This window comes from Andrena cerasifolii, chromosome 4 (genome assembly GCF_050908995.1).
Source record: "Andrena cerasifolii isolate SP2316 chromosome 4, iyAndCera1_principal, whole genome shotgun sequence".
Classification (NCBI taxonomy): domain Eukaryota; kingdom Metazoa; phylum Arthropoda; class Insecta; order Hymenoptera; family Andrenidae; genus Andrena; species Andrena cerasifolii.
In genome coordinates, this window is record NC_135121.1 from 14,004,150 (window position 1) to 14,217,254 (window position 213,105).

A 213,105-nucleotide genomic window follows, 5' to 3' on the forward strand; every position below is an offset into this window, starting at 1 on the left:
ACCATCTGATTTGTCGTTTCAGCTGCAGGGGTTCGGCCAAGTTGGAAAAGCCGGAAATCCGGGCGAAAAACTCGTTGGTACGAAATAGATGGAGGCTTGGAACAGGTATAGTGGAGAGTAATGGAAGGGAAGATTAGGGAAGCGGGAACTGGAGGCTGAGGAGCGAGCGCAGCGTGCCAGCCGCTCCGCGAACCACGCCGACGCGACGCGACGGCCGCGGCCGCTATTAATAGCGTTACTGCGCCTTATTATCGTTTGACGCACAGCGCTCGGGGCTCATCGCTAGATCGCTCGCGAGAGGAGAGGCTGTACGACTGGAGGGAACTCGGAAAATTCGCACCTTAACCGCGTGGAGGGTGGAAGCGGCAAGGCGGGAAAGTCGACGGAGGTCACTGAAAAATCTCTTCCTTCCCTTTTAAATATTTTTTAATAAGGTCGATAAAAAAATTATATAAATCGAATACTTGATAACAAGGTAATAATAAAGTACTATAAACAAAGGTCTAGATACAAATGTACAGTCGTTACGTGTATAAAGTTGAGTGTTAGCGCAACTAATTTCACTATCGTGTATAATGAAAAAACTTAAAGCTACGAGATAGAGCTCGGGACACGTAAACGTTCCGTTTCGAAGCGGTAAACATTAAACACGCTCGGTCTTTCGATTCCCCGTGGACGTCGACGCGCGCGTGTGATCCACGCTTGGCGATAAAATACGTCTCCTTTCGCTTTGAAATGAAGAAACACATACGTACCGAGAAACAGAATGCGAGACGAGTGAATATCTAACTCACACTCTCTCTCTCTCTCTCTCTTGGCGCTCTGTTCGCTTTCGTTTTCATTCGCGACGAGAACCGAGGCGGCGCTGCTCAATGTATAACGTAAAGTATGTACCTAAACGATCGAAAGCAAAATCAACGAAAGAACACGGTTAAATGCAAAGCTGCTCGCCGCCACCCCTCGCGGTGCCAACCCCCCTCTCCCACCGTTGTCTTTTTCAGGCGATTCCGAGCGATTCGTCGACAAACGCATCCTTCCCCGCCAGCTACATATTCGTGGAAAAATATTGCCTAATGCTCGTTGGCAGTCTCTACAAAATTCTTTCGAGCCGCATGTATATGTATACGTATAATATAATACATAAATGTAGGCAGCAACCGTCGATCGTGTTTGAAAAAATATGATAGCTTCTGCTCGAGATCGGCTGTTTACCTTAACGTCCTTCCTTCTCGCCCTCTCTTTCTTTACACGCGCTTACGCTTGGGTAGAGACCGCTGGCCAGTTTTTTCTTCGGTCGCCGCGCGGACATTTGCAGACATATGTATACATGTATACGTGGAATATTGCACTTTGGTGTGTTGGTTTATTTCTACTTAGCGATAACTTTCGAGCGCATGATTCGTCCGGAGCGTGGCTTCTCGCGCTGCGTGGCGTTTGCTCGCGACGCAAGCCAAGCCTCCCGCCACGTGCCAGACTCTTTGTTCGGATGATACTTGAGCGGCAGCAATTTTCAAGGAAACATCACCATCGGATACCAGAATCCGTTCAATTCAGTTTTCATTCCGCCACGAATGCGACTCACTCGCCTCTTCTTCTTTTTTTCTTTACAATTTGCCCGCAACTCTTTTCAATTAACCCACCCCAAGTTGTCGGATCATCGGATTTTCTCGCGTCAGAAGAATTATTCACAGCCTACAAGTCGTAAAGGGAGTAGTCCGCCTACTTTGGTTCCTCGGCATTTATTCGCTTTTGTCGACAGACTCGAGTTGCACCGTGGGAATTAATATCCTGCGAGCGCGACGCAACGCGTCTACTATCTCTACGGGAGGAAAGCGGAATCGCCGAGGCATCGAGCGATAGTTTTTTAGATCCGCGCCGGTCCCGACGTTTCGCTGCTAAACAAAATCACCAAACGAATACGTGCCCGAGATTCCGTTGCCGATCGTTACGCGACTTGCGATCGCGTCTGCGATCGAGAAAATACAAGCTGCGGTAAGATGGACCCGGTGGTAATCGGTACGTACTAACAAACACGGTAGAAACGGTTAGAATTATTGTGGTAGGTACCGAGTCGAACCGCGCGGTAAGAAAACGTTTCGGGGAAATTGGGAACGAAGCCGGAAGCTTGGGGACAGCGGTGGTCTCTCCATCGAACATTATTTTGGCAATTCAATTTATCCGAGTTAAGCAAGAGGTGACTGGACGCAGAGAGGGCAGCGCAACTTTCAGTGCCCTGCCATGCATCAGCGAGCGTCAGCGTTGCGACGATAACGTTGCTTGCCTCGCACCAGGCTTGCGAGAATGATTCGGGATCGTGGGAAACGAAATCGTTGCGTGGTGAAACGTAGGTACATAAACGCTAAATTTAAACGTAAGGGGAACATGAGATCAAACGTATGACGCAGAATAGGTATATTCGAAAGGGTTCGTTTCGGCGCGGCGTTCGTCGCGTGAAACAAGAAGAGATCATCGGCCGTGGCTACCCTACTAATTGTAAGTAATCTATAACCTGCGAGAGACCAGTGAAAACGGAAACGGGGCACAGTGGCGCGTCGCGTATATACCATGTGCGCGCATAATTGTTTCTCGATACTAATTGACTTGGATGGTTCGTATATCTACTTAGTAATGTATCGCGGCGCACGTAACTCGCGCGGGGATTATGCGACCGTATTCGGACGAGACCGATCCTCATTCCTCCACCACAATTTCATTTCGTTTTCTTTTTTCATCGCCCACCAAGGTACCGCGATTCGCGGGATTTCCATAGCTTCCGCCGTTATATTCACTGTATCTGTACGCTGTGCGACAGGGTAGGGTAGACACGCGTGTTGCTCGTTAGCTGCAGCAACGACAGAAGTAAAAAATTTGCAGTTTTTGAGTTATTAGTACAAGAAAGAGTGGTTTGTTGTCTAACAAAACTTTTAAACCGGTTCTCCCTAAAGTCGTGAATTTTCAGTCACGTTATTGCAGCAAATGAGCGATGCAATGAACTCGTAGAGTCAGCCAGGCGTTGCAGTGGAAATATTTCGGGTGCCTAGGTGTTTACACTTTTGTAGTGGTTCAATTAACGACTCTTGAACGACAGCTTTAACGCCCGCCAGTGAGAGCTACGAATACAGATATTTGTAACAATGTTTCGCGCTTCCGTACCGCTAGTGCGGAACACGTGTCGCGTCTCTAGCTTCAGGCTTCCGTGCATCCGGGGCACAAATGAGAAATTAAACACCTTGCCACCCTAGGCGACGCTCGCCTATTTATTTTCCCACGTTTTCCTTCCAACGTGTTTACTTTAACGCCTCGCTGACGGGACGCCTACTTCTCTACCTCGCTGGCCACGGATTTAGAGTCCGTGGAAAGAGAAATTGGGAAGAGAGTCGGTGCGATCCACGCGCCAAGGTGGACACGTGTCGAGTGTCGGTGTCCAATAATTCCAGAGCGGCGCGGCGCACGGTATTCCCAAGTGGGTACAACGCGGTAGCTTATTGTCTCTCTGCCTGAATCGGTGCCGCCGCGCCACTTAAACCTTACCATCCCCCACTGTATCACATCGAGGAGCGTATCGCCGCGAACAGTATCGGCGTTCCCAACTCCGATACCGTTCACCGTAAATGCAACGCTCCATTACCCACTGCCCATTATTCCCTCGTCACGGACACGATCGTCAGAATCCTCTCCGGTTAACACCGCCGTGGAGTACAAAATATCTTAAACCTAATATGCTACAGTAGATGTACAACAAAAAAAAAAAAAGAAGAAAATAGAAAAAGAAAAAAGACACGCGCCATTCGCCACCGTCGACCTCCGTCAACGCCGTTACAGGGCTCAGCAAAGATTCGAATAAGGTGCGAGAACCTGCAGCAGGTTCGTCGGAAGGAGTCGTCGACGGGGCGAACGCACGCGCTGCATTGCGTACGTATCGTACGCAGCGTACAGCAGGGGGGGTGGGTGTGTGCAAGGTTTCATCGCGAGATCGAGACTCGGGAACGAGTATGCAAAGTAGCTGTACCGCAAAATATACAGGCTCCGTTTTTTCTTAAAAGCTGACCCAGTCGTTGCCGACGCCGATAGTGGACAGCATGTCCGTGACATCGGGAGTGCAGGAGAACTCGAAGTGCGAGCCGCTGCTCGAGCTAGCGGTCTCGAAGGTGTCCAGGTCGGTGGTTATCGTCTCCATGTCCAGATCGATCTTGAAGTCGGACGGCTGTATCTGCAGTAGGTCCGTCAACGAGTACAGGTCCGCCAGGCTGGGATTGTTCGTCGGCTCCTCCAGCTTAACGACCATGGCAGTGGTTGCGATAGCCGTGGAATCGTCGATGGATACACCGTTCGGCAACGTGTTGCCTATCGCGGTGGCAGTGGTCGACGACGGCGGTGGCAGTGTCGATGACGCCGCGGTGAAAACCGAGGACGCGGCAGGTGGTATCGTAGTGGTGGCCGTGGACAAGGGCGCAGGTTCAGCGTCAGCCTCCATGTCGGCGTCTACTTCTACCGGCTCCTCCTTCACCAGGAAATGTGATCGACGCTCGGCGTGGCAGGTCGCTCGCCCGCGAAAGCTCCTCTTCGCGGGCAGGCCCATAGCCTCGATAGAGGCTGCGGGGAAGGAGGCGACGACGGCAGCAGCAGCAGCAGCATTTGGGGCATGGCTGGAGCCAACGGGGCCGACCGAGGACAGCAGTCGGTCCTTTGATCGTCGCTCGAACGTCGCCGTCGTCTCGTAGTCCATTTCGAGGCTGACTTCTCGCTTGATCTTGCCGCTCTTGGCGCCAGAGGCGACGGTCGCGGCCGAGGGTAGATGGGTGGACGACGATCCGCAGTCGAGGAAATTGTCATCGTAGAAGCTGGCCGACTCCGGCGAGTCGGGCGTGACGCAGGATGGACTGCTCGGTATCTTGGCGGTAACGATCGGCGCGGTAGGAGTGTAATCGAACGGCGGTCGCTTATCCAGCGCCAATCTGACCTTGAGCCGCGACACCGACTTGCTACCGCTAGAATGTGCTTGCAACCTCTTGATGGTGACACCCACCGAGCCGCTGACGTTACTGCTCGCCTGCATGTTGTTGTTGGTATCGTTTCGCGCCTGACCCTTCGCCGCTACCGGCCCAACGACCGCGACGCTACTTCCCGCCGACGTCGATGATTTCCTCGGCTTTTTCCCCCCCTCCTTCGACTTCGAGCTGGCCGACACTACCGGTTTCGAGGTTTTTTTCCTCGGCCGATACTTGTAGTCCGGATATTCCATCATGTGCAGCTGCCTGAGCCTCTCGGCCTCCTCGATAAACGGCCGCCTCTCCGGCTCGTCCAACGTTTTCCATCGCCTTCCCAGACGCTTGCTAATCTCCGCGTTGTGCATATCCGGCTGAACCTCGCATATTTTTCTCCGCTCTATCTGCGACCACACCATGAACGCATTCATTGGCCTCTTTATGTGATTCGGATTGTTCTTCTTCGTCTGAAACAGAGCAACGAAACCATCGTACAGTTAAAGCCATTTCGACGACGATTCCGCGGGGTCTCCCCCCCCAGTAATTCCTCCCGGCGCATTGGCGAGAACGAGATAGAGCGAGAGGGAGCGCGGAGGGACGGTGGAGGCGCGCGTAATTATCGGGAGCGGCCGCGAGAACAGGCAACGGTCGCTACTTACTTACCGGGACCGATTGCGATTTGCGTTGCTCATTTAAACGACGCGGCGGTGCGCGTTCAGACGCAAAACATCGGACGGACTGCGCGAGCGGCCTGCCCCCCCCCCCCCCCATTACACTTTTAGATATACCCGCCCGATTACTCGACACGCACGCACCGCGCACACACGAGTGGGAATCGAAAGGCTGCATGTAGGTTAGGAAGGTGCGACGATGTGACGGCGACGGCAACGGCCCGGAATGCTCGCGCAACGCTCGATCGACGACAACATCGAACCGAGTCTGTTACAGCAATCCATTCGATCTGCGGAGTCTTCAGGACGACAGTCTTTTCGGCCTGACTTCATTATTGCCTTATCGCGCAGAACGAGCGAGACTGAGTGCCCCTTTCGCTCGTACACAGTCTGTCTCATTCACCGCGGCAATAACAGAACAAGTGGAAGGGATAACGATCGCCTTATTTCAAGGCAAACCCCCCCTCCCCTCCCCTCCCGCCGTGCTTCTTTCGAGACACTTCTGTACATTCTCTTTCGAACGAAACAATTCTGTCTTATCGCTGCACAGCGATACTGTTATGATGATAACGCATACGCGGGCTGATTGTTCGACAGTGCCTAATCGACGTGCATAGGTCGGAAGAAGAGCGGCAGAGTCGATGGTTTAACAATTTAATTTCCCTTCGACTCAGTCCGTATGAAGTAACCGCCAGCGTCTACTTTCTCGAGGCGGTATAATCCTGGACGTAGTGGCACGGAATACAAACGTAGAACCCTTGCGTCACTTCACTCTCCTGCCCGACCTGCCGTTGCAAATTAGTAGGAAGAGTTTTCTGCGCCTATCGCGCAAGCAGGCGCACTGTGTACAGTGCTTAGGACACACGTGCGCGTTCGCGCGCAGAGAAAGAGAGCCTCTCGTCCGTTTCCAGTTTCCACGGCCGCGCGATCAGCTGACGGATCGCAGAACATCGCGCATCCAACCGACACAACTCGAGACAGATATTCCCGTTCGAAAACGCTGCGGCACCGAAGGAGAAAACGGCGACGATGTTTTCTGTCGTGGATTGCTCTTTTCGACATTTATACTGTCTTCACTTTCATCCTTCGCGCTGTCGCCTCGAGCTTTTATCGAATAGAAGAAGAGAATAACGTTTCGTTAAACGTTACCGAGCTACGACGAATTACTACGCGGAGGAACTGACGCGTCTAAACATAACTCTGCACTCTATAGCGTTCTTCAACGCGCTCCCTACTTCTGCTAACGGAAGAACAGCGTCGAAACAAGTTCGTCGGGAGACAACAGGCGAGTAGCTTCGCCGTGGAAAATTTAACGAGCAAATAGGAAGCCGTCGTTGAGACGGAAAGTGGTAGAAGTCGAAAGTAAAAGTTGCTCGGGATGCCCCATCGGTCAGCGGAAGAGCGACGAAACAGAGAGAAAAAAACGTCGAGCGAGACCTCGCGCCACGAGGGGCGTAAACAACAGAAGTCGGGACAGCCAAGAATAACGAACGAAGGACAAAAATAATCTCTTCTTTCGTTCGACGGCGTTTCATCTCGTTACCAAAATAAACAGATGGACGAAAGAAGGCACGGCGGTTCGCGGTAAGCGTTTATCATGGACGCGTGCGTCCAACCGAGGAGACGGACGCCTGTCGCGAAGATTATCATCGAAACGCGAGCTATAGCGAACGGTGCCGAGGAAGCGCAGCCTGCGAGACAGCCCGTGATCCGCGACATAATGAACACGTCGCGCGCGCAACTCTCCGCGACAGCGGAGTAGGTACCCGTGAGGTTTGTTTACGGTTCGCAGCAACCGCGTCTTGCCCGTCAATCTCGGCGATCCAACGTTGGGAAGTAAATTCAGAAGCATTTTCGAGAATATGTACGCGCGTGCTACCAATACAGGCGCGTTAGCGCGTTTACGGAAAAAACTGGGGGAAAAAACCGTGACCCGATTGGCGCGCGATAACGTTTCAACAGCCTAGAAAATAAACAGGAGAAGGCGGGTCCAAGATATCGCGGTGTTCGGGGCTTTTTTCAACGCGTTCTCGTACCTGGGTAGCATCCGAGTACGGTGTTGCTGAATTTTTATCCACAAGCAGCGATCCAAACATAGGTATCCCCGAACTGGACGGGCTGTCCTGCTGCTGTGGCACCATTTTTGGGCCCGGGGTTCACTAAAAATTCCTCGTCACTTCACCTTTTAACGATCCAACGCACTGCACTCGCGAACCAATCGTCGACTCTATTAACCTCTCCCTCTCTTAACGAAATCAATTTCTCAACCGAACATTTCTCGGCGCAATTTTCCAGAGCAACCTTCCTAACCGCGAGCACAGTATTTCCCTTTCTTTTTCTTCCTCCTCTTCTTCTCCTTCGTCCGCTGCTACTCCGCCTCCTCCGCCGCCTCCTCCTCCTTCACCTCCTCCTCCTCCTCCTCCTCCTCTCCCTTTTATTACTGCTTCTCTGAATTCAAGTGATCTGCTCTCCCTTGTTTCATTGAGAAGGGGAAATGTATCGAGGGACTCGACGAAGGCAGTAACGCGAATGGCAGTGATAGCAGATGATCGACCGCGATAGGAAAAGCAACGGGCTGGCATTGACAGTCGCGACGTACCAGGCGAGACGCGGGTACGCGTCGCGATGCTTCTACAGAGTGGCGTAAATCTTCCGGCAAATGCATCCGCAGGGGCACGTTTCCTTCTCGATCCAGACAGAACGAAAGCGAGAACTACACCAACTTGTACAATTCAGAGGCACGCACTATTGTTGGCCTGCGCAGCGAAACACGCGCCAGCGTACGCGTGCGTTATCTCGCGCGGTCTGTAACGACTCTCAAAATCCGACGGGCGATCGTGGATCACGAGACGACATTCTCGAGCTCGACTGAGAACGCAACGACGAAACGACGAAACGACCGTAAACACCACGCAGCCACGCTCGCCCGTCGAGCGCTCCTTTGCAACTAGCTCACCCTCTCGTCACACTTCTACCTCTATACTGCGCTCAGCTGAGACATCGCGTATCCCCACTATCTCGCCGCGTAAACACGCTGCTTTTCCAGCCAATCGCTGCGCGCTCATTCTTTCGTCCCTCTTTAACCCTGAAACCTTCTACGCTCCTCTCTTTTCTCCCTCTTCTATCGTCGCCTCCGGTCGCCGCCAGTCGCCTCTACCCCTCTGCACGGACAGTGTGTATACGTGCACACAAGCGTTTACTCTTTTCTCTCCTTCCTCCACCTTCTTTTCACCATTCGTCATCACTCTCCTTTCCTTGCTTCTTCCTCTTCCTCTTCACCTCCTCCCGTCGTCCTCCTCCTCTCCCTTAGTCACTGGATTCTCGGTCGCGTCGCATCGCGTACGGCGAAAGCTTTAAAGCGCGTTGCTAATTAGCCACCGCCGGTATTAAACGCACCAGAACGCTTTCCCTCAGCGAATCGTTCAAGGTCGTATTTAGCTCGCCCTTAGCATAAGGTTATAAAACCTTACGCTCCTCCAAATGCACACGTCTGTCACTCGATTCCACCTTGGCGTGTCCGTCGAGTCGCGAGTAAACAATGTAGTGAACAGTTCAGCAGCCGCTCACGTTTTTTTCTCGCCGAACGCTACCGCTAGGTTGCTCACTTGTCAACATGTTTAGTGATCGGTCGTTACTTTTTTTTAAGCGGAAATAAAGTCCGCTACTTTTGCGGAACGTGTTGCGTTGCTGCTAATATCGTTACCCTCTCCACAAGTGTCGTTCAACGATCGCTGATCAGGAATGATCACCGTTGAGTCCGCTGAACGCACCCAACGATAATGTCTGGATCTCTCCGAGGATTGTATCGTTCGCGATCGTCTCTGCGATAATCCCTATTGCAATTCGTTGTCCGAGCGGCTTGTTTTTCCACGAATAATCGCGAGCGTTGCTAATCGGTCGGATCGTTGCGCTGGAACCAACCGAGTGTCAAGTCACTAGTAGTGTTCCTTCCCGAGAATGCTTTCTCGAGAATTTCTCGAGAAATTTTAGAATTGCTTGTTTCTTGTTTCTCGAGAAATACTATAATTTCTCGTGAAACTTAAGGCTGGGAAAAATATTATAAATCTCATTTATTTTCGTAAATGAATGTATTGCTAGTTAACCGCGAACGTATAAATATATCTACAATTTATAATACATCTTATTAATAACATTAGGAGCTATATGAATTCTAATAAAAAATCACAGTACAGAAGATTCGATATTATTTACTGCTGAAGGTGCTCTTAAATTCTTATTTCAAAATTTAGAAAAATTGTATACTGAATTAAGTACCTAATGAGTTTCTTGTGGTTATTAAAGAAAACATATAGAAAACAGGAGATAAGACTATTGTATCCCGTATAAAATTTTTGCGTGATCCAGAATTTCTTCCAAAAGGGTCAAAAGACGCATTTTTTCATTTAACAGCCAATATATATAATATTTTATATATATAATAAAACGTCAAAATATAACAGTAATAGATTTTGCCACAAAAAGAAATAGATTCGCTGACGCTACATTAGACGCATGGTGCTATTTAAAAATAAATTTTAAAACCAAAAAGTAATGTTTCGCTTTGTACAAATTTTATAGTAAATAAATAAATTTACCAATTATATTTAATATTTATTTCTTCATTTACACAAGTTTTGTATAAATTAGACAGGAATAATCATTTAGCTAAAGTTTTTTTGTGCGTTTTGATAAATATTATCAACATTATTCCAAAAATATAATTTTTGCAATATTTCTTTCAATTTCTCGAGAATTCTCAAGAAATATGATCTCATTTCTGACTTCTCGGGAAACAAAAAATATGGAGAAATCAGGAACACTAGTCACTAGGGCACAGCGGGCTAACAATAAGCCGCGCCGGAAGAAAAGGTTTCGTTCGGTTTTTACCTCCGACGATGTCTCCGACGTCGCGAGTCCTCTTTTCAAGGACTACTCTCGTACGTGTGTATCTCAAAGGAGTAATATGGAATCGAGCCAACGTCGACTCTGGAATAAGCGTTGTATACACGCGCTGCTCGGTGGGAGCGGCTGTCGCCACTTAACCGGATGCAACCTGCAACTCGAGAATACTAAACGCTCGTCGTCGATGTACATTTACAAGAAGTGTATTTCCGACGACGCAATCGTTGCACGGACCCCGTCCAACTATCTATTGGCTAGGCTGGACTGGTGTCCGTTAGTTCCCGGACAGATGAAGCAAATCGATTGTTTACGGCGTTTAGGCTCAGACAGACCTCGTCTTCGGTCACCCGATGCTATCAGAAAGATGATAATGATAAGTTTACTTTGCGCATAACCGAAACCGATTCGCTTTGGCTATCCTCGAGTTGTCAACTAAATACACCGCTCCTAAGGAAGCTTAGAGGAATACTATTAATAATTTAAGTAGGGGAGATCGGGGTAAAGTGAGCCGAAAAAAATTTGAAGTCGAATAAAATTTTTCCCTTTCAATAAAAATGCGTGGAAATAGATTCACAATATAATTTAAACGTTACTATTGATAAATGACGAACAGTAATACATGTATATGAGGTAAAGTGGTCGTTCTCGCTTTTTTTGTTCAAGTTGAATTTTAATATACCCTAAGTTTATTTTAAGTATTGCTGTTCGTCATATATATGGGGTAAAGTGAGCTGAGATAAAGTACGAGTTTTAATGAAGGATATAATTATAAAATCACCATTATTAGAAATTTTAAACTATTTAAACTATTTTTAAAAAAATATATTTCATTAATACAAGGTTAACGTGAATAATTTGTACTTTGTAACTTTGTACTTTGTATAAACACATTTTCCTCTGAAAACGAGTTTTTAAATCAGCTTTGTTTACACGAACAGTCTGACATATTATTGCTAAAACAAATACACTAATGCACAGCTTCGCTTCGGTGGACACCGAAGCTGTACAACGTTTATAGGAGAGCCCAGCCTAGCTTAGCTTTCCAGTGGATCCCCGGGCTTTCTTCCGCAGGTACATGCGCCGAACCAGGGTGCCCGCTCGCTAGCGCACCACGGTGAACCGTTTCTACATACAAATATGTTCCGTGGGCGCGCCTTTCTCCTTTTTCGTTGCTCGATTTTCCAGCAACGGATCGGACCCGAGAAATCGAGCAACTGTCGACCGTAAATCGTAAAGTATTCCGAAATTCGTTGTAAACTCCCATGGAATAGTTCGAATGGGTTAATGAGACGTGGTAAGTGAAGAAAAGGGCGAAACGTAAGAAATGCTGTCGTCGTGAAAAATAATTTGATTGGAAAAGTGAAAAAATCGTAAAGTATTCCGAAATTCGTTGTAAATTCCCATGGAATAGTTCGAATGGGTTAATGAGACGTGGTAAGCGAAGAAAAGGGCGAAACGTAAGAAATGCTGTCGTCGTGAAAAATAATTTGATTGGAAAAGTGAAAATAGCGTCGAGACGGTTGCTGGTGTCGAGACCCGTCTCACCTCGTCTCGTCGCGTCGCGCGTCTGTGAGAATTTCGCTAGGACCAACGATAAGTAGGCAGAGAATCTCGGTAAGCGTCTGCGCGACCTCCTGTTGGTTCCGGAGAGCGCAGGAGAATTGCGCAACGAGTCGTGCGACTCGCGCGATTCGCTGAGACGCTGACTCAGATGGGTGAAATGCAGCGCGGGTGTTCCGCGGCGGTGTCGAGCGATAGTTGTACGTTGTACCTAGGCCGAGTGCGCACTCGTTCGTGCTAACGCGCGTATACGCTCGAGGACCAGTCGTTTCGCAACGTATCGACTAAATATAGGTGCATAGGGGAGACCGGGGCGAAGTGAACCTCCGGGTAAAATGAGCTTTCTTAATTTATTCTTTAACAATAGAATATATTCGCAAATTTTGCTGACGTAATAAATGCGCGTAATACCACAATGGTAATTATGCGCATTCAGATATCGAAAAGTGGAAATTCATTTAAATAATTAAAAATTAAGTTTTAGAGACTTCCAATTGGTTTTCTTTTCAATTTCGCTTTTTGGATAAATGAGTCTTAAATGTGTTGTTTTAACTCCAAATTTTTTCCGCGTGTTTGAGAAAACATTGATCCTACCATTATTAAATAATTAATTTTCCACTGAGTAGATATTCGGGGCAAAGTGACCGGGGTAAACTGAGCTGCAAAGAACAGATGCGCGAGTGACGCGCGCAATAACCTAACCTGTCAGCCAGCTGGGAAACCACGCGGCGTGATGGAACAGAATCTAACTTAAAAAAAAATGAAAAATCTGCCACAGTTTTTGACAACCACGGTTAAAAAAAACAGAAACTGACGTGCCACACGCGTCATCCCAGCGGAAGGGGTTAATAATTACCTAAATCCTTAATTAAAACTCGTATTTTATTTCAGCTCGCTTTACCCCAGATAGTAACTCACTTTACCCCATATATGGTCGTTTCGGCATTTTCTTTTCAAGTTGAATTTTAATATACTTTAAGTTTACTTTAAGTATTGCTATTCGTCGTTCATCAATAGTAATGTTCAAATTACATTATAAATCTATTTCCACACATTTTTATTGAAAGGGAAAAATTTTATTCGACTTCAAAGTTTTTTCGCGTCACTTTGCCCTGGTCTCCCCTACGTAAGTAGATAAGTACGTTAGTACTTATGGTTAGTCGTGCACACCAAGTTTAAACTGGCAAGCGAGGCTGTACCAGCTGAAAGCTACGTCTCCGAAAAATCGCTCACTCGGGAATGTCGCGTTGCCTCTAGCTAACCCACTAACTTACAATTAGCTTTTGACAAAACCGTAGGGCAACAATTAGCTAAGCTTCTGGTGGAAACGGTTCCGTATATGTAGAAATATTTTTAAACCTGGCGTGGCATCGGATAGCTTAGCTTGACTTTCTGCTTGATCCCCCGGCTTAAGAGCAAGTAATTCGATCGATGTTGCGTCTGGTCTGTCACGTTTACTCTGTATCCCCGCGATAAATGTTATCTTCGCAACGAATTAGGCTCGCTAATACCGCGATTCAGTTTCTGTCTTGGAAATCTTGTTTTGTTTGTATCGATACCTACAGCTATTTGCGACACATCCGATACGTCTTATCGAGCCGAGCCAGGCCGATATCTTGGCAAGCCTGAAGCCTGCCCCTCGTCCGTTTCAGCTTTCAATCGTCTTCTCTTCGGGCGGACGAGAATAGGCGCGTGTACCTGCATAGGTACCTGAGCAGACGCACGTGAAAAGGCGGCCTTTTCTGCGCGATATAATGTTTCCCAAGCAATGGGAATTGAAATTGTGACGGTCTCACAGCGCCGGCGAGACACGGTCGAAATATCTGACGGATGATGTTTGGCGTTCCGTGAGAACCGCCCGAAAACCGATACGATCTCGAAGGTTCAACAAGAGGACGCGGGTGCTCCTCTATATAGCATGTACGTGGGTAGACTCTCGGCTACGTATACGTATGGCCTCCCGAATGGCGAATACCGGCCAGTGCCAGTACACGCACAGGTATGTACGCAGGTATCAGTTAGCGCGTACCGATGAAGGCCTTTTCACGGGCCAGGCAATGCGAGACTCTGCCCCGAGGAAGGATGTGGTTGAACGGAGAAACAGAAGCAGGTGTTCTCTTCCGTTCTCCTCTTCCTTTCCTTTACCTTCTTTTCCCCCTTTTCTTTTCTTCTTTCTTTTTTTTTTCTGCAAAAAAAAAGTAAACGTCAGACCTGTGCTGAAGACGCCACATTACGTATGTACTTGCGAGGATGTAGAGGCAGAATCGACCACATCGCTTTCGAGTCTGAGCCTAAATAGGCTGCTTCGTTACTTCTCGCAGGTTCTATAAAGCGCGGGGCGGCTGTTGTCCAAGTCCTCGGACTATTTCATAGATGTTTAGCTTCCCTCTACGAGATCCAGAGAGCGCAAGCGCAAGGCTTGCTCCACCTTGATCGCGCGGGGCGAAGTTGGCCAACGTTACAAATTCCATAATCGTAAACTTATCATTTATCGCCGATGGAATGTACCTGGACACGGATATCGGTCCAGCTGTCCAGCTGTCCAGCAGCTGTGTACTTCACCTGCCGTTGTATCGCACTGGCCGCTGTGTACAGGTATACCTATAGGTAGGTACACGCGTGCACCAGTTAAACGTATCGCATTGGAGGTTGTGCCCGAAAGGTGCCAGTACCGCTCGTATCCTACAACGGAAGCCTCTCTCGTCCCATCCTCCCTTTCGATTCTCCTTCTGCGTTTGTTGTTTCCTGTTTTCCACAAATCCTCTATGCGAGAATGTATTTTCTTTCGGCTCTTCTCGTTTGTACATTCGATTCGTCGCTAGTTGTCGGTGTAGAACCACGGAGTTCAGTCGAAGATATTGCTGGGAACACGTTTGCTTTATTGCTCGACAGGTTGTTGTGTCTAATGGTAAGACCAGTCGGGGAGATTCATATAAAAATATAAATGCACATTATTTAAATAAAAGTAAAGTAGTTTTTGTAAGGTAGTTTATCTACCTGATTATTGTCTTAGATTAAATTTAGCTACCTGATCAATTACATTTTTTATTCGCGTTTTTGCACATTATTTAAATAAAAGTAAAGTAGTTTTTGTAAGGTAGTTTATCTACCTGATTATTGTCTTAGATTAAATTTAGCTACCTGATCAATTACATTTTTTATTCGCGTTTTTGCGAAGGCATATTAAAGGATCATTTTGTACACCTATGTGTATAAAAAAGATCCCCACGAGTGATCTTTAAGAAAATAACCCCTGTGATCATTCTGTATTTACTGATAATATTTATTTTATAAGCTTAGATTATATAAACTGAATCTGCTAAAATTGAACTGAGTCAAAAATATGCGACCATGATAAATTAAAATGATTTTTTAAAAAAAATCAAATCTTCGATAATTTTTGGCACATAATCAGTGAGTAGAAATACTTAAAGTCAACTAACAAACGTAAGAAAATGAGATCAGGCTTTATAGATTGAAATTTTTTCTCGCACCCCCTGGGATTCCTGGGATCGTTTTACTCTACTAGAGAGGGATCATATGACTCCACACATCCAACTCACATTCAGTGGTTGAATATAACGTCAAATTATTACATTCGGTAACGAAACATGCATTAAATTACAGTCGAATTGTCATTAAATCCGTGAAAAAATCAGCTGTCACACTAACAAGGGAACATCCCGAACCCGGTAATTCAAAAAATTCTAAAACTTTGTGAATATGTAGGGAATTACCTCCTGATTACAACAGATTTTTTTTTTGCTGCCCAAATTCACTCTAAGGGGGTGTAAATTGACCCCCGAAAATCCGGTTAGTCTCCGATTTTGTGTTATAACTCGTGAACTGTAAAATAATTTTTTCCCCCAAATGATAGATCTAATTAAAAGAAGTAACTTTTGTCTTGAAACTTTTTTTCTATCTCTTACAGTTGGCGAGTTATAACACAAAATCGGAAAACAGCCGAATTTCCAGGGGTTAATTTCACCCCCATCTAGTGAATTTGGGCAGCAAACAAAAATTGCGTTGTAATCAGGAAGAAATCCCGTACGTATTCACAAAGTTTCATAATATTTTGAATTTTCGGGTTCGGGATCTTCCCTTGTAAGCCGTTCGTGACAAAAGTTACACGACATTGAAAAAGACCTTACCTTAGATAAGAGGCACTAATTCTGATTTCTTCTTGTTTATAACACACGCAGCGCTGATATTTACATGGCACTTCGCGCGACACTCGATGACGTACGGGCTGAACTTTTGAGCATCAATATCACGAAATCGCACCACTAATAGCCGCAGAACAGCTATTTTACCCTGAGGGGTCGTTTTAGACACACTTCCCCTACATTGTCGGAATGGAGGTGGGTAACGAAGCAGATTTAGTAGATGGATACAAATTGGCAGGTAAGCGAGTAAAGAAGCAAAAGCAATGAACCGATATAGGTAGAAAATGTTCAAGTACTCGCATGGATAGGCCTGAATGACAAGCGAACGGATCAACGACACACCTGCCAGCTCTCATATATATATGTACTTTATCGTTCGCACCTTTCTTGTCCCGCCGCGCCGCGCCGGGTAAAGGATGAACGCACGTTGGCTAATATCGAAAGCAAGACGAATATCCTCGCGACAAGGAATTACAACGGAACCGGACGGAAAGTCCATTTTATTGGTTTGCTCGAGAGATCGGACAGGTGCAGAGTGAACGATGGTACACACCTGCGTGAATAACCGTACATCAACTCTAACAGTTACGCCTCGGTCTACCTTGAGTCGTCTTTGACACGCGCGCCTTAAATCAGTCGAATCCAACAGCCGATCCAACAACTCGGCGAGAAGAGACTCGAGGCGAAATGCCGTGCTCTCTAAACCCACCGGCCACCCGCAGGCGCACTCCGCGTTACCCACAAATGTTATGTGCATTTCTCCATTTTCAAACTAACCTCACTCCTCTTGCGAATCGGACATCGTCGCGCAGAACTTCGCGACGCAATAGGAAGCCACCATGTACATATGTATTTACGTTACATACCGAAAGGTCTGGGTTAGCAAAAAGTATCCTTCTGCCATATCGGAAGAGCGCAGCTGGCGCGATTAAAAGTATGTTTTCAGCTACCTTCAGTCGCCAGTTTGCCCGATCCCTAATTATTCACGGTCCAGACTACATTTCGCGGAAAACAGCAGCTGTCCGACGATCCGTTGCGATCGATCGCTGATAATAGGCGAAAGGATGCCTTCTGTACCTGCTCTGTAACCACATGCCAGTCGTGCTTTACAACAGTCGGTAAAATAGGTCACGTTGCTCGTCGCGGAAGGAACACTCGCGTTATTGCTCGTTCGTAACTTGTTGCGAAGAAAACGCCAATCTTTCCACACGCTTGTGTTGTTCGGAGGTGTAATGAGATTACGCGATAGCTGACATTCACCATTTACCATTTCCATTATGTTACAGCTTTTTTTTCTGCACAGAAACGGTAATACCGATAGAGCGACGATTACCCGGTGAACGCGAGAGGGAGCTGTTTGCTATTTCTGTATTCTATTCTGAATAAGGAAAGAAATTCTCAGCTGTTCCGTTGTACTTATAAAAATTTCAACGGAAAGTCGGCTGGTACTGTAAGCGTAGAAAATTCATTGTACGTTTTAATTACTTGAAATGTGCTTATGCTACAATATTCTACGTTAGCAGTAAGGAATTCTAAGTGAAAAGGGAAAATAGATGAGGGAATGTCCCCAGAAAATGAAATTTGTTAGGTTAGACATTTTTTTATTAGCAAAGCACCGAAACAGAACATGAAATACACTTATTACACGTCCTCTGCAGAAAGCAGTTATCAACAAACATTATACATACAAAATTGTATTGAATGTTGAATTTGGCTAGTGAAAATGCGCAGACTGGATACGCGTGATTATTATGTGGTCGGCTCCTCGAAGTGACAGAAAATATAACCTAAATATACGCTATATGACAACAAATGTTTAGTGGCTATTTCAGCTTCAAAGGCATCGCCTTAAAGTTGCAAATAAGAGGCGCAGGCCTTTCAAGAGGCGTTCGAAAATTCTGCGTCTCTTCGTTAAACAGTCACTGTCTCGAAACATCTGCGCCACTTCTCGCTCTTTGATTTGCTCTCCGAAGACGTTACTTTGTGCCATCTCTTTCGACGCCATGTTCTCCTGTTACAAAGCCCAATTTTGTGCATTCTGAAAATTTTCGCCAGATTTTGGCCCAGGTATCAGGAGAACACGAAGCGAAAAGAGGTATTCTGAATTTCAGCTTCGAAGGCATCCTCGGATTCTCTCTCCGAAGACGTTACTCACTTTTATTCCAAGTAAGTGTACGTATGCACGGTTGCACACTTAATCGCAACTATTTGAATTTACAATGTATATTAACTTTCCATGTATTAAGTTAAAAATTATTTCACGAAGCACTCCATATGCACTTTTTGTCAGTGAATATTTAGTTTAGATGTATGCATTTCTGTAATACAATAAAAACACGAAATTATACCTGCAGTTAATATTACAATGACTTATTCTAGACTACCCGATGCAAAATACCAACGATGCAAAATTATCTTTGCACTCTCCACTAATTATAAGCCCAGCTTTACAGCTGTATTTCCCAAACTTTATTGTATCATTCCTCTCAATAATTATTGATATTTCGCGAGGACTTCCTTTCAATAAATTGGACGTTTGCAGGCGAAACGCGGTTAATTCATATTGTGCATCAGTTTCTGTAGGTATTCCGCAACAAATTAAATGGCGTGCATTAATTAATTATTCGGCTTCTATAAAGCTGCGACCATTTGATGTCAGATTTGTGAAATTTGACGGACTATTTTTAACAACAGAAGGATTATTGCACTTTTTCAAAGCTTATATAACACCAGCCCTGCCCCGTCCTGCTCTAACCCGATAACAGATCTTTCTAGACGGCGTTCTCACAGTATTTACCAATACGTGAAATTTTATTATGGTAAAAGGGGGTGTTTAGCAGGTTCTGGTAGACTTCTTCGCAACGAAACATTAATTTTCACCCACGTCGCCTCGCCGGCAACGTGTACTCTATAATACATAACGTACACCGTATAACAGATAATCGATTTTCCTTGGTGCGGAATAGATCGAGTTGGAATTTTGTTAAAACGTTAACGCTCTTCGAGGCGGAAGGGTCGTAATTTTTAAAAAGCGTACGGACCGTCGCGCTCGCATATATGTACCGAAGTACGTAAGTAGATGAACGTATACGAAACAGCGAACAGGAGGTATGCATGTACACGTAGATAAGACGATATTACGTACTATTTAGGTGAACGCATATTATTCCGTGGGTCCGAATGGCGACGGTTTATCGTCGACTTGTTGGGACCGCGACGAGTTGGCGGGGGCTCGGGGGATGCGACGCGAGTCGGGTAATCAGGATTCAGCTGACTGAACTGGTTGCAGGTCGGTGTCGATCGGTAGGTTTTACATTAGTTACGAGATAGGTACGCGCACCTACTCGATTTCCCTTCCCTTCGACCGCGCACGATCTTCCACGCTCGATCGGCCACAAAAACGATAAATTCTAATTACAAGAGGAGAACGCGACGCGGATGCACCCTGCGCGTTCCTTGAAAGTTGAACGCAACGTCTGGGGCGTTGTTGTCCAGGGGCGGTGGGATAGGTGGGTATAGCCGAGCGGGAATCGAAGCTGCAGTTTACCAAAGTTCCAACTGGTCGAGAAGCGTTTACGGTACTCGACTCTGGTATCTCGAGGGAGGGCCACCTTCTCGGGAATGTAACTAAAGGGGAAAGCTACTTTGTCGGTGGTGCACGAGTTAATCGATTTCGCAAGGAATCGATTTCGATGGATCTCGTCTCCTCTCCTCCAACTGTTCTCGCATGGGAACGCAAAACTTTGCCTAATCTACGATACGTTCCGGTACCTACCTATTTAGGTAGTAGTGTGCGGAGTAACGTATTCCGCAATCGGTAGCTACCCCTAAACAACTCCCCCTCTCTCTCTTTCTCTTTCATCCGATCGCGTGTTGGTCGAAAAATCTTTGGCCGATATAATATAGCTTACACCCTCCCTCTCCCTCGTCCGTTCGAGTTCCAGGCTCGCGAAAGCACCATTTCGATAGTCTAAATAAATGAACGTTTGCACCGTCCGTACTAGATTGATTTCTTAGTTTATGACTCGACAAATAACCCATAAAACCGAGGGCGGTATATTTCGTTTTAGCGCCTAACGATACACGCTTCCCTCGGCATTGCGAGCCGATCGACAGGCTCTGCTTGGCGAAAACGTGCGCAGAGAGATAACAACCGAGGAGAAATTAAAATGGAAAGAAAGGAGAAATGACGGACGCCAACTCTGACTCGCGCGTACCTCGTCTATCCTATTTCCTCGCCCCTTTCCGCCCCGTTGCTAGCCAGCAAATTGATAACCGATAAATCGGCCGATTTCTCCAAGTTAAAGGCGACACCAACGCGTGCAGCACCAGCATTTAAACCTATTTACGGAATCGGAAGCGATTGAACTGATTAAAGTTTCGTTGCGCCTGCGAACAAGATTCTTTCCTCGCTTCTTCGCCTCTACCTCCGATCCATCTGCAGCCACCTCAAGCTCTAGTCCAGTGAAATTAGACGGAAGTATGCCCAATCTACGGAATAAATCCCGACAAGTTAAATTTCGCTATGCGCCTTTATTTGGTCGTCGTAAACAATATGTCAAAAGTCCCCATCGATCTGACCGCCGCTGAAAACTTTACAGAGGGTTGAAAAAACAGTTTTTCGCGAATATCTCGTTATCTAGCAGTTTTACGACGGAAATAGTTATTATGAAATTTATACCTTAGGAAATTCTCTGCAAAAAAGGTGTTATGAGTTTTTTTCGTAGGAACCACCATTTTCATGTACGTCGGGTTACCAAGTTTCAACCCCCACACTTTTAACAAGGGAATATCTTGAGCCCGGAAATTCAAAAAATTATGAGACTTTGTAAATATGTAGGGGGTGTCCTCCTGAGTACAACGCAAATTTTCTTTGCCGCCCAAATTCACTCCAAGGGGGTGCGATTGACCCCTGAAAATTTTTCCCATACCAAAATTTAGCTCGCTGGGATTTATTCCGGAGAGGGATCTTAATTTCTATATATCGAAGCATTTCCAGACTTTGATCTTCCCGACTAATGGCCAAGTGGACGTAACGAAACAGTGGGTAAGTAGCTAGGTACGCGGAACGCGACACGCGGCACATGCACACGCCTACGGCGTAGGTACTTGCCTCGTGCTTGCCCGTCGAACGCGCACACGTCCATCTCGTATTCCAACCACTTGGACCGCTACTTTACTCGGCCGTTTATAACGCATTATGCTTGAGACGGGGCTATTTGTTTCCTGCGACCACCACCGTTTCAGGGGCATTATTAAAATGAACTATTAGGTGATTTGCATGCCGACAATGGTAGACGTTACCGGCGTGGCGCCCGGAAAAAGGGACGGCATGGGCGCCACGATAAACGGCAATAAGGCGATTCTTGAGTTCCTGCTGACGATATGGGTGAAAGATGGGGAAGGGAGGGACGCGAAAGAATCAACTAAACCGGGGCTTTGCTGCGTATCATCCCCTCGCATAATTCGCTTTCTGCGTCGTCCTATTTAAGCACCAAAAACGCAACAGTGGGGTAAAGGACCCAATTACTGTCACCTTAAGCTATTTTACTTGAAATAACGAATAAATAAACTGTAGTATAGATTACAGGTTGATTTGCATAATTATTTTTGTGTACGACTTTACAAAGTTTATTTATTCGTTATTTTAAGTAAAATAGCTTATGGTGACAGTAATTGGGTCCTTTACTCTAGGTTGGTACATGTATATCTATAACACTTCTCCTTAGCAGTCGACTTCGTCGATTTCGTCGATTTCGTCAAAGCATCAAGCTCCTTTTCGACCGAGACAAGCTCGAGGGTTAACAGCATTTGCCGTAACAATATATTTGTATTTATATTGCGACGAAGAAGAAGGGTTCGTACCCCAGCCGAGCCAAGGATGATCGAAAAATAATAACTAGGTTAACACCTTTCTCCTCTTGTGAATGTTTTTCAAACTGGCCGTGGCGGCACAAGTTAATCCATCTGTACCTAGCCAACGTGACGTCGAATTCACCACTTGTAGGTAGGGGAGACCGGGGCTAGTTGACTAGCTCTTAACATCTCTAATTTTTGTAAATGGACCGTTGGTATTTCGTTGACTTGTTGCATACCAAAAGTTTAGAAATTTCGTTAGGAATGCAGGCTTAATTTTTTAAATTGTTTTAATTGAGGCTAGGTCGTAGTTTTTATTATATATTTAGAGTAGTGAGACGAATAATTCAACAAACCCCTGCTGTGGGGTTAGTTGGCAAATATGATGGGGTTGGTTGACTTGGCATTTACTTTTCAGTTTTATCAATATATACGAAAGGCGTACATTTTTTCTTTTCACCCCTTCACACTGTTATTTTTTTTTTATTAATTATCATGGTGCTAGATACTGAAATTATTTTCTACTTGTTTGTTATGGTCTATTTGGATGGCTTGAGAGTTCGAAGGGAGGATAGGGTGTAAAACTGGTAGGGGTGAGTTTGGAGGGAATTATGGTGGAGGAAGTGGACTTGAGCAGCTAAACTCTTTGCCTCGACTGCAGCTTGAGGGTAAAAAGTGCAATTTTTAATGGTGCTCCTATGCTTAGTCAAGTAACCCCGTCCGACATTGTTAATATGTTAAGACCCGTACATACAAAACCTCCACGCACCGGGTAAAATAAAATACCGTAAATTATAGTCAATGTATCACGTTTCCACAAAATATTCATGAAAAAACATCAAGCAGTACTTAGTGGACAAAAATTCATAAATATTCGAAACAAAAATATTTACTACCCGCCGACCTTTTTAGATGTTTCATTCTCACTGATAGAACCCGCAAGTTTTTGTCACGGCGACACATTAAACGCCAAGCTGGCCACTCATATGCTTCAACCGTTAATTTGAATTCTAATTTTAATTTTATTAGTTCGTCAGTTCTACTATCTTCTTGTATTATCGTTTGTTTATTTATGCACTGACTATTCTTCTCTTTTCTTTTCTTTCGCATTGTCTGTTTGTTAACTATGATTTGTTCACTGTAAACTAAAGGCTCTTTACCCGTGGATAAATAATAATAATAATAAAGCAGGGGGTAGGTACTTGTAAGAAATAAGAATCGCGCGACTGTTTGTTTCATTTTCCATCGAAGTTTCCAGCGCCTGCAAAAATTCCTATCGCGACAAATAAGCGCAAGTGCACGTGTCGCGGCGAGCAAGCGAGGAGGTGCTCGCGAGTGACTTGGAAAAAGGAAAATCGGTCGTTGCCGTGAGAAGGCAAACACGAGCAACGCTTGTAAGCTTAATGGACCCGCAGTGTCGTTCAATCGTATCTGTACACGTCCAAGAAATTATCGACGAATCAAACGTGACTAACGACCCACGAGTTTGTATTTTCTCTCGAGCTTGCTCCTTCGTTTCTCCACCCGACCCCCGTTTAGACGCGGGAAAACGTTTGTCCAGCGGTACGGTTAATTTTATTAGCCCGTCTCGTCCCCGGATGTGTATTGTGTGCGGGACACGTCGATATTATTACTGGGCATGGCTTTCGTCGCGTCGCTTCGTACCGATAAGCGATACCCACGATTTACGCAGAAATTTCCCATAAAATCATTTAATCACGCTGTCCTCCAACCACCACAGAGACCAATCTACAAAGCCACCCCCGCACGATCGGAAGTTCGGTAATCATCTTCCTTCGTCCCTTGCATCTCTAAAAATCTTATTCGTTAACCGGGCTAGCTGATGCGTGTGCAGGTTTTGCTCCATTTCACAGAGTCTTGCTCTCGGGGAACGCTTCTGGAACGGCGGACGTTAGCGTACTCGACAAACAGACATGCCTGGACCGTAAGATCACCAGCGTAGGTGGGTACTCGAGAAAATCCCCCGGGAGGGTTGGAGAGAAATAAAGCCGAAAAGGAGGGAAAGATGGTTAGATTGACCGTTGCGATTCGGCGACGGCGGAGGTGGCGTTCACGTCCCGCGACCGCGGGCGCGCGGTCGCGGGCGCGCCCGTGCCCGTTGGGGTGGTTACCAGGACGATACAGGGGGATGGTGGTAGGAAGCTCGGATGGGGTAGAACACAGGTCCGTTTGATTGGACGAGAATGTTTAGTTATACAGGGGTGGGGATAGGCATGAAGCGAATGCCGCAAACTCGCGGGCTTATATAAACCGGCGGCGAAGGATTCCGATTCGCAGAGCTGTACACTCCGTTGCCGAAGGAACAAGCCCGTCGCAGAATCACCTCACCGGTTGCCGATATCAATACTTACTACCACAGCCGATTCGCGAGTCGAGGTGAGTCGCAGCTTTTTCAAATGTCCTCGCGCAGTTTCGCAGTGTCCGATGAAACTCGTCGGCCGCGTTCCATTACGCTACTTTACTATTCGACGTCAGCTGGGAGGCAGTATGCCGATATCCGATCGCCGGCATTCGAGTTTTAATTAACCGCTCAGGGTAACTTCACGCCAAGAGATACCGATGCTTGTGTTAGGGGCGCGCTGTATCTGTAAATTTCGAGGATGACTTGTAAATAGGGTTTGTCGAGTTTTAAAAACCGTTTTGTTTTTTTTTTATAAATTTGTTAGATTCGTAAACCGGGTTTTAAATTTAAAAAATCAGGGTTTATGTAGTAGAATTAATATGTGAAAATGAATTAATTATTTAATTAAAAACGTTAATATTTGAGCTTAAAATCGCTTCGGACTCAAGCATATTGTGGTAGATAACAGTCCACTGTAAAACTAATCTTCACGAGTTCATATTTTCGGAAGAAAAATACTAAGTGAAACAAAGATTTATAATTTACATTTTGTACGGATTTTAGTTATTTTAGTTCTTTTTTCATTTAGTTTTGTATGCGATGTATTTTATTGCGTTATATTCTTGTAGATCCATAAATATTAAATGAACTAAAAAATTGTAGGGACTTCTACGGATTTAAGTTATCCTAATTTTTTTATTTATTTGGTTTTGTACAGATGGAGTATATTTTATTTCCTTATATTTCTGTAACCCCAAACCGGTGTTTCCAAAAGTCGGTTTTTGTATAAACCCTACTTGTAAACCTCCGTCAGATCGCCTATTAAATGGTAAACCGATTTTGTGTTTAACGGATGTCCAGTATTTCTCCACGTGCCACCACCCTGTAGAGACGAGTTCCGGGGTGAAAGAAATCGGCATAAATACGTACCCACGCCTGTCGGTTATCCGCTGCGGTTTCGATTTTCCAGACATGTATTAGACGTTAGATTGAATTAAACGCAAAACTGAACCCTGCCGAATTCTGAGCACGAGAATTTCCGACACGTCCGCGTCCACGTACGTTCCATCTGTTTCGCCACAGAACGATTAAACGCTGTACCGAGACACGGTTTCGCTCGATAGGCAGCATTGCGCTCCGATGAGCGATCAAAACTGGACGCTCGTTCAAATGCATCCCCCGAATCGAAAACCACGAGTACTTGACAAACTCGAGTTTCAAACGCTCGATAAGATTCCGTTCGAGACGCGAAGACGATGTTACCTACCTACTTGGGGAAACGGATGAACGTGGTCGTCGAAAGGCTTTCCTTCAAACTTGCCCGCGAATGTGCTTGTATAAGTATGTATGCAGACCAGGTCTGAATTATTAAGTCTATTCGTGCCACGTTAGTTAGCTAGATTCGCTTGCAACCAAAATTTATAATAATAACAATAATAATAATAATAAAATGCCACTGTGTACAGTAGGTAGGGACCAAGGGCAAAGGACGAAAGCTATTAATGCAAGTTCGAGCCCGATTTAACAAAGTCATCTGTTTGCGCGCGTTCTGTTCGCATCAGCCGCGATGCTTCCAACTCGGGAAGCGGGGAGCGGAAATGAAAAACGGGGAACGGAGAACGCGAATGCGGAAAACAGGATACGCAATATGGGGCACGGAATAGACTATAGAGAATACCAAACACGGAAAGCGATAGGAAATGGCGAACGGAAGAAAAGGAAGTGACGGTGCTGGAAATGCTAACTCTCAAGATGAGGTTTCTGCCCGGTCGGGCGTGCTTCGTCTTCCTCGTCTTCCCGATAACACCGTTCCGACGATTTTACTCCCGCCTGAGGGACGCGTTTAACCACCACGATACCGCCACGCCACGCCGCGCCAATTTCAATGTAAATTCGAATTCGACTCGGGTCGGCCGCCGCCCTGCTATTCCACCTACGTACATATGTACGTACATATCTACTTATCGTTTCGTACAGTTAGTGTACTGCGAACTGTAACAATCATCCTCGGAGTATCGTTTTTGTCGACGCTGTCGCCTTCCAAGTGAATACCTATTGTGCATAGGCACTTGCATATTCGGAGCTGTGGTAAGTGCGGACTGATACCAAACGCTTCTTTCAAGATAGCGGGAATAACTTACAAGGGAACATCCCGAACCCGGAAATTCAAAAAAATTCTGAAACTTTGTGAATATATAGGGGAATTCCTCCTGATTGCAACGGAATTTTTGTTTGCTGCCCAAATTCACTCTGAGGGGGTGTAATTGACCCCTGAAAATCCGGTAATTTTCCGATTTTCTGTTAGAACTTGTGAATTGTAAAATATTTTTTTACCAAATGATAGATCTAATTAAAAGAAGTAACTTTTGTCTGGAAACTTTTTTTCTATCTCTTACAGTTCGCGAGTTATAACATAAAATCGGAAAATAGCCGAATTTTCAGGGGTTAATTTCGCCCTCTCTGAGTGAATTTGGGCAGCGAACAAAAATTGCGTTGTAATCAGGAGGAAATCCTCTACGTATTTACAAAGTTTCAGAATTTTTTTGAATTTTCGGGTTCGGGATCTTCCCTTGTTAGTTGTCTGCGCGCGCGTGTGCGTTCGCAGGGGAAAAAGGTGCAAGGTCGGTAGACGATAGAGCACAGAGCGCGCACAGCGTGTCCCTACTGAACCCTGCTCCCTCGTTAGGGGGAGAAGACCGTATGAATTGAACGAAAGTAGAAACAATTTTTTTTTCACAAATCGCTTCTAAAACTTTTCAAAAATATATTCTCAATGTTATAGGCTGAAATTCAACTCCGTATCGATACTATAGCCTGCTGAGTCAGCGCGCCTCCGACCACCGAGCATACCTAACACGCAATTTAAACGCGTCTTTCCCGAAACCACGTTTTCAAAATCGACGCCGGGGATAACTCAAAAACTATTTGACCAATCAACTTCAAATTTTGCACAATTTTATTTTATAATATTCCTCAGAATATGAACCACAATGTTTAACCAAATTGTTAATTTTAACTACCGTTTTTAAACAAATAAAACGCGATTTTTGTGGGAAAATCACACCTAATTGTTTGAAGTTCCGCCATTTTTAAAATATGCAATTTGTTTACACCATTTGCGATTCATATTCTTACAATTGACACTTAAATTGAAAAAAAAATTGTTGGTCTGTTTCACATAACTACCAGAGACGCTACAACCGGCGCCGTTTTGCAGCTCGGGGAAAAAAACATATTTCAGATACTGCCCTATTTCTTTTGTATTTGTTATAATTTTGCTGCTATAGAAATTTTTGTTGCTCGTTATAATGTTAAATAAAGTACCCTTAATGTTCCGAAAGGATTAGCGCATTGGAATCTTCGCAAAGAATTCCTGAAAATTGATGCAAAAATAAGCCGTTTATACGAGCTTCTCCCCTTAAACGCGTAATCCATTAGCACTCAGAATAGCAGGCAAGTCTCGCACACGTGCGCGTGCATACGATCGCAGTAAATGGTATCGAGGAATACGGTGAACGAATATTGACAAACGTGTGGAGAAACAACTTTTAGGCAAACTTTTGGAAACGGGCGAGGAAAAGGTTTCGACGATTTCAGCTGGCTCGCAGCTGAATGAGCATCGGTAGTGCATTGTTCTCGACATATGTAAATAACTAAATACAAACGTACGCGCGTGTGCCAAAGCACCGTCGCCGTCGCCATCGATAATTATCGAAAGGGACAAATCCAATTATTCCGTGTTACGGCACTTGCGGCAAATCGGTATGCTGAAAGCGACTCGTGATTGCCTTCCAATAAAATACTAATTGAACGAACATCGATACGGCGAGCAATTAAAAACTACCCCTATATATAATTCGAGGTGCGTGGAAAAGTTGCATCGGTTTGTTCCGGGGAAAATTGAAATTCCTCCGCAACGATTCCCGCTGTCGACAACGATTGCAAACTGCAGGTAGCTGGGTATTTAAAGGCTCGAAGAAAGAGCGAAGTGAAAGGCTGCATGGAACAATATAGCGAACTGCGATTCGACGGGTTTTCAATCACAATCACGCGTGTCAGAGAACGCGCAGAAAAGTCGCTTGCTCACCGTCGCGACCTTTCTTTTCTAGATCGTCGCCTGAATAGTTTGTTAGTCGCTTTTCTCGAATGCGCCAACCAGTGACCACCTCGGTCCTCTGAAACAGGAAGCCGTGCCCTCTATTTCCTTTCTTTTCTCTCTCCACCTGCTTCACCTAGCTTCTCCTAGTTTCCTTCGAAATGCGCACGTGAACACGCGAATTTGAATCTACGTACAGTTGGTCCTTTGAAATAGCCCTGGTTGAGAGGGCAGAGTTTACGGTGAAACTGCAATTAATTCCACGGACACATATCGGTGCAAATTGCATACAACACAGCCGTTGCATCTGTTTTCCAGGTCTCGAAGATGCAGCAGGGAGTTGTATCGTTATGCATTATTCTGGCGATCCTCGGTCTTTTCGTATCCTCGACCCCTTCGGCGGATGCGGCACCGTAAGTTTCATTCATTTATTTGTCGCACAACGAAGTACTTACAGGGGAGGACACCGCGTGATAGACATCGGTTTTGATGAGCCTTGGCACGATGGATCCATGTCGAAAATAAGTAAATAGGTGTCTGAGCGTTTCTGCTAATGGATCTTAATAATAGAGATATTTATAAGTAAATTATTAAAAATTTTATAGTGGCCGTAAGGTTTTAGTGGGTAAAAATCCCACAACTACCTTTGTGCCCCCGGGGATTCCCCTCTGAAGAAATCGGGGTCCCTTTTGAAGATTTCCCCAAATTAAAAAAAAAATAAATTTTTTATAAATTATTTTTTTTATAATTTCTTTTTTAACTTGGGGAAATCTTCACCAGGCGCCCCGACTCCTCCAGAGGGGAATCCCCGGAGGCGTCAGGGTAGTGTGGGATTTTTACCCACTAGAACCCAACGGCCATTATGAAATTTTTAATAATTTATATGTAAATGTCTCTATTATTAAGGCCTACTGGCTGAAATGTTCGGACACCTATTTACTTATTTTCGATATAAATCCATCGTGCCAAGGCTCATCAATATCGATGTCTATCACACGGTGTCCTCCCCTTGTTAGCATTGCTCGCAATTTCAATCATAGCTCGGGCTTCGCGTACTAATTTCCATTAAACTATTTGTTCGTTCCACCACGTTCGGGTAATCGAGGGATTAGTGCAGGGGTAAAGACGTTTCCGGTCTCAACTTCAAAATTCTCAAGTTTCATTTCCATTTCCTTTTAATCTATTATTATAATTCTCCCACGCAGTCGGATCTATCCTGACGTTTACGAATTAATATTAAACATACGGGAATCGACCGCGCGCGATTTGCCAAGAATCGGTGGGAAGTGCCGCTGATATGCCTGCAGTATAGATTATACAGAGAGAAGGCGCGAAGAAGCATCTGTCTGCGTGAGAAAGTTTAACCCAGTTCCATTTGACGAGCCGTCGTTCAATGAGAATGGTTCCTCGTATCTGGAAGTAAATAGTGGCATTGTTACGACTCGTCGTTAATAGAGTTGCGCATAGGAATGGAGAAGTTATAGGCCGGAGCGAGCGCGTCGTAAATACCGAGAGAGCGTTGCTTCAAATCGCGAGCAATTTCGCGAACGGGCTGACAAAAAAATACAAAGAGGGAAGGAACTTTCGATGGCATGCTAAGGATGAAAAATTGGGATACAGGCAACAGAGCTACTGGAGCCAATTCGACGAAGAAGACCCGGAATCGCTGATGGAGATACTCGCCCGGCTCGGTCATACTATCATGCGCAACCCAGAAGTGGAGAAGTAGGTGGAATTCGCGTATCTCGCCGGTGAATCGCAGCCGCAGTGTTTATCACTTTCATCGACTCCTCCGATTTCTCTTGCAGCAACAAACGGGGCTTGGATCTGGGCTTGAGCCGTGGATTCAGCGGCTCGCAAGCGGCGAAACACTTGATGGGACTGGCGGCAGCGAATTACGCCGGAGGGCCTGGTCGACGACGTCGTTCCGAGCAACCCTAAATTAAAAGGCATCGTTCCGTTCCGTTCCGTTCTGTTCGACCAACCGACCGACCACATCTTGACCTCGAGCTCGGTCTTCGTAAATGTCCACTTACGTTCCTTCGCGCATGCTGAATTCTTTCCCTTCGCTCCTTTTTGCGACTGCTTGCCAGAAACCTCCTACCCTTAAACACATTCGTACCTCGTTTCTTATTATCTGCTACTTATTTATTTATTTATTTATTTATTACGGTTAGCTACTGTACTACTGTTGCATTTAAACGCGACGGCGTTATACATACTCCGTGTGAAATCTAGTCACTATTGTATAAGATAATTTTGTATGCGCGAATATTCGCTTGCGTGCGAACAGGGAGGATAGAGAGGGAAGGTGGCGACGCATACCCGTAGTTTTTTATATAAAGCCGACATTAACGACAACCAATGATAATTGTCCGTTCAACCGCAATCTCGGTGCACCTGTGCGCTCAGATAGGTACTTCTACGCATTTGTATACTACGTACTTAGGTATATTCATTCGCCATGGTGCGCATTGCTTTCCCACGCGTTCTACGCTGCCTATACAATGTACTATCTGCAGAAATGTTTCTCTATCGGCATCGGCGTGAGAAATACTTCAACCCGGACAGATCGTAGCCGGCGATTCGAATGTAGTGAAACTGAAGTATCGTAGGTCGTTATCGTATCGTACATCCTTCTCGCGCAAACACTAATCGTCCGTTCTCTAATATTCTCGGGTCGTTCTCGTAGCCGCACGCACACACGTCCATTTCTTTCCCATTAAATACGTGGTCTGTGTGTTTGCCATGCAACTCTGTCTACGTTACCTTCGATTTACTGCGAATAAATTAAACCTACTTTCACTTAATGCCGTGTGTTACTATAACCATGCGAGGATCAGCGAATCCGTTCCCTCCCCCAGCGAATACTCGAGACCGGCTAGTTGGGAGTGGCGATAACGTAGAAAGCAGCATTGGCGCGTTGAGTGGCGAAATTTAAATCGCGCCGCGCCGCGCCACTCGAGCGGAGTTGGAGCCGGTAAGTCTTAGTCGGTAGCCGAAGGAAAGTCGCGACTGGGAGTCGAACCAGAGTGGATCGTCGCGTCAGTCACGCGGTCACGCGGCCAGGGTACATATGTACAAGATTGCACGAGCAAAGTGAGCGAAGTGAGTAACGCGCGATTACGGGTTCGTGCGTGTGTTTTAGGTATCTACTCTCTACTGTATTGTAGATAATATTATAAGGTCTAAAGGCTAATCAAATACAGACTGATTAAGCCTGCCAATTGCCAGAGCGACGCGCGTGCATGGTACAATTCCGAGCCAGCGAAGTAAATTCATCTGCATAAGTAATTCTCGGTTAAACGTCGCTAGAATTTGCAGGAACAAAGAGTGACCCAAGAAATAGCCCCTCTTAAACGATTAATTTTATGGCGAGACATCAATCACGCGAGATCTTCAAGTTCAGGTGACAATTAGCTTCTGAGATATGGGAGGTTAAAGAAGTGAGAATTTATTAATGCACCAGCCCATACGCTTCGACGTACGGACTTTTATGTCAGTCCGATAATTAAAGAATTGTTTCCCAAGGCATTTCGCTGACTGCTAACCACGAATTTCAACTTAGATTTTCAGAATTCATAACTTCCATTGCGAGAATCTCGCTGATGCAGAGTCAATTAAGACATATCCCGAAACCGAAATTTGAAAAATTCTGAAACTTTGTGAATATGTAGGGAATTACCTCCTGATTACAACGCAATTTTTGTTTGCTGCTTAAATTCAATCTGAGGGGGTGAAATTAACCCCCGAAAATCCAGTTATTTTCCGATTTTCTGTTATAACTCGTGAACTGTATATTTTTTATTACCAAATGCTAGATCTAATTAAAAGAAGTAACTTTTGTCTTTAAACTTTTTTTCTATCTCTTATAGTTCGCGAGTTATAACAGAAAATCGGGAAATAGCCGAATTTTCAGGGGTTAATTTCACCACCTTAGAGTGAATTTGAGCAGCAAACAAAAATTGCGTTGTGATCAGGAGGAAATCGCCCACATGCTCACAAAGTTTCAGAATTTTTCGAATTTTCGGGTACGAGATCTTCCCTTGTCAGCGGCCACGAGGGTAAGTAAGCGTGTATATTAACATTCGATCGATCAGAAATTTGGCTTCCACAAAATTCAAGCTAATTATTATTAAAACCATAAATATTACTTTAGTTTCGAAAATTCATTCCACAATTTTTCATGCTACGAATATTAGACCAAAGTTTTATAAAAATTAGAACATTCTTCAACATACGATTCGCTATATTGAATGGGTCATTACGAGTTTCGAGAATCTAAGTTGAAATTCGTTGTTAGCAGTCAGCAAAACTCTTGGGAATAATTGTTTAAATTATCTGGCTGGCATAAAAGCCCGTAAAAAAAAGCGTATAGGCTGACGCGTTAACGAATTTTCACTTTCTTTCACCTCCTAGAAAGTAATCGTCACCTCAACTTGAAAATTTCCGTGCGATCGATGTCTCGTCGTAAGGTATCGTTTGGCATGAAATTCAGTTCCAAAATCGTGGGACCCAAAAGAGGCTGAAAAACGCCTCATTTTTAGGACACTCTAACAATTTACCCAAGTTGCGACAAAAAACTGACCGTTTCTGTTTTCTACCTGCCTGTTATTCTTTGCGTCCTGTTGCTTGTTCGCGCTCGTCGAATGTCGACCTCGATTGCCGTTACGATCCCTCTCTCCTCCGATTCCGATGACGCGGCCGCGGCACTGTGCTCTGAGCGAGCGTCTTCGGTCGGAGGCGGAGGCGGAGAGATACACTCTGAATCGCTATGCTGCCTTCCCAGCAGTCTTCTTTCCCTCTTTGCCCGCATCTGCGCAAACATACATTTGACTAACAACAAGTACAATCGCTAAGTAGTACAGTGTTGGCGAGGCAACAAAGGAATCGAAAGGAACTTTGGTAATTAACGGGATTTATGTAAATAGTTGTGTAGAACAGGCCGGGATTTATTTAGTACGGTCACAGAGTGTAATTACGCAATTGAGCAACGAAATCTGAATGCAAGATTGGACGATCGTCCCACGAAAGCTCTTATCTCGTTATAAGAGGAGATACAGATACCCTAAATGTAAGTATGTATTGGGTATGTACACGCATGGACCTCTGAATGGAAGAAGAAACGAAAGAGCGATCTAGTCGCGGTCGTCGGTTAATCAGAAGGAAACTAGGCGTTGGTTTAACGGTGACGATGCTCGGGATCGGCATCGGTTCCGTATTATTCGCGTACGCGGCGTTTGCCTCCGTAGACAGCGGCGCCGCGCGCAACCAGACCATGCCCATTAGACAAGCGATATTCGTAAGTATCTATGCACCTATTAAGCCTAGAGATAGCAGATGTTTAAACGCCCGCGCCCCGTGCTGCCCGACAGGTTTTTCGACACGGCGATCGGACTCCCACGGAAACTTATCCGAATGATCCACACCGGAACTACCAATGGCAAGGTGGCTGGGGAGCTCTGACCAAGGTTGTTAATTATAAAATCAAAACGAACTCGCCAAGCTTTAGCAATGTCTCGCAAGGGTAAACGTCGAATCGTTACGTAGAGAGGGATGCTTGAAATGTACAACGTTGGCCGGTGGATCCGCGACAAGTACGGCTCGATAATTGGCCCCAAGTACGAGAGCAGCCTGTCGTTGGTACAAAGCAGCTACGCGGATCGATGCATAATGTCCGCGCAATCATTGCTGGCTGGTTTGTATCCGCCAACCCCGGAGGAAATCTTCGTGCCAGAGTTGAACTGGAGACCCGTGCCTGTCCATTCCACCCCCAGACATTTGGATAAGGTGCGTAGATAGATAGTAGACGGATAGTGTCTCGATAAAGTTGGATATTCCTTTAATCGTTGCAGATTCTCGTGATGAAGGCGCCCTGCCCGCGATTGGAGCGGGCTTTGGAGGAAGCGTACGCAAACGAATCTGCGCGACTGGAGTCCGTATCAGCTGAATACTATCAACAACTCTCCGCCCATACGGGACAAAAAATCGCTACCATCACCGACATCGAGTTTCTGTACAATACTCTGGAAATAGAGGAACGAAGCGGCTTGACATTGCCGGAATGGACAAGCAAATACTACAATCAGCAAATGCGTGAAATCGCGGCTCGAAGTTTGGGCATATTCACCAGTAACACGTTGCAACAACGACTCCGCGGAGGTAGGAAGGGCTGAACTCACAAGGGAAGATCACGGACACGAAAATTCAACTAATTTTCCTACTGATTACAACGTGATTTTTGTCTGCTGCCCAAATTCGCCCGAATGGGGTGGAATTAATCCCTGATAATTCGGCTATTTTCCGATTTTGTGTTATAACTCGCGAACTGTAAGAGATAGAAAAAAAGTTACTTCTTTTAATTAGATCTATGATTTGGTAAAGAAATTATTTTACGCTTCACGAGCTATAACACAAAATCGGAGAATAACCGGATTTTCAGGGGTCAATTTCATCCCCTTAGAGTGAATTTCGGCAGCAAACAAAAATTGTGTTGTAATCAGGAGGAAATTCTCCATATATTCATAAAGTTTCAGAATTTTTTTAATTTCCGGGTTCGGGATCTTCCCTTGTCAGACGGACCTGTTTTAGAAACTCACCACAACCACAAAACAGTGATTAGGCTGTCGCTGCCGGTGGTTGACACAACGCACAACCGTTTTTGTGGTGTAGCGGGCAGTGGCGGGTTTAAGAAAAAAGGCCCAGTTGGCAAACATTCTGAGGGGCCCATTTTTCGGGAAAATGAAGAGCTACTTCACTAAAAGGGAGCAAGTGCACAGAAAAGTATAGAAAAAAATATAGTGCTTGGATAAAATCATAATGTATTTTTGAAAAGAGGGCCCTAGCAGGGCCTTCTGAGCACGGGGCCTATTTTTCGGGGAAATAAAGCGGTAGTTTACTAAAACCGGGCTCAGTGTAATAATACAGAAAAAAAAATATAGTTTGGATAAAATCATAATTTTTTTAAGGATGGGGCCCTGGAGGGGCCTTCTGGGTAGGGACCTAGGTGGCAACTGCTCATTGGCCGCCCTGTTAAATCCGCCACTGGTAGTGAGCTTCTAAAGTGGCCCGTCTGAGTTCAGCCTTAAATGGAATTCAGCTATTCCTTCTCGAAAAATTCTCGGATTAATTATACCCAGGGACGGCGCGAGGATAGTCGGCGCCCTTATGCAAGAAAATTTTTGGCGCCCCAAATTTTTCCATCTGTTTCCTATTTAATATGTTTCGCCTTTACGGAGTAGAAAAAGAAATAATTACCTTTACATTTTGTTTATGAGGGAGTTGGTTTCCTTTATTATTAAGCCTTAATAATATAGGTTTTTAGCGCCCCCTTCGGCTGGCGCCCTTATGCGGCGCATAACTTGCATAATGGGTTCCGCCGGCCCTGATTATACCTACCTAAACGCGCGCTTGACTTTCAGGGCCGTTGCTGAAAGAAATTCTAAGTCACATGCAAGCTTTGAAAAGTAACAAACGCGGGAGGCAAGCCTATCTATATTCCGCGCATGACATAACGCTGGTCAATTTACTGAGAACCATGGGCTTCACCAGTGAATACTTTAAACCGGAGTACGGCGCGACACTCGTCTTCCAGTTGCACGATACACCCAGCTTCTCCTCCTCCGACGCCGAAGTGAAGGTATTCTCTCGGACACCGTCAAAGGAATCCCCATCTCTTTCGTCTGCTCACGTTTCGCTTTTTCCAGCTGATGTACCTGAACGATACAGACACAGTTACGCCGCATCCCATGAACATACCAAACTGCAGCGCGCCTTGCCTACTCGGAACTTTGGCGAGTCTATGGAAAGACGTGCTTCCCGATAACTGGGACGAGGAATGTCTCCTGTGATCCTTTCTCTCCCTTCCTCTGCTGCCTGTGTACTTACGTGCCATCTGACGGGCTGATATTCCCTTACTGCTGCGCAGTCCAATGCGAACGAGTAAACCTGTTCGCCAAAGTGGTTTCTAATCTTTCACCGCGCGACCAATGAATGGCCAAAGGGCTCGATTACCGCGCAGCAGTGCAGCCGGCATATCTATATGCGTGTACCTACATGCCTAGTATGTACTATGTACGAATCAATTCTAATTCCAGCCAAGCTGGTTAACATTACTAAATTGGCACAAAATCGTTTAACCAGGATGTGTCCGCGTTGCTTACGCAACAAATGACACTGGATGTTTTGCACGTCTCGTTACGCAATGCGAGAACGATTATTACAACCAGTCTTTCCGTTGAATTCAAATACGCGAGCGGAAGAGACGCGAGCATCGATTAAACGTCGTCAAGTTCGTATCGCGTCCACCAACATATCTATGCGCGTATGGATGCACGTACCTATATATCTGTCGTGCCCTCTTCGAATGCTATGCTTTCCCCGTTATCATTGAAACCTTGAATGCTGAATACCGTTCGAATCGATTCACTCGCTACAACACCTGTGTACATGCATGCCTAAGGCACTTACATATATGTACTTGGCGCATTAATAAATTATCCGTTTACTTTCACGTGCGGCACTTGTGTACATGATTATTACACGGAAACCTACGGCCTACTACACAAGTACTTATTTCATAATACGTAGCCACCAGCGGCCGTAGCCGTGATGGAAAACACCGGTTCTCGTTAGATCACCGAAGTTAAGCATCACGGGGCGGTGTACTGGGGAAAGATGGGTGACCACCTTTCTCCCGGTGCGCTGCTGCTGCTGGGACCCGAAGGAGGCGGGAACAAAAAAAAAAATGGGACTATAGTTCGTTGGGCAATATAAGCAAAAATAAGCTTTGAACGCCATCCTGCTTAAAACACAGAAAAAAAAATAATAAATAAAATAAAATAATAATATGTAGCCTCGAAGCTGCCGATGTGCCCCGCGTATGTAATTGCGCGTATAAGTTTTATGCTCGCGTTTTACCTACGTCTTCTCGTTTTAAGAAGCTACGGAAGTTGTTAATCTATCAGCAGAGCGTATGCAGCGTGGTCGATTAAGGATAATGCTAAATGCCCGGGCTTCTCAATGCAAACGTCCTCTCGTTTTCATTTACGTCACGAATTCGCGGTTCTCGGCGAGCTTTGTGCGACACATTCCAAAATAGTTATTTCCAAGATATCAGTGTGGCGTACTTACATAGTCGAATACACTTTTAATCACACACGTGCATATAGGTATGTACCTATGCGCCTCTGCACGCACTACACATTTTCTATTTTTAAGAATTTTTTTCAGGAATAATTTACAATTTTCATAGAAAATTTTTGTTACCTGCCTTTAGTACGCTGTCGTAAGAGATTATTAAAAAAAATAGAAAAACATCCATAAATTTTAATATGTTAATTAATCTTCTAGACCCCCCCCCCCCCCACGCGAGCTGGTCGAATCTGAGGGCGGTATTCATAGGCGCTACTTATTCTTAAGCAAATGCTTAAGCACGCGGCATCCTCTACTAACCTAGTAGCTAGTAAAGGATGCCGAATGCTTAAGCATTTGCTTAAGAATAAGTAGCGACTATGAATACCGCCCACAGATTCGACCAGCTCACGTGGGGGGATCTAAAAGATTAATTAATACATTAAAATTTATGGATGTTTTTCTATTTTTTTTTGTATAGTCTCTTAAGATAGCATACTAAAGGTAATAAAAATTTTCTATGAAAACTGTAAATTATTCCTGAAAAAAATTCTTAAAAATGGCTTACTCTTTCGGCCGTCACAGTGGTGTTCCCCCTTAAGAGTGTAACCACTTTATATTCTGTGCCCTTATCCTAGCCGTCAGCATCTAATTGCCCTCGACGCACAATATAGAATACAATTACCCTCGCCTTTGTCCGTACCGTTCGCTACAGATCCAAACCATTCGAATTTTTGTCAAACCCATATATATATATATGTCTGTATGTAGAACCGCGGAACTGTTTTCACAGCCTGTGTTGCAGGCTTTTCGTGGTTGGTCCGCTGTATTTAACTGTTTACCGAGAAGGAAAACCAATGGCGATAGTACGTGAATGTACACCGTGGCGACTAACAATAAGTAGTATTACACGATCCAGAGAAAACGGCCAAGTGGCGAAGTGACGTTTAACGAAGGGACGAAGGAGGAGGTAATTGTGTTGGTGGGTGGGTGAGGGGAGTGGAGGCGAGGTAGGAGCAGAGTCGAGAGTCGAGATGCGCAGTCGTATCAGTGCAAGCTTATCCGCGATCAGCGACGTGGTCCGTTAAGCGATTGCGTTCGTCTCTTGTGATCACTTGTGATCCACACGACTGAGCAGTGGAACAGATCGAGAAATCGATCGCTAACCACAGTAACCAGTAACCAGTAGCGGACCAGCGGACCTGCCGGATAACCAGGATAACCGAGGATAACCGAAGATAACGCCTCTTGCCTACCGCGATTCAACTGTATCGGGAAATGAAATAATAATTTGTCGAATCCCGTGTGAAGTAACGTTACCGTTTCACGTGTCAGCAAAAGTTGCATGCGCTGTCAATCCTACTGTATGATATATGATAGCGCCCGATCGCGCACCCACCATTCTCTTTTTCTTCCACTGGATTCAAGAAAAGAGGTTAGTTTCCTTCTATTCTGGCCTTTAAAATTCTCATTCCTTCTCCACTATGTTTTCCATTCGCCTGTTTAATCGTTTATCCCCCCTATCACTGATTCACCAATAAAATGCGTGGTATAGAATGTTCTCTTCTAAAACTGTTCATTCGTTAAAAAACGCGTCTACGGTCTAATTGTAAGATTGCGAAGCTATCGGGTGCGAAACGAAACGACAGTACATAATTCGTGGCGCGTCTACGTCATCCTAGCCTCTTTTAATCGTCGCGCCGCGCCGCGTGTCAAATGGTCAAGTTGAAACGAAAATCAAGGAAAATCACGCAGCTCCGTCGAAGCAATGATTTTCTTTTCACGAATTATATTTCTAATTTGTCCACAGGATTATCCATTGATCGTAACGCGAGATGTTCAGTTGGCTAGGCCGGGAAGACAGCAGCAGACAAGACCTCTTTGAAAATGTCACGGAAGGTCTTAAAAAGATATACAAGTCGAAATTGCTACCCCTGGAACAGCATTATCAGTTCCACGACTTTCATTCCCCGCAACTCGATGATCCGGACTTTGACGCCAAGCCTATGATCCTTTTGGTGGGCCAATACTCTACCGGCAAAACTACTTTCATCAAGTATTTGCTAGAACGGGACTTTCCTGGCATAAGAATCGGCCCTGAACCAACAACAGATCGCTTCATTACAGTTATGTACGAAGAGAAAGAGGGCGTGATACCTGGGAATGCTTTAGTCGTCGATCCCAATAAACAGTTTCGTCCACTTTCCAAATTTGGTAACGCGTTCCTTAATAGATTCCAATGTTCTATGGTAGCATCTCCAGTCTTGAAAGGAATATCCATCGTCGATACGCCGGGTATCTTATCCGGCGAGAAGCAAAGGGTAGGCACCATTTGAAATATGTTTCGCCTTCTTTTTTTTTTTTTTCTGTAGTTGACGAGCCGCTGCATTTGTTTACGTTAGGTTGACAGAGGCTATGATTTCACCGGTGTTTTGGAATGGTTCGCCGAACGAGTTGACAGAATTATATTACTATTCGACGCCCATAAACTTGACATTTCCGATGAATTTAGGAGATCTATAGAAGCGCTACGTGGTCACGATGACAAAATTAGGATAGTTCTGAATAAAGCCGATATGATCGATCATCAGCAACTTATGAGAGTGTACGGCGCGTTGATGTGGTCTCTCGGGAAAGTTTTACAAACACCTGAAGTAGCAAGGGTATACATTGGATCATTTTGGGACCAGCCCCTGAGATACGATGTAAATAAAAGGCAAGTTCTCTTTACCTTTGTGCATACAATTATCCTGTATGCAGAGAATTTTTCTCGCCTAGGGTAAACCTATAATAATTCCAGTGATTGCACAAGACCCTTAAATGTGTTTGCCAGATATCAGCGCGATAGGAGTGTATCTGTTACCTTTTTTTAAATCTTTTACAGATTATTCGAAGACGAGGAACATGATTTGTTCAAGGATATGCAATCGTTGCCAAGAAATACAGCACTTAGAAAGCTGAATGATCTGATTAAACGTGCACGGTTAGCAAAGGTAAGCAAAGAGAAAAATCGGCCTATCAGCGATCGTGTTTTATCGCTCATGGATCAATATAGATCATGTACTCATTCATACATTCACGGATATCGTCCACGATCCAGAATCGATAACGTTCAATCGCATGTTGGCTGGTTCATAGGTACACGCTTATATAATCAGCGCCTTAAGAAAGGATATGCCTAGTGTGTTCGGCAAAGATGCGAAAAAAAAGGAGCTCATAAAAAATCTCGGTCAAATTTACGATCAAATACAAAGAGAACGGCAAATCTCACCTGGCGACTTCCCAGATTTGAAGAAGATGCAGGAATGCTTAGCGCATCACGATTTTACTAAATTCAACACGTTGAAGCCGAAATTATTGGAGGTGGTCGATAAAATGCTGGCCGATGATATCGCGAAACTCATGGCCATGATACCACACGAAGAAATCGGTACAGCGTCAGAGTCGCTCGTCAAAGGTGCCTTTCTCTATTTACTTATAATCTTCTAGGAAAGATACGACCATTTTTATAGAACCCAACAACCAAGTGCACGGACATTCTATTTATATGTATTACTACTCGCTCTACAAACTCGTATAACTGAACGTCATCGTAGATTAACGTTTCACAGAAATCATTTCATTAGTCGCAATAATTTCAATTGCGCGCACTGAAACTTTAGACAAAAGTGAGCACTATATCGTTCAAAGTACTGTTACTGTTACTTTTACTCTTTCGGAAAAAGAATGCCAACTTTTATAAAAGTAATTTACACTCTACCCTTTAACATTTAACGAGCGTGTTTGCAAAAGATAGCTTTCCTACACGAAAGTGTGATAGATGTTCAAATGAAATGACGCATTGTATATTATGTCAACGACAATGATAGGAGGCGCGTTTGAAGGAGTAGAAGATCAAGTAAGTCCGTTCGGGTATAAACGGGGAGAAGGTATCGATGCTGGAGCCGGAGAACCAGAATGGATCGTCAACAAAAAGAGACATAAATACGACACGACCTTCAATGAACTCGATCCATGTGATGGAAAAATTACGGGTGCAGGTAATCTATTATCGTACAATCATACGCGTTTCTCTTCTAAATTCAATTATGGGGAATACTTTTTTCTTTCTTTCTTTCTTCATGATGATACTTTCTAGTTTTTATTACTCAAGATGACACTAACCATATGCAACTATTATAATGCACTTTCAGCGGCCAAGTCGGAAATGATGAAATCTAAATTACCAAACAGCGTGCTTGGGAAAATTTGGAATCTATCCGACATCGATGGGGATGGATTCCTGGACTCGGATGAATTTGCCTTGGCGATGCATTTAATTTCCGTTAAACTCCAAGGCCACGACCTTCCTGCACAATTACCGGATCACTTGGTACCACCATCCAAGCGAGACATATAATTTGTGATTGCAATTTCTATATTATTAACATTTTATAAACATCAATTCGCCGATACGTCTGATATTTATTTGCCGCTCATTTTATGCGGCCATCTGAATTTATTAATTATATAGTGAACGGAACGACACAAAACACGACCCGTCGACCAACGTTTATTCCTTCTGAAATGATCGGGATTATATACGACATCTTTAAATATGTTACGTTATCAAATTGCTATATGTCGCTTTTGGTCATCTATTTGTTTGGTAAATCAAAAAGAACAAGAAGGGAAGAAGCAGACTATTTAATCTTTGATTTATCATCTTTCATGGGGTCTTTCCCTTCCGACAAACAAACACTTGGATTTCTCTTTTAAATGCTACCAAACTACACATACACACACACACATACATCCTATCTCTCTTAACCTTGTGACAGAAAACAATGCTAAATAAGCACTTGACGCGATAATGGAAGGATATACATGTATGTATGTCGAATGAAATTCGTAGGCGTGATCTGTTACGTGCGCATAAGTTTAAGCTGGTATGAAAATATTGAGAATAACATACTGAAATTCCATTTAAGCGCGTTAATTCAAATAATTGCAACAACAGTAGAATAACATCACACGTACACGGGAGTATTCGGTTGTTTAAATATGATTGTTATTGTTGTTGTTAATATTAATTTTTATCGGCGTCGTCGTTGTTGTTCTATCGTCGAACTATGATCAATATTTCGTCCTTCAAGTTGCACACGCAAAGCTTGTCGATAGTTGTTCATTTCACAAAACTTGGTAAGAAGGGGAACACTTGAGAGAAGAAGAGAGTAACGAGAGATTGCATACGCACGATCCGATTACCTACTTAAATAGCCACCCGAGTACCTAACCGAGTGCCCGACAAAACAAAAACAATACCTCTATGCCGAGTGAATTAATTTTCATTTATGTTATCCCGCAGTCGTTTCTCTGTCTCTCCATCATTTTCGATAGCTTCTATAAAGGGACAAAAAAATTAGCAGCCCTCGGGAAATGATAAAGTGCTGATAAATTTTAAAAGTCTTGTCAGCCTTAAATCGTTTCGTACGATTTGTTTTGTTAACGACGATAGGTATATTATACCGAGGCGTCAGTAGGAGAGAGACGAGAATGCATGAAAATCGTGAATAGGAAAGACAGGAGAAAGAATGGAAATACCTGCATAATGTTACGAACGAACTGGAGAATATTAGCGATAAGTTGTAAGTGATTTGATGCTTTCATTGAAAAGTAATTGGATTGCGAGGAATCACGTTGCCTTTTATCAGCACTGCCTTCGCGTAACGCGTTTCTATGTGATATTTAAATTAAGAGGAAATGGATTCCGATTCATTCTCTCTCTTCTGTCTCGTAACAAAGTATTATGAGTAACAATAATGAGATGTGTAAATGATTCTTAATATTATGATTCACACGTGGTCCTATGTTTTCATACATAGAAGAATACACGCCCGAAGGGAACACCACGGGGAATATCGGTAGGAAGGGAAGAAAGGAGAACGCGACTCGCGGTACCACGATACGCAACACTTGTGACTATAAATTTCTTTGTATTCAAAAACACAGCCTGGAATCACACTTCTACTCGAAAAGGAAAAGCGGTTTCCCCTCAAACAGTACTAGGTAGTTGCATAAATCAGTCTTGTCCACGAGCCATGTCTGTTACGCGTTTTGTCACCCTCTACGCGCCATATTGTGTTTATACTATTGTGACAGAGACAGAGACAGAGCCGCTTTGCCGGAGCAAGCTTTCAACAAGGCTGATTCAAGTATCAAGTACGATATCGTGTAAATCTATTCTTAGACTATTTTACGCAAAAGATATTTAATACAACATTTTTCTTTGTAACAAATGCACATCCCACTTGTATCATTTTATTTTATACAATATATTTTAGAAGGACAAAATATATAACGTGCCTTTTCTACGTACTACATAAATATATGTAATATGTATACGTCAGTATCATCTAAAGGTGTACACTAGGGTGTCTCTTATTTACTTTTCGTGAAATTTTTTTCAACACTTTCTTCGCGGCACCTCCAAGAATAGTTCCAAATAATAAAAAAAATCTCTGTAAAGTTTGAGCCCGATCGGATAACGGGAAAAGGTGCCCCTGGGCCCTTGAACATTTAAATAATTATTTAACAGCTCACAAAGTCGATTTTATATAATACCCTCCAAGTTATTGATTAAATAAAAAAAATATGTCAAACAAAATTTGTAGATCCGGATCAGGACATTTTTGTGAATTTCGGTCCCCAATTTTCAGGAAACTTTCATAACATATCAAGCATTGAAAATATGGATTTTTTTTTATCTTTGGCATATTTCGGTATATGCTCCGCCTTAAATGTTTAAAAAATAGCCCTCGAAAATAAAAATTACAATTTTTTCTTCGCTTTTATAAATAAATGGTGTTCGAGAAGGATTTAAACTTTCAAAATTTGAAAAATAAATTTTTTTTTAGTTTTTCGGAAATTTTTGGAAAACCATTTTTTATTATTTGCAACTATTCTGGGGGGTGCCACGAAGAAAATGTAAAAGTCGAAAATAAGAGCCACCCTAGTGTACACGTGTAGATGCAAAACAGTCATTGTTTGTTTCGGAAAGCAGAAAAACAAATGCTATGACTTATCAGTGTCATACAAGTGGTAAGGAATTAAGGATAAACATAACTGTAAAACGGTCTGAGATTTTAGTTGCTTCTTACCGATCGAAGGCAATATTCAATGTTAATTTCTCATCTCGTTACCAAGAGACCACATAACGACGCACACATCAAGTTTTATTCGGTTCAAAACACCATTTATTTCATCAAATATAAAAGTCGATCTTAAAAAACTGCAAGGAATATTGTAAAATTATTCCGACTATTATGATTATTATTATTATTATTATTATTATTATTATCATTTCGTTTGATGCAGGTAGAAAGTTCGACCGATCAAGTGAAATGGTACGATCTCAGTGTGCATATCAAAAGTTTTACCGCACGTGCATTTATACTCACACGCGTACGAATGGACATGAAAGTACTTGTGTGTGTATCATGCTAAATTGACACATGTATGTACATAACTACAGTCGCACGTGGTAAATACATCACGTTAGTACATATGTATACATATCGTATGCATACTACAATTCATCACGACTGACACGCGCAGTAAAATCTAAAACGTTGCGTTTTATGTCTCCCGCTGTGGTTCCATTAATTTGAAAACCATCAGCAAGCTTCTTTTTTCTGAATCGGGAATCGTATATCATTAACTTTGGATGCTGCTTGATGCCAGCCTTAATGCACTCGGCAACGTAAGTGTCGCAATTAAACCGGCCGAACTGTATGGTTTTCTTTAGCAGCTGAAGAAAGAAAACCGTAAGAAAGAATGCTACTGTGATAATTGACGAAACGATAAGTTTAGTATCTGTAAATAAGTACATATGCTTACTTGAGCAGCGATAGCAAACTGGGGTTGCAATTTATGGCTACGTTCGCACCATGGAACGAAGAAAACAACGATCCATACATTCTGATCGCTTAATACTTTTCTCTGGAAAATCGACGGATCCAACTCTTGCACTTTTCGTGGAAAGAACTGAGTAATCCATGTTAATATCGAGACTGAATCACGTTGGCCGTTGTAAGAACTAGAAATGGAAATTGCTGGTCAGGTTAGTAAATACCTACTCTGTACATATGACTGACTTGTACGAGTAAATATACTTACTCAAACACAGTCGAGTCATGTTTCTCCCTTAAATAGATCCTTATTGTTGGATAGCTACGTATCCCTTGGGTAGAACATAGAATGGACTCCGTTTCGCAATCTACGTTGGCTACCTTTACAAATGGAAGCACGGCCAGAGAGTTTGCAATTGCGATCCATTCGGGCGTAAGTCGTTGGCAGGATGCACACCATGTCGCGAAATACTCGACTACCCAGATGAATTTACATACGCTACTCTTGAATCTTCTCTCGCCGAGTCGCTCTTCGAAATTTCTCAACGAGAGCCGCACGACTGCGTCGAATGTAAAATTTACAAGAAGCGTCATTACTTTTTCTAAACGAACACCATAATATGATCTCGGAATATTCAACGACTACGATAATTCTCTCACCTACGGGATTTCGTGCTTCATTGACAAACTGAATGATATTCATAGCTGTCTTTTGCATCGAAAATTGATAAATGTTGGTACCATTTATAAGCATCGCAGTTGGATACGAACGAATATTGTATCGACGACAAACCGCAGAATGTACGGTACAGTCAACAGTACCAAAGCGAACGATAGACTCGTCAAATTCCATCGATGCTTTTCGAACCTCCTTTAAAAATTGCACACAAGGAGGGCACCACGGCGCGTACCAGTCGAGAAACCATACATCATTCGCTGCGAAGAGAAATAATGTGTTAAAAAATTAGACAGATTATTATGCACAGCGGACATTAGTTTGGTGAACATTCCCGTAAGAATTCGTGAATATAGTTTAGAGGAAGTAAAGGAAGAGTTCCCCGAAGCCATGCGAATCAAAGGAAGCAAGCATAAAGGTAAGGTAAATACGTAGATCCCTAGCTAACTCGGGTTTCAAATCTATATCCTACCGCCATTCTTTCCTTCCAGTATGGACGTCACTTGTTCAGCGGTTAATGCCCAGACATTTACTGCCTTAACGCTACTGTATAAAAATTTAACGATATCGTTAAAAGTGTTCTTTCCGTGATACAGTTCGAATGCTCCTCCTGGCTTAACGATGCCCCACATTGGATAACGATTTACGCCCAGGGTGCTGCAAACGTGCGAGTATCTGCCACAGTTAATTTTACCTGAAAAATTTGGATCGTTCATTGGTATTTGTTGTACGGAAAAAAACTCAAGTCCGTGAATGATATCTTACCCAATTTCATAGTATCGATAACACCAGGGAGTCGTTTCAATATTGGATCCGAGTCAGCTACGGGACCGATGTGAAAATATACGAGCCAACCGGATTCGGATGATTCCTCTTTCATCAAGTATTTTTTAATATTCTGTAAGAAGCGAACGTAAATGTCGGTAACTGCATTGTACGTACGTATGTCATGTGTTTACGTATACATTATATTATATTACATATAATTATAATGATACTTGCTTGAAATTCGATAGCGTCGAGGTCGCAAGGTTCCGGTAAATGTCCCATTACTTTTTCTATCAATACACCTGTTTCTTCCATGTTTTCGAACGAAACCACATGCCACGAATTGTTCGTAAACGGAGACACGGACAGATAAACTGCATTGGTATCGTCAGAAATCGCATTCCCGCATCTTTTCTCTTGGCCGCAATAACATATTCTTACATCTATCATATTTTCCTGCAACAGATTGTGAACAGATTAGAATCTCAAGCAATATTAATTCTAGATACGATAGACAACAGCACAATAACACAATAATGAATGAAGGAGAAAAAAATATTTGAGAAATGGATAAAGTGGTTACAAAGATCGCGGCGACTTTTAATCGCTCAGTGGACGTAAAACAATGACGCTCTGCACCGCAAACAAATATTAGCATAGGTTTCTTTGTTCCTTCGGTACCGCGAGAAATAAAATCCTCCAAAGACTCTTCTATCTCATAAATATCAATCTCCAACTTGCTTAAAATGAAGCTCATAATAGCCGTGTACGTCCTTTCCCCGCTATATTCTCCGCCGTGCCTCGAATTCTGTAACAAAAGAACGAATATTTCAGTGCCTGATAACAAGAACTTTTACATAGTTGTTTTAATTAGTTTTACATACCTTTGGGTGGTGCATCAAAGTAGGATAAGATCTTATACCAATCTGACGACACAGACGCCATTCGTCTTCGCAATTTACAGCTGCCATTCTTACCGCCCCGTCAAGTTCTTGCGCAATTTTTTTCCAAATTGGAGCAAGTTGATGACAATGACCGCACAGCGGAGAGTAGAAATTTACCAGCCATACTTTCTCGGTATAAGTAACGCTTTCAACTATAACGGACATAATATACACTAAGGTGGCTGTTATTTTCGACTTTTGAATTTTCTTCGGGGCACCCTGCAGAATAGTTCCAAATAATAAAAGAAAGATCTGTGTAAAGTTTGAGCCCGATCGGATAACGGGAAAACGGGCCCCTGGGCCCTTAAACATTTAAATAATTATTTAACAGCCCAAAAAGATAAAAAAAATTCCTTATTTTCAGTGTTTGATATGTCATGAATGTTTCCTGAAAATTTGAGACCGAAATTCGCAAAAATATTGAAGATATAGACATCAGAAGTGAGGTATTCAAATGCATTTTTCTTGAAATCACGATTTTCAAACATGTTACTCACGATTATTGAAAAAGTATTCAACCGATTTACTTCAAATTTTGCATAGCTATGTAATACACTATTACTCAGTTTTCTGACAGCGCGTATTTTTTTTTATTATTTGCAACTATTCTGGAGGGTGTCCCAAAGAAAATCTTGAAAAAATTGTTTACCAAGAGTAAGTAAGAACTACCCTAATATACACGTTAGATTTGTAAATCTAATTTACAAGGATCAAAGAAACTCTCACAGTACATAGAGAGTATGTACTTACAATAATCACTTTCATCAAGCGTAACGATCCAAGGATCATCGTCGTATATTCCAAAGTTATTCGCGTAATAACTCCAAGAATGGTATGTTCCTTTCTTATTCGCACTGTCAACCCCCTCCTCTCCATGGCTGTCGTATTGTTTTCTTAAAATTGGATCTTTCAAAGTCTCATAGGCCCTCGTCAATCGAATAAACTTTTCATAAGCTTCCGGATTGTTCTATAACAGGTAAACATTATTATCCACATTTCCAAGCAAATAAGTCCCATAAAGAAGTACTCCCATTTTCAATTATATGATTATTTCATTAACAACGTTGCGGATGCTAGGCTATCAACACAAGATACGTCAAGTTATATAAAATGCGTTGATCGTTGTGTAAAAAGTTACAGATGCAAGGTACATATAAGATATACGTAGTGAAACCCTCGACTTACGTTATTTAACAGGTTGATAAGAGACTTGCACTTTCACGTACATTATTTTTGTCAGGATGTTCGATCACCGCTAATTTTTTGAAGGCTCTTCTAATTTCCTTCTGATCCGCTGTCTCGCTTACACGAAGTATTTCGTAATAATCATGTCCGTGTCCCATGCTCGACCATAAATGGACGACAACAAGGAACAAATTTATAATGATGCTTTTATACCTAAGAAATTACAAAGTCATTATTATAAAGTTTTCGGTTTCTTCTACCACGAAATTTATGGAACTATGTACGTATATGTCGTATATATTCAGATTTAATAAATTTTTTTTTGTGTCATTATTAGCAAATGTTTCTCTCTGGTCGTTAGTATGTTGGTAATTATATATTAGTTCGATAGATTTTTTAAATTCTTATTGTTAATTGGATGTTTCTGCCGGTTATGCTTACTAGTAAGTATATATACCTACATTTTTACTTTTTTGTACCAGCGAAGTGGTTCGGCTTCGCTTCTCAACGTCGCCTCCTGGCATGTGTAACGGTGTAGGTGTAGCCCACTGCTTGCCACACCTACACTATATACCTAATGCATACATACAACCCACACAATAAGGACTGTACATACATACAGTGTACTGTGGGACGTGGGTAAACGCGGATAAGCGCCCCTCGGTTTTTGAACAAGTATGTAAGTATGTACTCAAAGTACGTATGCATTTGCAAACGGCTGTTTGTATTGGAAGATCTTAAAGATTCGCTGGAAAAATTTCATTACAACGTTTTAATGTGATCATAGTACCCAAGTATACAGTAGATGAGCAACGTTGCCGGGAAATGGGTTACGAATCGTAAATGTCGTAGCTCTTGCGGGATTCGTGATTCGTGTAGGTATTTGGTTGTGTTTGATTTTGGGGCCGTTCGTGCTGATTCGTGCACATTCGTGGTTGAAACAGGTTGAAAGTTGAAAGTGGTTGAAAGGGAAGAGAAGCGATCAAAATGGTAGTAGCACTACCTTTCGGAGCTTCTTTCATGTTAGCTGTCAAATAAACAGATGTAACCTAAAACGTGTAGATCAGGGGGAAGCAAGTAAGGCTATAAAAATGGATGTCGTGACGACAAGTTTGGAGGCTTTGATACGTAAGTTGGAATTTCTTAATTACTTAATAATCTCGAGATGTTCTTGGTACGAACAACATAACCATGGTGTAAATGTAGCGTAGATTTTACTTTCACCATTTTTTGCGTGTATCTGCATCGCTGGTAATGTCGGCGCCGCTCAACTTAAATCTATAAATCTAATTTTCAACGATATTTCCTTTGTAGAAAGGGTAACGAATCCGCAAAATCAGAAGCCCGATGCAGCGGCCACCGAAGCGTTCTGTGTCATGTTGACTAAAGAACCAGAGGGTATCCAAATTGGTACCAAGTTGTTAGCATTACACATTCAATCATCCAACGAGTCCGAAGCACTTCAGGCCCTTGCTGTAAGTTTTCCGCTAAACTTTCACTCGAGGCGAAAGCTAAAAGTACATTATTCTTTAGTTTAGAAAAGGGACCAACATCGGCAATATATCTTTCTATTTTTTTTCTTCCACTTGTCTAACGTCACAAACTTACTATTTTCCAAAAATATCAAATCTTCGCCTAAATATTGTATGTAGATACAGCGATTGTTGATTGTCAAATAACATACATATGTAGAACAAATAACAGATTTATAAGTATAAGCTTGATGCGGAGAATTTATCGATTTAATAATTCCATAGCTATTGGACACATGTATGCAAAGGTGCGGGTCATCTTTTCACACTGAAATTGGTAAATTTCGTTTTCTAAATGAAATGATCCGCCTAGTTTCACCAAAGTATTTAGGTGGTAGAACACCAGTTATGGTCCGTCAAAAGGTGCTGCATTTGTTACATACATGGACAAAAGAATATCCACGAGAGTTGAAAATCAAAGAAGCTTATGAAATGTTGAAAAAGCAAGGCGTCGTCGAGGTTAGTTACATGTCTTGCTTTACCATTCGTTCGACAAACGCATTATCAAGGCGTGCGATTCATTTTCCTGATAAAACTAATAAGTAAACAGAGCGCATACATTTAGGACGATCCAACATCGACGATCAATATCCCAGAGGATGGAATGAAAGGGTCGAAAGCTAGAAATACAATATTCAATGACGAGGAGAAATCTAAACTGTTGCAAAAGTTGCTCCAGAGCAAAAATCCTGATGATTTACAAGCTGCGAACAGACTGATTAAAACTATGGTCAGAGAGGTGAGCGAGCAAACGAGCAAATAGATTCTTAAATAGTCTCTTAAGACTGCAGAGCCTTATCGGATCCATATCTCACCAAATTATTTTGCAGGATGAAAGAAGGGTACAATTGAACTCGCGTAGGATAATGGAATTGGAATCTGTACATAACAATGCAAAATTATTACTGGAAATGTTAGACACCTATAATCGCAATGATACTAGTAGAGAAGATCTCGAATTGATGAAGGAATTGCGTCAAGCTTGCGAACGTTTAAAACCAATTGTGTTGAGGCTAGCAAACGAAACTCAAGATAACGAAGAAATGCTCGGTAAATACTTGCAATAATCATTTGATATACCCCGAACCGTGCTCAACGAATATGGTAATGTTGCTTTGTTGTTTTCTGATACCCGAAAAATCGTTCTATCAAGTAGTAACGAATTATCATTATTATTATTATTATTATTATGATGATGATTATTATGATCATTGTCCACATCATCATCAGTAGTATTAGTATGCTAATTACGGAAATCCTGATCAACTCATACATATAGTTACCGCTTAGAATTTCAAGACCGTGAAGTGATGAGATTGCAAAGACAGATCGACTGTACCTTGTTCAAATGATCTGCGTTAGGTGATGTGCTTGCTGCAAGCGATGAATTGGGACAGGTATTCGAAAAATACACTGCTGTGATAGTCCGTGGTGAATGCGTAAAGCCTAAGACGGACTCCGACATCAACCCGTACTTGTTAGATTTATCTTCTCCGATAGAGAACATTCCTCTTGAAAGTGGTGACGTGAATACGAGTTACGATGCAACGACAACGAACAACCATCAATCAGATATGGAAGCTTTAGGAGATATCTTCAGTTCGTTAGGAAAATCTGAAAATTCAGAAACCTTTTCTGTTTCTAGCACAAACCTCTTAATACCCGAATCAGCGATCATGCAACCAATCAGCGTTTTACCCACAAACAAAAAAGGTCTGTGAATCTAAGGTGCTTAACAAAAGTCTAGCATGTTCGATAGTGAATTTGCCCGTTTACTAACAATAAGTATCTAATAAAATGGACAAACGGTGAATAATTCTGTTCCGTCGTCAGGTGACGAATCACTCGACACACCTGAAAAAATAATAGACAGTAAAGCAAGAGCACTGGAGGAATTGAATGAATTAGGAGAGTCTTTGCTCAAGCAAAGTTTATCGGGCACGATGTCAAATACACGTTCCAATTCAGTATGGTTGGTAAAGCTAATATGCTAGTATGGTAGCTAAACGTAATAAATCTCCAGTTACATACGTATACGCATGTATATTGCTATTTCAAGCCTGTTGTGTTAATAGCTTCCTTTTTGCTTTCTTGTGTGTTTTATAGTAAACAAGCCGCAAATCCAACACCATACGTAACAACACCTCCAGCAGAACGTGGCGATTCGTCGCATTGTTCTAGTCGGCTAAATGCTACAGATACGACAACCGCCAAGACAGCCGATGTTGAATCTGAATCGGTCACCACTCAAAATGTTGCAGCTCATGGTGGTGCAGATTCAAACAAACTCGTCGATTCTAACATAAACGAAAGAAAGACGGACACGTATGTATGCAATAATCGACTAATCGCACGTGATCCCATCACGACGGTAACATCGACAACAGAAAACTCTGTTAGCATAGGATCAGGGATCAAACCATTGACAGACATCAATGTTAATCTTCAAGATATTAAACCAGGTACGCATTAGCATTAGAAGTCGTAGAGATTCGTGATTAAACTCATTGTCAGCCAAAATCCAGCTCACCATACATTTTAACTGTTCCGCCAGGTATTAATCCGCCTATAACGGTGATCGAAGAGAAGAATGGTATTACCGTCGTGCTTCATTTTGCTCGAGACAATCCGAGGCAAGACGTGTTTGTCGTAGTAATTACGACGATGAGCACAAATTTGAAACCACTTGGCAATTACTTGTTTCAAGCAGTAGTGCCAAAAGTAAGTACATTTCTCATCTTTGGATCTGTAAAATGTGAAATATCTATTCCATCGTTTGATATCAATTAACCCGATAGAGATGGGGCATAAAATCCTCTGTATTTGAATCCGTAGATGTGTAAATGTAGACTTCAACCACCTTCTGGAACTGAATTACCTGGCCATAATCCATTTCTTCCTCCGGCAGCAATCACTCAGATTATGCTGATTGCCAATCCGAACAAGGTAAAGCAAGAAAGAAAATTTCCTTCTAAATTTCTTTTACCATACTCGATTAAACTTTAAACATTAATTTAAGAATGAACTTGTTTGACAGGAAACTGTGTCATTAAAGTTCATGTTAAGTTATACAATGGACGACGAGACTTTTACAGAAATGGGAGAAGTAGAAAGGTTGCCTTTGCTTTGAAGAATGTTTCTCGCGAGTCGTAACAGTTACTTACACTACTTACAGTAGTCGTTTTAATGAGTATGCTTAACAAGTTGATACTTGAAACACTTGAAAAGGAGACGTATAGTTTTTCAAGATTGGGACATGGGAATGGTTCCGGATGGAATTGGAATTACACGAGAAATTGGACGATAAATAGTTATTTCCATTTTAAGTTTCTTATTTACTAAGCACATTCGAAGACGAAGGTAACGTTAAGCGGGCATTTATAAATCCTTTTTGTGATCTACATACACGCTTGAAAATGTGTGAAGCTATTTTAAGAGCGGAACTTGTATCTAATGAAATGTAAGAGGTTGGTTGATAAAAAAGGTTGCCACGTCGTACGCAATAAAATAAAAGTAAGGAGAGACAAGGGTTCAGGCCCATATCCTTTTCAAACATTATGCCACATGAGAATTTAATACGTTTAAGAAACGGAAAGGACCTCGTCGCGAAACGCAAGCGCCGTAACAGCTTTCTGATGGCCCTGATATTCTCGTTCGACGGTTCCTGTTGATACATTCCACAGCCTTGCAACGCCATCAGACGAAGCTGAATCGTGTAAAAATGTTGGAGTTGAACAGTAAACAGCCAAGATGAGGAATAACGAGTACTAAAAAATGAGAGTGTAGCGTTGTTACCGGTGAATATATATTGCGAGTCCGCACTGAACGCAGCATCCCAAACCCATCTTTTCGCTTCATGTTGAAGCACTTGTACTTCCGAGAAATCTGTCGTTTTCCAAACCCGGGCCGTCTGATCGGCGGACGTAGTTACTAATAGTCTGTGAAAGATGAATTATGATTCCTGAACAAGAGTTCTATTAATAATGTATGTATCGCGTGGCACAGGACTGATACCGTATGCTTACGTAGAGTCAGGACTGAACTTGCATCGAAGGGCATAACGTTTATGCGCTGATAGTTTATGCCGAGGGTTGAGACGTGTGGGCTCTTCACCCACACCACCGGTCAGCGTCCATATATAGCAATTACCTTTGTTATTCACCGCCGCCATATACGTACCATCCTGATCGATTGCTATATCTTGTACAGATGCTTCGGCCTCTGGTATCTTTGAACAAGAAGTCATTACTTTCATAAGCTCTTTTTACTTAATTTATACTTATCGTTGTAACGACATCGATCGAGATTTTCAAGCTATTAAACTCTGTAGACTCCTATACCAGCTGTTCATTATGATCGGAACGTAGGTCCCATAGATGTATGACGCCACTCTGATCGCCGACAATAAGTTCTGCTTGATTAGGATGCAAGCATACGCAATTCACAGGAGCTGATACTTGAAATATCCTTTGGCATTGAAAGCTACTCGACCTGTATTATCATCAATCTTTTTACGGACATATGCGCATATGGTAATAAATTAGCACGATGTTATACAGAATATATTCTACCTCGTACCTACCTGAGATCCCAAATACGAGCAGAACAATCCTCGCCACCAGTGTACATCCATGTTCCATCTTCCTAAGCATAATAAAAAGTAGCAATACGTAGATACATCATTCAAGTATACACATACGCCATTACAATGTCAAATTATCATTATACGAGACCTGAAAACCCAAGCCTGTAATGTTCTTTGATACTCCTTCGTAATTGATAACTGGGTTTGGATTATTAGAGACTAGATCGTACATTCTTATATGTTGATATCCAGCAGCAGCTATTACATATTTATCTGGAGTAATGTCCAAAGCATTAACTTGCTAAAAAATAAGGGAATAAAGAAAAGTTTTTCTTGGAAACAAGGCACTAAAATTAAAAACATTAAAATTAAAGGAATACCGAATCTGTGTGCTCTGCGGTACGCTGACAAACTCCTGTGTGAGGTTGCCATATTTTGATCGTATGATCATAACCACCTGTTACAAGGATAACCTGTTCGTTACCATTACTACCATCCACGGTCATTGCTGAAGATGCAAAAGTAACAGAGGTCTATTTGTAACTCCTTGTATGAACCCCTGTATAGCTAGTAGGTATTCTCGCCTTATTTTCTATGTCTTTGTCTTTCTTTTCATTGTCAACATTCACAGAGCTCGTATATGCTTGTATGTAAGTACATACATACGGGCGCCGAGAAACTGAAAAGATTTTTTTCAACGGTTAGTGACAGTTAATCGACTGCTACCGCGGGTACAACGTGGTGCAACCAGCAACGTGCACTCTCTCGCCCCTTACTACACTTGAAACTCCCCACGCATTCGTATATGCAGAGTTACTTACTGTTGAGTGATGCGCTTATGCATGCAAGATGCGCATCATTACCGCAATTTCATTGAATAGTATTCCTCAGAACTCATATTCATGTAAATCATGTATAACACTGATTACTGTCCATCCACGGTCCACGTCCCGTCCAGTGACATCCACACAACTGACTTGCCGGGAAATGGGTTAGGTTAGGTGCCAGGTGTTCAAACATCCATGAGCCAAATGTTCATCATCCTTGACCCCTCTATCATATATACGTATTCGTACATGACAGACACACACACACAAAACGCGTAGGCATGTGGCGTGGAATGAAGGGATTAAGGGAAAGTGGAAGAAAGCGTTCAATGATATGTTCCGGAGTTTATATTAGGTTAGATTGGGTTAGATAGCACTGGATCAGTATACCTATATGTTACAGTGTATTGTTAATTATTACGTGAAAGTACAGTAATTTTATTTTAAAGGAGTATGTAATATGAGCGTCTATTGCTTCCATTTTCTTCATTAATATTGAAGATATCAACTGCTAGATTTGTAACGTCAGAGTTCAGCTGAAAATAAATATTAGGTACATACAATACTGTATGTATGAGTTTGAATAAGTATTAACTTGTTAAATAGGTACAAATTTTCTTCGAAATCTATTCATGCGAAAAAAGCGATTCCAACAGTCGGTAATCTTTGAATGCTACTTACAATGCTGTTCTACACTCTACGCGCTGCTACGAGTATGTATGTGTATTCGGGATTTTATATACGCATATAAGACTGCATGCACTTGCGAAGAAACAAATCTTTCGTATAAAAGTACAACTAGAAATCGTTTATTTAAATTTACAAGTAATTAAACAAATCCTAATCCAAGTTAACATCGTTCCTTGGATATTATGATTACAAGCGATGGTTATTCTGTTAACATCAACTGAAATTCAAGAAATTTCGATGGATCTTCAAGTTTGTTGGAATGGCAGCACATATAACATATAACAGTACACGTAGTTTACACTTTACATTCTTTACAGTAATACACCCGAATGTTTGTCAACTTACAGAACAGAAATATTTTGTGAATATCGTTAATCGGTCAGCATGTAATGTACTTACATTCACAGACGCAAAGAAAATTGCAGTGAAATTTTCCTCTCAAATCAGAATAAGAATTTTACTGACATAAAAAGAAAAAAGAATACAGATAAACCCGAATTGTCGCGTACAAAGAGATCATACGGATGAAATTAAAACAAGGATCGATCGTACGCCACGTAACTTGAATATATTCGCGTTTCCGCCATTACGCCAATTCCATAATCCCTCTTGTTCAATTTCCATTCGCGCCCATTGAACATGTCATTTGTAGGTACATACATACATACGCTACTTTAACGATACTACGCTACCGGTGGAATCTTACATTAATACCACGTTTCGTACATACAAAGAAACTGAGCGTTGAGTGAAACATGGATAGAAATTAATAACCAAAATGAATGAACTTGGATATTTATGATACATGATCGCACATATGTATGCATGTATGTATGTATATGCGATCGATCACAAGTAGGATCGCATGTTGCGACGTACACACATACACGAAATGCGCCAATGTTCTGTGTTTGTGATAAAACATTAAATGAAGGATGAAATGTTGCTTTCTTAAAAGTGATATTTACAAATGATTTACAGAATATGTTACAGTCTTTTCTTTGGTAAAGATCCAAAAGCCGATATTACCGTAGCTTTGGTACCAGTCGCAGATGACGTTAAAGTGGTAAGAGTTGGTTGAGACAACAAAACTGTAGGCTTTACCGAGGCAGTGGCTCCTGTCGCCACTTGATCCCATTTACTCTTCCTCTTCTTAGCATCGTCTTCGATCGTGCTAGAACTATTGGGTCGTTTAGCTGTACCAGAAACAATCTCGATCTTTGTCTTCTCCTTTCTAGCTTTCTCAAGTTTATCCATTTCTGCCTTCTGAACCTTAGCGAGCTCCTCGTAATAAGAATCTTTACCCCATTTGAATGGATCGAATCTGTCCGGAGGGTAATTGGTGCCCAATTCGTTGATGCTACAAAACTGAATGAGTTTTTCATAAATGGATGGATTTCTGAAATCCTTTCGTTGTTGTATAACTTTGTTCATATCCAAACCGCCGCTCTCCATTTTCCTAAAAAGTTTTGTTATCTTCTCTTGTAACTCGACGGGACACTGTCCTGGTGGTTCTGGTGGTATAGTCACGCCGTAGGGATCGACTTCACTATCTGAAACTAATTCTCCTTGACAAGAGGGAGAGCGTTCCGTAATCGAGGAGGGCCTTCCATTTTCAGAAGGCTGCCCATCGATTGGTGCTTGCAGCACTCCCTCGTCATCGGAGACTATTGTGTCATCAAAGTACGAAACCAATCTCTGCACCTTGGACGTCACGTCTGTCACTAAGGTGGGCGCGTTCGACAAATCGTTACTAGACTTGCCGCCGACGCTGGGAACAACGACGGGACTATTTGAGGCTGATCTGCCAGATTTGGGACTGGTGAAAGCCTGGGGCTGACCGACTTGGGCATTATGCGGGGCGGCCCCCTGGGGAGTGTTCGAATTCTCCTGAAGGTCGTCTTCCACCCCGTCTTCGCCCTCCGAGTCGGTATAGGTGGCCGTGAGAGATGCCAGAGCAACACTTTGTACAGACATGGTTAGTTGGCTTTGAGTGTCCGCCGTACTACCAAGCAATATTTTGTGTTGGAACTCACCGATCTAGCGTCGAGTTGTACGCCTTTTAGTTGTAGGGCTTTTATGTATGTAAATATGCCTTATATATCGACTACAAACTGCCCCAATCTCTCTTTGGAATGTTATTATTACTATACCGTATCTGAAACAAACGGAATTACAAATATGCGGTTCCTCCCTTAACTCTAATCTCATTAACATTATCTTGTTCACTTTTCGTGACAGAACAAGCCAAGGAAGGACGGAAGAAAGAGAGAAAGACGGACGATGGAGGAAAGTAGCGAGTGTTCCGCGCACCCGGATCTGTGTATATTGTCTTTCGCTTCTCGAATAGGTCAGATTTCTACCAGTTTTATCTGTACTATCATACCAATCAAGCGAATCACCGGTTTCTTCTCTAATAAAGCTATTCTACGTGATTTACGGTCAATTGACAAGCACATCAGGTTATGTCAGTTCTTACCGAAACTCTGCGTCATAAACAGTACTAACCTGACTATTCGAATCCACGGTTACCCTGACTACACTATACCTGACTTTCCGTTCATTGCGATAAACGAACAAGACATTAGTCGTGCATCGATTACCCTTCCTTTAAACCCAACAACTTGAATTCTCTTCAATTCTCTTGAATTCTATCGATGCAAACCAATGCATACCGTGGCGTATTCATTCTAACTTGCTAGATTTTTCTTTACGAATTCACTGACGCGCCTGCGCGACGCACTACAGCCATGCTCGAAAGATTAAACTTGAGAAACAAGCATAATTCCCGTTCATTCCCCTTTTTTCCACTTCTTCTTCTTCGTTTTTTTTCATCCCTTTGTTATTGCAAGTATGTACGCATGCAAGTATGTACGCATGTGTGTATGTAAGTATGTATGCGTGTACGTAAGTATGTATGTGTATGTAAGTATGTATGTGTATGTAAGTATGTATGTGTATGTAAGTATGTATGTGTGTATGTAAGTGTGTATGTGCCCACCTACTAACTCCTATTTCTAATACTTATGTTTCTTCCTATTATACAAACCATGAACTTACGTTAGTGTCTCGTGTCACGTTTCAATTACCCACTCATATCCACTGTCAATTAGGCAGACAGTCCAAAACAGTCCAAGGCAATCTTCGTCCTTTCGTCTTCGCATCGAATTCTTATCGAAAGGTGTCGAAAGGACTGAAAAGGGCTCGAAACTCGAAACTTGGTAACCACCGACTAGGTACAAAATAGACAGAACATGAAATGTTTATTTCCGTCGCCCGACTTTGGACTTGATCATGACTTTAAAATAAGCTAAAGCTCCAGAATTTAAAACCAAACGAGACACGTACACCATAACATTAATTCGTTCATAATTTTTTTGTGTGTATAAATTCTTACCGCTATTATAATTTGAATTCCTCCTTATTTCATGCTAAGCCGTTAACGTTGGACGTGACACAGAAATGGTAATGGTGAATGTAAATTTTTGGCACACGGATTGGGGGTTAGAATTACTACTACTACTACTACTAATTGTAAGTTACGGTTACGAAAAATGCAAATGTGAATCGACCCGGATCCACACTATGAACTAGGTAGGTAGTATACGCGGGCGGCGGGGTTATTGTTTTTACTTTTACTAACTTTACCGACTTTAATAATTCAGTTGTATTTGTTACCAGTGTCACCGTTCTTAAATATAGAGTGCGCGGCAAAATCAGTTTTCAAAAAATTTTTCACAAAGTCGGTATGTCGGTATCTGAATCGTGTGACACGAACCGGCACGACCGCGTGAGTCGTGTGACAGGTCTATTCCTACATATTGCTCATGCTGTGGTCACACGTTGTTACACATTGTTTTGTATTGTTTGCACATTGTTACACCACAGACGTGGATACTTCGTCGATGGTTACACGTTGCCACAAGTCGCGTGCCGGTAGCAGCCGGTAGTGCTGCATGTCGATAAACGTCAGTTTACGAAGTTTACGGGTTTTACGGTAAGCGGTGACTGGTGAGTTGGAAGGTTTGCCGTCTTTTACTCGCTCCAACTCGCTCTTAGCAGCTCTCAGGAACGAGCCACGTGGGATTTGGCACAAGTCGAATAAACGTTAATCATGGTACTGGATTTGGATCTTTTTCGGAAGGATAAAGGCTTTGATCCGGATAAAATACAAGAGAACCAAAAGAAACGTTTCAAAGATGTAGATCTAGTGAAGACGGTGATAGAAATGGATAAAGTGTGGCGTCAACTGCGACATAAAGCTGACAATTTCAATAAATTGAAAAATGTATGCAGCAAAGAAATTGGAGAGAGAATGAAGAGAAAAGAAGCAGTGGGCAGTGACGATACCATTCCGAAAGATATTCTTGAAAGTTTAGAAAATTTAGTACTCGATAACCTGAAATCATTGACGGTCACGCAGATTAAAGCTGTTCGTAGTTCTATCGATGATGCAATTCGTGAGAACGACAAACGTCTAATCTCTACCGAATTAGATAGAAACCGTGCTCTCAAAGAAATAGGAAACTTTTTACACGACTCTGTACCAATTAGCAACGACGAAGAGGAAAATAAGGTATACAATCGACTGTCGAGTCCGGGGTACTATCTACGGACATTATATATATATATATATAGACTTGTATATATTCCCTTGATTTCTAGGTTGAAAGAATTTATGGAGATTGTACACAACGGAAAAGATACTCTCACGTCGACTTGATACACATGATCGATGGATTGGACGGGGAACGTGGTACTAACGTTTCTGGCGGACGTGGTTACTTCCTAGTAGGGCCAGCTGTTTTCCTGCAGCATGCTCTGGTGCAATTTGCTCTTAGGCAGTTGTTTTCAAAAGGATACAAACCGCTTTATACGCCTTTCTTTATGCGTAAAGATGCTATGCAAGAAGTAGCACAGTTATCTCAATTTGACGAGGAACTGTACAAGGTAGAAAATTGATAGATTACATCAATTGCACGCACTTGAAACAGTATCAAATCTTTATTTTCGATTAGGTGATTGGCAAAGGCAGCGAACGCAACGATGACAAAGAAATCGAGGAAAAGTACTTGATCGCTACATCTGAACAACCAATAGCTGCATTTCATAGAAACGAATGGATTCCCGAGAATGCTCTACCGATTAAGTATGCTGGTCTATCGACATGTTTCAGGCAAGAAGTTGGATCTCATGGACGCGATACCAGAGGGATTTTTAGAGTCCATCAATTCGAGAAGGTAACTGGGACTGTGGGACTGTATTTTTTACAAACCAAACTTTTATTTAGCTTCACTTGTAAGTTAGTTCATTAGTTTGTGAGGATGGAATCTTGTAAGCTAATTTTGACCCACTTACACATGTCCGATCGACTTGAAATTTGGCATACATACGTAGTTCCGATGACAATACAATATTTTCATGTCTCCAACCTGATTATGGAATCAGGAAAGCAGATAAAGGGTTATTCTCTCGCTAGAGTCTTCCAAGGCAATGCCGCCGATAAGCCGTGCCTCGATGGGTTTCGAGGAATTCGACCCTCGAGACCAGGGGGCCATATAATGTTGCCCTCTGAGAAATGACAAATCGAAAATTCTGCATTTCTCATCGGATCTTGGCGAAAGGGGTGTCAATCGATTCCTCATGTTTTCTCGATGAAAAGGATCCAAAAACAACATAAATCGGATCGCAATTAAGGAAATTTCATAAAAAATGATTTCCATAACTTCGTTAAAAATAGTCCGATTTACATGACATACTGGTATGAGTTCTATCGGGAAAACATAAGGAATCGATTGACACCACTTTCGCCAAGATACGATGAGAAATACAGAATTTTCGATTCGTCACTTCTTAGAGGGCAACATTATATGGGCTCCCTGGTCTCGACCCTCGAAGTCCACGAAAATCAGCGAGGCGTGAAATTGCTGGCGACGTCGCTTAACACGACGCTAACCGGAGAATCACCCTTTATAACCCATACCGGCTGATTGAGGTTCGACGAGGAATAGCGCGGAAGGTAATCGCCGAGTTAGTAAATAATAAAGATTAAAAAATTCGAGAAAACTAAAAAGCACAAAATAAATTAAAATAAAAAATAAATAAAAACAAGCTTTTATTAAAATGTAGTAAAAAAAGAAAAATAATTTTGATACCGGCCTAAATGACTGCCTTAGAAGAATTCCCTCATATAACCAAAAATGAAAACGTGGGGCGTAAATATTGAATATTAAAAGTTATGCAAAAACTAATTGCTGAACGGCATGATTTTGTCTTGACTTTTAATCTGGTTAGATCTCAGGACAGTCTTTCATATAAAAAGGGCATTTCAATATTTACGCTCCACGCTATCATTTTTGGTCATATGAGGGAATTCTTTTCTTCTAAGGCAGTCACTTAGGCCGGTATCAAAATTGTTTTTCTTTTCTTAGCACATTTTAATAAAAGCTTGTTTTTAAATGTTTTTAATTTTAATTTTTTTAATAGACTCAACGGATCTAATATACAAATTTAACAGGTGGAGCAATTCTGTCTGACATCGCCGTACGACAATAAATCTTGGCAAATGATGGAAGAAATGATCTGCAACGCCGAAGAATTTTACAAAGCTTTGGAAATCCCCTACCGTATAGTAAATATAGTATCGGGTGCACTGAATAATGCAGCTTCGAAAAAGTTAGACTTGGAAGCATGGTTTCCAGGATCTGGTGCCTTTCGTGAACTTGTATCGTGTAGCAACTGTTTAGATTATCAAGCAAGACGTTTATTGGTCAGGTAACGAGAGATGTATTATAAGCATCAGCTGCGACTTTAACTCCACGATGCTTTTAGTATTACAATCATCAATCATTATATAAAAAGATGTTATTCCAACATATAGATACGGCCAAACTAAAAAAATGAACGCTAGCACAGATTACGTTCATATGCTTAATGCAACGATGTGTGCGGTGACTCGAGTGATATGTGCGATCTTGGAAGTACATCAAACCGATACCGGCATTAAGGTACCGAAAGTTCTCGCACAATTTCTGCCAGCAGAATACGAAGATGAAATTCCATTCGTTAAGCCGGCCCCTATCGAGGAAATTGAAATAAGGAAGCAAAAGAAGCAAAAGGAACCAAAGGAAGTTATCTTAACTTAAAATGCTCGCTTTATCAATCAAATTGAAGCGGTGTAACGTAATGATAAAAAATTCAATCGCGAATGAGAAACTGCGTAAGTCAGCTTTAGTTGAATCGCAAAGCTGAGCGATCAGTTGTGTTCTCGCATTTAGTAAACGGATCCTCTATAAACGTTGCTACTAAACTTTAAACTATTTTTTTTTTAACCGTATAAATACGTAGATCAAGTAATTTTAATTATCTTAACGATACGCGTACACTCGAATAGCTTTCTGCTTGTACCCGTACGATCATGATTTTGGTATTTGTCCGCATCCTCGTAATGATAATGATGGAATAAATAAACTCAACAGCATTATCAAGTGATATCAAGTAGGCAATCATGCGTCTTCCTCTAAATCCGATTTTGCCAGACACCTCTTCCTTTCTTCCGCTCTTCTTAGATTATTCAATACGGAACGCTCGAATTCCGCATCAGACATTTTGCTTCGATTTACCTAAAATAGGCCTGGGTTAGGTTCGTACTCGATACGCATAAGGACAATATGTATCTAGTCTAGTCATATAAATGTTGGCTCGTCGACACTTACGTAAGCCGTCCTTTCATCGGTGAAATTCGATTGTTCCGATGTATCCCATAACTTCCGAAGCCTCAATGGATTTTGCGCTAAACCGACTTCTGTATTTAGAGCCATTTCCTGACGAAGAGAATAATCTTGTTGGTTTTTTCCTCTATCAGAGACGTTTTACCTTTAATGTTCTACATTAACGTACCGCTTCGTTTTTGTTTCGATATTCAACTAATGCCCTACCCTCTTTTGTAGATGAAATAACAAGAGCTGCTATATCACCGTACTGGCAAACAATAATTTTATCAATAAAAATGCCTCAAGACTTGGAATTAATTAGTTTAACAATTTCGTACCTTTGATAAAATTCTATACAATGAGTCATAATTGTACTCGTCGGTATTGGAATTATTTCTACCAGATTTCCATTTTATCTTTATTTTATAAGAACAATTATCAAGTCCAGGGTTGTTACGCAATTCCATCGACTGTTGTTCAATCTTTTTCTTCACCAGTGCTATCTCCTCTTCCACCTGTTTCGACCCTTCCTTTTGTAACCGTTCTATTTCAACCTAGAATATAGGAATACAGGAATGAAGGAAGAGTAATTCTGACAAACTTGCAAAGTATAAGAGCGGATGACAACTCACCCGTAATTTATCTTTGTCACTTTTATTAGAATATTCGGGATTTAAAGACCTATTGTAAGCATCCTCCCGCGCCTCCAAGTCTTCCTTCAATTTTCTACGCTTCGCGTCGAGTTCTCTGACTCGTAGTTTCGCTTGGTATTTGGCATTAATAACTTTGTCATAAGCTGCCTTATTTTCATAGAGAAACATTTATATATTATAAATTATACAATATAGCAAATTAAACGCGATGGTAATCGTTTGATAAACTTACCCGAGCAGATGTGTCTGTAAGGATTTCCAATGCCCGCGATAATTCATGAAATAATTCCGCCGCTTTCGGATTATTTGGATTTTTATCAGGATGACAAGACAAAGCTTTTTTTCGATAAGCTTTCTTAATCTGAAGGAACAGTAAGTATTAGGAAAATCGGTGTATGCGCATTTAACTTTGTCAATGTTACATCATATTATACAACATTCTAAAAAAAAAATAAAAAACAGTACAAAAATTATTGTAACACGGAAGCTTTATACCTCTTGCGTAGAAGCTGTTCTCGCTATGTCAAATAATTCATATAAATCTATATCCATTAAAGAATCCATTGTCTTTTCGCTCATCGTACAGCGTTCTACCTTGGATGGTGGTTAGACTCTTTTGCTACTTGATTTCCGCTTTATGTCACTGTCGATTCCAAAGGAAATTTATAATTATACATGCATGTTATGTAAACAAAAAGCTCCACTATTCACAAATCAATCAAGCTAAATAGGTATTCAGGCATTTAAATAACCTCATAATAAAGGTAAAGGAAAGTACTGTCATGTTGCACAAACACGTACTTATTACGTGCACGTAATAAATTTAACAATGTTCCTCGACGTTATCAGGAAAAGTACAATGAAAATAAAAATCACAAATACGTGTGCGCACCAACCCTCTACCCACTGCTACCGGGCGGAAATTTGTTTATTTACTTATTTACGATATTTCGCTGCATGCCGAGTACGTACATGCGAAGATGGAAAAACTCGTTTACATATTTCATTATTTACTTGCACACCCACATTCAACGGTGAAATTGGTTCCTTATTGCTGCAAAAAGAGCGTTTTCAAAATTTCACCCATACTTAGCGTTGAATGGTGTGAATTAAATTGATTGTGATTGACTGACTGAAAAACGATCGGTGCTAGGTTATGGCTGGTAAAGTTCCTTGTCTAGCATTGGCGTGTTTTCACGCCCAAATATATATGCGCCGCACGCAATCCGTAGCGTACCATGGCGTACCATTGGCATTGAGCTATAAGAATACCTGGAGAGAGAACAGCAGTGGGAAAAAGTAGAGGCGACAGCGGTCCGAGAGAAATAGAAGATAACGGGTGAACCTATCCTTCTTCTTCCTATTATCCTTCTCTATCTGTACTATCTGTGTTATGTATTTTGTGTTCGCAGATAACTTCACTCACATGCACTGTACATCCATAGCCTGTTGTAAGACAGAGATAGGTTCACCTGTTACTTCCCTCTTTCTCGGACCGGCCGCCATTGCTCTGTTCTCTCTCCAGGTATTCTTATAGCTCAATTACCATTGGTTCCTCCTTAACCACGCTCCGTCCGGGGGCCATGCTTTAGTCTCAACTCTCGAAAATCAGACTATAGCATTGTAAGAACATGTTCAAAAAACTAGCAAAGAAAAACTCTCGAGAAACAACGCGCTATACGTGTACGTTCATTGGCCAATGAACAACTCCGCAAACGGCAAATCGCAATGCGGCAATGCCCTGTAATGCTTCGTAGCGGCCGCAACGAGTGAAGCAACCCTGCCGAATTCGCCCAATCCAATCCAATCTCGCGTGTGCTCCCATGATATGGCATGATCACGACACATATTTAGCTATAATAATATAATTTCAATTGTATGATTTGGAGCAAGTATGTATGATGATATATACATACATTATGACAATTTCAATAACGAAACGTCAGCAAAAGGTCTGAAAAGGTCAACCACAGTTCATGTTATCGACCATTATCGATGAATATGAATGAAAAAGTGCGTTGCGTAACTTAATTTTTATGCATAGCTGGTACATATACACAAGCATATAAACAGATGTACTTACATACTTATGTATATAATTATTAGCAGCTAAATAACAATCGTTGTAGTATACAAAGTTAGATCTCGTCAATTAAAGTTTCCTATAAAGTATAAAAGAATGATTGAACGCGCTCTTCTTGGATTTAGAAAACCAATGTATGTCAGAAGCATATTGCAATGGGTAAGCAGGTAGAAAGTGCGAAAGTGGAACAGTAGAAAGACCGAACAATCAGTTTACCATCTGTTTGGTTTTTTTTTTCAACAAATTTAGACAAGTCAACGTTACAATAGTACAACTACAAGCAATGTAGCCGATACTAAGATCGACAAAAAGGAGCCTTACTACTCGGGGATAGAAACGACATTTACCAACGAAATAAAATTTATCGACAAACCGAGCAATAATCCTTTACCAGTATTTAGAATCTCGAACTCGTCAAAATGTGTCCAATTACTCGACGATTACCAGGTTTAACATTCAAACTTTTATAACGTAGAGTTCGGTATTGCAATTTCTATCGATTTGTTAACGATACATATTTGTTTGGTTCAAGTTGGACAAAGACACTTTGACTAGAATGTACCACCAAATGGTTACTCTGAGCATCATGGATAAAATTCTTTATGAATCTCAAAGACAAGGTCGTATATCGTTCTATATGACTAATACCGGGGAGGAAGCGATCCAAATTGGTTCTGCCGCTGCCATTACTTTGGAAGACATTATATATGCACAGTATCGCGAAGCTGGTACAAATTCAGCAATAACAAGTCCCCCAACCCCCTCTGCCTCTGTGCGTTTGATATCGATTGTTTCATTTAGGGAAAATAATTTTGTAGGTGTCTTGTTATGGCGTGGTCACACTATTACAGAATTTATGAACCAATGTTACGGTAATTGGAAAGATAGTTCAAAGGGAAGGCAAATGCCTGTCCATTATGGATCTAGAAAGTTGAATTTTGTTACCATTTCCTCTCCTTTGACAACACAATTACCACAAGGTGACTACTTTACTTCTAATCTACTTTATTACTAGGAAGGAATATGTTATTCAAACATCATTGTTCAGCTGTAGGGACGGCGTATGCACTTAAACGATCCAAAAGAAAAACATGTGTCGTATGTTACTTTGGGGAAGGAGCAGCCAGCGAAGGCGATGCTCACGCAGCTTTTAATTTTGCTGCAACTTTGGAGTGTCCAATCATCTTTGTATGGTATGTTTCCCATATGTCTCATATGTATGCGCGTACGTACAATGTACAAGGATTGTTAAAACAACTAACGCACGATGTACCAATGAAATACTTCCATAATATCCTGTTTGTGTTCCGAGTCGGAATAACGGATATGCCATCTCAACACCCTCCCTGGAACAGTTTAAAGGAGACGGTATCGCCGCAAGGGGGCCAGCTTACGGGATACATACGATTCGTGTAGACGGCAATGACATCCTCGCTATGTATTATGCAACAAGAGCTGCTCGCGAATTCTCTACCGCGGAAGGGAAACCTGTCTTAATCGAAGCTATGACTTATAGGTGCAGAGGATAGGACATTCTTCTTCTCGCATGCACTCTATTTCTCCACAATTTAGTTACGCACCCATTTTTACGTCCATCTCTACTTTAGAATTGGCCATCATAGTACTTCGGACGACAGCACTGCTTATCGCTCGACCGACGAAATAGCCAACTGGAATCATTATGCGCCAATAATAAGGTTTCGTCACTATTTGGAATCAGTCGATCTCTGGTGCGAGCGACGAGAAAACGAATTAAACAAGTCCATCAAAGAATCTGTCTTACTTGCACTCGCAAATGCAGAAAAGGAAATTAAACCATGTTGGAAAGAGTTATTCACGGATGTGTATCGTACAATGCCAAAGCATATAGAGTATGTTCATTAATTCCCTCTAAACTTTAGCTTTAGAATGTATTTAGAATAGATTCTCTCTCTCTCTCTCTCTCTCTCTCTCTCTCTCTCTCTCTCTCTCTCCTCCCCCCTCTCTCAAACACCTTTCAACTAAACTTGAAAACTTCTCCTCTACATTGATACATTTCTTTAATTTTAGAAAACAAATGTCCTCCATGGAGACCCATATTACAGAGTTTCATCAACATTATCCGTTACATCTTTTCAAATCAAAATGACGATAATAATTGTGTTTCGATTACATTTCTCGCTAATATAGTGTATTTCTTTCTATTATTGGTAATAAAATTTATACATACAATCTACGAGCTCATATTTTCAGCAATTTCTTTGTACTTTTCTATTCGGTATTCTTTCCCGGCTGCATCCAGTAACATATTATGAAGCAAATTGTGCTGATACGGATTATGTTGTTCTACGCTAGGATACACGTTCCCTAAAATTGCAAGTCTGCGTTAGCGGGTGTATCCATGACCTTACTAATATGCCAGAGCTTTGATAAAACATAAAATGTACCTCTCAGTTCCAAAACAGCTCTTTTGTATGGAACACCAGGATACACACACGGAGCATTATGAAGTTTGGTAAACGAAGTTGTGTAGTTCTGATATCTCGGGACAAGTACTTTGAAAAGTTTATGAACAAGCTGCTTTTCTAATATCCAAAAATTTGCAAGTTCCATTGTCTCTTTGTGCTCAGGTCCATGGCGCAATGCTTCTGATATCAACTGTGGAAAATTAAAAATAGAACATCACGGAGGATGAGTTAATTTAATGGAAAGTATTCCAACCAGTTCTGCGACACATACTCGGTCTACGTAACCTCTTGTCTCGTCCGCCCGTGGATAATTCAATTCGATTCTCTCGTATTTCATCAAACCTGTTAACGTTTTTCTAATTTTCCGCAGTCTTCCCTCCGGGCCGTCTGGATTTCTAAACCTCCGCGGCTTTGATTCGACATTGTATCTTAACCTAGAAACCAACTTTTCAACATTTGCTTGATTCATCTTGAATAATTCTTGTGCTTTTCTCTATTTTTCCATCCTCTATTACTAATTCTGTTGAATCAATTTATTCCTTCTTGTACATGCAAGTATCTACTCATGTCTTTCAGTCATTTGATTCGCTTCTGAAATGTGTACAATTACAGTAAATAGTATCGTGTTAAAAGTACATAAGTATATATATATAGGTATGTGCAATACTTGACGCCAGTGGCGGTTAGGTTTTCTCGTATGGCACATATGCATGTGCCCTCCTATCGGAATGTAGTCTCTACAATAGGGTGGCTCTTATTTTTGACTTTTGAATTTTCTTCGCGGCATCCCCCAAAATAGTTCTAAATAATAAAAAAAAAGTCTGTGTAAAGTTTGAGCCCTATCGGATAACGGGAAAAGGTGCCCCTGGGCTCTTGAGCATTTAAATAATTATTTAATAGCACACAAAATCGGTTTTATATAATATCCTCCAAGTTATTGATTACATAAAAAAATATGTCAAACAAAAGTTGTAGATCCAGACAAGGAGCGTATTTTATGTTCTATTACTTTTTCTCGTGCAACAAACGGTTTTCAAAAAAAGTCCGAAAAACAAAAAAAAACATTTTTATTTTTCAAATTTTGAAAGTTTAAATGTATATCGAACATTTCTTATTTATGAAGACGAGAAGAAATTGGTACTTTTTATTTTCAACCCTAAAGGTTAATGCTGTTACGTTTCTGTCACCAATGAGCGTATACATACTTCACTTCTAATGTCTATGTCTTCGATATTTTTGCGAATTTCCGTCCCCAATTTTCAGGAAACATTCATGACATCAAACACTGAAAATAAGGGGAACAAATTATTATCAAACTTTGCACAGATTTTTCTATTATTATTTGGAACTATTCTGGGAAGTGTCGCAAAGAAAATGTTGAAAAAAAATTTCACCAAGAGAAAATAAGAGCCACCCTAATCTACAGTCACTCTATTTACAATACACTCTGTCGGTAATAAATTACAAAAGGAGAATATTAAAAGTATAATAAATTATAACAATAGCAATAGAAAATAGAAATAACGTGTTTTAGTAAAAGATTGAAATTAAATCGTACACGTTTTTATGAAAGACATTTAATTTGTAATTACCTAATTACATATTTATTATATACAAATATATATGTAGGTATGCAGAAGTAATTGAACTTTTTCAGTTGACTGACTCGGGGTGATTCATTTTTGTGTATGGATGACTGGTACTGTACATTCACACATACACACACACACGCATATACATACACACAATTGATCCAAAGTGTTTGTAATAAATTTTAACCGAGCTTTCCCCTATAATTTTCTCACCTCTTTCATTACTCTCCACGCCTTGATTGTTAATGTTATTACTGCTATTACGCGCTGCTTATCAAAACGTATTCATTGTGTTTATAAAAAATGTTTTATTCCCCGGAGTTATAAACGATCATTAATGTAGTAGCATACATATGTATTACCGACCCGCGATTAGCGATTACATCTCAATTTGGTTCCTAGGTTCGAAAGTGTTTTATATTTCAACACTTCAGGCAATTCGTGAGTCGTTGAAATATACGCAAAAGTAATTTTAATATTGATCATTAAATATACTTGTATAATTATTTCGAGACTAAGGAATTATGTAATAACTAACCCGTGGCTCGAGACATATCACGAGTAAGATTTTCTTCTCGCTTTTCTCGCCCCCAAATATTTCAATGGAAATACCATAAATTTAAAACTTGTTACGTTGCTTCGTTTCTCTTTTAATCTCGCGCCAGAAGTAACGTTCGCCGCATAACAACGTCACATGTTCTTCAGCTTTAATTAAGCTTTGAAAATTCGTACTACTCGCACTATGTATTGTTTACATATCGGACATTCGGACATTTGCTTGCCACAATTGAGACAACAGGCCATATGACCGCATTCCAGAATCACACATTCGATCGGTTTATCCCAACAGATTTTGCAAAGGTTTTCGTTCTGTGTTTCCATGTCTACTGAAACATACACATACATATATGTGTTGAAATAGCCAAACGCATTTTGGTCGAAACATGCCAGACATTATTTCTTACCTGTTTTTGATTGATCATGATGTTTCCATAATCTGGAGGCTCTATCCAATAATTCGGCCCTCTCTACGCATCCCTTATAGTCTACACGATTCATGGATAATAAATTCTTCAATTGTTTTACACTTAAATATTCCAGTTCCGATAATGCATTTATGTCAGACAGTTTGACAAAGTTGGACCACTGTATAAGAAAGTGGATGCAACAACATTATATTTATATCGAGAAATTCAAATATGGTTCCATGAAAAATGATAAAAGTACCGCTACATACCACGGGAACTTCTTTAAACTCGTTAGGACGCAGTATATCGGGAATATTTGAATCTACACCCTCTTCCGAGATTATAGGCTCTGATCTTTGACTCGAGGTAAAGTTAGTTCCCAAGATTTCTTGGTCACGATCGTTACTCGTGGTGCCAGTTCCATGCGCTCGATTTTGAGAATCAGCGGTGCTATCATCTCTTATGATTGTTGGTTCAGTCGATGGCATACTACCACTGAAATTAAACTTTGATGGAAAAAGATTCTTGTCCCTTGTATGTTCCTAAAATATTAAGGTGAAATTCGTAGAACTCCCGGAGTTATAGGGGCTTAAGGCCGCAGGGTGGCACGTCATTGTTCCCTCGACCGTTGTATCTGAAGAGGCTGTGAGTGCCAGCAGAGAAGAGAGAACTGCCCAACACGAGTTCTTTGAAGCTGAGGACGGTTTCCTCTACGGTCTTGGTATAGCAGATTAGGGGTAAGTTACAGAAATTAGTCGTTATCTACTGTAACTTCAGTCGTATAGGTCGTAACTGCATGAAAAATTTGAAATGCGCTTTTCACGAAAAAAATTTTTTAGATCGAGCGCACATTTTTCTCAAAAACTATTGGACCGATTGAGCTAAAATTTGACAAAAAATCAAAGTGAATGTGTGCCTATAGCCCGTAGCAAAATTATATCAATAGTTTCAATACAACCCGCCCCACTCCTTGTTTTAGTTCAAGAAAAGTCGAAAAAATCAAACATCAATTTTTAAACAGCTGCGATTTCAGTAACAATGTTCGGACTCGGTTAAACCTTCTAGGGGCGATAACTACACTCATACAGATTAGAAAAATCTTTGATTCTTTCGTTTCAGATGACTAGGACGGCCGCAATTCGTGCGCCCGATGGGGCCGGTTATTGATGACATGACCTGCGCTTCGGCGTGTAACTTTTACAATTTTCAATATAACGCATTGTAACAATTTGTGTAGATAGTTTAAAAACTACTAAATATGTGTGCAAAACCCTTGCCCTGTAGGTGCGATAGGTTTTTTAGAATTAATTTCCAAATATCACTTTCAAAAACGAGTGTCTAGGGTATAATACCACCTTAATATCAATGTCACACACTTCCCAAGCATATATATATATATATATATATATGTCTCTTATCTCTGGAATCTACCATTAAAAACAAGGATAAATATAACATACACATCTCGTGTCCTTCCGCTTTCCGTGTTCTCCGCATTCATATAACCACTGCTACCATTAGCAAACACCAAGAGTAGTTGTATTAAATCTTCTTTCTCTGGAGGAGAAATAAATAAGTAACACCGTTACCTTCTAAAACCATAGCGATAAATAATTTGTGAAAGGAAAAGCAGTTAAAATTATATAAGCAGAATACAGAGTATTCTACACGATTAGAAGTTGAAAGATAATTTGATTATTCCATAGCCCGTACATACCAATGCATCCTTTGGTGGCTACCTGTTTGGCCAACAGATATCGGTGCAAATCTTTAGCACACATTTGCATAATATGACTCCGTATCAGAGGCCTTCGCGATAACACGGTGCAACTGTGGCAGCTCAGCATATTGTCTAATCGCTTCATCACACACTTGGAACAAAAATACCTCGAACAATCCATGCATTGTTTCTGAAAGTGGCACGCAACAAGGATAAAATTACCTAACCCGCTAAAAGAATATGTGTGCTATCTTACCTTGCGCATGAAAAAACTGAATTTTACATTACAAGATTCACAAGCCATGCTGTACAGTACACGAACGTACACGAATGCTGCAGGAACACGTATATGTATGTACTTGTATAGATATACACTGTTCGTTGAATAAGAATTCAAAGGTTAGATTTACACTGATCACGAAAGCGTAGTAAGTAGCAAGTATGTATGCATATGTATATGTATACACCTTCCACCTTATAAATACTAATGCAAAGGCACATTAAAGTAGGAAAAGAGTGGAAAGTAATTGCAGGAATCGATGGGATTTAATCTATTAAAACTTTCTCATTCCGCATCACCCATCCAAAACGTTAAGATTGTGACAGATTGTGAATGATCGTGAACCAAAACCAACCAAAACAGAGGGGAACTCCCTACCACTCCCTACCACCCTACCGCTCTTTTAAAGATGGCGTGTATATATAAGTTCTTATGCATGAATAATCAAAGATTACGCAAAATTAATTCTCGCGACGTTGGAAGTTGTATTTGGTTGTGTATTTCGTTAACGTTAAATGGATCGCTGGATCGTTCCGCTCCTCTACTTCAACACTTTACACGTTTCGCGTGATACTATACTTATGTGACCACATGACCAACACTTTTATTCAACTGTAGTCAGCGATTCGCAGGTGATTCAGCTGTATACTTTTTAAGCACCGTTCCCAACGGTGCAGACCTTTTCCCGTGTAGTCGCGAGTATTATGTATTTCCCTAATAGCGTTAGTTTTGCGCAGTGGCGGATTTAAGAAAAATGGCCTAGGTGGCAAAAGTTCTGAGGGGCCCATTTTTTCGAGACAATGAAGAGGTAGTTTACTAAAAACGGGCTAAATGTAGTAGTACTAGATAGGGAATACAATTCCGGGATACGGGATCCCGCGATCCCGGCTGTTTTTTGGATTCCAAAAATCACGGAATTTGATATAACTATAATCCCGAGAATATCGTTTTTTTTTTTTAAATGTGAATTACTTCATGAACGCCTGAAAAATATATAAATAAACAGAAGAAATAAACATAGTCATTTCATAATAATAAGGACAATAATAATAATAATGATTTATTTAAATAATAATATTAAGTCGCATATAACTAACTAAACTATATTTCTTTTTACAATGATATTCTCACTTTCCGCTATTTCGAAAACGCGCGAATTGCAAATCGCAACTTGTCTGAACACGTAAAATCGAAACATTGTACTTTGTAGACATGTACTTTCTCGAGCGGAAGTTTAGGTGCTTTGCTGTTTCTTCGTTCGCATTTCCAAAAATCTTCATAATGGTTTACTGATATTATCTACTTAATTGAGACTTTATTATTCTTCATTGTTCTACTGTTTTTATTGTTAAAAATGATTTTAACTTATGTTTCAGGCTAACGATAGAAAGTAAGTTTGTTTACTTTAAATAAAGATTTAGAATTTTAACACATAATAAATCATTTTAATTACTGAAATTTTCTATTACCCGATCCCGGGGTTAGTCCCGAAATTCCGAGATAGGCTTTAAAAAATCCCGCAATCCCGGGATAGTAAATAATGACTGGGATTGCATTCCCTAAGTAGTACAGAAAAAAAATATAGTGTTTCGATACCTATACCTAATCATAATTCTTTTAGAGATGGGGCCCTGAGAAGGCCTTCTTGGTAGGGGCCCTGGCGGTAGCTGCTCATCAGCCGCCCTGTTAAATCCGCCACTGGTTCTACTTATATATAGGTAAGTAGATACATATTGTTGCGTCGGGGCGTTTTTGTCGCAGGCCACCCCGACGCAAAGATGTAGAATAATTATTACACGGGCGTACACACGACTGAACTATATTGTTACACAGAGCAATAGTTTACAAAGGTACGACCCGCACGTCCGAACGCAACGGCCATAGATAATTAGCAACGGCGTTCGGTAGAAGACCGTCTTCTTGTCGGCCTCCCGATCGTCCTCTTGAGGGGGGCCGACCTTCTTCTATCTTCAGCTACGAGCACCAGCAGACTATGCACGGCCCTATACCCGGTGCTCGCAACAATATATATATATATATATATAAGAATTGATTCTCTTTCCCAACCTTTCTCTATTTCTTCGTTATCATTGTTAATTTATTTCTTTTATACGAGTTGCCGCCCTATGTATGTACAGCATGTACATATTTACACATCAGCTATACACATATTATACCTATATGTATCCTACGTATATTAATTATCCAACATTATTCAACATTAGTGGACATTATTCTATTTGTTTTAAGAAGAGTAAAGTGTGAATGTAAACCCATATTGTAGTCGCAAGTATTTCGAGATTTTTTATTGACTATAGTATCGTAATAACAGTGACTTGGAAACGCAATCTACGTGAAATTATTATACAAAATGCCGTTGCGGTTACGGTCTGTCTGTAAAGTGCAATACACACATATGCATGTATGCGTACGCCTCAAGCGTGAATGGGACAGTTCATGATATACTGTGCACATCGTATGTATGTACAAGTGCATATTTTTCCAGAGATGATACTATATAGCGATGGTAAAACTATCGAACGAGACACAAACGCACTTGCAGAGTGAAACTGGGAACGATAAGAGTATTATATTTAGATCATTAATAATTCACCCGAATAGCTAAACGTTAGCTTTTGCTAGTTTAATGTAAATTAAGTAAAAGAATATGAAAGAATAAATTACTAGAAATAATATGGCGATAGAAAGTCGCGCGTATGCTATTTCCGCGACAATCGCGACATAGGCCACAACATAGGCATAGGCCAGCAAAGCGTAAAACGCAGATCACATATTTGGTTTCCGACTGACAATGAGTGAAATGCGCAGCTTTTTCCTCCACTTGGTTTCGAGGATCAGGGAACGTGGTTAGCAACTGTTAAAACTTGAGTGTCTTTTTAAGGGAAGAAAAATTGCGCGCCCCGACGAACAACTAGAATGTCTACACTCTACATAGAAGGGTGCATCGCGTGTTTGGAATTTCGAGGCAATTGAGCTTCCCTCTGCGATCGTTCTGTTGAGTGGATCGATGAAGAACGTTGATCCACACCTTCCGGTTTTATCTCGACTGGTTCAGCAGCGACAGCGTTCTCGTGAAATGCATCTTTCCTGAAGAAGGAGAAATGGAAGAAAGGAAAGATATTAGGTAGGCCAAGAACACCTTTGTACTCATGACTATCCACCTATGTTTGCTTACGTATATCTATTTTCTGATGAACGAAATAACGATTTCGGGCAATCCTTGAAGTAAGGCCAGCATTCTCCATGAAATTTTCCTCTTCTTTCAGCTTCAACATAATCTTGTAAGAGATTTGCAAACGGTGACTTACTGGCACTAAAAATGATAAATATACTTTAGGTAGGTACAGTACAATAGGTATTAAAATACAAGCTCGCTTTGAAATGGAGAAACGCTTACGTGAAAAAGAGTTTCAGCATTTCCCCGATAAGACCGAAATTGCTCAACGGGTGTCCTTGTATCTCGCAGATCGCTCTTAGCAGGCAGGCCTTTCCGTTTAAACCAAAATTCGCGAGCATGTCCTCGGCGGTACCGTACAAAAGGGCTCTTTCGCCCCCATAAAATGCATTTGTTGGCAGATCCGCGATCGCCTCCCTCTTACTAAGTTGACGCTTTACAAACGCCGCAATAAACTCTGCCGTGGTCGAAGCTTGATCCCTCGTGGTAGCTTCGAACGCCGATGGCAGAGCGCCATATGGGTTTTCGTTGTCGGTAAGACCAAGCTTGTCAAAATCGACTGTAACAGGGGAAGATGGGAGACGGAACTGTCTTGTAAGTGAGAAGTACGAAGAGATAAGAAAGAATCAGGCAACGTTTACTCACTGGTGAAAGGGAGACTGATGGTCATGTTACTGAGAAAGCCATAGGGTGGATATCTAACGAACGGTAACGCTAGCGTGGGAGTTATCGTCATTATCGTGCCTGGCGGTAAAGCTATTCGGCCATCGTTGGTTATCCAAAATAGTCTCTTCTGCCGATGATGAGAGTATCTCGAATAAGAATGCCCATTCGTGCCGCTTTCGCTTTCGACATCCGACGATTTCAGGAATAAAATCAATCCGAGTAATGCCACCATGCTCCTCCTCCTTTCCATATTTTTTCTCTCCTCCGACCACACGGAGAAGTTGTTAATCTTAAGGGCAAGTTATTGTCCGAGCGATGTAGGATGTATCTGTTTTTAAGTTTAAAGAAAAGGGTATCCTCTTTTACTTCATTAACGACTAACGGCGCGACGTGTATGTACATTAGAGTGGCTCTTATTTTTTACTTTTGAATTTTCTTCGGGGCACCCGCCAGAATAGTTCCAAATAATGAAAAAAAAAAAATTGTGTGAAATTCGGGTAACGGGAAAAGGTGCACCTGGGCCCTTAAACATTTAAATAATTATTTAACAGCTCAAAAAGTTGATTTTCTATAATATACTCCAAGTTATTGATTGAATCAAACAATATGTCAAACGAAAGTTGTAGATCCGGAGAAGGAGGATCTTTTATGTTCTATTACCTTTTCCCGTGCGACAAACGGTTTTCGAAAAGAGTCCGAGAAACTAAAAAAACACTTTTTCTCTCAAATTCTCAAAGCTTAAATGCTTCTCAAACACTTTTTATTTATAAAGGCGAACAAAAAAAAATGTACTTTTTATTTTCGAGGACTTGGAGGATATTATAGAAAATCGACTTTGCGAGCTGTTAAATAATTATTTAAAAGGCCCAGGGGCACATTTTCCCGTTATCCGACCGGGCTCAAACTTTACACAGATTTTTTTTATTATTTCAAACTATCCTGGAGGGTGCCCCGAAGAAAATCTTGAAAAAAAGTTCTACCAACAGTAAATAAGAGCCACCCTACTGTACATTCTGTACAATAATGATTAAAGGGATTCCCGTTAGGTGTGTAAACTGTAATTCTGTAAATTGACAAAACGCGCGTTACCTTCGTATGCGGCATGCGCGGTGCGGTGTGGCGCATATCGAAACGATGATACCTAGGTATGTACCACCAATACTAATATAGTGGCGGCTCGTGACTCGTGTCCTCGTGACTATCAATCAGCCAAGGGACGTGTTCAGCCTATAACAGTGTTTGCGAACGGAACCGATGCAGAGCAATTAATTTCTATGTAGTTGCATCGAAAATGAATTGGCTCTACCTCTACGTTCGCAAATAACGAGCCTCGGGTACGTAGCTAAGTACTTGTCAGCTCATAAGTGCCCGTTTGTTTGATCGGCGCAAGTGAGAATCTCGAGGAGAACGAGAAGACGGGGGTGAACCGAGTAGGTCAAACGTGGAATATAAATTCTGGCCACCACCATATCTACCTACATACGCACAGTCCTTCCGACATTCCTTCATCAACGTCGACGCGTGCATCGAAATCAGAGTCGAACGAGACCTGCGTGATGAATTGGATCTTGAATCGAATCGAGTTCGTCCGAACCGTTAGGCCCAGCTGTAAAATCGGGTCGTGGATCAAACGATCACGCGGGAATCCCGATAGGTACGTCTCTGTTTAAAGCTAGGTACTTTATATACCTACTTACCTACAACTTACAATTCGCTCTTCTTTCCTATACACTTTTACTGCTTTCCTCCTTTCATTCAATCCATTATCGATACATTCTTGGTCCACCCCTTCGTGCTTTCACCACCCCTCTTCCGTAACCGCAGTCACTTGGCCCTTAACGTTAATATCCTTGAAACAAAATTTCAGATACAGTTTCGGAGAAGGTGTAAGAAGCAATGGAACTCGAATGAGATTACATGTCTCTGTTCTTTCCTGTAGAACTCGCACGTAACGATATCGCACGGAAGGTGGTGAACAAAGCTTTGCGTGGCCCTTTAAATTGTACATACCAGATATGCGGCAAGAATCGAGCAAGCTTCGGTTCAGGACTGGACTTCGAAAACCAGTCGCGAGAGCTACTTGGTTTTACGTCTGTCTACAAGACGGTATTAATTCGTTTTAAATCTGCCCTTCGGGAGGACTTGCGTACTTGGGGGTCCTGCCGACATAATATATGGATAATTAATTTATTTCACGATCAGTTCGCAATAAACGAACAAATGAAAGAAGCAATTAAAACAGTAAAGGACCCAAAATAAAAATATCCTCGCGTAACGGCAATCATTGAAAGATTGTCGTTTACCTTTGCTGCTTCTATTGTATGTAACAATAAGTAGTGGACTTGAAATTTGTTGAATAGACAAGAAATCGATGAGAATCTTGTCATCGACGAATCCTACACTATCATAATAATAATAATAATAATAATAATAATAATAATAATAATAATAATAATAATAATAATAATAATTTGGGTCTCGATTACGCAGATGGCTATATCTATCAGATTGGAAAAAATGAGAAAAAGGATAATCTTGGAGGACATATTTCTCTCTCCCTCTCTCTCTCTCTCTCTCTCTCTCTCTCTCTCTCTCTCTCTCTCTCTCTTTCCCTCTCCCTCTCTCTCTCCTAAGAGTAAAAGCATATATGCAACTAGAAATGTTAAAAATCGGCGATTGCGGGTGCAAGTAGACGGATACATTCGATTCGTGACAGACACGTTGTTTGTTTCGTAGAGGTAGAGACGTTACCGCCAGAGGAACGGTCGTTGTACTATAAGTGGGGTAATTTTGATGCACGCTGATTAACAGGGCTACGGCATAATTGCACCTACCACAGTTTCCTTGCCGTTGCTCGAAAGATAGACCCGACAGAATCAAGTTCCTTCTGCCTACTCTTCTCTCTTCCCCTTGCCCCCAGCAATTCACGCAGCAGGCGCACAATTATCGCGAATAACAACAAACGTTTCCCCGTTTAAAATCCACCAGTTTTACGTACGCGTACTCGCACTGTGCGCCAGGGGCGCGCGCGCGCGCGCCTGCCTCTTGTGGCTCGCGCGTAGCGCAAGGTAACTCGGTACTTCGGCACGTGTGCACGAGCGTGCAGCGCGTACGACCCCGTCGCTGCGCGTCACTGTCGCTTTACCGGACCAACGTTTGGCTCGCGCTCCTTAATCCTTACGACGCGCGGCCCTTACGCCTCGCGACAATCACTTCGGCGCGTTCGAGTGCCACGAAACTCGCAAAAGGCTGGCTCTCTCGGCCGCTCTCTGCCTCGGACTGACCAGTGATTCCGCCAGTGACCGGTAGCCCGCTCGACGTTCATCGTTTTACGAGCCACGCTATCCTCCGTTACGTTGCTTCCCACTCACGCGCACTTAGTCCTCTCTTACTCTTCGCTTCCATTCCTGCTGTTTTAATGTAAAACACCCCCCACCCCACCCCACCCCCTGCGGTTAATTCTTTATTCGTCGCCAGCTTTCTTTCGCTCCCTTCGCAGTACCGTTAAATTTGCGGAACGTTTTGCGGATCAGCATCAGGCGATTTGCCGTGCTCTCGCGGACAGAACAGAACGAGAGGAAGGAGGTACAGATACATGCGAGACATACTCGATATGTTAATAATAAAATTCACGACGTACTTTATTGTAAACCCGCGAATCGAACAATGCAATATTACTAATACTAAATTACTCCGAGAACCCACGCGGGCGAGTGGGTACGCGTAATCGTGTGACTCGACTCTACCGGACCAAGGTAGCGGGTAATAACGAATAATCCTGGTTCATTAAAAAGTTGGCCACTTCGCGTATTCGTAATCAACAAGCGGCGACGAGTGTCCCCGAAAACGCACTGCGAAAGTGTACGTTTCTATGTATGTAGGTACGTGTATACGCACGTAAACGCCCCCTAGCAAGTCGAGTCGGAACACCGCGATCGTGAGGATACGAGCACGGGGGATGCACATTTGCACGCATACAATCGACCACGCACGGGACAAAGAAATGAAGGAAAAGTGCGCGCGCTTTTAACGTCGGAACTAATAACTCTAATTCTAATTAATAGCCGATGATATTAAATCCCCGCTACGCATTTTTACAGCGCTCTTCTATGGCACCAGATACACCCATGTCCAGCTCGACTTAAAAGTATAGCTAGCTGATTTCAATCTGCCGGCCGCTTCGTGTACGAAGGGAAATTTTCTCCAAGTTTTCGTGCACACTTTCTCGTACAACGCCGATTACAACGGTCGAGTCTAGAACACGTACGTACATACAGCAAGCATGTACGTGTATGCCTACGTAAACGTATACGCAGGATGTTTGAAAGAAGCGCTAAAAAATTTAAGGGTGCATCTAGTAGTCGCTGTAATAAGGCAAAAGCGCCTTAATATACCTGCTAATGATATGATAATACGCGATCGATGATAACCCTGTTTTCGCGGCGTTGCAACCGCGGTGAATAGACGCAAGGCTTTTGCATTACTCGTTGATAGGTAATTAGGTACCCTCCCTCCTATACATAGTGTATTAACCCGCAGACGGCGGACGATTCGAGTCGGCGCGTTCAAGTATGTACGTATGTACCTATATAATTGTTTCCATTTAGGAAAGTCTCTCTACTACCTACGAACTATTTACTACCCCACACTTGGTAACGTTACGCTTCGGTCCAAAACTCCGGACTCTGACGACTCCGCCGACCGAGGGCTCGATACGACACGATAGTTTCATTCTTAACGTGGATGAATCAATTTAACGCTATACGGCACACGCAATTAAACTCTTGAATCCTTCTTCTCAACACCGTATCCGTTCTACGCGCTTCCCTTGATTTCCAACCCCAAGGAAGCATAATCAGTGCGCAAAATTATATTCAAAGCATTGGGCAACTTAATCGAACGTGTACGTACTCGGAACTTGGAGCACCGTTAAAGAGAATGATGCTACTGAATATTAAGTAAACGGTACAAAAAGGAACCAACGCGTGTCTGCTCGCATTCACGCACGCACACACACACAGCGCGCCCACCCCCAGCAGCCCAACGTTTATAATAAATTCGAGATCTCCTGATTCGCAGACGATCGTTATGGGGGTGAAGATGTTTTGCAATCACAGTAGACACCGTTTCTGTGCCTTCCTTCTATTCCACTGCGCACGGCTGTTTCTATTCTTGTCCGCACGCAATAATTATTATCCTCCAAACTTTTATATAACAAGTATTGCTGTAAAACAGCATTATATATTTCTACTGCTTTCAAACGAGAAAGGAAAAGAATGAGCAAACAGCGGATGCGAACGATATGCTTACTTTTTACTTTCCACTTTCCCTAAAGTGTTCTTGAAAATAGTAAATAGGTACATTAGACATAATTCGACGAATTCGGCGAACGTTTAGACGTTAATCTTCGCCAGGTATATGATTACTGGTACGCGTTAAGAACGTACGAGCGAGCAAGGCACTCTTCTTATTGCTTTATAACTTTTCCATCCGAATTACAGCGATCGACACTCCTTTCATACACGCGCTCATCCATTTTGCCTGTTGTCTTCGTCGACTCTCCGATAGTGCAAAACTTTGAATTACTTAGGAACTTGAAAGATTCGATGCTTCGATGCGGATAATTTGGTACTGTATGCATGAATGTATGTATGTACAGATGATTACGGCTCTGACTTTCTTCGCCTTTGCGCGACACAAGGCAAGAGGAAGGCGAACCTCGGTTCACGATTTCAACGTGGCAAAAAGTATGGAATACAGTATAACAACGACGGCTCGTAATTCTAACGTGATTCTAACACATACGTGTGTGTCTGTTGCCTGTTGTTCGTCTTGTCGTTATCGCCGGTTCCGTCTTCGTCATCTATCTCGTCGTTAGCCGCACGTTTCGTTCTTCGTGCAATCGAGAAGGTTTACCTCCCGGCCGTTTGTTCTCTGTCGGAGAGAGAGATCGATCCTTAACCTAATGCAAATTATTTTCCCAACACTTTTTAACGAGACGGTCTCGCGACCTTACGGATTAATATCGCGATTTAAAAATAAATTTCAATCGTATTTTGTACATCGAAGAGCTTTGTATTCTTTGAACACGGTTTAAATGTTTAAATCTAGCTCGCGTATCGATGCGCACTATTCGCGTACAGAACAGATTCATGTTTAACGAGCGTCGCACTGACAGCATACACGTTCGCATCGATTCACGCTCACGTCCGCATTCACATCTGACCACACAATATACGCAACAAGGGACACTGTATTATACGTTTCATAGGCACGATACTCCGACACCAGTTCCTTTCTCTCCTTCTTCATCTTCTCCACCTCCTTCTACTTCTTTCCCCTTTTCTTTCAATCGCTCAGACACACAACGAACTCATTTACTAGCTATAGTTTCGGCAAAGAGGAATCTACTATTTAAATTTATTTAAACAACTTGTTTATCCATAAACCTAACAGTTAAGTCTTTGGCGTTTGTACCAATGATTTTTCTATACGCGATTCGTATTTCACGACGCTGATCCCCAATTAACGACTATCTCTTACAATTAAGACTTGTACGTCACATACATTCCACCATCTTTGTGGGTGTAAAATAGAAATCTATGCATACGTATGTACTTGTTACTTATACACACACACACACACACATCTGTTTTTGATAGGCACGTGCACGCTTATATGTATGTTCCCGATGATACAACCAACGAGCGGCTCACGTGTCTTTGTGTATCGTTTGTTAAAATGTGATTCTCCCCCGTCGGAAGGATCATCATCGATATCGTGTCGACACACGTTTAAACAAATCGCTGATTATGTAGTCAGCATCAGTGTGACGGCACAGTGCCAACCGTTTGAGGGAGGAAAGGGAGAGACCGTCTCAACCGTATGCGAGCGACGCATTAAAACGGTGAACGAATCTCTTTTCAAACAGTCTTATTTGTCTAACGTAAATGCGAAGATAAACGCAATTGCTATCTGAATTAGTGCATAATGTTTCAATAGTAACAACCAGAGGAAAGCTAAAACCAATACGCGTAAAATAACGTATATATTTCTCGTTCCAAGTACCGTATAGCCTCGAAACATGAAAGGAAAACACACGCAATCGTTAACGTCATGCAATCAATCGCTAGTCTCGATAAAAAGAAAAAGAACAAAATTGTAATAATGATAATAGTAGTAGTAGTAGTAGTAGTGGCGGTGGTGATGGTGGTGGCGATGGTGGTAGTAGTAGTAGTAGTAGTAATAATAGTAGTAATAATAATAATGGTGGTAATAATAGTAGTAGCAGCAGCAGCAATAGTAATAATAGTAGTAGTAATAATAATAAGTAGTAATAGTAATAATAATAGTAATAGTAATAATAAACACAACGCAACGAAATGCTTTCAATGTTCTTTGGCTAGTCCCTGCCTTAATTTATCTAGCAAAAAAAAAAAATACTATGGTACAAACGTACATGGAAACTGATTCAGAGTATGTACGCTCATTGCGAATGTCTGTAAAACTGAACAATTATGCGCACTCGAGACACTTTTTCGCGAGGGAATATGGCAACAGATAAAACTTGACGAACAACATAAGCGATACTTTTAAACCCCCGGGGGTCCTGCCTGGTTCGCACTGCACGACATATCATAACATCAGTTTCTTGTCTCCTCTATGATTCTCCCCTTTCTCCCTCGAAACATTCAAAGAAACACACATGTCCACGAGGATTCCACTACGAACTACGGTAAACGATGCGGAGAATCCAAGGAATGAAATTTAAATTAACATTCCATCCAACTTTTCTCCAGTTACACTGAACTTTTCACTTGAAATATAAAATTTTGGCACTTGTTTGGCCGTTGGCTTTATATGGTATCCCGGCACTGAACGAACACGTTCAAGTACGTGCCAAGAAGAGTAGAAAAAAAAAAAAAAAAAAAACGACACAATACGTGTTGCTCGTCGGATGTGTATAGATATAATTTGACCCGCGATATTATATTTCTCAGTCTCCCCAAGGAATCCGGCGGCATTCATTCTCATTAAACTCGTTGTTTGTTCTTTGAACAGAAAAAAAGGCAGAAGAAAGAATTGCTTAAGATTATGTTGACCGCGCGGATTTTGAACTGTGCCTACGTCGTTCGCATATGTGGAAACGCGTACACACATGCGTACGAAGAGAAGGCCGCAACACTCGGGGCAATATTGTCACATAAGGGTAAACGTTTGGTTACTTTCAGCTTGGTTGGCTTCAATTATTTTTCGAGTCTTGAGAGAATTACCCGCATCTCACACTGCGCGCAGATATTGCAATCGACTGCAACTAGGTTTCGCGCTGTCCGCTTGACTCGCGCGTTTCGAAACTTGCGAGGTAAAGGAAGAACGGAAAGAATATTTTACTGAACGAGGCTCGACGCGAATCGTGGCGGTGGCGGTATCAAAGTGATAAGATTGTTTAATGTTCTTGTGCGGGGAGGAGGAGGAGGAGGAGGGGGGGGTGGGGTTGGGGTAATGGAATCGGAAGCTAAACAGAGTTGGGTGTAAACGACAGGCAAGCAACACCGCTCTCGTTAAACCGGTACGGCCCCCTCGCGTTCCTTCTCCTGTTGTCGCACAGCAACAGCTGCTTCGACCAGCAAGTAGAGACACTTGAACTTGTCTTTGTCCTCTTCGGGTGGCGTCGGCGGTGGCGTCTCATCCGTATGTGGACTGTGAGCGTTGCGCGTACTATACACTTCGGTTTCGTGCTGCACATCGGGCGTCTGGATAAGATGCTGTCTCGGTGCGCTCCAATATGCAGCCTCGTTCCCCATAGAAGATTCATCTTCGTCCCTGAACGAAGAAGCAAGAAAGTATTTATCGATTCCGGTCGGGGTTAGCTGGCGTTAATTTTCGGCGGTTAATCCGCAAAGTATAGACCTACCCTCGTCGCGCCGGATGAGTAATCGTCTCTTCGTAAGCACCAAGCTGGCCGACGTTCTGCTCAATTTTTGTCTCCGAGTAAGGATAGACTATCACGCTAGGCCACTGAGTAGTCGGGCGTTCTTCCTCGCTATGGGAACTACTTTCGTAATCGTTCGGACTGTCCTCTTCGCTTCTGAAAGGCGAAAATCACGCGCGTTAAGAAGACGGTCGCCTCCAACTATGATAATACCAGATATATTATTAACCAGACGGAATTGTGACGAACCGATACATTAGTCCAGCAGGATCTTCGTAGTCATGGTCTCTGCTGCGTTTCGGCGCACTCATGCCAGCCAATGAATCCCAATTCTGGTTGGTCCTTGGCCCGAGACTGGATGCCTGCTGATGACTTCCTGCTGGCATCTTCTTGCCGCGACGAGATATCGTGTACTGCAGAGGGTCGTGGCCTTCCCTTCGGATCATTTCCGGCAAAATTCGTCGCCTAGCATTTATGAACCAATTGCAGACCTACGTCAAATACAATATGCTTTTCATACCGAAGAAACACACATTTGCAGGCCTCCGGGTGTTCACATTTTCACATTTTCAATTCACGGAGGGTAGAGGACGGAAATTAAAGGGAAACATCACTGACCTGGAGTACCGTGAGGTTCGCCTCTTGGCTGAGCGTCAGCTTCTCGCTATCGCTCGGATAGGCATTGTACCTGTGCTCGTACAGCCACCGCTTCAGTATTTTCACCGAGTGCTTCGGCAGGTTTCCCCTGCGTTTTCTCACGGAATGCGAGCCAGAGTGGTGAAGTATCCCAGAGTGGACTTTAGCGCGCAATGCGTTCGAGTCCGTGTCGGAGCCGCTCTGGTCGTCATCTGTACTACTCGAGGAAGGGAAACGTTCTCTTGCTGAAACAAAATATTCACCGTTCAATTACTCGTACATATTAGGTAACCCACCCGCCGCGCCGTTACCTACTCTACGCGCCATACATATTCTCTTTCTTTTTATTATTATCATTACTCGGCAACGACTAGCCTCTCGGCATTTATCCGGCCCTAAAAAGCTTTGTTTTCATAACAGAAATCCGTCGTTGGCTCCCGCTGTAAGCCCGAAATCCTTTCGGCTACCCAAGCGTGTAGTAAATACGTAGGCAACGCGTGATATCTATGGGAATAAGAAGAAACGAATGATTCGCAAGCGCAGCTCGATTTTCTATTACCAGTGTGATTTTTCTCATCCATTTCCTTCTTTTCCTTTTAAACATTCAGGCAACGTAAATAAATCTGTCAGAGTCTCGCCGAATCCTCCCGACACCTGAGATGGATTCTTTTTCTCCCCGTTTGTTCGCGAAATTATATTCTCCCGGGCTAATTCTACGGCCCTGGGGTTAGATCGCACCGACGACTAATCTTAGCACTTGAGAGTTTGTAGTTACGTAAGGTCCAGTAACCCGACGGCACAAAATTAGGATCCAAGCTCCTCGTGGCTAGACGAATGCCTACTATGTATGTGTCGCGCGACGGCGATGCCAGGCGTCGGGGCGAGGGTGGTAAAAACGGCGCACGGTAAGAAAACTGTACCGATAACATTATCGATGCGATAGCAGCCGACACGCCGATATCTAGCCAAAAGAAAGAGACACTCGGCGACCTTAGTTTAACCGGAACACGGAGCAGCGTCCACCTCCTCCTCCTCCTCCTCCTCCTCCATTCATCTAAATATACAACGAGTTGCCGGCAACTTTACGAATGCACCGTGTGCACTAATAGCGTTTCCTCACCTTCCCGGGGCAATCGAATCGAACCGATAGACTTGGCAGCGTAAGAACGTGGAGGGAGGGTTGTCGGAATATTGGACGATGCACCGCCGAAGGTAGCTGCCTATGCCCACCTAACGAAAACGCCTCTCGTTGAGACAACATCGATAATAGGTATATCCCAACATCCGAGATTGTATCGACCCGACTTGAGGTGTCTACGTACCCCTCAAAGTGCATGCCGAATGCCGACAGAGTCGGTAACCGATAATTCGGTCGGGCCATCTCCAAAGCTCGTCGCATCGCAATGGGGGGCACCGCGTTAATCAGTAATGCCATCGTCACGTTCCAAAATATTGTTACGCGTAGTTTTATTGCGCCTGCTATTCTCGATTTTACGCGTTTCCGAAGAATCGTTATCGGGCACCCTTTGGAAAGGAAATTGGTGCAGGTAACACAGTATAGGAAATATATGCAAATTCGGGTTTAATTGTCTCTGTTAAATTATAGGGGGATGCCAAAGGAAAGGTGAGGCAAGTGTGAAAAATAGAAAGAAAAGTCTATTGAAATCGCGTCGTATCCTGCTTCTCGAAATATGCCCCGCTAATCCAACAACGGTACGTGTTAAGGCGAAGAAGTTGGAAACCGAAACAAGTCTGACGGCTAACCTTTGTGACATCTACTTGCGTACGCAATGTCTCGCATATTTTGCATTCAATACACCGATTACGCGCGTTCAACACAAATACACGCGCAACATCCGTATGCCATCGAATTTAGTATTTATTAGTAATTCCGGGCTGCTCGAATTAACAGCAAAAAGTGCAGGGTCATTGGTAGCGCTGCGAGGAACCCGTGTGCACAATGAGAGAATAGATAGCCGTGAAAAAAAATTATATTTATAAAAAGTAGCGACCCCCCACCCCTCGTGCTTGATCGCTATTAAATTGCGCGCATGAGAATAATAGATTTTCAAGCCAGCTTTGTAATCGCGACCCGCATTTTCCTGTTGCAGTGTATAATGGATCAGCAACGGATAGAGTATTCTTTAGCTTTAAATTCTGGGAGCACGTGGTAAGCTGACCGCTGACGATTCGACTCCCGAGTCGAACCGTGCCACGGGGTTTACAGCGATGCTTACAGGGATTCTCTGGCGCACACACGCGCCCGCACACACGCACACACGCCACATCTATAGCCTCTCCATCTCCCGTCACTCCTCGTTTCTTTTTACATATCCCCCCGAATCGCAAAGAAATCAAACTTGAAACACGGGAGGGACAGCCCTCGAGGCGTGCGTGCACACACCACGTGGCGTGTACATGCACGTATCACTTCTAACAATATAACTTGACGATTCGTTGTTCTCCTATGGATCGCATTATTTATTGCGATACGCATACACAGGTTGTTAATAGTACAGCTGGGAATCTTGTTCTCCCGACGATAAACAGGCGAAGAGAGAAGAAAGTAGAAGAAGAAGAGTATTCGTGAAAAGTATGTATAAAGGAAAGGCAATCAGTGTGAAGCATTGTAAGCAGGCGAAGATACGTTTTCATCGCTTCTTTAGTTTAGCACGCGCGCGAGAGAGAGAGGGAGAGGGGGGAAGAGAGAGAGAGAGAGAGAGAGAGAGAGAGAGAGAGATATGTGTGGAGGGGGATGGGCGCCAGTTGCGCAACAGGCACGATTTTCCGTGCCAAGCCTAGACAAACTGTGGACGATCGATCTGAAAATCGATTCTTCATTATTAGCCCCCACAAAAACAAAATAGCTTTGCATAATTTTATGTCTACCTTACTGTTCGAGGAACGACTCCTCTTAACAGATCTATCTGAATCCGCCGAAATTACGACACGCGGGATCTTACCTGTCGCAAACATATTTGTATGCTGGGACGGAGACGAACTGTCGTTACATGATACCGTCGTCACCGACGACGCTACTGGCAATACCGCGCGGCGACAACCCGAGTTACGCGAATAACGGCGACGATGCTGTTGCTGTTGCTGCTGACGGTCGTTTTGATGATCGTGCGGGTGACGATGATGGTGTCTATGACGACGATGATGATGACGATGATTATGACGATGGCGGTGGTGGTGGTGATGCTGGTGATCGTTGTTATTGCGACGATGGCGACTGCGGCGACGATGATAATCCTGCTGCTTCTGTGTGTGTCGATGTTGATGATCGTGATAATAGTGGATACGAAATTCTTGATGATATTGCTGTTGTGTACCTGCAAGTTTCTCGGTACTGTCTTTCTGTTCCAAATGTACGGAGGCTGGTGGTAGCATGACGTTCTTATGTTCGTCAGAACGAAAGAGGTCGGACAGGTTGCGCAGATACGGACCCCGCGGTGGTGTCCAGGCGAAGAATTTCAGCGACTCGGTTTTATCACGCAGCTAGGACGACATTCTGAATACATGTATAGAAATTTTATCCAATCGATGCACATACATATACCATCGTATCGCTATGATAACCGTTTCATGGTACGCATATTTACCAATATCATTACCCACGCGTTTTCCATCTATCGCTATCTTTCTCTTGACCCTCTTTTCTAAACTTCGCTTCGTAACCATCGGAATTCAAACGACACAGAACGAAAGACATTTGCCTCGTTCGCTAGACGTCGCAGCGACGCACGGTGTTTTAATAATTGCACGTCCAATGGCATCGAACGTTACTAAATTTCCTTTTCCTCTATCGAACGATGCTGCCTCGTTGCCGATGATAATAACGATAAGAACATCGATCTCGATGACGCTCCCTCGCGCTGTTCCCAGCGCGGCTGCATTTCACAGTCTTGTAAATTAACTTCAATTCTCAGTTACGTACTTCTCTTTCGCACATCCCCCCCGCCCCTGCTTCGTCCTTCTCAGAACCTTCGTTTACAGTTGCAAAATCGAGCGAATCGATTCTCACATTTTACCATTCACGATTTCTTTCACGCGCCGACTATTGGCCAGGCAGTTCCATCCTTTTTCGAATCGACATTGTAATTCTCTCACTACCAGCCGTTTCTAACGATTAATACCCGACAAGACTCGAAGCGCAAGAGACGTAGGTACGCGTTGCTTGCCATTCGCGTTTGATTTCGAGAACCGACGAATCTCCGCTGGGTATACGACCGTCTAGGACGCGACTGGGCCAACCATGTTCGGAAGCCGGCTTGACAGTGCTCTGACAAGACGGGACAACACGACGAGAGCGAATGCGCGCGCGCGCGCGTGTGTGCGTGTGCGATGCGTGACAGTGTGGTGCGAAGGGGAGAAGGGGGAGAGAGAGATCCGCACGCGCGGCCGCGCGGGCCCACTTTTCGCTTCACGGCTAGCCATTGGACTCTCTCCGTTCGTAGCCGTTCGTATCCCTTCCCTTCGCGTCTTTCCCGCCACAGAGAGAGACTCCGTGATGATACGACGAGACCCGTTGGCCCGCGTTGTCCTAGTGACGCGCGGCGGCGATATAGCGCGTAAAGCTGTCCCCACCATAGTACGCATCTTCTACTTGTTGGCGGGAAACACGTTCCGCAACAGCTGCTTCTTATCTGTTCTTCGGCTCTAAAACCTTTACACCTCGGAGTTTCAAATGCTGCTGCCGTAGAAAATTATCAAGATAACTCCGGCCACTGTATCAGAAGCATCATTTTATTTAAAACAGCAAAGTTGGCCGGAAAGAGATGTGAGGCTTCTGAAAGCTTTTTGATTTAGAGAAAGTAAGTTCTTCACCTTTTATCGCGTCTGTGCGTAGAAAAATATGGTAGTCGCTCCAACGCCACCGCTGCGAAGACGAAGAGATACAAAGACCGATAGTGCGAGATAAGGCTGCGAGATAAAACCGTAATCTACGAGCAGAAAAAGCGTGAACGTTTAGAACGGGAACCTAGTCGAGACTCGAGCCACGATACGAGCCACTTGTGTAACACCTCGGGACGAAATTCACAAAGTTCCCCCGTGATTACAAGTTTCATTTGCCGTTTATCGCCGCATAAACAGCGCGCCAGTTTTCACACAGCAAAGCAGATTTTCATTTCCTTGCCGAAAAATGCCGAAATATATTTCCTCTCGTTTCTAGTTGGCTGTTCTCTTCGTCGCCTGCAATCAACATGTTCAACTTGTTCAGTTTCCACGTGTCTGTTTGTTCTTCCGATTCACTGGCTCGGATACGGTAAAGCTGCCCTTTTTATCTTATCGACACAACTCGTGTTCTATTTTCCTTATGATCGAGGGTAGGTAGGTTCTAACGCGATAAGATGCTTACCATATTCCCTTGGCCCTATCGCGGTCGGTAGGCAATAAATTCATGCTTATCCATTAGTTACCGTCATCTTGTAATAATTTCCATATTTCGTGCAGCCTCTTCTAATCGTATGTACGTGTATAAAAATATCTCCTTGTGTCCTCTCTATCCTCAAATAACGCCGGTATAATAACAGCGGTGCATCTAAATGCAAAGTCAGAAAATATCGAAGAATAAGAACATCGCAGAGAAGACATGTACAGTAAAAAACGAATTAATAAAAATCGATCGAGTCGCTCCTTGCCGAACCATCTGGGGGCACGGCAGTGCCCCCGCCGAGTCGAGTCGGGCAAGCACAGCCGTAGCGCTACTCTTTTCTGGAAGCAACTCAGCGTGCTTTTCACGTCCCTGTAGCTTTGTGCTGAAGTTACCCAGAAACCTGAGACTTCTTTCTATTTATCTAGAGTACTTTGCAAACGGAACTAAACCCCCGAATTTCACATTTCCAGATTTTCTAGTTTAAATGATGTTTGAACTCAAAGTTTCGTTATTTCGACACTGACTGGTCATCAAAATCAGACGTACTTCTCGCAGCTCTAGAAACTTTAACTTTGGCTGAAAGGTAGTGTTTGGGATGCAAAGAAAAGAAAAATTAAAAAATCTAGAAAAATCTTCTTCATTGAGAATTTATGAAAGAAAGTCGATTTCTCTGGAACCGCGAATCCATAATCATGCAATTTGACAGGCACGTTCCTCTTAGCTCCCAGGTGCTCGCTAAGAAATTTAACCCTTAACTGGTAAACTGTTTTTGGCAAACGTGACTGGTATACTGGGGTCGTGGCAGACCCCAAATAAAAAAGGACACAGAAATTTGTAAAGTCGACACTAGAGCAACCACTATGAATATTTTCATCTTAGGTAATGTATAAAATAATAGAAGCGTAGAAAGTTAAACTATTATTATAAAATTAATTAGAAATTCAGTTTACCAACTTAGACAACTGAAAATTGTACATCGAACTTTGGGTGCTTGGGGTCACGAGCGACTCCAGGATACCAGTTAGGGGTTAAAAAAAAAACTCCCACCGTTTCACCGAAAAAAAGATATATGAAATTTTCGTCCCGGCGCGCTCGACGCGAGTTTCGGTCCTGGCCCCGTAAACGTAGTCACTGGTCACGGCGCGGAACCCGCCACTTCGCGAAAACCGCGGGCGGAGATGGCTGGCTACCCGCGAATCACGATTCTCGCCTGCCAAAATTCGCGGTTTCGCTGCAAATATCGCGGCGCGACAACGGATGGGCCCAGTACAATGACAGGCGAGTTTTATAGTATGGGAACTAAAATTTTGTATTTAAATGACGATGGCGAAATCAGCCATCATCGAGTAGCAGAGTTGGGCAAAATGTAATCTAATTAAAATTTACAAATTACGATTAAACTGTAATTGTGCAATTAATTACACGTTATTTTCTGTAATTGTTAATTTAGGTAGTTGACCATTTGGTTTTGGCAACTATCTAAATGAAACATTACTGAAAATAATGTGTAATCAATTGCACAATTACAGTTTAATCCTACTTTCTAATTTGTAATTAGATTACATTTTCCCCAACTCTGTCGAGTAGTCCCTATGCATGGAGATGGTTCGTGTCTGTTTCACTCTATATCGTTTTGCTGTGCACGGTAACACAGCCTCGTGATATGAAAAAGAAGTGAAATCCCATGGAAAACATTTCATGTAAAAATTGTAGCCAAGTCTCGTGACTCTTTACCCGTAAAAAGTTGGGAGATCTCGTGTAGAACCGAGTCTAGCGCTCTCATTAGCTCTGACACTTTCATTCACAAATCACTGAATCTTTAGTTAAAGAACATTTTGTGACTTGGCAATTACGCAGTACGAGAATGCGACGTCTGTTGTTTACATTTTAATATTCACGTTTATTAATAAAGTATCGCATAAAATAATATTTACATATAGGAACTGGACGTACATGTATTTACAGCGTGGACTTAATTTTACATAACATTGTAAGGTGTAATAACTTCCCCGTGCTGCGTAATTGCCAAGTCACAAAATGTTCTTTAACTAAAGACGTAGACTTGGAGTGATTTGTGAATGAAAGTGTCAGAGTTAACGAGAGCGCTAGACTCGGTTCTACATGAGAGATCTCCCAACTTTTTTACCGGTGAAAAGTCACGAGACTTGGCTACATTTTTTACATAAAATGTTTTCGATGAGACACAATTTACTCGTACAGAATCAAAGTCTAAGAGCCCCCTGAAAATTACAGCCTTGGCGTGTGTACCTTTTCCCCGTTCAAGTTGAATCGCCCGAGCCGATTTTTGTTGGAACGTAACTCGTAACAAATCATTTAGTAACTCGTCTCTAAATGCCTCGCGAGTATTCGTTAGATTCCTTACAACAGTTTAAGCGAATGTTGGATGGTGCGTGCAACCAACCGACGAATTTGTACCTCTCGTTAGCCAACTACCGCTAACGTAAACCGAACCTATCCGAACCAAGCGCTGCCTTCTTACGTTCACGCGGACGCTGTAACCCCTAGATTTGGCTGCGAGCTCGAAGAAACGCTTTGGCAAGATAATTGCCTTCAATCCCACTAATTAAGAAAACGCCTTGGAAAGAGATTCAATTCACACGATCGTGAGCCCAGAGCTTGAGGAATTGCAAACCGGTTCATCGTCGTACACCGTTCGGCGGTGTTGGGTGGAGGTTCAGTTAGAGACGGCAGGCATTCGTCGCCGTGCCGCGCCGCGCCGCCGACGGAATCTTTCGCAGGGGTGTTTCGGGAGCAAAAGACAGCTGAGCTTCGAATCGTCGACACGCAAAGCGGACATCGAATCGAGAGGGGAGGAACATTCCTCGTAGGTCAGCGCATAGAACGATTTTAGCTACAGTCTTTGGGCTGCTCGTGTCTCGCGTCGCTTCGCGACTAGCTCGTGTCAAGAATTGTTTAATTTGGGCAGATGTCCATCGTGTTACGCTCCATGAAATCTAGTTGGGATAGATTATATTAGAAATGCGAGAAAACCTTTGCCCCTTTCCTTCCCCAATTTCTTTGCTCGTGGAATACTTATCGCTGCAAGTGTCTTCTCTCTCTCTCTCGCTCTCTCTCTCTCTCTCTCTGTTTTAACTAGGCAACAAGAACAGTAACCGTTTCGATGAAACTTCGAGGGATCTCTTACCATACATTGTCCAACCCGCGTCGTGTGAAATGTGCCTCGCGTTACATATACATGTATAGTATACCATCTACGATACCCTCTACGATCTTGCGACGTCCGATACGATAACCTCCAACATTAAATAAATAGCCCGAGGAAACAACGAAAGAAAGAAAGAAAGAAAGGGCTAATGATAACTATGCCTTGTATACACGATATAATAGATGTTGCCGCAACGCGGAAGCTACGGAAATGCATCGGCAATGGTAGCCGAATTGCCACGACAGATGGTTCGTACGAAACATCTGAATCGGATGAGAGAAGCAACGGTTAGAATATTACCGCGTCCTAGGCTAATTTATTCGTCATCTTTTCGAACATCTTTTCAATTCACTGTAATATTCGCAAACGAATAGAAACGCGTTGCGACTGTACGATCGAACATCGTAGCAACAATACAGTTTTAAATAAAAGACCGTCCTCTCCCGACAAATCGTCACCGTTCCGAGTTTAAAGCAGAGGTTATAAGCTGTACACATTTTGCCACGAAGATTGGTGGTGGATCGGTCGGTAAAGAAGTATTACATGTGTATCGAAGACTCTCGGAAGCTATCGGGGGAACAGCCGAGCAGTGCGGGCAGAGTGGCATGAGTGACTGTGTATACTATCGGTTACGCAACAAACCAGAGATACGATGACACGAAGCTACGATCATTTTATGAAATACATTTCGTTTCGTCCGTTACGCATTCTCTCGATCCCTTTTTCCCTCCCCCTCCCATCGCTCTCTCATCACCCTCGTACAACACTGCCAGGTCTCTCGCCATCTCTCGCGTTGCTCAAGTACATAGGTACAATGTAAAATTATAGGTAATTAATAGGTAAATTATAGAGCGCGTAACTTCTATGTTTCCAGCGTCATCATTCTGAATTCATGTACATACGGTCCGCCATGTTTTTCTTCGAATCTCTAACCACCATCGAAATATGCAATCGAGCATCCAAAGAATTTAAGCAACGCTTAATAAAATGCAACAATCATTATACGTACATAAATATGTATGTCGATCGAGGCTTATAGAGGCTCGAGGATCGAAAGCAGAGTACTCTTTGGAATGTGTGGAAAACTATAATAAACGTAAAGGTTGTAACTCTACTTTATATCCGTTAGACGATATCCATTTAATAACACTGATTTTCGAGTAGCACAAAGTATTCGATAGCTATTAGTCTAGGAGTTGTACTCTAGACCCTAGACTATCGGCCGTTTACAACTCGAATCCGATCAATGGAAATTTCTGTGGTAGAAAAACTGTTGAAATAATAACGCGCATTACTTTTATTACTCGCGCCGTTACTACTTGGTAGCACTGTTATTACTATTATTAGGTGTGTTACACAATACTCTCGTGTCTTCTCAAACGAGTTTCACTGGCCATTGACCAAAGCTAGATAACGTTGTGTATCGCGGCGACCCATTTACCGAGTTGCTAATCTTGGACTCTAATCCGAACTTGATTTTCCCCTGTATGTACCAACTAAAAATTTTCTCATTCCCATTCTCATTCGATAGCTACTCATTTAAGGGCCGTTACACGAAAAGATTTCGCAAATTAATAGCTCGACTATCCGTTCACTCGTGATTGGTTATAATTTGTGACGTAACCAAACACGTCGTTTCACAAACACACCCTATTCTTTCTTATAATTTTTCTGTATAATTTCGAAAACACCACAGCAGGCCACGGACCATGACATTCAAACGAAAGATCGGCTACGCGTTTGTATATGATTAGTACCCCGGCTCGTTACGTGAGTACATTTATTCGAAATTTTAACTATTTAGAAATATCGCCGCGATATTACGCGAATTTTTTTCGAAAAAGTTGCTACACTATTGCAAATATATACCCATGTAGAGTATATATATATATATATATTATCGTCGTGTAACGCGCGACGACGATAAACGCACGTAGTAAACATATCCATACACGTACAGCGAATAAGTACGCGTGTACGCAAAAGCGAACGCGACAGGCAGGCAAGCAGGCGAGCAGGCGAGCCGGCGAGCCGGCAAGCAGTCAAGCAAGCGGGCAGGCAAGCATGGAAGGCACGACGGAAAAAGCAGAATGACAGTTGGTAATTATAACGAAGAGCGGATTCCGTGGAGCAAGGCTGGTGAGCCCCGTGCAAGTAACGAAGTCCGCGCCGTAGCGCGCCACCACGTGTCTGACTAGCTAGCTGGTTCGCTGCTGCGTGCTTGCTCGGTAGCCACGCGCTGTAGCACAGGCATAGATGATGGCGTCCCACGATACAATTTTCAATATAGTAGAGATAGTTTTATCCAACAAAAATTGATATTATCCGACACGATCGTGAGCTTTAGGTCGCGAGCGTAGTGATTATTTCATCGATATACACTTACCAATGCGATGGTCCATAGCGATGAAATCGCAGTAGATGTAACGCACACGCGGTGTAATAATGTCCTCGTGGGCCAGAAATGTTTACTCGATAATCGATCAACTGTCAAACAGAAAAGAGACTGGTGAAAAAACACGGGAATACATGCACCGCTTCATTGCGACCTGATAATTGTAGTTGAAACACGCGTGCAGTAGCTAAGCGAGTGAAATGATATAAACGACCCAGCAAAAAAAAAAGTAGAAAACCTGATGGACAATTCGCGCGAGGACGCTTGCACGAGCGTGATCGCGAAATTTGCTCCGTACGCGCCGCGTAAAGTGTTCGCGTCAAAGTTCGCGTCAAAGTTCGCGAATGTACGAGCAATAAATGAGAAGCACACCGAGAGCACAGCGCGTCCACACCGTTCAACAGTTTGATCACACGCGGCGAGTCTTGGCGGCTTCTTCTCACGTTTTCTTCGCAGCCCAACTAATCCGTCGTTGGACAACTCACCGGCGTATGCCCGCGTAGTTTTCTTGCGTTTTATTCACTCACACTGTCGTTCTCTATCCAAATTATTACTCGTTACAACTAATTTCTCAATGTCTGTGACAGATAAACACTACGAATGCGGCGGGTTCTCGTGTCGTGTGCGCCAGCGTCAGTAAGATTGACAGTCGGCGCTGATGACAGACAGGTGCGCCCGCCTTCCGGCCTAACAAGTCGGCAACCTACCGTCGTGCCCGCGTATCTTTCTCTGTCGCTTGCGTACCCGTCCACCCGCCTGCCCGCCAAACCGCACGTAGTACGTAGGTATGAATCGGTATGCATGTACGTACGTAAATACATACATACATATACGCACAGACACACGTTACGCTATTCATTCCTTCGTTCAGCAGTTGACTGCCATCTAGTGGCAACCTGCTCTAAACGACGCGCATACGCTATTCTCAATCACGCGTGCTTCTCTCATCATTGATTTCAACCAGGTAGATCCCGATCGTATTGCAACTGCTTTAAACTTTTATGTCTGTTACAGTAATTAGAAAAACCAAGTCCACGCGCATGAAACACGTCTCCAATACTCCATGTACATATAATTACAATACAATACATTAAACGGGAAGAAATATGAAGGATGGATGGGAAGACAGAGATAAAAATATACACGACATAACGTTCCGTTTTCTTTTGCCTTGCTTTGCTTTCGTGCTGCGTGTTTAATATCGTATAACAACATTACTTGCCATAGTTTGTTGCTAATGGTACTCGAATGTTCATCAAATCATTTTTACACTACGCCGTTTTGCACAGAAACATTTAATGTATCATACATGCTTCGCTATTCTTCATTCTAATGCACAAACATACACTTTCATCGTCTCTATTCGATTCCATATTATTCTCAATACAGATCGACCAAAGTAGCTGGCAGATATTGCCTTTTCTCCCCCTTTTTGTTCTGACGCGCACGTTCCTGTTGCATTAAGGATATTCGTTTGTCTCGTTTCAGACTGTACAGGCATTCTTCCAGGTCCTTGAATAACAGGTTACATTTTTCCTGCGATCTGTACCATCCATAAGCTTCGACGCAATCTGCGAGACGTAACTCAAAATCTCTGCAAAACGGATGGTCTTGGTAATTGTACGCGCTGCCTAATGTTTCCGTCCAGGGAGTTTTGAAGGCGGGTAGTCCATAAAAGTTCATCATGTTTCTGTTAAAAGCATAGGTTACAATTCATTTTCCTACTTGGAATTATTTATTTAAAATGGGATAATATATACTGACGACAAAAAACCTTCCGCATAAACTAAACTGCAAACTAAACAAAATTATTTTGTGTTATCCCTTATTCATTAATCTAACCTCTACGTAACTATCGTTCGCGTTTCATTCTTTTTTTCCTTTTCAAATATCTAGACAAAGCATGCAGCGTAAAAATTAAGCATTAAATCAATACGTTACATACATTATTTAAAATCTGACTAAATCAGACTAATTTCACAAAACTGACAAAAGATGTTGCCAACCATTCACCACATTTACGTAACAATTGACAATGCACTACCTGCGCAGTGCGCTACTATCCGTATCCTATACATATATGTAATGTACGTTAGTATGCAAGTTAATTTCATAGGCATTGCCATCTGTTGGCAAAGTAGTCGGTCTTCTTTCCTTACCAATTACCAATCGAAAAATTCCATTATTTTATACTCGCCCGATTGCGAGTTGTGACAATTATTGATGCTGATTTCCATGTAGTATGCAGAACATGTTTTCGAATATCTCTACGCCAGAGTATAATGGGTGAATTCCACTTACCCCCAAATCGCCTGTGAGTTTCATTAGGGTAGGTTTTCCTATACGCGACTGGACGCATCGTCAAGAATTTCAAAGTCGATTTTCTCGAAAATGAAGCGCGATATGAAAAAAAGTTACTCTTTCTTTTCGATTTATAACAAGTAAATAAGTCGAGAAAAAGAAATAACATTTTTTGTTATTGCGCTCCATTTTCGAGAAAATCGACTTTGAAATTCTTGACGATGCGTCCAGTCGCGTATAAGGAAACCTACCGTAATGAATCTGACGGGCGATTTGGGCGTAAGTGGAATTCGCCCAAAGGGGAAAATTTTTGAATTTTGGCGGGAATCATATTCGTAAGATGAGGAAATGTATAAGAATTTATGTAAGTATAAATATTGTATGTGTACAATCTTTGTTCAGTACAGCTATATATTGCGAAAACCCGCGTAAACTGTGTATAGTAAGACATGATTAAATAACACGATCCAGGTACATTTCTTACAGCTTACAGTAACAGGTTTAATTTTTTTTTGTCGTTACGTTAATATCAATTGCCTTTATTTGTTATCTACACGATTATAAGAGAAAGTCTGTTATTTCTTTTCGTAAACTCGTGATTTGCAATTCTTTGCGGATTTTATTAAATATGAAATCAGGTAATGCAGTACACATTCCATTTGAATTTAAGAAAATTAACCTGCAGCCATAACAGAGATATTTTTCAAGTGTTTCGGGTTGTAGAGATGGCACGTTGGGGAGAATATCAGCACTAGCGGTACTCTTGCACAGACATATTTTCTTGTCCAAATTACATGCACCTTCTACCTGCTCATTGTCATCTTTTGATTGCCCATAAAGGTTTAACGAACCTGAAACCACGTTTGACAAACAATCCGTACCTGTTGAAACTAGTCTGGAAAATGTTCTCGCTTCGACAACCGAAGGTTGCTCTTGCGAGTAACACGAGTCTATAGTCGAGCCACAAATTATACAGATGTCATTAATATCAGCATTGGCATTTGTTTTGGTCGCCAATTTTTCACTAGTACGATATATCGTAGACACGGTACTATGAAATTCAGAGTCTAATCGACGAACAAAATTTTCCGTAATGCTCCTTATAGAAGCAGGAAAAGATTGATTATATTTTAGAGAAGCAAAAACCGGAATTATTTCACAGCATTCTAAATAACCAACAACATCCTCTTCGGTGAAGTCTCTCAGTGGTCTAAGAAGCGTTACATCGCCGCATCTTGCATCAGAAAAGCCGACGTTCAGAGACAACTGAGAGCCTCTTCCGGTTGATACATTTCCAAGCACTTTTATCGCGAGATCAACGGATGTATCGGCGATAAAGATTTTATTACAACCCAGTTTACGAGCTGCAGATACAAGTAACTCGCGTCTTAGTTGATGGAGTAATTCATCTCTCGCCGTATCGTTTTCCAACTTGCTGAACATTTCTTGCATGAGTACATCATTGTCAGCGGTGCTTGCACATGGCACGTTTATCGATTGTATCTCGTCGCAAAGATTATCGATCGTACACCTTGACAAAGACAGTATGAGCGTTGGTAACCCTAGATCGTCCGCTTCTGTGGCTAGCATATTTCGAATGAGTTCCCTTTCTTCGACTGTACGCCCTTTCGCTATGCCATCTATAAAGATGGGTGAAAACACATAAAAGATCATCTTAGTAGACAATTACTTGTAACATATGCTTCACTGGTTTTACTACTTGGCTTCGCTCAAAATTTAGATTCTGAGTTTATAAAAAAAAATATTTTTAATTTTTTTTATAAAATATTTTTTTTGTGAAAATAGTCACATTCACCCAGATTAGCTAGGTATAATGAGCTGGGACACATTTCGTGACTCCAGAGTTTACAGTTCAAAAGTTTTTAGGCGACAAAGAAATACATAAACACTTTCTGCTTTATATATTAAGATATGTATCTTTACCATCTATATAAAGTATTTTCCATTGACACTGCAGCCTTTTGGGAACCGATTCGTTTGCGTTAGCTTTGATAAGATGAGCCAGAACCGTTGAATTCGCCTTTCCTGAATGAGCGATAAGTATCGAATCATTTGGGCGCACTGATCTTGATTTACCAAGTGTGGCTCTAAACTTGTGCGTTACTATAGACAAGAAGCACGCCTTACAATATCTATTTTTGCTCCTCAACGAGATATGAATTTTATGGCATCCACATTTTGCGCAAGAGGTTTTAGCATCAGGTGTGAGTGTAGCAGAATCGGTAGAGGCATTTATTCTGCGAAAAGTAAATCAACACAGACAACGTGATTCAGAGAGAATACATTGTTAACCTTTTAGGGAAGAATATGAAATTAGTGTGTGATGAAGTACTCACGTATTTGCCACTGTTTCATCTGTTTCAAAAGTTTCATACTCAAACGTATTTAACGTACACATTGCTCCTTACAATTGCAGTATTTTACCTGTACAATTCGTCAGTGATTTTATTTTCGTTTTGCTCGCTGAAATAAACTTCAATCTCCAAATAAACCAACTTTTATTCTTATTATCCTTTTCTGTTGTAATCAAGGACTACATATGCAAGTATGTATATAGTTGAATCATCAGGCCAAATTAAGGCAGCGTGTGAGTACATACATGTGACTCGTGCTCGTGATTTTCGTGAATGCGCATTTATATTGTAGTAGATGCATACTTGTAAATAGTGGCGTACATCATGCAAATCTTATGTAGTATTACAGTATTGCAGTTACGTAGGTTACGTAGATGCATGCATATCATGAACGTAGGAATATAGGGACGGAGGAATGCAGACAGAGTTCGGAGGGATTCGGCTGCACTGATGGGGGAGGGGAAACACCTACAGGAGCGGTAGTAATGTGCGTGAACTGACGCCAGCGCCAACCAGTGAAGTGGCGCCAACGCGAACCGACACCACGGCCAATCAGCGTCACCAGGAAATATGTTGTCGACGCTGGTTGGCCGCAGCGTCACTCGCTTGACGCTGGCGTCGGTTAGTCTCCAATCTTGGCGTCTCACGCACACATTACCACCGCTCCTGTAGGTGTTTCCCCCTCCATCAGTGCAGCCGAATCCCTCCGAAAATTATCGTACACATGACTTGGATTGGTTGATTCTTATGGAGCTCTTTTCGTCTGGCACCAGCACAGAGTCAGTGCGAGATACCGAATTCGCTATGAATAGAGTTGGAATAGAGTTGATTAAAATCATACATATGTATACATAATCTATTTTCACTGAACTCTAAACATACTTGGAGAGTGAACAGAGCAATGTTGGCCGGCCTGAGAAAGAGGGAAGATAACGGGTGAACCTATTTCTGTCTTACAACAGGCTATGGATGTAGTGTATGTGAGTGAAGTTACCCGCGCACACATACATACATGACACAGATAGTACAAAGTGAGAGGGATAATAGAAAGAAGGATAGGTTCACCACTTATCTTGTATTTCCCTCGGATCGCTGTCGCCTCTACTTCATCCCACTGCTGTTCACTCTCCAGGTATGTTTAGAACTCAAAGTCTATTTCATTCTTACTCTATTCCATCTAGATATTCTGACACAGGGTTGCCAGATTGGGCGGAATTCCGCCATTTGGGCTACATTTCAAAACCAACTGACGCTCAAAAATTGAAATTGGCAGTTGGCGCCTGAATTGGGCTACGATATCGACCAGGGTTGCTTTGGACGAAATTTCGATATTTGGGCTGCCCAACACTAAATGGCATTCAAATATTTTATGAAATAGATTATTATGTTGTCTTAAAACGTTAATTTTATTTTTCACATCAGTTTTATTTAAATTCGTTTTTGTTCAAATAAAGTTTATTTGTTGTCTCTAAAAGAAATAAAGAAAACAGTTCCAGAAAATATTGAGAAAATATTTAAATCCTTTGCATTCAAGATATTTGAATTATGGCGCCTTTGAGCTACTTTTCCTACGCTTTTTGCGGCTCGACATTAAAACTATCTGGCAACCCTGGTTGATTTGTGTACATACATACATGCATCGGCATGCACACTAAGTATTTACGTACGGACTACAGAATTTGAATTCAATCACTATAAAATGCTATTCAAGTTATTGTTCATCGATAGTTAATCATTGTTAAAGTCTAAATTTGTTGCCGATACTTTTTATGTCTATTTGATAGTAGATAAGAGATATTTTCTTTGATTACTTTACAATTAACAATCACCTTTGTTGGCTTTGCTGTGGTTGTTATTCATTCTGTTGGCAGTGTTGGCACCGCTCAACGCTCAACGCTCAAACAGATTTATTAATTTGTTATCATTCTTTGCATCCGTATTTACCAATATCTAGAAGATACATATATTATTCTAGTCGCGTGATTTTCTTTACAAATTTACCTCGCAGGTACTTGATACTTGTGTTAGTTTTATATGTAGAAGCAAAAGAAGAAGTAGGAAAGAGGTTACAAGGGTAAAGATAGAAAAGTGAGGATATAAAAGGTATCGGAGGTTAAAACTTATAGAAATGATAAGTGTATTAAACGTGGTAAATACTTTCGCCAGGTAATGGTTAACGATTAAAATGTAATTTGTGTATTTCTGGACCACTATATTTTTAATTGTTTACTGCCGATACAGGCTATCAGCATGTTCAGTCACTGGTCCACGCAATATTTTCACATGCGCGTATCCCTTATATTTCCAAGCGACCAACATACTTTTGTAAGTAATATTATACTTTGCTTCTTCCAAGGATCTTTTCTATGAGATCTCTCATATCGTATATACTTTAGAGGAGAGCCGCTTAAAAAGAAAAAGAGAATCGATCCTAACATCATTAGAGCTAGGGAAGAGAGGAAGAAAAAGAAACTGGAGAAACAAATCCGTCGTATGGAGAAAAGTTCGAAGCAGTTGAAACCACTGTTTGAAGTCGAAATACCGCCAGAGTTGCTCAGTCAGAAAAAGTATGTTACAGCGCCTTAGAATTAGCTATTTTATTTTTAATATCATCACGCAGGAGCAACAATGTTCTAGGGAACTATCGCGTCAGGTTACCCCACTTTCCGCGGAGGAAACAGAAAGGAGAGAATTATTGGAAAAGGAATGGAACAGATATAAACAGCAACAATGGATAAACAACGTGCGCGTTATAGAATCCATTGTGCTCTCGCAAGAAAAAGCATTGAAAGAGCTAAAAGCAGTATCGAAACAGCTTTATAAGAAAGCGGTAGAAGTATGTATAATTCGAATATTGGAAAAGAATTATTCCTTGTGTAAACAACTAACGAATGAAATTATATATTTCCCCAGTTCGACGACTCATTTCTGCCATATAATACAATTGGACCGGTACATACTCCACCAATAAATAATTATGATAGCCCCGACGGTGAATATATAGATATTACGCATAAATACGAGGGAGAAACGTAAGTGTGTGTACGACGACCGATTAGATGGGCCCGATACATGTATACGCAATAAACGATGGCCGAACGCAATTGAAAGTAGAGTTCTATGGGACGTCTGTTATCGGTCTGATGGCGGAGCTATCAATTCCCATTACTATCTCTCACCGTTGACAATTGACAATTCAGAGCTAAAGGCAAAAGATCCATTTCATGCATTCTGGATTTTTAGGTAGCATTCTCGTTTGACAGAAGAATGTACGATTTTGTGGTTGATTACAAATAAAGTATGCCTAATTTGTTACTTACCCAGCATGAATTCGATTCAACTCAGCACCAAGTACAATTATACGCGTGCGGGAAGAATATTCGATATATTAGAGTCGGACGATAACAGTACATTTCTATTCGTTGGCTAGTCGTTGGGATAATTTCGCGTCGGGGTAGAAAAAGTGCGCTCGCGCAGGAAAAGTTTTATCGAATGATGGATAAATTTTACCGTCGCGTCGATACGATCGACGCCGTTCAGCAACAAAGTGAATATATACGATGTGACACGTTACCGCCATGTCCGTACGGATTAACATTGAAATTTCAGTTGCGTTTTGCACATAGGGCAAGTGTCGCTGGTCTTAAGGCATTGGCGTAAACAGTCCGCATGGAAAAGATGACGACAAGGCGTTACTCTTGCCTTAGTCATGTAACAAAGACAAACGGCGCAAACGTCATCGAATTTTTCAATTTCTTTGCGCGTTGCTTTTCTATAGCGATTCAATATTTCACGTTCACGTTGCAACGTGGCAGCAGACTTTTGCACGAGGTCTTTCAGTCTCATGTAAACGTTCAGATAGCAGGCAGCGAAGAGAAATCCCCAAGATGCAACCGGTAAAAGTATCAAGGCGAATAGAGCCGAGATGCCAATGGTGAACGATGTTAATATCACCGGAGCGTAAAGGTCTTCGATATTATCCAAAGCCTCCAAACGCATCAACTTCAACACGGACGGAAACATCTCGGCGAATACTGTCTCCGTGGCCGAATAATAGATCCACGTTATTACAGTGTAAAACGTCGAAGGTCTGTAACATTAATTAACGAGAATTTTATTATGCACATCGAATCCTTTTGTCTCTTGCTCTGTTCTTTTATGGTCACTAGATTCGTCATTGCATAGGGGGTAGGTACTTACTTGTATTGCTTGAGACCCTGCTCCAAAGCGAATACGAGAAGCGTAAACGTTAACGTTACGACGAAGGTGACAGCTTTGGTCCATTCGAGGACTATCTTGGTAGCAGACATGGCCAAGTGTCTAATCTTAGATCTATCTGTGAGAGTCACGTACGGTGACCAATCTTCCTTTTCGAACAATTCCTTAATGTAGCTGACACAGTAAGTAATAACGTTGTAAAACATCAACGTGTAAAGACACGTCATTTTAGGTTCCGCTATAAGCACTCGATCGGCTAGCATTAGAAATATAATTTGGTTCGTCATCGTGGAAATATTCTTCATTCGAAGAAATAGGGTCTCCAGCTGGTCGATGGGCTTGTAACATTGTGTCAGAAATCTGCTTAAACGCCGACAGATCATCCTGGTAGCACCTTTAGAAAAGAATCACCGAGCCAATTGGATAGAAAACATTAGTAATTCCAATTCATCTCTGTTGGTCGCAATTGGTAAATTCAAATAGTTGTACGATAAAATGAATCTCTCTCTCTCTCTCGTATAGAAATAGTATAAAGTGCTGTTCTCTACGTTAATAAATACGTACACTTGACAACGCGATTCGAGCAAGCGAAAGCAACGCGCCAATGAATGATGATCCCCCTTTTTCGTAATGAGAAATTTACATATTAATATGTAGACGTCCGATAAGAAAATCCATGCAAATAGGAAGAGACGTGTCTACAGGCACGTGATGATTTAGGGGTGGAAGAGGGCGAGGGGGGGAAGGATCATCTCTTGGGGAGGAACGATGACACGGGTGAATGAACAAATGAGCGCAAGATGTCTCTCTCCTGTCATTTTTCTCTCTTCTTCCCTTTCTTCGCGCCCCTATAAAGCAAAGCGCACTTGGCCTCGATGGCACATTCAACATCTCTCCGGCTTTGCTCATTCGTGTCGCGGTGCTGTGTTGGAATAGAAAGTAAACTCGGCAGTAGTAGAGATACATATATTCGGAACATCCGCTTAGGGTGAGCAGCACCGAGTGCATCGTATGCTTCTTACAACGGTTATCCGATTCCGTTACACACATATTTACCTATCTTCTTAGCCACTTGAGCGTGTCTCTTTCCACTCAATTCCCTTCGCACGTGCGGAAGGAGGAGAATAAAATGAAGGGACAACCGGGAGGTAAACGGGGGTGAGCGAGAGGAATCAGAGAAGGGTGGGCAAACGGATTAGGTATACCTGCTTCCTATCTTCACGCTTCACGGGGGCAAGAAATTTCCTTAGATTTCCTAGCGGTTAACGCTATTCTGGTAGAACTAAAATTGAATAGGGCAGTGAAACATGTACAGTAGCGGACGAAAGAAAGTTCACAACTTTTAAAATCGCATAACTTTTTTAGTATTGGTCCAAACGGCATGAGTTTTTTTTTAAAGCTAGAAGGATTAGTTTGATAAGTGACGTAATTCGTCGTTTTGAAAAAAATGCAATTAGTCGGAATAGCGAAAAAAATAGTAAGTCGTTTTTTAAAACTGTTTTTTGTGAGCCGAAGTTCCCGAAATCAGCGATTTTCGACCTTATTCTGCGATCTTTAAGCGTTTATAGCTCAGAGCAACGTTAACCGATTTCGATGAAATTTTAAGCATGTATACAACGTGAATTTACAAACGGGTTTTTTGAATTTTCATTACAGGCTCGCAAAAAAATGTTTAAAAACCGCCCTTTACTATTTTTTATCGCCATTCCGAACAATTGCATTTTTTTGAAAACGACGAATCACGTCACTTACCAAACCAATCCTCCTAGCTTTTCAAAAAAAAACTCAGGTCGTTTGGACGAATTTTAAAGAAGTCATGCGATTTTAAAAACTGTCCGAATATTTTCGTTACTGTATAAGATAGGTAGTACATAGATACTTGGGTAGGTAAATAAGTGTATAGCGTTAGCGGAAATGCAGAAAGGAGGGAATGCCGAAAGAGAATCTGGCATCGACCGCAATCAGCGCAAAACCTCTGGCTATTCTTAGTACACGTATACAGAGCAGAGAGGATGTCCTGCACCGTCCGGGGTGACCGTAAAGCCCGCAATAAGCCTGCGGCCCTACGCGACATTTCCTTCATAAACATTCCAGTCTTTTTTTTGTTGAGAGAGAGAAAATATCCGTCGGTACATACTATAACGCGAATGTCGTCGATGCGACACGTGCAATCGATGCTCGCGAGTCGTACCAACAACGCTCTAGCACTAACAATAAGCAAACCAACGTAGGCACGCGCGGAGCGTAAGATGCCTGATACGAAACGCGAAGCGGTTCCCGCCGCGGGCGGATACGTGGCCGCGTCGGTAACCGATATGGTAAAACAGCGGCGAGGCGGTAAAACAGCGGTAAGGCGGCAAAGGCGGTTCGGCCGATGAAGCGGCGAAAGGTCGAAGAGCAAGAGGAAAATTGTCCCCGCGCTTCGGCTATCGATAAATTACTTGGCAGCAGTCTTTGCCCTCAGAACCGTTGAAGACATCGTGAAATCGATATTCCATGCAAACACCGCCGTATCGAGGCCATACGGAGGCCGTGCAGAGGCCGTACCCTTGTGCTTTCCTCGCATTCTCTATTCCGCGCTTTCCGGCTCAGATTTATGCACTTTTGACCGCACAGGAGTACACCGGCAAATAAACGAGTAGACAGAGATATCATTAAAGCATCGGAACTCACTCTCCGTCTCGATTCCCTCCGATCTAGTTGAAAACGGAATTACACTTGAACGATACGGTCTGGCGGTGGTCCGGCCGAGATTGCCAAGGCACATCCTTCGTCCGATACGTTATCGTCGTATTAATTCTCACCTCGGTGGTAATACTCGATCACTTCTGCAGAAATATTCGTATTAGGTACATGGCATCGAATAGCGGACCAGCAACAGAAATAGATAAAGATAAGAGTTTCACTCTTTATACATTAGTTGGCCCGCGAGGGGACAGAGAGGTTTTCGGGGAGTTCCGTCGGGAAATCTATGTAGGTAATACCTAGCGCATGCCACGTTCCGCGCGCACAAAATCTTTGTACCTTCGAGTACCTACCCACATGTATGTAACATATGCGTGCGTGCGCTCGAAAGACGACGCGCAAAGGAAATACCGCCGCGAAAAGCGATAGATCCGTTCGCGTCGCTCGTAGCGGGCGCATAGTTTCCCAGCCAGACCAACTGATTCCGTTGATATTTTGTTTCAGATCCACATAACGAAATGCCGGCCATCCAGACTGTCTGCATAGCCCTACTGCTAACCGTTGTGCTTCTGTAAGAATTTCACATCCTACGCTTGACTTATGCACGACCGACGAAGCTTCGCTCGGGAAGACTCCAGTTTCCGATACTATTATTTTCAAACGCCGATAATTATCGTAAAACGCTGATTCAAGTTTGGGACGCGCGAGCCAACCCGGGGTGTTGGATATAATTTACACATAGTGCTGCCTGCGCGAATTGCGAACACGCAACAAGTGTTTGGTGAATTGGCGACGGTTATCTGTATGCTCGATAATGGATACGATCTCGTCTGTGATTAGGTTCGACAAGTGTTTCGGGTATCCATCCATCAGACAGAGGCCGGTAGGGAGACCTGGAGGAGGGTCTTGCTCGAGCTGCGGGGACGCTTGTAACAAATGCGAATTCGGCGTCGTAACGTTGCCCCATTGCGGCCGAGTATGCGCGAAGGTGAGTCATCGAAAGGTTACTCTTAATTTTGTCAACAAATTCCGGTGGCAATCAGAGCTACGCTTCTATCCGCAGGGCCCTAACCAGATCTGCGGAGGGCACGCAGACGTCTGGGGTGTTTGCGGCGACGGTATGTTTTGCAATTGCAACAGATGCGACGGTTGCAGCACAAATAAGCTTAATTGCACCATGAAGAAGCCGTGTTTGCCCGGCAACTCGAAATCCAGCTTCCTCAACACCCTCGAACGATACATTCCCATTACCAAGTAAAACTCGCGAGCTTTCTTCGTACACCCATCATCATTGTAACTGGACAGACGTGTACCTGCTGATCGTCGAAGCGAGCCGTTAAAACAGCGCCTTTTATTTATCAAGACTGAAGAGATTGCCGAAAGCTTGGAAATTTTATTTCGCGGGGATATGTCGACTTGTACGCGTAAACCGATGGAGCGCGCAATGTAATACAAATATGTTTACAATACAGATCGAAAGGTCGAATCGATATATGGAACATGTCTAATTCAACAGAACCGAATCTGACGGGACGCGCCGCTGCGAGTAAACGAGCACCCGCATCTGTTTTTGTACATACATACGTACATAGGTACGTCTCACCTGTGCGTACGCGCGCGCGATCGTAGATAGAGCGGGCAGCAGTTCAACGTACATCACGCAAAAGTGCTGGGAAGACGAAGGGGGTAGTGGAACGATCGAGAGCGAATGCGAGATTGCGCGCACTTGTGGAGGAGAGGGAAGCAGGGAGGGAGAGTGTGCGTGCGAGCGTGAGAGAGAGAGAGAGAAATATTCCGAATACTTTTTATTTCTATCGTCAGATTCCAATTTTTTTCAACCAACACATTTAATCACGTACGCTTTACCAGTTACAAATTGAATTTTACGTACATATTATATTCCATTGAATTCGATAAACTTTATTCGCTCGACACAACGAAACCACGGGGAAAAAGATGGGATACCTCTAGCGCGTTCGTTGTGATTATTTGCACGAGAAATTACCAAGTCGATATGTACCGTCAACGGGTTGCAGCGACAGATTTGGCAAGCAATTATTTTACATTGGACGCTTCGGAATCGAAATTGTGATTATACACCACTGGAACTCGACATTAGCGCATACCCTGTATTTCGTAAATAAAAACGAATCGGAAGATTCGATTCGGTTACCAAAAAGCTCTCATCCATTGATGTCTTCTTCTCCTCCTCCTCCGTTCCCCTACTCATCCCGCTGTTATTCTTTTTATAGGCATCTACTTATCTATATGGTCGGGTTCTAAAATTCTACTTTGCGCAAAGGGCATCATACCATGCGCGTACATGTACCCGTGTAATGAAAAAGCAGGGTTAAATTGTCCATGTACGTACAAGTACTTAATGATTCTGTTGCAAAAATAACAAAGGTATACGATCGATCTATCTTTGCCTACCTTCGTGATTTCACATACCAGACACGACACAAATATCGAAGAAAACAGTCTCGGTGGATAGCACCGCTGCGGAATGTTTTTATGGAAATGTAAAGGAATATGTATCACGGAGCGAGCTTCGTTGAGACTTTACGGTTGGACGGTTAAAAATGAACTGGTCGCTCGACGTTATACCTACAATACCATGTATTTTCGCGCACGCAGTGGAACTGGCAGTGTCAATGTCGTTGCCAACATCGCCGCGGTAGCGAGATACCCACTGATGCTATTTCGATTGTTCCTCGATAATTATTACGGATGCATTCGCTGCCAAGATCGCTGTCGAGTGTGTCGGTAGGAGCACGAGGCGTCAGATGCTACATAGGAGTGACCATATCACCAACTAACAGTACGTACATACTTACACACATGCACATATACGTACACATACATGATATATTAATATCGACACGGATCATGCGTCAAAGTTTTCGGCGGATAAAATAAAGAAACGGCTGCCTGTGTTGGTTGTCCCTTTCCAAGTTGATCACGCATCATCTCACACAACTAACGAAAGACACTTGGAACTATATCAACACTTGTGTAAAACCAGAGTACGTAACGTAAAAATTGGTAGGTTATTGTTCGCATTGCTTCAACAGTTTTCTAGTTCTAAAGCCTCGGAAACCCGCTTGAATTCTAGTCGCAGCCACTTGAGCTATTTGCTGCCTCTTCCGTACCAAAAATCCACGCACTCGAGCCTGAATTTTTGTCGCCGACTGCTCCTCCAACGATTCCTTCGCTGCATTCTCTTCGCTCGGTATCGTGGATCGTCCCCCCCCACCCTCCAATCGTTCTTTCCGAAGCCGACGTTGTTCGCGTTCGCGATCCAGCACTGCGGTACCCGAGGATTCTAGTCCCAAGTCTTGATTTAATTCTTTTAAACGCTTTCGCACTCGATAGCCCCGGAAGTTGGCTTGGATTCTTGTCGCTGCTACGTTTGCCTTCGTCATGTTCTCGGCGTTGGAGTTGTTGCAATCCTGCAGCATCACGACTTACGTGAAACCCGACGTTTCCTTATTTTCTCCTCGATTCCTTTTAATTCACGATGCTTCCCCTTCCTTCTCTTCGTCCAATCAAATACACTGACCTTTCCTTAATATGCTTTTCGGCCGTCAACAAACAAGAATGTACCCCTGTCAAAGTGTGAACGTCTCAAAGGCAAACGTCCGCCTGCTTTCGCAAAACTTGCACCTGTTTTAGCATTTGCACGAAATTACGAAACAGTCGAGATGCTCGCGTGACAATGGTATTCCAAAAGTTACGGCTGCTATTATTCGCTTTCTCCAAAATCCAGCCTCGCAACTGCACTCGCTCCAAGGTAGATACGTGAAAACTGAACGTACCTACTACATGTTCCGCAGGAACAACTGCTCAAGCGTGAATGCGCAGAAATCCGCGTGCGACACTGCCTATGGCAATCGCGTAACTCGTCCAAAATACGTAACCCTCTCGTTGCTTGCTCGCGTTCGCGCATGCGTTTCCTTTAAGCTTTCCAACTGCTTGACCCTTCCGCGATACTACATACTTGCTACATTCATCCGCACATGCTCTTCCCGTATTTCTTTCCCTGCGTCGAGCTAGAACGAAAGTATCCCCGACGTTCACGCGAAGAGAACGTGCAGCAATCTGCGGAAATACAGGACGAGTCATTTAAGTCGATCCCCTCGAAAATCATCCAAACTGTTTCTTACATACTATACCGAAAAGTGCCTCATCGTCGGATAATAAAAGTTGTATGGTTTCGGACGGGGAGGGGGGATAATTTAGCGCAATAAAGTTTATTTTTTTTAAATAAAATCATATATTTTTTAACACACCAATTCATCCAGCATTTCCTACAAAGAAGTGTTGAGCCATGCATGCCGAAGAACCATTCGTTTAGCAGATGTTTTTGAATTTCAAGATTACAAAGTGGCACTACATTGTACATAGTAGTAGTAGTTGTATACAATGTTTACCTGCTTAAAGTACACATGTTGAGATACATGTGTGTAATACGCACAAGTTCGAGCATTGAAATTCAGTAGCATTTTGAACATTGGTCACTGTACTTTCCTCTACCTCACTCTCCTCTCTCTTGTGTTCGCGATTCTTGACCATGGAAGAGTCGAGAGGCAATTCCGTGCGCAAATGATTGTCGCCGGTACGTACAGTTTCGTAGGCCTAGTTTTCGTCTTGTCTGTGCCCTTTAAGCATTGCGATTGGAATGCTCTTCGGGAGCGACCAATCCTCTTGTCGCTAAATCGACTGTTACCGTCCCGGGCGAGTTTTGCGCCGGTGCCTGCTCCTTCTCTTCGTCGCTGTTGGGAATTTCTTCTATGACAATGGACTCTGGTGTCGAATCAACCAGTGCTAGTGGTTCGCGAACCAACGACGCATCGGTGGTACCGTCCTCGGTGGCCGAATTTACAATTCTCGTCACGAAACGAGGAACCGTACAATTATCGGAGCCGGATAATACGACACAGACTGGGAGCTTTGAATAAGGTCTAGACCAGTCTGATCCGTTGCCAATTAATCGGAGGGTTTCCGAAAGATCGACGGTACAACTACAAAGAACGCTCGCTCGAGGAGATTCGGACGCGAAAGTTGGCGCGTCGGGTTCGCAGTGTTTATACACGCGCGTTAAGGCAGAGGCATCCTTGGATAATGTTCCGCTTCGCGCAACTTCCAGCAGAGGTAACGGCAAGGAATCGTGAAATTCTCCAGTTTGCCTGACGTCGCTCCACGTAGTCTTCGCCGTCGTCGTTGGCGCATCCAATTCTTCAGACTGTCCTCGGTCTTGCAAACGTTCGTGGCGTTGATCGTTGGAGGAAGGTGAATCCCCGAGGTATTCCTGAGGAATAACGAAACGTCTTGTATATCACTGTTTTACCTCGCGGTGCAATCGCTTCTAAGAACAAGGGGTTCAAAATTAGAACCATTAGAATTTAAGATATATTCACCTCACTGGTTCCCCCTGTTGGGGCTGGCAACTGATGCAGCAGGTGTTGAATCGGCTTCGGATGTTCATCGTCTGTGGTTGGTGAAGAACGCTGCCCAAGTACAAACTCGCGAGTCCCTTACAGAGGAGAAACATTCCAGGATAGATGATTCGCAACTACAGCTAGTTACTACCGTCATATATGCTCGACGGAAATATTCTAACGCTAAGTAAGTAGCTATGCATGAACATACCTATCTTCAGACGCAGTACTTACAGACTTGAATTTTTCTACCCGTCGCGGTCGCAGTGTTTGCATCCGGCGGCGTCTCGTTTTCCACGCTCCCATAAATGTGCACCTCTTTGGTATCGTCTCGGCTGTTGGCTTTAATCTCTGACTTCTCACGTTGATCTTGATCTTTAGGAATGCTATCGAGTTCAGGCGCAGTTTCGCAAGCGGTTTCAAGGAAACTCGCAGTGGAATCATTTCCTAATTGGTCGTTACTTGTCTCGCTCGTCCGACAGCCTTCTTCTTTCCTTTCACCTTGAGAATTCATGCTCGCCTTTTCTCCTTCATAACTTGTTGTTGGAGTTTCAGGGCAAAGCGCGGAGGTTACATCTACAGATCCAATCATTACCGGAGATGGTATTTCGCGAACAAGAGGATGAAATTCAGTCGAAAGAGAAGCCGCATTTTCCGCGTTGGGAAGCTCTCCAAGTAGCGGCGGAGGTGGCATCTCGAGGGTCAAATTTTCTATCAATTCTCTTGCTATTTCTTCCTCCGTATTCGGGGAATCCTGACCCCCAATTTTACCGCAACATTCGCCAGTCTCATTTTCGATCTTGATTAATTGTCCTTGCTCGCGAGCGTTGGAGAGCTCTTCTGCATCGAGAAGAAGTGGCTGTTGGCTGTTCAAGGGCAAGTGTTGCTCGACGATCGCTTTTTTCCCCGAGGATAGAGTGTCGATCGAGGACAAAGTTTGTCCATCTTCGTGAAGGGTGACGTCCTCGTCATTGTCATATTCCCTGTCAGACTTATGCGGGTCATTCCTGGAGTCGCTCCTTTCAAAAGAGGATACAATCGTTACGTCTCGGAGAGAGTCCAAGTTCAACTCGGGAACGTACGGCGGTCCGGTTGCATCGACCAAAGAGGAGGAAGAATCGCGGAAACAATCGTTGAGCGCTGACGTTTCTCCATGCTCCTTCGAGCATACAAAGCTTGACGTATCAACACCCTCGTCGGCTCTTGCGTCTTCACCGGTCCTAAGCGGTTCTGAATCTGTACGTACCGAGTCGCTCTCGATCGGTATCGACATCTTTTCCGGGGGACCGGAATCGACGGGACCAACCGCCACATCAGCGGGTAGCGCCGATACTTGCTTCTCATTTTCTTCTTCTTCTTTAATATTGCCAAGGTTTTGACAAGTGGTCGATCGATCGACACTGTTCATCTTGATGCCGCCTAGAAAATCAAGGTCGACGCCTGTCGAATATTCACTGCCAGCCCCTGGGCGCACATATTCTCCGAAGGGATCCTCCCTACCTTTAGGGGAGGGAAATTCTTCTTCTTCCAGCTCTTGCCGCATTTCCCGTTTCCAGAGTAAAGTCGTTGGTTCCGAGGGAACATCATTCTCGATATTGTCCGATATAATCACGGTGGTTACCGATTCTGGTATCTCACAGGGAGAACCTTCCGTAAGAACGTAACAGGAAAGATCGACCCCCTTGGACGGTTTCTCCGACGGTCCTGCTTGGACGTTCGCCCGATCGACATCCCCACCTTGGCCTACATTCAACCTGGCACGCTGAGAAGAATCGTTCATCGTCCGCTCATGCTCCTCCGAATTCGCTTCCTCCCTCGTGTCCGCACAGAAGAGGATCGTTTCGTTCCCGAGTAAACAGCTCGATTCTCCCGCTTCGGAACTGCGCGAAGACGATCTCACCGTAGGCGGCATCGGTGACCCTGAGGAGACCAGTGCATTCTCGATGTTTTTCTCCGCTGTTTCTATCTCGATCAATTTATTCTTCAGTTCGCTCGACTGCCGACACTCCAGCTCTTCCTCCTTTCGTTCCTCTGCATCATCAACCAGCATCCGAATAGGCGAATTCTTCTCTTTCGGGTGTTCCAACGAGTCAGATCTCTGAGAGAATTCGATCGAATCAGGCGTGACATTTAAGCTGTCCTTGAAGCTTTCATCGACGTCCGTTTCCGGCAGGTTTAAAAGTCGCGCCATCCCCAATTCTTCCAGAACATCCCTTTCGTCGGTCCGCGCGAGGGCAGAAATCTCATCGGTTTCATGTTCACACGGGGGATGCTCGTCAGCCATGCAGGCGGCGGCTTGGTCGTTCTCATTCGCCATTGCAGTCGGATCGACAGTTTCCTGTCGCAGGCTGATCGAATCATAGTCAGAATTCACAGCTTCAGGGTTACGCGGCTCCAGAAGCGCGTCAGCTTTCAAACGGTCCTTCTCATTCGGCGTCGGCCGTTGGCCAGCCTCAGCTTCCGTCGCCTTGGACGTATGTAAATACGGTAACGTTAAGGTATTTTCTTTCTTAATCGGCTTCGATACGTCGCTCGATATTGGTGGTAGAATCAGATCGTTGCCATGGCTGTTTTCCTCTCTAGAGTCGTGCACGTGGTTTCGCGACCCATTCTTCGAGTACCCGTACCCGTTGGAGTTGAACGACGATGGTCTCGCGACTACCACCGATGGAAGGACGATCGACAACGACGCGTTCTCGGTCGTTCCGTTTCCATTCGCGGTTCTCGACCCGTGGTTCGGGTCCTGTAAAGCATCGGACCGCGAGTCACAATCGAGCGTTGGTCCCAGCTCGTTGATAATCTTTGACTCCTCCTCCTCTTGACCTGCTTGCAAGCTTAGCTGTTGAACAACAGCCTTCTCCGCGCGTCGGAGTCCTCGTTCGGTGTCATCGGTGGTCCCATTTCTTTTCCATCTACCATTGGTCGCAGAACGAGTTTTTCTTGCATCGGTCACGTATCGGCGTTTGCTTTCATTTATGGACGAGCACCTCCTTTCAATTTCATCAGCACTCGACTGTCGTTTCAAGGTAGTGGTCGCGTTTCCAGAGTTCTCTTCGCCTTTGCCCTCTTCTTCCCCTGCTCCCGCAGTCGTATCAGTTGCACTGTGTTTACCCGAGACACAGTTGCAGAATTTCTCCCGATTGTCTTTCAGTTGCGACTTAATAGTTCTCGCCGGTATATCTCCAGCGGACAGAGACCGGAGAAATCGACCGCGCGTCATTTTTCTCGAAGACCGCGGTGTACATTCCTCCGGGTATTGTCTGTTATCGAGTTTTCCTGCTTTATCAGCGCTCGAATGATCGTGCCTCTTCAGCGCCCTGACAGTCTGATTTATTGACCAACCGCTCCTCCTAAACGTTGTCGCTTCTCTTCTCTTTTTCGAAAGCTTCGACGCTGCCGCCGGTGCTACCAATTCCTTTATTGCCGTTTCTTCGATGAAATCCACGATTTTACGGGTCCCGGAGTGGTCCCAATCGAGGATACGATCTTGTTGCCCGTTGCGCGCCGGCGAATCACAGTCGCGGGTTCTTGTCGAAACGATGCCGGCGGCATCCCGTACCTTCTCCCTCAGTTTCACCAACTCCTCGAAATGATGCGCCGCGAACGCGTAGATGTCTCGAGGACGGTGTCGCAGAATCTCCCTCGCAAGTCCTTCCACCGCGGAACCTAAGCCGCGGGGTATCCGAGGAGCGAATACGAATTCCCTTTCTGATAGAGCCATACCCGCTCTAACAAATTCCCACTTCCGATTCCTACCCGCACGCATACGTACGTATAACGCCGTTGATACCAGCCGCGCGGAATGGGAAACGTACAATTGATCAATCCTTAGATACACTTTCGCATGTACTTGTTAGCGTAATATTTAGGGAATGGAGGTACGAACGCTGAAAACATCGTAGGCCTGCAAAAGGAAAAGAGCAAAAAGGAAAACGAAATAACGCTTTACAACGCTTGATACATGAAGCCAAACGGCGAGAGCACAAACTGTAAACTCGCAATTCGCTACATAGGTACTTCTGCATGTACGTACTACGCGCATACATACGTACGTTTGTGTACATGGATATATACGCATGCACGAAATCGATCCAACGTTTCAGATTCGCATTGTTACACACGCAGGTATTCGCACAGTTTCGCCAGCCTCGTGATATTCCCTGTCCTCACTTTTCACGTAGTAAAAGACTTTGCAACGGGTACGCCACGATTCTTTCCGCAGAATGATGGACGTTGGACCTCTGCGTTTACGAATCAAAGCGAACCGCGACGGTAACCTTGACGCGAAACGGACGCGCGAGCCTTCTCATCGAATCGATCGCTGCTTATATGTATGTACACAAGTAGGTATGTAGGCACCCCTGCTGACACAGCCTTTACCATTTCTTTCCTTTCCTCGCATACGTTTTATCCGCGACCATGTGTGTACTTTACGCGTACAAGATTTAAATCATTTTCCAATAATTTCTCACAAATGGTTACTCCTACGGAAAAAACTCGTAGGACCTTATTTGTAGAGAATTTCCAAAGCTAGAAATTGTATAATGACTACTTTTGTCGCAAAACGGGTAGATAACGAGATATTCGCGAAAAACAGTTGTTTTTTTTTCCACCCTCTGTAAAAATTTTAGCGGTGGTCGGATCGGTGGGGACTTGACATATTGTTTAAAACGACCAAATAAAGGCCCATACCAAAATTTAGCTTGGTGGGAATTATTCCAAAGACAGATCCTAATTTCACTGGGCTACGATCCTTTTTAATGGCAAACGTTGAAAAACATTGATTATGTTCAGTATTACTTTTCAATTAAATATTAGGATGTACATGATCGCTCAAATGGTTAACGCTTTAATGCGGTATCGGTCAAATTTCGCGCGCGCACGGCGAAAAGGAATGATTCACACACAGAGGAATGTGACGAGGGACGAACAAACGATACTCTCTACGACGAACCATTTTTATTTTTATGCCGCTCGCTTTCATGTTGCGCCGTATCGCCAATCATCTTTTCATTCAACGCATATCCAGTGAGAAATTCCGATTCAAGAGGGTGCAACTTTTTTGCAGGGATAATCATACAATGAAGAGGAGGGCCAAGATCAACGAAGGCCATCTCTCGAAGGGAACAGGCAACAATACGCTCGTCGTCCCACCCTATCCGGGCTAAACCAACGACGATACTACATTCGTCAAGGGCTAAAAAAGAGAATCAACTCGTTCACGCCTTAATTTCTACGCCAACTATTAATTACATTTTCTTCTTTTCTCACCTGATTCTGCTTCGGACTCTCCAGCTTCTCCCTCTATTACTTCGACCAGTTGCGCGACAGCCTCTGAAACGGTCATAAATCGTGGTGGCATGTACTCCTTCTTCTTTTTAGTTATACTCTCCGGAGTAGGTTCCTTTACTTTGATGTCCAACAAGCAAAGTGTGTGCAAACCCCTTTGTCTGTTATAAGCAATTTTTTCAAAAAAGCTATTGGGTCGCCAATTTTCACTCCAATAAGGAATGGAAACTGTTTCTCCGAAACGATATAATTGTAGACCACAACAACCGATCGCAGTTAAGATTGAGGCATTGTGAACCACCTTGACCTAAACAAAACAGTAATGCTCGCGTTAATCTGTAAATGCCTTGGATCGACTTTTGTAACTATCACAACTGTTCTTCGTACCTTTACGTCCCTCTCTCGGGCACGCAGTATCAAGTCCGAATGCGTCGTGGCACCAAATGGGTCTCCGATCACCAGGAATGCAACATTCTCTTGATCATTTTTCGGCAAAATCTTGTCAGCATTGCTCTCTACTAGTTCTCTGTCGGCCTCAAATATCGTACGGCCATAGAATTGTTCCTAATTCGATGATACACAATACGCTATTGTTGGTTTCCTGTCTCACGCACGAGATGAATACGCGATACGACAAAGCCGGGTATCGTCGTTTCGCAGTATGCAGAAGTAACGATGATATCGTTCAGCACGGCACGTGCATTCGAGGAATTTACGTATATATGTAAAAAGTACTAAATACCGTATATCTTATTTTTTTGTCTACTTACCAAATCTTTCAAGTCAATTGACAGCAGCGACGTGTAAGATTCTAAATAAACACGATCGCATTTCCGAATGATTTCAAGTCCCTTTACAGTGACGTCCGTTGCATCACCAAGACCTAACCCAATCACATGTAACATTCTCGTCGAGTCTTTCCAACTGTACCACGCACCGTACTCTTTTTCTGATAAACGTGAAGCCGAAAGTTAAAGTTTGGTTAAGTTGTTGCGCGGAACGTGAGTGTACGTTGGAGGACGAGCATGGGAAGAAAATCGGAAGGAATCCCGAGCACGTGACTCGCAAGCAGGTTTGCCGAGCAACATTTTCCTGGGCAAACTTGATTGGGAGGGAAAACACCTACAGAAGTGGTGGTACTGTGCAGTGTTGCCAGGAATACCCTCGTAGAGACCAGATGATAATTCGTAGTGGAGGGGGAACACGCCACGCATGCGCGTGATGACGCGGTTACGTCGAACCAATCAACGCCAAGATGGGAAACGATGGGAAATGAAACGACGCCAGCGCCAAGCCAACTAGCCAAGTCAAGTGAGGCCGCGGCCAACTAGCGTCGACAACCGATTATTAGGTTGGTGTTTTCCCCCCACAATCAAGTTTACCCAGGAATATGTTCCTCGGCAAGTCTGCTCGCAAGTTCTATCTTAATATATAAAGCAGGGAACAAAAAAATGGGACTATAGTTCGTTGGGCAATATAAGCAAAAATAAGCTTGAAACGCCATCCTGCTTAAAACACAGGAAAAAAATAAAAACAAACAAACATATATAAAGCAAAAAGGTTCTATATATATGTTGTGTGTTTGCCTATCGCCTAAAAACTTTCCAACGATAAACTCTGGGATCACGAAATGTACCTCAGCTTATTATGTCTGACTAATCCAGATGAATGTGATTATTTAAAAAAAAAACAAACAAAATTTTTTTTTTATAAAATCGGAATCTAATTTTCGGGCGAAGCCGAGTAGTAAAGCTAGTAAACAATACGCGGGAAAAGATCATCCGACGATTCCACACACGTGACGTGACGTGTAACGCTCGATATCAATCGCGGCCATTGCAGGAAGCACGTCCTCAAATTTCATATACCTATCGTACGGTACCATTCGTACCTATCCATATATAAGTACTTCCACTTATTTTCTCGCTTTCTCGCATGTCGAATGCGCGCGCGCGCGCCTCGGATCGAAGCGAGCCGAAACTTTGACGAAAAAGAAGCAATTGTGTGGCCGTGTTTGATTGTTATGTATTACTAAAAGTCGGGGCATGAGATGAGCAGAATCCACTGCGATTAAACCCACCTTATGTCTGTTCGTTACAAGGAATTCCTAAACTGAAAGTGACAGTGCCAGTCGATCAAAGGTTTACCCAATTGCGTACATTTAGTCGGTATGTATGTACATATACTTACTCGTGGTGCTGTTATCGTATTAATATGTACTCGTGAAAGAGTTCTGTCGCATAAGCAGTAAAACGCATATTTATGTTTTTCGGACCGCAGCTGGCTTTTCGTCGCATCAGTGAGCATTTTCAAAACAAACAATGACATTGCAACGTACATCCCTTATATTTCGAACCGCTGCTGCGGGTAAGTTACGGAGAACCGATGGTGGAGAACAGAAGCTGCATTTACGACCCAGGACAACGACACCTTCGGGCGCCATTCTTCCCGAACCAAAAAGAACGCGTTTCGGTTTCCTGGGAGTTATCTGCAGTGTCGTGGCCGGTCTAGTTATAGGAGCTACTCTCAGCAAAATGATGGCCAATTTTCTGGAGGAGAAAGAACTATTCATCCCTTCGGATGATGACGACGACGACGACTAGATACGGTCTTGATGCATTTCCGTCCGTCGCGCGAGGTAGTTGGCTCTTAAAAATCGTTCACTCACGTTCCGTTCACTTTGGATCGTCGAGAGCTTTAACAAAATGTCGCTCGCAAGTTCAATATCGCAAAAGAAACGTGAAGAATCTTTACGAAATTAACGCTCGAAATAATTGAGCATTACAAAAAGTTGGGCCGCGCTGCTTTAGGGGAGAGTGCTTTTCTCAAGTGGAGGAAAAGGAAACAAGGAAACAATGATTAAACAGAAAGGAATATAATAATTATCATGTCGTTGGATCAAAGACTGGCTGCAAACATTCTTGGCGACATTACACCACAGTTTGTCTCTGTAAAACTGCTTGTATGTTTCTCCTGCCTATAGATGGTACAGAAACGACGCCCAACGTTACGATTACATCATTTGGCAAATCGCGTCTAATAATTTTAAGCCATCGAGGCCAATTTTTATTGAAACATACTTCTTTATTGGGGTGGTCTTTTATGCGAGCTCCAACCGTGAAAACATTTAGTGAATCTACGAGATTCTTTCCCTTTCGCGGTCAAGTACAATTTGCGCGGTCTGTCCGGTTGCTTCACTCGCAGATGTTGAATGTACACCTAAAAGCGAACGTATCTTGTGTTACGCAGACAGCTCTCGCTCGAGTTGTTGTATTACTTGATCGATACAGTATTATTCAATTTACCTGAGCAGATTTATACGCCAATTTAATCTCTACCTCGGAGCACCGGCTTCCCAACCACAAAAATACTTGTTCGCCATTATCCAGTATCATGATGTCGTCATCCGCTAAATCATCCTACGAATCGCGTTAAGAGAAAACATGAGATATATATAAATATATTAAGATTGCGGCCAGCCAGCCTTCTTATATACGTGTAAGCTAATAAATTGAACATCGGGATGTACTTGACAGAAATCGGTGCACTTTTCACTGATTGTAAAGTATCCTTTCTCATTGGAGCACCTAAACAGTCTGGTATAATTCATGTATTCTGCATCGGTATCGTACGGTTTCTTTCCACCAAGGGCCACCCAGAAGAAATTATCCGGTTCTTCGCCTTCGTTCAACACTTGCAGACTTATCCATGGCTGTTGACCGTGTTATACTTGATAATTACTACGAATACGAGCGCGAATCAGAGAGATACGCGTCAACGAGAAGAGCGATACGACATACGTTATTGAACATTTCTTCGGCGATCTCTTCGATTAAACGAGCTTCTTCGGTGTCCGCTTTAGAGCCAATCCAGGCATACACTATCCCCGTTTCATCGTCGTTATTAAACGGTACGTTCAGGATGTAACTGCGAAATGACGATTGTTTAACGTTATACACGATACATATACTACTTGGACAAGTAAGATGATCCGCATAGATAATATACGCGAAAGAGATCTCGAACGATCTTACCAAAAAGAAGAATTCAGTAGGGTCGAATCAGCTGGTATTTGTATCAGCCTAGTACACAACGCGCTTCCGTTACTCCTCACGTGATAAAATTCCACCCTGTTACTACCAGAAAGTTTAGGCTGTTTACGCTTACCATGGTGAATAATAAATTTTCTTTTAAAGTATGCCAAAAACTTTAGATTCTCTTGTTGCTGATGAGTTCTAACCACTTCCAAGTTCTCTCCGAACAACGACTTGAATTTCTTCTGCAAACTACAAGGAGAGACAAAGAAAACATGTGGTGTCGAAATCAACGTGGCCGGATGAGACGAGATAATCAATCGTCGTCGTAGACGTTCTCGTACCTGAAGGTAAACGTTAACCATCCCATGTTTCCCGCGTCTCTGCCTTGCCAGAAATATACCGTACACTGGTAATCCTCTTCGAATTGTTCGTCACCGTCCTCGTTCTCCGCTGTATCCAGCGGCTAGAAAACAGTAATAACAATAATAATGATAATAATAATGAAGAAAGAAGAAAACATGGAAATGATACGCACACCCGACGGTAACACGAGATATCGTGGGGCGTTGTCGTGATTTCGAATTTATCCGATTCAACGAAAAGAATATCGATTTACGTACCATCCAGTAACGGCAAAGAAAAACGTAACAATCACCGCTATAGAAGTGCCCTAACTCCTCCTCCGGCAAACGCACAAATTTCCTTCCTTCCAATACCAATGCTTCCATTCCCTCCAAGTCATCGTTCCATTCGGACATGAGTTGTTGAGCCTCGGCGAACGACATGGATGGTTGTCTAGGCATAAACAACGCCGCTAGATCCGCCTGTTGTTAAAGGAAAAATTATTCCGCGAGTGAAGGGCAAGTTCCTTTACGCGCTACATACATATTATACGACGCATGCTCATACTCGTGTCTCTTTACGCGATTACCTTCGTTTCCTGTTGTTTGGCCCATTTCGTGAGATCAGCCCCAGTTTTAGCAACCGATTCGGCAGTTCTGGTAAAATCTACAGCTATAACCTCGTCCCAGCCGGTAAATTTCGACTTGAAAATCTACGCGGGGGCAGAAAGCAAACCATGATCTTTGCGCTTCAGCGCGCACGTATTATTTATTATATAACACATATACCATTGACAAAAGCGATACCTGTGACTCGGTCCCTTCTTGCAATCTGGTTACGATAGCATACTCCGGTCGTTCTATCATATTAAACAGTTCTTGGGAAAGTTTAACCGCGGCTGCTCGCACCAATCGCGTCGACTTTTTACCGAACCTGCGTGCACAGTGTATCATCACATCACATAGGTTTCGCGAATCAACCAATGGGACACAGTGGGGAGTTTGGTATTTACCACACGTAAACGTCCAAATGGCAATCCAGTATATAAACGTTGCGATTGTTCAAGAGCGTATTCGTTAGCTTCGCATGAGGCACTTCGACTTGTGGTAATTCCAAATAGCCCATACCGAGTTGAACTTGATACAGGCGTGGCGCAAGGGGTACAAAATCCGGATCCACGTGCTCCTAAAATGTGAAACTCGCGTACGGATACGGCGGGTGCGCGGGAATAAAGCGATCGGGACACTTACAGCAATCGGCGACAGTTGCGATACATCCGTCGTGTTCAAGTGCGACAGAAAATCGTCCGACTCGGAATTCATATTCTCCGTTATGATTTCCGCTTTGTTCTTCCTTTCGTTTTTGTTTATCTTTTCAGCCATTAGCCGCGCCTTTGACTTCAACGTGCTCTTTGCCTTTTTGCCGTACCACATGAAGATCGCGTTGCCCGTATCCAGAACAAACACGAAACCCGGATCCAGGGAATCGAACCGGACGGGTACAGGTTCCAAATGGATCGACGCACCCGCGGCATGTACTCTGTACAGTCGTGTTACGGACGGCTGCGACGAGAGATGAAATCGTATCGTTAGCTTAGATGGACTCTACTTGAGCAGTAGAATAAAATTGTCTACCAACCGTATCTTCGACCGTATAAAAGCCGGACGAAGTGCGACCTCCTTCGATGTAAGTTATACCCGATTCGAAAAGCATTAGAAACTCATCCGATTCCTCGCCTTGCTCCTCTCTGATGGTACGACATTGCGCACCAAGATAATTTCGTAGATTTACGGCATGGATCGCGGCGCAAGCTCGTTTATCCAGCTGCAACATAGCGGATGGAAGAAAAAAAGAGTCGCGAGGTGTATTAATCGCAGTTTTCGTTATCATGCCGGGCATGCAGGTGTCGCGAGCCACCTACCGTCGCTTTTTCCCCTATCCAGAAATAGATTGCCCAAATCAACGATCCGGCATCATCGACCTCGGTCTTCAAAACGATATAACAATCGCCTTCGTAAAATTTCCCATGCGCCACTTCCTCTATCTCGTTGGGCAAGAAATTTTCAATCTCCCACACCGACAAACCAGGTACTTGGCCAGCATCTTGGTCGAAAAATTCCGAATAATCCAACGGCGGCTTTTCCAGAGTTTCGTCCCATCGTTTGGGTCTGCGCAGAACAAGAATGAAACCAAGGTTAGTTGATCGTCGTCCAACCAGCAGCAACAACACCGCGTACCTTAAACGAATATTATGCTGGCAAACACAGCAGAGAATCTTACTTCAACGATTCCGCTTTAGATTCTTCGCACTCGCTGTCCTTGTTCTTCTCCTTTGCTATATCCTTCATACCCTAGGTGAGAGAAACAAGAATTTCAATGTGGATTTCCTGCATCTCGTGGTTTTACGTCTGGCGTCGGAAAACAACGCAGCAAGTCGTACACAACCTACTACTATACCTTCAATATCTTGGCTTGATCCTGGTCAGCCTCTTCCTGATCCCGTCTTCTTCTCAGTCTCATTTTGCGAGCTATCGGATCTTTGCTATCTATTAAACACGCGAATGTACGGGGGGAACCGTTTCAAACGAGCGAAACCGAAGCAATAACGTTATGTACTTACTGGCGGTTTGAGTCGGTGCTGGTACATTGGCGCCAGCCAGTCGTAACTGATGTTGCAAAGAAAAATCGATATTGTAGAATTCGATACCGGACCCTTTCTGTACCTCCGTAGGCTTCGGTGGCATCACCAAATTTGGATTATCCCTCAAGTCCAATTGTTCTAAATCGGTAAGAAGATGAATGGCATCCGGTACCGTGATCAATCGGTTGGACGACAAGATCAATTTCTTCAACGATCCGCATCTAGAGAGAAGAGAACACACGCGCGCGAGCGCACACACAGTCTTTCGTCGTATAGATTCCGTCGCGGATGAAAAAGGAGATGAAAATACCTGCACAAACCTTCCGGTATCATCTCCAGATGATTGTTAGCCGCGGAAAATACTTGCAACGACGACAGCTTGCCAATTCCCGAAGGAATACCCTCGAAATCCAACTGATTGTCGTTCAAGTATAACCTTCTCAGGGTGGTGATTTTGCACAGGGAGGCAGGTATCGAGGTCAATTTATTACGACATATATTGAATGTTTCCAGTTTAGTCCAAAGTTCTGCAACGATACGTTCGCACGATCGTAAAAGAGAGAAGAAGAAGAAAGTAACAAACCAAAACCTACCGATAGCCGTTGAGAGTTCGGTAATCCGATTGTCGCTTAAATTTAAGCGACGCAAATTCAACAGGGAATAGAGCGCGTCCGGTACTCGAGGTAACTCATTTTGCGACAAGTCAAGCTCCTGTAAATTCGTCAAAGTCTCTAAACTTGAGGGAATATTGTTTAACGTCCGTTGCGTGTCGCGCATTTGTAGAGTCGTTAAATTCATCAACGACGGCAGTTGCCTATAGAAGGGAAAAAGAGTTGATGGAGAGGTTTTAATGGTTTGTATCGTTGGTCGACCGAATCGACGACGATATTCGATACAACTACTACTCCACCTACCTCAACTGAAAATGTCCCAGTGGGTTGTGATTCAAATTCAAGGTTTGCAAATTGGCCAAGCGACGAGTTTGCGGTGGCAGTGTCTCCAATTTATTGTTACCAAGATCCAAGAACAGCAAATCGGTCAAATGAATAAACAGTGCGTTGGGAATCGCGTCGATGCTGAAAAGAGAGATAACGGACACGTTGACTCGTGAATCACGAGTTTCGCTAGCTCGACGTTAACGCGCGATACCCACTAATTGTGGCTTAAATTCAGATTCAACAGAGAACGAGCTCGTTCCAGTCCTTCCGGTACTTCCTTCAAGTTATTACGGCTCAAATCCAAAGTGGTTAATTCTTCCAAGTGAAACAGTTCCGCCGGAATACCACTCGATTTGATATTATTACGTCTGATGTTTAACGTTCTTAAACAGCCGAGTTCCGTTAATTCTCCGTATAAGCGTTCCAGTTTATTTTTAACCAACGAAAGATGTTCCTGTTTCAAAAACGAAAAGACTCCGCTTTCATTATGTACTTCATATGTAAAAGCTTGTCAAACCGAGCTTGGATCACGTACTACGTACGCATCCTTTTGCCGGGAACTTGTACAAGCGCTAAGAGACGAGATAAAAAACAGAAATAATAGTCAAACTCGAAAAGATTTTACCAGCTTCAATAGCTTGCCCATTTCCTCTGGGATCTCTGTAAGGTTGGTCTTATCCAACTTGAGCCACTGTATCCCAGTCATGAGGCGAACGGATTCTGGAAATTTACCACCCTGCAAAGAAGAAAGTAGTAAACAGTCGCTTCGTAAGATTCTAACAGACGTATTCCAAAACATGATACTCACTCCGAAATCATTGCTGGTAAAGTCTACCCCACGTACGAATGGTAACACTCCTGTATTTGCCATATTGCTGACGATTCAAGTAGATCTGTATTATATACTTGATCGACGCTCATACAACCACCCCCGCGACGCGTACAAGTATGTTAATATCTATAAACGTACTTGGCACGCAAAATTGCCACAGAAATGATCCCCTTCGTTCCGAGAGTGTGTGTTTTTTCATTCGATGCGGCTGCGATCGGATCGGATCGAAAAACAAACAACCGCGGTGCCCAAACAGCTTCCTCGCCACGTTGCTCACGCGTCTCTGTTGGTTGTCATCCGTAGCTGGATTTTTAATACACTATCCCATTAAGAATAAAAAAGGGTTCAGCCCATAGACAGTCGTATTAAGAGACGCGACAACGTTCTTCGTACGTATAACCCTCGGTGGTATGCATTCACATAAGAGTACTTGACGCAACGTTCGACGTCATTCACTCCACTTGATGGTAGGAATTAGGAACGCATATTATATTCGCCAGAAATAAGAAATATCGCGTGAATCTGTTCTGGAAGTGATCGAGCTTAAAAGGAAACCAACTACGGTGACGACTGAGTGGTGACCAGTGAATCACTGGCAGTGATGACGATTCACACAGCATACAGCACGCTGCACGACGCGAGCCGGCCACGAGCGAGATAGATCGAGCAGACCTCGAATTGCCTCGAATGTAGAGTACATTCACACCCATACACACACAAAAGTTTACTCAACACGAAATAAATTATGAATCGGTCTTGTTCGCGTAAATTTGTAAGCTCTTGCAGCTGTTGCGTGACCACACGAAGATAGCAACAAACTACAGAGCGGTTCAACGCTCCACGGGCACCAACCCGCGTTCGCATCTTAAAATCCCCGCTAAAATGCGCAACACAGCTCATCAGATCACTCACGTCACTTGGTTGGAAAGAATCCTTTTTAAAAATCTCTTCGCCCTACTATAGCGAATTCGGTAACTCGCGCTGACTCTGCACTGGATAAAAAAATGACTTGGATTGGTTGTGTTGCGTGGCCTTAGGGGAAATAGTAGCCTTCTGGTGGGGAAATCAGGCGCGGGACAACGTCCGTGGAACGCTAAGGCGTTCTGCTCCCTGGACGCGAATTCTTAGATATAAAATAATAATGTAAAGAAACTATTTGAACACAAACAATTAATAAGTTTAATGAACTCAATGAATTTAAACAATACAAATAAGAATTTCGCTAGGTTTATAATTTCACGTCCGTTCACTATCGCTCTCGGGGTTCAAGTGACCTTTCAAACGCAAACGCTTTTACATCTTTTGTTCTTTACAAGATGTCCTTAAAATCTAAGAGCCAATAATATATTTACTAACTAAATACTCATTGGTGAATCTATTTCCATCACAGTTATTGATTTTTAGAATCAAGCGTTTAACAACATTGCTCTGGAATTACATCTAGGAGAAGGGATCAAAGTGCAGTTCATTTATTCAAACACCCGTTTCCAAGCGGGTATTGATTAATTTATAATCTTGAAGTTTTCTCATTAAAGAATCTCTAACTATTTTCAAACCCCTCGGGCTTGTGCGAACTTCGCTTTGTTTCCCTTTCCTATTACACTCGTATGATCCGTTTTGAACTTCGCGCTTCTAAAGTTTGTGTTGAACGCCGCTAGAGCGAGAATCGCAACTCGCAACAGTTGATTCCACAGCCGGTGATTGATTCATGTATTAATCCAAGTCATTTTCTGGCCCTCAGTGCAGACTGCAGAGTCAGTGCGAGATAGCGAATTCGTTATTATAGTACAACACACTTGGTAACGATTTAAATAACGACCAAATTATTTCACGAGTCCCATGCATATGTATGTATAATTATCTAGGAACTTTTATCGTGTGTACGAGAGAAGGAATTAGGAAACTCGTGTGGCGAGATTGAGTCGCGTTGTACATTAACATAAGTACATGCATACTCGCTTTTCACCGGCGTGAATCGCCATATATTTACTCGGATATACGGGGTCGGTCGACAAAGATAATCTTGGAAATCTCATTTGCAGAAATAAAGTAGCCGAGCACCGTTTACGAATCCATTCATTCCTCGAACATCAATTGTTTTCCTACATGGCTTCGATCAAAGAATTGGATCAACTGGATAGCGGCATGGGTAGTAGCGACGCACGTTCTCCGGAGGTGAAATCGCTTCTGCCCGATGATGAGGGCGACGAAGAGGTACGGCACACATGTATTTCGTCTTGACTCTCGCAAGTCGTCGCAACTTTTTTTCTTACGCGAGAATTCTCGCATCTTGGATACTCAGTCATGGTATTCGGGGTTCACTCATCAGTTTATATCTCTCTTTTATAATTCGTGTCTCTCGCTTTCGATTACCATTAATGCAACTACCATTCTCTATACGTTTAGGACGAAAGCCTAACAGAAAGATTGATGGGCCTTACGGAAATGTTCCCAGAAGAAGTACGCAATTTTGGGTACAATGTTGGAACTTGTTTGTATAGTTGTATGAAAGGTATGTATCCTTTTCACCGATATTTAACTAAGTAAGTATAAACGTTTTCCCTTTCGACAGGATTGTACGTATTCTCGTGCTCTGCGGCTTGGTTATTCTTCAGTTCGTCGGCTATATTGTTTGCGCCTATATTGTTCGAAATAGAGCGAGCGCAAATGGAGGAAGTGCAACGTACCCAGCAGAAGCAAGTTCTCTTAGGGCCCAACACAGCTATGTCAAACGTCAACGCTTCGACTCTTCCAATGGCTCCCCCAGTTCAACGATAATAGCGATATTAACGTTTCATTCGAATTGCCACGAATCTACCGTTCCGTTCACCGTTTGTATTTATTAGTATAACGATTACACGACACGCGCGTATAGGCTACCGTCGTATCTTTTTCATTTGGGAAGAAATGGAATGTAAAATTTGAGCAAACCAAACGATCGGTCTACGAGGGATAGCGATGCTATTCGTTTTCTTTCTCCTCGTTGATTACAACTCTCCAAAGGGTACTGGAACTTTTTACCAAAGCGAGCATATATAGACAAACGAAAAAAGGGGATTCAGAATGTTACAAACAATATCAACAGTGTGCCTCTGATTCGTTACGAAATCAACGTAAATTTCCAACACCCTAAGTACCGCCATGTTACCTGTCCTGTAACGTATCATCCGTTATTATAATACGCAAGGTCAAATAAATGCATAGCGAAGCACTGGTTTTTAGTTAGAATCTCCCTGGTTGTACACACACCACGACGACCAAGAATCTCCCTTCGGGTCACGTCTACTCGCGATCGAGTAGAATTCTTTCATGTCTAATCGAGCAATAATGATTGCGATGTAACAGTTTGTAAGCATACAGGAAAGGTAATCACTTTTTTTTACTCATTTCTCTCGCAAGAGCTGGGAAACAAGATAAACGAAGGAGGAATCAATGGTACGCTACGCCGCACGTAATCTGTAGCGTACCATTGGTTTCTTCTTTACCACGCTCCGTCCGAGGGACCCGCTTCAGGTCTCAACTCTCGAAAATCAGACTATAGTGAGACCGCAGCCGCCGATCGTGGCTAGGAAACTCGACCTTAAAGGCGGGATCTCCTAGCTGCCGGTCGCATCCCGCCTTTACACGATAAGACACGGCGGTTCGGTATTCGAACCAGAGTGAGATCTTTCGAAAAACAATCATCGCATTCTTACAAAGATGACTATTTATTGCAATCGCCTTCATTAGCACTTGTCACGAAAACAGAAACAGTTTGGATCAATTTTTTATAATAGAAATAATACTGCTACTGCTGCTGCTATCTTTGTCCTCCGGTACGTTTTCATGTATATTCATATAGAAATTCTTAAGGAGTCGGCGCTTACGGCATTAATCTTCCATATTCGGAAGAAAGATGACTTTTCTTAATCGCCTCCATCACTCTCGAAACGTAGTGATACCTAAATGTCGTACAACGATAAAACTCGATGAATCTATTTCGATGGAAAATGAAAGAGAAGGAAAGCGATTTCGCCCGCATAGTTACCAATTTTTTTCCGTTAAAGTACTGGGCGTCATTGGATTCCTATTCACACCGTGTATTTTTGTTTTCAGTTTTTCTATCAGCTTTTTCTCGTTTTGACGCATAGTAGGTTCTATGAAAAAAGAAGAAATACGAGAGTTTAATAACACGGAATAATTAAACGACCGTTGTCGCGCCGTACCTTCGCTTACGATTCGTGGTACAAAGAATAAATTCAATCCCGCTTCGGTCGAATAATCGCTCATATCCAAGCCACTGTGAGTTTGTAGTCTAGAGCTGGAAAATACTCTCGTGTAAAATTCCTGCAAATCCATAAGTAAAATTCCATTCTATATTTTTTCTTTCTTCGAATGTCGAAGAATTTTTTACTGGAAAGTGAATTAATTACCTTGATCTTCTCGACAGCGTTCGGAGTGAAATCTTGTAACTCGGCTTTATTATGTAGAAACACAATATGCGGATAGTACTCGACGTAGTCTTGATCCATGTTACTCGTCGAAGATGGTTTTAACATTTCCGCAGTTTGCAGAAATCTGAAACTCGGAAAGCATTCGTTACGCTTGCCGATTAAAAAACGGTTACGTGTACGACGCGTACTCATCAACTACCTAACCAAATTCGGATCGACGAACCAGTCTTGCACGAAAATAACGACGTGACACACCGAGAACAGAAACGCCGCGAACTGTAAAGATTGCAACTCCAAATTAGTTTCCATACTCGCAAAATCTGCCGCAGGCTTCTTCTGGTCGTAACAAGTAGAATAGTCTATCGTCGAGCCAGAAAGTATAGGCTGAGTATCCAAGTATATCACTCGATTTTTCGTTACGAAAAAGTCGATACCAGATGTGCAATTCGAACCGTTTTCGTGATGCGACATATCTTGAGCCGGAAATATATCATCGGACCTGGGTGGGGAGAAACGAAAGGGGTTGCGTTTAAAAGGAACTAGAACGAGTGTACACACTTTAGGAAAATACTAACGCATAGCCAGAAGTCAAAAGAGACATTATAGTAGATTTTCCGACACCTTGAGGACCCAGGCAACCTACGATCAGGAAATCTTGCTGATCGTACAAAAATTCCAGGGGGTTTTCCCCAAGCTGCATGTTGTCGTCCATAAATTTGACGCAGCTCGTCATTTCAATGCACGTTGGCAGCGCAATACGAGTCGCTGAAAAAGTACAGTTTGTATCACCATGAATTACTACGAATGTGCACAACGTCCTAGACTACTTACAGTCTTGATGGATCTTGGATGGAACATTGATCGACGAGTCCACCTCTTTCCTACAATAGAGATTAAAAAATAAAAGAAAAAGAAGAAAGGAAATTAAACGTCAAGCTGTACAAAGAGTAGCAAGTCAAACACTGCTTACTTGGTACCGCCATGATTATTCCGCTGACTTGGTGAAACAGCTCTGCTTTCACCTTCTCTGGTTTTCAATATGAACGTAGGTCGATCTATAATTTTGATCGTGCCCCTACCATCGCTATCCCTTGCTTCGGAATCTTTCGACGTAATCGACATCATCTTTTGCGTATTCGTGGCAATCACTCTCTCATCTCGTTGCAAAGAAGCTGAGGTTAGGAACGTATGGAACGTCCAAAAATGATAAAATACACCTTTTCTTTTCAATCATATGTCCAGCAACACAATCCAAAATTTGAACGACAGTCGAACGTTATATAGCTACCTACTTGGTTCTAAACCCGACGCATCGGTCCAGTCATCTGCGTCAGATCCGTTTATTTGGAAAGAATTCAATAGTTGAATTTTGAATCGATATTACTATTTAATAAATAACAATTCGATACAAAACTGCGTGCAAACTGTAATTAAACTTTCTTGAACGCTTCCTTGTCAACGAATTATTGATTTATTATAATAAAAGTTTATAGAGTAACGCTGCTCGACAATCTTCTACAATCATTGACAATAATGACAGTTACGCTATCAAGCGAACGTAGCTACGGAAATGTATACAATCGATATGTGAATTAGGAGCGAGGTTTAAAAGCAGACGATGCGTGTAATCAAGGGTAGTATTGCGTGGGAAAGATCTAGGGCAGAGTCTCAATTAGTAGACCCCGAAACGAATCGCGAGTTTCTTCTAAGTCGCGTAATCTTTCGAGAAGGCCTTGTCCTTTGTTAGTCTGTAGGAATGTCAAAGCGTGTGATGTCGCGAGACCTTGCGCGCGGATGCATCGAGTAAATGACCAGACAAAACCGTTGAATTGTCGAGTAAATTACCGATAATTTCAATCGAAACAACTGGTCAGTTGAAGACGATAGAAGGGATGCTTCCAATTGAAGAATTTCAGGCCAAAGAGTGCAAAGAACACCAGAGAAAAGAAATCGAAAAATTGAATCGAGAAGTATCCCACCTCTTCTTCAGAAGATAGCGCTTAATTACATAAAAATATAACGATTAACTAGGTAATCCTTATACAAATTTATTCTTGTAAAACAAACATAAACGTGATACATAAACTGTATATATTATTGTATATTTAAGGCGTGATATACATAGGTATAATACAAATACATATACATTTGCTACAAATTACTCTTAATACAATAATAGTTTTACAATAGTTTCTATATTGCGGTAATTAGTTGCAGTTATTAATAGAGCATAAGGAGAAATTCTTTTTAAATTTACTGAATACCAGGCTGTTGCTAAAAAAAAAGAACACTACTCGTGACGCAATCAATCTTTCAGTGAATTGACTAATACCATGGAAGGCATTCAGGAACATTGTTTTTTATACTTTATAATTTCAACATGCTCTAATTGCAACTTTCTAACGAAGACGTCGTTTCATTTATAGCAAATGCTGCTCGGTAATTGATTTAGTTTAATATAAATTTTTATAGTTTATCGTGCTAGGTTTATAGCTTTCTTGCAAAAATAACTGTTGATACTATTTGTAATGCAATCTTAATAATATTTATTTTATTACGCAAAGGTCTGAAGCTTATTAAAATAATAAAAATACTCAGGATATATTAAAAGTTTATTTCACTTACGAAAACGATGCAAGCGAATCCTCGCAGAACGTTTGAACACGTTCATTACTGATATACCTGTTGCAGTAAACGTTGCAATAAAATATATATATATATATATATATATATATATTTATGTGTGTGTTATAAGCATTTTTTTATCCCTGTATTACTATTCGCGAAGCCTTGCTAATCGCTGTGTAAGCTCATCCTGTTCCTGACTAACGGTGGAGGTACCTATACTACTTATTTGTCCAGCTGGCAATTCCATATTCAATTCCAAGCTGTAAAAAATTGTATACAGTAGAGTTTGTTATTAATGTCGTTGTACAATACCAACTAACATCAGTAAATTGTTAAAATGCTCAAAGAATAGTGCTTACCCAGCTTCGTCTGCGACTTGTTGTAATAATGAATCGACATCATTTTGTGGGACGTTGGTAGTTGTGGTTTGGGACATCGCGTTCTCCATGTATGAACTCTGGACATCCAGATCTTCGAACTGGCTTTCAAACTTATCCATTAGACCTGAGATTAAGTTTCAAGTTATTATCATCAACACACTTATGGTACTATATATTCCTCCATTTTAATTCCACTTTCCCTTTTAAGATCATAACACAGCGTGACCGAACATATTCGCGGCTTCTCCTTTACCTGATATTTTCTCTAAATTCATCGATTTCATCGCAGCGTCCATTGCTTTAACCACTCCGGCCATCGACTGCGTGACTTTGCGCGTGGTCAAAGCAGTCTGGACTCTACTAGCTACCGCGTCCACCCTCGCGCTCATACGCAAATAATTCAGCGCCTGATTTTTCTGGCGGATCGCATTTTCCGCGTGAATGCGAGCGCCCTCCATGTTGCCTTTTTGGATGGCCTTCTTTACTTTAGCCTTCTCCACCTTCTCTTCTTTCTCGCATTTCTTGGAGTTCCTCTCCAGTTCTTTCACCGCGAACTTGAGGTTAAATAAATTCTCTGTTTACTAATTTAGGAAATCGTACTGAAAGATTGCATAGAGATAGTGAGACATTTATATGAGACGTTTAGAGACCTTGGGGGAGGCAAAGCTCTAACCTCGCAAGGGGTCTAACCTTATTCGAAGATGAAGGCAGTTAATGTTTTTTTGGAATGATGCAAAGGAAAGATCACGGTGATACTGTAAAATATATCTAGCTAATGCTTCGATGAAACAGCCAGCTGTTTCTTCGAGAACGAGAAATTAGCATTCGAATCGCTCTTAGAAATATACTCTGCTGTATTGGTAGAAAAGGATACTTTCCATCTGAGAGACGGACATGGCTGATTGTTCGGCCCCCGTTGTGACAAACTTGAGAAAAGGATGGACGTCTTGAACGGTAAAAATGTCGAGTCCCTTTTTAGGAAAGAAGTTGATGAGTATTTGAGTTACGATTCGGTGGGGTCGATTGTCATTCAACCATTCGTTCAACAGACATGACAATCGGTGACATCAACAGGCACTGCTACACTAACGACGATTTTGATGATCAATTTCACAGACTTCACGCAAGGCTGGATTAGTCAGTGTTATTACTGTTAATCAGGGAGTCGGATTAGTCAGTGTTATTACTGTTATACTGTATACAGGAGCGGTGGTAATGTGCAGTGAACGGCGGAAAATACAGGAATGATCAAACTATTTCGCGGAGGGGGAATAACCAATCAACGCCAAGGTGGGAAACGAACGGCGCCACCGTCGAGTCAAACCAAGCTAGTCAAGGGAAATGAGGCTGCAGTTCGTTTCCCACCTTGGCGTTGATTGGTTATTCCCGCTCCGCGAAATAGTTTGATCATTTCTGTATTTTCCGCCGTTCACTGCTCCTCCGCTTCTTTTTAGGGGCCGGAGAGGTAGGGGGAGAAGTAGTGGGAGGAGTAGGGGGATAGGCATTTATATGCGCTGATACGTCCCGTAACAGCATTAGCCGGTATTTCCGGGTGTAACTCGGTTCAAACGATTGTGGCCGATCGAGATTCGATTGCATTCGAGCTTACCAGGGTTGGCTTTTTTACATCGCTAACATTCTACAGTATTTCATGAACATGGTGAGGGCACTGCCAAGCCACAGGTTCCCGTCTAGAACACTTCTAATTCATGTTGAAACACCACTGTGGCACCATCTGCCCCCTCGCATGGGCAGGGTGACAGATATAGCGTGAAGTAAACGGATGATGTTTAATATGAGACACGTTCGCCACGGCCTATCAGCGTCATCGGGAAATATGTTGTCGACGCTGGTTGGCCGCGGCGTCACTCGCTCAGTTCGTCTCTCCAATCGTGGCGTCGCACGAACCATTATTACCGCTTCCGTAGGTGTGTCCCCTTCCATCGCTGCGGCAGGACTGCGATGAATTATGGCGGTAATATTCAAGAATATAAGGTCCTTTACGTCCCTGTTTCTAATAAAATGAATTGAAATATATGTAAGATTGGTGGCATGTAACAGAAAATACAAAATAATAATGAAAACATTATGTATTTATGCACTAATAATGGTAAATTGAAGGAATATATTTTGTTATTATGTACCTACTATACGTGTAAGGTGATAAAACCTATTTCTGTATTTAGTATATACAAAATATACATAAAGTATACAGAAATTATGTTACAAAATATATACATCAAATATAAAACTTAAAGTGCCAATTGTGTCATTTGGCTTGGCTTAGCACTGGCTCGGTACACCCGCACGTCACATTCGCTTCACGTTGCCGCCACTTGGCTGGTTTCGCGCTGGCGTCAGTTCACGCACACATTACCACCGCTCCTGTATACCCTACCCATCAGCGTAGCTGGAGCCCGCCGCTCCCTGCTATTATTACTAATCTTCGAGCTGACATAAATGACAAGTAAGTCTCTGTAGATAGAAAGATTGGGAATACTTTTCGGTCCACGAACTGCCATACCGACTGAAAAAGTCTCGAACCATGTTATTTATAGATGCGGGGATCAATTGCATCCCTTGAAATATATCTGGATAGAATATTTTAGAAATATTAACTAATATTTGTAAACTTTGAAATATTAGTTTAAATAGGGATGGATTTCTTGAGGTGTCAAAACCTCGTAGCCCAAAAAAGTTTCGAAAACTCGAAACTCCCGGAATCCGGATAAAAAAAGTATAAAATCAAATTTGGTCGACTTGAGTCCTTAAAGCAAGATATTCCACTTACAAAAGAGAATCAGCAGTTCAAGTTTCGAGAGTTTCGAAGCCTTACAAAGTTTCGGATTCGAGTTTCGAGAATTTCAAAATTAGGTTCGGACCCACCCCTAATTTTAAACAATGAACGGAAAATTAAACACCAGTAATGTAGTATTTCAAATGTAGCATATAGATTTAGATAGAAAGCTTGTTCGCATAAGTATTTCATTGGATTCGATAAATAATAATTTGAAGTTTCGAAGATCGTCGAACTGAATTTAAGAAAGAAACTCAGTTCGATACTGTTTTCAATGTAGCGTATATGGGTGAACAAACTTCTCAAGAAAGGAATCAGAAATTTCGTTTTTAATATTTTCATTTCACTTAACAATTCACAATTCTTTTACACCGATTCAAAGTGCACTAGGTAGTACTTTGAACATAAAAATATGCATCCACCGGGACTATTCTCACTGCAATTTAAATACTGGATACGAAATTGAATTATACAGGCGAACTGCGTTTGGGCTTCTTAAATTTCAATGTTTTGTTCAACGCGCGGTTTACACAAATCGCAGTTATCTGGCGGCTTTGCAAATGACATGCTACTTCTCCATCGTGTCCCGAAATGAAAAGAAAAATCATAAAATAATGATCTATGATCACACTTAGTCTACTTATCCGCTGTAGTTCGTTCTACAGTAACTCTAAGCTTAAAGCTGCAGACTTGAGTATTCTAACGTAAGCGTAAGAGCTTGTGTACAGTAATACAATGAAACAGAGAATCGAACACTCACCCATTTTACTATGCCTCAATTAACTCGCAATTGTTTATAATCATAAAGATATAACGACACGTTAATACACACTATTATATAAACTCTAAATTTTGTTCAATCATCGCATTGCTCGCTGCACAAATGAATCTAAATTGACAAACACTACATATCAATGGGTTACCATAATATTGATCTTACATATTTCATTGGAACAGCAAACGCCAGATAAGTAGCAGTTTGAAAAGAAATTTTAAAGATCAGCGACTTGCTCAATTTGGCGTTCGATTCGCAGTTTTCTGTTGTATGTATAAATCCTAATGTATTGAATTCGTTGTTATTACACATATTTACAATGTAACGTATAATTTGAAAGGACACTCTATACGTCGGAACTCTATTGTTCTAAAGCTAATTCGGACGAGCAGTTGTTTAAGTCTACAAAAATATCTATTACATACTATGAGACGTGTTTCTGAAACAAAGCTGTATTCGATTGTCTAAACAATGATTCCTCCTGCCGCAATAAAAAGAATCTCACATAATCCTCCGAACTCCGAACATCTCCTTGGATTAGTTCTTGGAATTAATTCTGGACGATACAATAAATTAACTTCAGAAATAATGTAATTGCATCTTTTAATGTAAGAGCTCTGAAGGCCTTTATGCGGCGAGGAACATGTAACAATTTAATTCAAGTATATATTAGGATATATAATTTTATAAATAAAGATTGTAAATTTTACAAACAGCAGTTTCAAGTTTACTCCAATACAAGGTACATCTTAATTACTTGGAAAAGCATACCGCTCGTTGGATAATTAATCGCTTAATTGTCAAATATAACATTATAAAACTAGTGGTCAATTACAAATAGTTAAGGGTAATGCGGAATAAATGATACACAATAAGTGTTACAGTCCTGTTAAAAAGTTTAAAAAAAATCAGTAATAACATAATTAATTAAATACCGACTCGTTTATATCATAATAAATAATAATAATATATCTGGGTTGAAGTATCAGTAACTGATAACCACTGTTCAAATATTAATGAAATAATTAATAATTAAGTTGGTTCTCTCTATCCTCCGAATAAATAAGCGGCTGACTCTACTTTTGAAGTTACGTGTTAAAATTTTGATTTCTATTAATCACCAAATGATTAATCATTAGAGCATCGAAAATGAAGAATTAAACTAAATACCTCTTCAATTATTAATTATTTATTTGTATGTGCTCGTAATTAATTACGCAAGTAGTTAACTATACACTCATGCTGCATTCGTTGGGTAATTAATTACAGTGGTTAATCATAAGTCAATTATTGGAAAATTGTAAACCGATCAGTTACAAAAATGTATTGACTTAATTATTTAACTAATTTAAGTTGAACATTGTTATCGGAGTAATTGATAATTTAATCCAACCGTCGCAGAACAGTGAATGAATTTTACCACAAACTTAAAATGTTAGATAGCGGGTCCTAAGTTTTTTAGTAACTCATAATATTGTTTATGAAAGTCCTTAGCCATATCACTTCTGCTGTGTTTTATCACAGGACGGCATGCACTTGAATCTAACATCGTAATTAATTTGTTCTTCGGAAGAAAAAGGACTGTTGTCATCTTTCTCTACATCCTCCTCATTCTCTTTGTCGTCCTCATCTTCGTCCTCCTCCTCTTCGTCCTGTTCAAGTAATTGCTTTCGAGCCATCTGAACTACTTGCCACTCTCGATAATGGCGCTTCCTCTTTGCCTCAAATGCTTTTCGTTTTTCTAAAATTTTTGCGAATGGATTGATAATTGCCTTGTAATTTTCAACAACGTCTGTATCATTTCTTTGCTGTTTCCTACTAGATTTAAATTACCTATTACTTTCTTTCAAATATATTACTTTTACCAATGTACTTTTTTTTTAAATATACGAAGTCCCATAGCGCGAGACAAGTCTGCGGGGTCAAGTTTATGTTTTATAGAGTTTGAAATAAATCGTATGCGATACATAACACTGTAGGTGCGAGAAATAAACCAAACATCGTACCTCTTTCCTCCGGTGTTTCCTTCTCCTCTTCGTCGTCACTCGACTCCTCAAATATTTTTGGTTTACTGCTTCCTGCTAATCTGCAGAGGTAAAGACTGAGTTATTTGCTATTCAGTTTGTAAACCCTCGGCTCACAAAGGGAAATATAATATTCACTCTAATAACTTCAATTTTTAACCATCGGTACAGTAAAATATTTGTAATTAGTGAGTATGCAAAACATCTCCTCTTCAACTCAATTAATTGTTCGAGAAATTGTAGACAGGGATAATGTATAACTTTTGCAAGACTTTGTAGGGAAGACAAGATTTGAGCAGCCAGTTAAGACCGAAGTTTTAATGTAACAAAAATCAATTTCTAAGCTAATTATTATTAGCTTCTGTGTTTTAAGTGTAATTTTAGTTGATTCTCATTGTAATACAACGAAGAATGTTTGAGCAAAAAAAGTGTAAATATATATATATATCGCTTATATCGAGTATGACTGCAATAGTTACCCAGTTTTTTTAATAGTTCACATGCGGTTCCCAAAATAAGATTTAAAAATGAAACATCACTTATTAAAAAAATTGTGTAGCATTGAATCGCTGCTAGTACAAAGTGTCCTTCGACATTAAACGTAGGAAGTATTAACAAAGAAGAATAGAAATTTCTATAAATTAGAGAAAATGAACTCTAAATTTAAGCATAGTGTAATGGTTATTGGGTTCATTAAGTACCAAAGTTACTTGAAACTGTTGTACAAAAAAATTTCTTTCATAGAGGATACAACATATTAAATTATTTATTGCTCTTCTTTATGTACTTTACCGTAATAATCTGTACTTAATGAACGTATAGCGGTAGGTGAAGATTTTAATCAAAGGATTTCTCATTTTTTGGACGTGCATGGTGTGTGTATATATATATATAAATATATATGTATTACTGTTTCTTCAACATCTCAAATTTCTACTATTGTGATTCAAGCTCTAATTAAAGCCACCTAACTATGCTCTGTTATTTTCTTACGGTACATGCCAAATCCAGTTAAGTGCTTAAGTAACACATAATAGAAGTATGTGTTCAAAAAACGTATAGATACAAGAGTTCTTTGGAAGATGTGTAACACCTTAAAATAAGAATAAAACCATGGTTCGTGTTGATGAATTTCTAAGATTTTTAGATAACAATTTTTCTATTGTTGAAACTGGATGCTCGGCTCGGCTGACAACTTTGACGAGAGTAAACTTTTGCGCAAAATCATATGCATACTGATATGTTGATACACAATTTTCAATGTATTTATTAATAAATGAGTTTCATTACTTTCGATTGATTCGGTAGACATAATATACAAACTCTTGTCCAGCTCTTTGATTCTGTTGCCTAAATTTAGAGAAAAGTGAGTATAACTTTTGTGTTGTTTACTTAGTCTTAAAGTACTAAAAAATGTAAATCTTTTTAAAACAGTGTACAGAATTGATGACGTTGGAGAAAATCATAACTATATACCACGTAACTGTCGACTTTAGGATGTTACATACCCTCCGAAATATTCTGTATGTTTCTCGGTGTACGTGTTTGATTAAAATTGTTTAATAACTGCATTTGTACATACTATGAACCATTAAAAGTTCCTTTTTACACAAATTTCGAAGTCTAAAATAATATTATTCTGAAGAGTTCAAGTATTTCTCCACATAAGTATCTCTTTTTGTGTAGAATTACTGAAAACAATAAAGGAATATAACTCTAAGAAGGGAAAATAGCAAATTTACATTTTGAAGGACGCTAAAACTTACCGATGGAGATTAATTCCGATAAAAAGAACAAATCAATATGAAATTCTACATAGGCTTGCACACGTTTGTTAGATTATTAACATCTGATTCCAACATCAACGCTTCAACACTATGCGTATAACAATGTTACAACCTACACGGTGAGATGTTGCGGCTTAGTAGAGAATAGTTGGACAATTTAAATTTGATAGCTCCCATTTAAGCCAATCCTGGTATAAAGCTTTAAACAGATAGTACAAATTAGACTGATTGAAGAACTTAAAACAGACAGAGAGAAAGAATATTTTAAACAAGAGCTCAAATAAAATGCAATCGCCATATTTTAGCTGGCCAATATAATTGTTAATTTATTTTCAAATTATTCTTCAAAAAATATTTCCGATCTAGATTGGAAAGAACGAAAAGAAAGTCAATCGTTAAAGCCATGTTTAAGTATTACCATTTAGTCGCGAAATTCTTACTGAAAATTTGAGGACATATGTGTCGGTTTTATTTGGCAATTAATCCTGATGACTTTATTTAAAGTGATGTATTTAAATGATTTAGAAAAAAAATCATTGTTTGGGGACCGCATGAATTAACAAAAATACTCTAATTATAAATCTTGTACTCGTGATGTACGTCATCATTTAATTAAGTTTCTCGCTAGAAAATAAGGTAAGTATTTAGAAGTTTTCCATCCTCGCGGATTTCAATGATTTTTGGATATGTTATCAAGATCAAGATTCTGAACAACTTTTTCCTATACATGTTACCGCCACTCGATCTTCGTTTCCGAGATAAACATCTCAACATATCCAAAAATCATTGAAATCAGTGAGAATGAAAAACTTCTAAATAGTTACCGCAAATAAGATAACTGTGATATATTTAACTGTCTACATAATGTGTACTTTAGATGACACCCCATTAGTTGCTATTAAATTAAAAGCTAATAGGATTACCAACAGTGAAACGAACAGAACAAAACATTGAAATTAGGATCATCATTTCTCACAAATAAAGAAGACATAATCTTTCAAAACAATGCCATACTTCATGCTACTCAGTTTTCTTGTTATATAATAATGCGCTCCTTGATCTCAAGATATTACACAATAGTTGTTCGTGAAAGTAATCTAAGAAATTAACAATAGAACGTCTATCTCCAATGTAATGCTTTAAATACTCACTTGGCAGCAACGGCGGTCGAATCTAATTGATCGAATTCAAAATCACTTTGCAGGCCTTCGTAGTTGTATGGGGTTTTTGGTTCATCGATCTTCATATGACCATAATCTTTCTCTGCTGGATGCAGAGTCGCTATAATATTCATTTCATCCCATTTTGTCTCTTTACTTTGCCTATAATAACAATCACAGTGGAATATTACAAGCAACAGCGTTGTGTGACTTTAATAAGTACAGCGGTCTACGATTCTACATAGAGTAACAGAATAGATAGGAAATAGGGGGTTGTTACCAACGTTAACTTGTTTCTACTATGATTCTTATTAACGATGCGAAACTGCAAACCAGAAAATAAACAGATACCAGTCTCTGATCGTAGCATTAATGAAATGTATAATATGGAAGACGAAAGTATGTACACGATAGCAATATATCTACCAATTAACCTAACCTTAACGTACAATTCTCAAGTTCGCGGTATGCAATTATGACTTTCTTTTAAAAAAAAGAACAGCTACTTTCATCGTAAAGATTCTTACGGTAATGAAAATGGAATTCTACTCTGAATGTACATGCACAGATTTAAAACAATGAATTAAGATACTCCTCGAAAATTGTTACCTAGGTGCGTCCGGGTTATCGAAGCTGCTTGATGTTTTCAAAATCCCTTTGGGGGGCCGTTTCGAAAGATTTTCTGCCATTTTGGGAAGAGGTTTATTCACAGTTGACAATTATGAAACATGTCGTGTCTTTGTAAAGTTAATTTTTCCGTCGTAATTCTTCTGCTCAAATTAGGGGCAGTCAGGCTGACAATTGTTTACGAGTGAGCACGATTTGCCACCTTAAAAATATCAAGTTTAGATCGAAGAATCACGATCCGTGATTGGTGCCATGTTGCACAACACGTTATACAGTGGAGAACGTTTCGGATACATTTCGTCGTAATATTTCGACGCGTTTAGAATCAGTAGGGGCGCATTAGAATTTGAACTGTGGTTACCACTAAAATCTAATAGATGTGTCGCAATACAGATACAAATATTCTCTGTTATCTAATAGCTTGTTAATAAAATTATAGGCTTTGTATAACAGTGAGTGGTTTTCCATTACTGGATTAGGAGTTAGGACGTCAGTGGTGCTGCGCGATTCCGTGGGGAATTTTAAATTAAACGGCGGGTCCGTGCCCGTGTAGCGCTGAAGCACTCAGCTTACGAGTTGCGCGGGAATTTCAATGAAGGAAAGAAATGAAATGAAACACTTTCTGGACAATTCCTAAGATTAGCTTTTAATGGATAGCTCGATGTTGGCTGTACTGCTATAACAATATCGGCTGGTGGTCGAGACACGCTTTCCGATTACATAGTTTACATAGGCTACTTACATTAGATTACATTTTGCCCAACTCTGGTATGCAGTGCGTATTCACCTCGTATATTTTAATAATTATAGATGCATATTTCTCTTTAATTTTCATTATTTTTACAATTTATATTCGTGAGTATAATTCGTTAGTACATACTTACAATTAGACGTCTGTATGTACTAATCTGTAGCAAACACTTTTTCATAATTAGCGGTACGGAGCATGCGTAGAATGCAATCAATCAAATCCAGGCAGATGTAGGTGCTCTCCCCTCCACAAATACGTATCCCTCGCCTAAAGTCGCAATTATCCTCCGTCCCTATATTCCTATGTTCATGGTGGACAAAAAAAATAGCTCCATTGCCAACACAAATTTTTTAGCAATATGTCCTTTAGTAAATTACTAGTAGATTTTCGACAAATTGTATTATCTATTTAGCTAAATATTAACGATATTATTTTCTGTATACGGAACACGTTTTATATCCTTTCAAGTCATTTCCTTCTACGTTCGAATGAATTGAAATTGGAAATGATTAAAAACGAGCATGAAACTTATCGAGAGTTTGTTAAAATATATAAGTATTAAAATCTCTTTTCTAAGAAACTATTAGAAATAACAGCAAAATTCTGATGTTTATATTTTGCACAGCTCGTCGGGCTCCATTACGTGATATTCGTAATATTTATATTGGATGATCCTCCAGAAGAAAGGGTCTCATCCCTTGTATTTTATAAAAAAAATGGATTGACATAAGATTTTTCTGCATTTCTAGGCAGTCGTTTTGAAAACTAGTGATATTTATGCGAAATAGTTTTTCGAATTTAAAATACCTTCGTCTAATGTAAATTTGATTGTATCCTCCATGTTTAACGATGGATCGTGTTTCAACGTATCGATGTATCGAATCAGAAGTATTTATCGATGCATCCCCCTCGCTGCACATGCGTCCCGATTGTTAATAAAATAGGAAATGTTAAGAGTGGTTAAGAGCCCGAGCTCCGAGCTAGGATAAACATTCGGACGTGATAAATACGCCCGGTAATTAAATGTGCCCTGAAACAAATGTAATGTCGGCTGTGTGTGATGGCGGGTAAAGAGTTAGTAGGCCATCAGCAGCAGTTCGTTGAAGAAATTAACTACGATGAAATTGAAACTGAGCAGGTACCTTCATTCGTGTAATAATTCCCCTGATCCCTCCGAACAATCGAATATCCACTTCTGGGTGCAATTCGCCGGGATATTCACGGAACGCTGGCTTTATCCATTCTTTTTAATTGTCCAGAACTTATCCTTATTGATCGTTGGATTTTTTTCTGCCCCTTTTGTAACATAACCAAAACAACGACTACCAAAAACTTTTCAAGCAAATTGTTATTCCGCTGGGACGATCTATTTTGACAATTAACACTGACGTCTACGGGACGGAATTCGGAAAATCTCCTCAATTCAAGGGATTGTTAATTAAAGAAACTCTGGGATACCACCCGATTCAATGATTTGTTATTGTATTTGTTGTTTCTCTTTAATACGATATGGATTATGTAAATTCAAGTTAGTTTACGGTGAAAGAAGTTATTATACACCTGAGTATCGATGCAAATCACTTTAGATTGTGGTAGTTCATCAGTTTTAAGATAGTCGTTCTCGTTATGCAACTGTATCTGCAATTGGATTGTTTTTTACGCAGGTAGTAGGGAAAGGTTCTTTCGGTGTGGTGTGGAAAGGAAAATGGAGGGGGCAATACGTTGCTGTGAAATATATAAATTCGGAAGGTGAGAGGAAAGCCTTCACGGTAGAAGTAAGGCAATTATCGAGGGTTATGCACCCTAATATCGTCAAGCTTTACGGTGCTTGCACTAAAAACCCAGTATGCCTGGTGATGGAATATGCGGAAGGCGGTTCCTTATACAATGGTATCTTGTTCTTCTTTTCTATTTTGTGAAGCATTATTTCAATAATGTGCTTGTAATCTGTATCTTTGTGTTATTGCAATAATGTTTGGTTATCTCAACCGTTCCTTGAGCGCTGTACTTAGTACCTGATTAATCGAGAATGTTTCCCTTCGCTTTTATTTTGCAGTTTTGCATTGTAATCCACAGCCACGGTATACCGCCGGCCATGCAATGAGCTGGGCTCTCCAATGTGCGCGCGGCGTCGCGTATCTCCACAACATGAAACCAAAGCCTTTAATTCATAGGTAAGTTAATTGCAGACCAGCAGAAGTGCGATGTTACTTAAATCTTGCTTCTTCCTTTCAGAGACTTAAAACCACCGAACCTGTTACTCGTAATGGGTGGGCAAACCCTTAAAATTTGTGACTTCGGCACAGCCTGCGATTTAAATACATATATGACCAACAATAAAGGTTCCGCAGCTTGGATGGCACCAGAAGTATTCGAGGGTTCTAGATATACAGAGAAGTGTGATGTATTTAGTTGGGGCGTTATTCTTTGGGAGATATTGTCGAGGAAAAAACCATTCGATGAAATCGGCGGCTCGGCGTATAGAATAATGTGGGCGGTGCACGTGGGACAGAGGCCTCCTTTGATCGAAGGCTGTCCGAAACCAATCGAAGATCTCATGACAAGGTATATACTGATTCGATAAAATCACGATGAAAAGAAGGCTACAGTAATGTATCAACAAAGAATTGATAAAGCCGAGGTTTCTCTTTCACTCGTACGTAAAGTCATCTTCAGCTTGTTACTCTGCTCGTATAACAAAGATGACTGAAGCTAATTGATGCACGTTGCGCGTATCTATTAGTAGATATTATATTTGAGAATGAATGTGTGAATGGAAATGTCTTGGAATTAGTTTGATTCCGCCTCTAATGACTGTTTAAAAGCCGTTTTTTTTACAGTTCAGTTGTACAGTTTCTCCGTCAGTGGGGACAAGTTAATCACGAATTTGACACTTGACTCGCATACACAAATACAAAATTTCTCTCATAACTCTGACTTTCATCAATTATAAACTTGCATTTGATCAACTGTAAATACCTATAGACACGAGCAGTTAGTTAGATGGTTAAAGAAACGTGCAGGGAAACACACAGACAGGTACAAGGAATACTCCTCACAATGTTTCTTTTCGTTTATCGCTAGTTACTGTGAAGTCAGTGCTTTAAAAATTTTCATGCACGCTGTGTCTGGTACGTCATAAAATGTCTTAGTAGATTCTAAAGGGACGATCGGTTTTCTTCGCATAATACATACGATCCGCAACTCAAGTTATTCTTCGTGAAATGATAAATATTGTTTCATTATGTAGTTCATTCGAGTCTGTCTTTAATACGCTCTCTATTTCCACAAGGTGTAATTGTGGAAACATGATTAAATCCATTATCTTTACGACTTGAGACGTAAAAGTAAGGAAACAATGAACTAATCATAATTAGATGGGAGTTTGTGGAGGTATAAAGATGGGGACGTAAAACTGTTATGAAGGAGAATGTGTGTACGGGGTTCATTGTTCAGAGTTATTGAATGCGGATGTAGATTAGTCTGGTGTCAGGGTAATTTTAATAGTTTCATAATCCTTCGCTCTGCGATTGTTCTGTATCTCTATTTAGGGCTTTTCTAAATTTCTTCTTATGAATTTTAGGTTTTATCCTAGGTGAGGGTGGAGATTGGGGCACATAGTTCATCATAAAATTTTCATTAAACAAATCGGGGTCTTTTAGCGACTCTGGATTCTCCTTCGGGGCAGCGATCCACTCTTTCATCCCCTTCGATGTTTAGGCACTGGGAGTAAATTTTTAGTGGTAAGTGAAATTGTCTTCAACGATCATTTTTCATTGAGTCTAATGACTCGACTACTTTCCCTTTCGAATTTTCTCTTGACGATTGTACGTTAGGAGGAACGATTTGATGAATGCTCCCAGTTGTTTTCATCAGAAGCTTTTCTGATAATAAATAGTGGAAGGGAAAGTGTTGGATTCGGGAAGAAGATTGAAAATACTTTACAGCTAATCGCCGATACCTACTAGAGAGGTGTACGATTAAATAATTTAAAAAATGGAAGTCAGAGTTACGATACAGAAATTGCTTCTGCTACATTTAAATAATAAATTTTATCAGTTCAAGGTTAATACCTCCGAAAAACATTTTCATCCGATGAAAAGGAAACTGTTGAATTTTTCAGATGTTGGCACAAATCTCCAGAAGAGAGGCCATCGATGGACGAAGTTGTAGAAATAATGACGACACTGTCGCAATTTTTCAATGGCCATTTAGAACCCGTTGAATATTCCCGAAGTACGTATGTCAGTTGTAAATATGTAGAACAAAAAAAGAATACGCGCATAGTAGCCTCTTGCAAATCGGATGAAGATGTTGTAAATAAAGAGTTGCAAATAATATGCATATAGAGAGACAGTTTTCATGTATGTTTAATACCATGCAGGCCTATCGTCGCAAGAAGTTAACGAAAATCATGTGTCTAAAGACGACACCTTGGACGTGACTACTACTTTGGACTCTCAAATAAATGGATGCACCGCTAATGGAACTATCACAGCTAGTGTGCCTAGTCCCAAAGAGAAACCGGAGATTCCAAATGGAAAAGATAGTTCGTCGCGTCCATTATACAATTTCAGAGATACACCTTGCAACAATAATAATCCATTAAACGATACAACACATAAAGAATTCCAGAATAAGAACTTTCCACCTCTTCACATTGATTGCGATCCGGTTAGTACATCTTGACTTAAGGTTCATAATAATAATTTCTTCGATATCAACGTTTATAATTACAGAATGCTTGGGAATTGCCGAGTTCTGATCTTCCGTCGCAGTCATCGGTTTTAAAAGCAAAGAACACAGCTCAGAGTAAGTTAATTCTTTTGTGTTGATATGCAAGTAACGGAGTATTTGTTTGATCTTCTCTATGAACTGTGTCGAAAGCGCTAGTTCGTTACGAAGCAAATGATTAAATTGCTATTTATTGATGAGCTCGCCGTTCTATAACTATAGAGGAAGGGGAACTCGTCTGGGGCGAGAGCTTCGGATTTGTGACTCACCGCGATAGTACTCTAATCCCAAAATAACGCTCCCTGTATGTTCTACAAAACCTTCCTTTTCACGCGGAATGTATGTGCTCAGACCTATCGTCGCCGTCAACAAGCTTTTTACACATGATTTAACATATAATCGAAGTATATAAAAGTATATAAATTATGCTGAATTCTCTCGTTTTAGAAATATAATATCATTTGATAGACTGTGTGAAATTGCAAATTATTAGAGCTATGTAGTAAAATTAATTTTGAAATGAAGCTTGAATTTAACAGTGTTGCTTTTTAACAGAAGCATGTACTAAATTTAAATTAACGACACCATTGTTTGTACTCGTCTGTTGTTTATGTACATATAAGTAACTATTTATCTTTGCAAAAGGGCGCATAAAAAAACACCGTTGCACCTGGCACGTTGTGGTTTTGCCATGACGAATTCCTTTGGAGTTCGTCGATCAGTGAAATCTACCCTGGCAAAGGGCCCGCGAAAATAGTCACATTGTGTGACTACAACTAAATTTAACTGACGACTAATCGGTGGAACCTGTTCTTCATTGACGCCTATCGACGGCGATAAAGGCCGCATCCTAACAAACTCTGAGTAAATAAAAACAGGCTAGTCCCGTTTGAGATTGCGTAGGATCGAGTGTTATACTAAAGTAGACATTTGTCAACATCATCATCCAATTTCCTAAACATGCGAAAAGTGTAATAGCATTCTCATTAGCAATGTATTCGCGGCAAATCGCGCGCCTTTTTATTCTCCGCAGTTCGGGCTTGAGATATCTAATCTTAGTTTTGTTTGTTAAAGGAAGTCGTAGGCTTGCCAATATTTGAAGTTAATCCTTTCTATTAATTTCAGTCATATGTTCTTTAATAAAGCTGGCGGATGCTCTGCTTTCCCAGGAGAAGTTGCCTAAGATGCGAACGGCTTCCCTTTAGTTGCCCTCTTCTTCAATTATCCACCACGCCACAATGAGAATCAGAAGTTCGATTTAATCCAGCCCTGAAGATGAATTAAGAGCCGAGGAACCGTATTTTCTTCTTGGCTCGTGCTCGCTCGTCCTGTCGAGTGGGGGGATACCTCGAAGCAGGTGTGGCTGACTCACCAGGCCCAATATAGATGCACGTTTGTTTAGTGCTCTCCCGACCCACCACCAAGAACGACGGTCTTTCCTCCTCTTTCTTCTTTTTCTATCATCCTTCATATCGAAAGTCCGGTTTCTTCGGAGATTCTCTCTTTTTACCACCGGTTCTATCAGTCAGGTCTCGGCTCCCCCTTTTCGGAGATCGAAGTGGATGATATCGTGGTCATTGAACGGTGTGACACCTTTCATGTGAGAACCTTGATTTTTTATTATGAACGAAGCCTCGTTAGGCTCCAGCATTTGGAAATGTGCGAGGAATACCCGAACATCGTCGCCACGGACACCCTAAAGCGGTGCTGGGTTCTATTGCGTTAGTACTTTTGCCTGTTTTTATTTATCGCCAGAGAGGGTAAAGTGTCTCAGCATTAGGGAAATTTGAAGTAGATGGAGAGGAGCTTGGAGTTCCTTCCTTTCATTTCACACAATGTTTATTAATGAAAAGATTATCCGAGGCGTACTTTTTTGTAATCAGAATTTCGAATTACTTACATCATTTTTAACTTCTAAATCAAACTAACTACCGATACGAGATCACTGATTTACTGACTTATTAAAATTGTTGAAATCATGATAAAGAAACTTAGGCTTTACAAAGAAATTTCTAGCATCGATGCCTCTGAAATTATGTTTGCTTCAAAATATTAGGATATTTGAGAGAAAGAGAATTCTTCGTTCTTGATAGTATTTTTATTTAAAAAAAAGAATACCTTCAGAATAATATGGTAAAGCTTCTGATAGAAAATTTGAATGTTACTTCATCTTCATAACTTTTAAGAATCTCTAGATGTTATAACTTCATTCTTATTCGCCTAAATATTAACCCTTGTGTATTGCTATCGGTTTACAGGTAATAGCACGACTAATGAAGATCTCGACAATGTTTATCGCCTCTTGGATGCAGACTTGAGGCCACTGACGCCTGATCAGACTTGCGAAAGATCAAAAGAAATCTTCGAAGAGCACAAACAACTGGCACAGGAATATTTAAAGGTTCAAACGGAAATAGCGCTTTTGGGCCAACATAAAAACGAGATGCTTAAAAATTTGACTATAGACAGTCTAAGGCAACAAGAGGAGCTTCGAAAACTCGAAGACGAGAAGGTAGGTTGACCTCGTTAAATTTATTAAATAATTCATTAATTCAATTCGGCTTCAAATTTCCTTGGAGTGGGAAGACACGAATGGTTTCAATTCTTTCGGACAGATGTTCAGAACCTTTTCAATCATGAATTTATAATAATGTAGGACAGAGTGTCGTAAAGTCAGTCCCTTTCTTGATTACAGGAATCCTTGATAAAGCTGTATCGGAACTTAAAACGCCAATTAGAAATCATGAAAAACCAGAGGATGAACAATGCCCTTCTGAGCAATGCTCAAATGGTGGGACCTGCGGTTTCAGGAAACAACGGATGGTTTGTGGTACCTTGTCAAGATCCTTCGAGACACTCCTGAATACCCAGGCAAAAAATTTCTTCCTCGTCACTAAGCCCGAAGAACGGTTTCACTTCTTAGAAGTAAATTAATAAAAGATGAGAGACATAGATTTTATCACGAAAGTAACAGAGATCCGTTACGAAACAGAATGCAAAGAATCGGCTTTGAAGAAAGTAACACATTTTCACAGTATGAGATACTGAAGGAATTATGCGATCCACAAGTAATGCATTCTCCTGAGCATAATATTAAACGCGATAGTACTTTTCTTTTGCATTTGATTGAAATTTTCTGCGAAGCTTCCTACGAATTTTAAGAACGCTTACCACGAGTTTTAAGGTTTTATCTTTTAAATAAATAAAGTGTAGACGGTAACTTTTATTATTCTTATCCGCTTTCCTAATTCGATTATTGACAAAATTTGTTCCAGGCCGATGACACATGAGCGTTGCACTGATACAGTGCAGAGACTTTTTTTAATGTAGCTTTAAACGTGTTTTCTACTTTGATCGTGCCTTAAAATGTATCTTTCGAAAGAAAAGAAGATAGAGATCATTGGAACGACAATTTTTTTATACGCCGCGTCGTTCGGAATATATTTAGAAGAGAATTGACTGTAGGCTGCTCTGTGAATTAAACTTGTAGTGAAATAAGCGCTTGCGTGTCTTGAGTCTGGTTCCACAGAATTTAGATGGAACGTGTCCGACATCATCACGGGCAGTTGGTGAGAAATTAAACTAAATAGTTCCGTAATTACATAATGGGTAACCGATAATTATCGAGTAGCCATTAACTTATCAGCTAACTGCCTGCGATTTACCGATTAGCACATTTACTTCTATAAGGATTAACAATGATAAATGATTAAGGATGTATCGTACCATTATTTTGTTATCTGATTAATGTCCACTGGAAATTCATTCTCGTCATTACAGTTAATTTGTACAGACAATTAAGTATCTAATAACTGATATAATGATAAAGTATTAATAATTATATTTAATTAAACAATTATATCCGATCTACTCCAAATGGAATTTTTATTTTCAACTGTGTACATTTATTCCAAGCGGAATAATTTTCGCAAATAAGAGCTGGTTCGATTCAATTAATTTTTATAAGTCAAAGAGACTTGTTTGTACACGAAAGTGAAAGCTGCCTGGCAAATATTACTTCCGCTTAACAGGCTTATGTATCTATTAACTAAATCTGAGTACACGCAACGACTTTCAACTTCGTTTCCTATTTCCAATAAATGATTCTTTTTCTACTCTTCTGATTTAATTCCCCTTTGATGAATTGCAGATGCAGAACAACGAATTCACGCCACGAACATGTCCGTTCAGTTATATTCCTTTCCACTGCGTCTGACCATAAACCATACACTCTGCTTGAAGCTATGACTAATACTACTCCTCCATCGATTGTTACCCCACAATCCTCCAGGATATCCCCGTCACCGAACGTAAAAGTGAAATGCTAGTCGAATAACAATAGAAGCAGAAAATTTGCAAATGTACACCCTTCGTCTATCGACGGATTCACCGCCAGTACAAGCATCTCGCCCCACAGGCGTTAAGGCCCGGAAGGGTGGAAGGGAAAGCAGATAGCCGGCTCGGAGGAGAAGCAGCAAACGCGGCGTATACGATAAGGGAGACAACGCTCGCCACCCGCAACCCTCGATAACGCGAGAAAAACATAAACGCGGGATGCGCACGCACCACCCCGTGCACGCTGATGGTGATGGAGGGGTGAGAACGGAAGCTCGCGTAGATAGGAAGGGTGCAGTCGCCTCAGACGTCTGCTTGGCCCTACTCTCGCGCCGAGCCTCCCCTTTAAGCTTTCCGTTCATTCGGTTTCACCTTCAATTCCTCCCTTCAACGACCGCCCGCGATGGCCCTCGATGCCACGGAGAAGAGCTACATCCTGGACGCGCGGAACAACTACGAGGACGTGAGTACCGCTGCCCTTAATTCACGGCGATCCCCCATTGTCCTTTGATCCTGGACACAGGCGGCGCGCGACCAAGCGGCGATTGCTTTGCGCCGATTTTCTCGGGCTAAAGAACGTGGCAGACACGGCAAGGATTAACGCTGTCCGCGTGAACGATGGAAACGGAGCGGGGTAACTCGATTAATGGGGAGCCGGAGGAGGCTCTCCGTGATCCAGTTTGCTCGAAGCGGGCAGCGATGTCGGCCAGTGGATCCGCGCAATCGGACGAATTGATCTATCATTCGAAGGTTGATTAGATTGCGCGGCTTGATTAAAGGGCGGCGATGGAAGTGGATACGTTAATTGCGTCGGAACCCGACGGGGAGTGTGCCGCTGTAGCGAGGAGGTTCGAAGCTGGAAATTGGTATTGGCTGGCCTCACGACTTCTTAATATTCTAGGAGGATTTTGAATCTCGCCGAATTCGCAACGCGGAGCTCTGACACCGCTGTGTCTCTTGTCGAATTCCAAAGTAGAAGCCGGTGAAAGCAATTTGAACTCGAGGTTTGTTTTGTAACGAGGAATTCCTTTTAATATACTTTTGCAAGCATCGGTCGCTTGGGAAAGGAGACGAATGTGCCGCGTATTTCGAAGTTTCCACGAGTAACAAAAGGGGAAAAATCTATAACTCATTACGTATGTGTATATGGATTCTCTGCCTACGCAATTTCTACTACCCTGCACTTGTGCGCTCAGATTCCTTTTTCACGCATGCATCGGAATTCCATCAATTTCTAATTACTGCCTCGGGTTGTTGCCCTACTTATCGAGAAAGAAAACTAATTAAAAAACTCGTCGAGACGGAGCAGCAAGAGAAATTGAACGTCGTGATCTCCTCGCGTTAATACGAACACCGCAGTTTGTATCGCGGCGCCGCAATAAAAATTAATTCACGTAAATTTGTATAATGGCAATAGACGTCTCCATTCAACGACATCCGTAAAGTCGTTGTCCCTTCGTCTTCTTAAACTTGTAATTATATAATAAGTCGGGTTTACATTTACGCTGTGCACAGACTCGAGGATTTTGTAGCGGCGAGATTTGCATATTTATTTCGTTGCGCGTTCAATTCGTGTCTGAGAAATCCTGACTCGCGAAGATGCGTCATAAAGGAAATCCTGGAGATGTATGTATAGGGTGGGGCACGTGAATAGAGCAATTTCGACAGCTTTTATTTTCTAACGTGCGGTTAAGAATGTTTAGAGTAGCGTTGCATTGAACGGTGCAACATATTTTACTGCGAATGGCCATTTCTGGAAAAATCTTTCATGCGTAAAAGGAATTATCGAACGGACTTCTGAAGTTTGCTAGGCAAATTCAGCATTGTCTTTTAACATTTCTTCGCTAAATATATTGAATATTACCGTCACGTTTAATTTCGCTGTGAAAATTAGGAGGATATGTGTGGCGAATGAACGAGTCTACTTATTTTTATTTCAAACAGGGTGGCAGCCTAGGCTCGGAGGAGTCTTACGATGATATGAGACAATTAGTCGGGGTAAGGAACGATTAATACACAGCATAATTAGGAGCCGTGTTTTACTAGTAATCAGCTTATACGCCAGGATTAACAAGGGAAGTTAGGCAACTTGGAGATTCAGAAAATCATGCAACTCCGTGTGCAAGTAGAGTAGTTCATGCGTAAGACAAGCCTATTTTTTAATGGTGCCATAGTGCAGTTTTAGGGGACGAAATAACCCCTTGAAGAAAATGCAGAAGTTTCTTTTTAGTGGGGTATCTCGAGAACGGTGGGAGATATTGGAAAGAAGTTTAAACAAAAGTTGCATCTCTTTTTTATATCTACAAAACCGCGTAAAAGTAATTATGGAATTAAGGATTGATGGTGGGGGTGACTTGAAAAACATGGACTTTTCGAGAATTATTTTTACGCAGTTTTGTAGATACAAAAGTAAGATGCAACTGTTGTTTATACTTCCTTTCGATATCTCTCACCGTTCTCGAGATATTCCACGAGAAAGAAAATTCTGAATTTTTTTTCAAGGGGTGATTTCACCCCCTAAACTCACACCGTGGCATTAACAATTAATCTGTTTGTTTTATGCACGAACTAGTCTACTTGCACACAAAGTGGCACAATTCCCTGAATGTCGGGGTTGCCTAACTTCCCTTGTAAGAAATATACGCGGTTGCACGAATTAATGTACGCCACTTGCTTCCCCTGGTTTCCTTTGTAGATGTCCTACGTAGAGCAATTAAATTTCTGTGTAATTGTAGCAGTAGATAACGATTGGAAATGTCCAAGATCGATTTACAAATAAATTCTGAAATACCGTTGCTCTTTAGAAGATGTTCTTTAGTTTTCTTTCTTGCCGGCCTTTGTCTCGTTATAAGCACTACCTATTTCATTGCTTCTGAATCATCCTTTCCGCTTTTTTTTTTCTTTGTCATATGTTAACTTGCCTCAAGTTCGGACGCTTTTGCAGGTCTTGGACACAGCTTCCTTTCTTAATTACGTATAATCGATCGTTCTTATTATTGCCACTGCTTATTAATACCTCCCCTCTTCTTCGAACCCGTTTACTGCCCGTAGATGTAAAGGAATCTAATTTTGTAGGAGCAGAAGGAAGAATCCGGCAAATTCAATAGTCTGCCTTTGGCCAGTTTTAATTTCATCAATTCCATTATTGGCAGCGGTGTCATCGGTAATCCGAACACGTGATTAATTAAAATTATCCGTAAACGCTGAAGTTTGCCAACTTACGGGCAACGTACAGTCTCTCTGCTCTGTCGAGTATCATTTCATACAATGCGTGTGCAAATTGGGATGATAAATGTATTCGTAAAATAAACATTTTTTCCAGAGTCAGGGGGTGTTCCATTCTCGTCCACGAATGTGCATTTAATTATTTCACATTTCAGTGGCTCACTCAGGATTTAATCTCGGGGGTGGGGGGCCGAGTTCGTTAGGTGATTATAAAAATTTATTTAAAGAACAAATTCCAGTTTTCTTTTCTTTTCACAAAGCTCTTGAATCGTGGTTACATCAATCTTCTTCTTCTTTCCTTTTCTTTGGGGGGTGCCAGAGCCCCTTGGTCTCCTCTCGGGGTGCGCCACTGTCACGTTTAATCTGCAATTCAACGCTTTACGTAAGTAAGGGGGATGAGAAATGATTGTAAAACGTTTACACTTCTCTCTGCCCGAGTGTGACATTAAAGACGAAACGAGCCTTGGCCTTCTTTAAATTTGGGGATTCGTGCCCTCTTTGTTTTTCCAAGGGAGGTTGTTGGCACGACGCCCAACTCCTCTTGGATACCCCGTACGACGAATGATTCACCGAGGATCACCTCTCACGGTGCTGATCTAGTCCGAAACGACTCAAATATATATATGCAAACGTATTTTTAGCGAGTACTCTCTAGTATAATTAACGAGAAGGGAAAGGTAATTATTTTATGAATACACTTGTCTGGGAAAGCGATAAGGAGAGTTACAGAGGGGCATGATTTTTCGAGCAGCGAAAAGAAGGCTACTTCAGTGTTGAAAGAGTAACTCCTAAGAAGAATCACTCGTAATTACCGTTGGCGAAGAGTGATGAAATTTTAATATACGCTTTCTAGGTATACCCTATGCTCTCCACCAAGCTGGATTCGGCCTTGGGATAGTATTATTAATACTGGTAGCCGGCCTCACTGATTACTCTTTAATTTTAATGGTCAGAAGCGGCCACATCTGCGGGGAGATGAGCTACCAGGGCTTAATGAGAGCCAGTTTCGGTCGTACCGGATTTTATATACTCACGACCCTGCAGTTTATTTACCCGTTTATTGGTAAACCCATATTTTCGGAACTTATTACAATCGCAACATAAAACGGCTAATCTGAAATTCCACTTGATCCTGTCCTCGTCGAATGAACGCTTCGAATCTCTGATCTCGTCTCCGCTTAAGGGGACTAGGCAGTCGAGAAATCGTTTTTTTTTATTCCACTTTCCGAAAGTACTATCTTTTCTGAATAAAATGCCATTTGGTTTATATTAAAATTCGCAAAATTGTTGAATTGTTTTTCTCGAATCTTTTTTTCTCTTGGTTTCACTGTATTTGCGAATACATGGAGGTTCAGATTGACTTGCAAAAATTACAAGATGTATAAAACATATGCCATTTCCCGCGCAGCCTATTATATGGTCCGTAAAAATGTTACAACTCGTGAACTGTAAAATAATTTCCTCACCAAATGATAGATCTAATTAAAAGAAGTAACTTTTGTCTTGAAACTTCTTTTCTATCTCTTACAGTTCGCGAGTTATAACACAAAGGGGTTAATTCAGGGGTTAATTTCACTCCCTTCCAGTGAATTTGGGCAGCAAACAAAAATTGCGTGGTAATCAGGAGGAAATCCTCTACATATTCACAAAGTTTCAGAATTTTTTGAATTATCGTGTTCGGGATCTTCCCTTGTTAGTCCCCTTAATGAAGCCCGGTCTAAGCTCATAGATCTGCTCGATATTAATGCGCGTGAAATTAAATTCCACGCGTTCCCCCTGACAAGGATCAAGATGCCATTTTCAGTGCCGTCTAAATAGCTTTGAAATCCACGCGCCCGGCTGCAGGGGGAGGATCGTTTAACGGCTAAGCGAGGTCTTTTGTTATTTCTAGCGATGGTTTCCTACAATGTGGTCGTTGGCGACACGGTGACGAAAGTGCTGATAAGGGTGACGGGGATGAGCGAGACGAGCATCTTCGCTCACCGACAAGTGGTCATCTTCGTCGCGACGGTCTGCGTCACGATACCCCTCTGCCTTTACAGGAACGTGGCCCGCCTGGCCAAGATCTCTTTCCTCTCGCTGGTCTGCGTCGGTTTCATCCTCCTGGCGATCCTGATCCGGGTGGGCACAATGTCCGCGATCGTGTGAGTGATCCAAATCTGCCAATGGCCCTTAAAGCGACCCGATCGATCAGCAATCAGCCGTCACAATAATACAATATCCGCGCGATAAGTGACGGTCCAGTTTTAACGTCACCGAGGTCACGATGCGCTTTTTAATCAAACGGTATTAAAGGGGAAACCTGGTTCAGGACGCTGAAAACACGGTGATTTTTTAAGAATTATTTTCTCAACAAATATAAATGGAATCTTTCCAAAACTTTAAGGGTGTTTTACTGTACATTCAGACAACAAGAAAACTTTTTTTTTATTCAATAATATTTCATTTAATACTGTTTTATTGGTATATTTTCGTAGCGCCGCGCCGTCGGAGTTGTCAAGTTGTGTACATCCTAGCCGATCTAATTTTTGCGTACAATAAAAAAACCGAAGTTTTTCTTAATTGGCATGAATTTATATCGTCGATGAATTAAAAAAAGAAAAAGGTTTAAAATTGACAAAGTTATGGGAGTTTAAAGAAAAAGTTACGGTTTCGACGTTTCTATGCAAGAAAATGGTTTAATTTAATTTCTGCATAAATGCTTTTCATTCGTCGAGGAGAGATAATTAATATTTTATAATGAAACAACTCTTGTGACATTGTGTTATTGTATTACCACTGACAAGGGAAGATCCCGAACCTCCCCTACACAACTTAACAACTCCGGCGGCGCGGCGCTACGAAGATATACCAATAAAACAATATTAAATGAAATATTATTGAATAAAAAAGAAAGGTTTTCTTGTTGTTTGAATATACAGTAATACACCCTTAAAGTTTTGGAAAGATTCTATATATATTTGTTGAGAAAATAATTCTTAAAAAATCAACGTGTTTTCAGCGTTCTAAACCAGGTTCCACCCTTAATGCTATTTAGTAGTATTTGGCGCGTCACGTTCCACCGTGCCCCAATTCTGGTGCAGGTGGACTTGGAGGCCGGGGCGTGACTGTGCGCCACACCTGGTGCACGAGTTGCGTTACGGCTAGACCAGGAAGATATGTATCTACCGGCAGCGCGTCAGTGTGCATCGATTTTCAGGCCAAGCCAAGAGGATAGCTGGCGATTCGCGAACTTCCCCGGGATAGTGCCCTCCATCGGGATCATGGCGTTCGCCTTTATGTGCCACCACAACACGTTCCTTATCTACGAGTCCATAGAGAGGGCCACCCAGCAGAAATGGGACGTCGTCACCCACTGGTCCCTGTTCACCTCGTTCTTGATCGCCGCTGCGTTCGGGATCATCGGCTACGCCACCTTCACCGCGTACGTGCAGGGCGACCTCATGGAGAATTATTGCTGGGACGACGACTTGATGAACTTCGCCAGGGTCATGTTCAGCGGAACGATTCTGCTCACATTCCCCATCGAATGCTTCGTCACTAGGGAGGTGAGTCTCCGTCGCGTTGGTTCCGTGACGCTCTAGTAGACTTTGAGGAACGATGCTTTCATGAGTTTCTTAATTCCTCTGAATTTTCTTCCCATCCTGAGAAAGACACTTCAGAGAATTTTCTGTGGGGGAAGAGTGAAAGGGGTCGATGTGAATGGCGTGGTTTGCGATCTGCAGAAATGAGAGGATGTCCGCGTGCGAATGCAGTTAAGATTCGACGACGATGGGGGTGATATTGTAATGCGGGTAATAACCGCGGAGGAGGGTGAATCGTAAAGGGGAAATAGGGATGGATAAATTTAACGAGCGCGCAAATTAAAATGCATAGAGTGTAATGCATAGGACGAGTTAAGGGCAAAGAAGATTAATTTGCATCGCTACTACCTGGCCAACTTGATAAATTTTTTAATCCATTTCACTCTGGAAACATACATACAACTCACGAGGTAAACCACTCGAACGTTCCTTCCTTTAATTTCTCCTCATTTCCAGAGCACAGTTATTTGGATTGACACACTTATTATACGAAGAACACAAACTAAGGGGTAACTAGACAATTAGACGATTTTTTTTTTATGATACCACGAGGTTGAAAATTATTTCTATATTTCTTATATTTAGGGCTTATATTAATGAATAGATTGCAGGGTTCAATGAATAGTACCACAACAATAATAAATAATTATTACAGTTAAATTGATATTCTGAATGTGTTATTTATTTGTAGTATTTACCTACGTAGATAATTTCTACTTAGATGTTATAGAATTTTTATGTATTTCGGTTCATGTAAGTTATAAAAAAAATATTATTTAAACATTATTTTTAACCAGTTCCACTTTCTGTTCAATGCTTCTTATGAAACTATTGATTACTTATGTTATGATTTTCATACCTTTTATTAAATAAGCACGAAGAATATGATATTATATTGTTAAATAAAACTAGTACCAGTGTAGAACACTGTCTAAAGAAGGGTTCCTAAGTGTAACATTTCTTTCACTAAAAATTCCACAGGAACAGAAATTTTCTTAAATGAAACGTATAAGGTCTAACAGAATTTTTTTTAAAAATAAGAGTTCCAGAACTTTTTCGAGCCCTGATATATTGTATAAATATTCTACAGAAATATTAACAAATTTCTGAGTCATGTGTTGTCCCGCGAAGCTCCTCATAGGAGTTTAGACCGCGAGACATCAGTCCCACCGCTAATTGACATATCTTGTCAGGTGGTCCTGACAGCGATTAAAGGAACAGACGAGTTGGAAGACCACACGGCGTACGTTCCCAACTCCGACAGGAGGTACCTGATAATCACACTGGCGATAGTGATCGTCGCGTACCTGATCTCGATGTCCACGGACTGCCTGGGCCTGGTCCTCGAGTTGAACGGTATCCTGGCAGCTGTACCTCTAGCCTACGTCCTCCCTGGCCTCTGCTACCTCAAACTCGAAGAGGGGCCGATTCTCTCCCCGAAGAAGCTCCCAGCACTCGGCCTGATGTCCGCTGGCGTGTTCGTCGCCGTCTCCGGCTTCCTGTTGCTGATCGTCAACAGCGACACTTCCAGTTCCTGTCTACACGGAAGAGGAATGCCGTATTGCATCGACGAGTCCAGTAATTCCACCTCCAACACCTCCACCATGGCCACCGTCTCTATCTAACTCCCTCGAGGAGCGGCGGCTCCTTTTCCAAAGGCAAGTATGTATGTACTTTTCTCGCACTTTCGTCCCTTTCGGGACGGGCCATGGGAGGGAACGACGAGGGCATTTAGTTGCCACTTGTGGTCGCCTCGCCGCTGTCGAAGGCAGAGGGCCCCGGGATAATTCAAGGAACTTGCTTCTCTTTAGTCAAACGACGAAAATCAAAGCACTCTCTGTACTGTTCGTAACGCCGGTGGTAGGAAGGTGGCTCGAGTGGGACCGGGTGGATACTTTGAAGATTTATGGGCGTCTGCCCGTTGAATTTGTCGGCATTCTATCTTGTTGAACGCGTGGAGTCGAATATTTTTCAAACCGATGATTGTGGACAATATGCGTTTGGCCACACAGATTTCTTTCAGTGTTAAGGGGATTCTCGAGGATATGTATTTTGAATGCTGAACGGGAAGCTTTATTGCTGTTAACTTTCATACACCTCAATACGAGCTGAGTGGATCAGATTCTCTAAACGGTAATTCGAGCTTTCCAACGATGCAAATTAATTATTATTGGGTGGAAACAGTGGGGATTTATGTATCGTTTACTAGAGCTCAAGTGTTATAAAATATTGAGCTGAATTTACGAATACTTTGAGCAGAATGTTATTGAAAATTAATAACTTTCTTAACCCTTAACCGGTGACGTGCCAGTTTGTAACATAAACGGTGACGTGGAGTCTCGTAGACTCTTCTTTAATAATTTGACATTGTCAAGCCTAAATTTATTTTTAAGATACTTTTGCACGTTTTTTTTCAAATCCACTGAAAATTGTCTTCGTGGCACACGTTGTAAAGCAAGGTCGAATGAAAAGAAGGAAAAATAATTCTGCAGGAGTCTTCCACACTCCCTGTCACTGGTTAAGGGTTAATATTAAATGATCCTTTGAGAATTCTTAATTGATAAAAGTTCTGCCGCTTAGAACTAATCCTAGCATTCCTCTAAAGTTTTCTAAATACTACTCAGCTCTTGTTAATTGAAATTTACGAGGTACCTGGACGAGAACTTGTGCAAAATACGTACAATTGATCAAACTAGTAAGCAATTTTATAATTACCAGAATGCAAGCTAATTACAGCCAGGAATTGAATGGAATTAAATTTCTCAATTAAATTATAATTGGTTCACTTTCGACGAGCAAAGCGGGTATTCTCGAATAGAATGAGGTTCGTCCGTGAATTGATTGCAAACAATAAATTGAAATAATTACGATTAAGAATGGATTATTTATTGTCGGTACTGTTCCATCTAACTTGGACTTAATTATACGTAATATTTATTAATAAGCGTAGCTGCCAGTAACGTACTTGTGAATGTTATAAACTTGTTTGGATCAGTGTTGCTTCGTTTACTACTGTTACAGGCAAATTTAATTTGACGAGGCGAAAGTTGTACGGATCTAGAGATGGGAAAGTACTATTTACTTATGTGATTGCCGACGAACTCGGCGAGATAAATGAAATAGCAAATAGGGGATGAGAATTCTATTCTTCGTGTTCGGATATTGCATAATTCAGTTGATATATAAATAATGGATATTATTTCCATTGAATAACAAACTCAATATAATCAAAATGTATTGTTTGTCGATAAGAAGAATACTCATTATGATTACAGATGGTAAATAATATTAAGCTGTTACAACACTATTTTTCGAATCTTTATCGTAGGAGCATATAATGAAAAGAGGGGTAGTACACTACGATTTTGTATTAAAAAAAATATATAGCATGGCAATGTTCATTTGGCGGTATGTGAAGCACGTACTCGGTTGTGAATTTATGTATCTATTGTCCTATATTATTCACACTTGCTTGGTGACCATTCGAATACTTTCTTTCTGTATGTTATATACAAAACTACTTTCATTAACTATTGGTGCCACTATTGTTCGACAAACGTCTCAGTAGTAATGCATTCGAGAAACAGTACAGTTTTTTTTAATACGAAATCAAACTATTTGCTTTCTGGAAGAGGTTTAGGTGTAATGGAATAAATATATAAGGACGTTTCATAAGATTCAGAGTGATCAGAAAATTAAGTGTTTGGAAGTGTAAAATAAAATAATTTCAGCTACTTTTACTTAACGTTATTGACATCATTATACTCTGCTACTTTATGTAATTTCGTTTCTATAATATTTTTATACTAACAAAGCATTTTCTTCTTCTCGAATTAAAACACCACTACAATCATTTTACTATTATACACAAACGAATTAATCTGGCTCGAGCGGGAAGCTGGAGATAATTAGATTTAATTGCTAAAGAGCTACTAAATAAATAAATTATTTTATTTTAAACTCGGGGCTCCCTTACCTTTCTGGTGCGCTGAATCTTAAGTATTAGGCCTAATAAGTATTAATTAACATAAATGAACGCTATTTATTAGAGAGGAACAATCAGAGACCACGATAACGAAAGTATTTAATGAAACTTATTAAGAGAACGAATTATTTAGCTTGCGTTCCAATCGAAGTCTTTACGGTATGAAGTTCGCGCAAAAGCCACCGGGTGTCCGAAAATTTGTACATAATATATATATATAAAAATGAGTGTATTTATGTGTACTTAGCTTTTTGTCTATCTATATAAATTATACATATTGTATAATAAACCATCGACGGTGCGAGTGAAAGTATTACGTGTTACGAAGTCTCCCCGCGAAAGACTTTCACTATTCATAAGAAAAAGTACGTAAACTATTTTTACCCCCTCAAAAGAAATCAGTTACAACTAACTCGTCTAACTATAAACTCCCTCTCTATTCTCTCTACAATGTTCAGAACGTTTAGAAAATGTAATACCTTCGTTCGCGCTGAAAAGCCAGACCACGCTGTATTTTTGAAAAATCACCGACGCTAGAAACGATTCTTCCGGTCATGCCTACTCGAAGTTTTCATATCGATCTGATGGTTACAGGCGTTTGTAAAATAAGATCCCGATTTCATTTAACGATTCGATGAAAGAAACGTGGGAAATACCAGTTTCCAATAAAACGGAGACTTAAATTTTTTCGAACGCCATAGGATCCACAGTAGTCGGAAATTCTTTAGCTCCGAAAACGTCGCCCGACGGTGAGATATGAAACTCGAAAAAATTCTTAACGAGAATGAAGTAGCGTAGGTGAGAATGTTTGCTTAAATAATTTTCGAAGAGTTCGTTGATTTCCGAGGCATGCCGGAATATGTATGACAATGCAATAATTTAAAGAACCAACGAATAACAGAAAACGGGACTCCTCATGATTTTTGTAACGCGTTGAAGATGCTGCGTACCACAATTTTTGACGAAGCTATAGCATATGCAATTAAAGCACTGTAATGACGAGACACACAGTAGTCGTTAGGTATCGACTTCACTAATAGAAGTAAAGATTAATGCACAAGAGGCGAAGATATATATTCTACGGACACTCGGTATTATTTTAATTAATCCGAGCAGAATGAGATTGAAAGTTGAAGATGGTGTGTAGTAACGCGGGACGAATGGAGGACGTAACAGTCATTACTGACAATCGTGCATCGCAGACCAACAACTAAGAGAAAGGATGAGTTCTATAGAAAGTGAAAATTTTTGAAAAAACGAAACAGGTTCCTAATTCCCTCGATGGTCGCGTGGTCTTTCGTTTATAATAGACCTCCTTCGAAATCTCCATTTTTTTTCTAATTCCGAAAGCTTCTTTTTTAACCGCATAGAAGGTGCACAAAGATGATTTCACGAAGCAGCTTGTACATAGCCCCTCTGTTTTTGTGGAACAATCGCGAGGTGCGCGATATTTGATTCGCGGTCTGACCCGTTAGGTGTAGAATGTACTTTGGGGAACATCATTAAGATAACAGATGCTTTATTTTTTAATAAACAACCGACAGAGACTTGTTACTTTTTGCCAATACTGTAATTGTAGATCTAACGGGCTCGCGATTCGCCTAAGATTGTTCTAATTATTTGTTGCACCCTGTTCGCCCTTAATAATCATTAGAAGCCGCGATATTAGGGAATTGAAAAGTCAGTTAGCTGATGTCCTTCAATTTTCGAGCACTATTTGCTTAAGAGCAACATAACACTTGTACAAAGTTGAAAGCATAGCAGACAAAAGATATACATACATAGTGTTTAGTAATTCTCGCGGAAGACTTAACAGGATTGTTGTTGATTTTTATAAGTATATAAACAAGTTCGAACCGAGAATATAATTGAAAGCAGAGTTTACTGTTGATATGTATGTATGGACATGATCCTGTGAAAATTATTGTTATCAATTACCAAAGTTGGATGCTCATATTATACTGCAATTTGAAAATATTAAAATGCTTACGCGTTAGAACATCGGCCTTTTCTCTAAAAACAGAAAAGAATGGAATATTTTTAAACAAAAAATGCTGTATTTTAGGGATGGGTTTCCCGAAGCGTCGAAATTTCGAAATCCAAAAAAGATTCGAGTTTCGAGAGTTCGAGTTTCGAGTATTCGAGTTTCGAGTATTCGAGTTTCGAGTATTCGAGTTTCGACTACTCGAGTTTCGACTATTCGAGTTTCGAGAGTTCGAGTTTCGAGAATTTAAAAATTAGGTTCAAACCCACCCCTACTGTATTTTGAAATTTCTAAATACTTGAATATAAATTTAATTAAACATCAGAGATTAATATCAGAGATAAATATTATTATTATTATTATTACCAAATAATGTGAAAAAATGAATATAACATACCATTCGAAAGAATCAAGAGACTGCCCTCTCCTGGATGTACTAAATACCATGGAAACCTTTACCGAGTTCTAAAGTATGAAAGAAAATTTTTGTTACTATCACTCATAATTTCTAATAGAAAAACAATGTATAATACATATTTGCATCCAACTTGGATTGACGACAGAAAAATATACTCCTGTCCCCCGAATCATTCGAGACGGTGGTATATTTTTCAAAATCCTTGGCGCATAAGCGAAAAGCGACGGCACATTGAACGCAGGTGAAATGCACCGATCATTGCGCAAAGATTTCTTCGTGTGCCACGTGAAACTATTATTGCCACAGTCATTGCGATACGTTGTGCATAATTCTGCAGCAGGTCCACGAAACCGCATATACGCGAGGTTTGTCGATCGTTGTACATATATTTTTATATTGCGACCGGTATAATCGAACTTAATTACAGTTACTCACAATTATTTTTATATTGCAATAATTATATTTCTGTGGACTGTGACGCTTCCATTCCATATTAATTCAAACTCCGCGCGGTTATTCGTTAATCGTTAACTTCAAGCCACGACAAACACCGGTATGTATTCGAGCATCGATATTGCTATATTACAAAATGGCGAATGCTCGTGTTTGCATTTGGTCGCAGTTTCTATAGTTTGCGATTTCGATGGAGACTAAAGTGTTACGTACGCACGACGCTCTAGGAACATAAGTGGCGATCGAGTCTTTCCAAATCTGTGACCACTTTTCTCATCGCGTTTGTCGATGCAATATATTTTGCGAGCTAAGGGGACGTTTTAATTAGAGAGACTTACGTTTCGATATAGTAGATACTAGATGGATTCAAATGAGACGCGCGTGCGCGTAAGACGCGGGCTGCCTAGTGACGATGGGATGCGCGCGCAGCGTACGATTTCAACGCACGCGAATGTGTGGCAGGATTGTATGTACCTGCTTTTGTTAAGTCACTTTACTTTCGATTAACTGAATTATCGACGATCGTCATTCTGTAATGAAAACGCGTACGAGTCGATGCAGAACGGTTATATTTTACTATCCACGATCTTCTCTTTGGCAGAAAGATTTCTAATTTTTCTGAATGCATCGTTATACATTGTAAAATACCTTCTGTGATGGCGTAACTTCATCCAGATAACTATCTTTAATTGCAACAAGACTATATATATGTGTATTAATTTCGACTTGAAATTACGAAAGTAAAACTGAGAAGCGCAAAAAGGACAATAGGAATGGATCACGATTCTAATTTAAACTGCGGATTGTAACTGCAAGCGAAAAGTCCCTGAATAAATGCAATTGTATTTTTACTCTGTGATATGTGTACAGACAGCGTACATACTTGTATATGTTTTGTTGAAGCAAGTCTGTATTGAAAATCTATTGTAACGTTGATTGGACTTGAGTAATAAATTCGAACAATAAAAAAAATGGAAAGCATTCGAAAACAATATTATAATAGAGCATTTCCGTAACTTTCCTTCCTCGCTTTTCTTTCGAATTTCCTTTAATACAATCTAACTACGAGCTGAATAATTAACATTTTGGTAATTGAAGAAAATCACGCTTATGCATCGACAATCCAGGATTGCTTATCGATGTTATCACTCCTTTCTTAAAAGACTTCACGACTCTACTGATATTTGTTACAGATTCAATGTGTATTCATAGAGAATGAAACACACGCACATTATATACATGCACATCTTTACGATGCTGAATGTGAACGGAGGTTAGAAAGAAACAGATGAAGTATAGAGAAACAATTCACGCAACTAAACAACATCGGTGTTAAAATTTGCAAATCTTCGGAGGAAAATAATACACATGAGTTGCTTCGAAGTTCGAACGACCTTAGCAGAGTACACCTCGATGCGAATGCTATCACTCGTTTTCGCGTGAATTAACCCACTTCACTTTTTCCTCAAATCGAGCGCAATTGATTTTAACGATGTTTCCTTCATATTTTACCACTGGCTCCGTTATGAAATTTCTTTATAATATTCCTCAGTAGGCTTGGACGATGCATGCTTCCGATAATTACAAATACGCTGGGCATGAAAAATGTCAAAAACATCCTCGGCTTCCGAGGAGGGGAGTTCGAGTCGTAACTTGACTTCCAAATGCATTAAAATGGAAGTTTCGAAAAACGACCAGTTGGTTGATACGTATCAGAAAACGTACGGGGACGAATGTCGGATTTGCCTGAAAAGGGCTGTTGAAATTTGTGAGCTATTTCGAAATGGGGACGCTATTGCTCGTAAACTTATGGCCGTTGCTTCTGTACAGGTTAGTTTGCCACTCTTTCCCTTATAACACATTGTAAACAAATCTCTTTAGATTTCGATCCTCTCCTTTGCGTATTCGTGATAATTTCATGCTCTACGCTGTTCGAAACTGTGTGAAGAGGCTTTCGAAATAGGGTATGCATTTTGCTATCAACTCCAAATGACTGAAGTCAACCCAAGTGGATAGAAACTAATAGCTCAAATCCCTAAAACCACACAACAATTAGAATTCACTGTGTTTACAATGAATTTAACGTTCTCAACTTGCACATACGATGTATATTGTGCATATAGTCTTATGTTAAAAACTTTGTACTTTGAATAATAACAGTTTTTCGATAGCATTTGTTGTTGTTGGATGTTCTTTACAAATTTGAATATAAAAAATTGAATTTTATATCGATGTGTTTACCTTAAGAATTATGTTAAGTACATGTATAAATAATATGTTGAAAGTATTCGTAATAAACTTTTTATATTTAAATTGATGTGTTCAAGTTCTTATGGCAAGGGAGTGTACGAAAATTGGGTTTTAATGGCGAAGCTAAAGTGATACGTGTTCTTTTAATTTTTAGGTGGACGAAGGAGACGGTTTACCGCCAGTGATATGTTTGCCTTGTAATCAACGTCTAGACGCATCCTACGATTTTAAATGTCAAATACAGAGTTCGGACGAGAAGCTCCGGCAACTTCTGAAATTTAAATCCGCTAATGACTCTGTTACCAGCGCCAGTATAGTCACAGCTATAATTGCTGATGTGATATCCAGTGTAATATCCTCCGAGAAGGAAAACACTCAGAAGGAAGTAGTTTGCCCGACAAACTTCTGTCCCGATAATTTTTGCTTCGCGAAAGATGACGCACCCTTCTGCCTGAATTCGGATAAAAGCTTGTTCTGCTACGAGAGAGAAACGCAGAGTCAATTAAGTAACGCCGAGCAGAAAAAGGGTGCAGAACACGTGAATGTTTATAAAAATCTGTTAGAAGATTCTCAGAGAGAAATCGAGTCGATTAAACAAGAAGAATTGTTGCTTTTCGACCAATGTATAGAGAACAATAAAGTAGATTCTATAAGGCAAATTAATTCGATTAAAGACGGATTGAGAAGCGAAGATGGATTGGCTTTGTTCCATGAACGTATGGAACAGAAGAAAGACACTTCGTTCAAAGCTGCTGTGAATAACGATGGACTATTAGAAATAGGAAGTCAAGAGATATCGGAAGAATTGTCGAAACCTGATGGCGCGCAGGACGACGAAGAGAAGCCTCTTATATCACGCACAACTAGATTACGATGTACACAATGTATCAAATCTTTTCGTACGAAAGTGGCCTTGCAGAGGCACGCCATTGTACATAAACGGAAAACTAAATTACGATATGTTTGTTACATCTGCGAGAAACAGTATTCGACTCATGCGAAAGTGAAGGAGCATTTAGCGATGTGCCACGAGACGCACGATAGGAAAGAAAATATCGAACATAAGAGAGTTAGCTACGAACAGGAAAAAGAAATCGCATGCGGACAAGATAAAAGGATCAGTAATGCTCACGTAAGTATGCCGTAAATATTAGTTTTATTTCAATGTAACTATTCTATCGCCGCGTTCTAGGACAAAAGACAAAAGGCCCAGAAAAACGATGACTCCTCGAAAGAACAACGGAGAAATCTGAAATTTACCTGTAAAGTGTGCTCGAAGCAATTCACTTATCAGAAGTCTTTTGTGACCCACGCTAAAAGTCATTCGGAGTATAAATCAGAAGAATTGGAGGACACCGATCGGTGTACAGTGAAAGAAAGGCCTGTGGAGAATGTCGAGGAAGAGGAGGAGAACGAAGAAGAAGAAGAAGACGACGAGGAGGACGACGAGGACGAAAACCTCCCTGCCGAAAGCCTGCAGTGCACTCAGTGTGGGAAACTGTTCGCAACAAAGAGGAATCTCAAGAGGCACGTCTCGACGCACAGCGGATTAAAGTACACTTGCGGCACTTGCGGTAAAGGGTTCTCCAGAGTGGACAAATTAAAGGATCATGAACAATCGAAGCACAAGTCTGAAATGTTTGAGAGCTCCGATCTGGATGACAAAGAAGATACGGACAGTGTAAATAAGGAAGACTGTTTAGAGCGGAGGAAGAAAGTAAGTTACTTGAAATCACCGCGTAAACGACATTTCGAATAGTTTCGTTAAGATGTCGAAGCTCTCTTAATCGTACGTTAGAGTAATTTTAGAAAATTGGGAACTGTTTCAGGAGCGTCACAACAGACCGCACAAGTGTGCGCTATGCCCTAAATCCTTTGCACAGGCTCAGTCTCTGGCAAACCACATAGAGCGTCACAAGCGTGTTAAAGAAACCCAGAAACGGTTTCTTTGCGAGGTTTGCAGCAAGTGTTTCGCACAGAGTGGTTCTCTTGTCGCGCACATGCGTACGCATACGGGAGTGAAACCATATGTTTGTAACGTGTGCAGTAGGGCTTTTACAAAGAGCACTTATTTGCAATTGCACCTACGCACGCACAGCGGGGAAAAGCCTTACATTTGTCAGTATTGTAGTAGAGCGTTCGCGCGTGCGAACACATTGGCACGGCACATAACAATGCACACAGGGGAGGCGAAATATCATTGCCAGATCTGTACAAAGTCGTTTAGAAGGCTGACTTCGTTGAACGAACACACGTACACGCACACTGGTCAGAGACCGTATGCGTGCAAGATTTGTACAAAGAGATATAATAATGCCGGGTCACTTTATGCACACAGAAAGAAGTGCAAAGCGCAGCAGCTATCAAATACCGGCTACGCGGTTTCCGTGGAGAACACTGTGCCGCAGCAGGATGTGAACGTTCCGCAAGTCTTGATCTATTCGCAAAGGAAGCTGGTGGAAGATGCGACTGTCGGCCAAGTTACGCCCACGCCGCAGTACATGCTCGCGAATGTGCACAATCAGAAGAGCCTTGGATCAAATGTCATCCAACCGTTCGCGGTGGAAGACCCAAATGTTTATACAATTAATTCGAAGCAATACAAGAACCCTTACTATACAATTTATCCAAATATGTAAGATAACAACCAGTGCGGGAGATTGAATAAAAAAAATGTCTTTTTTAGAGCCACACATGTACCGCTTTTCTCTTAAACACTTGTAAATTCAAACGCGAAGATGGGGGTTGAATAATGTAAGGTAAGTGAACGAATCGAGAGATTTATAATATACGGAAAAGACAAAGTGCTCCAAATTAGAGATGATTGTAATAAACAATTGGTTACGACAATCCGGATTGTTTTTTGCAATCGGATGCAAACAGTTGAAACATCTTTACTATTCCTTGTTTATTATGTTTCTCTCTTTTAATCCGATTACTTTGAGTACTTAATGCTCTAATTCGACTATAAAAAGTATTAGTAATTTTACTATCTGATGTCACAAAAATACAGCTTAATCGACATCGAAGAATATTAACAAATTTATTCGTTCCTAAGTGTCATTATACTTAGCACGGTAATATTGCAATATATATAAATAATTAGCATGGTTCTTACGAAATATATGACAGTATTGTGTCATCGAATAACAAAAGAATACGATTCTTACTTCTTATTCATTCATTCTCGGTTTAAAGACTCATTCTTTCTTGGCAGAATTTGTTTCATCATCGAATACATCTGCTTTTGTATCCTCTACATCGTCGTCCAGATGCTTCAAGTTTGGCGAGCTCCTCGTCTGAGGGAATATCTCTTCGATAGGTGATTCATCGTCTATCGTTTTGCTTCGATGCGCCTTCATGGTCTGTTGCCATTGAACACCTTTCTTTTTGCTAGTTCCCATTGATTTATGCCTTCTAACAAGGAACTTGGGGCTTCCGCTTTTAAGCGTCACTTTTTCTGTAACTGGTAAGTTTGCTTCTGGCGGCTTTAAATGATACGCATCGGTATAACGACAGTGACAGTGACAGGTGTCCGAGCGAGGGCTATCACTTGTGCTCGCACTGAAAGTACCAGGCATGTGCACATCTTCAAAATCACAATGCTCCCCTCCCACTTCCAGAAGCTGATCTGGAGTTAGCTGGTCCAACGAGGGTCGACGCCAGACTCTGTGAGTATATTCCTTCCAAGGATTTGGGTCGCCGCTATAAACCACTGGTGTATCGATGAAGCGCCTCGTAGGACCCGATAAGTTAGTCGCGCTCGGCCAAGGCTCTAGAATCACCTTGGGGCTCTTCGTTAATGTAAAAAATGGCTTTCGATTCTGATCGATACGCTGTGTTGAATATTTTCCTAGGTGTGAAAACTTCTTCATAGCTTCCGTGATGGTACTTGACCGCTGGTCTGGCGGTGTTTCTTGAATATCGAATTGTAAAACTGTCTCAGGAGAGTTTTGATCAGTCTTTGTAGGTGTTTCAGCGCGTAGACTGATCTGGCTGAAACAAACGAGCCTAACTTAATAAAGTTTCATTGCGCGAGTGCTATCCAAGTACTTTGTGCTAATGTTGTTTCAAAGCTTCAATATTTCTTAAACCCTAAGAGAAAATACTTTCTCGCAACGCACACCTTGACCTCTTTATGCAGAGGAAAGCTGCGCGACAATATGTATTAAGATCTTACCGCCTTTCACACGATGGGCTGTCAGCGTGAGTAGCCAGACTCATGTTCGACGTATGAAGAGAGGGTTTCAGATCTTCCTCATCTTCTTCTATATCTGGTAAAAACATGGTTTGCTTCTCCTCAGGGACGCTGTAAATACGAGAACCTATACAGTATCTCATAAAATGGATCGAAGCTAATAACAAAAGGATGTTTAAGTATACTAACGTCATTTTTGCCACGCTACCGCGGTATGTTTTCTTCTTATACGCGGCTGCTGCTTCTGTGTATGGTAGAATCAGATTCTCGTCGTCGAAGTAAATGTCTTTGACCAGTGGCGGACACCTGTTCATGAGAGTGTCCACCCCAAGATACGATACCTGTAACACATTTAAGAAATAATGTGTTATTAATATAGTCTTGGGAATTCGATATGTCTAATCACCTTAGTATGACGATCAATTATCCAGTTCAACTCAAAGTCTTCGTCATCATCACCAAAGGGATTAATTAATTGTTCAGCTACCTATTAAAAGATGATCCAAGTTTTAACTCGCACACGCTTTATTATTGAAAGAAAAATTTAGACTTTGGTCACAAATTGCAAGTACCTTTAATAACCCCATGAAGAAGAAGAACTGCAGAATGGTAAAAACAGGTATGTAGGTATCGATCTCCAGTTGGAATTGCTTTTCATTACCATCGATGTATTGTCGGGCTACCAAAGCAACAGCGAAGAAACTGTACGTGGCTAATGTCACAACTTGCGTATAGACTAATGGGATACATATCCAGTCGAAGCTCCACAAGAGGCCGCATTTCGTGCGAAACTCACTAAATTCCTGTAACAATTGTTAAGCGTGTAATAACTCCTGCTTGGCTTCCTTTATTAATTAATACCAAATAACACGAGACTCGTTTCATATGACATGTACCTCCATAACTAACTTGAGTCCCTGAGGATCTGGAATCCTGCGATTTTGACGCGCCTCTTTTAGAAGATTGATAAACCATGTGCAAGGGATCCAATACGTGTTGAATTCCGAGCTTGGTACTGCCAGAAACAATTCCAATTCCAATGATGTCATAAATCCTGTGATATATTACTTTATTAGTTATCTGTTACTTAGAGACTGTAATATTAATGTTTAATCACGTTCGAAGATAAATAAATTTCATAGGATTTATGTATTTATGTAGACTTTGTGCGATATTTAAAAGAGCAATTAGTCTAACAGTTAGTCTAATAGTGCACAATTTTTTTTAAGGGAAACAATTAACACAGATTTAATGAAATGCATAAATTTGTTAGTTCAGTTATTTCTTAATTTTGGAATCTTCTACTTTAATTATTATTCTAAACTCTATGACACGTTCTAAATTAGAAATGCGCGCGTTAAGCTATTACAGATTGTTTAATAATCACGTATCCATAAATCTTATGAAATATTTCAGATACTCCCTTATCAATGAAAATTCAAGTGCAACTTTACTTTGCTTGTTAATATATAGAATTACGTCCGATTTTTATAAAGACATATATAACAAAAATAATGAAAAAAGATTAGAATTAAAGTATACCCAATGTGTTTAAGGTGTAACTGGCCAGAAATGTATTCATCTTGGTCAAAGTATTCTTTGTATCGCAACTAGATGACTATATTTTCTAGTCTCACTGCTGAGACGTTTGTTTTATCATTGCCACCATCGATTTACCGTAGTTCTTGTTTTGTCACTCTAACATTCTTCAATGTAAGCAAATGCAAAGTGCGCATCCTACTCGAGCGCGTGCTATGGGTTAAAATTAGTAAATTCATGTTAGAGAAAAACTTTTCTAGTCGTGGCAATGGAAAGGTCCGTTTCTAGTTTGACGATGAGACATAAATAGTTTACCAGAATCAACAACATGATCGAGGGTTGGAAATCGTTTTTTCACCGCTGAACTGATCGACCGTAGGACGAGTATTAAAGACAGATTCAAATAACGCATGAGCGCCCTTCGAAGCATACGACTATATTCATCATTCCCCGTAACATATAACGCAATTAAATGCATCACTCTGTGGAAGAATATTCGTATGAAATGTATCAATAGTTCAGAAGTTTATTCTTGAGACTCACTTGTCGGGCCAAGGTATCGCTTGGTATTGTTGCCACCACCTGTGAGCAACGTAGGACACATAGAAGCCCAGAACGAAACTTAATGGAATTAAATTAATGAAATTGTCGCAGTAAATAACAATCTGCTCGAATTCCCTAAAAAGTGAGTAAAACGATTCTTAGTAAAGTTCTCTTCCTTTTCATTAACTGACAACCAGTGACGGGCCCAATATAACGAGAATATGTTTCTCTTAAAATTATAATACATTTGTGCCATTAAGAGGGTAGGTTACCCTCAAAATTTTCGAAAATTGATTTTTAGCATGTTTGCATATTCCGCTAGCTACATTTTTTCTACGTATTTTAAGCGGAACCGGGTCTCGAGATTCTAAAAAATGAAGGAATTACAGTAAAAAATGTCCGAGCCTGCACATGAGATTAAATAACGATGTCCAACTTTAAACGCGATTTCCCAGAAACTACGTTTTCCAAAACGGTGAATATAAAATCTCGAAAACCGCTCGAACGATTTGAATGAAAATTTACAGGGAGCTGCAGGAAACTATTCCCCTCCATGTATTGGGAGCACATTTTCAATATAAATTCTTAAAAAAAGATAAAAAATATTTTTCCTACAAAAAAATGAAAAAATCAGAAACATCAACATAAAAATCGTATTAATTTGTTTAACAAAATTTTGCTTCCTGCATAAGATGGATACTGTCTTACAGATTATAAAAATGCCTTTACTTTGTTTTAGGTAATTCACCTGTCCGGAATCGTGTTCACCATCAAACGGTGCATGGCGTACATGCTCTCACATTTATATTTACAACTTTTTTCCTATAAATATATTTAAAATTTTCTTTTTGCGCATTAAAGTTAACGAAATGACGCTTATAAAGTAAAGCAAAAATTATCTATATATTCATTTATTACTTCAGAATGTGCGTTCGAAGAAGGGCATGATTTTGGGCTGTTGAGGGTAACCTACCCCCTTAAGGGGTTATACCTAGTCAGACGGCCGAAAAGAGGCGAATGTTTGTGAATTTTTTTTTGAAAAAGCGGAAACATATATTTGAAACAAAATGGCGGCTATTTAAAGTTGAAATCCTGATTTTTTCGCGTGATTTTTGCACGAAAAGATCAGGATTTCAAATTTAAATAGCCGCCATTTTGTTTTAAATTAATATTTTGGAAAATTCTCTCCGTCAATTGGAAGATACATTAATATACTAACGAAACCATTTTTGTTTCTTGATTTCAGATAATCAGGTTCCGAATGGCAGTACTCACCACAAAACCAAATTTTTAAAAATGCTTCTTGGATATCGGTTGTTACTTCATTATAATCGTACATATTTTTCTACGAAAAAGTTACTTAATGTTCTTTAAATGTTGCTCTTTTAAGCGCAAAAAGTTTTGTAAAAATATACGCTTCCAGTTCTTCAAAAAAAATTCACAAATATTCGCCTCTTTTCGGCCGCCCATCCAGGTGTAACCCCTTAAGACAGTAAAGAAATCATCGATTATGAATTTCATTCATATTTCAAATACTTGCACCCCGCACTGGTGACGGAATCTCTACCAAACGGAGAATATATAACTGTTTAATTGCGAACTTTTTTTGCGTAGGAGTAAGTAAATGTCGGTAAATAGCAGATAGTGCGCCGAAGAGGATTAGAAACAGGAGGAGTTCTCTATAGATGAGCTTGTAAAGTGAACCTCTCCACATAAAAAGCAGCCTCGTGAATCCGCCGCTTGTGGAATTGGCAACTTGATACTGATACGTCACTGTCATCTTCCTTTCGTTCAATATTTACTACTTTTGCAATGAAGGTAATTTTGTCGTAGAAATAGTAGCTTCTTCCTTTTCATCGTTATTATAAGTTTCGCCTTAGGGAACCTGGCAATAAATTCAAATGAAAACGTGCAAGATCCAGCCGATCTTACGCGCAATTCTTACTGTAAGCTGCTTACGATACCTCAGGCACAGTGGAATGAATATGTGATACTATAAATCATCTTAGTTTAACATAACAGATGCAATGCGTGGTTCGTCCACGATGTGTTGTCCAACAAGAGAACCATCGATTTCAAGTCCATTTTGCATCCCTGCAAATAGATGCGAATAATATTACTTTCTTCAAAGATTCGTTACAAGTTTAAATACACGATAGTAAAAACAACATACTAAAGCAGATCACAGACTTTCATAATACAATATTTATATGATTAACACGTATGTTAGTCTACGCAGGGTACAGAAAAATTAAGCAGTTATCACGTAGCGAAGGGAATGTCGTCGGTAAGGCATGAGAATTGTCGTCTGGGAGTATAGGCTGCGTGGTTTCTTCAGACTATGCATCGTAAATAATGCTGAGTAGTTACGGGAGTCGCGCCAGAATCCACCGGCACGTTAAATATAACTTTGGACATTGAAATAACTGCTGTCTTAGTAAACATAGAACTTATGCGAGGTTTCTGAGTAGACTGCAATCCGCACTTCTAGTCTGGGTGGTAATTATTGTCCTTAACATACTTTCCGCGCGTAGAGACTGATTTTGAAGAATTTCTGTTCGACACTAATGAATCATGGTCAACGGTCACCGCAGACTGCATGTCACCAAGCGTTCAATCCTTAACGACAAAGGGGTAAATAGCTTTCGGCACACGTTACGCTCGCGTGGGATACTTCATTTGGCTTTCTATTTCGTAAATTCAATTTCTCGTCTGTAGTTGTTTTATTGCAATCCGTGAGTCATCGATGCGATTGAAATATCGGCTCGCCTGCAAGGGTCGTGTAACGACACGTGCGCGGCGTCATTGTGTCCAAGAGATTGCTGACGGCCACGAGACGCTCATCGAGGGAGCGATCTAAAAATACGTTGAAAAGAAGCACGCGACATTGGCCGAGCTGTGAAACGTTTCCGTTCGGATTTTAATGCGATAGGTACTATAGTCTAAGTCTAAGTCAGTTAAAACTAACTCGAAGCGGTTTGTTTTTTCGTTGTAATCCATTTAAACGCCCGCGAAAGCAACGGAACAATGCAACCTTTGAATTGTACGAAGCACGACGCGACGGGACTATCATTTCCTGTAAATAGGAAACTATGGTAAGGATAAGAATAAATAATTCGAATAGCTCTATTACGAGAGAATTAATATTACAATATCACCACATTGCTGTCGACCATCTTTTGTGATAGAAACTGTTAATTATTGAAATACGAAGTCGTGATAATGGGATTGCGTTAAGTTTATCTTACGAGAGCTCGTTGGAATTTACGTCAGTTAAACACTCGGTTAATTAACATTGGGGATTTGTTAGTTATTATATACATATCGACATCATTCTTAAACGCGTATTAAATATATTCTTCTAGCACGTGAAGAACGGAACTACCACTGAAGTCGGCGCTTGAAGTCGAAATTTTTTCACTAATATCCCGAACGTGAACTACACTTTATCGGTCGCAAGCACAGGTATGCGCTCGAGGCTTGTAAGCGGCAAACTGCTCCGCTAAGAACATCCGCATCGTCATTGCGAATGTTAACATTTGACGCTAGTCAATTCTGATCCGATGGCAGATGCCCAAATCTAAAAGGGGTCGAATGTCAAAATTGTATCAGACATTGTATTACACCTATATACAAATGTCTGAATGCTATATAACTTTTTCGTGCAAATAGGAACGGGAAGAAAAAATTTGTTTTGAATTAGATTGAATTATACATAGAATATGATGTAAGGTTCTTCCATATGTATACTTATTTAAATCTTTGACTGGCAGTGGCGATTATTTGGGTTAAACGTTTTAATCTGTGTTTAATCATCGACGAAGTATAGGATAGACCTATCACGCATTGTCGTGTCACGTTCGGGGGGCTCACGAGCCCCCTTAACATTTTCGTGTCATTCCCAACGTTATGTGGCAGTTCCCCAGATTCTGTATTTAAACCGAAGGGATCGATGGAACATTGTTTCCATCCATCTCTTTGGTTTAGCAGGCTAAGGGTTTCATGTACAGGGAGATCGATGGAACTTTGATTCCATCTATCTCTCTACGGGTCTCCAAACGCAGCAACCTCCTCGTGGTGAGATCTGGTAATCGGTGAGAACCTAGCCGATGGCTGCGATTGTTCAATATTTTAGTCGGATAAGATTTTCCTTTAACTTGCAATACTATGATAGACTGTAAGAATAAAATATGGAACTTGAAATGTTATTCGATCGTTCCTACCGGATCCCAGAACACGAGTACAGTGGAAGGATAAGTGCAAGTTGGAATATTTCAGCGAGCTACTCGAACTGATGGGTTTTTGACAATTTTTAAAGTCCTCTCTGCTTCAGCATCTTATTGAAATATACCAAGTTACAATTCCTTTGCGAGGTATTCCACGTTACATCACGAAAGCATGTCTTCCACAAATAATGTTGTTTATATAAATTTGTATGTTAAATAAATTTGTTTTGCGTTAAATAAACTTGAATAGGACCGCAAGGTTCAAAAGCATACGTGTTATTGTTTTGTTGTGATCCTTCTTTCTCTGTCGTTGAACGGAATACGTTCATAAAACGATCTTTAAATTGTTACTCTAACAGAATCATTTGTAAATCGCGGGTTTCGAATGACCTAGTTTTATCCGTGTTAAATTCTAATTCCTACCACGCGTAGCGTTACAATCTGTTTCCAGATCTTCGCCGGTAATGTTGCAAACACAGACGATACCTCGTCTGTGGTTGCAAATGACACTAAAATGGTAATGTGGTCCTGGGATCCCACAAACCAGTGGCAGAAAAATGCTTTAGGTGATAGGTCTATCCTATACCTCGCCTGCGCTATCACGCGATCTAAGTTTGTGTCACAGGCTGGGGGAGGGGAGGCTCGCGAGGCCCTTTACCATTTTCATGTCACACCCAACGTTATCGACTCAGTATAAAATAAGATTACAGTGCTGCGAGTGGTGGGAATTCAAAATATATCTTATAGAAATCATTTCAAATCTAAAACGGTCTGCATTTTGCGACTAATTACATGTTGCATAATTCCATTTACTAATAATATTATTACATAATAACATATACTACTACTAATAACATATACTACTAATATAATTTATTGTTATTGCTTGCTATCTATTGTTCCTCAGCTGAAACACCATTCCGTGAAATTTCAGATCTCTACCCTCTCCTTTAAGGATAATATGGGTGTAAAAGCCATTAAAATCATTTTTTTCTCGGTTACTACTTATTATAAATAAATGAAACAAAAGAGGAAAAATAGTTGTAGCTATATGTATGTTTTTCTGAATTGAAAATCAATTTCGCGTGCCCGCGCCCCATGCCCGTGTAATTGATTTACAATTCGGAATAAAATACACGTAAGATCTATTTTTCCTCTTTTGTTTCATTTATTTGCGTTAAGTAGTAACCGAGAAAAAAAAAATGATAAATTTAAAGGCTTTTAACTTCCTAGTGTCCAGTGTCTACAAGTTTCCCGGTGTGTCCGAAAGTGTTTGGGAGAGTTCGGGTGAACTTCGATCATATCACCTTTCTGTGCTGAGGGTTAAAAGCCTCTCTCTACAACACATTTTTGTAGGTCCCGTTTGGTATTTCGAATATATTCACACATCATCAGTCTGCAATCATTTTTAACCCTTCGTGGTCACACGGGGTGTATTGCACCCCAAGAATAATTTTCGATTTAAAATGCCGTGTCTTTACGACTTCCAAAGGGGATTTATCGCAAGAAAAAAAATATAAAAAAAATTAAAAAAACCCTTTTTTCCCACAACCGTGGAAAATCGCTTATTTTCAACTACAAATTTTATCATATAAAAATTCATTAATTTACATTTCTAGAAAAAGACTATTAGACCATGATTGTATAAATATTACGAACGTAAAATTATCACTGAAAAGTTAAAAGATTCAAAAATACATAAAATGGTAACTCGAAAAAATGACGCTGGGGTACAGTGAACCCCGTGCGACCAACTTGTGATTATAAAAAGGTGTGGCCACGAAGGGTTAAACTAGCACTATATCTGCCGAGTAAAAATGTCGCAACTTGCCAGCCATGTCCCACAAAACTATCTCGTGTGCGAAAACATTAAACGTTTTACGCGCGCATACTAGTTCCTCGACGGTTTAGTGCCGCCAGTGTCATTGGTAAAACCTATGGTGGCCCTGTTTCGGGAAGTAGCAGTTGACAATAGTCCGCGGTAGTCACTGTTATGTGTGCGTAGACGTTAAGGGTTAAACCGAATCTCTATCTGCCAGCGTCCGACCGACAAACGCACCAGTGCCGGGGAGAAGAGCGCGTTAGCTCGTTCCGCCGGATAAAGTTTGATCTCCAATTTTCTTCCTCGGTGAGCGTATTCTTCTCGACTACGATCGAGAGACAGTGGCAGGACAAGCGAGGGGTGGGCTGATAATAGCGATAACAGACGTCCGTCGGTTTCCCTTCGTGATTGATACGCGTCGCGGAACATGGGGTGAATCGGCGGGGGGATGGAAACGGCGAATTGGCGATAAATCTTGAAACCGCGAACGCCTTACGCAAACTTTCTCTCGGTTATCCCGGAGGAATGGAGAAACAAGTTTTCTCCTCTCCTTAGCCCTCTAGACAGGGGGGGGAGGTGTGAGAGGGTGGACGGGTGTAAGGGCACGTGTTTTTATCGATCAAACGTGAGAACTTGTAATTGCTTCGCACCGCGATAAAAACAGATTAAAGGAGAGCGGACGGGGTGTATCTACGAATAACGCGATAATAAAAATAAAATCGAGCCGGCGGGACGGATGGATAGTGGGAAAACGGCGGGACACGTTTCAAATTGAATTCTTAATCACACCCGCCGGAATCCGCGGCGGTGGCGTTCGGTTCGGTCCAAACAAATTTCAGTGAAAATAGTTATAAGCTTCTCTGTTCGATCGGCGAGCTGTGTTTAAATTTTCGTTAAAAATTTTAACCTCGCGGTTTGGCCGTAGCAGATCGATCAAAACGATTGCATCGCGGGCGGGGCGGGGACGCTTATTTCGATGGACGGCTTCAGTTTGTTTTATACAGTTCGTTCGTTCGTTGTAATTAATTTTATAATTGCGGGCTTTCTGTATAATAATTCGAACATACGTTTACGGAATAATGTAAATCATTGTGTACTGATATGATTAAAACGTAATACATGCGTATTGCTCGGTATTGTTGTAAATTATCAGTTATCAGTTAGAAGAAGATGGCGTATTGTTTCAAATTTAAGAATCAGTAAAGAAGTGACTATTCAAAGCGACAAGCTTCATCGTCAATAAAATATGTCGCAATAAATTAGCCCCTGTTATAAGTTTTCTAAAGTTGCATGTAAAATTTTTTTCTCTGTCTTATTTACTTCTTATACGATTTTTAAGAAGATTGCATATGCCTTTTCTTGAGCATTTATTTTTTAATTAACGTATATATAATTATATGTTTGGTAAAAAATACCGTAGAGCAGTACATTATAGTCGTTTTATTCTAAATATTTCTTTGAAAGGAAAATCTTACAAATTTTTATTATCGAAACCGTAAAAGAACGAACTAGGCATCAAATTTTCTGATTTAATTCAGAGCCCTCAAAAAATGCACAGAAATTGCAAATTTCGGAAAATCCCTATTGCTGTTTTTACCAAGCTGATTAGTAATTCTTAGAATGAGAGTTAAGCTCGTTTCTGTCCATACACGCGAGATATGCATTTTCCCGTCGAAATTATTAATATAATAAACGCTGGTCGTAGAAGTTTTTGCGAAAGAATCGATCGCGCATCGTTTTAGACAGTCCTTCTTCGCTGCCGTGGAACGAATGTCGATGGTATCGGGGCTCTTGTCAATTTCCATGTCTTCAGTCGAGTTATTTCAGCTGCAATATTTGCCAAGAACGCCCCAATATTGACGCATCGGGCATGCAATATGCACAGTCTGCAGAGTGCATCGAACTTACTCGGAAAGCATTTGTATGATATTGGGTGCATAAATTCCGTCAGGTTTGATCGATGAAGTACAGTAAGTGCTTCCGCAAGCAGCTTTTTACCCCTTCAAAGGACAAATGAGTGAAATTTGCGAATGATATTTCATTGTATAGCGTTAAGCACCACCTTAATTACATAAAGTTTCCTTCAAGCTCTTTGCTCCTTTTGGATCGATTTTTGCAGATCCATGACGAAGTTGGTGGTGGTGGCTCAAAATGATGTAATATCTGCATACACATGGAATTAGACACAGAATATGAATCGACACAATTATAAAAAATAAAACCTGCTTTGGTATTGGTTTTGTGACTTCGGAATTAAAGATGAAATTCCTTTCTTTATTTCTATCTATTCTACGGGATAGAAGGATAAGAACTTTCGAAGGGTCATATCTTCCCAAGAAAAGAGTTTTCTCATAAGAAATTGTTGAATTTTTGGTCAGTGACACTCTGCAGTAGGAAAAGGGTCCGCCTACTGACTTCGCTTTGCACGCTCCAAAACTTTCACAGTTTTTCTTCTCGACAAAGCTGTTCGCGCAGGATGTGTGGTCCCTTTTCAACTTCCCAATCCCTGAACCTGTGGAGCACGTTTGAAACGAGGAAATTGACCTCGGATCTCACAGTCACGATAAACATTGCCGCAAATTCATTGGCACACCTTCATCGATCGAAATCTGTAGGTGCAATGGAAAATTGACTGCGCAGAGTTTCTTAACGAGGTGGGCGGAGACGCTAAATGGGCGAAAACGTCGCGCAACTTACAAATTAATTAATGGCGACGATCGTTTCTGTTTTGCAACGAAGTTCAACAAACTTTGCCGTGTCACGTGCATTGAGCCCTTCCCGCGGCAGTTGCAGAGCCGTGCAATTATTGCCGTCATAACTAACAACTGCTGCGGCGTCATCAATTAACTGAGACGCATCTATAAATTACACAGAAATTGTTAGCAAACAAACGCAACGCGGACGTGATTGAAAGCAGGGGTCGCGTAATTCGCAGAATCCCGTTGCATCGTTGTAATTGTAGAGCGGCGTTCGGACCCAGCCTGTATCGAGAATCAAGTTAATCGAGTGACAATAAACCAAAGAGGCGTTTCACCGTAAAATAAGGCAATAAACGTTGCGTGCACTACGTCCCCCTCCCCCACCACCCCCCCCCTCCCGAGTAATGGACGCTCAGCTCGTTAATTTACGATAGAACGGAGTCACAGGGAGGGTTAATGTAGCGAAACTCAGGGGCGCCTTTAAGTAATTATCAAAATTACCTCATAGATCGCCATTATAAATCTCGCAATTGCCACTTTAATCTTGGCGGATTCGAATTTCTAAGAATTTTAATCGCTCGCCCACGGTGCTCAGTGGCTTCCTTCTTAATTCACTCACGCTGTTCTTCGGGATCTTTAATTGCATCGATTTTTTTAAATATAAAGTATCTTATTAAGGAATATTTATTTTTTACTACGCGTAATAGCTCTGCTTCAGCCGTGCGAGATATTTTTGAAAAATCTTTGTCACCGCCATGAATCTATCTACTTAAATAATAATGCTCCTCTTTTCTCCAAAGAATAGAAGTTTGTCAGTAACAAGGCTAGCCCCGTGCGAGGCTACTGTGGGTAACAAAGTGGTGGCTAGATATTTGGCGGGAAATGAAATTTCAGTGAGAATCTGGGCTAGTTCTACGCGACAGGGTTGTAGGGAGAGGGAGAGAGAAGCGAGAGAAAGGTGAAAGGGAGGGAAACACGTTCTCAGAATGGTTAGTAACGAAACCGCGGTGGCTCACATTGATTTTCACGCGGGGGTGGGGGAGGGGGCAGGGGTTTTGAAGGCCACGGCTGGAATGGAAGCTGCGGCCTTCAATTCCCTTTCATTCACTCCTTTCGATCCTTTTCCATTCTCGCCTCCTCGCGTTTCCTGTCCATCCGCCTCCAGTTCTCCCTTTCCCCGTGGACGTCGAAGTGTGTCAACATAAAATCTCATTCAATCTTCCTTCCTTTCTTCCCTGCGATCCATCCTATTGTCGCAGGCGCGATGAAAATGTACTCTTTTCTTTTTCCGACCCTAATGAAAATGGGCTGGACGGTCTGTTATCGAAGGAATATTGGACGAGCCTGAAACTTTTGTTCATTTAAATCCTGAAGGTCTGGGTGCAGATTCTAGTTCCACGCTGACGGTACGTTGCTTGTATAAAATCGTCTGCGTGGAATTCGGCGTTTTAAACTTTCCGTTCTGACTCTCCTCCAAAAACATTGTATTATATTTTCCTCGTCTTATGGGTACAGATCAAATTTGAAAGTTGTAGGGTAAACTGACCAGTGAACGACCGAATTGTTGAATTTATGGATGGATTTCAACTGTTGAAATTGCATTTAAATTTATTTTCCTTGAAATTTCTATAAAAATAATTACTTATTCTTATCGTAATTTAAAAAAAAAACAATTATAAAATGCAAAACGTGTAGAAGCCCAGTAAATGACCGCATACTTTTAATAAGAATTGTACTTATTAATTGCTTAATACGCGTAACTAAAAATATGCGATATTAAAAGTGCAACTGCACTCCATTTATAAACGTATAATAATGTTTAAATTTATAATTGACATTTCTTTGCCTAATGGTCAATTACTGGTTGGTTTAGCCTATGTCAATTTTAAAAATTGACACCCAGCAGTTTTTTCAGTGGGACACACGTGTCCGGGAAAAGTTAAATAAGGTTAAACACTTTCGATCTTGCGTCGGTGTCTTATACATGTATTTTCATTACATCCCTCCTAGTAAATATCAATTCTACATATTTCAGAGGGATGGGGAAGAAGCGTTGCTTTGACGGAGCGTAATATTTCACGGGCGATAAGGCATGCAAAGGCCCTCGCAGCGCAACTGTGGGAAAACATTTTGACCGTACCTATTCAGGAATAAAAAAGAAAATACCCAATGCGGCATATGTGTCTCGAAAGCGCAGAGGCACATATATATGCTTGATAAGATAAATAAAAACAATAATTTAAAAAACTTTTTAAGCAAAACAGTTATATCGTACCTACTATAAATTGAAAGGCTACGATAAAACATTTCAGAAAATTGTTCAATTACGCGTGTAAAAGACGAGATTTCTGTGACTGTGACTCTGCAGCTATATTATTATACTCTACTAAAATAAAAATTATCTGGTACGTTACTACGTTGCTTATTCTTAAGATTGCCAGTCAAAGGTAGTAATATACATACTACGGTCAGATTAACTAAAAAATAATAATATAACGCACGTTGTGGCACGTATTGTTCCGCAGAGGATCAGACAAATTCACTGGGACATATGTGTCCCAACAGCTACAGGGTATTGTGAAACCTAAGTCCAGATTAAAGAAATTTACAGCACACTCTCTCGTAGGGAATGAGTTAATAGACCTCGGCATGCTTAATACGTTCTGATTTGAATAAATGACCGGCTCCTTTGAACGAGAGGGATCCAGCGTGCTGGAGGAACACGAGCAAATCATGCTCGTTAAATTGGGACGGATTTTGGGGATTCACGGTTCATTTCAATTTAAAAGGATCCTCTTTCTCATCGGTTTTCGGAACGTATGCACAGAAAAGAGACGAAAACGGAGTAGGTACACTCCGTGCATGCGTTTGCGTATGAGAAGCGTCTAAAAGCCAGTTTCTGAGAGAAAAGCTTGTTAATGCAAATGCTGTGTGACTTGAAAGTTAGGGGGCAGGGTTAAAAAAGAATTGGTGCACAGCTCATTGGTCACTTCAAAGAAAATCAGCCATGTACAAGTGTTGCTTTAAAAAGAAAGAGAAATTTTAACACTAACTTCTGGTAGAACCACAGTGGAAAAGTGCCTAAACGTTTCGTTTGCTAACTGTGTTCACAGAGACAACTTAAAAAAACTGATTTCCTGGGCTAATCGTAAAAAATTGCCCTTAAAAAATAAAATTAAATTTTTGCCCCCGGATGTTCCTACGTAGCTTTCCTCGAAGGCCGAATTATATTTTCAAAATCCTAATGGGAATGCGCGGTAGCGGAATTTCCGTTCGATTAGCCTGTATCGTAGACTCGACGCATTGTTAATTAAATTCTGTTCTTGACTCGTTGTGCGACCACTACATTAGCGGGCAAGCTCATCGAATTCGTTATGCCAGCAGGCCGTTATAGTCGTTCACCCGCGCGTTATTAATTGTATCGAAAGCGGATCATTCCGTTTCGCGGAATAAGTCTAAACGCGTTTCGCGAGGAGATGCGTCACCGCCTTCTAATTCATTAGTATTAAACCGCAGCTTCGGTGTGCAACTCTTTGAATCTCGTGTTGCCGACTCGATTTTATTCTTTGCCACATGGAAATCCTCGCTCTGAGACCGATACCCATTATCCCGTTAACTGCTAGACGCATATTGTCTTTGGTTCTTGCCCGCGTACAAGTGACGTCCACTTAATGGAATTATCGCTCTAATCGCCGCCAGCATTATCGGCGGCAATGTTATAATCCTGGGGGGGGGGTGGGACTGTCGAATAATTACGCATGCGTCGCTTTAAACGGTGGATCGCGGCTGCCTTTATAGATTGGTATTTAACAACGTATTTGCTGAGAGCACGCGTCAACAGCAACGTTCCCATCGTGGAACAAAGGGAATGGGCCGACTTTAATGAAGTTTGCCAAGGCATTCATGGGCAAAGGATTGTGGGCTGGAACAGGACCGCACATTTCCAGCTGGCCAGGCTCCACTTATTCTGTAAACCAGTTAGAGGGCCGGCTAATTCCCGCTGACGAACTTTTCCTTTCGCCCATAAACAGAAACGGTTCTTCCTTTCCTTCGTTCACTTTCAGTCGTTGATTCGCTGGACGATGTGGCGACTGACGATACTGAGGGGAACGAATGACTTCTAGGTCGCCGAGTTTTGGCCAAACTTTGTGTACGCGGGATGCGATTCAGTAGATTGTAGTGCAAATGATAAGGAGGCGATTGCTTCATGGGAAAATAAGCAAAAAGTGTGGAGTAATTTTTGTTTTGTTATTTGCGCAGTTTCAGGGAAAGATTATTTTAAAGGAAAGAGAAACGATTTAGGAAGGTCCGTTCTTATTGATTAAGGAAAAAGAAGGTTGAAGTCTATGTTGATTTTGAAGACAAAAATTCATTTGTGGAGCCTTTTTGTGAAAATGGGTAAAGTTGCAAATTTCGACGGCCTGTATATTGTAAAGAAATACGGAATCAACAATTCCTGAATTCCCCAATTCTGAATTATAATAATTATAAAAATGTGAAATATATATATCTATATATTTTGCTGAATTAAAACACTTTTATTTCTTTACTTCTGGTGCACAGAACTATTTTCTTCAAGGCTCCTGATCGGTAGGTTTGCAAAACAAATCGAAACCGATAATAAAGAAAATTATTGTTTAACATTCTACATTTCATACGTTTCATTTGGAGATAATCTACACGACGCTTTAAACATGCTTAATATTCTCCTTCGACATTAATTTACTGATCAAAGCAGGGGACAGAATCGTTGCAATAACTGGAAGCTCTTGAACCGTGAGTGATACAGGAAACGTACATAGTATTATAGTCTCCAAGACTTCATTCTGACTTTTATGGATTATTGGAGATAATTTTTCTTTCTCCGTTCCAATTCGTGGCCCAGAGTTTCGTGAATTGTCCAATGGAAGGTAATCCGTGGATAATAGCTAAGAACGTTCGACGTTCGAATATTAAAATTTAATTGGTTATTGATTATGCTTTATTAATCGAGACACCCGGACGAATTAATAATGAGACTCGGAGGATCGTTCGTTCAGCGTAATTATCTCGTACCTTCCTCCTTCCTTTGAACGTCTTCGTTCCTTGTTCCTTGCCAGGCTTTATTGCTCGACTTGATAAGCCGAATAGTGTGATCTCCCCGATATTCCTATTCCTCGTAGCAGAGAGTCGCATCTTGTCGAATCAAAAGACACATAGACTAGAGGATAAGAACAATTATAATACTTTATTCTAAAATTGTTTGTTTGAGGCATACTGTGTGAAGTGAATAATTTATTATATAAACTGCTAAGGTAGTTATTATTTAATAACTATAATCAGGTTTAGAAATATGGGAATATTATGAAATAGTATGTACCCTACCTATTTCAAATATTCCAAATCTCGTGAAACTTGTAATGTAAATATGTATGTATGTATCTTTATTGATTCCCGTTAGGGTTGCAAGAACCTCCGTCTCCTTCCGTACAATTTCCTTACTTAACTCTACTTAACTGTACTTACAATTACTCTTTACAATTACTTCTTACAATTACTCCTTACTGCGACTCCTTACAACTACCCCTAAGTACATCACTATTTACAGTCTCTGCTCGCCGCCTCCTGCCTCTCGCGTGTCCTACCATTTTTCCTTTTTTTTGTAATATTTAACGAGTATTTATCGAACGAATTAAAAAAAATTCTTTTCATGTTAAGGAAGAAATGTTGACTGTATTATAAATACATGCTTCCTCTTTCGTTTATTTGCAAACCCTCGAATTAAATATAAGACCAATTTTTATTTTTGAAACCGTTCCTGACGCTTCACGAAATCTGTTTAATTACAGCCAATTAGGTTCCTTCAGTTTTTCCTTTCGCCATTTTTTCCGGCAGGAAGGTATGTGCTGCAGGTAAACAGCATTTATTTTAGGGGATGTTTGTTGAGACATACGCAGCGGTGGATTATGAAATGAGAATCCGATAGAAATATTATATAGTGAAATATGCATTTACATTTAACCTATCGATGAAAAGGCGAGTTATGAATGAAATTAATTTCTCTTGTGAGAGGAGATAGATGCTACGTGGAAATGGTATTAAAAGGGAAGCATAGGAAATTGTGAAAATAAATTTTCAGTAAACACAACCGCCACAGATTAAGCTTCAAGCAACGGTCTGGAAACTATAAATGTACGAATATCTATATCAATTCAATAGAGTCCTAACTCGTAAATGTTTCTTTTGTATACTCAATTCTTATAATTCCACTAAACATATACACACTTACATAAATTGTGGTTATAATAATCTTTCTATTTTTTTTTTACGAAAACTGCAAAATGTCTTTCTTCTCCGTTAAACAAGGATGATCTACGAATATTTCTGAATATTTTCCTAACGTCTAGTGTAACAACTGAATTATCGTGACAATATTCCTTCTCAAAAGTCTTCCATCGTTTCTGCGATATCTTCTGCTTCATCTTTATTTACAGACAAGGTATTCCTTACTGCATCACTGTGTACCACTCCATGTTCTTCGTGTATATTCCTTTATTGTAGCTTACAATAGATTGTATAGAAAGTTGAACGCTGCAGCACGCGGCAGAACATGAATGCGATATTTGAAAGTAGAAGAAGTCGTTCTGGCCAGACACTGGCCCCCACGTTCGTGGTCAGAGCTTCTAGTAGTGTGGGCTACCATTTCTCCGGCATACGACAAGCAGATATCCCTTGCTTTATTGCGGTCCAAATCGAAATATCGCGATGTACCATGGATTCTTGTGCATTCTCCGTATCACTAGCCGGAACAATTATTGATATTAATCCTCTTTACGTTTTATCATTGTAAAAGTATTATCAGTTATAACAGCAAACGTTGACAACGGTTTAATGAGTTTATTCGACAATAACACGAATATATTTGAGGAATATTCACTAAATCGAAATAAAATGAAAATTTATTTAGCGGTATACAGCGTGTAGGGGAATTAAAGCTTGATATGTACATTTTTAAACGATTTTATTCAGCTTCGATCCTCTGTTTGGTTGTTTAATGTATGTAAATCTGGCAACTTAAATTTAACCCACTTCCAACTATCCAAGTGTCTTGAAACTTTGCAGGCGTACGTAGTTTGGACGACAATACAGTATATTAAAAAAATAATAAACCCGAGGGGGTGAAAAAATGACCCAGTCATTGATAAATATAACCCATAACCACAAATCCAAACGACTTGAAATCAACCACTCGCGTTGTTTATGAAAACGACAAAAAGCCGCTGCGTTCGCATCGCGATTACCGAAAATACCCAATTTATCGAGAAATGATCCGTCACGTATGTACGAATAGTAAAACCAAAACATTGCAGGCGTTCGTAGTATATCATCATCGAAATTGTAGTACAAGAAAAGAATTATTTTTTAGTTTCTAGTGCATTTTGATTTAGTTTTTACTGCATTTTTAATAAAATCGTTTAACATACAATTTTTTTATATATATTTTTTGTTGTTGAAAAAGTCAGATTACACTGTATGTAAATTGTAGGGATTTTACGATTTTCCGGCACAAATTGGAAGGTTTCAATTTTATTTGTACCCGATTGATTGTGAGTTTGTACACGTTTGAAGTTAAAACTCATTTGAAGTTGTATCTCGTTTCAATTTGCAACGTCAATGTGTTGAGTGACCGTGTGCGTGTAACTTTTAGTCCCGCGAAATGGTATTAGGCTGTGTTAAATAATTATTGAAGGTGTTATTATGAAATTGAAATTTATTGCAGATTATACGCAATTAGGGGGAGTCTAAGTCATCATTCTGTTGAGTTCTTGTTCGTTGACAAAGTATACCTCTTTTCCTGAAGACAGGCAAAAATCATGTTATAACGTTACCACATCAAAACGGTGACTTAATGAGTCACATACGTTTCTCAGCGCTAAAACGTAGTCAATGTTTGCGAGTGATTCAGGGATAAACTATTACTCCGATTGGTTTAATTCTTTTTCTGTGTATATTCCAATTCCATGAAAATCCTTATCAAACACGAAAGCTGACGAATTTAGCATGAAATAACTCACACCAAACAACGACCTCTTCCGTTGGCGAACGTTCTCCACGTTTGATGAAACCCTTCTAGCTCCCTTATTGCTCCGAATTTGAACAAAACCTTTGAGTAGCACATGTTTAGGGCCCTGCACTACGATCCGAAGCAAAACGAGCAGCAATTATTTCAAAGTTCCACAATGGAGAAGTATATATACCGATGGTCCGAAAGTCGTGTCAAACGAAAACTCGCGGCCGTGGTAGAGCAGCAGGCAAACTGTTCTCAAATAGCCCGAACGTACTGGCTATTCATTTTCTGCAGAAGGCACCTTTCGGCGAACGGGACGGTGTCACGTCTACGAATGAATTACGCGCGTCCTTTTGCATCCTCGTCAGCCATTAACTTTCGCATTAACTTTCGCGTTATTGCTGGGGAGCGATGGTGCGGGTGGCGCGCCCACTGCGCCCAAGTTCCTCTGTTCGCCCGTGGTTAATTCGTGCGCTGCTGGCTGGTGTAAAATAATTAGAAAACGGGGTGGCGTCGGTGCCTCGCGGACGAAACATTGAACGCGTGATACGCACAGCCGCGAAGAATTCTTCTCCCCGCGGCTGGAAAGAATCGCGGACCTAGAAAATACGATTTCACACTCCGCTACAGCGCCTTCTTCGTTTGCCCCGATGAGCTCCACAGGGTGAAGGGAAGATGAACTGGCGACGCGATTGCCCGTACCTCTATGATCCCGATCCTCTTTATATATCGCTCCCGATAAGTTCCGAGCAAGTCGGTATAATATTTCCCGGGTGGCGGGGCTGGTTAATGGAAAAATTAACTTAAAATATATTTCGCGCCCGACGGGGACACGGATTTTATTTATTACGTGGACGTTGAATCGGAGCTGCAGAAGTTCTTAACTATGTCCGCGCAGTTACGGGCTTCGAGGCAGCTTCCCTTTTGCTAGCCAGCGTTCCTCGACGAGTAATCCTGAACTGGGTCCCTCTGTATCGAACATCGATAAAAATTTCTCCATAATTTATCGCCGTTCTCAAGCTGCTATTCTAGGACAGGCGCACTTACAAATGCGGGGAAAAAAGTTTCTAAATAATTCCCACCCGTCCCGGCGAGGGGACGGCACCGCCTTTGGCTCGCCCCCTCCCCAACCCCCTTGGCGAACATCGCTCTATATTTCGCAGTATTGTAAAGCGCGGCGTGCGGCAGCGATTCCATCCCAGAACAGAGAAGCAATTTGCTTCAATATTTTCTGCTTTCACGGAGTGCTACTATTGTTTCCGTCTCGGCGTTTCCAATTCGTGCTTTTTAATTCTGCGCCCGTTGGTGAATTTAAATTCGGGCGGCCGTTCGTCAGCTGCCCCCGATGAACGTTTCCGAGGTGCATGCGTTCGTTTGGGCGTTGCGGAGGAAAGAACAGCGAAATGCGTACTGAACTGTTATTAGTAAGAGTGCTTTGAATGTACGAGGTAGGATAGGCAGGGGCCTTTTGTGCAGGGGCAGCTAAATAATTGCGTTTTACGTAAATGAGTAGGCTGAGGGACCAATGAAGCTTTTAAAGGGGGACATTATTTTTCAAAATGTATTTAAAAGGCGGTTATAAATGCCAGCTTTCGTCTGGTCATTAAATTCTATATTATTCTCCCATTTATAACTTTTTGTAAATAATCTACCATTTTTCTACTTGCTCGCAGCGACTGAGTTAAGTGATTGTATAACAGGGCGAAATTTTTATTTAAATTTAAAATTTCGAATGAGGAATAAAAGTTAAAACATATTATTCGTCACGTGACGAATAAAGTTGAAGTTGAAGTTGAAGTTGAAGTTGAGGTTGAGGTTGAGGTTGAGGTTGAGGTTGAGGTTGAGGTTGAGGTTGAGGTTGAGGTTGAGGTTGAGGTTGAGGTTGAGGTTGAGGTTGAGGTTGAGGTTGAGGTTGAGGTTGAGGTTGAGGTTGAGGTTAAAGTTAAAGTTAAAGTTAAAGTTAAAGTTAAAGTTAAAGTTAAAGTTAAAGTTAAACTTAAACTTAAACTTAAACTTAAACTTGAAGTTGAAGTTGAAGTTGAAGTTGAAGTTGAAGTTGAAGTTGAAGTTGAAGTTGAAGTTGAATAAAAAAATTATCTTTATTCGTCGAATAATCTAAACTTAATGTGACTTAATAGTCTATTTTTAGACTATTCGATCCGTTATTTAAATAATTTTTTATTTAATTAATGTCCAACTCTGTTATCTACCACTAGAATTAAACTATGCCAGATGCGCCATTCCTTGCGAAATTGTTGAGATTTAAATGATAATCGAAGTGACTCGACTTTCTCGTCGTGTGTCAGAAGCGATTCGGCGTCCATGTCTGCGTTCTATAGTCCCCGCGCGGCAAGGGTCGCCCTTTATGGTCGGTTCCCGTCATATTTGCCGCGGAAAAAGTCAGGGGAAAGTTTTCGTTCGAATTAGCAAGTTCAATCTTGTTCACGGCAGCGCGGTCGTTCCCCGCCGTTCCCCACGGCCCTATTAACAAAGTGGGAAATGAGTTTCGCGGCGCACAATGAAGCCTGGGCACGCGGCGTTCCCGAACTTGCAGATTAATCGGGCTTTCGACTGAATAACATTTATTCTATTATCGACGACATATTTGTAATTCAAATTGTTTCCCGTCGGCCGAACAGGTGATCCCATCAGCGCGGCATTGCCGCGTAAAATCGATGCGCCATTTCCCACGCGGCGCCGCGCTATTTCAGCATGTTAATAAGACCGAGAAACTTGTTTAACGCTAATTATGAGTCCCATAAAATACGGCCAAATTGCCTGGAAATAACAGTCTACACACATTTCAATGAGCTTCTGCCGAATAATAATGAAATAAGATAAATTATGACAAAGTGAATGATAAAGGGTGATGTTTTTTAGGTTTTTTTAATCATGTTAGTATTTTATATTAATTTACTGTTTTTTTATACTTTGAATGCAAATTGGACAGAGTCTTAAATTTTCATATAAATTCTGAAATAGTGACGCAAAATTGAGACACTTTTGTGATTTGCGATTGGTACTTGGGGGATGTTCACAAGTTTTCTATCTTTTCCTATTTAACTTTTAGTGCCGCTATCTCCAATAAGTGAACATATTTGACTCGCATAAAGGGGCCTTTCCACTGTGACGCCCTGATTTTTCTGTCAGATAAAGAATGTGTTTACTGAATTAAAGTTTTTTCTATTTATTAAATATGTGTTTTGAGAATAAAAAATAAAATTTCATATTTTTTTAATGCTTGCTTGCCCTAAAATAAGGGAGTTTAATATGCGCCGTGAAAGAAGACCCTTCTTAGAAATTTTATTTTTTAAGAAAAACGAAAAGAATGTATTTGTCTCACAATAAGATTAGTACATAAGATTGCAACTTGATTACAGTTTCGTTCTTACCTATTACTGTGCACACATCGAAAGTCTGGAAAGCACGAAACTTCTAACATTACCTCCTCCTATCCGTGCTCCCTATGCGTTTACTACATTATGATACGTATTGCACACTAAGTGCATGCAAAGTTTGAGGCATATCGGTAAAGTAAGCTTCGTGAAATCCCCTTGTAGATACGGTCAAACAGTGGCATACATTGTTTACACCATTGCGTAAGCATCGGGCTTGATGGTGCAAAATTAAACATGTTCAAATATTCTCTAACTGTTTGCACGACCCTTCAAACATATCCTTGCGCGATCAAACTGCACGAGCAAGCACGATGATTAATAAGCATGCTTAACAAAAAGCACATATAGTAGCGGACGAAAGTAAGTTTGCGTTGTTTACAACTTTTAAAATCACATAACTTTTTCAGAATTGGTCCAAACGACACGAGTTTTTTTTTTGAGAAGCTAGTCGCTGATTTCGAGAATTTCGCGATTTTCGACCTTACTCTGCGATCTTTAAGCGTTTATAGCTCGGAGCAACGTTGACCGATTTTGAAGAAATTTTAGGCATGCATACAATTTACTTCAATCTACAAACGGGTTTTTTGAATTTTCATTACAGTGTCGCAAAATAGTTTAAAAAACGACATTTACTATTTTTTTTTGCTATCCCGACCAATTGCATTTTTCTCAAAACGACGAAACGCGTCACTTAGCAAACTAATCCTTCTAGCTTCTCAAAAAAACTCACGTCGTTTGGACGAATTCTAAAAAAGTTACGCGATTTTAAATGTTGTAAACATTTTTTCGCCCGCCACTGTATATGAGCCATTTAAGGTTCGATGAATCTGATTGTGTTCCTTTATTAAGATATTTTTGCAAAAATTTAGTTTGATTCTTAGACGTCCTGCAATTGTGAAACAGTTGCAGCGCCTATGTTTAGCACGGTTAGCGTTGTTCATATGTGCACAAACGATTTTGATCCACAAAATTGAGAGACTGTGTAGCCAAAGTTAGGCTGGCTGGGGTGTTTGGTTGATGCGAAACAGGAGACTTCAACAATTCCAAACACGAAACGTTAACCCTTTGAAATCGGATTGACAGTAATTTAAACCGGATTGACAGTGAATTGGACGTGAATTATCTCTACGTATACATACAGTGAATAATGTGATTTCCAATGGGAAGAACCAGAAAATTTCATTTCTTTGATTAAAAATTCGGTAACGTATGTGAGAAAGATGTTAAGAACTTGATAGACGTGTCGAGCATAATTATAGATATTAGAGCAAGAAAGTAATTAAAGGAGGACACTTTTCAAAATACTTTGTCTACCTTAACAACTAAATGACTTTGTCGTTCTACGCCAAATGGACCACTTTCTACACGCAATATTAATAATTCTGATGAAACTGAATTACCTATATTGTAGTTCACGTGAAATTAGGAGGGGTTTAAGTCATCATTTTACTGATTCATTATTAATTTAAAAGATACAGGTGGTCAAGGTGTCTAACTTTTACCTAGTTCTATGAAATCATGGTATATTTTTTAAACAAATTAAAAATCAGCAAAATGATTACTTAAATCTCCTCGAATTTCACGCGGACTATATCATGCTTCGGTCTCATCAAAATCCTGCACATTGAGTCTACAGAATTAATCGGTACGGCATGGAAAGGCCCGTCGTAAAGGAAAACATTGATTCGCAACGAATAAGAAATTCTGAAGGTGCGTCGAGCCTATTTGCGCATCCGGTATCGCGACACGATATTTCTCGGTTAGAAGATCTCTATCCCGATGAAAGAGCGCGAGGTAACTGGACCGAGAGAAATGGATCTGGCAGCAGATTACCGCAGGTGAAAGTGAGATTTCCGAATGTCTTTATCCGAGTTTTCGAGCGAGCCGACTGGTTATCGGGAAACTGTCGGAGAAACGTTTATCTGATTATCAGTTTCAACGTTTATTTCTACATTAGATTACCCCACGTTTGCTGGATAGATCGAAAGAAGAGCGTAAAAGAAGAAGAGTATTCGTTGTCCAGCAATGAACCGTAGAAATATGTAGGCACGCTTACAAACAAACAAGGCAAAATTTGTGGGATAACTCAATCTTAATATATAAAGCAGAAAGCTTCTATATGTTTGTGTGCTTGTCTGTCGCCTAAAAACTTTCGAAGGATAAACTCGGGGATCACGAAATGTGCTTCAGCTAATTATGCCTGACTAATCCAGATGAATGTGTTTCACAAAAAAAACTAAAAACAAATTTTCTTTTATAAAATCAGAATCTAAATTTCGGGGAAGCCTAGTAGTGAAGCTATTATATAATAAGCAGGGTGTCTCAACTAAAACAGACCACCTAACTAGCATCTGCCTCAGTTACGGTAATATAAAAAGCTTTTCATATGTAATTACTTTTCATATGTAATTTGAATGGTCCTTATGAAAAATGTCATTGCCATTGGTATACCATTCAAGTTACATATGAGATATTTTTTGTTGAAAACGTTTCACTGCATACACATCAGTGCCGTCTTATTGTTTTCGGTGGCCCTGAGGCTAAATTATTCCAAATTAAATGAAATCAAAAATATCGCGCTAACATGCGAAGTGAATAATTATTAAAATAATTAAGTAAATAAGATTAAATGTGGGGTTCACTCCACGAAAAACGGCCCTCACTTTCAAATTTAAATTTTGGTGTATTCGTTATTTTCTTTTCAGTTGGATGGCCCCTTTCAAACTTTTTTCTAGCTTCCAACCCAATTTTTTTTTAATTCTTCAATTTTTCGGGGCCCCCTGAGCTCCGAGGCCCTGAGGCGGCTGCCTCTTTCGCCTCCAAGTTAAGACGACACTGACACACATATCGATTTCATAAAATAATTTATGAAGAATAATTACTTCACTCGAATAAATTAATTGCGATTTGCAAGTTAGCAGTTGTTTAAATAATGTAGGAAATTTATTTGGGGACAATTAGTAAGGAGGGTTATTGAAGAAATTATACTCTGTTGGATGGTGCAAAAAGTTTCTTCAGTTTAAACGTTTCTCACGTACGTATAACAGTATCAGGTTCAACCGAGCACCACCAGCACTAATATTTCGATTCATGATTTCAAACACGTCCCCATTAACACTTCAATTCCCCCAAACAACTGTGCAAAAAAAAAAGATTTTCTAAACTACGATGAATTCGAAGAAGACGGCCAACAGCGCCAGAGTAAAATACCAATTAAACGTTCACGTGCAATCACTTTCAATCAATCAAAGCCTGCGTTTCCCATCGGAAATCCGTTCAGGTTCTGTTGTTTATTTCACCGAAAACTTTTATTTCGTTGAAGAACTAAAAAAATCCATTTCAACCGCGCAGTTGCACCTCGCCAATTTGAGGCTGTATAACATCGCAATCATCTTCATCCCCTTCGTCGCGCGAGCACAGTCCGCATCCTGGCGAACATGGTAAAAAAAAGTGTTTCTGCCGAAGATCCCTTAGCTTCCAAAGGATGTGGATTTTCATTAGTCCTGTCGCTGGCAGTTAATTGCTTTTTAGCTGAGGAAGCAGCGGTTGAACGCCGTCCATCTCTCTTCGATTCTCCGCCGCTATTTCCGCGAGGGAACGGGACAAGGGAGTTGTTAGGTAAAAGTTTCAGAAGGTCGCGAACAGATTGACATTTACTCGACAGCTTCCCGACGATCCAATTACTGCTATACAGAAGAAAACAGGCTAAGGCCGCGCTGCCAAAAGCCACTAGCCTCGCCAAGTTACACTCTCACTTACACTTAGCTGGAGCACCCTCGACTGAAGCGATTCGAAACGAGAAATCCTGAGGAGCGCCAGTCCATTTGTTTTACGAGTTATCGACCTATTGATTACCACCGCCGCTCCTTCTCCTTTGAATTAATTCTCATTATTCTCGCCTTTGTCCCTGCTCATATGCTCCTCTTTCTTCTATTACAGCTCCCTTTATCTTCTTTTTTATACACAGTAGCTGAGGAATTACCGGAGAGGTAAGAATCCGAGGTTGGACGTAAGACGAATGCAATGGGCGATGGAAAATTTTGCGGGGCAACGGTATTAACAATTTGTTTAGCAGTATATTCTTGCAGAATACCGCTTGAGACCCTGTAATTATTTGAATATGTCGCAGGACAAGTGTAAAGTCAGCTTCATTCTAAAAAGCTTAGAAAAAGAATGCTCTAGGTATATATATACATTAATATAAATATAATACATAACACTTTAATACTTTTCGATGTCAAATGCTCCCATTAAATGAAGGCTGGAGGTCTCTAGCTGTATTAAAAAAGGGCTATGCTTCCCCAGCCGAATTGAGTTGAAAATTTTATAAAAACCGTAGCCAATAGGCTGTTTTTAATAACAAAATTTCATTGCAAAGAGAACTTTCTTACATCGAAATCTTTTTATCTATTCTCTTTTACACGTCATTGATAGAATACTTTCTGCAGATTCTGCTCGGACTCCTATTTATTAACCAGAAAAAATGCTGGTTCAACTATTACAGTTTTGTCTTCGAGGACCTTTAGTAATCTTCCAAAGCTGACCGTCTGTTAGTACAAGGAGTGGAACGTGACTTCAGTAGTATCTGCAGCAATCCTTGTCCATGCTTTTGTTTATTCAAAAGCTTATCCGACCTGCTACTCTATCAAAGATAATACCCTGTCCTCTGTCATAGACACGTGTTAAACACGCTTAACCATCATCCTCTGTGTTATACGTCATGTCACGGAGAAAGCTCTTTAAAACATCACATGCATCGATACTAGAGACTTTACTAACGATTTTCTAAAACGAGTTTCATTTCAATCGAACTTTTTTTTCCCACCCACTCAATAGCAGACCCTAAATTTTTATATCACCAGAAGATTTCGCCTATTGTTCTGTTTCATATTACAGAGAAAACACTTTAAAACAACCCGTTCGTCGATACTCGGGATCTTACGAACGACTGTCGATGAGAATGTCGATGCCGCGAAGAGGAGTTTTACCTAAATCACATTTCTTCTCCAATCACTCTGTAGCAGACATTTTCATTTTTCTATCACAGAAAGTACCTGTTCTTGTACTTCACATCACGAGGAAACCTTTTCAACACGTTCAGTGCGACATTGAAATTAAAGTTCTGGGAAGTTGGATTGCAGTATTCAATTATAGGAAAATTGAAGTTCCATTAAATTCTTCGAGTCGAGGGACTCGAATATGTTTCATTTTAACCAAAAATCATTTCCTTCGTAGCAAACGCGTTACATTCTTACGTCGCAAAAGCTGTCGCTTTAACCCTACAGGCATCAATACCACAGACTCTACTAGCAACTATTTACGAAAGTATCGATGCCTCCAAGATGAGTTTCAATCAAAACCCATTTCATCCCCTGCGTAGGAGGCGCTATGAATTTTTTACATCTCAGCAGATACTATCTATTGTACTCTGATTTACAGTCTTCCATGACGAAGAAACTTTGACAAATCTCCGAAGTTTTCACGACACAAAATTTTCGAAGGATCTGAAATTTTGATGGAACGGTCTCGCCGCGTCGCGAGAACTTTCGACTCGTCATGAATATACAATGCGATATCCTCTTATTAGACTTTCAGTTTCGCTCTGTCACCTTCCGAAACTCCCGCGAATTAATCATCAGAACGTTCCCGTCCCTCGACTCGAATCGTTGCCCGCTCCAGCATTTTCGATCGAACGCTCCGAGTTCATTAAACTATCGCGGCAATGATACCAGCGAACAAGCAGCCATAAGATTACGGGGGAGGGAATTCTTGCGATCAGCATTTCGACAAGGTGCCAATACCTTTAACGGAGAACGTAGCGTCGGATAAGCGATGCTGACACGCGCTTAGCGGAAATTGAACGCGTGTTTGTGTAAAAGCTTCCGTTTACTTTACAAGATCGCGGAACATGCGTTTATTGGGGCAAGCTGATACATCACTTAGGATAGCACGGGGCATTCTGCATACTTGAATCGATGGTGCAACTGGAAAGCTGGCGGTTCTACGCTACAAGAAAATCTGGTCAAGAATCGGTAGAACGTGGTAGCAAATACAATAAAGCTTTGAGTGAAATGAATCCATGTACAAAAATCAATCTAAATTGTAGAATTTTCTTGTGGAACCAGCCCTTATTCTCGAGAAAATCAGTGCTGAGGATGGGACCGATTTTGGGTCAAGTGCGCGAGCACTTAACAGATTAGAAAGATCGAATTTTCTTAAAAATGAATTTGACTCTATTCTACAATTTCGACTTATTTCTGCTCAATGATTTGCTTCATCGGCAGCTGTGCTATATTAACTGTTGCATTCTGCTAAGTAATTTCTTAGTCCGGCCAACAAAATTTCAAAATCGAAATTTACACTCGACAACTAAGCCTCGGATGGAAAAATTTTATTCTATATTTTTTATTTATATTTGCAGAAAGAATCTTGCCACCTTGAACCATCCTTTCGCTCCCACCATGTATGCAACGTTCTTCTATAAATTCTGTAATTAATTTCTCAGATAACAGAGGTTTGAGAGGGGGAAGAGCAGGTGGGGAATTCGCGAAAGCGTTCGTTTTGTTAAAGCTTTGGGTATGTACAAACATACGTGTTTATATTTTAATGACAATCCAATAGCAACTCTGTCACTTTGTTCGCAATGTTTTAAGAAAATCTGTTAGATTCGCGCTGATATCGCTTCGGTTTAATATCTATCAAGACCACCAGAACGAACCAGGAAATTTATTCTCCCGTGAAGTTGGATAGTAAAAAGGGCCTCGAGTAAGACACACCGATATTGCCATTTCCTCAGCGATGCTGGAACGAAATGAGGCGGAGATATTATCAATCATTACACTTAAGAAACTCGCGTTTCCTGCATTCGCCTTCATCGAGATTTCAATCACGAGAATCCGCCAGTGCACGAGCAACGCATGCCTCCCAGGAGAATTTGTTTCTGAAGGGCGCTCTCGGAACTTCGTTTTTAATGAAACAAACTTGGAAACTCTATGATTGTAAATGTCAATCTTATCGTAGAAAGGGTGCGCCTACTTAAAACACGTGTGTTGGTTAGTCTGTGTATGCGGAAGAGTAGTATAAACGAAGAAATTGGTACTTCTTCGGGAAAGTAATTTCGAGTTACTGACATCGAAGTTTGTGACTGAAAGAAAATATATAGCATGGTGGCAAAAATAAGGAGATTAGTAGAAATCTTTTTGGTAATGGACTGCTGCAATAATAATTATTTTTCCCAGGTCGAGCAAAAGCATATGCATCGCAGTTCTGAGTTTGCATAATATTTTATGAAGCATATTGAGAAGATATTTCTCCTGGGAACTATAAATTCTCAAATTGTGCTGCTATAAAAATTCCACAGAGTTGTCTCTCTTGACAAAGTAATCCTGAACTCGAGGGGATTTCAATGCTTTGCAGTGAACTTTGGCGAAAGTGTAATCGAAAAAATTAGCAACGAAATAGACCATGTAGGTATTTTAAAGTTATCGATGAAGCACAGAGTAACTTTACATGATTTTCTGGCTGAACTATTATATTCTGAGCAATTTCCAAGCTGTATTATTGAACTTTCAACAGAAGGTATGATTGAGTTACTAAAAGCAAGTCGTTTTCAGAAACTGTTATAAAAGTTGAGCAGTATGTGTAATGTAACTGCATCGTAGCTTTCTGTGTATACTTCTGTCCTGTGTTGAACAGGACACGTTAGGAAGAAACTTTATACTTACCAGAATTTGTTTCAGAATAAATTGAAAAACTTGGAAGGTGTCACCCAGGGGCCAGGAAACTTTACTTTCCCTTATTTTTAGAGTGGCTTTGTAAAAAATTAATAGAGAACACAAACTCGGACAGCGGTTCGTGACTCCAAAATGAATTCGCTTGAAATTAATTTAGTATAGTGGAGAGTGGACAGAAAGAGTTTCGTTTCTCTTTTAAAGATTGATTTGTTTATTAAAGTATCTGTAATTCTTTGTGCCGTCTCCGTAGATAATTAACTCGATTAATTCAATTATCTATAAAGGAAATCTGATTAGAGTCAATACTTTTGTTTCGGTTTAATTTTTCCCTTAAGTGTTTGTATTTCCTCCACCCTCCTCTACTCACAAGGGGAGGATACCATGTGGTAGACACCGATTTTGATAATAGTTAATAATAGAGATATTTACATGTAAATTATTAAAAATTTCATAGTGGCCGTGGGGTTTTAGTGGATAAAAATCCCACAACTACCCTGGTGCCCGCGGGGAATTCCCTTCTGGAGGCGTCGGGGTGCCTTTTGAAGATGTCTCCACGGCAAAAAAATACTTTATACATTTTTTTTTAAAAATTATTTTTTTTTATTAATTTTTTTTCTAACTTGAGGAAATCTTTAAAAGGCACCCCGACTCCTTCAGAGAGAAGTCCCCGGGGGCACCAGGGTAGTGTGGGATTTTTACCTATTAAAACCCTACGGCCACTATGAAATTTTTAATAATTTCTATGTAAATATCTCTATTATTAAGATCCATTAGCAGAAACGCTCAGACACCTGTTTACTTATTTTCGACGTAGATCCAGCTTGCCAAGGCTCATCAAAATCGGTGTCTACCACATAGTGTCCTCCCTTTATCAGTTGCACATAAACTAGACATTATTATAGAAAAATAATTATTCCTCGCTATAGCGTAGCATTACGTCGAATGACCATTCATTCTAACAAACCTTCAAATCAATGGTAAGTATTCTGTATTCACTTTGCTTCTGGTTTAATCGGAATATGCGCAGAAAATTCATTAATTTCCTTATTTTTCATTCAAGTTAATAATACTTTTTACATCATTCGTGGCGCAAAATTAATAAAAAGGAATGATTAAACGATCTCGTCCCGCAGTACAGAATTACAATCAGTATCTCGGTGAAGGGTCAGAAGCTAGGACGGGATTACTTGAAAAATATTTGGCATACATTCCAGACTGCGGTCCCTTAACGTTTCATTCGTTTGTTTCCCGTTATCAAGTTATCGATTACTGATGCCGTGCATAAGCGACGTTCATAGTTAGCACTGTTCGTTCGCCAGACGACGCTTTTCATCGCAGGAATATTCACTGGCAACCAATAAGACAAGATTGACTATGAATTAAGCAGGAGCCCTTTGTAAACGTGTTATCAAGGAAGATCACGGAGCGTTTTCAGCAGGGACTTGAGCGTCATGAGAGGACTTTCTTGCTGGCAACGTTATGCTTGACCTAAATAGATCGCGTTACAGGCAATCAAAGTGGAAACGCATTCGAGCAGGGAACGTTTCTAACGATCGATTGTATCTTCTTGCGACGAATCTTGTGGTAGAGATGCAGTTTGCAGATTATGTATTCGATAATTGACTAATTCTTGATCTGAATCAAAGTTTTATACGTATAAATTTAATAGGTAGTATTTTCAGAACATTCCTTAACGAGTGGAGGATGAATTGTTTTACGAGAATTCGATGATTAATATGCAAGTTCTCTTGTATCAGTCAGTTCCTGATGCGTGGACGTGCACAGCATTGTACTCGATATAATTAGCTAATTTTTAGATTTTTTATAGTGTGGTTATGGTTTTTATTATTCGTGGCATATTTTTTTATTAAATTTTATTAGATTCATGGAAGTATTGCTGAAATTATTAGTAACTAGCGTCCCCCGTCTCGGCTTCGCCCGAGATATTAGCATGACGGTTTCATGATTATTAGAATTAATATCTTTTAAGGAAATTAAGTATTTTGAAAGAGAAAGCTTAATTTCTTCATATTATTTCGGAAAATTTGGGAGATTTATTTTCCCTCCAGCGCAACACATACCAGGCGCTTCTTCGTTCCATGTTAATAACGCGTTTTTTTAGACATGTTACATAGCCTATGTCGGTTCTAGAGTATCCAGGAATAACGTGTTAAAATTTTAGGAAGATCGGTTCAATAGGTCTTGACTTTTGCGCGAACATAATAATCGGCTCTCTCTTTATATAATAGTATAGATATATTTTGAAGTCGAAAGGCCAAAAATAAAGCTAATTGCTACTACTATTAGTAATATAAAAAATGTATGAAATGAAAAGGTTTCGAAGAAGACGTTGCATACATATGTGTATATGACTTCTTTACAGTTATATTTATATTATATAATTTAGAAAGATATCGTTAGTTTTTTTTAATGACACTACCTTATTTCTTATTTACGTTCGTGGCAGTCAAGCACTTTAAAACCTCCTGCAAATCTTTCTCAAAATTAATTTCGTAGTACCTCTCTTTGAATATTAAGAAATCTCCCAGAAGTGAATTTTAATACAGCAACCCTAAACTTTTAAACAGTGTTTTGTTATCAGGTAAGATGTTAACCACGACACATCACTTTCATAAAAATATTATGCATAATTATGAACATCATTGTCATGTTTTACTCAGTAATCAGTAGCAATTCATTATGATTCCTATTATTAACACGCAAAAACAATGGAAGAAATCGATAGCAATTTCTGGCATTTGGAAACATTTCCAAACTATCATAATTTTTTATTCTAAAATTGCTCGATAATTGTTAGATAGTATATGTTACATGCTATTTCCTCGACGGACGATATTCAACCTCTCCCTCTTTTTCTGTTGCAGAAGATTCCTATGGGACATGTACCGATGGTCGAATCAATAATCTGACGAGGTACTTTTCCATCCATGAAAAACAAGCCAGGGAAGGACTTGAGAACGCGGACGCACTTTTTCGTTCGGATACCTTTTCGGTACGTCTACACGACGACACTTTTGTGCCCAGATCAAGTGTAGGGTAATTGCGGGAGAGTTGCCGCACCTTACGCAAAATTGTCACCGTGTTGTAACGCGTATAAAGTATTCGAATAGTCCCAGCCCTGACTCAACATCCGTCAGGCTAAATTATAATTTACCGTGGCATTCAGCAACAGACGATGGCGAGACAGCAACGTGCTCATTGGGGTAACCGCGAATTCGAAACAACGCTATAATATACATACACACATATACGATATATAAGTTCCATCCGCGAATTCTCGTTCCAAGGGGGTTCCTAGGGGACGGCCATCCCTCTCCCACCGTTCCCCCCCCCCCCCAATAATAATCACCGAGGAGCTCCAGTTTCGTTGCCTGAGGCGCATGCCCGTCACAACTCTTCCACGATGTTCTCGTAATTGGAAGTTCGGGTGGGAGATCTCTCCTTGACGGACGAACTGATCCAGGTGGATTTCTCAGGAACGGATGACGCAATTTCCAACTGAATCTCATTTAAGGGAAAGAGTGCCGGCTGGGGGGGGGGGGGGAGGAAGGGTGCAGGAAAGTCCTGGATGAACGCTGTCGTATTGAGAGTAACGAAGCGTGCGCCCGTGGAAGCCAAGAACTGGTTCCTTAATTTCGAGTAGTTATGAAACTCTAACGACCTGACTCGCGTCTACATTGTTGGACGCGATTGCGCATCTCGATGGGGGGGCTCTTTGTGAAAGGGCCATCCAGCACGAAAGCCCGATTCCTCGAGCAAAATGCTGTCGATAAGATTCGTGGGCCCCACCGCGGATACTGGCTCCTCGAGGACGATGGCACCCATATTCGCGGATGGAACAAGTGGAACGCGGGGATTACAAGGGTGCCACGGGGAAAGGATCTGGGGGGTGGTTCCTTGGACGCGTTTCCCGTGGGTGGGTGTAACTATGCCGTGGCTCGATAAGGAAGTATGCTCGAAAGTAGAGTAGGTGCTATGGATTTTGTCAACAGTAGATCAGTGGAGTCAGTGAGCATGGTATTGCACGGGGTGGGACAAAATTTTTGGTGTAAATGGACAGGGGGTTTTACATGTTGAAATAAGTAGAAATTATGCAGCAAAGTTTTCTCTTATTAGCCTTCGTTTTTTTTAGAGAAATTACACGAGTGTGCGTGCGTCTGATTAAAAAATTCGTAGAATAGAGGGGTGGGTATGGTACAACTACGGATGAACGGAATTTTTGGGCAAAAATAAATTGAAATTGTGGATCGACTTTCTGTCGAATGAGATTTCGTTTTCAAGAAAATCGAATTTAATTATATTTCGTGTATTTCGCTCAAAATGATTAAAAAGATTATTTCATAATCTTGACTTACTTTTGCGCAAGGAATCATTGCACCTGCCATGTTTACTGTTGCGTTTTGGAAATTTTTAATTGGGTGCACAGCTGCTTGAGTAGTTTTCTAAGTTTCCTTTGGTAAACAGTTTATTCCATAATTTCTGTGGCCCTCTTAAGACGTCTCTAGACGCATGTAGCAGGCTTAACACGTTTGTAGACGTCTATAGACACCTGTACCCTTAATTAAGTAACAAAATTGCAAGAGAGGTAAAATTTGAATTTAAGTGCCTCACACAAAGAAAGTAGCAAGATTAATGGGGCAGGTATCTATAAAAAAACACTTTCCCTGCAGGCGAATGAAAAATATACGTGGAATCAAATATGAACGGTTAAATCAAAACAGTTGGCACACAAAGATGGAATTTCAATTTCCTAGATACACATACCCTATTATTCTTCTGATTTCCCTCTAAAAGTTGTGATACATGCAAAATTCGACCACACGAATTGCTCTGGTACATTTAAAAAATTGTATCACCGGGGAGTGCTGCGCGTTTAAAAGGGCACCAACTTTAAGATACTTGAATACCTCATCGAAGTCTCGGAGGAACTCCTGAGTAAGACGAACGAAAAGGGGTCGAAGCAGAATGGGAAAAAGGACGGAGCGGGGAAACGAAGAGTGGCGAAAGCACGCAAAACCGGATCAAGAGAAATGACAAAGAGAAACTGATAGCCGAAGAAAGAGGAAATTGCTGTCAGAAATGAGGAAAAAAATAGAATGTCGATGGTTATCGAGCCACTTTGCCACTAACCCAGCTGAGTGACTATCTCTTTTGACTCCGACGAAAATGTCACAGAAATCTTGGACGATTGATGTGTAACAGGGTAGTTATTAAAGAACATTCAAATCCGACCGTACTACATACTTGACTTTCTTTAAAAAATACAGTTACTCACAAAGGTATTCGCCCACCCCAGACGTACCTATAACATATTTTACTTATTCAGATAATGTTGAATTCAGAATTACCCGCTCTAATTTACATTAGTATAAACCTCGATTAATATATTTTCAGTTAGTACCGTCTACCAAAGAAACGACCAAAGAAATTTTGCTATAAAGGTGGAATACGATAAGCCCGAATTTAACAGAAGATTATTGTAATTACTGTACAGGTAGGGGCATAAGTGACTTTGCTATTTAAAAATTGCATAACTTTTATTCTACTATATGTTTCCAAATATTTATTGCAAAGTTTGAAAATCGGTTTCGTGCAAAACTTAGAATGGAACAATTCACGATGGAACAACTTACGAAAATAATTGAAATTTTTTTTTTAATTAGTTATTTTAATTCGCATGAACCTCTAAGTTGGGTTATTAGCGACACAGCTCATAGAACCGATATTCACAACTCTTTAAGAAGATTGGTATTTTGAAGGAATCTCAGCAGCTGTTTTATCTTCTTGTGGTCGGTAAGATTTTTCTGTAAGCAGTTGTCACTCTCGCAGTTTTTCCTTTCAGCTGAGAACTGGCGGCAGGAGAGTATAAGGTGATCGATGGTTAACTTGGTGTTGCATTTGAATTTTATTTCTAAAACCAGTGCTGCGGTGTTAACGTCTCCAGCAACACGGGTCTTGCAACGACCTGCCACGAACCGCTGCGATGTCAGGAAAGGTAATCGGGCCCTATTTTTTTGGGGGATGAAAATGTCAATGTGGTTACGGTGACTGGCGACCGATATCGAGGAAAGCTTGAAAAATTTCGAGGGAAATGTCCGATAGGGCCTTCTTGGATGAGATTAATTTTCAGAATTTTTTATTCGAATCCGGCATATTGGTTGCGTGACAAACGAGCAGGAGCAATATGCAGTATGCACCCTCTATTTTTCCCTGTAACCGCTCAACGAGCTGAACCGGTCGAAACGTTTGCAGCAAATTGTGAACGAGGAAGCATCATGGCTCCCTCCGCTTTAGAATTCCGAGTTCCTTCCTTCCCGGAGAGCCTGATCAAAATTTCAGGAGGATTCGCTGGCTCCACATAACCCCCTCCCTCCCCCCCTTAGAATGAGTCGTTCGAGAGCAACCGGGTTACAGACTTTTTTTCTGAAATATATATCGAATCAATATTTTCATCCGTTTTGCGACGAAAGCGGGGTGAATCGGCTGCGAAATAGTCCTTGCGAATGGCAGACCGACATTCGTTTTACTTGATCCTCGAGCAAGGACACCGAGTGACCCTTAAGTTCCTTCTACTTCTCCATTCCGCTCGTCCCTTTTTTTTCGATTTTTCCTGGTTCTTTATGAGACAAACGAGCTGCGCGCTTCCTGCCACTTGGAAGGGAAACTTTTTTTGCGGCGGAAGTTCTGAAATGGGGTGTTTCATTTAGGATCGCGTTGTTTAGGAAGTGGAGGCTTTTTAGATTTTCTTTTGAAATAATTTGTGCAGGTCTGCGTGTG

At 41.3% G+C, this 213,105-nt stretch overlaps 31 protein-coding genes and 1 long non-coding RNA gene across 60 annotated transcripts; 13 read left to right on the plus strand and 19 right to left on the minus strand.

The window, feature by feature from the left end:
• Positions 1–408: 408 nt before the first annotated feature.
• On the minus strand, positions 409–8,845 carry LOC143368261 (uncharacterized). The gene is made up of 2 exons (XM_076810804.1): positions 7,693–8,845; positions 409–5,452 (listed from the first exon to the last, which is right to left on the minus strand). The coding sequence occupies exons 1-2, from the start codon at positions 7,795–7,797 to the stop codon at positions 4,037–4,039; spliced, it is 1,521 nt and encodes a 506-aa protein (XP_076666919.1). The 5' UTR covers positions 7,798–8,845; the 3' UTR covers positions 409–4,036.
• Positions 8,846–24,422: 15,577 nt separating this feature from the next.
• Positions 24,423–31,408, plus strand: Dh31 (diuretic hormone class 2). The gene is made up of 4 exons (XM_076810840.1): positions 24,423–24,537; positions 28,917–29,011; positions 30,219–30,323; positions 30,407–31,408. Exons 2-4 carry the CDS (start codon positions 28,926–28,928, stop codon positions 30,537–30,539), a joined length of 324 nt encoding a protein of 107 aa, XP_076666955.1. The 5' UTR covers positions 24,423–24,537; positions 28,917–28,925; the 3' UTR covers positions 30,540–31,408.
• A 2,152-nt stretch (positions 31,409–33,560) lies between these two features.
• On the plus strand, positions 33,561–37,110 carry LOC143368267 (lysosomal acid phosphatase-like). 2 transcript variants are annotated; one of them, XM_076810810.1, is made up of 6 exons: positions 33,561–33,900; positions 33,974–34,069; positions 34,149–34,388; positions 34,454–34,760; positions 36,020–36,218; positions 36,289–37,110. In XM_076810810.1, exons 1-6 carry the CDS (start codon positions 33,712–33,714, stop codon positions 36,446–36,448), a joined length of 1,191 nt encoding a protein of 396 aa, XP_076666925.1. In that variant the 5' UTR covers positions 33,561–33,711; the 3' UTR covers positions 36,449–37,110. The 2 variants fall into 2 exon arrangements, with proteins under 2 accessions (XP_076666925.1, XP_076666924.1); XM_076810809.1 differs by having other exon boundaries at positions 33,567–33,900; positions 36,020–36,237; positions 36,305–37,110.
• Positions 37,111–38,812: 1,702 nt separating this feature from the next.
• Positions 38,813–42,184, plus strand: LOC143368260 (EH domain-containing protein 3-like). Its single transcript, XM_076810803.1, has 7 exons — positions 38,813–39,165; positions 39,541–40,051; positions 40,133–40,446; positions 40,615–40,723; positions 40,869–41,187; positions 41,600–41,770; positions 41,924–42,184. Exons 2-7 carry the CDS (start codon positions 39,566–39,568, stop codon positions 42,127–42,129), a joined length of 1,605 nt encoding a protein of 534 aa, XP_076666918.1. The 5' UTR covers positions 38,813–39,165; positions 39,541–39,565; the 3' UTR covers positions 42,130–42,184.
• Positions 42,185–45,159: 2,975 nt separating this feature from the next.
• LOC143368258 (dnaJ homolog subfamily C member 10-like) lies at positions 45,160–49,752 on the minus strand. Its single transcript, XM_076810801.1, has 12 exons — positions 49,654–49,752; positions 49,234–49,405; positions 48,758–48,974; positions 47,948–48,159; positions 47,647–47,871; positions 47,298–47,519; positions 47,061–47,193; positions 46,768–46,989; positions 46,280–46,555; positions 45,888–46,179; positions 45,609–45,807; positions 45,160–45,519 (listed from the first exon to the last, which is right to left on the minus strand). Coding segments are annotated over exons 1-12 (2,394 nt in total). The 5' UTR covers positions 49,656–49,752; the 3' UTR covers positions 45,160–45,297.
• Positions 49,753–49,937: 185 nt separating this feature from the next.
• On the plus strand, positions 49,938–54,251 carry Gga (ADP-ribosylation factor-binding protein Gga). Its single transcript, XM_076810802.1, has 11 exons — positions 49,938–50,320; positions 50,507–50,667; positions 50,950–51,183; positions 51,290–51,463; positions 51,555–51,774; positions 52,087–52,437; positions 52,558–52,696; positions 52,831–53,186; positions 53,279–53,445; positions 53,560–53,670; positions 53,762–54,251. Exons 1-11 carry the CDS (start codon positions 50,284–50,286, stop codon positions 53,852–53,854), a joined length of 2,043 nt encoding a protein of 680 aa, XP_076666917.1. The 5' UTR covers positions 49,938–50,283; the 3' UTR covers positions 53,855–54,251.
• Positions 54,021–56,284, minus strand: Lst8 (MTOR associated protein, LST8). Its single transcript, XM_076810822.1, has 8 exons — positions 56,131–56,284; positions 55,690–55,988; positions 55,458–55,610; positions 55,307–55,368; positions 55,065–55,215; positions 54,750–54,952; positions 54,520–54,662; positions 54,021–54,430 (listed from the first exon to the last, which is right to left on the minus strand). The coding sequence occupies exons 2-8, from the start codon at positions 55,813–55,815 to the stop codon at positions 54,306–54,308; spliced, it is 963 nt and encodes a 320-aa protein (XP_076666937.1). The 5' UTR covers positions 55,816–55,988; positions 56,131–56,284; the 3' UTR covers positions 54,021–54,305.
• A 632-nt stretch (positions 56,285–56,916) lies between these two features.
• On the minus strand, positions 56,917–60,395 carry LOC143368270 (SAP30-binding protein). 7 transcript variants are annotated; one of them, XR_013085190.1, is made up of 3 exons: positions 59,335–59,578; positions 58,863–58,984; positions 58,648–58,789 (listed from the first exon to the last, which is right to left on the minus strand). XR_013085190.1 is itself a non-coding variant. In XM_076810820.1 (2 exons), exon 2 carries the CDS (start codon positions 58,801–58,803, stop codon positions 57,814–57,816), a length of 990 nt encoding a protein of 329 aa, XP_076666935.1. In that variant the 5' UTR covers positions 58,804–58,984; positions 60,224–60,395; the 3' UTR covers positions 56,917–57,813. The 7 variants fall into 7 exon arrangements, 6 of the variants coding, with proteins under 6 accessions (XP_076666935.1, XP_076666933.1, XP_076666934.1 ...); XM_076810820.1 differs by lacking the exon at positions 59,335–59,578 and adding an exon at positions 60,224–60,395 and having other exon boundaries at positions 56,917–58,984; XM_076810818.1 differs by lacking the exon at positions 59,335–59,578 and adding an exon at positions 59,887–60,051 and having other exon boundaries at positions 56,917–58,984.
• Positions 60,396–60,718: 323 nt separating this feature from the next.
• On the plus strand, positions 60,719–64,317 carry Serrs (Seryl-tRNA synthetase). Its single transcript, XM_076810805.1, has 5 exons — positions 60,719–61,402; positions 61,492–61,776; positions 61,845–62,066; positions 63,344–63,600; positions 63,707–64,317. Exons 1-5 carry the CDS (start codon positions 60,941–60,943, stop codon positions 63,969–63,971), a joined length of 1,491 nt encoding a protein of 496 aa, XP_076666920.1. The 5' UTR covers positions 60,719–60,940; the 3' UTR covers positions 63,972–64,317.
• An 11-nt stretch (positions 64,318–64,328) lies between these two features.
• Positions 64,329–65,834, minus strand: LOC143368276 (dnaJ homolog subfamily C member 17). Its single transcript, XM_076810827.1, has 7 exons — positions 65,687–65,834; positions 65,424–65,552; positions 65,171–65,338; positions 64,877–65,092; positions 64,726–64,806; positions 64,542–64,649; positions 64,329–64,448 (listed from the first exon to the last, which is right to left on the minus strand). Exons 1-7 carry the CDS (start codon positions 65,768–65,770, stop codon positions 64,332–64,334), a joined length of 903 nt encoding a protein of 300 aa, XP_076666942.1. The 5' UTR covers positions 65,771–65,834; the 3' UTR covers positions 64,329–64,331.
• A 1,246-nt stretch (positions 65,835–67,080) lies between these two features.
• Bckdha (Branched chain keto acid dehydrogenase E1 subunit alpha) lies at positions 67,081–69,485 on the plus strand. The gene is made up of 8 exons (XM_076810807.1): positions 67,081–67,433; positions 67,524–67,721; positions 67,807–68,002; positions 68,093–68,254; positions 68,323–68,467; positions 68,587–68,790; positions 68,882–69,145; positions 69,324–69,485. Exons 1-8 carry the CDS (start codon positions 67,371–67,373, stop codon positions 69,400–69,402), a joined length of 1,311 nt encoding a protein of 436 aa, XP_076666922.1. The 5' UTR covers positions 67,081–67,370; the 3' UTR covers positions 69,403–69,485.
• Positions 68,441–70,329, minus strand: Mrpl17 (mitochondrial ribosomal protein L17). 2 transcript variants are annotated; one of them, XM_076810835.1, is made up of 4 exons: positions 69,993–70,329; positions 69,701–69,911; positions 69,484–69,620; positions 68,441–68,944 (listed from the first exon to the last, which is right to left on the minus strand). In XM_076810835.1, the coding sequence occupies exons 1-3, from the start codon at positions 70,188–70,190 to the stop codon at positions 69,487–69,489; spliced, it is 543 nt and encodes a 180-aa protein (XP_076666950.1). In that variant the 5' UTR covers positions 70,191–70,329; the 3' UTR covers positions 68,441–68,944; positions 69,484–69,486. The 2 variants fall into 2 exon arrangements, with proteins under 2 accessions (XP_076666950.1, XP_076666949.1); XM_076810834.1 differs by lacking the exon at positions 68,441–68,944 and having other exon boundaries at positions 69,301–69,620; positions 69,993–70,328.
• Positions 70,330–71,282: 953 nt separating this feature from the next.
• Positions 71,283–74,868, minus strand: LOC143368275 (E3 ubiquitin-protein ligase RNF34). 2 transcript variants are annotated; one of them, XM_076810825.1, is made up of 6 exons: positions 74,258–74,868; positions 73,999–74,191; positions 73,742–73,838; positions 72,551–72,776; positions 72,279–72,459; positions 71,283–72,200 (listed from the first exon to the last, which is right to left on the minus strand). In XM_076810825.1, the coding sequence occupies exons 1-6, from the start codon at positions 74,303–74,305 to the stop codon at positions 72,025–72,027; spliced, it is 921 nt and encodes a 306-aa protein (XP_076666940.1). In that variant the 5' UTR covers positions 74,306–74,868; the 3' UTR covers positions 71,283–72,024. The 2 variants fall into 2 exon arrangements, with proteins under 2 accessions (XP_076666940.1, XP_076666941.1); XM_076810826.1 differs by having other exon boundaries at positions 71,283–72,197; positions 74,258–74,867.
• Positions 74,869–77,223: 2,355 nt separating this feature from the next.
• LOC143368529 (uncharacterized) lies at positions 77,224–79,749 on the minus strand. 3 transcript variants are annotated; one of them, XM_076811337.1, is made up of 5 exons: positions 79,619–79,749; positions 78,123–78,471; positions 77,700–78,036; positions 77,478–77,615; positions 77,224–77,389 (listed from the first exon to the last, which is right to left on the minus strand). In XM_076811337.1, the coding sequence occupies exons 2-5, from the start codon at positions 78,391–78,393 to the stop codon at positions 77,230–77,232; spliced, it is 906 nt and encodes a 301-aa protein (XP_076667452.1). In that variant the 5' UTR covers positions 78,394–78,471; positions 79,619–79,749; the 3' UTR covers positions 77,224–77,229. The 3 variants fall into 3 exon arrangements, with proteins under 3 accessions (XP_076667452.1, XP_076667451.1, XP_076667450.1); XM_076811336.1 differs by having other exon boundaries at positions 79,623–79,747; XM_076811335.1 differs by having other exon boundaries at positions 79,233–79,644.
• Positions 79,750–85,472: 5,723 nt separating this feature from the next.
• On the minus strand, positions 85,473–99,373 carry LOC143368528 (uncharacterized). The gene is made up of 7 exons (XM_076811334.1): positions 99,046–99,373; positions 98,665–98,765; positions 87,694–87,956; positions 87,325–87,566; positions 87,058–87,231; positions 86,626–86,966; positions 85,473–86,594 (listed from the first exon to the last, which is right to left on the minus strand). The coding sequence occupies exons 2-6, from the start codon at positions 98,678–98,680 to the stop codon at positions 86,705–86,707; spliced, it is 957 nt and encodes a 318-aa protein (XP_076667449.1). The 5' UTR covers positions 98,681–98,765; positions 99,046–99,373; the 3' UTR covers positions 85,473–86,594; positions 86,626–86,704.
• Positions 99,374–101,365: 1,992 nt separating this feature from the next.
• On the minus strand, positions 101,366–103,740 carry Ctu2 (Cytosolic thiouridylase subunit 2). The gene is made up of 3 exons (XM_076811333.1): positions 103,332–103,740; positions 102,919–103,232; positions 101,366–102,614 (listed from the first exon to the last, which is right to left on the minus strand). Exons 1-3 carry the CDS (start codon positions 103,391–103,393, stop codon positions 101,533–101,535), a joined length of 1,458 nt encoding a protein of 485 aa, XP_076667448.1. The 5' UTR covers positions 103,394–103,740; the 3' UTR covers positions 101,366–101,532.
• A 499-nt stretch (positions 103,741–104,239) lies between these two features.
• On the plus strand, positions 104,240–112,431 carry Qbp-1 (Queen brain-selective protein-1). Of its 4 annotated transcripts, XM_076811380.1 has the most exons (4): positions 108,140–108,555; positions 110,757–110,823; positions 111,093–111,240; positions 111,316–112,431. In XM_076811380.1, the coding sequence occupies exons 2-4, from the start codon at positions 110,771–110,773 to the stop codon at positions 111,508–111,510; spliced, it is 396 nt and encodes a 131-aa protein (XP_076667495.1). In that variant the 5' UTR covers positions 108,140–108,555; positions 110,757–110,770; the 3' UTR covers positions 111,511–112,431. The 4 variants fall into 4 exon arrangements, with proteins under 4 accessions (XP_076667494.1, XP_076667492.1, XP_076667495.1 ...); XM_076811379.1 differs by lacking the exon at positions 108,140–108,555 and adding an exon at positions 104,240–104,481 and having other exon boundaries at positions 111,093–112,431; XM_076811377.1 differs by having other exon boundaries at positions 108,138–108,555; positions 111,093–112,431.
• Mrpl40 (mitochondrial ribosomal protein L40) lies at positions 105,346–106,672 on the plus strand. The gene is made up of 5 exons (XM_076811376.1): positions 105,346–105,515; positions 105,591–105,674; positions 105,746–105,916; positions 105,987–106,185; positions 106,263–106,672. The coding sequence occupies exons 1-5, from the start codon at positions 105,478–105,480 to the stop codon at positions 106,383–106,385; spliced, it is 615 nt and encodes a 204-aa protein (XP_076667491.1). The 5' UTR covers positions 105,346–105,477; the 3' UTR covers positions 106,386–106,672.
• LOC143368545 (uncharacterized) lies at positions 105,523–113,302 on the minus strand. 5 transcript variants are annotated; one of them, XR_013085252.1, is made up of 5 exons: positions 112,686–113,302; positions 110,241–110,395; positions 107,550–107,961; positions 106,670–107,439; positions 105,523–106,551 (listed from the first exon to the last, which is right to left on the minus strand). XR_013085252.1 is itself a non-coding variant. In XM_076811371.1 (4 exons), exons 2-4 carry the CDS (start codon positions 110,332–110,334, stop codon positions 106,941–106,943), a joined length of 1,005 nt encoding a protein of 334 aa, XP_076667486.1. In that variant the 5' UTR covers positions 110,335–110,395; positions 112,704–113,302; the 3' UTR covers positions 106,553–106,940. The 5 variants fall into 5 exon arrangements, 4 of the variants coding, with proteins under 4 accessions (XP_076667486.1, XP_076667485.1, XP_076667488.1 ...); XM_076811371.1 differs by lacking the exon at positions 105,523–106,551 and having other exon boundaries at positions 106,553–107,439; positions 112,704–113,302; XM_076811370.1 differs by lacking the exon at positions 105,523–106,551 and having other exon boundaries at positions 106,553–107,439.
• On the minus strand, positions 113,303–113,713 carry LOC143368000 (uncharacterized). The gene has a single exon (XM_076810294.1). The coding sequence runs from the start codon at positions 113,711–113,713 to the stop codon at positions 113,303–113,305; it is 411 nt and encodes a 136-aa protein (XP_076666409.1).
• A 791-nt stretch (positions 113,714–114,504) lies between these two features.
• Positions 114,505–120,537, minus strand: LOC143368544 (uncharacterized). The gene is made up of 4 exons (XM_076811369.1): positions 119,746–120,537; positions 115,928–119,597; positions 115,673–115,788; positions 114,505–115,563 (listed from the first exon to the last, which is right to left on the minus strand). The coding sequence occupies exons 2-4, from the start codon at positions 119,457–119,459 to the stop codon at positions 114,916–114,918; spliced, it is 4,296 nt and encodes a 1,431-aa protein (XP_076667484.1). The 5' UTR covers positions 119,460–119,597; positions 119,746–120,537; the 3' UTR covers positions 114,505–114,915.
• Positions 120,538–120,635: 98 nt separating this feature from the next.
• On the minus strand, positions 120,636–122,088 carry Dph5 (diphthine methyl ester synthase). The gene is made up of 4 exons (XM_076811374.1): positions 121,753–122,088; positions 121,370–121,546; positions 120,965–121,289; positions 120,636–120,890 (listed from the first exon to the last, which is right to left on the minus strand). The coding sequence occupies exons 1-4, from the start codon at positions 121,885–121,887 to the stop codon at positions 120,637–120,639; spliced, it is 891 nt and encodes a 296-aa protein (XP_076667489.1). The 5' UTR covers positions 121,888–122,088; the 3' UTR covers position 120,636.
• Positions 122,089–122,864: 776 nt separating this feature from the next.
• Positions 122,865–127,191, plus strand: Emre (Essential MCU regulator). Of its 3 annotated transcripts, XM_076811363.1 has the most exons (3): positions 122,865–123,150; positions 123,263–123,620; positions 126,740–127,191. In XM_076811363.1, exon 2 carries the CDS (start codon positions 123,304–123,306, stop codon positions 123,583–123,585), a length of 282 nt encoding a protein of 93 aa, XP_076667478.1. In that variant the 5' UTR covers positions 122,865–123,150; positions 123,263–123,303; the 3' UTR covers positions 123,586–123,620; positions 126,740–127,191. The 3 variants fall into 3 exon arrangements, with proteins under 3 accessions (XP_076667478.1, XP_076667477.1, XP_076667476.1); XM_076811362.1 differs by lacking the exon at positions 126,740–127,191 and having other exon boundaries at positions 122,866–123,154; positions 123,263–125,180; XM_076811361.1 differs by lacking the exon at positions 126,740–127,191 and having other exon boundaries at positions 122,867–123,150; positions 123,263–125,180.
• Positions 124,046–130,557, minus strand: Flii (FLII actin remodeling protein). Of its 3 annotated transcripts, none has more exons than XM_076811360.1 (22): positions 129,749–130,557; positions 129,566–129,676; positions 129,156–129,394; positions 128,917–129,078; positions 128,596–128,816; positions 128,313–128,529; positions 127,982–128,223; positions 127,819–127,898; positions 127,642–127,712; positions 127,283–127,529; positions 127,000–127,185; positions 126,612–126,923; positions 126,374–126,546; positions 126,168–126,294; positions 125,951–126,073; positions 125,623–125,843; positions 125,361–125,471; positions 125,017–125,268; positions 124,783–124,909; positions 124,512–124,694; positions 124,288–124,401; positions 124,046–124,201 (listed from the first exon to the last, which is right to left on the minus strand). In XM_076811360.1, the coding sequence occupies exons 1-22, from the start codon at positions 129,809–129,811 to the stop codon at positions 124,067–124,069; spliced, it is 3,717 nt and encodes a 1,238-aa protein (XP_076667475.1). In that variant the 5' UTR covers positions 129,812–130,557; the 3' UTR covers positions 124,046–124,066. The 3 variants fall into 3 exon arrangements, with proteins under 3 accessions (XP_076667475.1, XP_076667473.1, XP_076667474.1); XM_076811358.1 differs by having other exon boundaries at positions 127,819–127,907; XM_076811359.1 differs by having other exon boundaries at positions 125,361–125,482; positions 125,640–125,843; positions 127,819–127,907; positions 129,749–130,556.
• Positions 130,558–131,674: 1,117 nt separating this feature from the next.
• Mge (translocase of outer mitochondrial membrane 22 homolog mge) lies at positions 131,675–132,983 on the plus strand. The gene is made up of 3 exons (XM_076811357.1): positions 131,675–131,986; positions 132,179–132,284; positions 132,345–132,983. Exons 1-3 carry the CDS (start codon positions 131,879–131,881, stop codon positions 132,548–132,550), a joined length of 420 nt encoding a protein of 139 aa, XP_076667472.1. The 5' UTR covers positions 131,675–131,878; the 3' UTR covers positions 132,551–132,983.
• LOC143368535 (nonsense-mediated mRNA decay factor SMG9) lies at positions 132,752–135,776 on the minus strand. The gene is given in 8 exon segments (XM_076811352.1): positions 132,752–133,713; positions 133,800–133,908; positions 133,978–134,098; positions 134,185–134,329; positions 134,405–134,769; positions 134,771–134,970; positions 135,037–135,086; positions 135,176–135,776. Coding segments are annotated over 8 exon segments (1,224 nt in total). The 5' UTR covers positions 135,331–135,776; the 3' UTR covers positions 132,752–133,634.
• Positions 135,777–136,799: 1,023 nt separating this feature from the next.
• On the minus strand, positions 136,800–138,381 carry Chmp1 (charged multivesicular body protein 1). Of its 2 annotated transcripts, XM_076811355.1 has the most exons (5): positions 138,265–138,381; positions 138,088–138,184; positions 137,467–137,787; positions 137,193–137,337; positions 136,800–137,093 (listed from the first exon to the last, which is right to left on the minus strand). In XM_076811355.1, the coding sequence occupies exons 2-5, from the start codon at positions 138,107–138,109 to the stop codon at positions 136,982–136,984; spliced, it is 600 nt and encodes a 199-aa protein (XP_076667470.1). In that variant the 5' UTR covers positions 138,110–138,184; positions 138,265–138,381; the 3' UTR covers positions 136,800–136,981. The 2 variants fall into 2 exon arrangements, with proteins under 2 accessions (XP_076667470.1, XP_076667468.1); XM_076811353.1 differs by having other exon boundaries at positions 138,088–138,366.
• Positions 138,382–140,321: 1,940 nt separating this feature from the next.
• Positions 140,322–146,870, minus strand: LOC143368537 (protein phosphatase inhibitor 2). Its single transcript, XM_076811356.1, has 4 exons — positions 146,366–146,870; positions 145,748–145,918; positions 142,792–142,871; positions 140,322–142,526 (listed from the first exon to the last, which is right to left on the minus strand). Exons 1-4 carry the CDS (start codon positions 146,443–146,445, stop codon positions 142,285–142,287), a joined length of 573 nt encoding a protein of 190 aa, XP_076667471.1. The 5' UTR covers positions 146,446–146,870; the 3' UTR covers positions 140,322–142,284.
• A 1,262-nt stretch (positions 146,871–148,132) lies between these two features.
• Positions 148,133–155,983, plus strand: LOC143367611 (mitogen-activated protein kinase kinase kinase 7). Its single transcript, XM_076809596.1, has 9 exons — positions 148,133–148,272; positions 148,799–149,024; positions 149,191–149,308; positions 149,370–149,699; positions 151,258–151,370; positions 151,519–151,808; positions 151,874–151,946; positions 154,127–154,380; positions 154,564–155,983. The coding sequence occupies exons 1-9, from the start codon at positions 148,195–148,197 to the stop codon at positions 154,729–154,731; spliced, it is 1,650 nt and encodes a 549-aa protein (XP_076665711.1). The 5' UTR covers positions 148,133–148,194; the 3' UTR covers positions 154,732–155,983.
• A 531-nt stretch (positions 155,984–156,514) lies between these two features.
• Positions 156,515–174,795, plus strand: LOC143368565 (uncharacterized). Its single transcript, XM_076811414.1, has 11 exons — positions 156,515–156,666; positions 158,148–158,201; positions 159,279–159,366; positions 160,282–160,491; positions 161,320–161,572; positions 162,628–162,976; positions 164,206–164,570; positions 171,493–171,682; positions 172,257–173,234; positions 173,295–173,819; positions 173,932–174,795. Exons 1-11 carry the CDS (start codon positions 156,607–156,609, stop codon positions 174,739–174,741), a joined length of 3,882 nt encoding a protein of 1,293 aa, XP_076667529.1. The 5' UTR covers positions 156,515–156,606; the 3' UTR covers positions 174,742–174,795.
• A 197-nt stretch (positions 174,796–174,992) lies between these two features.
• LOC143368564 (bestrophin-4) lies at positions 174,993–181,926 on the minus strand. Of its 6 annotated transcripts, none has more exons than XM_076811408.1 (11): positions 181,768–181,926; positions 180,347–180,476; positions 179,984–180,267; positions 178,383–178,517; positions 178,155–178,321; positions 177,197–177,354; positions 176,873–177,103; positions 176,707–176,787; positions 176,490–176,641; positions 176,283–176,411; positions 174,993–176,098 (listed from the first exon to the last, which is right to left on the minus strand). In XM_076811408.1, exons 3-11 carry the CDS (start codon positions 180,160–180,162, stop codon positions 175,303–175,305), a joined length of 2,028 nt encoding a protein of 675 aa, XP_076667523.1. In that variant the 5' UTR covers positions 180,163–180,267; positions 180,347–180,476; positions 181,768–181,926; the 3' UTR covers positions 174,993–175,302. The 6 variants fall into 6 exon arrangements, with proteins under 6 accessions (XP_076667523.1, XP_076667524.1, XP_076667528.1 ...); XM_076811409.1 differs by having other exon boundaries at positions 181,771–181,898; XM_076811413.1 differs by lacking the exon at positions 181,768–181,926 and adding an exon at positions 181,544–181,562.
• LOC143368566 (uncharacterized) lies at positions 181,274–182,866 on the plus strand. The gene is made up of 2 exons (XR_013085253.1): positions 181,274–181,477; positions 181,748–182,866. It is a non-coding gene; the product is annotated as an uncharacterized LOC143368566 (long non-coding RNA).
• The last annotated feature ends 30,239 nt before the right edge of the window (positions 182,867–213,105 follow it).

Bases quoted from the DNA above. Each gene is read 5' to 3' on its own strand.
- Dph5 (XM_076811374.1), bottom strand. From the start codon at position 121,887: ATGTTACATGTGATTGGGTTAGGTCTTGGTGATGCAACGGACGTCACT. The intron at 121,290-121,369 runs GTACGAAGAACA...TGTTTTGTTTAG, and splicing joins CCCGAGAGAGGGACGTAAAG to GTCAAGGTGGTTCACAATGC. The intron at 120,891-120,964 runs GTGAGAAAAGAA...TCTCTTTTTTAG, and splicing joins AGAGTCCGAAGCAGAATCAG to CCCTTGACGAATGTAGTATC.
- Bckdha (XM_076810807.1), top strand. From the start codon at position 67,371: ATGATTGAACGCGCTCTTCTTGGATTTAGAAAACCAATGTATGTCAGA. The intron at 67,434-67,523 runs GTAAGCAGGTAG...CAACAAATTTAG, and splicing joins TCAGAAGCATATTGCAATGG to ACAAGTCAACGTTACAATAG. The intron at 68,468-68,586 runs GTATGTTTCCCA...TTGTGTTCCGAG, and splicing joins TGTCCAATCATCTTTGTATG to TCGGAATAACGGATATGCCA.
- Emre (XM_076811363.1), top strand. From the start codon at position 123,304: ATGACATTGCAACGTACATCCCTTATATTTCGAACCGCTGCTGCGGGT.
- LOC143367611 (XM_076809596.1), top strand. From the start codon at position 148,195: ATGGCGGGTAAAGAGTTAGTAGGCCATCAGCAGCAGTTCGTTGAAGAA. The intron at 148,273-148,798 runs GTACCTTCATTC...TTTTTTACGCAG, and splicing joins ATGAAATTGAAACTGAGCAG to GTAGTAGGGAAAGGTTCTTT. The intron at 149,700-151,257 runs GTATATACTGAT...TGAATTTTTCAG, and splicing joins ATCGAAGATCTCATGACAAG to ATGTTGGCACAAATCTCCAG.
- Dh31 (XM_076810840.1), top strand. From the start codon at position 28,926: ATGCAGCAGGGAGTTGTATCGTTATGCATTATTCTGGCGATCCTCGGT. The intron at 29,012-30,218 runs GTAAGTTTCATT...ATTGGGATACAG, and splicing joins CCTTCGGCGGATGCGGCACC to GCAACAGAGCTACTGGAGCC. The intron at 30,324-30,406 runs GTAGGTGGAATT...TTTCTCTTGCAG, and splicing joins CGCAACCCAGAAGTGGAGAA to CAACAAACGGGGCTTGGATC.
- Chmp1 (XM_076811355.1), bottom strand. From the start codon at position 138,109: ATGTCCGTCTCTCAGATGGAAA. The intron at 137,788-138,087 runs GTATCCTTTTCT...ATTAGTAAACAG, and splicing joins GTCCGTCTCTCAGATGGAAA to AGAATTTATTTAACCTCAAG. The intron at 137,338-137,466 runs GTAAAGGAGAAG...ACTTAATCTCAG, and splicing joins GAATTTAGAGAAAATATCAG to GTCTAATGGATAAGTTTGAA.
- LOC143368544 (XM_076811369.1), bottom strand. From the start codon at position 119,459: ATGCGTGCGGGTAGGAATCGGAAGTGGGAATTTGTTAGAGCGGGTATG. The intron at 115,789-115,927 runs GTAAGTACTGCG...CTCCTCTGTAAG, and splicing joins GGGTAGAAAAATTCAAGTCT to GGACTCGCGAGTTTGTACTT. The intron at 115,564-115,672 runs GTGAATATATCT...GTTATTCCTCAG, and splicing joins CAACAGGGGGAACCAGTGAG to GAATACCTCGGGGATTCACC.
- Flii (XM_076811358.1), bottom strand. From the start codon at position 129,811: ATGGCAAATACAGGAGTGTTACCATTCGTACGTGGGGTAGACTTTACC. The intron at 128,530-128,595 runs GTAGGTTTTGGT...GTATCGTTGCAG, and splicing joins CGAACTCTCAACGGCTATCG to AACTTTGGACTAAACTGGAA. The intron at 128,224-128,312 runs GTATTTTCATCT...TCTTCTCTCTAG, and splicing joins ATACCGGAAGGTTTGTGCAG to ATGCGGATCGTTGAAGAAAT.
- LOC143368528 (XM_076811334.1), bottom strand. The intron at 87,232-87,324 runs GTTCGTCACAAT...TTCGCCTTTCAG, and splicing joins CCTGCTGGACTAATGTATCG to AAGCGAAGAGGACAGTCCGA. The intron at 86,967-87,057 runs GTAGGTCTATAC...TTCTTCGTTCAG, and splicing joins ACTCATCCGGCGCGACGAGG to GGACGAAGATGAATCTTCTA.
- Ctu2 (XM_076811333.1), bottom strand. From the start codon at position 103,393: ATGTGTACGTTAAATACGTTTGAGTATGAAACTTTTGAAACAGATGAA. The intron at 103,233-103,331 runs GTGAGTACTTCA...TACTTTTCGCAG, and splicing joins GATGAAACAGTGGCAAATAC to AATAAATGCCTCTACCGATT. The intron at 102,615-102,918 runs GTAAAGATACAT...CCATCTTTATAG, and splicing joins GAAAATACTTTATATAGATG to ATGGCATAGCGAAAGGGCGT.
- LOC143368545 (XM_076811371.1), bottom strand. From the start codon at position 110,334: ATGTGCCTTGGCAATCTCGGCCGGACCACCGCCAGACCGTATCGTTCA. The intron at 107,962-110,240 runs GTGAGTTCCGAT...TCTTTTCTAAAG, and splicing joins GGAGGGAATCGAGACGGAGA to GTGCTACCAGGATGATCTGT. The intron at 107,440-107,549 runs GTAAGTACCTAC...TTAATGTTACAG, and splicing joins CAGGGTCTCAAGCAATACAA to ACCTTCGACGTTTTACACTG.
- Mrpl17 (XM_076810835.1), bottom strand. From the start codon at position 70,190: ATGAATCAAGCAAATGTTGAAAAGTTGGTTTCTAGGTTAAGATACAAT. The intron at 69,912-69,992 runs GTATGTGTCGCA...AATTTTCCACAG, and splicing joins CAAGAGGTTACGTAGACCGA to TTGATATCAGAAGCATTGCG. The intron at 69,621-69,700 runs GTACATTTTATG...TTGCAATTTTAG, and splicing joins AGCTGTTTTGGAACTGAGAG to GGAACGTGTATCCTAGCGTA.
- LOC143368275 (XM_076810825.1), bottom strand. From the start codon at position 74,305: ATGGCTTGTGAATCTTGTAATGTAAAATTCAGTTTTTTCATGCGCAAG. The intron at 72,460-72,550 runs GTATGTAGCGGT...TTTCTTATACAG, and splicing joins AGTTTAAAGAAGTTCCCGTG to TGGTCCAACTTTGTCAAACT. The intron at 72,201-72,278 runs GTAAGAAATAAT...TGTATGTTTCAG, and splicing joins TCATGATCAATCAAAAACAG to TAGACATGGAAACACAGAAC.
- LOC143368000 (XM_076810294.1), bottom strand. From the start codon at position 113,713: ATGCTGCAGGATTGCAACAACTCCAACGCCGAGAACATGACGAAGGCA.
- Serrs (XM_076810805.1), top strand. From the start codon at position 60,941: ATGGTACTGGATTTGGATCTTTTTCGGAAGGATAAAGGCTTTGATCCG. The intron at 62,067-63,343 runs GTAACTGGGACT...CAAATTTAACAG, and splicing joins GAGTCCATCAATTCGAGAAG to GTGGAGCAATTCTGTCTGAC. The intron at 63,601-63,706 runs GTAACGAGAGAT...TCCAACATATAG, and splicing joins GCAAGACGTTTATTGGTCAG to ATACGGCCAAACTAAAAAAA.
- Gga (XM_076810802.1), top strand. From the start codon at position 50,284: ATGGATGTCGTGACGACAAGTTTGGAGGCTTTGATAC. The intron at 52,697-52,830 runs GTTGGTAAAGCT...TGTGTTTTATAG, and splicing joins ACACGTTCCAATTCAGTATG to TAAACAAGCCGCAAATCCAA. The intron at 53,446-53,559 runs GTAAGTACATTT...TTGAATCCGTAG, and splicing joins TTCAAGCAGTAGTGCCAAAA to ATGTGTAAATGTAGACTTCA.
- Qbp-1 (XM_076811379.1), top strand. From the start codon at position 110,771: ATGCCGGCCATCCAGACTGTCTGCATAGCCCTACTGCTAACCGTTGTG. The intron at 110,824-111,092 runs GTAAGAATTTCA...GTCTGTGATTAG, and splicing joins CTGCTAACCGTTGTGCTTCT to GTTCGACAAGTGTTTCGGGT.
- LOC143368270 (XM_076810820.1), bottom strand. From the start codon at position 58,803: ATGTCTGTACAAAGTGTTGCTCTGGCATCTCTCACGGCCACCTATACC.
- Mge (XM_076811357.1), top strand. From the start codon at position 131,879: ATGGCTTCGATCAAAGAATTGGATCAACTGGATAGCGGCATGGGTAGT. The intron at 131,987-132,178 runs GTACGGCACACA...CTATACGTTTAG, and splicing joins ATGATGAGGGCGACGAAGAG to GACGAAAGCCTAACAGAAAG. The intron at 132,285-132,344 runs GTATGTATCCTT...CCCTTTCGACAG, and splicing joins TTTGTATAGTTGTATGAAAG to GATTGTACGTATTCTCGTGC.
- LOC143368537 (XM_076811356.1), bottom strand. From the start codon at position 146,445: ATGGCAGAAAATCTTTCGAAACGGCCCCCCAAAGGGATTTTGAAAACA. The intron at 145,919-146,365 runs GTAACAATTTTC...TTGTTATTATAG, and splicing joins GATAACCCGGACGCACCTAG to GCAAAGTAAAGAGACAAAAT. The intron at 142,872-145,747 runs GTGAGTATTTAA...TTACCTCTGCAG, and splicing joins TCGACCGCCGTTGCTGCCAA to ATTAGCAGGAAGCAGTAAAC.
- Mrpl40 (XM_076811376.1), top strand. From the start codon at position 105,478: ATGATAAGTGTATTAAACGTGGTAAATACTTTCGCCAG. The intron at 105,516-105,590 runs GTAATGGTTAAC...CTGCCGATACAG, and splicing joins GTGGTAAATACTTTCGCCAG to GCTATCAGCATGTTCAGTCA. The intron at 105,675-105,745 runs GTAAGTAATATT...TATATACTTTAG, and splicing joins CAAGCGACCAACATACTTTT to AGGAGAGCCGCTTAAAAAGA.
- LOC143368267 (XM_076810809.1), top strand. From the start codon at position 33,712: ATGGAAGAAGAAACGAAAGAGCGATCTAGTCGCGGTCGTCGGTTAATC. The intron at 34,070-34,148 runs GTTGTTAATTAT...ATCGTTACGTAG, and splicing joins GCTGGGGAGCTCTGACCAAG to AGAGGGATGCTTGAAATGTA. The intron at 34,761-36,019 runs GTAGGAAGGGCT...CTTGACTTTCAG, and splicing joins GCAACAACGACTCCGCGGAG to GGCCGTTGCTGAAAGAAATT.
- LOC143368529 (XM_076811337.1), bottom strand. From the start codon at position 78,393: ATGGAAAGGAGGAGGAGCATGGTGGCATTACTCGGATTGATTTTATTC. The intron at 78,037-78,122 runs GTGAGTAAACGT...CCCCTGTTACAG, and splicing joins CATCAGTCTCCCTTTCACCA to TCGATTTTGACAAGCTTGGT. The intron at 77,616-77,699 runs GTAAGCGTTTCT...TATCATTTTTAG, and splicing joins ATGCTGAAACTCTTTTTCAC to TGCCAGTAAGTCACCGTTTG.
- LOC143368565 (XM_076811414.1), top strand. From the start codon at position 156,607: ATGGCCCTCGATGCCACGGAGAAGAGCTACATCCTGGACGCGCGGAAC. The intron at 159,367-160,281 runs GTAATCCGAACA...TACGCTTTCTAG, and splicing joins TATTGGCAGCGGTGTCATCG to GTATACCCTATGCTCTCCAC. The intron at 173,235-173,294 runs GTAAGTATGCCG...GCCGCGTTCTAG, and splicing joins AAAGGATCAGTAATGCTCAC to GACAAAAGACAAAAGGCCCA.
- LOC143368258 (XM_076810801.1), bottom strand. The intron at 48,975-49,233 runs GTACGTGAAAGT...TACCTGTTATAG, and splicing joins AACATCCTGACAAAAATAAT to AACAATCCGGAAGCTTATGA. The intron at 47,194-47,297 runs GCAAGTATCATT...CGCTTCTTACAG, and splicing joins TCGACGCTATCGAATTTCAA to AATATTAAAAAATACTTGAT.
- LOC143368261 (XM_076810804.1), bottom strand. From the start codon at position 7,797: ATGGTGCCACAGCAGCAGGACAGCCCGTCCAGTTCGGGGATACCTATG. The intron at 5,453-7,692 runs GTACGAGAACGC...GCTCTGTTTCAG, and splicing joins CGTACTCGGATGCTACCCAG to ACGAAGAAGAACAATCCGAA.
- LOC143368260 (XM_076810803.1), top strand. From the start codon at position 39,566: ATGTTCAGTTGGCTAGGCCGGGAAGACAGCAGCAGACAAGACCTCTTT. The intron at 40,447-40,614 runs GCAAGTTCTCTT...AATCTTTTACAG, and splicing joins AGATACGATGTAAATAAAAG to ATTATTCGAAGACGAGGAAC. The intron at 41,188-41,599 runs GTGCCTTTCTCT...CGACAATGATAG, and splicing joins GTCAGAGTCGCTCGTCAAAG to GAGGCGCGTTTGAAGGAGTA.
- Lst8 (XM_076810822.1), bottom strand. From the start codon at position 55,815: ATGACCGTGGATGGTAGTAATGGTAACGAACAGGTTATCCTTGTAACA. The intron at 55,611-55,689 runs GTATTCCTTTAA...CTTATTTTTTAG, and splicing joins CCGCAGAGCACACAGATTCG to CAAGTTAATGCTTTGGACAT. The intron at 54,431-54,519 runs GTAACAACGCTA...TACACGATTCAG, and splicing joins CTCGCAATATATATTCACCG to CTTCGTCTGATGGCGTTGCA.
- LOC143368276 (XM_076810827.1), bottom strand. From the start codon at position 65,770: ATGAGCGAAAAGACAATGGATTCTTTAATGGATATAGATTTATATGAA. The intron at 65,339-65,423 runs GTAAGTTTATCA...TATGAAAATAAG, and splicing joins TTACAGACACATCTGCTCGG to GCAGCTTATGACAAAGTTAT. The intron at 64,650-64,725 runs GTACGTTAATGT...TCTCTTCGTCAG, and splicing joins ATCGAAACAAAAACGAAGCG to GAAATGGCTCTAAATACAGA.
- LOC143368564 (XM_076811408.1), bottom strand. From the start codon at position 180,162: ATGACAGTGACGTATCAGTATCAAGTTGCCAATTCCACAAGCGGCGGA. The intron at 176,642-176,706 runs GTGATTAGACAT...AATGTGTTACAG, and splicing joins TAATTGATCGTCATACTAAG to GTATCGTATCTTGGGGTGGA. The intron at 176,099-176,282 runs GTAAGATCTTAA...CGTTTGTTTCAG, and splicing joins AGCCCATCGTGTGAAAGGCG to CCAGATCAGTCTACGCGCTG.